This window comes from Pleurodeles waltl, chromosome 2_1 (genome assembly GCF_031143425.1).
Source record: "Pleurodeles waltl isolate 20211129_DDA chromosome 2_1, aPleWal1.hap1.20221129, whole genome shotgun sequence".
NCBI classification, from domain to species: Eukaryota; Metazoa; Chordata; class Amphibia; order Caudata; family Salamandridae; genus Pleurodeles; species Pleurodeles waltl.
This window is the reverse complement of record NC_090438.1, coordinates 130,525,644-130,758,847: the sequence shown is the minus strand read 5'-3', so window position 1 is coordinate 130,758,847 and position 233,204 is coordinate 130,525,644. Positions and strand designations below refer to the sequence as shown.

The window sequence follows — 233,204 nt, the reverse complement described above, 5'->3', positions numbered from 1 at the left end:
TGTAACAGGGTCGATATTATGCAAAGCGCTCGACTTCTGCCAAGCGAGATCGCACTGTGAAAATAAGAAAAAATAGTCCACAAACCTGACGGGAAACAGCGAGCCACACGTTTTCAGTACTTGGTCGCTGCGCTCGAGGAGGGCTAACCACCGGAAAAGGCATGACGTATGCGTGCCTTCCACTAATGAAAGCAAGCAGATTTTAACAGGCAAGCCCACGAACCAGTGAAAGACACTGACGTGACGTGGACGGGGCTCTGAGCCCTTTTCTAACTCCTAAAGCGTCTCGCAAGCAATACGCATGCGCAAGCGCATGCAACGCAGGCTCAACCCTAAAAAGCATGCTTTCTGATTGTTTTACTTTCATGATATATTTTGGTTTAAAATGCATCCAGCGTTTTTTGTTATTCGCTTCAGCAAAAGTTCTGTTGGGAGCTTAAATGGGAAATGAATGCTTCTTAACTTTTTTCTCTTGGGAAACATCTTTACAAAACCGTCCAAGTTATAGGGAAATCAAAAAATGCCTTTTCAGAGGAAATGCTGTCTCAACTATAAATACACAATGGCTATTGCCACTACCTCATATAAGCCTTAATCCTATATTCCAAACATTAAACCCTTACCACTGACCTATTGCATCATACCAGAATGTATTTTCCTCTGCACTACCGCATTTGTGGGTGAAAACAGATTTAAGCAGTATTTCTATACAATTATAACAGGTGAAAGAAACATTTTGGGACTTGACTATCATCTACAAACTAGAACCTTACAACACAAGAATAGAATCGAGCAAATGTAACTTCCAAAGGTCCATTGGCTACAGGAAATGTAACTGTCTATAGAGGTAAAGGGCGTACAACTGCAGGCTTAAACCACTAAAGCTACTTATTACGCTGCAGTGCTTTTATTGATTACATAGCACTTTGCTAGGAGAGCGAATGAAGGCGAGAGGCACATAAAAGGGAATAGGCTTTGTAGGATCTTCACTTGTTTTGTGTGTGTTTTTTTTAGAACCTTCGTTCAGATATCTCCAACTCGCCTTGTCCTTGTTTCATTACAAAACGAAAATGATGAAAGGGGTGTGAGCAGATTGGGACTCTTAAACTGTATTACTTCTAACAATATAAAGTTGACAGGAACACACCCCAACACTTGCTACAGAAAACCTAATACCGCCTATATAGGGCTAACACTGAACCACTCCCTCAGATCTTCATGCTAATGTGCACACAGAAGTGTGTTCTTCTGTGTACGTAATATACCTTTATTAATGCTATCTTGTCACAATATTCACAATCTATTAATCAGGGGGTATCGATCATTAAGAAGCCTAAATGTTTGCTCCATGCCTCAAACTAAAAATACATTCTTCCGGTGTTCAGTACATGTACTATAGCCGCATGTTACCAGAGTTGATACCTCTTATAAGCGAATCATGCCCAAGTGGCCACATACCTGACCATGTGGCCTGTAATAAGCATTGCATGAAACAGCATGTAGATACTGTCAGAAGATAATACTATCAATCTACGGACTTCTTTGGAGATGCATGCATCATGCACCTAGGAACTAACCCATTTCTAAAAGTTATAGTTGGGAGAAGATTTCCTGTTCCCCAGCTGTATCCTTTTAGGGTTGAGGGTCAAACAAAGCGAAACAGCCAGTCGAGCAGATGCTTTATATGACATGTGGGTTACTTAGATTTAAAATAATTATCGACAGTAAATACATATACTTGTTTACCAAATATTCTTAAATGTAACTGACACGCATAGCACTTTATAAAAACAGCCCGCTGCCTAATATTCTTCTAATGTACAAGAATAGCAAACGTTGTTAGATCTATCGCATCAACTTCACAAGCGATATGGCTAGAGGGCTAAATGAGCCATTAGGAGACTCGTGGGCTCAGGTGGAACTCACTGTTACGCACTGGAACACCCTTTAACTTACTGGGTTGTGAATGAGATTGAAGCTGATATTTAATTGGTGGTTCTATGAAAGAAATGAATAATAATAATTTTTCGAGGGTGATGCGAGATGGCAGAGAGGGCGACACTCCTAAACCATAAGGGAGCACACTGGTATAAGTGAATTTAACTGAAAAGACGTGCGTACCCTTCAAACGAATGCGTGATGACAGGTAGGACAAGCGAGATCGTGCGTGGGAAAATAGAGAGAAAGTAGTCCACAAACCTGACGGGAAACAGCGAGCCTCGCATGTTTTCAGTACTTGGTCGCTGCGCTCGAGGAGGGCTAACCACCGGAAAAGGCATGACGTATTGCGTGCCTTCCACTAATGAAAGTAAGCAGATTTTAACAGGCAAGCCCACGAACCAATGAAAGGCACCGATGTGACGTGGACGGGGCTCCGTGCCCTTTTCGAATTCCTAAAGTGTCTCACAAGCGATACCATTGCAACGCAGGCTCGATCCTAAAAAGGCACAAAAGGAAGTACAATAACAGGACAGACACACAATACTTACAGCAACCACTAGACACCAGGGATGAGGCGCCTCCCTGCACCTCAGGAAACTCCACTGGCTCACGGTCAAAAAAGGTGTCAGTCAAAATTCCTCACCCATGTGTTCAAGGTCCTGCACAACTGCGGATCTGCCTATATCAACCACCGCCTGAGACGCCACACACCTTCGCTCCACCTCCCTCACACTGGCCCATACCCATGGCATCAGATGCAGCAGAGCAGGAGGACACTCCTTCTCATACCTCGCAGCCAAAGCTTGGAATATCTTCCCATCCACCTCAGGACCTCCCCCACTCTTCAGGAGTTCCGAAGGGCACTGAAGGCCTGGCTGATCGACTGAGACCCTGGGCTCTGCCTGCGCCTGGATTCTGTCACAGGTGACAAGCTGCACTCTATAAGACGACTGATTAATTATGATGTTTATTGAAACTAAAAAGTGTTTCTATTTGTGTTCAAAATACACCTACCAGCTGAAAACGCTCATACTGTTATATCAATATTGTACGTGGAACTTATTTATTTATTTTTTAATAATCATTTAAAGCATATAGCACAATGTTTATTTGATGTCTATTTCTGCTTTATTCTTCTTTTTGTTTTTTTGTGGCTTTTGCTTCTAATAATAATAAAAAAATATAACTATTGCACACACTGGCCTAATAACCTTGGTGCCACTTAACAAATATGCCGGAGGTTAACGAATGAAAAATGCATCTGCCACATATCAACATGAAATTCGATTTATCAGCAGCAATGCCCCTCACACATCCAAAAGGGTGTTGTGCTTCATCATTGGGCAACTCCTCACTGGGCCGGCACTGCAATGCCCAAAAGGCCCCAGAGGGAGCTCTTTACTAGAGATCTTTAGAATAAGATGCTGTCATGAAGTATGTGATAAAGGGTGTAGTGAGTGTAGATTGGTAAATGAATGATTAAAAAGGAGTACCATATTACATTTATTATACTGGTCCCCTTGATATGAGTAAAAACAAACAAGCGGTCGCCGTTCTATGAGCTATGATCCTAGACAGCTCAAGCAATAAATGTGAATTGAGGTCAACATGTTTCTTGCCTTCATAGTCCAATAGGATCTTAGGCAATTCATCAGGACCAAATGTAAATCGTAACCTACATCTGATATCTGTATGGTGTCAGCTATACCTTCTCCGACCTGTAAAAGAAAAGACAGCTTATAAGAGGTATCACCAACATTGGAAGTAGGGTGATACCTAGCCTCATTACATATGATATGCGTTAGACCACAGGTTTAAAAAAAAAAAAAAAAAACAGGCCTCAGTAGGAATCACATCTATCAGTGATCTCTACATATATATATATATATATATATATATTAAAAAAAAAAAAAAAAAAAGGACAAACACGCAAGCAGGCGAAACAAACGTGACATCGCAAAACACACACCAAATCCACACAAGGATTGTAGTACATCAGTATATTCCCAAATGCAGGTAATAGGGATCTTATCCTATTTGAGACACATTTTTGCCTCTTGGGTAAGGGCAGAGGTCCACGCTATGCTGCAGGAAAAAACTGGTACAAAGTGCATCTGAATTAGAGGATAGTCAGTATAAGAAAAAAAATGGCTCAGTAACTACCTCTGTATTCACAGAGTCAAATGCCGAAACTTGCTGCCAACCTACCCTCCTCTGACGGCCTGGACATAATGAGGAAGCCGGAGGGAGAGTTTAAGTACCGGTGAGATCAATACATGATGTGTGACCGGTGAAGGGAGCGCATGGAGCAAGATACATGCAGCGTCAGAGAGGCGTCATTAGACTGAGTATTGACCGTAGTTGCCATATTGACCCCTACCTGAATAGGCTGGGTCCTCTGTACACACAAGCAGCCTAACAACCTAACATTGTCACTACAGCCAGCTTAGAGCCAGGGTAATGGAGGCAGGGAATTCCTTGCACTTCAAAGCCACTGTATAGAAGATTCTCTCACCTTCCAGACCCAAGGAACCAGGGTGTAAATACTGGACCTCAGACACCACCACTTTAATACATGCTTGGACCTGTGAAAACTGCAACGAAGGACAGCTGTGCTGCTGAAGGACTGCAACTCCGTTGGATGGCGTTCTGCTGGACTCCTGCTTTGCTGTGCTGACCTGCTGCCCTCTTGCCTGGGTTGGAAGGAGTGGAGCTGCATCGCTTGTACCCAGAACCCAGAGTGACTCCAAAGGCTTGTTGGCTGGCTTCCTGAACTGAAGCCTCAGGGATAAAACAGGCTTCCAACAACCTTGCATCTGCACCTGGTCTCTGCCATCTGTGAGTATGTCCTGGTAAATGGTGCCAACCCAGTCCCGGACCCTTGTAAGTAGGTCTAAGGTGCTCAGGCAGCCTGTGGATCCAGTGGAATCAATGCATCTCCTCTTCTGCATGGTGCACACCCGAGCAGAACTGAAGCATCACTGCCACTGCATGCATTGGACCCGTGGAAAAGATTTGCATCATGCCGCAACCAGCATGGTCTTCGACACTGCTGTTCCATGACACTTCCTTGGCACAGGCCCTCGCATCTCTCGTTGACGGCAACCTCAACGACACTGGACTCTGTAATGCAGGCTCACCGCTCTTCAGAACCGAAACGTCACCCTGACTACGCTTTGCATCCCTGACACTGGACTTCACATTGCAAGCCCTGTCAACAAGGATCCTCAATGTTGACACAACAGGACCTCGCATCTTGTGACCGACGCATTGCCTCGGCTGTACAACACATCTTTGATACCCAACGCTCCATAAACCAGGATTGAGGGTACATTTGGACAAAGGCTCTAACTGGGTCACTGTAACTGGCCCGTGCTTCATTGCAGTCGGCCTGAACTTGCGACTTTGTCCTGGTTCAGAACGACCGGATATTCACAGTTGGTGCGTAACGCCTTTTAGCACTATTTTTACCTACCACTTTAAAAATCAATATCTCCTGTTCTACTAATTGTACTTGTTGTTTTTATCTTGTTTTATTAATTAAACATTTCTAACTCTGTTGTGGGACTCCTTTTGTGGTGTGTTTACCCTGTTACTGTTTGAAGTGTTACACAAATATTTTACACATTACCTCTAGGTTCAGCCACTGCTCTGTCTCAATCTAGCAGGGGGTTGAACACAGGTTAATTTGTGGTTTGCTTGTGCCACATCCTGACATGGATTGTGGTTGCTGCTTGACCAAGTCTCACACCCCAGTAAACCAACAACAACACAATTTCTTACAACTTAGTAGCTGGGAGGTCAACCTTGAAGGCTTCATTGAAGGGTAAAAAGAGAACTTCTTCTAAAAAAATACAGAAGTATTACCCAGTAGGCATTTAAACACCGAGCAGGTTAGTTTAAAATTGATATATTTGTTTGTGGGGAGCTAGTGAAGAGTGGCAAAACCTGCTGTGATGCTATGAGTCTCAAGGTACTCAGCCAACACCTCCTGCCAAACCTCAACCAAGGAAGTATTACATTGATCAATCTATGTAGGAAGCTGGCCTGGTGTGCGGTGGGTATCCAAGGTACTTACACCTTATACAAGGTCCAGGTATTCTCTATTAGTGAAGTGTAGGCAGTGTCTAGAAGCCAGGCTCTCTAGAGGTAGCTGTGAATGAGCAGCCAAGGATTATCTAGGAGACATGCAAAGCTCATGCAATACCACTGTAGTCACAGAGCAATTACACACATGAAAGACAACACTCAGGGTTACAAAAATAAAGGTACTTTATTTTAGTGACACAATACCAAAAAGTACTAGAGAGGCAACCCTCCAATAGGAGGTAAGTAACACACTAAATATATACACTAATTATCAGCAAAAGGCATAAAGAGATGGAAAACAGTGCAAATGCAGTTAGACAACAGTGACCCTAGGGGAACCCAAACCATATACTAAAAAAAAAGGAATGTGAACACAGGACCCCCCACCTAGCTAAGTGGAATGTGTAGAGGGAAGATGGGGGTACTAGGAAACCCCAAAGGTAAGTACCACAGTGCCCCTAGCGACCAGGAGGAAAGAAGTAAATTACTAGATTTTACCCAAACCACCCAAAATGAAGAAAAAGAAGAAAATACAACACCCAGACAAGACTGCAAGAAACCAGAGGTGGATTCCTGAAGAGGAAGACCTGTGGAAGAAGGGGACCAAGTCCAGAAGTCACAGAAGAGTCCAGGAGGAGTAGGAACTACTACCCACCCAGCTGTGGATAGAGGAGTTGGTCTACAGTGAGACTAAGACAGTCAGGAATGCAGCCCTGGAGCAGGTGAAGAGTTCCTGGAAGATGCAGTCGACGTCCCACGGTGGATGGAAGATTGCAGTCACTCAGTGGCATGGAAAAGCCACCAACAAGCCTTGACAAAGGCAGAAGTCGCAGTGAAGCAAAAGTGGAGCTCCCGGAGACCACAAGGTCCAGGAGGACTTAACCCACAGGGAAAGTCCAGGGGGGGGACCCTTGGCAGGGCAGAGAGTCCACAGAAGAAGAGGCAGACCCCACAGCAGACCCACTGCACTAGGAACCTGGAGTCACAGAGGAGCCCAGGCAGCACCACTGAAGAAGGGTCCCACGTCGCAGGAGAAGCACGCAGAGGGCTGTGCGCCACAGGAAGGAGTGCTGGATGCTGGAGCTACACGAAGCCTGAAGATCCCTTGGAGGAGATGCAAACAAGCCTTGGCAGCTGCAAGAGTCGCAGTGTACGGAGGTACTGTCCTGCGTGAAAAGGCAAGGGCTTACCGCCACCAAAGTTGGGCAACTGGCAGAGAGGACCTAGAGGACTACTCCGGACCACCACCTGTGATGCAGGATCCATGCTGCTCAGGATCAGAGGAGATCCACACAGCCGGTCGTTGTTGCATTTGGTGCCTGCAGATGCAGGGGAGTGACTCCTTCACTCTAAGAGATTCCTTCTTCCTTCCCATGCAGACTGAAAACTTGCCACCCTCACAGGATGCACAGCCTGGTAAATGTTGCAGAAGCTGGAAGGAGCTGTGGAAACAATGTTACAAGCAGAGTCTCTGTCGTGGGTGCAGATTATCGGTTCATGACGGGTCCAGTCGCAGTTCCAGTGGCTAGAAGTCAAAGTAAGGTTGTAGAGGAGATCTGCTGGAATCTGGCAAGCTGAATCTGAGGACCCACACAAGAGAGAGACCCTAAATAGCCCTGAAAAGGGGGTGCGGGCAGTCACCTAGCCAGGAGACCACCTATCAGGGGGGGTCTCGTACGTCACCTGCCTGGCCACTCAGATGCTCCCAGAGGTCCATGCAAACCTTAGAATCAAGATGGCAGAACCCAGGGACCCTCCGGAGGAGTTCTGGGCACCACCCCTGGGGTGGTGATGGACAGGGGAGTGGTCACTCCCCTTTCCATTGTCCAATTTCGCACCAGAGCAGGAACTGGAGGTCCCTGAACCGGTGTAGGCTGGTTTATGTACAGAGGGCACCAAATGTGCCCTTCAAAGCATACCAGTGGCATGGGGAGGCTACCCCTCCCAAGACATGTAACACCTATTTCCAAAGGGAGAGGGTGTTGCTCACCCCATCTCTCAAAGGAAATCCTTTGCTCTGCCTTCTTGGGCTTGAGCTGTTCAAGCAGCAGGAGGGCAGAAACCTGTCAGAGGGGTGGAAACAGCTTGGGCTGCCTGGCAAAACCTAGACGCCTGGTGGAAACAATGCTGGGGGTCCTCTAAGGAGCCCCCAGAGTGAATGGAATCATACTTTCAATACTGGCAACAGTATGGGGGTATGATTCCGACAAGCTTGATACCAAACATGCCTAGGTTCAGTTACCATTATGTAGCTGGACATAGGAAGTGACACACATAAAATGGCATCCCCCACACTCACAAAGTCCAGGAAAATGGCACTGGAGATAGTGGGGGCACCTACGCTAGTGCAGGGGTGCCCTCACACACAGGTACTTGCAACCTGCCCCCAGGGCTAGGAGGGACTGCCATAGGGATGACTTACATTGACGTGATGTAGTGACCTGTAGTGAAAAAGGGTGCATGAAACCTTTTATGCAGGCTGAAATAGCAGGCCTGCAGAACACTTTGCATGAGCTCCCCATGGGTGGCATAATACATGTTTCAGCCCATGGGGATCCCCTGGTACCCCCAATGTCCTGGGTACCATATACTAGGGACTCACATGGGGGCACCAGTATGCCAAATGTGGGGTGAAAATGGTAGAGTTACCAAGTTAGAAGGGAGAGAGCTTAATCACTGGGGTCCTGGTTAGCAGGATGCCAGTGAACACAGCCAAACACACTGAAAATGTGGGTAATTATGCCAAGAAAGAGGGTACTTTTCTACAATCTATCAAAACTCTTACAAGGAATGGGACCTAATGATCTGTAAGTACCACAACAGTCTGAACAGAGTATGTTACTACGCAATGCAGACGTGGGCCAGCTCATAATGTAAAAGCACAGAAATCAAAGTCTTCATTTTGTTTTGTTTTGTTTAAATTGTGACTTCCAGAACTAAAGCGTATAAAGTATTCCTAAACTGGCAGTTGTCTGGCTTTTTTGTATTTGTGACCAGACTCCCTGTGCCCAGACTGGGGCTTGAACATTTTGTTGATGTCTATGCTTTACAATTTGCTGTCTTTAAATTCTGTTTTCCACTTTATCATCACATAAGTCATGAACGCTTCTCATCTAAGGCATTGTAGAATTCAGACTTCCTAAAACTGAAATTAAAATTTACACATCAAATTTCACAATTTATGCTTATATATATATATCTGAAGTTCAAATTACAGTATTTTGAGTTTGCCATCCGAACCTTTTTCTGTAATAGAGTTGATGGTCACCTGTGGGATACCCTTGAAAACTATCACTGAACAGTATTTAGCATTCTTTTGGGTCATCTTTGACAGATGCATGTTGTCTCTGGTGCAGGTAAGCAACAGAGGTGTGTACAGGGCTTTAAAAGGAGCAAAACAAAAGAGGGGTGGGGAGTTCTAATAGGGTTGTGGTCTACGAAGCATATCTAGGAATCCTTTCACAGAGGTATGGTCTATGTAATTAAGGGGGTGGCCTTAAAGCATATAAACAAATGGCTAGATATACAAATATTGGTAATAGCAATTACCAAACAGTGATTGTTTGCAAATCGCTATTTGGTTATCACTATAACCAATCTACAATAGTGCTTACTGGCTCATTGGCGATTCATAGTGGGTTGCAAATAGACCTCCTTCATGAATTTTAATGAGGTAGGTCACTATTTGTGAACCACTAGGTTTCGCTGCCGGCACAGGGATGGTGGCCAGCTGGGGTCAGCAAACCACAGTTTGTGATTGCTTTTAAATAAAGCAACCATTTTTTTAATGCAGCCTGTTTCCCTTAAAGGAAAACAGGATGCATTTAAAAATAAACTTTTCATTTTTTATTTTTTAAGTACAGGCAGTGGTGCGTGGGACCACTGACTGCTATTAAAAAATATTCAGCCATTCTCAAAGGGGAAGAGGTCCCAGAGGGACCGCTTCCCATTTGCGAATGGGTTACCACTAACTCTGAGTTGGCGGTAATTTGTGATTGTTTTGTGACTGCATTTCATTCACACAAGCCAATACAGATATGTATTTAGAAGGATGCCCCAAACACACAGCTTCCAAATTCTGATTCACAAACCCAATCTGCGATTTGGTAACAGGTTGATGAATTGCAATTTGGGCTTTGTACTTAAGAAAAGGCATTTTTACATTTGTAAACGACCTGTTTCTGTGAATCAGGGCCTTTGCGAACGCAAAAATGTTCTGTACATCGAGCCCTAAATTCCTATGCTTTGCATTGCGTGCTATCTTACCAGTATTTTCGTGCCCCTCTATCACGTTTCTGTTACTGCATCCAGACATATCACACAATAACAGACGTGCACCTAAAATAAGCCAGACCTATTAGTTGTGCCAATACTTATTAGAAGTATCACAAAAACGAGAAACAACAATTTTGTTGCGAACAATTAAAATTGAAAAAGTGTTTCTATTCTGAAAATATGACCAAGTGAAGTAAACACTACTGAGGTGTGTGGAAAAGGTAGAGGCCTTCAGGATTTGAGAATCACTGTTGTTGTTCCAGTCACGCCTCTTTCTTCTGAAGCCTCTCCGAGACACACCCTTTTCTCCCCACCTGTCTGAGATCCTCCTTCTGCATATTTCAAAAGTCATCGCTTTCCTACACTTCATCCTCCTTTCAGTCTCTTGCATGCACTCTCTTGCACCTGCTTCACTTCACCATCCAGGTACACTCAGTGCACTGTAAATAATCTGAGAGCTGTGTGTACCTCTTCTACGCGCTGTGCTTAGAATCCACATTATTGGATAAGCACGTATTTGGAACACCTGTATGCACCACTGACAGGTTCTGTGAGAAACTCGCACTGCCTTTTCCCGCTACCCCAGAGCTCACAAATGTGTGTCTGAAATTAAACACGAGTAGTCTGTCACCAGAAACAAAACATTATTTTGCTTCCACTTCGTCGCAAATAGAAACCAAGTGTCAAAAAGCTGAACGCCCCCCCCCCCCCCCCCTAATCAAACTTGAAGCAGAGATACAAAAGCACTTTTGGAAAAAAAACTTCAATTGGTGCACGTGAGGGCGCTGCGAAGAATGGGCGTGAGGCGAATGAGGCTTGGTCAGACGCTTGGTGTGGACCTGCCACGTGTAGTGTTGGGGGCCCTAGGCCCTCTTGCTAGTAAAAGATGTGACGCAGACACAGTGGTAGGGTTCTGCAAACTGGCCACGTGCAGGTGCGCCTGGCCCCTTTTATTCGCAGGGTCACCTGACTGGTGACGCCTGTGTTGGGTGGGTGTGCCGTATGTATGTAAGACCAGCCCTCAGCCAAGTGGCTGGTATAAACACTAGAACGTGTCCAGCAGTACACTACACCTTGGTGCTCACAGATTTTTCAGCTTATGCGGTGGTTGCCGATTTTGACGCTAGATGGCAGTAGTTTTCAATAGTTTACAATCAATTTGTTTTTTGAGCTGAGAAAAAAATGCTGTTTCAAGTGGCTGATTTAAAAAAGAAAGGTCCAAACTTAGCAAAAAAGCCCGATTTCTGATTAAATACTTCATCTAGTTTTCAGTGTATACTTCTCTAGTAGCATGATAAGATTCTGATTTAAGAAACAAGCTTAGATAATAACTTGCGTTTTTTTTAACAATAAAAAGTTACATAGCGTTTCGAACCAGGGGTCTGCTATTCACTCCTAAAAGATAAATAATAGGCACTCCACTTTATCTCTCCTCTGAAGATGAAAGGCGGAGCCGGTCTTGCCAAGATTCAAACTCTTAAATGGCACATTACAGCATGTTCCAGCGACGAGCCTTCAACTCGCTGATCCTCCGTGACTTCGGTCGCCATATGATCAGCATTTTTCGAGAGTGGTCGGTATTTTAATGCCTAGACAGGAAAGAAAAAAAAAAAAAAAAATCAGGAAAATTGTTAAAATCCGGTATTTATTCCCTTTTGAAATAAAAATTATCAATACATTTAATGTGAAAATCCATCAGAAGATTGGTAATGGGTAACGCTGAGTAGACTATTCTTAAACGTTGAAGTAGATAGGTTCAGATTTGAAGTGTTGAACGACAATGCATTGAATTTTACACAGTCTAAACAAGCACTGGCAAAGCCAATAGGTCATGCCTATGCGCTTTAGCCATTTAGTATACTATAGTGGTTGCTGTTCATCTAGTGCTGTAGAAAAGAGTGGCATACAGTCGAGTGTCGTGGAGTCAAGTTTCGTAGAGTGTCGTAAAGAAGAGTGACAGAGTGGTCTGTCGTAGAGTGGAATGATGTAGAGTAGAGTGATGTAGAGTTTAGTGGCACGGAGTAGAGAGGTGTAGAGTGGAGCGCCGTGGAGTGGAGTGGCATAGAGTGTCAGAGTGGAATGTCATGGAGTGGGGTGTATAAAGTGGCGAAGAGTGGAGTGGCTTGGAGTGTTAGAATGCAGTATTGTATGGTGTTGTAGAATGCCGTAGAGGGGAGTGTCGCAGAGTGCAGTGGCGTGAAGTACAGTGGTGTGGAGTGGCATAAAGTGGTGTGGAGTCGCACAGAGTGTAGTGGGATGGAGTGGAGTTATGTTGTAAAATGGAGTACAGTGGATTGGTGTAGAGTAGAATAGACTGTTGTGGAGTAGCACAATGGCATGGTGTAGTGTGTAGCAGAGGGAGTGTCACAGAGTGGAGTAGAGTGGCGTGATGTAGAGTGGAATGTCAGAGTGGAGAAGAGAGTCAGGCTGAAGTAGAGTAAGAGTACAATGGTGTAGAGTGTGATAGAATGTAGTAGAGTGTTCTGGAGTAAAGTGTTGTCAAGTTGAGTCGCATAGAGTGCAGTGGTGTAGAACGGAGTAGTATCATAGAGTGAAGTGTCACAGTGGAATGGCATAAAATTACATGAAGTGGTATGGAGGGGAGCAGAGTGTTGTGGAGTGGAATTGAGTAGTAAGCTGTAGAGTGGACTAGTGTCTGAGTGGAGTGTTGTAGAGTGGAGGGGGTAGAGTGAAGTGGAGTGGACGTGGAGTTGCATAGAGTGGAGTAAAGTGGCATAGAGGGGAGTGTCAGAGTGGAGTTACGTAGAATGAAGGGCTGTGGAGTGGAGAGTCATATAGTGGAAGGTCACATAGTAGAAGGTCGTACAGTGGAGTAGCGTGTCAGAGTGCAGTAGAGTGGAGTGGAGTGGAGTGGTGCAGAGTGACATGAAGTGGCGTGGAGTGGGGTACAGTGCTGTAGAGTGAAGGTGCGTGGAGTGGCACACAGTAGTGGGTTGGAAGTCGGAACCACACATTCCGCTGCTACCCACGACGTTACCACAAGTGTGTTACAACGAGAATGCCATTACTACGTATATGCCTTACCATGCATGCCTTTACAATGAATTATGTTGTAAAAGAATGTGTTTTAAAGGTATATGTGTGGTAAAGCCTCCCCCCACGGCCCAATACCCTCCTAAGCCCAAAAACCACCAACCGTCCCTAAAATTTAACCCTGCCCCTCTCTAAAACAATACTCCCCACACCCAGACCCAGTCCCCCGCCCTAATCCCGAAAACCGACCCCGCCCTCAAATTTACCTCCTACCCCCCACCCATCCCTATAACAGCCTACCATCCCCAACCCAACCCCCCCCCCCCTGCACTTAACCTGAAAACCACCCCACCCTAAAACATACCAGGCTCCCTCCCTAAAACCGTACCCTCTGCCCAATACCCCTCAAGCCCGAAAACCACCCCACCCTAAAACATAACCCCCCACCCCTAAAACAGTACCCCCACCCCAGACCCAATCCCCCCAGCCTAATCCAGAAAACCTACCCCTGCCCTAAAACCTAATGCCCCACCAGCTGCCTCCTCCATAAAAAGGTCCCCCAACCCCCAAGCCCAACCCCCCTCTGAAGTTAACCTGAAAACCACCTGCTGTAAAACATAACCTCCGCCCCCTCCCTAAAAGAGTACCCCCCAGGCCCAATACCCCCAAGCCCGAAAACCACCCCCTCCCTAAAACCTAACACCCTCAGACCCACCCCAGAGGCAATCCCCCTCACCTTACTCCTACCTCGCAGTAAAACCTAACCCTCCCCAACCCTGCCCATCCCTAAAACAGTGCCCCCTACCCCCAGACACAATCCCCCTCACCAGGCTCCTAAAGCGCATTGCAGGTCGTTCTGAGGAAACAGAATGACCTTTCCGTTTCCTCTAATGATGCTGATTGCCTTCACCACCATTCCAACGCATAGCCCTTACCACAAATACCATTACAATCGTTGTAATGGTATGCATGGCAAAGGCTATTCGTTGTAATGACACATGTGTCGTAATGCATGCATGGTAAAAGGCTACTCAGTGAATCAGCGGTTTCCCACAGTAAGGTATCATAGACCATAGTGGCAAAGAGTGGAGTAGAGTGTCGTTGAGTGCAGTGGTGTAGAGCGGAGTATGCATGGTGTTGTAACACACTGCCATTACAGACAACATAAGTAAAATTGAAATTACCATTACATTTGCATAGACATACAGTTTTATTGACAAAACTAGAGGGCGCACAATAAAGTGTGGAAATCTGCCTCCACAGAGTATTGAATTGTTTTGATCCTATTAAAAAAATTGTTTCCACCACACTTCAAAATACCAAAAAAAGTGCTTCATCTGTGCTTTGCTAGTTCTGATATATTGTGACACATTTGTACAGTTCATTTACTGGCATTTAAATTGTGTTGTGTGCCTGAAAAAACATAACAGCCTTTCCCATCCCCAGTATCCAGCAAGATTGTCACATAAACCCTCTTTTTGCAGTAAGAGAATGAAAAGTAAACCACAGCTTAACATTTGACCTCTGTCGTTGAATGTACGACAAAACTGACAAGACAAAAACAAAAAGGTCTGTGTATTGCTCATTTACGTCATAACTCCAGCATCCTTCATCCACCTCACCTTTCAGCACCTATGGCATGGACATCAAATTGAGGAAGAGGACTGTTTAAGTTATGCTATTAGTAAAAGCAGTGACTAAAACAAACAAGCTCGTAGACTGAACATTATTCCTCACCGGCGTGCAGGATTGATGAACTGGATATGGCAAAGTTAAGTAGAATCAGTCAAGTAGAAAGATAGGAGGCAGGGAATCACGTCCAAGAAATGCAGCACATTTACTAGCTTTCAAGGCAGACAAATTAAAACATGTAATCTTGTGGAGTGTCTCACGGAAAAAAAAAAGAAAAAAAAAAAAGCTGCCAGAAAGTGATCAGCGTGGAAAAAAAGCAAGGAACCAATCGGAGAGGTGGTAAACAGGCCAAGCTCCACTGGAAGAACAAAACATGCTGAACAGCCTAAAACACATACAGCCAGCAAATAGAAAGCAAGCAAATGTCAGAAACAAAACACAAAGCCAAAGGTAAGCAGTGTGTGGAATGAATTCCTAGGGAAGCTTTCAACATATCCCCCAGTATATCTTTGTAACCATACAGCTGTGTAGTCTCATAGACCAAACAAGGTAGCAACTACCCTGACTAAATGCTGATGCCACATACTGTGCTGTCCGACTATTACACGGAAGCAGAACTGAGCATAAAAGTTTAGGCAAGCATTATGCCTTCTATTCTGAGCATTAACAATTGAGCAACTCCACAGCAAAATATATAGGGCCACTGAATTATGCAATTTTGCACCTCATTGTTTTCCACAGAATTATGGATTTGCCACATAATCCATCATCTGCTCTATAATCCGTAAATGTTATTTCTAGCTCAAATGGTTCTAAAAGTTTCTAAAAACAAGGCAACATTTGTTGCAGCGTAGCAGATAACCTTCCACAAAGGCTGACTGGTCACCTTTCAATTGCTTACTGCTGTATATGGGAGGCAAAGTCATACCAAAAAGATGAAATCTTTGCCCAGATAGTGAGTAACGTGTAAAAATGACAAAATAATTAGATAATATCACAAAATGTAGTGCATTATGCCGCACAATTACCTTGCTGCATAATTTGGTTCTACTCTTCCACATAATGCCAGTGGTCAACTAACAAAGCTTCATTTTCCATGATACCTATAAAATGATGCAAATAACGTCACCAAAGAAGCCACACTGAAATCAGAGGCCCACAAAGTCCTCAAAAGGTCCATCAAGCTGCATAAAGAAATACTCTCCAAGTCACTGTGTATATATGGCTCCTGTTTCCGATCTGACTCTAGAACACAAAAAAGATATTCCTGTATGACATACAAAATTGTACACTATTAAGCATCCAAAATACTATTAAAACGTTAAACAATGACATTACCACAAACCAGTCAACATTTTAGTTCTGGGAGGCCTGATGTACAGGAATTTATATAACTATCTCAGGATGAAATCATCCTTGCCTCTGTGACATTAATATAATCTAAACTTTCCTTCTCTATAGCTAAATACATTTTTACTGTTTGTCAGTATTGCAGGTGAGGATTATGCTATTTCAAGGTCTGATGAACCGCATGGACTCTACATCTACCACAGGCATGAAGACAATCTTAGTATATGTGGTACCTGCCGACCGATCTGCAAAATGCACATCCTAAAACCTGCTTCCCACCGTAAACCTTTTAGGAGCCATAAAACCCATCACAGACTGGTGTGGCAACACCTACATCATGCATTATCTATCTCACCCATCTGGAGACAGCGATTGAAGATACTTGATTTAAGTCCAGATTTAAATTAGAAATTACCTTGCTCTAGCCACATTATGTCCCTAGTCACATCCACATAAAGGGATCTTATCAAACAGAAAGAAGAATGGTCTGAGTACTAATTTCTAATGTGGGTTCGGTCATCAATCTGATGTCACTGAAGTCATAGGGACTGTGAAAAACCCAAGTGTCGCACAGAGAACAAGTATGCCAACTGCATTCAGCAGGAGTATCGTAAGAGTGTAGTATGTGATGCATTTCTGAGCAAAATGTTGCAAGAATATTACTAGGGCATGGTCTAGTAAAGCACTGTCATTTTCAGAAAGCACATTTTCCACTGAAAAGGGGATTACATTTGCACGTATAGTTGTAAGGATAAAATTATACAGCACACAAATAATGTGCAGATATCAAGTATCATTTAATATTTCATCACTGATAGAAATGGGGTCTCTGGTTGGCAGTCAGTTTGCACTCTGACAAAGCAGGGACCCTCACTCTAGTCAGGGCAATGGAGATACACACTTAAGATAAACTCTGCTCACCCCCTTGGTAGTTTGGCACAAGCAGTCTGGCGTATCTCAAAGGCAATGTGTAAAGTATATGTAACAAAACACACAATAATACAGTGAAAACACTACAAACTGGACACCACGCCAGGTTAGAAACATAGCCAATATTTATCTAAATCAAACAAGACGAAAACGACAAACATCCAAACTACACAAGCAAAGTTATGAATTTTTAAAATAATAGAATCTTACTCCATAGAAAACAATGGAAACATTGTTACACAAAGTACCTAGTTTGCGTTAAAAAAAAGCCTCATGGGCGAGCGGGCATCAGAAAAGTCAGAGATGCGCCGATTCCTTACTCGTGAGTGAGGCTGTGCGTAGTTTCTTCTCTGGTTGGGCGAGGCGATGCGTCGTTTTTCTCTCACGCAAGAGAGAGATGAATCGATTTCAGAACATGGCACCTCGGATCCAAACAGGTTCATGTCGATTTTGACGCCCAGCGATGATGCATGCGGAATCCGGCGATACGGTGATGGAAAACAGCGCTGCAGTGATGGAAAACAGCGCTGCGTAGGGTTTGCGTCGATTTTAGCAGCCGCAAGCAGGTGTTGCGTCATTTCTCCAACTGTGATGTGTCGATTTCCCAGCCATGATGCAGGTGGCGCATCGATTTCAGCCAGAAGGCAGGTGGCGCATCATTTTTACAGTCTTGTTGCAGGTGGTGCGTCAACATTTTCACTGCACGGCTCCTTTGCGTGGATTTTCACCTTGGTTCTACCAGCTTCACCTTTCAAGGGCCCAGGAACAGGACACCATTTGTCAGGGTAGGAGTCTCAGCAGAGAGTTCAGGTGCTGGCAGGGGACGTCTTTGATGGCCCTGAGACTTCAAAACAGGATGCAAGCTGAATCCAAGCCCTTGAAGACACTTCACAAGCAGGAATATACCACAAAGTCCAGTCTTTGTCCTCTTTCAGGCAGAAGCAGCAACTGCAGGCCAACCCAGCAAAGCACAGGCAAAGCCTCCTCCAGCTCTCCTCCTTGGCAGAGGTTCCTCTCAAGTCCAGAAGTAATCTGAAAATCTGGGATGTTGGGTCCACTACTTACACCCCTTTGTGCATTTGAAGTTGCCAAACTTCAAAGGAAAGTCTCTGTTGTTCCCAAGATCCTGCCTTGCCCAGAGTCACACTAGAGGGTTGGAGACTGCACTGTGTGAGGGCATGCACAGCCTATTCTGGTGTGTCAGCTCCTCCCTCCACTCGAGCCCAGATGATTCATCAGGATATGCAGGCTACACCCCAGATCCCTTTGTGTCACTGTCTAGTGGACATACAGCCCAACTGTCAGTCTGACCCAGACAATAAATACACAAGCAGGCAGAGTCACAGAATGGTTTAAGCAAGCAAGAAAATGCCCACTTTCTAAAAGTGGCATTTTCAAACAATTTAAAAACCAATTTTCCCAAAAGATGTATTTTTAAAGTGCGAGTTCAGAGACCCCAAACTCCACATCTCTATTTGTTCCCAATGGGAAACTGAACGTAAGATATTTAAAGGCAGTCCCCATGTTAACCTATGGGAGAGATAGGCCTTGCAACAGTGAAAAGCGAAAATGGCAGTATTTCACTGTCAGGACATGTAAAACACACCAGTACCTGTCCTACCTTTAACATACACTGCACCCTTCCCATGGGGCTACCTAGGGCCTTCCCTAGGGGTGCCTTACATGTACAAAAAGGGAAGGTTTGGGCCTGGCAAGTGGGTACATTTGCCAGTTTGAATTGGCAGTTTAAAACTGCGTACACAGACACTGCAATGGCAGGTCTGAGCCCTGTTTACAGGGCTACTCAGGAGGGTGGCACGATCAGTGCTGCAGGTCCACCAGCAGCATTTGATTTACAGGCCCTGGGCACCTCTGGTGCACTTTACTAGGGACTTACTAGTAAATGAAATATGCCAATCATGGATAAACCAATCACCAATACAATTCATACAGACAGCATATGTTCCTTATCACTGGTTAGCAGCAGTAAAGTGCCCAGAGTCCTAAACCCAACAAAAACTGGTCAGAAAAATAGGAGAGAGGAGGCAAAAGGTTTGGGGATGACCCTGCAAAAAAAGCCAGGTCCAAACACTACCTATTGTGCCGTTTTGAAACTATTAAAATCTTTGTTTCCATCATACTTCAGACTTACTAAAATATGCATCATTTGTGCTTTCCCAAGTGCTGTTAGTTTCTGAAATATGTGTACAGTTCATTTACAGGTATTTAAAGCTTTCCTATCAGACTTCCTGTACCCAGCAAGACTGCACATAGTTCACTTTACAAAATAATCTTATTTTGCTGTCCAAGAAAACTTATCACCAACGTGTCTTTTAAAAGAACAGTAATTTGTCAGAAGACATAAGGCCTGATTTAGATTTTGGCAGACGGGTTACTCCATCACAACGGTGATGGATAGCCCGTCTGCTGAAATATAAATACCATAGGATATAAATGGATTTAGATTTTGGCGGACATGGCTATCCGTCACCATTGTGATTGAGTAACCCATCCACCAGAATCTAAATCAGGCCCATAGTATGACATTTGACTTCTGCCTTTGGACGCACAACAAATGTGACATGATAAAGCCAAAATTGAAAGGCACCTTTATTGATCATTCACCTCTTAAACTCCAGTATGGTTGTTTTTAGGGACTGCTGCACTCCCCCCCGAAACCCAGCACACTTACTTCCATCACCTATGCCTGGGAAGATAGTGTAGAAAACACGGTCTTAACAGCTGTAAACACTACCACATCCTGGCTAAATATCCTGTAGCCTCCTAAACAATCCAATGCTCATTTATCAGGACCTCTTCAGTATGAAATCTAGCACAACAGCACTGTTCGTTTGGAAGGCAACTCCTTTCTAGAAAGATCCTCATTGTCTGACTCTCACCCTTGCAACCTTAGATCTTTGTTGGAATCTTGTAAGTGAGAATGCCCAGACTCCACCGGCTTAGATAGTCTGATCCATTCTGACACTAAAGGCTGTTCTCCCCCTGAAACCTCAGCAGTGTATTTGTCTGCTGCCTCTCAAATCTACAAAGGCCTTTGAATAAAACCTCAGCACCAAGGACAGATGCTGGGAATCATGGTAGTCTCTGATCTTTTGGGGCGCTGCCTCAACCCCCTGCAAAACAATTTCACAGCAGTCACACACAGCAAAAGGCAGAAAATTCTGTTAATAGAATAATCTGACAATATTGAAAAATACTTAACTTAAAGGTGCTGATCAGCGGAGAATGAGGAAGTAGACAGATACATGGCCTTTGAGGACATTACTAGGTTCTAGCTGGATATGTTGGTTCACAATAGTAACTTCTACTGTGCTAAGGTCAGCTTATGTGCCCTACCACCCGCCGTGGTCTGCTAGCCCATCCAGGTCATGGCTTTCACAAGCCTGCTCTCCCAGTGCATGATGCGACCATGAATGTCCACTCCTTTGGCACTGCTGACTCCCTAGAGTTCTCTGCCAGTACATGTCCAGACACCAAATGCTAAGTAGGCAGCTAGTGCTGGTTATTCGCTATTCATTGTTCAACTATGCACTGCGGTCACTTCCTGACCAGGAAGGAATGCAGGTTGAAAAGTGAAGGGGCACAGCAACAGTGACTCCATTGGACTAGCTTCCTCTGATGGTGTCCATGGCTGTCCTGTTCATCGACCCTCGCTGGCCATATTGGATTCACACCTCTCCCCTGGTCTCAGTTGGTAGCGTGGCACCATGTGGTGTAGTCGGGTAGCCAACTTGTTTAGGGGGAGCACCTGAACATAAAAGTAAGTGTCCAACAGGTTTCCAACCAGAACATTTAGGGATATGCCAGGGGCAAATTGAGAGAGAGAAGAATGCATAATCAAAGTGTTTTAAAAACTACAACTTTGCACGACAATAACAGCAAGGGGGTTGCCTTTCTAATTGCTCTTTCAATGCACACTACCAGATCACAGCACCAATAACTATGTGTATAGGGGGAATTTAGAAAGTCAAATTAATTTTTATTTCCTTTTACGAGTCTTGTCCTGAAATTTCCTCTGCTGTCTCTCTTTCTCACCTTGGTGCTACAGGACTGTAAATGCAATGTGGGGAGGAGATTAAGATATTGGAGGATTCAGTCGAAGAGGTGGGGAAGGCAAAAGGGCAATCGCAAGGAGTCCAGTTCTAGTTAAATTGTAGTCTTCAGTAAAACCTCCTTTTTCTGTTACTATGAAAAAACACAAGCATTAGCAAAAGCCAATAGGTCTGGCTTACAACTGAAAAATAAAAGTGATATCTATTGCCTTTGTGAATGTTTGTTTGTAAATCAGCCTTAGCTTTTGGCCAAAAGAAATATTCCAACCGAAATATTGGGCCATGTCAGTTTCAAGTTGAGGCACAAACAATGCTAGACTGGTTGAGCCTCAAACTGTATCTCACTGAGGAGGTCCAACAAAGCTGACACATCATCTAGGGTATGGACATGCCAAGCATTATCATCACACTGGCATAAAGTTTCTCCTAATATTGTGAGCATTCTGGCGCCTCTGCCATAAGATGGGATCTGGCATAGTATGGGCATCCTTAGTGTTACTATGGGTACTCCAGATATAACTATGGGCTGACATGTGAATGATACATGGGTGCGACGAAACGGGAGTGTATTTTATGGTGTGTCTGTGCGATCTCATTGTGCAAACCCCTGTAGGGTGCTTAATTTTCGTTTGTCAAATCATGAGTTCAACCCTGGAGCTGTCTTTCTGAAAAGAATGGCTGACACAAAGGAACAAGTGTAAAGCATTTAAGCAGCACCAAAACAACTGAAGAAGAAATCGACAAGACAATAAAGAAAACATACATTTGTAAAAATAGACTGCATTTGTATGTACTTTAGACACTACTATGAAAAAGATCCACCGGAGGGTTCCAGAGATATAGAATTTAAAATGTATAATAAATCAAAGCATTTCACTCAACCACGAACAAGCCATGGTAAATTCAACCAATGTGACACTTAGACGCACTCTCATATGGAGTCACTTTAGGCAAACAACCCCAATAGAGAGCCAGTCAGGGGACCAGCAACATCCTCAGAAAAAACGTTACCTCACCAGGTGAAGCAGTCTTCAGTCAGGTCCAGGTACTTTTATTCTTGCTGCAACTACTCCTCGGTCCACGAAGAGAGTGAGGTGATCCTGGTCACAGGGTTGATGTCCCTCAAAGTTCTATGGGTGCTGGCAGACATCCAATTGCCAATTGACTACCAGTCACCTAGTATCGCAGTTCCGGGCCAATCCTTCCTGGGTCGATAACTTGTCCCGTAGATGGCCCAGCTGTACTCCTAAGCCACTCTAGTCTAGTGAACTGAGGGGCAACTTTGTGCAGGCTTCTTCAGTTGTGCTGTAAACAGAAGGCCAGCCAGCAGGCCCTTGGAATCTCTTGACTTTGACGGGGCTCTAGAGAGGACTTCTCCTTGAACAGGACACAGCAGGCACATTGGCTCTCCTTTGCTTGCCACCAGGCCCAGTCCACAATGGTGCAGCCTATGAGAGACAACTCACCTTAAAGGCCCCTATGTATCCCTCGTACCATATAATAGGGACGTACAAGTAGGTTGAACTATGCCAATTGGGGACAAATCAATTAAACATAAACCATTTTAAGGGTCAGAGCACATGCACCTTGTCCTGTTTAGCAAGGTTCAGGGCATTTCATAGTCATTACACCAGTACCTAGTAGTCAAAATGGGGGCAAATCATGGGGATAAACCTGCCAAGCCATTTCCTTACAATAGGCATTTGAGGCAGATACTGTCCATGATGGGCTATAGCACATGTGATTACATTAAAAAAAATACAAAGTGGTATGCAGTGTCTAAATACCACTTTACTTACAACCAAGAGAAGTAATTTGATGTACAAAAACCTTATTTTCAAACAACGAGAAGCAATTTGGGAAATTGTTTAGAGGACAAAGCTGTTGTATCATTGTAATGTATTAAAAAGTGAAATGCTACGTCATGGACTCTTATTACTCCATCCAGCATCATCGATGGTGAGCGTCTACCAGCTCCTGATCCACACCTGCACTCTACTCTTCACAATCCCTGAGGTCACTAGCCTTACTGGCTGGTGCGGACCACCACAATTCCAAAATCCTCTAAAAGCAATTCCTGGTTTGGTCCCTAAAGCTGAAGTCCAGTTCCCGGTTGGAACTTATAAAATCTTGGAGTTGGGTTGGTGGCCTTGGTCATGTACTGGAAGACAGGAAAATCGGTTTTTGAAATATAGGAACCTAAAACTTGGTGATCCAGGGAAATATTATAGTGGGTGCGGACCCACTGCTACTTCTCCTGTCTGTGCAAAGCTTAAAGAACAAGTGGTACTTTATCTAATCTCTAAACAGACAAATTGGGGCCTACATGGGCACCAGTTACTGCAAAACCTCTCCTGCTGCACTTTGGTCACCAATGTATTGGAGACTGAAAATCTTTGCACCCTGAAGCCCAGTCATTGACTATTCATTGGTGGAGCCTTTATTGTCTGGTTGTGGGTGGTGGGTAGTGACAAGCAGGGATTATACTATGTTCGAATATGAAACTCCAGCTGCTGGGTTTTCAGGGTACTAAATGGTTCATTGCTAAACTGAGAGGCACAGATTATTGAAACAAATGGCCAGATACACCACATAAATTTGCCCAAAGTTCAAGCGTCTTTTGAGGTCGCACAAATACAGCCCACTATGATAACCTTGCTTACACGCCAAAGCTATTGAAGAACACTTATCACGAAAAGCCTAACGAGGCAAATAAAATTAAAAGGGTGCATTTCAGCCTGTAAAGGTGCATGCACCTTCTAATTTTTCATCTGAATGATATTTACTTTTCTCTAAATAAAAATCTTATTCCCTCTATTCCCTTCTGGCTTCTTGTAACCGGACAGCGCTGAACCTCTGAAGTTGTACTAAAGAAGGCCTAGCTCAGTCTCAGGTGTGGTGCAACAAAACCCTCTTCCGGGAGGTGCCGGACCAGCTTGCAGTGTTTATTTCTTTTACTCCCAAATATCACAAGGTTGTTTAAAAATATTAGTTTTTGCAATATTTATTGTGTTAAACATTTATGTTTTCAAGAATTAATCTTTGAAGAGATAATTTGAGCAAAAACTAATGATGGAAAAAAATGGTACTTTCTTGGTCTGATTATAGACACTTATTGCAAACAATCTCAAACAGCAATAGCAAAAAATGCTACTGTTTACATTATTCAAAACGAAGAAAAAAGGAGCATACACTTAACTGTTTTGTCACTTGTGCTTTCTTTGAAAATAAAGATTAGAATACAGTGACATTACATGACTCGCAGTTACAGAAGTTCACCTTTTCGGTCATGAAGATGTTCATTATAGCCCATTTCTGTTTTATTAAACCCAAGTAGTGCTTTATTATGGAAAAAAGTTTACTACCTAACATGTTTTTTCCATTATCAATACTGTATAACACTTTCATATAACAGAAATTAAACGAAGGTCAAAAAAAGTGCTAAGTTAAACAAGTTTTCAGGGAGGACCACAACTAGGGCGTGCCAACAGAGATCCTAATGTCAGAAAAAATAGAGGCATCAGTTTACGAAACGCAGTTTGGAATTAGAACAACTAGCCTTCTGCCAGCCTTCGTAGAACAGCGCCAAAGCCAGCCTTTGCGACCTGCAGGGGGGTCTTGTCTTCCTTGTTTTCAATGTAGATGCTTGCGCCATGTTCCACCAACAGCTTTGCTTCATCTACCCGCTCCTCATCACAGGCCAAATGACTGAAAGAGACATGCCTGATTATTTACACTATAGTTACAAATTCAAAACACACTGCTTCTGAATCTTCACGCAGGAGTTTGTTTTCCATTGCATTTGCCAGATTAGATACATCTTGTATACATTTCACAAATATACAAGATTTCAGGTGTCAAGTACATTCTACAGTGCGGTTGCATTGACCGCCCACCATTAGATCATCTCTTCCGCTCCTAATACACTGTCAAAATCCAAGGCACAAATAGCTTTTGTTGCATAATAAGTTCCACCCTTTGGTTTAAATCTATATGGAGTCCAACTCTATTGAGGATCTGTGAATCTACGCCAGAAGAAGACTTTAGGACATTTAGTTCACGCAACAAAGTTCAGCTTTGATTTGCAAAATGACTGTGAAAGCAGTACTTTGTTTACCATCCTAAGCTAAACAAAACACTCCTAGCCACAAAGGATGTATGCAGAGTGTGTGGTTCTCTAGCTTAGGTACAGCAAAGTCTATTGTGTTATGTAGCAAATTCATTTGGAAGGCTGATGCAGAAAAGCAAAAATATTGACTTACAAGTGATTTGTCAATTGCATAATAGGATCACAGAGATGAGACGACTTGATCAGTGCCGTCTGTTCATATGTTTCTATTTTCATTTTCAAGGATAAAAACATGTATAAACAATTAAAGGTAATTACAGATATAAGCTGGAACATGAAACAAGAAGGCATTTCTTGTCCTTCCTCGACTTACCCCCTTATGGTTTCTCAGAGGCTGGCATTAGACATTGACCGGGTGTAACAATAAAGATCAAACACAAAAGAGAGACCCATCCTGAGTGAACAAGTATGTGGAGAATCTCTGAGCGGCTATCCACTTACCTCTACAGGTTCAAGTCTTGGATGCAGTCAACCAAATGCATGCTCCATAATCACCTGTTTTAAAACTAAAATCCCTTAGCAACTTAACCTGTTTGGTATCCTTCATCCTAGCTAAAGAAAAACCTCTTTCAAGTTCCTGAAAGACTAAATCAAAAGTTTATATGTTGAGCATAAAAACATTTCATCCCATAATATGGCACATTTTAAGGGCCATGTTCATCATGTAATTGAATACAATGAAAGATGCTTTTTGAGTGGGGCTTTGTCAAGTATATCACAGTCCCGGAGACCTCTCTTTATATGGTCATGTTTGTCAGTGTAGTGTAGTCTGTATATCCATTCACAGACAGAGGTTGTATCAGCATGTGAACCAAAGAGTGACATGGTTGGAATTAGCAGTTTCTCTAGTGCATTACAAGAGCCTTCACATCCTGTTGTTCTGAACTATAGACTCCATATTTCTTTCTTAAGGGCTAATGATATCTCAGCTGACATACATTACGATGATCTGTGAAAAGTTTTTTCTACTGGCTCTTTGGCCTCCGCCTCTTACCCCAACAGTCTATGTTTTCGCTTCGTGTAACTTCTTAGTAGATCATTGATGGGATTTAATGGCTTTCAAATCTCTCACTTATTGTACTATAATATGCAACTATCATTTTGAATGAAAGAGTGTTTTATCCCTTCTAAACCTACATGTCCAGCCGCCCTGTGACATAGTGTTCAGATTATTCCACCATGCTCTTTCCTCTGATTCATCAACATTTTCATGGTTGGTCTCATGTAACGGCTTGAATTCTTCTCAGTAAAGTACTGAACAGTATCCAAATGCATTTAACAACTTCTAATTAGGTATCCTAGACATCATAGGAAAATAAGTAACATGTGAGACACCAGCCAGGGAAGTTTCAAGGTAGCTCATATTCTTTTACAGAATAAGTAAGCATGGGACCCACACCTGGGTATACCCTTCCCACATAGGGTGACAAAAAGCAAAAAGATGATGAACGGAATGCTGAACAAGTCCCATGCTCACTGTGCCACTGGATCCAAGCTAGCCTGGCCGATGAAGAGGTGAAACCCCAAAACCGGTCCCAGGATGCTGATTTCCGATCCAGAGAGGACCTGGCCTGGCAGTTCGGACTGGACTGTTCCCGTGGGAAGCAGGGTCAAGACTGATTTGCATATGGCTGAGTCCAAACTGGGGTGGCACGGTGAGTAAAAAAAACGATGGATTAAACCCAGATCTGTGACTGGGGGTGAATGTTTGATTTATTCCGTATTCCGCCCATCATCTGTTCTTTTTGCTCATGCCTATTAGAGCAAGGTAGTAACTGCTAACTTTTAGGATCCTCTCCTGCAATGTTAAACGTCTGTGGTTGCCGGGACTGAGAGGGGGAAAAAAAAATAGAAACAAAAATAAGTCCAGTTTGGCAAACTGATGTTGGGTTCTCATGTCATTAAAAGGACCTTTGTAAAGGATGTATGCAATGCAGTTATCCTGAAGCTGTAGATTATGCAAATTCCCTTTAAGATGTTATGTACATATGACCGGTCAGGATCCCCTTATCCAACACAGAATTCCAGCTGTCAAAAAGATAACTGAATTATATCTGTCTAATCTAAAAACAGAGATTTGGATTCTGATGACCAACGCCCAGTGTAGGAGCCTAGCACTGAAGGTAGCATTACACTGAATGATGCTTATGTTGACATTAGCGAACACCAATTGGGTTGAAGTTGCAGTTGTACAACCCTACTTTGGTTTTGTGCATGATGGTCAAAATTGCCCTTTTACTTTATCGTATATCGCTTCAGTGGGTGTGTAGTAGAGCAAAAGAAAAGTTAGTGATGAAAAGTTTGGACTTCTGAGGCATTGTGTTTGGTTGGAAGGGTGAAGGATCGGAAATGTGGCCTATGTCATAAGTGTTTTAGTGTTGGGCAGTTTTAATCGTGGGGGCGCTAAAGGTGTTGCAGCCAACATGTACCTTTGGTGAATTGGAGCAGAAGACAGTGAGAGAGCGGTATGCTCGTTATTGTAGGAGATTTTAATTCCTGGTTTTAGGGAGGCTATCATTCTCAGCCTTGTGCATCAATCACCTCTTTGTGGTGAGTATTAGAAAGAGTCAACTTAATCTGTTGAAATTTGAACACATTACAATCACATACAAAAAGCTATGCAACAAGCCCCAAACAAAATAATCTTTTGGGTCCTGCAAATAATTTTTAGTGATAAGTTCACCCTTCACTCACACCCCTAAATGTACATGAGGTCCAAAGGCTTGGACGAGCCCGAATCCAGTTGTTTGACAACAGCGTGAGTATCTCAAGTTCAGAAGAGAAACTGAAGATTGTCCTAGTACATCATGCTCTCCCTGAGATCACTCAGGAATAGTCTAACTAGAGAACTTGAATGAGCTACTAATGATAGCACTGCGGTAATTAAAATTGTCTCAACTTGTGCTGCCCAAACGATACCTCTCCTACTTACAAGAGTAACTAAAATGCAGCTTCCGTGCAATGTGAGTTTGAGCTCTGTTTCTCTTGCTAATGTTATTCTACTTTCATACTTCTCAAAGCCTTTATACCTCCTTTTCTTCCTAAGGCACTCAGAAACTGCTTACAAGCTGCTCTAGATGCCCTTCCCCTTCATTATTCAAGATTACACATATTTTAGTCCTTGCACTTTATTATATTTCCACATGATTTCTAATGCAGACAACACACCATCTTTGCAGCTCACTGTCCCTAACCTACTTTTATTCATTTGTACATGTACTCACAGCACTGGATAAACCGCTCCAGAGGAGGCTTTACCAAAGGTTTCCACAATTCTTTTTTGGCCAGTTATACCTTTCTCATTTGGCACTATATCCCCCCCCCCCCCCCCCAAGATTACATCTTATTGGCAATTCTTGCAATGAGATCACTGCAAGAGAGATCTTTACTGTGTTGGTTACTTACAGAGGTGTATTTCCTTCACTGTCCTGTATGTTTGTGGAAGCATGGTACTTGAGGAGTATTTGAATCATTCTAAGGTTGCCCTTTGCAGCCGCTCGATGCAGTGGAGTTGAATGTAAAGAATCTGTTGCATCCGGATTGGCTCCATTGGAAAGAAGCATGACCGCAATCTACAACAAAGATAACATTTAAAAGGTAAGCACTTATTTGTCAACAGAATCTTTTTCTGTAGAGGTTTTTCAAATTGAAACTTTGTTCCTCACAGGTCTGTCTTTGACGGCCCACTGAAAAGTAAACCCAGTTTTCAGTGTTAGCAGTCTGAAAGGAGACCTTATCACAAATAGTTGGCGAAGGCTTAAACACTTGCCCAGGGAGGCAACACAATTTGAGACCCACAGCAGAACGCCTGTTTCAACACTGTTCCTTTTTTTGAGAATATAGTGCAGCAAAGCATGCCTTTACTACCAATGCAGGAAGTTTTAAATTGGGCGTGAGGAGCTAGAACACTACTTTCAGAATTAGATATGCCATTCTCGATGGTCGGGGATCAAAAGATACATTTATGTAAACAACTGCTAAATTAAATTAGGAAAAATAAAACCAGGTTCACGTTTTCAAACAATTTACAGAAAGGTGGAGTGATTACAAGTAAAAAAATAATTGAGGGTGACATTTAACCAATTGTCTAGGGTCTATTTAACATCATATTATAGTAAGTACTGCAGAACCAGTATTTCCATATTATTATTGGGAAGCCAATTCCATAACTCAGACTACTCAATGAGTCTTATTGAGTGATGACTGAGCATCTGTTAATTATTTGTGCCATATGTATTTCATGTACCAATCTATCTTCATTGGGGGACATTAATACCCATTTCTGAATTTAACCTGGAACACACACCGAGGTCACACATAAAGGGAAGGGCTTTTTTTTGGCTGTGCATAAGTCTTAAAGCTGCATTTTGTACATTATGCAGGTTGGCCTGTTAAAATAATGGAAGGGCATACTGGAATGGATTCATGCAAGCAAGATGTTGATAGATCGCAAGAGACACTACATCCAGATTTCGATTTATTTAGGGCAGAATTTGGGGGTGAAAGTCCTCTGCATAACTACAGGAAGCTTTAGCACAGCAAATCCATCGTACGGTTTATGGACAATCCTGTGGGCTATGATGTCTTGTGTAACCTAAAATATACACTCTATAAAAGATACTGCTCTTTCTACCCTGGTTTTGTAAGACTCACAGTAGTGGCAGTATGTTTGTAGTTGTGAGTGCAAACATGTTTTATTTACCCCCACGGGGGCACTACATAAGAACTCCCAAAGTCCCTGTAAAAACTCCTATTCAGACTCCAACAACTCTATGGCATGAAAGAAGGGTTCCTGTATGTGTTTTTCAAAAAAGAGAGTTAGAGAGCTACACTAGATAGTGGTCTCCGTTGTACTGGGCAAGTGTGGTCCTGCCTGACCTGCTGAGACAAGAAGGCCTACCTGTCTGCAAAAGGAGCTGGACTGCACCTGCCAAAATGGAGTAACATAATCCATAGGATGAGAGCCCTATAGCCGAATGGGGCCAGCTTGACACATCGAGAATACCCAGGAGTCATGAGGTCACCACATCCAGGCTAAGGAGAAACATGCGAGACACCCAGGGAGAAAAAGCTACTCCATCACCTTTACAAGCTGACAAAGGGTTGACCCGACTGTCCGTGGGGTGCCTAATTTGCACTCTAGAAGTACCTTGAGATGGCTGATCTTGATTCTCAAGCACAGACACACATCCTGCCAACTGCAGGAGGTCTTGCTGGCTCCAGTATCGACAGTTCCACTGCACTAGCACTTACGGTTCCGAATATATCACCAATTGAAGTCGTGGTCACCCTTTTCTTCAACAGGGATAGTGCGTAATGGCCACAGTGACCATCTGGAGATGCCCAGTTATCGGTGGATGCTCCATCACTAAAATAAAACCTCTTACACGATTAGTAGACTTTCTTAACCAGCCCACAATTGTACCTGTTAGAATCAGTTGGGCTCTTAACTGATTACAGGACTCTACCGACGAACAGTAACCCCTCGTGGCTAGCCATCTGGACTCGTAAGGAAAAAGGGAGGGAATCTTGCCATTTCGGTGTTTGGTTTTTCGAATTTCCACTAAGAGGAACTATAGCTGGACTTGTTTTCAGGAGTGCCTTCTTGTATTCACGTGCATCCTCTAGTAGTAGAAACAGCTAAATCAAAGTAGACCCTAAATACTTGTATCACTGCCAGCCTCAACATTTTACTGCTCCATCCAAACGCATTCCCAGTAATACAGCAATGGCCTTAGTTGAATGCTATCTGCTTCTACCACACAGTAGAAGAAAGCTATATTAGCAGGAGGGGTGATTCTCTGGCACAGAAGAGTCAGCTTTTCTTCACAGGTCATGTTTTTAAGTGGACTATTTTACTTACTCGTTCATAAAGTCAAATTATTTTCTTAATGCACAGAATGGACATTCAATCTATTAAGTGGTATCAACTGAGTTGCACTGAATTATGAAACACTGCTTTTCTAAGCTCCTCCACCTCCTATAGTAAACATGGACTACTCACGCTGACTACACAAAGCTAAGTGCTAAAATGATCTGAAATTGCAATAGAATTGAAGTACAATAAAACAGTGAGCCTAGGAAACCTTCAGTAAAATACCTAACCCACGGAGACTGCAGAAAAGGTCTCACAGCATAAATCTCATTTGGGAGAAGCCTGCTTTGGTTGTAATGTTTATCTTGATGAACTATCTAGGCCGTCATCTAGGAACAGTAGAATTCCGAAGAACTGCTCTAGGTGGTTAAAGGTGCAGAACCACTCAAGAAACAAGGTTTGGAGCCTACCTGAAGAACATCCTTTGAGGAGCTGATATAAAACAGCTTCTCTCCATCACCAGTACGTTTCTCCTGTTCAAATATTCTTTATTGATTTTCATAGTATCAGAACATTGCATCAGAAATCACGAGCGCGTTTGTATATACAGTTACATTTTTGATCAGACAAAAGGGTTAGAAATTATTAGGTCTATCTAGGTCCCACTGAAGTAGGCAAGGAAAAGTACAATCCTGGATGTGTCAACTGAAGTAAGGCAAGTGTGTTGAAGGGAAGGGGAGAGAGGAGAGCCCTCGAGTTCTCTAACTGATTATGATTGATTAAAAAAAGGGATCAAGTTTCCCAGCACTCTTTTAGGGATTCAGGAATGATAAGAACCTTTCAAGTCGTAATCACAAGCAAAAATGATTGATTTCACTCTTTTCATCACTTTTGGTAACGTTTACCAAGGTGTCCCAGGTGTTGGCGTAGTAGGCGTTCACCCCCCCCTTCCCCCCCCCCAAGTGTAGATAAAATTCGAATATGGAGGTGTCTGGGAAATCAGTTTGTCTTGTCTTGTCAAGAACAGAAAATAGACAAAGAGATAGAGATTCCATAAAGCGTTAAACTAAAATAAACCCTCTTTGAGTGGCAACTCATAAACGTAAGCAAGTAATTCAGGTAAAACATGCAAAAAGGAACATTTTGCCATCTTCCTCCACTAGTACTTCAATATGACCTAAAGAAGGCATAAAATTATATAAAAATAACTTACATGAATGTTCTCAGAATACATATCTAGAAGTTAATTTATCAATGAAGGAATTTGGAGGGATAAACACACGTTATCAAAAAAAGATAGCTCAACAAACAAAAGTTAGGAATCATTGCGATTGAGACAGCTAATGTGACTCCTACGCGGTCACATGGCACAGCTTATACCCAAGTCCATCGCAAGAAGCACATCATTTCTGTCCATTAAAATCAATCTGATACCTTTCCATTTCTTAGCTAGGACTTTCCTCACTGCCAGTGCCTCCAAGAAAAGTACATTGACTTTAATAATCCATTTAAGGCATTGTGACTGTGGTAAGCCGATCAGGGACATTGTGGAAGATACTTAATCCGGTTTGCCCAGTAAGATTTTTGATTTCGTTTGCACTTGAAGCCAAAGAGCTTGCATGTAATTTACATTCTACAAACATGCGTTCTCATGTTCCTACATACCTTACAGCAAGGGCAGTGAGGGACAGAGCCTGGGAAATAATGATTAATCTTTTGAAGTATGGTATTGTATAGTATAGTATAGTACAGTATAATATAATGCACATTTAGTAAAATACTGCAAACACCTGAAATTAGCCCCGAAAAAAACTTGATGCATTTTCTCATTTTCTTTCAGATATATTCCAAACTCTGGCTATTCATTTTGCATTCCTTCCTGTGGACTGGTCAGGAGTTTGGAATACTTAACAGAGATATTCCCCTGTAGTACACCACCCCACTCAAATCAATTGCCCCAATTGCATACCTGGTGTCTTTGATGTAGACAATCAATGCCATAATTGTACAAGTTTAAGTGCCTTCTTTGGAGGAATTCCTCTTAACTCGGAGGAAGATCAAATAATGTGTTCTAGGACTAGCTCTCCCATCATCAGGATTACACACTCCTGCCAGGCCTTGCTACCTTTTATTAAGGTACTGAGCATGTTTGCAGTATCATACAATGGAGTTATTTTGGAATATCTTGGGATGGCCATTTGGAGATTCTTTACAATCGCCTTAAAAATCTTAACTATGTTTACAAGTACATTATATTGTTTTTTTCTTAAAGAACTTGGGTGATCATACTAGGAGTATGTATCCTTTAGGATTGTTCTTTCCCACCATTTCTTCACTTATGCTAAAAAATCAAAAAGAGTTTACTTGACATGATAACTTATCAGGAAATCATTAATGTGTTTGCTCAAAAACTGAAATAAGCTCTGCCCAGTGAAAAGAACACCCATAACAGCTGGACAAGAGTAACTTACTTTCCAGATAGCTGCACTCCAATCCTGGAATAAAGGGTGAAACACCACAGAAGCAATTCTAAGCACTCAACTTTCAAAAACAAACAATTCCAAAGATCAAACACGTTTAACTATTCCCACTAGTCCAGATTATCCCACTCTTTCCCCTTTACCCCACACTCCTTAATTTTACCAAAACCCATTTTTCTTAATATTCATAAATCAATCTGTGTGGGTTTTTTTTTTTTAAGTGGACTTAACTGTTGCACTTTAATACTTAAAACGATCTGTGATAATGTCATGTTATTTCATTCATATTGCCAAAATGCATAATCAAAAAGAATTGTGTCATCATATGCACGAATAGTTCTGTAAGTGACAATATGTGACCTTCATTGTCAGATCGCTCATTGCGCTAATTTGATTGCCGATACTAGGCTGAAACTGGGCGGCAACGTCCAAACTAACTCATAGGCGAACTCTTGACTGGACCCTTTGGTGCTCACTGGGATTATAAAAATATTGCATCTTCCTTCAATAAAGATTTATTTCAGCATAGTGGAAATATTTTCACTCACATAACTAGATCATGCAGAAAGCGCCACTGAGAAATTACCTCTTGCCTATTTTTAGAGGCTGCGTAATGTAGTGGGGAGCAGCCATTCTGATTCACAGCATTCACCTGGGCACCTTTTCCAATCAGGGCTTTTACAATGTCATCACGGCCTGCGGAGGCAGCGATGTGTAGAGGAGTCCAATCAGCCTGCGTGACAGAAATGGAGATCTATTAAAACAAAGTGATAAGCTAACAACACTATTTTTTTTTATCAAAGAAAACTGTGGTGCAGGACATCAACCTAATCCTAAAAACCATTATTAACAAAATGTTAGTTGCAATTAAGAGTTCTGTGAATTGTAGATATATCTCTTTGCCTGCACAGATTTGACATTCTTTGACGTCACAAAAGACTTCAGGGTTATACACGGAATTTCATAAAACCACAGAATACACACATACTTCTCTGCTGCATTTCCTCAACTGAACGGTCTCCACAACAGGCAAATCGCAAACTGGTGTAAAGTAGATCTGTGCATTTCCTCAGAAAATTATTTTTTAAAGTATTTTTCTACAGACAAAATATTCATCTCCTGGAATAACCAACTACTCTGGATCTGCCTTAGAACACAGGAGATTTCCTTTTTCTTTTCTACACTGGCAACAGGCTTAACCACATTTGTAGGACTATTTGTACCTATAGACCAGGTTGGAAAAGTATAAGCAATTGGATGTTCCAGGTATTTGGCAAGGCCAAAGTAAATCGACAGTGAGAGCGTAGTTTTGTGCAGAACTGAAGTCCATCTCGAAACATCATGATTCTGTGGAGGTGAGGCCTAATGCGATTGGGAAGCATACCTAAGCTGGAGTACTTCCAGCTGGCTACCACCAATTAAATGATCGTGGGCCTAAAGCAAGCCATGACTCTAAAAGGCTGCAACAGCAAGGCCCCCACAAAACGGTGAATATGGCTTCGAGCCACAGAAACTCATGAAATAGCAAATGATGGAGGAGTATGGTTGCCACCTTACCAAGAGAAGAACACCAGACATTTGTTGTTGCTTTAAGAGTCAGCAAAGATGCAGGCATGATAATAAATAGGGCTTTAAACATAATCCTATATATTTATTTGTAACATTACTTTTCTGCTTTTGTTTCCTTAAATTATTAGTTAAGGACGATTAATACTAACCTAGAATACATAAAAAAATGCTTTCTCTTTGTATTTGCTGTTTGAAGTATGTACAGATGAGAGGTAAAATACCGGCTTTAGGTGATTTTGTTTACTTTTGTACTGGCTGAACAACAAAAGGCCAGTGGTGCGGTTAGAAAACTGGTCAAGTGGCAATCCTATGGAGGAGCTGTGGCCTGGGCAAAAACAAAATGGTGACTACTGGCATCTGAGGGGTGCTAAAGGTCCAGGGGTACTGCTGTAGTCTGGGGGACTGCACCCCCACCAATGAACAGGAATCCTGGGGATCCCACCATCATTGTAGCCCCCAGAGCACTCATGCCGCACTGGGGGAGACAGTACAGGAAGCAGAGAGGCGAAGCAGAGAGGCGGAGCAGATAGCAAGGTAAGCAAAAGGCCCTGCCAGGTTCTGAAGAAGAAAAAAAGAAGGTCAGGGAGGTGAGCCCAAGAAACTGCCTGGAACTGAAACCTCCACCACGGCGTTCCTTGGAGGAGGCTGTGGTGCTGATGTGAGGGACAGTGTTGGAGGCGTGTGTGTGTGGCGCAGCGGCAGCTAGCAATTAAACGACAGAAAACGGATGGCAGAGCCCATCAGGTAGGGCAGGCGTTCCTGCAGCACTGCTGGAGGAAAGAGGCAGAAGCGACCAATAGCCTTGGTGAGAGGGCTACTGGTTCACCGCTCCAGTGGGCACAGAACCAGAGGCACCAGTACTGACCTGGCGCATGTAGCAAACGACAAGGGTTAGTGGAGTAACAATAGCACCTTTGATTAGGGGCCTGCCTGATTACTGAAGAATTATATGGATTGACCACGAACGAAAAAACACCTCCATAGGACTGTGCAAGTAAAAGAGTGGTAAATAGCCTGGCATTGTGGAGGGACAATGCTGGTGAGCTGTGACATAGCGAGGTCTAATGTGGGCTTCTGCAACGGCCATAATTTGAGAGGCCTGCCACATAGTGCTGGTTGTGGTGGGTGTGGAGGTTGAGGGAGCAATTGGGAAGATGACCTTGAACCACTGCAGAAAGGGTATTATTGAAGGAACTGGTGAAAGAGAACATAGCGGTGAGAGGAAGCCACCACCATCAGCCCTTTCTCTTGCCCAGGCCTTGGATGAGCAGAACTGAAGAATAAAGAGATACTAATGTCTGTGACAGGTAAGTAATAACCCTCAATGCATCGACCCCTCAGCTTGCAGTAGAGCCCCCGCAGGAGCTGTGCCGGGTGTCCTAGGTTAACCCTCCAACGGAAGCCTTGTCCCGCATTATGACTAGTGCAGTGCCTGAGAGGGATTGGAGGCGAAATTAGCTTTTACACTGGGGATACACTCTCAAAGCAGGGAAGCAACGGCCTGGTACAACTGTTGGTAATTAGTGAATTGGTCCTGACCTCACAGATACCACCACTGAGACCTACAGCGAGGGACGGAAGAACTGCAGAAGCTGGATCTACTGCTAGATATCATCATTCCAGTCTAGGAAGATGTCTCTTTATATAGTGGACCGAAACGGGGTACACTGTGATAAGAGTCCAAGCAAACCCCAGAGATATCACAGAGGCACAAATGACACCCCAAATGCTCTTTTGTGGTAGTGTGGTCGAGCAGTTAGGCATATCATACAGTGAGTGAAACATGCACTCAATAAAGAAATCCAACACCAATTTATAAAAAAATAACACATACTTTTATAAACTGTGATACCAAGATCACCGGAATAAGGGGAGTACTTTTCGAATTAAGAATTTTTAAAAGTTGACAGTGCATTTTTAAGATGCTGTAATGTTATCCTATGGAGGAAGAACAAACACTGCATACAGGTTCAGTAGACCGACTTATGGGACTAATCTCCTAGGCTTAAGGTAAATAGGGGGCAGGGTCCAAGGCCACACCAACAGGTCACCACAGGCGGTACTGGGGCAGCCGAGTGCAAGGGTGCAGTTCAGCATCGGAAGTTCCTGCCGTCAGTTTGGAATCTGGAATTTCTGCTGGACAGTACCCTGCGCGTGCCGTCAGGTGGCATCGTTAGGATACGTGTGGCGTCGTTGGAGCCGTCTGGGACATCACGGTCGCCTATAAAGGCACCACCCTGGAAAGTGTATGTCAGTTCTTTTTCCCACGAACTTCCACACCAGAAGCGCAGAGTCATGCATAGAACAGTTAGTCTGAACAAAAAACTAGGGCCCTGGAAGGGACAATCCCTGACCCTATTAAACATACCTGCAGAGCGGGGAGGCATGGGTGGGTGTAAGGAATCTGCAGCTTGATAGAGTCTCTACCAGATAATGCGTTACAGAAGGTAAGTAACTTGTTCAACCGATAGAGACTTCTAGCTGCAGATTCCTTACCTTAGAATAGATACCCAAGCAATAACCTCCTGGCAGTGGGCTGCGGATACATCTTCTCACACCAGAAAGTCCTGTAGGACCAAACAGACAAACCATCTCTCTGGACCCGACTGTCCAGGCAGTAGTGTTCTGCAAATGTGTGCAAGGATGCCCACGTTGCTGCCTGACAGATATCTAGTACTGGAACACCCCGTGGTAGCAGCTTTGCCCCTGGTAGAATGAGCCCTCAAGAGGTTGCTTCTTGGCCAATGCGTAGCAGATCTTAATGCAGAGAATGACCCCGCGCAAAATGCTTCATTTCTGCACTGCCAAACCCTTCATTGCTCCCACGTACCCCACAAAGAGTTGGTCATCCACCCAGAACTCTTTTGTGTGGTCAAGGTAGAATGACAATGCTCTTTTGGGTCCAGTCGGTGAAGCTGCTCCTCTTCCTTGGAGGGATACAGTGGAGCAAAGAAGGTGGGCAGGGTGATATTCTGACCCAGATGAAGTGGGGTCACCACACTGGGAAGGAAAGAAGCATGTGTTCTGGGAACCATCTTATCTGGGTACATGGTGAGATACGGTGGCTTAGATGAAAGAACTTGCATCTCACTCAACCTCCAGGCGGATGTTATCACCACTAAGAAGGCTGTCTTGATAGTTATGGACAATTGTTTAAGGGCTCGAAAGGAGCACACATGAGAAAAGGGAGGACCAGATTTAAGTCCCATTGAGGCATAACAAAGAGCATAGGGGGAAACATATGTACAAGCCCTTTAAGAAATCTATGTACAATACGAGGCTTGAAAAGTGAAGGCGGATCAGGCAGCCGAAGGAACGCCAAGAAGGGGGAAAAGATAGCCTTTGAGAGTACCCAAGGCAGAACCCTGCTGTGCGATAGGACACAAAGAAGGACATCAGAAAGAGGATAAATAGATCTTTCTGCACAATGCTACACCAAGCATTTGCAATGGCAGGAGTATACCGTTTGGACGTCTGGCTGCCAAAATAAACTTTACAGACTTCGGGAGGCCGGTCAAAGGCCATCACCTATCGCAGCTCAATCTCCATGCCTGAAGGCGCAGAGTTGACAGGTTGGGGTGGAGAATCTTCCCCTGCTGTTGCAACAGAAGAGCCTCCCGAAGAGGCAGTCTGATGGGTGGATCGATGCTCATTTTCAGAAGCTCAGTATACCAGACTCTCCGTGCCCAATCCGGAGCCACTAGGATTACTTTGGCCTGGTCGTTCTTGATCTTCCTGAGAACTCTGGGCAGAAGTGGTAGGGGAGGAAAAGTGTACAGGAGGACGGAACTGCACTCGCGGCGTAAAGCGTCGCGAGCGATTGCCACCCTGGAAATACTGCTGACACTGCGCTTTCTCTGCGGAGACGAACAGATCTAACCAAGGCTCTCCCCACTGCTGAAAGAGTCCTTGGGCCATCTCCAGGTGGATACACCATTCGTGATCCGCTAGGCATCGACGGCTGTGTTTGTCTGCCCGGGCTTTCAGAGAACCTGCCAGGTGTTGACCCACCAGGGCTATGCCCTGCTGTTCCAGGCATGTCCAGAGACGTAGAGCCTCTTGACAAAGGGTCCACGGCTGCTTCTTGCAGTACCACACTGCATAGTGTTGTCCATGAACATCTGCACTATCTTCCCGTTTACAAACAGGAAGAAATGTTTCAATGGCAGTCCGATCGCTCGGAGCCCCAGCAAGTTGATATGAAGTCCGGACCTCTGATCTCCACCTCTCCCAGATGCCCCCCACCCCATCCTAGAAGGGACGCATCTGCCACTACTGTGACAAATGGCTGGGGAAGGGAGAGGAATCGGCCTCTGACCCAATCGCAGTTCACTAACCACCACTGCAGGTCTTTCGCAGTTCCCTCCGAGATCTGAACCATGTCGGTAAGATTCCCCTGATGCTGTGCGCACTGGAACTTCAGGTCCCAATGCACAGCCCTCATATGACATCTGGCATGCTTGCTTAACAGGATGCTGGAGGCCATGAGGCCTGGCAGCCTCAGATTCTGTCTCACTAAAATCGAGGATAGAGACCGAAACATCGGTATTATGACCTGAATATCCTCGACTTGCTGCTCGGGAGGATAAGCCCAAAACTGCACTGTGTCCAGAACAGCTCCAATGAAAGGGAGCTCCAGAGAGGGAGTCAGGTGTGACGTTGGTACGTTTATAGTGAACCCCAGCGAATGCAGGTTTGCTGTAGTCCGAAGGTGGGTGACGAGAGCCTGGGGCGTAGGAGCCTTCAACAGCCTGTCACCGAGATGGGGGAAGACTGAAATCCCTAACCTGTGCAGATGAACTCCTACTACCGCCATCGCTTCTGTGAACACCCAAGGGGCACTGATGAGACCGAAAGTAAGCACAGTAAACTGAAAGTGCTTGTGGCCCACCTTGAACTGTAAGTAACGCCTATGGGAAGGGAGGATGGGGATGTGAAAATACGCATCCTGCAAGTCCAACGCTACCAGTCTCCTTGGTCCAGGGCAGACAAGACCTGAGCAAGAGTGAGCATCTTGAATTTCTCCTTTTCGAGGAAGAGATTGATATCCCGTAAATCCAGAACGGGGCAAAGACCCTTGTTCTTTTTGGGAATCAGAAAGTAGCAGGAATAACAACCACCACCTACCTCGGACATCAGGACACTTTCTATGGCTTCCTTGGCCAAGAGGGCCACAATTTCCTTGCTGAGCATGATTAAATGATCCTCCCTCAGCTGTACTTTTAATGGAGGCATAGAGGGAGGGAAAGACTGGAAGGTGAGGGAATAGCCCTTCTGTATGATCTGCTAGACCCATTTGTCCCGATGTTATGGACCACCAGTGAGGAAGATGAAATTGAATCCTCCCTCCAACTGGACGCGTGTGGTCTTGCAGAATCATACTAGGAAGACTTGGGCGCTGTGGAGGAGAAGGGGCTGGGTGGTGGCCGACTTCTGGCCAGATCCTCTGGGTCTGAAGATACCATGACCTCGTCTTCGCACAGAATGTTGACCCGACGGTGGACAGTACTGTTTGTGGATGGTGTGGTACCTTGCCCCTTCCGAAGCCTTCAAAGAAAGACTGCTGTGGGGAGACGCTGAGATGCCCAAGGACCTGGCTGTAGCCCAAGAATCCTTGAAGCGTTTTAGCGCCAAATCTGCCTTTTCACCAAATAGGCGCGAGCCATCAAACGGCATTTTCATACGTTTTGCCTGGACATCCCCCGAAAAGCCAGATGTACGTAGCCAGGCATGGCGACGAAGGGCCGCCGTTGATAAAAATCGCCCTACCCAGCGAGTCAGTCGCATCCAAACCACACCTTATTGTAAACTGCACTGCATCTCATCCATCTTTACCAGCTTGTGTGATAGAGTCCTGCACACCCTCTGGGACTTGGGGCAGCACCTGGGCATCTGTATCCCATAAAGTATGGGAAAAATGGCCCAATAGGCATGAGGTATTTATAGACCTCAATACCACGCTGGAGGAAAAAACATTTTCTTCCCAGGCTGGTCCAGCCTCTTGGATTCCCTATCTGGGGGAGCAGAAGGGAAGGCACCATGGGAAGTGGAGGCCTGGATCACCAACCTCTCCAGGGTGGGGTGTTGGGTGAGAAAACTAGGATCATTTGGAGCTGGGCGATGGCAGTGGCCAATTGTCCTATTTACAGGAGCCCCTGTGCTGGGTTTAGACCACGTCCCCAGCAGGACATCAATGAGGGCTTCGTTAAAGGGTAACATTGGTTCCAATGTGGAAATCCCTGGCTGAAGCACCTCAGTCAGGAGGTTAGCCCTGACGGGCACTGTAGGCAAATCCAGGTCCAAGAACTCAGCTGCCCTACGCACCCCCATAGCATACGAGGCTCCCTCCTCTGTAGCCACCGTAGGAGGTGAGAGCATGCCAGCATCTGGAGGGGTGTCCAGTCCAGTCCACTGGCTTCCCCTACTTCCTCATACCAGTCCATTTGCTCCAAATCATACTCTATAGGATCCTGAGACCATTCCCATTCCTCACCTATTCCTACTTGCTCATAATAAGACTAAGGCAATGATCTGGCCCCTGTCGGTGCCATCAAAGTCGGAATCAGCATAGTACGACGTTGTTCCGGCTCATCAGGTATGAAGATGGGGCTTGCACTACCAGTGGGCGCCGGTGGCGAGGAACGACGCTGGAGGAGGCTGACTGTGTGTACTCGGTGTCGTTCCGGATCCAGTATCGGATCAAAGGGCCCCACTGGAGCTGAGGCAGAAGCCTCGGCATGGAATCTGATGGGGCCACTACCAACCCCACAGGGCCTGAGGACGCACCAGCAGTAGCAGCCCGCTTGAATACAAGATGAATGGCCTCGTAAAACTCTTTGAGTAGAGCGGGGATCGCTTTGACTCCCAGGAAGAGGCGGGGGGGACTCAAAGTCGGCCTTGGCATCAGTTCCGTGGGACCGGGTCTGGAACGTCAACGTTCCCACGTTGCCTTGTTGGTCAATGGGCAGGGTAAAGTCATCTTGGACTTCTTCCTGTGCCTCTTCCCCAAGTACAATTCCGGATCTGCGTGGAAGTAAAAGAACTGAAGTACGTGTGCCAGGGTGGTGTTTATAGGCAACCGTGACGTCACAGACAGCTCTAACGACCGACGATGCCATGCAGATGTGAACAGCGCTACCCAACTGCGCGCGCAGCGTACTGCTCAGCAAAAATTCCAGATTCCAAGCGGACGCCAGGAAATTCTAAGGTAAGGAATCTGCAGCTGGAAGTCTCTATCAGATGGTCCATTTCTCTGTGGGGCTCGGATGCAGTAGTGTCTTCTGGCATATGGTCCAGTGCGGGAGTTGCTCACAGTTACAGGAGGGGTCCAGAGAAACAGTCTGTAGGCATGGACTGGGAGTCCAGTCCGACCAGGCCAACAAGTGGGCTCAGATCTCACATGGGGTCACCCTTGGTTCTCTTCTCCTCAGTCCTGGGCGGACGGGTGCACAGGTGTCCTGGGGCATCGGGTCCTTGACTCCTGCTCACTCACAGTTGCAGGGGGGTCTGCTGAAGTAGGCTGCAGATGCTGTTGCAAATTCCACAGAGGGCAAGCTCGGGTGGGCTTTGTCTCTGGAGGGCCTAGTAGCCACGCTGGCACCGATGGCCCACTTCAGCTCAGGCTAAGTGGCTCAGGTGCAGTGGGGCAGTCAGACGTCTGGTTTTTGGCGGCCCTGTTCCTCATAGTTCTGTCTTTGGGTGCCTGCAGATGCAATGAAGCAACACCTCTGCTCCAAGGGAGTAATTATTGGCGATTTTCAAAGCGCTGGCAGCTCTCCCTGTTTCTTGGAGGTTGCAGCGGCAGGAAAGGTCAGTTGCTCCTCAAGGGTCGGGTGCAGCAGGCAGGCTGGCAGAAATAGCACCAAATCAGGCGTGCTCCTCAGTTCTCGAGTTCAGCAGGATTCTTGTCCACTCCTTCTTTTGTGTTCAACAAAGATCTGAGGATCTGCATAGGAAGCTGGCCTGGTGTGTGCCAATGGTACTTGCACCTTATACCAGGTCCAAGTATCCCCTCTTAGTGAAGTGTCTAGAAGCCAGGCTCTCTAGAGGTAGCTGTGGATGAGCAGCCAAGGTTTATCTAGGAGACATGCAAAGCTCATGCAAAACCACTGTAGTTACACAACACTTACACACATGAAGGAAAACACTCAGTTGTACAAAAATAAAGGTACTTTATTTTTGAAACGCAATACCACAAAATACTAGAAGGGCAACCCACCAACAAGGAAGTAAGTAATACACTAATAAACAGTAATAGGCATAGGAAAGGTTAGAAAACAGTGCAAATGTAGATATACAATAGTGACCTTAGGGGGAGCCCAAACCATATACTAAAAAAATGGAATGCGAACACAGGATTCCCATTTAGGTAAGTTGAATGTGTAGATGGGAGCTTGGAGTACCAGAAAACCACAGAGGTAACACAGTACCCCCCAGCGACCAGAAAAGCAGGGTTAATCACTGGAATTTCCCCAAACCACACAACGAAAAGAAAAAGAAGACACCCAGACAAGACTGCAAGACACCAGCAGTGGATTGTTGGAGAAGAAGACCTGTGGAGAGAGGGGACCAATTTCAAAAGTCACAGTGGAGTCCAGGATGAGTAGGAGCTACTACCCACCTAGCTGTACGTACAAGAGTTGGCCGACGGTGAGGAAGAACAGGTCAGTACTGCAGCCCTTGAGCCGGAGAACAGTTCCTGATGGATGCAGAAGATGTCCCACGCTGGAGTGAATTATGCAGATGGGTGCAGGAATTCCAACAACAACTCTTGGCAAAGGCAAACTCGTAATTAGTGGAAAAGTGGTGCAGCAAGGCCCATGAGGACTCAGCCCAGGAGGGGGAGTCACAGGGGACCCTCAGCGACACAGAGCCCCCACAGAAGCAGAGGCAAGGTGCATTGGGGTACTGTCCTGAGTGGGAAGGCAAGGGCTTTCCTCCACCAAACTTGGACAGCTGGCAGAGAGGACCAAGAGGACTACTCCCCACCACCACCAATGATGCAGGATCCATGTAGCTCAAGATGAGGGAAGATCCACGCAGCCAGTCATCGTTGCAGCAGGTGCCTGCGGATGTAGGGGAGTGACTCCTTCACTCAAAGGGAGATTCCCTCTTTCTTCTAGTGCAAACTGAAGACACGCCACCCTGAGTGGATTCACAGTCGGTGGAAATGTTGCAGTTGCTGGCAGGAGCCCTGGAAACAATGTTGCAGAAGCAGTTTGTTGGGTCCTGGAGGTTCCAGTCGCAGTTCCAGAAGACAGAAATCGAAGTAGAGGTTGAAGCGGAGTTCTGCTGGAATCTTGCAAGCTGAATCTGAGGACCCACCCAAGAGAGAGACCCTAAATATCCCTGAAAGGGGGGATTGGTCACCTAGCCAGGTAAGCACCTATCCGGAGGGGGCTCTGATGTCACCTGCTTAGCTTGGCCACTCAGATGCTCCTAGAGTTCCCTGCCAACCTTGGAAACAAGATGGCAGAAAAAATGGACCCTCTGGAGGAGCTCTGAGCACCACCCCTGGGGTGGTGATGGACAGGGGAGTGGTCCCTCCCCTTTCCATTGTCCAGTTTCGCACAAGAGTCCCTGAACCAGTGTGGACTGGTTTATGCACGGAGGGCACCAAATGTGCCCTTCAAACCATACCAGTTGCTTGGGGAGGCTACCCCTCCCAAGCCAGTCACGCCCATTTCCAAAGGGAGAGAGTGTTACCTTCCTCTCCCAAAGGAAATCCTTTGTTTTGTCTTCCTGGGCTTGATTAGATCAAGCAGCAGGAGGGCAGAAACCTGTCTGAGGAGTGGCAGCAGCTTGGGCTTCCTAGAAAACCCTGTAAGACTGGTGGTAGCAATAATGGGGGTCCTCTAAGGAGCCCCCCAAAGTGCATGGAATCATACTTCCAATACTGGCAACAGTATTGAGGTATAATTCTGACATGTTTGATACCAATCATTATGTAGCTGGACATAGGTAGTGACCTATGTCCAGTACATGGGTAAAATGGCGTCCCCGCAGTCACGAAGGCCAGGAAAATGGAACTGGAGTTTGTGGGGGCACCTGTGCTAGTGCAGGGGTGCCCTCACACCCAGGTACCTGCACCCTACCCTCTGGGCTGACAGGGGCTACCATAGGGGTGACTTAAAGTGACTTGGTGCAGTGAGCTATAGTGACAATGGGTGCATGCACCTGTTTCACACAGACTGCAATGGCAGGCCTGCAGAACCTTTTGCATGGGCTCCCTATGGGTGGCAAAATAACTTCTGCAGCTCATAGGAATACCCTGGTACCCCTATGCCCTGGGTACCACATATTAGGGACTTACAAGGGGGGGGGGGGCAGTATGCCAAATGTGGGAAGACAAAGGTACAGTTACCAACATTTAGCATAACCACAGAGAGCATAACCACTGGGTTCCTGCGTAGCAGGATCCCAGTGGACACAGTCAAACACACTGACAACAGGCAGAACATGAGGGTAACCATGCCAAGAAAGAGGGCACTTCCCTACAATCTGGTATCGAGGGGGGTCTCCTAAACAGGGGGTGTTAAGGGGAGTGAAGAGCAGTAGCCAAAGGGCTACCTACCCTTGGGGGTCACTACACCCTCTAAATGACCGCTTCCTTTGGGGAGTGGGCATCCACCTGTCCCAGAATTCGTAATTCCACCACACACAAGGTGGAAGAATTCCTGAGGCTGGGTTCATTCCAGGCTGGCCACCTAGGGGTGTGTCCAGCCTCGAAAGTCAACACGCCACCTGCATAGCTAATTGTTCTGCCTGTTGAGGTGCCAGGTGGGCCCTGGGGCACCAGGGGTCAGCATCCTCCTCTGAGGAAAGCTGGTTCTGCATACCAAGGGCAGTGGGCTCCTCTGATGCTCCCTGCCTTGGAATGCAGTCACCCTGTGGGAGGGGTGTGTAACACCCTTGCCCAAGTAGGCTTTGTTTCTGACCTCCAGAGAGCAAAGGCTCTCTCCCATGGCAGTCAGATTCTCGTCTGTTCGTGGCAGACTGGTTAGAACTAGTCAGTGAGCTCACCAGCTGTCAGTAGCTTTGCAGGGGCACCTCTAAGATGCCCTCGGTCAGCAAGGACTTTTTAATATGAGATGTTTGGTACCAAACATCCCTATTTTCAGTGAAGCCATCATGTAGTTGGGGAACTCGTACTGACCAGTGTCCAGCAAATGTACTTAAAATGACTTCCCTCTTCATTTACTATGTCTAAGAATCTTCAAATACACAGCAGGCACACATGTAATACAATGCACCCTGCCTTAGGGCTGAAAGGCCTGCTGTAGGGGTGACTTACAAATATTATATACGGCGTTTAGGGGACATGGCACACAGTCTGCGTGTCATGCCCTATTTTCACCATTATGGAGCACCTTGTCACGCAGCCTGCAACAGCAGTCTGGCACAAGGTTAGTGGTGGATCCCTCAGTGGCACAAGTTGTGCTGCAGCTCTGAGGGCCCCTCTTCAGTACCCATGTCCCAGGTACCAGAGGTACCATTTATTAGGGACTTGCAGAGGTGCTAAAGGGCCTGGCCTCTTGGGGATCAAGTGACCAGGTGTCTTATTTTGGGGAACGAACCCTAGCACTGAGGACCTTGTTAGCAGGAACCCAGTGCACTTCAGTCAGAGTTGTATCAAAAACCAGTTTAAAAAGGGGGGGGGAGGCTAATGCAACCTGAACCCAGCTTCCTACACACAGGAGATGTGCTAGACACTAAAACAGACACAGGGGTGGATGTTAACATACTTTACAATATCCAACAAAAAATGGCAGAATGCATCAGTAAAATGGAAATGGAAGTTGCAGAAATCAAGACCATCACAGAGCATCTTAGAAAGCAGATGGACGGTCCAACTGAACGGGTTTGATATCTGGAGGGCAAGCAGCTAAAATAATATTAGACTTGTATGGTTGTACAATCAAGTTGAAGGTAAATGCATGGTCACATACTTGAAGAGCCGGTTCAGGAAACGGGTGGCCTCAGCAGCCTGTCACGCTTCTTTGCCTTGGAATGTGCCCATCGGGACCAGCTAGACTACCAGCACCAGGAGCACCTAGTAGGCCAGTGATTGCAAGGTTACAGCACTGCAGGTATTCAGACCAAAACCTGCAACTGGCACATGAATGTGAAGGCAAAAATCTAAAAGTATTAATATTTCCACATGTTACTGTTGCTTTACAACAGCACACTGCCTCTTCCACAGAGGCGAAGCGTAGACTCTGGTAAATGAGGGTTATGTACACATTACTATCCCTCGTTCTTCAATCCTCCTTATTCAGCTTCATCGTCTACCTCATATTTCCACCTTTTCCTTCATCTCCCTCTGTCGTTTTCAAGGGGTGAGAGAGATAGAAGATCCCACTGGGTCTATTTGTTATTTCCAGTCCTCCTGATGATATACATTTTTTGTAGCAAACTACCTCTGGCCTTCCTGACTTTCAAGCAGATTGATAAATATAGATGATTTGCTCAGATTTCTCTTAATTATCAAGTAATTTTAAAAATTCAGGAGATCAATCTAATCCTTCTCCATGGACAGTTTATTTTGCCTTTAGGCTTTTGTTATTTTCTGTCTCCTTCCAAATCCTCCATGCAAGTGAAGCTGCAGAAGAAATCAAGCTTTTGATCAATTTCCATCATTTTAAGAACTGTTGAAAATCATTTCTTTTTTTAATTCTGACTCAGTTCATGTGCTGTCTGTGAGACAATTTGTTAGCCTACAGTATACCCACTGTTTACAAATGGTTGGCTTCATTATTACTCTTGTTTGCTAGCTTCCTATTAATCCCTGTGTAGGCGTTCCTTCCTCTTCTTCCGTCTGTCCAACCCCTGAGGCATGGATGCATTATTGTGTTCTTCCACTGCTTGCTTTTATCAGGTGTTACTTTTTTTCATTATCCTTAAGCCCTCTACAAGAGTGCATACATTTTCCAGCTCTCTCCTCCCCCACATCGGTCTAAGTTTCTAATTGGCCTGTGTGCTTCTCCACCACACCTTCTATGTTGCCGTCTTGTCCTTGTGCTTTCGCTGCACCAGCTGCATGTTGTTTTCTTATGTCCTTCTAACCCAATCATCTATGCCCCCCTCCTTGTTATTCTTCCACCCTACCTGCACCACCTGATTTGTTTCTGTCTCTCGTCCCCCATGTGGGTTCCTCCCCATGAAGCTTCTCCCCCGTCCTGTTTTCTCCACCACTTTTTTTTAAAGAAAGGCAGCTGCATCAATTTATAGGTGCCCGTGCCTACAAATAGATGCATCCGGATGTGTGAAGCTTTGTTTTCTGTTTCTTAATTCTTTGGTCATGCAGCACAGCAACTGGGATCCTGTGCCCCATGACAAAAACCACTGACAAAGCCAATAGTTCTTAAAAGCAAGATCTACTGGCCCAGGTGTTTGATACTGGTGTCCATGAGTTTCTACTATGGTGTTTTATAAAAAAATGTATTTAGTCAAGTTAATTTTTCTTCAAAACACGCGAGTGGTGTTCAAACAACTTGGTAATCACAAAGTTGGAATGCCATCTAAAGCATATAGTACACAAGCAGAAAAGGTCTCATCTCATCCAAATCCTGGAAAGACTGCAGCAGTATTGACCACTTAACAAAATGCCTATAGAGACTGTAGTTCAGTCTCCAGAGTGGAATCTATGATGAATAGGGGACATTGCAGTACATCTTCAAAAGTCTTAGTATGGCCTGCTAAAAACAACACCATCAGGCTACATTAATCTCTGACAGAATTATGTGGCAAACCCAGCACAGTTGGAGATGTGTAATATAAACTATCATTTGTCATGTAAAAGTGAATAGTTAAGTACCTCTCTATATGAAATGGCATAATGAATTTAGATATACCATCAGACGATGCGGTATGAAAGTCCAAAGTTAACACATTTCTGTAAATGTCAAAGAATGTTAACTATCCTTTCCAACAATCATTGAAGACTATGTAGATACCAAAATCACTGCATTAGCAATTACCAAATCACCAGCCCTTAAAATTAATATCAAGTTATGGGATCAAACTATTTAGGAGATCATAAGAACATTATATCTCTTAAAATCTATCCATCCCACCAAAACATGCCTTATATTTACTGGGTTCTTCTACATTTAATCTGTTATGGTGCTACTGCACCAAACATGATCAGTGCCCTTAAACATATTCAAAAACAGGAATCATAAGATACACTGACACATGATGGTAACACACTCAATGAACATATAGTGATTTGTTGATGGATTAGTTATCTTAAGCTAGTAAAGCAACAATCGGAAGAGATGAGTTTGTAGAAGAATTCTGAAGGCAAGAAAATAAGGGTTGGTTCTAATGCTTCTTAACAATCTGCCATTACAGATATACTTAAGTGATGGCTGTGTATGCCAGGAAGAAGATTTTTTGATTCTGCTTTTCAACAGACAGCTAATGTATATATTTTCGTATTGGTGAGATGAGGTCATATTTTTTGTAGAAGACAATAAATTGGCTGTGGAGAACTGCATGCAGCAGACCCAGTCAGCTTTATAGTAAACCTGCTAATGCTGAGGTCGAGCCAAGAGGTCACGCGTAGTTATGTTTTTCAAATACGTAAAGTCTCACCAGCTGAGAACTAAATAAGTGCAGAATGTCATTATTTGCTATTAGCGTGTAGCATATTTCTTTTGCCAAGCTACACCAACCATTTTTTAACCAATTTTATTGATTTTGAGATTAACAAACAGATGTATGTTAAGCACATGAGGAGATGAAGGACAGTATCACTTTATCTGTTCCCATAGGGTCCAGACATCATGAAGAAATAAAACATATACTACAGGAGACAGTGGTGCAAAACACTGCAGGCATAAACTTTAAAACAGTCACAACTGGCAGGTCATGTCAAGCAAAGTTAAACTTAATAGTAGAGAAATTATAACTATGTACAACAACCCATGCTAGCGAGTCCCACAAATACTCTTTCTTGTCCTAATTAGTGAAGCAAAATGTGTGTATAGCCAGGTTTCAGGCATGGTTTCCTGTAAATAGAAGAAAGGGGACTTGGAATCCGGACAGAGGACACGGTGGGGGTGTGTTCATAAAACATATAGGAATATGGTGGCCGTCCCATACTTTGAACAGTCCTGAGACGTCAGGACCCCTCTGAGAATGCCTGCAGCTCAGTAAGGAGTGTGTCCCACTCCAGTGCAATGGGAACCCTGCTCAAGCCCCGGACTTCTTCCCTACAGAGGGCAAACGGTTCGGCTTTGCCCCATTTCGGGGTGGCCGCATACCAGTACTGCAATTCTAGCAAGCTAGACTTCTTCCACTCCATTGTGACAGTTCTCCGAGCTATCAGCAATGCCAAGATTATAAAACGATTGATGGCACCCCCACCCTCCTACACTTGTACAACCCCAACAGGCTAGCTTCCATTGTGCACATGTTCTCCTGTCCCATGATGGTTGCCAGAACATCTGTGACCTTCCTACTTATAGACATTGCCTCTGGGGAAGTCCAAAACATATGGGCCATGTCAGCATTTCGAGTACCACATCTGGGACAATTCGAGGCAGTGCCATATATTTTGTGCAGGCACGCGTGAAGTATGATCTGTAGAGTATGTTGTGCTGAATATCTTGGAATTTCGCATTGCGAGGAAGCTTGCGTGGTTATAGTAGGATTTTATCCCTTTCTTTTTGTGGTGGAGCATGACCGATAGCCTGTATGATCAGGTCCTATGGGTTTTTTGAGATGTATGCTAACGCGCAGGTGAACCATGTGATCAGACAGTGGTCGTTTTCCATAATGTGAAATAGAAGTAGTAGGGGATGCGTGCCCGGCTTAGTATCCATGATGAGCCTGTTGTGCCGTAGTTCAGCGAATAATGTGTGGTAGGCTAGAAAGGGGACCAGGGTCATTTATGATGCTACACCATCACGGGCATGATTTATAATTGCCTGAACACTGTATCTATTGTACTTATAATATCAAATAAAACATTTATTTGGTACTTGAAAAACGATGCCTTTAAAAAAAAAAAGTTAAACTGCACGCAACAAATTTCAATGCCACCCCAAGATGTACTGTGTAGGGTAGGCTGAGGAAGGAACTTCACAAATTAAATAAATAATATGCTCATGTTATGAAGATATAAAATTGCTGTCCTGGTAGATAAAAAGGGATCAATGTGGTGTTGTCCTTTTGCTGTGTCGCACTAATACGCAGACCAGGTTACAAGGAAAGTGCGGGTTAAGTAACTCCATAGAGGGTCTTAAAATGTTAAATCACTCATGTACAAACGTATGGATGCAGCGTGCAAAATACAGTAGCAGTTTGAAAGCTTTAAAGGGAGAGTGGTGATTAGGACAAAGGATTGTAATCTTTAAAATGCCCAATTTTGTGCAGCCTGCATTTCATTTTGAAATATCTCAGTGGATTTGAAAGGGTGAAAAAGTAAGCCATTAAATTAGTTCACCTACTTTTAATTGCACCACTTTATACCACACGTCTGCCATCTATTATTGCATTTTATAGTTCTCAATTTCCTGCCTATTGAGGAATGGAAGACTAATGCAGTCTTCCTAGAGTTATTAAGAAAGCACTTGACTGGACAAATGGCCTTACAAGGAAGAAGATTGTACAGGAGTTTGAATACCACAAAGTACACAAATGGGTCACATTATACTTAGAGGAATCTTTCTATATAACAATGCAACTGATCGAATGCAGTGTCACAATGAAGTCTAGAAGGATGGTGGCCATTTTTAATGTCATAGTGAACGATGGCTTTTTACTCTGTGTACGAGCTGCACAAAATGGTGCTCTCACTTGTGTCTGAGCTAGTGCTCACCCCAGTCACCACTGCCAGCTGCTGTTGAAATCAAAGTTCTCTCCATTGCTTTGAAAAGCAGTGCCTTCACATGAGTGTGCATTTGTCTGGCACAGCTTGTGTAATCTTCCAGGGAACTAGACACTGGAGGTGCTCCATGCTGTAACTGAGTTTTGTCAAGATTAGAGCTGAGCTCGAATGTGAGTTATACATCTAAAGTGTACTCCCTTTCTGAGTCAGAGTAGTTGCCATCCTCACAAGGCCAGGCAATATGGTGACTGAGGGTGATGGCAACGCGATTCTAGATTAGGGGCACTAGCTTATTTACCTGTATCGCTGCCTACTGGCGTGCCTTATTTAAAAATCCATCCAGTCCCCATAAATAGGGTACCTTTATGTTGTGTGTGTGCGTGGCATGTCAGTGACATCTGGTCAAATCAGAGTTCCACTTGAATGAGGCGGTGCTCTATATTGTGCTTCAGCTGTCCTCCTCTGATACTAGTGTACCTGGTGGGTGTAGATTTCCAGACCAATCTATTTGTCCAGTGTAGGTTACCTTGCCAAGGCTCACTCATCGCCCTTCTGGTGAATTGTGCTCATCGCCTTTCGTAAAAGAAACAAATAAGAACCGTAGTCTGAGGCCAACACACTCTACAAATCAGAACTGGTCTGACTGCGCACTTTTGGCTCAGAAACCCACAAAACATGGCCAGCAACTAAGACGAAATGTTCCCCCAGGAGTGATGAAGCACAAAAACTTTTGATGCAACAAACTATCTGACTGGCTTCTGATATTGTAGAAGGATAGTGTGTCAATTCAACTTTTTATTGTTCCAAAAGCAATATAATGTATCCCATTGAGTAGCGTGATAATGACAACTATAAGTCAAGAACCTAGGAACAAATCAGTATGTATCAAGCACCATAAAACAGTTATTTCTAATATGAGGTTAACACAAAAACAGAAATAATTCACACGTAATCAGAAAAAGAGCCATTCGTAATACATTTGGAGATTAAGATATCTGCAAGACGAAGTAAACAGCAGATGCGCATCACTCAGCCAGAAACAGCATATATAGACATTTCAAAAGTTTGGCTACGTGCCTTGACTATAAGTATTGCAACGCACTATTATTCAATGACAAAGTGTACCATCCATCGATAAAACAAATGAGCGAGAATATAAAAATTAAAGAGAGTTATAGTAAAGAACAAGCGTGGTGATTAAGCTTTTGCAACATGGTAGGTAAGAAACAAACTTACATCATCTTTATCATTCACAGGTACACCCAATCCCAACAGAAAATCAACAATATCTGTATGTCCAGCAGAGCATGCCCAGTGAAGCGCAGTTCGTTTATCCTGCAGTGAGGAAGAGACAAGAGTAAGCCTCGTCACTGTGCGCTAAATGCAGGCATAAAAACAGACAAAATGTTTGATGCAAAAAATTGTTGACATAAAAAAATTAACATCAAGTAAAACAGTGATTCCAAGATCTTCGGCCACTCAAAGTAAAACAACTCTTGGGTCACATTTTGGGTCAGCAGTAACGAACAGTCAGAATTCTATCAATTTTAAAGCAATGTATTTTTGTTAAGTCTGGCACATAATCTATTAATATATATTCTCTGCTTTGCTGAGAAGGAAAGCTGCCATGCTTGTTGCCCTGCTGCCTGCTGTCCCCTGACTCGGCTAGAAGGACTCTGCCTTCCCACAAGTGCTCTCCAAGGGCTTGGATTGAGCTTGCCTCCTTTTCTGAAGTCTCAGGGCCACAAAGTCTCCACCAAAGAGAAGAAAGCCCCAGTGCATTGGAAAAATCCAAGCAATGCCTGCAGAAATCGATGCAATGCCTGCCTCGTGGCTGAAACATTGCTGCACCCCCTAACGGATTGACTCATCGCCTGCTCCTCCCCACTGGCGTGTCAAGGATTTTCACTGCATCGTCCCTGAGCATCAATATATCCCCACATCGCAGTGAGTATCCAATGCTGCGCTGCTGGAAATCGATGTATCATCTTGCAGTGTGGAAAAAAACGACACGTCGCCTGTGCTGTGGCAGAAAATACAACGCAGTGCCTTATTATTCAACGCATCTCCTCTCCTGCGGCCCCGTGAGTCGTAATTTTTGATGCATCTCAGGTACTGTGTGTTACGTGGATATAACCACTGATTCTTAAAGATTGAGACTCATTTAAACTTTTAAAAAGTGATATCTCGAATTGTGCATATTGGATTTGTCATTTTTATCTCATTTTATTCAGATAAATATTATCTATTTTCCTAAACTAGTGTGGAGTACTTTTTGTTGTGTTTGTACTATGTTGCTGTATGAGTTATTGCACAAATACTTTACACATTGCCTTCTAAGTTAAGCATGCCTGCTCTGTGCCAAGCTACCAGAGGGTGAGCACCGCATAATTTGAATTGTATTGTGACTTACCCTGACTAGGATTGTGGTCCCTACTTGGACAAGGGCTTACACCTCTACCAACTAGAGACCCAATTCCTAACACAGTCATAGCGTAATAAGGATGTTACGTTGGCCTGACTCATGGTCATAACTGCAATAAGGAGAGATTAATAAAACATATACAACCATCATGTAAACCCAATAAAAACCTTTATCAGAAATAAACTTTTAGCATTAGACTGTACAAAACAACCCCTAGAGGGCACCGAAACAAAAATAGCAATTGGATGAAACATGGTCATGCAACCATACAGTCAGTCACTAGGGGTAATAACCACATGAAAACAGAATGGCAGAAAGCAATTCAGTGTAAACTCTTAAAACACAAACTACTCACAGTTGTAAAACAAAAATTCCAGCCGTGAGACAACTTAAAAAGACATTGAATGGTGGGAGGGGTTATGTGGGAACCCAGAGCTGATATTGAAAGAAAGAGAACATCATGCTGAACGGTTTGGTGGTTGTCTCATTGTACTGGGACCACCACAGGATGAGCTATGAGCAAAAATGTTTTTTAAAAGTAATGCCCTGCAAAGCACTATGGAGTGAGTTTCCCTGAATGCAGTGAATATTGTAGTATCGGGTCTCACGCTATGCAAGGAGAGCCGCTTTGAGGATTTCTGTGTGTTTCTCTATTGAAACAGCTGCAGTTCATATATTTTTCAACTGCTAAACCTGGGAAGAATTTAGGAATGTTGCAGACTAAAAAAAAGCCAGCCTCACATATTTAATGAAAATTGGTGCGACCATACAAACATTAAGTCACATATTACAAGTCTGTCATAGCACTGAATACTGACAAAGCAAATGCAGATGCAGAACTTCCACCCAGATGCAAACAATAGTGATCCATAAATGTGCTGGGGCAGCCCAAGTTGCAGTGTTACAAATATCTTTCACACGAGCACCTTTAAAAGATGCCCAAGAAGTTGACATACCTCTAGTGGTCTGCCTTGTACTTGAGACACCAATTATTTTCCCTTTGACTCATAAGCTATAAAAACTCTGCTTTATCCACTTACTCATAGTGAAAAAAGAAGGATTCAAACCACTCAGTGCTAAACCAAACATAATAAATCGTTTATCAACCTTCATAAATTCTGCACTCGTTATGTCAGCGCTTCAAAGGAAGGCGCAGGACTGATCATGAATAGAGTGGATCTGAGAATTATGCCAGGTGAGTAGTGGTTTTATTAATGATCTTGGCATTAAATCTGTATATTATCTATTGCAGTAAAGGAATCTGAGCTTTACCAGTTATGCGAGGTCATGACACTCATAGCTATGAGCTGTGCAGTATGTGCTTTTAATTGCAATTGTATTTATATAGTGCTTACTACACCTGGAAGTGTTGAAGGGACAGCCATGTAAAAAAAATTGCATTACGTACACTCTAGGTCAGTGGTTCCCAACCTGTGGTCCGGGGACCTCTGGGGGTCCGCAAAGCCTTCTCAGGGGTCCGCGAGAGCCTAGAAAATTAAAAAATATTAATAAATATTGACAAATTAGGTCCCCAACTTCCAGTAATGACTCAGGCGGGGGTCCCCGGATTCCCATGATGATTCAGTGGGGGTCCCTGGGTTCCATTAATGTTAAGGTGGGGGTCCACAGAAATCAAAAGGTTGGGAACCACTGCTCTAGGTGTTACTAAGATCTATATTTTGGAAGCACCATTTTATCTTAAACATTTTGCACATTTTGTAGCAGGTGGTCATATACTGTGTGTAATGCAAATTTAAAATAATGAATTACATATTCACAGTGCTTTCTGTCACAGGCTGTGACCTTGTAGCGCTAAAAATACAAAAGTCTCTTCTCCACTGCACCAACCAAGACTTAATTCTGTGCCTCTCTAGTTACACACAGACCTCTGCAGTGCATGAACTAATAGAGGTTTCATAATGTACTATAGTTCATTTCACAACAAGTAACAACTTGTATTTATTCATTTTTGAGGAAAGCTGCATGTTATTTTATATGAAGCTACCCGACGGTGAAAGACCAAAAAAGCTTACAGAATGTTTTTTTGTTGCCACATCGTGGACCCCACCCCCACTGCAGGCAGCATCACAGTTCTCATATATATATATATTTGTTTTAATACACTTCGACCACTGGTGACAGCAGTTATGGAACACTAAGACTTTCTCTGGCTGGTAACATGGTAGCCCACCTGTAGATGGTTAAATGAGAAGTGGCGGATTCATGGAAACGTGACATTTCTGAAGACTTCAACACTGCAGAACTGATCCCTGGGTATCCTTCTCTCCAGTGGTACTTAGTGACAGGCCTAAAAAAAAACATTTTTGGACAGGAACATGATGCCCCTCTAGATTTTCAAAAACTAACTATTTCTAATCACTTTTCTCCCCAGGATCCGGCCCTTGCACAAAACAGAGACCTCTTACCTGGTCCGTTTTGGTCGCAAGAGATTTGTCTTCAAGGACCCTGGCCTTCAATTCGTCCAGCTGGCCCTTGTAGGCCAAGTCACAAACCAGTACATCAGACACCGACCCCTCCATGCCTGCACCATCAGCACCCATGCAGTAGCAGAATAGGACAGTAACATCCAATGAGAAGAGAGCGTTACATGCAATCGTGAACACTAACAACGGACTAACAGATTCCCCCCTCCCCGAAGCCAAAAGCACCAGCCATCTTGAAAATCATACTTTAGTTACGCACAACAGAGAGAGAGAGAGAGAGAGAGAGTGTGTGTGTGTGTGTGCCAGTGAGAACCAAAAAAAGGTAAATTATTGTGAAATCGATTACATTAAAGAAAGCAAACTTCATATTTGATCGCTGAATATTTGGCGAATTTGTGTTGAGTAGACGATATCTGCATGAATATTTTTCAAACCTCGTTTAAATACACGTCAGAATCCCCTTAAATTCATCTCATTAGTTCTAAAGCCCGTCTTTTGTGTCTAGCCGTGAACTTTAGGGGCAATGGCTGTGTTTAAGTCGGGACGAGCAACCAATCAAAAAATTGGGATGCTTCCTTCCAGGTTGCCAATCAGAAGTCATTTTCCTTGTTTGTGTCATAGCGCCCGGTGCCTTTCTCTTCTTCCTGGGAAATGTAGTTACATACAACAGAAATGTAGCTTGTAATTATTTCGGCACATCGTGCCTAGGTCAGAAGGACATGTTTTCTGGCATATAATTCTCCATCCTCTCTTCTGAACAAGGGAGAGGTAGGACCATAACACAGCGAGTGTTTACTGATCTCAACCTTCTCCAAAAAGAACTACAACTCCCAGAAGGACTCGAGCGCTGTTGTTGTGCTACCGTTTAAAAGCCCGTGACAGCTGGAGAATGGAGGCAGGTAAGCTCTCTCCCTAAAAAAAGAGGTTTCGGTGGGGTGATGCTTTGTTGGGTTGGTAAACTATGGCAGACATCAATGAGTTCAGGTGGAGCTGTGCGTTTCTTGTTACAGGATATATTTGGGTGTGTCGGTATAGGATTGTGCAAAACCTAGAATTCACTGTGAAGGACTGCGTGTGTTTACGTTGATGGACACTGAGAGCCGCATAATAAGTGTGATTGCTCAATTTCACCTTCGCGTTTTGGGGATAGATCATCATGAGAGACCAGTGTGCCCTTGTCTATGTTGCTGTCTTTCTGACTCTGCATCTCCCAGAATTCGTTGTGCACTGGAGACGTCACACTTTGATTTGGAGTGATAAGCTATCTCCATGTCACCAAAGTAAAATGCTCAAGTCCTAATCTGTTTGCTTACTAGTCATTGTTTTGAGGTGTATTCGGTTGACTCAATTGAGATGACCTAGGACTGCAACTTCCAGAATGCAAATATTTAGCCGCAACATTAAGACTGAAGCACATCGTCATTATTGGCAAGGAGTCAACACGTGTCTTTGCACTCTTAGTTCCACCCCACACTCAGGAAAAAATGGAGCCCATACCCAACTACTTTTCATGCCTCTGTTTTTCGCACATTCTTTGTCTGTCCGGAGAGAACAGGCAGTGCTGGCATAATACTTACAATACTTAAGTTTTACAAACATTGGAGTTGCCGGCGAACATTTCCCCGGCGTTGACTTATTTCAAGTCATTCCGACTGCCAGTTTGCCTTCGCGACCGTAATTTTGACGGCACCGCGACCCCCGTCAGCACACCAGATCTAGAGGACACCTTTTGAATTTCGCCTCTGGGTGTCCAGGGTTCCTCACTTAACAAGGCAGCGTTCTCCCTTGTAGTCCTGATGAGGCCCATATTGATGGGCCGAAACGCGTCGACACTCTTTGGATCTTTGCGAGGTTGGGTATAAAGCATAGTTGACCCTCCAGAGCCATACCATGGATTGCAAAGAGCCCTGAGAAGTAATTGACAGGGTCTTTGCAAGTGCTTGTTCATAATTCCACAACCATCGCAGTCAAGTGGATTACGACTATAACTGTTCATAGTAACCACTTCAACCTCTTTCAGAGGAGAATAACACGGGACAATTTGTGTACAATGAATTTCCTATTTTTATGCTTTGCGATTTTCCGATGTTTTGTAATGTTTGTACTTTGTTCTTGAACAATGTAGATATTTCCTTCTCTTGTCCTTTCGTCTAGCTTCAAAACGCTTGAATAAATGTAAAGAAATTAGACTTCCAAAGGAATACTGAGAACTTCTTTTGACATTAATAGGAATAAGAATCAGTCCCGACCTATTGACCATTTTCTTTGATGTTCGGCATAATACTTAGAGCCAAGGTTTCACACGTGCCTCTCAATCGGCAACAGAGCCCAAGAAACCAAAACATTGAATTCTCTGGTCATATGGAGAAATATGTTAAGTAGCCCCATATAGGCAAAACATCACTTTTGTAGGCTTGTGTTTTCCTTCAACAAGTTGGTTATTTTTGGGAGTTGCGTTGCTTTTTGATCTAACCCACCCAATAATAGTGAGTTGTTAAAAAAGACAGGGTTTGGAAACGTGGTGTTCTGCTGACTCAGCGCAATCTTGTTAACTATTCGTAGTTGCACTCTCACCCACCCTTCTATTCTTTGGGGTAAGCACGTCATCAGTAGATTGCAGGTTGTCAGGTTTGATTGACCCACCCAGAATAGATTCTTGATTTGTGTTTCCCTGGCTGTAGTTCTGACTACTCATTTATTACTGTAGGACTAAGTGTAACCTAATTCAAAGTAAAGCAGCCTGGTTGAGATACTTGCATTTTATGTGGAAGAGCTTATGCCAGGATACTTATAGGTAAATCTCATTACCCCTAGTCCAGAATATCCTCTTCACAGGCATTGCTTTTGAGATGATCTGTACCTCAACCAGGTCAAGAAAACAGGAGGTGCTGGGGTGACCCCACTCTCCCTGGGATTTTATAACTTCCCCCTTACACAGAACACTTCTTGACTACCCAAGCCTCGTGAAGGCCACCTGTTGCTGTGGGTAGGGTGGATCATAATTACTTTGATGAGGACATTAGGGACTAAAGATAATGAGATTTACTTGTAAGTAGCCAGGCATGATCCCTATATCCTCTTGCCACTCATTTCTTTTGAGGCTTGCCTAAGCAAAAGCTGGCCTTCACGACCAAACAACTCTTAATATAATATTGAAGCACATTATACCGTCATGCTCAGTACATTTTAATCTGTGTAACAACAGAAGCATTCCGTTTATGCAGAAAATACTGCATTCAACACATTTTACCCCAAATGATTTACCCTCTATAGCTCTCTCAATATGATATTGCTTCACAGGAGTTTGAGCTGAGACCAGAGTAGCTGCTGTACAAATCTCTGACAGGGGAACTCCCTGTGCTTCAGCCCAAGAGGCTGCCATCAATCTAGTGGATCTACATTGTATTCATCAGTTAGAGAAATATTAGATTAAAGCATATGCCAATACAGTAATAGATCTAATCCATCTGCTTAAAGTAACATTAGAAACTTTGTGCCCCAGATCCACCAAATATAACAAAAAATGTTCAGACTTCTGTGAAGTTGGTAAAAGGCACCAAAACTGATGCTGAGATGATAAATTCTTTATGTATAAGAATTCAGTTATGTGCGCCTACCACAACAGCAGCTTCTTACTCCTCCATTTCCCAGCTTCTCCAACTAACCAAGTCAACATTCTAGTGATGATGCACTGGTTATAGAACAGTGTGTGCATTATCACATAGTTACAGTATTCACATAGTTACCGAAAACTTGCGACAACCGTGTTACAAGATACCACATTACCTTTCTCACCAAGTACAACCCCAAACATAAAATTATGGACTTTTAAAAAAACTTATTGACAAGTAGACTTTGCTGTCTTCACTAAGAAAGGGAACTTGAGCTAAATAACGAAGTACTGTTCTAGTCATAGTCTTGTAGCCTTCTGTTTAGATCCTCTACTGGATTTATTTCTGAGGAATTATCCTCTCTTTGCTCGACAGGATAGTACTTAGCCACTCTGTTGAGATTCCAGATTCTGTGGTCACATGTCTTTACTGCATTTTTGTACACTTTTTTTTTTTACTTGGAAAGACCTGCTGAGTTTTGAAGCTTTCCCTCCTTCCTTGGGGACTTGATTTTTATCCATTCACCTACTTGTACAGGAGTTTAATTGACAGCCTTTCTCAGATCATAACGTTCTTTCCCAGTTTCCTTTTTGTCCTTTCTCTTTCTCTCCACCCATCTACATTTCCCACCTGACTATCTGCTTACTTTCTTCTCTCACGTACCCATCCAGGAGCTGTCTCACTGCTGGGTACCTTTCCTCTGAACAACTGAAAAGTTGACACACCAGTGGTGGATGGTGATGTCAAGCGATATTCATGTACTTTCCTTCTCATCTCACTTTCTCACTCTACCCCACATACAAGAGACTGTTGGAAACTCTCTTTGAGTACTTTGATGAAGCGCTTCACAACCTCATTGAATTCAGGGTGATAAAATGCTACCTTTTTGTGTTTGATACCTCTAATTCTCAAGAATGTTTTGACAACCTCAGAGGTAAGTTGTACTCCATTATCAGTGAGAATGGAGGAGGGAAAACTCTCCTTCTCAAATAGTTCCGCAGTGAAGCTTATTACCTGCTTAGATTCTACAGAATTTTCAATTTTGATCTCAGGCCACCCATCAATATGCACAGTATCGTATAGATCATGTGATTTCACCTTGACTGGACCAAGAATGTCCATTGCTATATTCTCCTGCGGCCCAGTGCCTCCTCTCTCACAACCATCAGTTGTGTCTACACTTCAATACCTTGTCAGATTGGGCACAGCTCTGACAGTTTCTTACTTCTTCCTCTATCATCACATCCATTGCAGGCCACCAATAATTTTCTTTAACACGCTCTTTTGATTTTGAAATACCCTTGTGTCTAGCATGGGCATGGTCTACCAGTCTTTTCCTCACATTGTGCTGTGGGACCAACTTAATGCCCCTCGGTAAAAGATAATTCACTACAACCAATTCATTCCTCACTTGCCAGTAACGAATGAGTTCCTCATCACAACCAATTTTTGTACACCACCCTCGCTGTGCCATCCTCATAATTATTTGTAATACCTTATGTGCTGGGAGTTCATCCTTCCATTCCATTTCTTGAATTACAGCATCAGTTATAAAACATACATTCATTTCCCCATCAAAGTCTTCTCCAGCAAAATAGTTTCCATCCTCTGAGTCCTTTATGTCTTGTTCCTGCCATAGTCTTGACAAACAATCAGCTTGTAAATTCAACACTCCTGATACATAAGACACTTAGGGGGTTATTCTAACTTTGGAGGAGGTGTTAATCCGTCCCAAAAGTGACGGAAAAGTGACGGATTTACCACCAGGCGTATTACGAGTCCATTATATCCTATGGAACTCGTAATACGGCTGGTGGTATATCCGTCACTTTACCGTCACTTTTGGGACGGATTAACACTCCTCCAAAGTTAGAATAACCCCCTTAATAATCTAATTATTGAAGAGCTACAACCCATCTGCGAATCTGATGAGAAACAAGATTGATTCCTTTCTTTGAAAATACTTCTCTAACAGGTTTGTGGTCAGTTATAATCTCAAACCTGCACCCCCAAAATAACTTTTCTTAGCTTCCTTACTGCCTAATATACTCCCAATGCCTCCTTTTCTACAAGAGAATAATTACTCTCAGCTCCTCTTAAACCTCTCGGAATATACAGTACTATCTTGGTCTCACTGTGTGTCTTTTGTAACAAAACTTCTCCTAGCCCCTTATATCTGGCATCCTTTATTATTAGAGTTTCACCATAGGTATTTAAACTACCCAAAACTGAGGCATTTTCTAAGCTGTTCTTGATGTCTTGAAATTCTTTCCCACACAACTCACACCAGTTCCCTTTGCTAAAAAACTTCTCATGCATACTGTTCTCCCAGCAAACCTGGGAACAAATTTGTTGTAGAATTCTGCCATGCCTAGAAATTTTACCAATTCTTCTTCTTGTGGGGGTGGAAGACCTTTGATGGTATTAGTAAACCAATTATTGATAGAGTACCCATCCCTGAGATTTTATGGCCTAAATACTCAATTCTTGGTACACTTATTTTACATTTGTCAGATTTTAATGTTAATCCATTTTTTGTAATTTATTCAAGACTTCACTTAGCCTTTCGTCATGTTCACCCAAATTAGATCTAAACACAAGAACGTCACCTTGGGATACTTTGACCCTCTCTACCCCTTTTAAAATCTTCTCTATCACCCTCTGAAAGACAGAGGCTGCTGATATTAAAACAAACAGCATCCTGAGAAATTTGAATGTGCCAAATGTTGTGCCAAATGTGGTGAGTTCTTGAGATGAGGGGTGTAGCTTTATCTGGCAATATGCTGGTGTGAGGTCAAGTGAAGAGAAATGCTTGGCACCATTCAGAGAACATAACATTTCATTTATATTTGGAAGTGGATAATTGTCCACAATCACTGATTTATTGTGGGTCACCTGGGGATGCTGAAAAGGAAAGTGGTGCTATAACATTCTGCATCATAGACACTTAGATATCAAAACAACAATATATGTAGTAATGCTCTAAATGTTGCTATTGCGTCACATGGCGTATGCGCAATCAGTCAAATGATGCACGTATCACCGATGGCATACACAGGCAAGCTACTGTTGTGTGAACGAAAACCCATTGTTGTGAAATTACAGTGTGAAAGCACGCACAGTGAGACACTGTTCATTTGCAATCAATCAATCAGGGAATTTGTAAAGCGCACTACTCACCCGTGAGGGTCTCAAGGCGCCGAGTGGGGGAGGAGAGGGGCTGCTTCTGATCGAACAGCCATGTCTTGAGATGTCTCCTGAAAGTAAGGAGGTCCTTGGTCTGACGCAGGTGGGTGGGAAGAGTGTTCCACGTCTTGGCGGCGAGGTGTGAGAACGATCTGCCGCCGGTGGTGGTTCTGCGGATGCGTGGGACGGTGATGAGTGCAAGGTTGGCGGAGCGAAGCTGTCGGGCCGGGGTGTAGAAGGAGAGCCATCTGTTGAGGTATTCTAGTCCGGTGTTGTGCAGTGCCATGTGAGCGTGGTTGAGGAGTTTGAAGGTGATTATCCTGTTGACTGGTAGCAAATGCAGTTCTCTCAGGTGGGCTGTGATGTGGCAGTGACGGGGATGTCCAGGATGACGCGAGTGGAGGCAATCAATATGTCATACTGTATATGGGCAGGTGATTAAATGGTGTGCACATCACCAATGATGTATGCAGTCAAAGTACTGGTGTGCATACCACCGCGTCGTGTGACAGTATGTAAGCATGAAAGGTGAGCGGGTCACTGCATGCTTTCAAAAATGGAATATAAGGGCCATAAGGAGTTCTAAAAAACAAACTTGCCACCTTACCTGCAATGTTCCGAACTTTTCATATACTTAAAACTTTTTTATTATCAGAAAAAACGATCCATTGTTTCAAGAAATAACAGTCCAAATGTTGCTTCACACTTGAGTGTGCATAGAAGTCACTTGTGATGCCACATGAAGTATGAAAACGTTTCAAACTGAGACCCAATGCATTTCGGGTATGAACCCTTCATCAGCGGTAACTATGAATAAAAAACGCAATAACCTGAAGTCAGGTACAGCCCAGTCCTCAATCACAATTGAACATATTATAACAAGATATGCCAAACTGATCCCAAGCAAGGTGCCTAAAGCCTGAATGTGCATCCCACCTTAACATGCACTGGATGTCATTATGACCGCATTCAGTGCAGTGCCCCAAAACGCAACACCATGCTCTGTGTCAACGTGCTGCTGAAATACCATTATGTGCCCCGATGATTGCAACTGTGCTCAATAGCCCATACTTCTAGAAACACATAAACAAACAAAACACATATGTGAAAAAACTCAACCTGACGAGCAAGCCAAAATGCACATGGTGCAACAAGTTAACATACCAAAGCGAGAGGAAACAAAGGCAATTACAGTGAGCCTTGTCTTCCCTTTGCCTAACGCCAACCAGGTAACACCGTAAATTAAACTGAAAAAATGAAATAAAATCCATGTCTAGCGGAATCCTTACTGGAAAGACATGGTACGCAGTGGAAACTAAACATATGTAAAAGCAGAGCTGTACCTTCAGAGTAAACTGTATGTCACAACATCGTGACTTCATCAATTATGAACTGAATGCCTTGTATTCAAACCGTGTATGCATACTGAGATGGAATGCTGTGAATAAATGCCAAAGTCATAAATATAAAGGATAATGTTGAAAGCCTGACATTCACCAGTACCAAACAGGAGGTCGCCAAACCAAAACATGAAACTCCATGATGCGACATACCTTTAAGCCTAATCCACCAGAGTGACCTCATTCAATGAATCTCCTCTGTGTGATCAAAGATGCGAAGAGCAATCTGACTCTGAACACAGCTGGATGCGAAGCGACGTGACATGAGTGCAACTGAGAACAGACTAGAACTGTGCAGGCTTGTTCATGAAAAAAGAAGATATGATATTTGTTTGATTTGGAGGGGCTCTAAGCAACAGATACTTGATCTCAGTCAATGCAATCCTTGGATTGCAATTGACAAGTTCAGCATCGCCTACTTGGATGGTTAGATTGATTTGACATCAACAGGTCTATTCACAAGAGTATCTGAGATTCCAGTATGAGGATATTGTTTTGTCCTCTGATGTCCTGAGCCCCTTTATTTCCCAACATTGCATCTGAACCTGAAGGGCAGTCATCCATTGTTGAGACCATCTCTTGTAGAGAATGAAGATGAAACCCCCATGCTCAACAATTCCTTCTTTAATCTCCACTAGAGCTGCCCCCCTGATGATGTCCGTAACCAAGGTACTCTTCTCCTAGTCCATGGAAGATGGTTTCCAGTACTTTGCTAGGTGTGCTGACAGGGGTCTCATAAAAAGTCTTGCCCAGGGATGTCAAAACATACACAAAGCCATGTGGCCCTGAACCCTCAGCCATAATCTTACTGTGACCTCTGTCTGAAATAAGGGAGTTGTTCTCAGCTTTATTGCTTACTCCTCTGGCAGAAAACAAAATCCTAAATCTGTCTTGAAATGGGCTAGATGAAAGACTGTCGTGAGAGGGATCTAGCTTGCGTTTCTACAAATTCATGAGGAGACCTTGTCAATGAAGACAATTCCTCGTCACATCCCAACCCTTCAATACCTTCTCTCTTGGAGCATGAAGGAACAAGCCATCTAAGTATGGAAATACACTCCTCCTCTGAAGACGAAGAAGAGCGACTAGGAGTGCCATCATTTTCGTAAAGAGTCTTGGGGCAGACTTAGGGCCTCATTACAACCTTGGCGGTAATGACCGCCTACCACCACGGCGACGGGCATCAACATACCGCCGCCGTGGCTACCATCCGCCAACGCGTATTATGACCGCCGGCGGTATACCACCAGAAATCCAGCGGAACACCGCCGACGGTCATGTCGGCGGTAAGGCGGCGGTGCTGACAGCAGCACCGCCACGCCAGCAAAACACCGCCGACCGTATCATGAGCAAAGATACGGCCTGGTGGTGTTCTGCTGGCGGACGCTGCTGCTGCCAGCACCGCCGCGGACCCTCTCCAGCCGGAGGACCCCCTGCAAGCAGGTAAGTCGGGTTCTCCGACCGGAGAGGGGGGTTGGGGGTGTTGTGTGTAGGGGGGGAGGGTGTGTATATGTTTTGGGATGCGTGCATGCGGGTGTGAGTCGCGGTGGATGCATGCATGAATGAGTGATTGTGAGTGTTGGGTGTTGTTGATGCATGTGTGTGTCAAGGTATGTTGGGGTGTGTTGTGGCGTGTGGGACTGTATGTGTGCATGCGTGGGTGGTGGTGGGTATGCGTGTGTGCATGTGTGTGTATGGGTGCGCGTGTCGGTGTGTATATGTGCGGGGGGCAGGAAAGGGTGGGGGAGGACTCTGGGGAGGGGGTCGGGTGTGGGGGAGACCCCTATCAGTGGCAGGGAACGGATTCCCTGGCACTGGTAGTGCCTACCGCCGTTGTTTTCGTGGCGGTACAGAATCCGCTGAAAGCATGGCAGTAGGCCGGGTCGTAATCCCGAGGGTGGGAATGTGATGGCTGCCAGGCTGGAGACTGAAGTCTCCAGCCCAGCGGCCCTTACCACCCTGGCGGTCGGTGTGTTAAAGCGACGGTTTTGGTTGGCGGTAACCGCCATGGTCCAAATCCCAAATGTTTTACCGCCGGCCTGTTGGCGGTCTTACCGCCGCTTTAACACCGTCCGCCAGGGTTGTAATGACCCCCTTAATGCCAAAAGGCAATACCTGTAAGTGATAGTGTCTTTTCAGGACAAAAAACCTAATGTATCTCCTATGAGATCCAGCTATTTGAGTGTGGTAATAGGCATCAGTTAGATCTATAGTGATCATAAAAGCCTTGTCTGTATTTAAAGAAATGATCATTTTAACTGTATCCATCTTGAATGGAATCCATCAAGGAAAATCCCTGAATAAAAACCCCTGCCCCTCTCTGACTCCGGAACAGGAACCATTGCCTCTTTCTCCACCAGACTGGGCATCACTACTTCGAGCATTAACTTTCTTGTTGTGTCTCAAGGTCTGGCATAAGAATGATCCCAGAGTCCAATTGAGTCTCCAGGAAGTCTGTCTGATATCCATTCTTCACCACCTTACAAACTAATGCATCTGAGGTAGATTTCTGCCAAGCCCTAAAGAAAAATGTTATCCTTCCCACTGGCTGGGGCAACATGTTTCCTGCATAGTCAAGAGTGCTGATTTTTGGCTCCCATTTCCCTTGCTCTTTTGTCTTTTATAAAAAAAAATACTGTTGTTTTTGCTCCTGTCCAGATCTTCTTGAAGGCTGATGAAAGAAGGATTTGGAGGAGGTGCTCTCGGAGTCCCTGCAAACCAGATTCCTGGACCGCATACACCTCCCTATTCTCCCTCACAAAGCATGTATGGTGCTGGGGGGCCCAATTACAGTCCCAGAAATACAGCAAGCAGTTAGAGAGATGGTCACAGGCAAGGAACCGGGCCCAGACTGTTTACCAGCAGAGTTTTACTCAACGTACTTATCTGTTCTCACCCCACAACTGGAAAGACTCTGTGCTGAGTCCCTGACCCCCAGCCGCTTGCCTGAGTCCACATGGAGTGCACTTGTGATTCCATTCTCCAAAACAACATGTGCGGGGGGGGGGAGGGCACCATGGCTTTCTGCTCACTGTTCATATTATATCGCTTTACGCTGATGACCTCCTCTTGTATTTGGTGGATAGGCCCATGGTAACACTAGATACAATCGCTCAACGTTAAGAGTTCGGGAGGGTGTCCGGCCTGCGCCTTAACCGCACCAAAACCTGCCTGTTTCCCTGTGTACAGGACACCTTGTGCCCGAGGGATACACCCTTGGGGCTCCCGTGGGCGCCCTCCTCCTTCAAGTATCTGGTAGTCCATGTGTACCATGATATTGAGAATCTATGTGATGGGATCTTGGGAGGTGTGTATCGCTCTCTTGAATGTTGTGTATCCTTCTGGAGATCTCCACTTCTGTTCATGATGGTGAGGATTGCCATCTCCAAGATGGTTATGCTCCCCCACCTGTTATATGAGTACTTCATGACCCTCCTGGTCCAAATTCTTGTAGCTTGGTTAAGGCAGGTGGATGTTCTATTCCGCGACCTCATTTGGGATGGTGCTGACATAGAGTTTCTCATGCGATATTATAATGCGATATTATAACGTCTGCCTGAGGAGGGTGGCCTAGGGGTGCCAGACTTTGAGATCTGCTATTTAGCTGCTCAACTACAGTGGTAAGCTAAATGCCTTGATGGTTCCCAATGAGGAGCATTGGATCTGATTGGTCTAGCTCCTCATGAGAACCTCCTACTGCCTAGGCTGCTGCGTTGTGACATGGCTATCCTTTGTCCAAACACTTTGCTACGAGCAGCTCTGTACGCTTGACAAAGGTGCCAAATATGGACCCCAAAAGCATTCACGCACCTGCACTGCCCCTAGTGGGTCTCCCACATGGCAACCCGGTCGTCTGTTTTACATCTGCCCAGCTCACTAACTGGACGAAAGCTGGGTTGGGTATGATGGGGGAATGCTTTTTGGTGGGCACTCCCATACCATTGGAAGACGTAATAGAGCAATTTGTGTTGCCCAGAGGGCAATTCTTGAATTATGAGGCTTTGTGATGGACCTTCACAGACTTATTGGACGGTGGACGGGAGGAACCCCCCCATATATAACACGTTACAGCTTTTGCTTTCTATGGGTGCAGCTCTACGATTGGTCTTGTGGTTTTCTGGTCCCTGAGTGATATGGGGTGGAAACCCTTGACGGCCTTCAATATGAGATGGGATGTTATCCAGGGTAAAGCAATTACAGACAGCAGATAGAGAAAGATAGTGGCATACCCCAGAAAAGTGTCCTGTAACTCGGGGCTCAAATAACTGCAATTTAACTTCTTACATGTTACAAATCTTACACCCCACAGATTACAGATCATTTACGGCAGAAATGAACGAGACTGTCCTTGGTATAGGTACCCCGACACAGACTTCTGTCACACCACATGGAGCTGCCCTACCCTTCCTTCAGATTTTTTAGCAAGCGGTTCTTCAACTCTTCCACCATGCTCTTGGACGCTCAGCACCATGCTTGATAAAGGCCTGTTTATATGGAGAACATTCCCAGACCTATGAAACACAGAGCGGGCACTAGATTCTTAGACCCGGCATTGGCACTGGCCAAACGTAGAATATCAATGGCTTGGAAATCTGAGAGGGGCCCCATACTAGATATGTGGATACTATATGTTACGATGTGGGTGGCGGCGGAAGAGAGGACCCTTCGGAGGGAGGATAGCAGGGAAATCCGGAAACACCCCTTGGCTGACCTCTGGACAGAGATTCTAGGAAACTGGGAACACCCGGGAGGGGACTCAAATTCAGAGCAGGATAACCAGATTGATGAGGGAGGCGGATCACAAGGTACTGGAGTGAGCAAAGAAAGAGGAAAGGGAACAGGAATGGAGGAGTCGGGAGGCGAGCAGGGTTGACAGCTCCGAAAATGACATGACCCATGGTGCCAACACTGTCATTAGTATTGCAACTCTGAAACTACAGGGATATTTCTCATATGTGGAAAGTAGGACACAAAGGATTGATCTTTACTGGTGGGTGAACCCTGCTACATCTCATGTTCCCTGACCCAGCCTGCACTACCCAAGGCACCTCTTAAACCTGGATAATGAACAGTTGCTGTAGCCCCACATTCACAACAAGATAGTCTTCTCCTTAGACCAAAATGCGCTACCCCTATACCTCACCCGGAACCCGCTACGAAACAAACTGAGAATTACACAGTTACAATACTTGAGAGAATTACCTGAGATGTGATTCAAGGGTTGTTAACAGAGTGGGAGTAGTATACATAAGATTACAACAGTGCAAATAGAACCCCACGCAAATTGCTTATGAGTACAACATACTGAGAAGCAGATATTGCCAGCATGATTAATTGAGTTTATGATCTAAGTTCTTAAACTCATACTTGATGTACACTGCTTGAATTAATAGTGTACTAGGAATAAGGTCTTTGGATTTTGTGACTGAAAATGTATCAGATATCTCGAAATGCTAATAAAGATATTTGTAATAAAAAAAAAAGAAAGGATTTGGAAAAATAAGGGTGGGATCTTGAAACCAATAGACCGTTGAGAGGGCTATGAATGTTTCTTTTCCTTGGAGATCCTATGTAAGTCCTTCTTGTAGGAGGCTGGACTGGCTTGTAGTGAGTACCAAGGGGTACTTGCACCTTGCACCAGGCCCAGTTATCCCTTATTAGTGTATAGGGTGTCTAGCAGCATAGGCTGATAGATAATGGTAGCTTAGCAGAGCAGCTTAGGCTGAACCAGGAGACGAGTGAAGCTCCTACAGTACCACTTAGTGTCATATGCACAATATCATAAGAAAACACAATGCACAGTTATACTAAAAATAAAGGTACTTTATTTTTATGACAATATGCCAAAGTATCTCAGAGTGTACCCTCAGTGAGAGGATAGGAAATATACACAAGATATATATACACAATACCAGAAATATGCAGTATAGTCTTAGAAAACAGTGCAAACAATGTATAGTTACAATAGGATGCAATGGGGACACATAGGGATAGGGGCAACACAAACCATATACTCCAAAAGTGGAATGCGAACCACGAATGGGCCCCAAACCTATGTGACCTTGTAGAGGGTCGCTGGGACTATTAGAAAATAGTGAGGGTTAGAAAAATAGCCCACCCCAAGACCCTGAAAAGTGAGTGCAAAGTGCTCTAAAGTTCCCCAAAGGACAAAGAAGTCGTGATAGGGGAATACTGCAGGAAAGACACAAACCAGCAATGCAACAACGATGGATTTCCAGTCGAGGGTACCTGTGGAACAAGGGGACCAAGTCCAAAAGTCACAAGCAAGTCGGAGATGGGCAGATGCCCAGGAAATGCCAGCTGTGGGTGCAAAGAAGCTTCTACTGGACAGAAGAAGCTGAGGTTTCTGCAGGAACGACAAGGGCTAGAGACTTCCCCTTTGGAGGACGGATCCCTCACGCCGTGGAGAGTCGTGCAGAAGTATTTTCCCGCCGAAAGACCGCCAACAAGCCTTGCTAGCTGCAAATCGTGCGGTAAGCGTTTTTGGATGCTGCTGTGGCCCAGGAAGGACCAGAATGTCGCAAATTGCGTCAGGAAAGAGAGTGGACGTCGAGCAAGACAAGGAGCCCTCTCAGCAGCAGGTAGCACCCGGAGAAGTGCCAGAAACAGGCACTACGAGGATGCGTGAAACGGTGCTCACCCGAAGTTACACAAAGGAGTCCCACGTCGCCGGAGACCAACTTAGAAAGTCGTGCAATGCAGGTTAGAGTGCCGTGGACCCAGGCTTGGCTGTGCACAAAGGATTTCCGCCGGAAGTGCACAGGGGCCGGAGTAGCTGCAAAAGTCGCGGTTCCCAGCAATGCAGTCTGGCGTGGGGAGGCAAGGACTTACCTCCACCAAACTTGGACTGAAGAGTCACTGGACTGTGGGAGTCACTTGGACAGAGATGCTGGATTCGAGGGACCTCGCTCATCGTGCTGAGTGGAGACCCAAGGGACCGGTAATGCAGCTTTTTGGTGCCTGCGGTTGCAGGGGGACGATTCCGTCGACCCACGGGAGATTTCTTCGGAGCTTCTAGTGCAGAGAGGAGGCAGACTACCCCCACAGCATGCACCACCAGGAAAACAGTAGAGAAGGCAGCAGGATCAGCGTTACAGAGTTGCAGTAGTCGTCTTTGCTACTATGTTGCAGTTTTGCAGGCTTCCAGCGCGGTCAGCAGTCGATTCCTTGGCAGAAGGTGAAGAGAGAGATGCAGAGGAACTCGGATGAGCTCTTGCATTCGTTATCTAAAGTTTCCCCAGAGACAGACACCCTAAATAGCCAGAAAAGAGGGTTTGGCTACTTAGGAGAGAGGATAGGCTAGCAACACCTGAAGGAGCCTATCAGAAGGAGTCTCTGACGTCACCTGGTGGCACTGGCCACTCAGAGCAGTCCAGTGTGCCAGCAGCACCTCTGTTTCCAAGATGGCAGAGGTCTGGAGCACACTGGAGGAGCTCTGGACACCTCCCAGGGGAGGTGCAGGTCAGGGGAGTGGTCACTCCCCTTTCCTTTGTCCAGTTTCGCGCCAGAGCAGGGCTAAGGGGTCCCTGAACCGGTGTAGACTGGCTTATGCAGAAATGGGCACCAAAAGTGCCCATGAAAGCATTTCCAGAGGCTGGGGGAGGCTACTCCTCCCCTGCCTTCACACCATTTCCAAAGGGAGAGGGTGTAACACCCTCTCTCAGAGGAAGTCCTTTGTTCTGCCATCCTGGGACAAGCCTGGCTTGACCCCAGGGGGGCAGAAACCTGTCTGAGGGGTTGGCAGCAGCAGCAGCTGCAGTGAAACCCCAGGAAAGGCAGTTTGGCAGTACCAGGGTCTGTGCTACAGACCACTGGGATCATGGGATTGTGCCAACTATGCCAGGATGGCATAGAGGGGGCAATTCCATGATCATGGCCATATTCGGAGTTACCATTGTGAAGCTACATATAGGTAGTGACCTATATGTAGTGCACGCGTGTAATGGTGTCCCCGCACTCACAAAGTCCGGGGAATTGGCCCTGAACAATGTGGGGGCACCTTGACTAGTGCCAGGGTGCCCTCACACTAAGTAACTTTGCACCTAACCTTTACCAGGTAAAGGTTAGACATATAGGTGACTTATAAGTTACTTAAGTGCAGTGTAAAATGGCTGTGAAATAACGTGGACGTTATTTCACTTAGGCTGCAGTGGCAGGCCTGTGTAAAAACCTGTCTGAGGGGTTGGCAGCAGCAGCAGCTGCAGTGAAACCCCAGGAAAGGCAGTTTGGCAGTACCAGGGTCTGTGCTACAGACCACTGGGATCATGGGATTGTGCCAACTATGCCAGGATGGCATAGAGGGGGCAATTCCATGATCATAGACATGTTACATGGCCATATTCGGAGTTACCATTGTGAAGCTACATATAGGTAGTGACCTATATGTAGTGCACGCGTGTAATGGTGTCCCCGCACTCACAAAGTCCGGGGAATTGGCCCTGAACAATGTGGGGGCACCTTGACTAGTGCCAGGGTGCCCTCACACTAAGTAACTTTGCACCTAACCTTTACCAGGTAAAGGTTAGACATATAGGTGACTTATAAGTTACTTAAGTGCAGTGTAAAATGGCTGTGAAATAACGTGGACGTTATTTCACTTAGGCTGCAGTGGCAGGCCTGTGTAAGAATTGTCAGAGCTCCCTATGGGTGGCAAAAGAAATGCTGCAGCCGATAGGGATCTCCTGGAACCCCAATACCCTGGGTACCTCAGTACCATATACTAGGGAATTATAAGGGTGTTCCAGTAAGCCAATGTAAATTGGTAAAATTGGTCACTAGCCTGTTAGTGACAATTTGAAAGAAATGAGAGAGCATAACCACTGAGGTTCTGGTTAGCAGAGCCTCAGTGAGACAGTTAGGCACTACACAGGGAACACATACATATAGGCCACAAACTTATGAGCACTAGGGTCCTGACTAGCAGGGTCCCAGTGACACATAACAAACATACTGAAAACATAGGGTTTTCACTATGAGCACTGGGCCCTGGCTAGCAGGGTACCAGTGAGACAGTGAAAACACCCTGACATACACTCACAAACAGGCCAAAAGTGGGGGTAACAAGGCTAGAAAGAGGCTACTTTCTCACCCCCCCCCCCCCCCAAACGAAGGACAATAAGGCTAACCTCGGCCAGTTGAGACTTTATTGTCTAAGTGGTAATAAGTAGAGAGTAGCTCTGAAATAGACTGGTTACTCCCTTTATCATCCACTATATGGTTACTTCCCTGTGGGGATGTAAACCACCCTGTTTGAAGTTTTTTAGCTAAGCAACAATGTGAAGATTTATTTTCAGAGTTTCTATCAGTAAGTTTTAGTTTAGAGCAGTGGGAATTGTCCACTGAACCTATTTGTAATGATGGAAATGCCAGACAGGGATGCTGTCTCAGGAAAGCCATTGCTGGGCAAAAACTTTGTCCATATGGCTGGAAGAGAGAACAGGGATGCTGTTTCTCTTGAGTTGGAGCAGGGCAGGAATGCTGTCCTATGAGCTCCACACTAGGGCAGGGATGCTGTCCTAAGTGTTGTGAGGCAGTGCAGGGTTTCTGCACTAAAGTTTCTCTGGGAGGGTTGGAGGGATGCTCCATGTTAACTAAAATGGTGCTCTTTTTCTCACCAATGTTAGTTATCCCACAGAGAGGTACTTCTACCTCAGGGAGTACAGTTTTGTCAACTGATGATTCCCTTAGAACAGGTGCCACCCCAGGAGAGGTTTCTCCCACCACAGGAATGGTATCCTGAATGGTAGGGTGGTTAGGGGATACTGTGATACTCTTTTTTACCTGTTGATGGAGAGGGATCCTGAGTTTTCAGGCCTTCTCTCCTTTGCTTTTTCATTTCAGTAGAAATGAGAGGGAACAATTCCTCTGGGATGCCCAGCATGGCTGCATGGGCATAAAACTCTACATCAGCCCAACCTGAGGCCTCTAGGTCATTACCTAAGAGACAGTCTACAGGTAAACTAGGTGATACCACCACCTGCTTAGGACCAGTAACTCCACCCCAACTAAACTGAATTATAGCTAAGGGAAGAAACTTAGTGGAGTTATGGACATCAATAATCTTATACTGTTGTCCAATGATGTGTTGATCAGGGTGCACTAGGTTTTCAGTCACCAAAGTGATACTGGCACCTGTGTCCCTGTAGGCCAAGGCCTCAACACCATTTATTGAAACTGTCTGCCTGTACTTATCCATTGTAAGGGGACAAGCAGCCAGTGTGGCAAGGCCAATGCCACTAGGTGTGACAGAAACTGTCTTGGGACCGACTACCCCAGTTTCTACTATGGACCCATAAGTGAACCCAACTACACCCTTAACTTGACTGTTGCCAGCAGTCCCACCACTAGTACCACTACTGCTAGGGGCACTAGAGCTTGATGTATTAGTGGTGGTAGGCTCAGGGGGTTTACCTGGACAGGACTTATCCCCTGGCCTATGGCCTCTGTTTTTACACACAAAGCACCAATGCTTTTTAACTTGTGTAGGTTGAGAAGAAGAGGAAGAATTTGTTTTATCCCCACCCCCTGAAGAGTGTTTAAGATTTGAAGTGGGATCTTTGGTTTTACCCTTATCCCCATGCTTATCTTGAGATTTTGCACCATCTTTCTTCTTATTGTTCTTTTTGTCACCACCTGTATGAACTTTTCTGTTCACCCTTGTTCTGACCCATTTGTCTGCCTTCTTTCCTAATTCTTGGGGAGAGGTCAGATCAGAGTCCACCAAGTACTGGTGCAACAAATCAGACACACAATTATTAAGAATATGCTCTCTCAGGATCAAGTTATACAGACTGTCATAATCAGTAACTTTACTGCCATGTAACCACCCCTCCAAGGCCTTCACTGAATGGTCAATGAAATCAACCCAGTCTTGTGAAGACTCCTTTTTGGTCTCTCTGAACTTTATCCTGTATTGTTCAGTGGTTAAGCCATAACCATCCAGGAGTGCATTCTTAAGAACTGTAAAATTATTGGCATCACTTTCTTCCACTAAATGATAGCCATAGTATAGCAGCCCACTGCCTTTGAGGGACATCCTGTACAACACAGGCCCTCTCAAGTGCAGCAAACCACTTGTTAATGTCATCCCCCTCCTTATAAGGGGGAACTATCTTATGCAGATTCCTGGAATCATGCTCTTTTGCAGGATGACTATGGGGAATACTGCTGCTGCCACCATGGGTTTCAAAACCCAACTTCTGTCTTTCCTTCTCTAGTTCTAAAGACTGTCTATCCAAATCCAGCTGTTGCTTTTTAAGCTTCAGTCTGGTTTGTTCCACCCTCAACTTACTGAGTTCCCTCTCTAACATTCTGTCATCAGGGTTGGTGGGAGGGACATTCTTAGACACAGAAGTATGATGAGAATGAACAGAGGGAGACCTGTCCCTTACAGAGGACACCCTAACAGCTTGGCTGACAGTGTAATGTGAAAGCACACCATCTGTATGATGTGACTCCACGTCAGTACCAACTATGCTAGACTGTCTAGTAATGGGCAGGCTAGAAAGTTTCTTTCCTGAATCTTTTCCTGGGGGAGTCCCTGGATTAGATTGGGAACCATTAGCTACTTTTTCAACAGATGGGGCACTTTTAGCCTTATCTTGTTCTCTAAGCATGTTAAGTAACAATTCCAAGGAAGGATTCTTCCCTACACTCAAACCTCTCTCTATGCAGAGACTCCTTGCTCCTTTCCAGCTAAGGTGATCATATGCAAGTTTGGACAGATCAACATTTTGGCCTGTGCCAGACATTTTTAGAGAGAGTTAAAGTGATAGAAAAAGAGAAAAAAGATTTCAGAACTTTTTAGAAAGACAGAAAAAAACTTTTTAAACTTTTTAGAACTTTTTAGAAAGTTTAGAAGTACTTTTCAGCACTTAGAAAAGAGTGAAAAAGATAAAATGCAAAACTTTTTGGTTATGTGTATATACACTGAAACTTGTTTTGTATATTTTTCTCTTATGAAAAGTACAATGACAAGAGTGGTAAGTAGTCTCAAAGCACTTATCCCACCGCTGCACAACCAATGTAGGAGGCTGGACTGGCTTGTAGTGAGTACCAAGGGGTACTTGCACCTTGCACCAGGCCCAGTTATCCCTTATTAGTGTATAGGGTGTCTAGCAGCATAGGCTGATAGATAATGGTAGCTTAGCAGAGCAGCTTAGGCTGAACTAGGAGACGAGTGAAGCTCCTACAGTACCACTTAGTGTCATATGCACAATATCATAAGAAAAAACAATACACAGTTATACTAAAAATAAAGGTACTTTATTTTTATGACAATATGCCAAAGTATCTCAGAGTGTACCCTCAGTGAGAGGATAGGAAATATACACAAGATATATATACACAATACCAGAAATATGCAGTATAGTCTTAGAAAACAGTGTAAACAATGTATAGTTACAATAGGATGCAATGGGGACACATAGGGATAGGGGCAACACAAACCATATACTCCAAAAGTGGAATGCGAACCACGAATGGACCCCAAACCTATGTGACCTTGTAGAGGGTCGCTGGGACTATTAGAAAATAGTGAGGGTTAGAAAAATAGCCCACCCCAAGACCCTGAAAAGTGAGTTCAAAGTGCACTAAAGTTCCCCAAAGGACAAAGAAGTCGTGATAGGGGAATACTGCAGGAAAGACACAAACCAGCAATGCAACAACGATGGATTTCCAGTCGAGGGTACCTGTGGAACAAGGGGACCAAGTCCAAAAGTCACAAGCAAGTCGGAGATGGGCAGATGCCCAGGAAATGCCAGCCGTGGGTGCAAAGAAGCTTCTACTGGACAGAAGAAGCTGAGGTTTCTGCAGGAACGACAAGGGCTAGAGACTTCCGCTTTGGAGGACGGATCCCTCACGCCGTGGAGAGTCGTGCAGAAGTATTTTCCCGCCGAAAGACCGCCAACAAGCCTTGCTAGCTGCAAATCGTGCGGTAAGTGTTTTTGGATGCTGCTGTGGCCCAGGAAGGACCAGAATGTCGCAAATTGCGTCAGGAGAGAGAGGGGACGTCGAGCAAGACAAGGAGCCCTCTCAGCAGCAGGTAGCACCCGGAGAAGTGCCAGAAACAGGCACTACAAGGATGCGTGAAACAGTGCTCACCCGAAGTTACACAAAGGAGTCCCACATCGCCGGAGACCAACTTAGAAAGTCGTGCAATGCAGGTTAGAGTGCCGTGGACCCAGGCTTGGCTGTGCACAAAGGATTTCCGCCGAAGTGCACAGGGGCCGGAGTAGCTGCAAAAGTCGCGGTTCCCAGCAATGCAGTCTGGCGTGGGGAGGCAAGGACTTACCTCCACCAAACTTGGACTGAAGAGTCACTGGACTGTGGGAGTCACTTGGACAGCGTTGCTGGATTCGAGGGACCTCGCTCGTCGTGCTGAGAGGAGACCCAAGGGACCGGTAATGCAGCTTTTTGGTGCCTGCGGTTGCAGGGGGACGATTCCGTAGACCCACGGGAGATTTCTTCGGAGCTTCTAGTGCAGAGAGGAGGCAGACTACCCCCACAGCATGCACCACCAGGAAAACAGTCGAGAAGGCGGCAGGATCAGCGTTACAGAGTTGCAGTAGTCGTCTTTGCTACTATGTTGCAGTTTTGCAGGCTTCCAGCGCGGTCAGCAGTCGATTCCTTGGCAGAAGGTGAAGAGAGAGATGCGAGGGAACTCGGATGAGCTCTTGCATTCGTTATCTAAAGTTTCCCCAGAGACCCTAAATAGCCAGAAAAGAGGGTTTGGCTACTTAGGAGAGAGGATAGGCTAGCAACACCTGAAGGAGCCTATCAGAAGGAGTCTCTGACGTCACCTGGTGGCACTGGCCACTCAGAGCAGTCCAGTGTGCCAGCAGCACCTCTGTTTCCAAGATGGCAGAGGTCTGGAGCACACTGGAGGAGCTCTGGACACCTCCCAGGGGAGGTGCAGGTCAGGGGAGTGGTCACTCCCCTTTCCTTTGTCCAGTTTCGCGCCAGAGCAGGGCTAAGGGGTCCCTGAACCGGTGTAGACTGGCTTATGCAGAAATGGGCACCAAAAGTGCCCATGAAAGCATTTCCAGAGCCTGGGGGAGGCTACTCCTCCCCTGCCTTCACACCATTTTCCAAAGGGAGAGGGTGTAACACCCTCTCTCAGAGGAAGTCCTTTGTTCTGCCATCCTGGGACAAGCCTGGCTTGACCCCAGGGGGGCAGAAACCTGTGAGGGGTTGGCAGCAGCAGCAGCTGCAGTGAAACCCCAGGAAAGGCAGTTTGGCAGTACCAGGGTCTGTGCTACAGACCACTGGGATCATGGGATTGTGCCAACTATGCCAGGATGGCATAGAGGGGGCAATTCCATGATCATAGACATGTTACATGGCCATATTCGGAGTTACCATTGTGAAGCTACACATAGGTAGTGACCTATATGTAGTGCACGCGTAATGGTGTCCCCGCACTCACAAAGTCCGGGGAATTGGCCCTGAACAATGTGGGGGCACCTTGGCTAGTGCCAGGGTGCCCTAACACTAAGTAACTTTGCACCTAACCTTTACCAGGTAAAGGTTAGACATATAGGTGACTTATAAGTTACTTAAGTGCAGTGTAAAATGGCTGTGAAATAACGTGGACGTTATTTCACTCAGGCTGCAGTGGCAGGCCTGTGTAAGAATTGTCAGAGCTCCCTATGGGTGGCAAAAGAAATGCTGCAGCCCATACGGATCTCCTGGAACCCCAATACCCTGGGTACCTCAGTACCATATACTAAGGAATTATAAGGGTGTTCCAGTAAGCCAATGTAAATTGGTAAAATTGGTCACTAGCCTGTTAGTGACAATTTGAAAGAAATGAGAGAGCATAACCACTGAGGTTCTGGTTAGCAGAGCCTCAGTGAGGCAGTTAGGCACTACACAGGGAACACATACATATAGGCCACAAACTTATGAGCACTAGGGTCCTGACTAGCAGGGTCCCAGTGACACATAACAAACATACTGAAAACATAGGGTTTTCACTATGAGCATTGGGCCCTGGCTAGCAGGGTACCAGTGAGACAGTAAAAACACCCTGACATACACTCACAAACAGGCCAAAAGTGGGGGTAACAAGGCTAGAAAGAGGCTACTTTCTCACACTTCTCCAGGGCCTGACTAGGGGAGGTTTGTTCCCTCAAAAGGCATCTTAAATCCACTGATTTTAGAGCTGCGTCAGTGCACCACTCCTTCAATTAAAGATTCCTTCATGCAGAAATGGTTGCGCGCTCCGCCCGGGCAGTAACTCTTACAGTGTCAAAGGAGATATCAGATAAAACTCCACAAGCTTCTCTAAGTTTTCCAGAAGTTTGGAACACTCCAGATTCTCGTGAACTGCTTTAAACAGGTTCTTGATGCCAGAGATAAGAGACTCCAAAGTGTATGCACCATAACAGCTCTTGTCGCTAAATTAGCCCCAGCATAAAATTTCTTCAAGGCTAAGTAAATCTTTTTATCAGTTCAATCTTTAAGAATGCTGTCCTCTGCCTTGGATGTTCTATCAACGAAACCAGCAACTAATGAATCCACCACAAAAGATTTAGGCATGGATCTGTCAACCTCCTCCAAAGGATAAGTCCTAGACATAAATCTAGGACATTGATTTTGTCGGGATCGTCCACCCCATTTTTACCACATCCAACACATGTTGGGGATAGGAATATTCAAGGATTTAGGCGTCTGGAATTGTGGAAGAACTGATTCAGAAGTTCATAGTAGATTGTAATTCCTCCACAGGAAATCCCATAATCTAGCAAGCTTTGGCCAGAATCTCAGGCAACATCTCCTTATCAGCATATTTGCCATTTAAGTCCAAAGGAAGTACATCACCACTATCCTCTTCTGCTTCAGAATTCGAAATGGAAGAGTGTTGGTCATCATTCAAGGCTTATGCCCCTGAGGAGCATTAATAGAGGATATGGTTTCCAGTGTTATATATTTAATTCTATCCTCCAGTGATTTGGTTCCTGCTTAGCCCTCCTACCATCTCCAGAGAGAGCTGAAGAGAATGAGAGGTAACAGAAAATCCCCCTCTCCTAGAATGCTTGCTAATTCTGTTACCAGCCAAAAAGAAATGCCCCCACACTGTCTGCAATCCACAGGCTGCAGGGAAATCCGTCAGCAACTCTGCCTCCAGTGACCACCCAGAGCAGAAACGAGCAAGAAATGGCAAAAACCAAGCATTTTACAGTTTAAATAACTCTTGCCTTGTGCTTAATTCAAACAATAAAGCACTCCTGAAATGCATTCAGAATAGCTACTGGTGTTAATTATATCATGAACAACCATTGGAAGCATTCAATATGCATGCATGAAGTCCAATCCTCGCACCTGCAAGAAAAAAGACTTCACATCTGAGTACAAATAAACCTTCACTTTACTCTCTCCAATCCTTTCAATATAAAATGTGAAGAGACGCGCAACACTGGCTGACAACAAAACAACCGGGTAAGTACTCCCTACTGACATGCCTCTGAGGACAAGGCCACAACCACCAGTCAGTCGCCATGGCAACTGAGGACATGGTGGGCGCACTCACTTGACCCGTCCTCTGCCACCAACTAACTCCAGTGAGAGGATTACACAGGAAGAGGAAGGGACAAATTCCATCTCCTGCCCCCTGCGTTCTTTTAGGCACAAAAGGAACTAAGGCGTCTGAAGAAGGTCCATCCCTAGCAGGGTTCCCACATCCCTACTCCTGTCCCAGTCAGGCAGGAGAAACAAACAGGTAGTGATGTGGATAAGAGGGACGTTATTCTACCTTAGAGTGGGTGTGGTTACCCTACAATTTCCTGTTCTCTAGTTCTGGTTGAGGTGGAGTTCAGCTCAAAAGTAATGACTGGGACAAGGACATGGTACGTGGGGATAACGTCCCTGAAGGTGTAAAATCCCTGCATCATATGTGTTGGTATTTCTACCTTGGTCTTGATTTCTCACGCCATAGCATGGTCACTACTCTGGTTTAGCTAGAATCTTTCTGCACTGCTTCTCCTGGTCACTTAAAATAATTCAGGTGCATTCTGGTTGACGTATAAACCCATGATTATTGTATGGTGAAAGTGCACCATTCAGCACACGCAGAACAATCACAGTTTTGTGATTAAATATGTAGTGTAGCAATTTGAGTTTTCTCAGAGAATGGTGTATTTGGACTTATGGCTGGCTCTTAGAACTGCATTCTTTCTGGGATGCACCATGTGGTCTCTCATAACCTATGTCTTCTTATCCATAATGCCTCCAATCAAAGTTTGAAAACCCAGAAATCCCCCTGGGATCGTGTCTTATCCTAGCCCACCTAGCCCTGTTTAAATCACTGATATCCTAGGGCTACTCACTCTTTCTTTTAGTCAACATATATCAAAATAGGCCCATGGTGCACTGGTCTGGCCCAAATAAAGTAGCACAGGGTTTGCCATTATATCCCACGCCTCTAGTCCATGAGCCCCATTGGCTGTAAAAGTAACTCTCATATTCTGGTTCTCGTGTCTCCTCCTGCTACATCTGCAGGTTCATGTTAAACAACATAGAGTTCACTAGTTACTCATCCTGCTTCCCGTGGCCCTGGATCCATTGTGCTATACCACTATGATTCAACCACTCGTTTGCTCTTTTTCCTCAGAAAGCCATTCTCATGTTGTACACTTATACAGCATTTCACTCGTATTCCTTTCACACAGCAGGGCTGTCCTGCATCCCCCTTTTCATAGGACTTTCAACTTCCAACTAGTTATGTTAATACTATTAAGGCTATGAGTGCATTTGAAATTCAAGAGTGCACAGGATTGCATGTACTGAAAATGCACCAATTTGCTGAATAAGAAGGGAAAGCATGGTGCATGCAGACGGTGCTTCTGGACCTTACTCCCTCAGGAAGTCCCTTGTGGTGTGTACACCTGGAGCTTTTTTAAGGCAAGGAATTGTTACAAACATGGATCATCACAAAACTGATCTTCCAAAAGTATGTGGCTATAATACCTTTCAAATTAGTGAAAAAGAACAGCTGCATCCCTGTAGGACAACTGCAAGACGGAATAGCTCTTTTTCACTTATTTGGCCTTATTATACGCACAAACTTTTGGAAGATCATTTTTGAAAAGCCCTAGGTGTACACACCACAGGGGGTGAAAGACGTGTTGGCTAAAATTTGTCTGTTACATTTTGTGAATAAATGTTTGAGTTTCAAGACCATCATGGATCGCAAGACTAATTACATAAGAGAATGATGTATTTGGACTTTAATACTTTTCTCAGTTTGAAAATTCACGAATATTTCTAATAAAAAGGGTCCAATCTATATCTTCATTATTAATCATGAATGCACTGTGGATTTAAGGGCTATAATCCACTTTATAGGTTGGCCCATTTTGAATTTACCAATTGAGCCTTGTCCGAATTGGCATAGTTCCTCTAGATTATTGCCCCTAACCTTAGTCTGTCCCTCAGGAAGTGCAGTTTATAATCTGGATTTACTTCACATTGACATACACGTAGCTGGGCAAAGTGTGTATATCCAATTGGGAAAGCACAAGTGGCAATCTTGTAACATGTAAAAAATGTGCTTCATTTATGAGTTGAAGGGGTAACAAAGTGAATGAGCATAACAGGGTAGCCTCCAGACGTAGAGTGGTATGGCTGGCCTAACTAAAGATTAAGGGTTGGAATGATCTCTCTGGATATATTCTTTACAGATTTTGATGGAATGAAAACAAATTTATAACATAAACTTATAACTTAAAATATAGAATTTAAAGCCCTCAACTCACAAATGTCAGATGATGAAACAAAAGTGGCTACATTGGAGGCAATTTGCTCAATAATACAAGAGACAATGAATGCAATGATTCAAAAGCAAACTACATTTGGTGAGTTCCAAAGTAGCAATGTCCTCAGTACTGCAATTGGAAGCCCAGGTAGAGAGGCTGGACATCTTGTCGTGAGTGGTCAGTACGAGAGTATTAGGTGTCCTAGTCAGAGGAAGAGTTACATCTAAAGACATGCACAAGAAAGTCTATTTCACAATATGGCTATGTAATGGTATTGGCCTGGACAGGGGTTCACTGATTTATTTTGAATTGATGGGCATCCTGTTGTTTTGGGAAGGGGAGAGATCGCATATAATTTTTTCAGTACCTAATCAGGTGAACCAAGGCAGAGGCTTTTGAGTGTCCTTTGGGTGGAGCTTGCAAACTAAAGGATGTTAAGTATGTTGAATTGAGCCTTGGCTAAAGACAGTGATCACCATGAATGTCAATTGCTTTCTCCTAAGGCTGTAGTAATAATTATTGGTAGTTAATTAAAATATATCACTCAAAGTTGTGTTAGAAATATCAATAATACATCAGATAAAAAAGGTTTCCATTTCTTTGGATAATACATTTCTTTAAATTTATCATAAGGTTCTTTGAAAATAGTCCAGACTATCAATTATTACTTTATAAATCTCACAAAGCTGCTTAGCTTTTAAAGTAAATTGCAATTGTATCTTTGCAGAATCAGAGACCTAATCTATGTAACAATAGAATCAGAAATGTTTTGTTACCTTCTAGTTAAGAGTGATACAGCTGGCCTTCTAGGTGTATTTTAGCTAGCACAGCCCCTAAAGTCAGATGTACGACCCCGCGTATCTTCATTACTACGATTGTTGATTCTCAGGTTTAATATCTTAACTAAAGACTCTGATGACAGAAAAAAGCGGAAGTGTTTCACCCACAGAACACCATGAGTCACAGTATCTATATTTAGTATCCAGCAAGCTGAAACTAGAAATGTCTATAATTGCACAAGGTGGTGATTATCATGTGACCTTGTTCTCTCTCGACAGGTTGTGTAAATTGCCAGGCTACAGTTGTTTCATTCAAGTGTCATATTGTGAGTCTTTTTCAAACACCTGCAAAGTCAGTAATTATATGTCCAGCTAAATGTTGTTGAAACAGTATATCCAGTAACAAAATAATTATATCTCCTCTGGGACACCCTCTGCATCAATGTTAGAGAATTCTATTTCTGGAGTCCAGTTACACATGGAAGAACAGCATAGACTTTTGATGAACCATCTGTTCTCTTGGGGTGTGATCCCATTATCCAAATGACGTTTGTCAGGTCTGTAACTACAGCTGATTGGCAGAGCTGCAAGTTGTAAGATCCTTGTAACTGCACGTTTCATATTGGATATGGACTGCTAGCTTTGGGAGTATAAATGTACAGTTTTGAAGGTGCACACATTGTTTTAGAATTAACTGATTATTGCACCTGGGTAAAATAGCTTCTTTTTAGCTAACTGGTATTGAGGGTGTTTGAACAGTGCACACTTGTACTTTGTAGTTCAGGTCCCTCTGTATGTGAGCTGACCTCAAAAAAACATGGTCAAATTGGCTCACCCCCAAATGAAACATTTAACTTTTCAATAAGGTTGTAGGTTATGGTACAGAATACCGTATTTATCGGCGTATAACACGCACTTTTTCTCCCTGAAAATAGGGTGCAAATGATGTGTGCGTGTTATAAGCCGATATAAATTTAAGTTTTTTTTTCCAGAAATGTCCTCTTAAAATGAGGTGCGTGTTATACGCCGGTGCGTGTTATACGCCGGTAAATACGGTAATACACCAACAGCATGGGATGTTAAATGCCACTGTATGAAATCTACCTTTTATACATTGTCACCCTGTATTTTTCACGTTTTGATAGTCTGTATATTTTTGCTGTCTTTAGAGTTCTGTACATTTTACACCTGCTACCCAGTACTACATGTCATGTGCACCCCCTTTGAACATGGTTGAACTGGCATACTCCTAGTTGGCATTTTTAAGTTGCCTGTCAGTCGCTAGTATATGGTACAAAGTGAACCCAGGGTCTGGAAGTTAAATGCCACTAGTGGACTGCAGCACCTATTGTGCTATCCACTACTGTGGCAATGAAAAATATGACTTCAGGTCTCTGTAGTGGACTGTAGCAGTGTAAAAACTGCAAATCAACCAGTCAAAACACACCCTTTTGACAGGTAAGAATGACCCTTTCACGTATTGTACTATATTTTTAATATTTCAGTGAGTAAAATGATACAACACTGTCAGTTAGAGCAGTGTTATCCAAAAACAGGTTACACATTATTGAAATAACAATATATATATCTTACCCTAGGACCAAAAATCTGTTACATTTGCATTAAAGGTTATTTAAAAAACGGGTGTCTGCTTACAATATCAGTCTTCACCCTTCATCAGTGTCACAGGTTCCCTTTTAAATATTAACAAGTCCTCCTTATGGAGGCCTTGTTGTCCACAAGGCAGAGCTCATGATATTTAAAAGTAGGACATGTAGAAATTTAATGTTAACATGCCCTTATAATGTCTGGCACACAAAATAAATCTTTCTCAGTGGCAGACTTAGTTGTTCAATATTAAAAACCACAGTTCAGATTAAAAATCCTTGTATTGTATTTCAGCACTTGGACTAGTTAGAGAAATAATTAAAAAGCTATTTTTAATAGGTATTGCACATCTTATTCAGTTATTTCATTAAATATTATGGAAAATAACTTTTAGAAATTTGCCTTTTCCCTGCCTGAAGTTACTAGAGGCAAATTTGTATTGCCTGTAGCTTCTGTCTGCCAGTTATTAGTCATGAGTAGGAGTAAAATTCTACCCTGGAGCATACAATAGGTGAACCAGAATGAGAAGAGCTGATTCTTCGAAGCCCCACAGAATATGCAGAATGGGGACCGTTCGCATTCGTTTTGACACTACAGTGTCAAATCCTGCTTAAGAGGTCTGCTGGGTCACATAGAGCATGTGAGACACAATTGAAAGGAAAGAGAACAGGAAGCCAAGACAATCACTGTGGATTCAATGTCTGGTTGTTGAAGGGCTTTACTTTTGTCATACCTTACTTCTGTCTCTGAGTTTGTTATGGGTACAGTGACTACCTCAAACTTGGGTACGGGACACTAGAATTACCATAGTACACTTAAAACACACACACATACACATCCACCATCCACCAACCACCTCTTCTTTCATCATCTTGGAAATGCCCAAAGTGGGTAGGATTGGGCATGTGAACTTTTACCCTCATTGGTAAGGGCATGTCCAGGAGTCATTCCCACCAGACACCCACTTCAGAACACTTTCTAGACCTGTGGAAGATCAGAAGAGGACTAAGTCTGCCATCTGTGATCTGAGAGTAGACGTAAAAGATTGGACCTGATCCCTCTTGTACCTAAGACAAAGAAGCGGGCTCCAGTGGTCATAAGCCTTACCGTCTCTTCAAGCTCCAGGGATTCAGCAGGTAACAAGAGGCCTTTTCCTTGACATATCCAGCAGACTGGTGGCAACTTGACCTGGACTGGACCCTTCTGTTGGCCTCTGCCTGACACACTGCAAATCTCCAGGGTGCCTTCCCTGGGGTGCTGTGTAATTTAGAAGTGTACTCCTATGATGCTTCAGGACTTAAAAGACTAAGTAAGAGGGTAAGATTTGGCAAGGATAAATCTGGTGGTGTATCCAGCCCACACTCTGTCAGCATCAAGTTGCGTTTAGGTCCCAGTCTACCACTGACTGTCATTGGCACTTTGTGCTTTTTTGTGATATTTTTGGGTTACAACTTTAAAAATTTGTATCTCTAGTTCGCTTAATCAAATTCTTGTCCCTTTAGTGCCATTTTGTTTATTACATTTTACTTTTTTTTACTAATTTTGGGGGATTTTTATTTGTTTTGCATTTTGACTTTATTACTGTTTTTGTACTTCATACGTACCTTAAGCCTAGTCCTAATGTAAGTCTTTCTGCTCTGTGCCTTAGCTACCAGGGGGCAGAGCTCAGATTAATTTAGCGACTCAAAGGGTTCATCCTGACAAGGGTTGTGGTTATTAACGGAGGTGAATAGTCACTGATCCCAGTTAATATTCCAATTTCTTACAGTCACCTGTCGACTGCAGCACGTATTGTGGCAACCACTCAAGTGACAAAGAAAACATGCCTTCAGGCCTTATCTGTGTAGGATGACTTCTGCAACTTTTAAACCTTCAGGCAACCCTGGCAAAATAACCCTTTTAACAGGAAAGGACCCTACTTTTTAAATATTATATTTTGCCCTGAAGTAGGAATTGTAACTCACAAGGTAGCGTGCCTAGTATTTAAAGGTGGTACATGCAAGAATTTGATGTTGGCAGGTACCTACAGTGACTGGCCCGTAAAAACTATTTTTGCTGTAAAGGGCTATAGCTATGAGAAAAACTAAAGTTCGGAAAAGAATCACAGTTCTGATAACTGGTTTGAGATAAGCTATCGTAATAATTCAAACACTATTTTTTGAACATTTATTAAAAATCAAATTCAGTGTTTAAGTTGGATTTTTGATAAACATTTAGGAAAAGTGGCTTTTAAAAAGACTGTGGGTGTGGCTACGCAGGACAACATGGCGGCCGCGTGTTAACGGCGCTCCTGCGGCCCGCTATCTATCTGCCCGGATCCTACCTGACCGAGCGTCCCCCAAAGGTCCCGGGGGCCGCGGAAGCAGCAGGGGTGGGCGGCAGACATGACAGATCCAGCCGATGCTGGGGAGAAAGGAGGCAGAACCGGCACAATGCTCCTTCTGCGGGCCCGCCTGGCCTTAAGATGGCGGATGCCACGTAGGGTGCTCCTAGGCTTCGGTGGTGTCTGGAGTGCAGACGATCTTGCGGGGGACCCTGAGGTTGACCCTCCCCCCCAGCTGTCAGTCTGCCAGCGGTTGCCGGAAGGAGGAAGTGGAGCTGGCTGCCACGGAAGGACAGCAACAGAGAAGGAGCAGAGTGGTGGCGGTGCCCGTCTGGCCTTGAGATGGCGGACGCCACGTGATACAGTCCTGGGCCTTGCCGAACTATGGGCCCAAGGTGTTTCGTGGGAGGTCCAAGGGCTGGCCCGAGTGGAGGCAGAAAGAGACGCTCTGGGAGAAGAAGGGCAAGAGAAGACAGCAAAGCGGCAGTGACTTGGAGGTGGGGTGGGGAGGGTGGCTGGAGGGGATGTGCAGGTGGAGACGGCCCCTCCTCCTGACCCCTTCTGCGACCAGCGTGGCAGAGGGGGATACTGAGGGGGTGCCCGGTCTTCTGCAGAGGGCACCCCTCCAGAGCAACGAGGCGGTAGACGGCGGTGAGGAGACCTCCTGGGCCCTATGGATTGAGAGCCCCTTGGTCGTGGGAGGGACAGGACTGAAGGTTGACATTGGTAGCCGTTAGGAGCTTGGAGATTGACTTGTGGCAGCGGGGTGGACCCTGGACACCGGTTTGTGCCTGAGGAATGGCCCTGCTTCCCCCCCTCCCTCGTTTGTTGGACCTGTGGTGCCCACCGGACAGAGGCCTGGTGGACCTGGCATCCTTGTGGCTCCATCCACTGGCTGGGTGAGACGGGAACGCAGAGTGCCACCGAGGCTACAGCTGAGCAGCGGAGTTGGTGGCTGACGGCGGTACTCTGAGCCGGGCCAGACTGAGGTTTCGTGCAGGAGGTAGGTGAGGGCCATCACTGGGACTGCTGTCCTGTACACCTGTGGCCCTGAGGGGCCGGTTGGCCTCGTTATGGGCTGGAATAGACCATCGCCGCCAGAGCAGGCCCAGACAACAATGGATCAATACCCAGTCCCCACTCCCACATTGGATGGCACGAACGGAGCGGCTGGTCCCTCCCCGGGGCCTGAGGCACCACAGCTGGACCTTGACGCCATCCTTAAAGCGATTCAGGACTCACGGAAGGCTGTAGAACACAAGGTTGACAAACTCCACGTAGACCTTTCACTGATCTGGCAAGACCTGCAAGGTGTTACAGGGAGAGTCTCCAAGGCTGAAAAGCGCTTTTCTACAACATAGGATGAAGTTGCCATCCTCAGGCGTCAGGTTTCAAAACATACATCTTCGATGGCTGAATTAAACGAGCGGACAGAGGTTGCTGAGAACCGGGTGAGGCGCAACAGTTTGCAGCTGATGGGCCTGCTGAAGGCCATGGATGTCCCAGCTCTAGCTGAGGTGCTTCAGGGCTGGTTTCACACCTGGATGCCTGCTGAGAAACTGTCTTCCACCTTCATCATAGAACGTGCACACCGCTAATCCTGAACTTTAGAAACCGGACACAATCCTGTGCAAGGCTGGAATCCAGGCAGACCTCCAGTATCAGAACCCCTTTTTTCAGACTACTCCAGGGCAATGCTGCAAAAGCGCAGGTCCTTTAAGGCTGTCAAACAGAAACTAAGTGCACTGAATCTTCGCTACATGCTGCTCTTTCCTGCTTACCTAAAAGAAATCTTCTAATCCAATATGTATTTTTTTTCACTCTCTGGAGCAGGCCTGGGAGTGGGGTGCTGAACAACTCATCCTGAGGCCTACAGCACTGGGGGGGGGGACCAGGGGAAGGTGCTGGAACCCCAGGTGGAGGCCCCCTCCTGGCCCGAATAAGGAGGAAGTGCTCCCGCTCCCAGAGGTCACGAGCGGGGGCTGAGGACGTCCGGAATCCTCGCCGGCACCCAAGTTGCAGGCGGATACGCCATTGTATGCTGCTCTGGTGGCCAACCCTGCCCTGTTTGCATCGGCAGAGGAGATGCTGATCGCCTCCGATTGATCAGGACTGGTAAGGGGTGGCCTAGAGACTGGGACTCAGTTCGAGATACCTAGCAGCTGCTGGATTGACGATCCTGGGGCAGGCAGTAGCCTGAGAGACTGGAATTGTTTTATTTTGCCTTAATAGTAACGGTCAGGTTAAACATCCATGATTAAGGCACTGCCAAACTTTGAGGACCCCCCAAAATTTCTTTATTCACCTTGCTGGTTTGCAAATGTGCCGGGAAGAGGTGACAGATGCTTCAGGGTTAAAAGTATGGAGTGGAGGGTATGGGGGGTTTGAGGGCAGTTGTATTGTGTTGTTTTCTTTGTATGAACTTTGTTTCTCCTAGGTTACACCTGTACACAGTGAGATCTGTATCCAGATCTGGGGCCCACGGTCACCTACAGTAGCCATTGTGTGCGGCAGCTTGGGTCCTGTAAGGGACAAGAGTCGCGTTTGGTGCCATTCCCTACACCTGCAGTATGTCTACGATACTCTCCTGGAACGTTAATGATCTGTTAGACCGCATCAAGAGATCCGCTGTCCTATGATATATCAGGAGATATCGCCCAGGTATTGTTCTCCTGCAGGACACCCATTTAGTGGGAACCCAATGTTTGTTTCTCTGTTGCTTCAGATACGACCGGGCGTATCACTGTGGTTTTTCCAGGGGCTCAGCCTTCATGCTCCATAGGTCGCTGCCCATGCTGGAAGACAATGTCCACACCGACCCCCAGGGGTGGTACGTCGGTGTGGAGGGCCGCTTGGCAGCCCAACAGGTCAAGTTGATTTTGTGCTATCTCTCCCCGCAGCTTCCTCGGCCCACTCTGGCAAGGCTGCGTACCTTGCTTCTATCTCTCCCAGAGGGTACCACCATTGTGAGAGGAGATTTCAACACGTCCCGGACCTGATCCGAGACACCTCTAATGTCCCATGTCTGGGACGTTGCACAGACTCAACGTGCCTCTTGAACTGGGTGGACCTGTGTGACGCATGGCAGACTTGGCACCCGCAGATGAGGACGTTCACCCACCGGTCTGCGGCTCACCACACAGAGGCGCGGATAGACTTGATATGGCTCCCGGCAGTAGATCTCCTAGCCTCGACTTCAGTGCAGATTCTTGCCCGCGGTTTATCAGACCACACGCAGGTCCCATTATGCAGAATATGCGACCCATGTGGCGCTTCAGGACATGGTATTTGAAAGACCCTGCTTGTGTTGACTTCATCGACCAAGAATTAGCGCACTACTTTAGGGAGAATTAGGAATCAGTGGCCTTGGCGGGGACCCTTTGGACGGTTAGCAAACCCTCCTTGAGGGGTATCATCAAGGGGTATGTCAGGCTACGGGATGCCCAGCAACCTCGACGGATAACTGAGCTGGAGGGCGAGATGGCGGACCTGTAGCGTCGAGCCTGACGGGGAGGAGCCAGGGAGACAGTTGGAGCTTCTGTGTGACAAACTCCGACAGGTGTCTCTTGCAGAGTCCCAACAGTACTGGCATGCCTCGAGTCAAAGAGTATATGAGCTGGGCGATAAGACTAGAAAACTGCTTTAATGGCTGGCGACTCGTGATGTCTCGGCCCGGGTGGTGCCCCTCATTAAAGACCGGACTGGCACCACACAGGAGGATCTGCTGGCGATTGCACGCACTTTTGCCTCCTATTATGAGGACCTTGGCGCACGAGTCCCTCAGTCCATGGCGGAACAAGAAAACACCATTCTAGGGAACATTCCACTGCCCTCCTTTCGTCCTTGGCAGCAGATCTGGACCTACCCTTGACAGAGGAGGAGGTGGGACATGCCATCTCTGCTCTTCAGTCCAGGAAAACCTCAGGCCGACGGGTATCCTGTTGAATACTACAAGAGATTCCGCTCGCACCTGGTGTCTCCTCTGGTTGAACGCCTATAAAGAGGTGCTTCAGCTAGGCTCCTTCGCCCCAGGCCTTGACTGCGCTTCATTTGTGGTCATACCTAAGGACGACCTGCCCCTGGACCAATGCTCATCCTACCGGCCTTTTTTGCTAAACAATGCAGACATTAAGATATTTGTCACGGTTCTGGCTTCCCGACTGGCATGCACACTGCCCTGTCTGGTTTATCCTGACCAGTGCGGTTTCATAGCGGGCAGAAGCATGCGCCACTAAATATGGTCAGGATGGTGTTCGCAGGCGGAAAGACTGGGTGTTGGGTTGGTGCTCCTCCTGGTGGAGTTTCGCAAGGCTTTCGATACCCTGGCTTGGAACTTCCTGGAGGAGGTCCTGATGCGAATGGGCATTTGAGGAACATGGTCCATCTTCTGTTCCACAGCCCTTCGGCGCAGGTGCAGATTAATGGTATTCCATTAGCTCCCTTCCTGATCAGGCGGGGAACACGTCAGGGACGCCCACTTTCCTCCTTACTATTTGCCCTAGCCATCGAGCCGCTGGTCTGCCTCCTCCACTGTGATCTGCTCATTGATGGTTGGAGGTGGGGGATTGGCCATGAGGACAGAGTGTCCCTATATCCTGGGGCAGCCCCAACGCTCAGGTCCTCATTGTCTTGAGCTTCTGAAGTTGTATGGTGAAGCCTCAGGACTGCGCTTGGACCCCAGGAAGTCACTGTTGGTCGAGGTGCGAGGAGCCGAGGGAGAAGTGGTGCCCAGATATCCCAGGTAAGTGAAATGCCTTCAAATACTTGGGTGTTCATCTCCCTCTGCTCCCAGATCTGGCATGGCAATTAAACTTCCAGCCCCTATCCCGCACTCTGAGGGGAGACCTGACCCCCTGGAGTCGATTGCCCCTGAACCCATTGGGTCGTAACGCCCTTTTCAAAATGATTTGCCTCCCCCGCTAATTGTATGTCCTGACAAACTTTCTCCATTTCCCTATTTCGTGTAAAGGAATTTGGCAGGGATGTCACTCAATGAAATGGAGCGGTAACATTTGGGTTCTGAACGGTTCCTTTCTTAAAGATTGGGTCAATAACCGAAGTGAATCAGGAATTTTGGATCATGACTCAGGCTATTATAGACATTAGTCAGCAGTGGGGCCAAAGTTTCATATTACACTTAATTATGTAATTGAGGACGCCATCCGGCTCTGGTACTTTACCCCCCACTCTTTCCTGAATAGCAGCCATAACTTCCTGCAGGGAGACTGATAAAAAACGTGATGAGTCCCTGAGACCTAACGTTACACAATTAGACTCACTATTTGCATACATTATCTCAAAAGGTGCCACCCATTCCTCCCTTTTTATATGACAGCCTCCCTGATCTAAAGATCTCATATTTGATACAGCCCTCGCAAAGGTCTCATTATTTTTTGTTTGAGCAATATCTATTAGTATGGCCCACTGATGGGTAATAACTGCCTTCCCTCTCTTACTTGTGACTAGTTTGGAACGCTTTTGCCGAGTAGACACATGTGCATGATCATGGGGTGCACATTTAAAGCTCTACGCAAAACGCAATTGGCCAGCAAGCACTCATGGTCAAACTAACGTGTGAGGCCTGATGCGCTGATTTAATAGGTGCAGAAAAGGGCTGTCTAATCATAGCACAGAATGCCATAAAAGAGGTGATAATACCCCCTTTTTCAATATCCTTCATTAAGCATCCCATAACAAGCACCATGTTTTCAGCTATCACTTTTCTAAGCAATTTTGGGGAGTCAAATAATTTCCAGCGAAGTCTGAGATTATCCGTGTTTGGCAATAGATTACTACGGGTAGGTACGACTTGTGGGATCTCTCTGCAAGGCATTTCGAGCGCTATCTCAATCAGATTGTGATTGCTAAAATTAGTCCTGATAAAAGTGCCACGTAGCAGGAAGATCATTAGGTTGCAGGAAATAAAGATATAATAAATCACTGAGGAACTATTCCTTCCCCTAAAAGTCCGCAACCCCCAGCATACCAGTCTCAGCCCCCTCCAAGACATTATGCAAATTGGAGGAGGCGAAAAAGACCTCCAACTCTTTGCCTCTCTTGTAAGAGCTAGAATGGCTCTTCCCCTGTTCTGTGACTAGGCAATCTAGTATTAAAATCGCCCCCCAGGCAAAGATACATTTGCTGACCCTAATGAAATTTACTCTCCACAGTGGCTGATATATAATCAAATAATCCCTAGATTTTTTGATTGGACACTTTAAGAAAGTTATCATTATAAAAATGAATGAGAAATAATGTTAAATCCCCCTTATAAAGAAAAGTTTGATAAGCGCTCCTAAGTAATAGAGTAATCCAGATAGTCAGACCTCCTGAGGTTCGGCCGGAGTGGGTCGGTACAGCCAGGCGGCTAAAATAAATAAAGCCTTCAAAAACTATGGGGTTGATGTCCCAGGTTTCCTGCATTAATAAAATGTTGTATGACTTTATAAACAATTGCCAGTCAGGAAGTGAAACCTTGGAGTGGAGGGACGTTTTTAGCAGGCAGGTTTGAAAGGGTAGAGGCTAGAACGGGAGACTCTGGCATTAATGTAAGTTTACTTGACAAGGTATTTTCTAGACAATGAAGCTTTGAAGTTGAGCCGAAACAATCAGGCTCGGCTGCGATTATGGGTGCTACTAGGTTCAGGGCCCTTGAAATTTAGATGTTAGTTCCAGATTCAATCGATGCACCCCACACACTACCAGCCTGAGCCCTACCTGTCAAACAACCTCATTGCAGTCTGCTAAGACTGCATACCTGTTGCATATAAGGCCCAGGATGGCTGGGGCCAGAAGTCAAAAAAAGATGGTCGTAGTAATTGCTTTGGTGGCTTATAAAGGTAGCCCAAGGGTAATGTGGTGCTCTTGGTTCCAATTGTTGCCTCCGATATACAGGTGCCCAGTAATTTCCCCGCAATGTTAGGGCACCTGAAATTAATAATAATGAGGTCCCCAGATATATTTTTACCATAGGGGCCACTTCAACCGTGACTTTATAATTTCATGACTTTCTGCAGAGTTGAAATTCCTGTGCGCACCAAGCCAGTGGGTACCCTTGTTGAGTAGCACTGCCCATATCTCCACCTGGTTGTGTTTCAGGGTAGACACACGTGCCGTTATCAAAGCATAACGGCAGGCCACTGCTAGAATTTTCATCCATATGCCTATCTTCCCTGCTTAGCATGCCCATGTGATTCTGGCTTGGTAAAGAATTATTTCCAGGGCCCCCCTGCACCATGATTTATACCTAGATGGCCTGGGGTGCCATCGGACGTCACTCTGTATTTCAGGCATGGGGTTGGCCACAACCTGAGGAGTTTCGACCATGCACACTGATGACCTAATTTATGGACTTGACCCCTTTTCAGTTGCTGTTTGGCCTGACTGAGATTTTGCCTGTGGAGCGCAGGCACTTGACTTTTTGCATTTGGGTGCAGGTTCGAAGGGGGAAGTAAGGCTGTTAGACATCGTAGAGGCCAGGGAGGTACCAGGATTTGTTGTAACAGGTGTAGCTCCTTGCATGATACTAAAGTCGCGGGGATGCTGTTTCCCCTGTGTCCCTAACAACGATCTCCTGTGTAGGGCTACTAGTTTGAACTACACAGATGTCATTTTCTGCACCACTGAGACTGATCCCATGCCCTAAGGATAATCTGCATTCAGTTAGGGCAGTTTCTTTTGATACAACCTCTTGCACGCTCCAACATACTGTCAATGCTTGTTTATGTGGAGGTCCAAAACATCCAGCTGCCTTGCGCTTGCCAATTCTGGGAGAAGATTGAAGAGGATGTCTCACCTGATTGAAGAGAATGTCTCACCTGATTGGCCAAAGTTGATCGCCCGTGTCAGAGGGACAGCTCAGCTCAGCCTCATCTGGCCATGGACGGGTGCAGACGGACCCAACCTTGGCCTGGGCGTGTCCTGCGAGTGTCCCGCCGGGGAGTTCTATGAGTGCGATGGAGTTCAGGCCCCTCCACCTCCTCGTCGCAAGTCGCAGCATCTCTGAGTGCTGGGAAGTATAAATATTGTGCTCCTGCAATAGGTGTTAGGAAGTGCCCGGAGGGATGTCAGTCCCCCAAACTGGTGTCTCAGTCAGAACAAAGGATCCCCCGCCCCAGTTAATAAGCCACTATGTTACAGTGTCCTTTCACGAATGTAACTTTCTTCAGATTATTTTTCAATTAACTTCAGATAACGTGCTAAATCATTCAACTCAGTAAAGGTGGCCTATCGTTATTCAAAGTGATGCATCATGCAAGATACTGCAGAAAAACAATTAGTAGTACATGACCTTATGTGCATCGAGGTGAACCTTTCACATTTTGTGCTTTTAATCTGGATATTCATGATCTGTGGTGTAAGTGAGGTACCAGGAAGACTGTGTCTGTAAAAATATTGATATGGTTTAGTCTGGATTAAATGTTTTTTTTGTTTTTTTGTTGTACAAAATTCTTCTTTTCCCAGAAGTAATATAATAGTGATGCAGCAAGGTCCACTTGTTTTGTTTCATAACTAAGTTATAACATTATGGCTTTATCATTTGTGCATCAAAATGATAAACATTTCATTTACGAGTTTAACACTTCATGGTATCAATCTGTTTATGTTTATAAATAATATTCTGGATTTTCCAGTTTGCGGAGGTATAGTGTAATTTCTTGTCAGATCTGTTTTCATTTAGTTCTCTCCTCTGTGACTCCTTGGAATGCTTCTTCTACTTATTCTTCCATTGAGTTTCCTTTGTAGCGCCTACAGCAGTTCAGGTAACTTTCCAACATGGGGTGAAGTTTCCCCTTGCAGACCAGACTCTAAGGCATTCTGTCATTTTATGTTGAGGGTGTTGTGGTCCTCACTGTTTGTATTACATTGGTTTTTTTTTAAATCGAGTGCCATCCCTGTAGGGCTGCAGTCACATCAGTACATTTTTTAAATAAACAAATGGGTTAGAGAATAAATGCTGGTGAAAGAGCAAGCTAATCAGTCATAGTTCTCAGTATAAGAAACACTTGCTGAGGTGATTCACAGGGTCTAGGAATAAAGTGTATATGAGGATACTGTACGTAATAGGTTTAAAAAGTCAAACTTCAACATATTTGTAGCAAGCAGGAAGGCAGTTTCTAAGTGTAATTGAAGGCAGGGTCCACTTAGAAGAAAGGATAGGCCCATTACCTGACATTACTGGGCTATTGCATCATGTGATTTAATGAACAGTCCAAGACCTGTTAGAACAAATCGCTTTTTAGAAGTTCCTATAAGTAGGTTCCATGGCTCTGCTCTTGAAGAAGGATCAAGAAGCATCTTGATTTACCTTGTGTTTACCTTTGTACATTGATTGGCTAGATGTTGCTTTACTTGACTTTCATATTTGTTGCTTGGTGAAGAACCTGCCTTTGCGGGTACCTTTGGCCCTTGCCTCTCAATGGCTTGTAAGTCATGCAGAGGGAATTTTATCCCAGCTTATACTGGCCTCTAATACTGTTAGTGGTGTGCTTTGTGAGGTCATTATAGCTTGTGTTGCATTCAGTGCTTAATGTGAGCTGGTGTTTGCAGATAGGGGCACTTATTTTTGGGGACTGGCACTTGTTTTTTCTGCATTAGGCATTTAATGAGAGCAAGAGACAGGAAAACACACAAACTTGAAAGACGGAAGAAGAGACATATGGAAAAACAGTCACAAAGGGAGAAAACAGTAACCTGCAAAAGTGAGATAAAGAGGAAGAGAGTGCCTGGTGGTGAATTAAAGAGGCATGAGACAGATTCAAGAATACGCAGCCTTGGTATTCTGCACACTGACATTAAGTTGCTCGGGGGCAGGTTTCTCATCTGAACTTTGGGCACCGGGACTTATTCTTTTACTAATTAAGCACTGGATGCTCTACTGTTTTCTCTGTGCCTAATAATAGCTTGTTAGGTACCACTGTGAAACATCTGTTGTGGGCTTGCCAAGACTTTAGAGTAGACTTCAAGCCCACCCATTGCTTACTGTTAGTTGGCTCTGCTACACTCATTTGCATGCTTATTGCACGGCTTGCTTTCCTCTCTCTGTGGTTGTCCCTTCTCTGGGACATAGCATTTTATCATATTTTGAATGCCTGTCTTGTATCCTTTCACTGCTCACTTTTAGGGAACTGCTTTTTGCTTTTTAGTTAAGCACTCCATAAGTGTGCATGTATTGTCTGGCTCTCTCCCTTGTGTATGTCTCCTCCCACCAAATACCTGCCCCTGCACTCTATAGTGCTTTCTCTCTTGTGTGCTTACTCCCTCAACCTCCTCCACCCTGCAGGTTAACCCCTCCCTTATGCACTTCTACCCCAACCCTGTGTTGCTCTCTCCACATCACATTCTTCTCTGTGTCCCACATGTTGCTCTTTCCCTCTTCTGCTTCCCTTTTCTCCTTCTCCCTCCACCTGCTCCTCTGTTACCCCATCCATGGCCTATTGTTTTTTATTTGTGCTTTCTTGGTTAAAAAAAATAGTTTGTTTATTTACTGATCCAAGTGGCATAGGTCCTCTTGGACAGCTAAATTAAAAAAAAAATGAAAAAGGGCACCCATGTCATTCTGTAGGCTTGCAGAAGCATAGTGGTGCATGTGTGAATGACTCGACTACAGCACTCTTATCAGTGTGCCTTTTTTTATTTGCCAATTAGCAAACAGTAGCAACAAAGCCAATAGTACTGAAAAGTGAGTCCTAAGGCTTATTGGTTTTACCAAAGCTTGTTTTTAGGTCTGGCCTAAGTATCTCTTTTAGCAATTTATTTTCTTTACCTACTGTGGACAGTATCAATGCTTACTGTGTGCTTTGGGCCAGCCAATTACAACTGGTTGGCTTTTTTGTCAATCTGATTTCCTTGCTTCTCATTCAGTGGCTTTTATTGTTCTTGTGTTTGTCCCTCCCCTGGAGAATAGCTTCTTTACTATCCTTTGATTGGATAACTTGTAGCTTTCTACTGTCTATATTCAAGGAACAACTTTTTTATTTCTTTCAGCCCTCCATGAGAGTTAATATGTTTTCTTGCTCTTTCACTCGTGTGCTATTTCCCCTCTGAAATAAACGACTTCCTGCTCACTCCATGCTCCAACTCTTGGCTGTAGGTCCCCAAACACCGCCAGTCTTTTTTTTTCGCTTTCATTGCTTTCTTCTTTCTCCATCCACCAAGCTCCGCTGCTGCTCTCCCACCCTCCTCTGCACCTCCAGCATTGGCTTCTTTTCCACCTGTTCCCCTGCTGCTTCCCTGCCCCTCCAGTCATAGCCTTCGTTTAAAAAAAAACCTAAGCTTTAAAAAAAAAAATATTTGGGCTAGGGTCAGCAGCTGCAGTTTGCTGCAGGGACACAGCTTTTTCAACACACACTTTCATGCATATTTAAAAAAAAATTACATTTATTGCTCCGAGATTGACATCTGCCATCTTGGAACGATAAATTAAAACAAAGGTCATGTGATATCATATGTGCACCAATGTGTAATAATGCATGTACACATACACACAATCGCTTTTTTTTAGGATGCTGCTCACCATCAGCAAAAAAAAACATTTTTTCACTCTTATGCGGTTGTTAAACAGCACTGACAAAAAGTATTGACAAATGATAGGCCTGCATCGGCAGCCATAAACTGACACCTATTGGCTATGTGAATGCCTGAGTATGTAGCACTTGTGATCACCTTAACCTATATTTTTCTCTGTAAATAAGAAGTGTTAGCTTAGTGCATTTGGCCACTCTGCTTGTTTGCTCATAGATAGTTAGGTCCGAGTCAAGGATCAGGAGTATGTTCTCTTCATTTTGTGGAACCTGCTAATTAATTCTAAGTGCTGCACAGAAACAAAAACTCTGTTTTGGCACCCATAAGGCAGATAGAATCCTTTTATTTATTTAAGTTATTTCTTTAGATGTGTTTTTTATGGCATGACCCTCATTAGATCAAAGTCAGTGTAATTTTACAATAAGCAAAGAGCGAAAACATGTTTAGAATAGAGATCATTAAACATTCCAAACATTACATACACATTTCCATACAATTATATACAATACATAACTCATTTAGAGTTTGTCAGATGGAGTATTCCATCACAAACGGAATATCCCGTCCAACGTAATATAAAAACGCTGTAAAAAACTTTATAATAAGGCAGGCGGGACATCTGACACATTGTAGGATAGGCACTGCTTTTATTCAGGGTGATTCTATATTGTATCATTGTGGTTGCATGGGTACATGTAATATGATCAATTGGGTTAATTTAAATATAGCATTGCTAGTGGCTTTATTTACAGGAAGGAACACCATGTCCCATTCCCATGGAGTGACCTCTGTCTCACCCTCTATCTCAAATATACTCTTTGTTGCCTCTGAAGGCTTGGTATGTCTGTTATGCCAGACATTCTCTTTGGAAAAGTACCCAGGATGTCTCTGTGACTTAGAGTCTTGTGAGTCATCAAATGAGACCTCAGCTTCCCTCACATATATAAATTAAGGTCCAAGTCTTCTATATGCGTGCAATGTGCTCCTTCCAGCATGTGGCATTTATCTCTCCTGAAAATTAGGGAGTACTCATAAAATGGCCACTGGTGTGCCGGATGTACCAGGTCTCACAATGTTCTCTTCCTTTATAGTCAAAGTGTCAGTCCTATTAGAAATGGCATGTGAGTGTCTTGTTATGTGCTAAGGGGGGCAGGTTTGGTCAGTCCTCAGTACCAGACCAAAAGGTAGATTGCTGTCAAGTACTGTCTATGCCCGAAAAACAGCTAACAGTAAAATGGTGTTGTGCCTCAAGTAATATCATTTCCTGTTTGACAGTTGGAGGCCTCTTTCCTCCTATCCAGGCTTCAGAGCATCCAACTTTACTCCACATCCCTGCACACATTAGTGTCTTAGTAAAACCAGCTAGTTCCTTAAAAGTTTCCTTGATGTTTAAGTATGTGCACCTGGATGGATGTACAAGCAACAAAGGAGTATTGCTATTTTAGTTCATATTATCAATCATAGGAGAGACAATGTCATTCTCCTTTAAAACAGGGAGGCTGCTTAATCCATAACCAAAGTACAAGGCCTGCCACAACTCTGCAGTTCATGTCTCAAGAAGTTAGTGGATGCCTTACATCTGAGAGCCAATATATATACGAATTTTCAGGTTCAAAGACACCAAAAGATCTGAGAAAAACAGCAGCAGTAGTCTGCAACATGAAGGTTGAAGTTATGTCATGATAGTTCAGGATAATTTAAGATGATGGGGGAGCTTAGATGAAACATGTAATGCCCCGTCCCTCTTGGTCACGTGTTGATTCTGCCCTCTTGGTCACGTGTTGATTCGAAACTTTATACAAATTACATTTTGCACAATTTGATCCGGCAACCTTGAACTTGTCAATCTCCTTTCATAGCAACTGAGCTCGTAAACTGTCTCTTTCCACACACCCTGAGCCTGCAAGCCCAAAATGATCCCAAACGCCCTTTTTCCTCCATGCAGCTGTTTGGGTCTTCATCACACCTACTGTGAAGTCCTACTAGTCTTTTATCACCATTTAAGTAAAACATTTTGTGAGCGTATTTGTTTTAGACTCATTTGAGTCATGACTTCATTTCACATCATCCATCTGGAAAGGAAGTGACACCATTTCCTGCCTTATTTCTATGTCATTTAACTCTTCAAAGCACCCCCAGGCAAGGACAGACACAGAGAAGGGCATTGCCTCTTTGGGCGTATTAGAGCCAGGAAGGGTCTTGTGCCAGAACCACTGTTCCATTAAAACTTGCAAGGTAAAATATAATCATGTGCCTCACCTAGCACCCTATACAGACAGTATCACAATTGCACACAGACCTAGATGACTCAAATACCTTCAGTGGTCATCCTTCAAAGTCTCACCTCTTGCAGAGCTCCCTGACATACACCCCTCCCTCAAAGCCAATGCTTACGAAGATGATGTTTTACCACCATGCTTAATCAGACCTCTCTCTGGTGGTGCTCTCTAAACCTTATTCACCATTGTCAGTACCTCCCTCACTCAAGGCATCCTCCCATTCCTAAAGAAACCTACAGTAGACCCTGGTGACATTGCCAACTGCTGTCCCGTTACTCACCTACCATTCATTGACAAGATCATTGAAAAGCAGCCCATGTTTACCTCCAAGATCACAATAGTGATAACCATCATCCACACAATTACCAGTCTGGCATCAGTTCACTCTGCAGCCTGGAGAGCACTACATTGCACATTACAGACAATGCCTTCCTGACCACACATGAATTTGACCCCTGCCTCCTCATATTCCTTGACCTCTCCTCTGTGAAGTTCTCCGGTGTTCCATACTGTCTTCTATCATCTTTTATCATCCGAGCTCTACTGACAGCATTATCATTGGACTGCAGACTTCTCTATCTATGCATCTAGAATATGGAAAAACATCCCTGTTTTCATAAAGACTGCCCTAGTGCTGTTCCAATTTAGGAAAGAGTTGAAGTCCCACCTCGGTAAAAAATAAATAAACTTAATCACAGTGCATCCAGCAATCCGCTACCTCTCCTGTTGCTTGTTGATTTTATGGTTGTCTTTGACTCTGTCTTGAACCACTATGAGATCAAGAGTGAGGCTGATACGGATACCCGTGTCTGCCTCAAGTAACATATCACATCACACTTTGATGCAGTAACTGATTGAATAGATACCTTTATATTCATTAGTACCAGATACAAAATACCTGTCTACCTTTACCACTTTTCTATTACAATTCCAGGCAATTCCAATAATTGGATGAGGTGGGCTCACTCACGTAATGTGACATGCTTCATCATGAGGCACTGCATCCCACCCTGGTAAGATAGCACTACCCGGACAGACTCAATCTCAAGTGGTACTATCTTGACCGAGTTCTTCCAAATTGTTAATCTAGATAATTATCTGGTATCCAGTTATACTAGCTAAAAATACCTTAAGGTAGACCATTAGAGTATTCTTTATTCAGTGGTCCCCTCAGTATGTATAAAAAAACTAAAAAGCATTAGTAAGAGGACATCGCTGGGTATTATGGACCTTATGTATCTCTGTGGTGCCAGCATGTTTCTGCCCTTATTTAGCCTAGCTAGGTCTTGGGCATTCTTCAGGGCTTTTAAAAGGATCCATATTTCATCTATATTGTGAAGGTAAATGAAAGATCCTCCTCTCTTTATCACAAACAAGGTAATTTACCTCATCCAGATAGACCCTGTGCCTCATGGTCTATATGGAGTCACACTTTTATTAAGGAAGTTCGCCCTCTGTATTCTTACCCTGCCCCCAAGTGCAGCCATCTGGTTTGACATTGCGTGGTGCTCTGCTGCCTTTTGATAGGTTCACTTTATAGCAATACCACATACATGTTCATACATACTATCTCCTACTCATCAGTTTTTTTCTACCAGGTAGGAAATGTCTTGTAGTAATTATTGAGGTACACTGATTCATTTAAGGAGACACTCAGATCATTAGCCATAAAACTGAAATGTTATGTATTGCAGAATCTTGGTTGCATTAAGGGGCTGAATCCTCTTTCCTGGGTGCCATCACTCCTGGGTTCTCATTCTGGTAGGGTACCCTTGCTTGAGGTCCTTTTTTGTGTCTATAATGTGTATTGTTGCAGTGAGTATTTGTGAACAAGTACCTTTTTGGCCAATGCTTTGTGTTCTCCACAACAGGAACAAGGACATGAGAAGACTATTATTTTGGGTAGGATACCAGGAAGAGGTCTGGATGGAAATAAATTAACTCAGTCTTTGGTCCACATGAGGTTTAGAGACAAACTGAGGTTTTAGAGGTCTTTAAAACCCACCTCCTCCTCCTCCTGCAAATCAAGTTAATTGGTTATAGCAGCCTTCCAAACCATCTTAGGGAACAAAGATACACCATGCTTAGCCTTTCCAATACACGGAGGGCTCAAAATAGTTACTCTGGGTATATAATGGATTGAATGTACATTCCCTGTATGGTTCACAAGAGTATCTTGTAAGGGGGATTCTGGTGTTGTCAATGTGTTGTTTGCTGCCTGTGGTAGTGTTTTTTCTGCAAGATTTAGTTTTTGCACTATTATTAAATGCATGTGCCATTTTCAGGTTGAGTGCTAAATCTGTATGTGTACCAGTTAGCAAATGGAAGCCAATGTTGTGTGTTTTTACACAACCATACCCCATCTTTTTCAACACCTACATTAGATTCTTTAGTTTCACACTTTAATATTGCTGGAGACTTTTGTACCAAGATTGATGGTATGATTTTCTTGCTGGGCTATGATAAGCTATCTGAATGTTTTTTCTGTGTCCATCCTCACATCTACTGTTGAATTTAGTACTGCGGATTTAGCTATCACTAAACTCTTTACGCTTCGCAGCAGGCCTCACTAATTTCACTATTAACATAAACATTGTCTTACAAGCCACTGTCCCGTTCACAAATGAAAATATCCACATACCCCATGGCCTTAGCATCAACTAGCCAAGCACTCATCAACTCAATCAAAACTTCAGCAGTGCCACCATCACCCCAAACAAAATGTCATTAAGCAGTAGCTCCACTCCCACCATCAGCAAAAGTAGCAACATATCCAATGTAGGTACTACTACACCTGTATCACAAATGCCGCCACCCACATAACACAAGCACTACCGTTATAAACTCCAACAGCAGCACCATCACCACACACACCATCTCACTGAGCAGCCAGAACTCCATCTGCAATATATACAATACCACCAGTACTATTGTCACCCATGCAAAATAGCCGTCCCTGTAATAGATGCTGACACTTCTCAAATGAAGCATCCAAATACACCTCTGCCATAGCAACAACCCTGTAAGCATTCATCACCAGAAGCTCCTCTGCTGCAAACATCAGCAGTGCCATGATCACCCCAAACACTGTCATTGAGCAGCAGCTCCAGCCCCACCATCAGAAATGTCTCCAGCATAAGTGCTACCACACCTCTATCCCAAATGCCACCACCGTATGTATACCACTATCACCACAAGCACCACTGTGATAAGCTCCAACACCCGCACCATCACCACAAACACCATATCATGGAGCAGCCGCTTTACCATTAGCAGTACCTAGAATGTATGCACAAATAGGAGAGCCCTACTCTATCACGTGGACTGTTCAGGCCAAAAAGCAAAAAACGCTTTTAGAATCCTCACCCACCAGGGATTCGCCTTGTGGCTTTCTTCATCTCAGGGTTTCTTCCCATACAACTGCAGAACCGGGCGTGCTGCCACCAATGAGCTACATGGGAGCACTGAATAATATCAGACTATGGGGGTCATTCTGACCCCGGCGGTCTCAGACCGCCGGGGCCAGGGTCGGCGGGAGCACCGCCGACAGACCGGCGGTGCCCCGCAGGGCATTCTGACCGCGGCGCTTTGGCCGCGGTCAGTGCAGGAAAACCGGCGGTCTCCCGCCGGTTTTCCGCTGCCCGTCAGAATCCTCCAAGGCGGCGCAGCATGCTGCGCCGCCTTGGGGATTCTGACACCCCCTACCGCCATCCTGTTCCTGGCGGTTCGCCCGCCAGGAACAGGATGGCGGTAGGGGGTGTCGCGGGGCCCCTGGGGGCCCCTGCAGTGCCCATGCCAATGGCATGGTCACTGCAGGGGCCCCCGTAAGAGGGCCCGCTTGTATTTCACTGTCTGCATAGCAGACAGTGAAATACGCGACGGGTGCAGTAGCACCCGTCGCACCTTCCCACTCCGCCGGCTCGATTACGAGCCGGCTTCATGGTGGGAAGGTCGTTTTCCCCTGGGCTGGCGGGCGGCCTTTTGAAGGCCGCCCGCCAGTCCAGAGGAAAACTCAAAATACCCGCTGCGGTCTTCCGACCGCGGTACGGTATTTTGGCGGCTCCCGCCGGGCGCGCGGTGACCACGCCCGGTGGGAGTCAGAATGACCCCCTATATGTACAAAAATAGGAGTTGCTCGTGTTTCTATTAAAAAAAAATACCTGGCTGGTAGCAACTGTTGCTTTAATAAATGCCCCAATCAGTATAGTTAAAAACTAGAAAAGAAAAAGTGGGAAGTTCACAGGGGTACTGTGGCCTGAACGTCCTCCTTTTGATTTAGTGTACATGTTTCTGCCACCCTCCCCTGTGGCTTTCATCAGGGCCGGAAATCTTACTCCATACCTGCGAACTTACAAAATATTTTCACTGTTTGAGGAGGGGCTGGGGCCTTGGAGGGGCCGGGGCCGGGGTCTTGTGCCAAGTGCTAACTTAGAGGCACTCTGCCCCCTTACTAACCACCCCACCCCCTCCCATAAAAAACAAAACAAAAAAAAGAAGGGTCATCCAGGCTGTGTCCGATGTCCTGGGGTGTTTTCACACCATAAATGGATATCGGTTGCTTACAGCCTCCAAATCGTGTGACACACGGTGGCACCGTATGACTTGGGAGGTCTGCCAGACCCTGAGTCTACTCTTTACACACGTATACAAAATTTTGACAGGTGCATTTCAGTCATGCAACTTGCATGCCAAAGATGTCTTTCTCCTACTTAGTGCCTGATCCTCTGCATCTAAAATAATAAAGAAAAGGTTAGCCTGAACGTTCCCAGGAAACTATGAATATTTGTGTGTGCCCATTTTCGGGTGTGGTGCTATCACACTCTGTTACATGATATACTATGATATTGATTCCATCCATTAGCTATTATCATCACACTGAGCTCAGCCAGTGAAAGAATAGGTTTAATGCCCAGATTGTCCGGTTGGAGCAGTGTTCTATAAAGAAGTGAACATTTCTAACATTCACATAGGGCATTGCCCTATTGATCATCCACTCACATACCTCACACCGTAAACATGCAAAGCTTGTCTGTATTCACACACTGTATTTAGATATAAGCAAAGAGGAAAGTATATTAACATTGGAGTCCTCCCCTTGCACTCCTAGAATCAGGACCTTCGTGTCTGTGCCGTACTTATGTCTTCAAGGTTCCCGACTGGCCCAATGACCTGTAATGCCATCATCTGTGCCTATATCTTGGTGCACTTGCTCTTTCTTCAAGCTTTTGAATGATAATTCTGGGATTTGCGTAGGCTATGCGTTGATGTGTAGTGTGAGGGATGCCGGGTACCGGACAGCTAGCCTCGTACCCAGCAAGATGGTGGGTCTATGAGGAAGCACGTCCTGGAGTATGTTCCTGTCTGCCACGCTTGTCACCCTTCTACTACTAGAGGATTTTGTCATAAGATCCTGTACCCATCACCTTTGTCTGATGTAATGGTCAAAAAGATTGTGAATCAAATTATGTGATAAATACAGTTTAAAAATTAGAAATTGTAGGAAGCTGGCTCTTTATATACTATATCAAAATGAGATATAGGCCCTCATTACAACCTCAGCGGTCTTTTGAAAGGACCACTGAGGCTGCGGGAGGTAGTTGAAAGGGTCCCAAGGGCTTCATGCCACATTTAGAGGACCCCTCTAAAACAAGATGCACAAATCTGTCATTGCCGTCTGCGTGTCCTGGTGGAAGCCGGGCTGAAATATGACATGGCACACCCATTGTGTGCCATGCCTCCCTCACTGCATCTAAATATATACGTCACCCCTACAGCCGGCCTTATAGCCCTAAGGCAGGGTTCTTTATATTTGATGTGATGAGATAACTGCATAAGCAAATGTGACCCTCGTCATTACGAGTTCCCTAGCTACATAATGGCCTCACTGATAGCTATGGTGTTTGGTATCAAACACCTCGTCTTAATAAATCCAGGCTGATGCTAATCTTGGATTTATAATGAAATGCACCCAGAGGGTACCTTAGAGGTATCCCCTGAAACTCACTAGTCTCTTAGTGTGCTGGATAGCTGGTCTCGACTAGCCTGCAACCACAGACATGTTTCTGACCCCCAGGAGGTGAGAGCCCGTGCTTTCAGAGGCCTGAAACAATGGCTGCCTCAGAGAAAGATGTTATCAACTACTCCAGCAGGATGGCTAGTGAATCTGCATACCAAGGCCAGGGACTTCAAAAACCCTGCCACATTTGGTATGCAACTCTGGCTTCGCCGAAACCTGGGAGTTGCCACTCCCTGCCCTAAGGCCTACTTGGCACCAGGACAGGTGGGAATATTAGTTAGATTGTACAAGTGTTCTACTTTTGGGCTAGCCACACCCCTGTGGTGGGCTACCTGAAGTGGTTACTCAAGGAAGGGTACCACCATCTTGATTTTAGTGGACCTAGGAATTCTGGGACAGGATTATGCCTACTTCCCACAGGAAGTGGCCATATAGGGGGTGTAGTCACCCCAAGGGTAGGTAGCCCATTGGCTCCTACTCCACACTCCCCTAAATGCCCCTTAATTGTGTATTTAGGTGGCCCCCTGACACTAGAAGAACAGATTCATCTGACCCAAGAAGAGGAGGACAAAGAAGAGCCGAAGAAGTGAGAATTGTGGATGACTAGTGGACTTTTGATGTGAAACCCTGTGGCCTACCTGCTTCCGTTCCGACAATCGCAGCATCCTGACTCATCCTACAGCTGTGGGAATGCCAAATGCCTCTGAGGTTTCCCAGCACTTCGCCAGCTGTCAACATCTCCCTTGTAGTGGAGGAGCCACATTCCTGCTTCCTGCAGGTACCAACCGCAATGTCTGGCTCACTGTCCTGGTGACCACCGGGACCACCTATGCACCATCTGTCCAGGAGGAGGTCACTGTGCTCCAAGAGGCCATTCCTGTCTCCCCTCCAAGTGAGAAGACTTCAGGATCAACCAGAGTCGTTCGGCATCAATTCCTGGTGTACCGGATTCCTTCCAACTACCAAGTATGGGGAAGTCCAATTCGGATTCCAGCATTGCATCGGAAGAACAACAATCGAAGGACATCAGCATTACAGAGGACATCGTCCAGAGTTGTTAAGCTGCATTGTTTTGTCCCTCTTCTTGCTGGTCCCCCAAAGAACCGTGAGCACCTTTACGCAGGACCACTAATGACAGAGCTGCTGCACCCGAGCTCCCCCGCCCATGTCCACATCATCCAACGGTGTTCTCTTGCTCCCATTATGCCCACCGACCAAGCCCCCCATTTGGAGCACACAGACTTGTCCCCAAGTTCCCCTTGCACCCTTTTTCTAGGTGGCCCCCCTCGCCTCCAGCTGTGCTGCGCCTAAGACACCAGACTTGACTAACACCACTGTATCCGGATGTCACAGGGCAGATAAATCTGAATCGCTGTCTTGCTTGTGAATTTGCACCCCTTGCACCCTAAAATTCACAGAGGACTTTTAAGAACCATTTGCAAGGACTCCTTTGCAGTAAAAGTACTTTGGAACCTTTACAGTGTGAAAACGCATTTGAGTAAAAGCGTTACTTACTTGCTAAACCAATACAAATTGCAACAGTATTTGTCTTCTTGAAAGTATTCTGGTTTTGAAGAATAATATAACTAAAGTAACTATTTTCCTAAACATTGTTTTCGAATTCCTTCTTGAGTGTGTGTCTCATTTATTGACTCTGTCTGTTCAACAAATGCTTAGCACTACCCTCTGATAAGCCTAACCGTTTGCCCACACTACCACAAAAGTGAGCTTTTGGGATTGTCAGTTTTTACCCCTATAAATCAACAAGGGCACCTGTACTATCTGCATAGTGTACCCTCTACATTTGGTACACTGCTTAGACAGCCAGCTTTCCACAATGCCCATTTGCAACATTCCATTACGAAATTACTGGGAGTGTGATACTCTCTGTTTGTTTTGAAGAGTGCTTCCTCTATTACTTCGAGAGTCTCATTGTGGGGTAATCTGGTATGTAGGCTTTCTATGTCCAACGCTATTAGTAGAATAGATGCTGGGTTGAAGTCAGTATTACAGAGGAGTCACAGGACATCCTTTGTGTCCTTCTGTTATGTGTTGGTTCCCTGTACTATTGGTCTTAAAAAGGCACCTGCACATTTTGACAATGGCTCTAAAATAGAGCCAATGCCCAAAACATTGGGGTGCCCTGGATGATTTGGCAGGTTCTTGTGAACCTTAGGGGTGGTATAAAAGTAAGGTGGGACTGGTGTCTTATCTCACAAGAAATTTGCCTCGTTTTTGGGTGTCCAATCATTGGGCAAGGCTTCCTCCATCATACTGTCAATCTTTTTCTTCAGACCTTTAGTTAGGGCCACCTTTAAACGTTCATAGTTTCTCTGGTCACTCAGAAGGTGGACACATTCCATCTGGTTAATTTTCAGTTAATTGGATTAGGATAGCCCCACCTTTGTCTGCTGACTTGATAATAATAGTGTTGTCCCTCCTCAGTTCGTCTATTGCTAAGCTTTCTCCTTTAGTTATTTTATGGAAACTTTTGATCACCTTCGGATTGATCTCCCCTATTTCTTTAATAACCGCCTTTTACTGGCTTGTACTTCAACGGTGACTGCTGTATACAAGAGAGTGAAAGCAGATTTGAACTTAAGGCCTGTGTCCTTCTTGTCATTCTCATTCTGTGGTTTACCTTTAAAAAAACCGTTGAATTTGATTTTCCTCACAAATTCTTCCAGCTGGGGTCTGCTGAACAATTATGCCCTAAATCTGCCAAAACCAATGTTTTGGCATAAGAAGGGAAGAAGGCTAAGGGACTCATTGGTCCACACAAGAGCGCTTAAGTAGGTACCTTAGAGTAGACAGACACCAGGGGTACTCCCACAGGTGGTGGGTCACCACCCAGGCGGTAGATACAGTGTCTTCTCCTTGACAAAGACCACAAAAGCAACCTCAATTCCAAAACCTAAATTCCAGTGCTAAGTGAGACACTTCACCGACTGCACCATACCGGATAATGGGAACACAAAAATCTTCCAGTCCCAGGCTAACCTTTTCTTTATCATTTCAGATACGGTGAATCAGAAACCAACTAGGTGAGAACATCTTTGGCATGCAAGGTGCTTGTCTAGAATGCACCTGGGAAAATTGTGTAGTATTAAGAAATGGATTCAGAAAGTGATATTTCCAGTCCTGACGAAAGCCACAGAGAACAGTGGCAGAAACATGTATACCAGATCAAAGGAGGAAGTTTGGGCCACAGTACCCCTCTGAAATACCCACTTTTTCTTGCCCAGTTTTTAACCATACCGACTGGGCCATTCATTAAAACAACATTTGCTACCAGCCAGGTATTTTTAACAGAACCAAAACTCCTATTTTCTTACATGCAGTCTGATATTATACAGTGCTCTTGTGTTGCATTTTGGTTGAAGCACACCTCGTTCTGCAGCGGAACTGGAAGGAACCCATGGATCTAGCAAGTCACCAAGGTGAAACCCTGGTGGGTGAGGGTTCTTTAGAAAAATCATTTTCACTTTTTTCCTAATAAAGTGGTCTGGACAGTCCACACGATAGAGAATTATGCTCTTGTTTGTACATATCTTGAGTTTGAGGAGGATGAGTCCCCTCTGTTCTCCCTGTTCTCTCCCCTAATGTGTAGTACATACATTGTTATCAGCACCACCAGTAGCACTGCTGTCACCAGAGGCAGCATAGACATCAATATCAGAGACATAATTACCTTCACAAATGCCACCATCCACATAACACCACCACCACAACAATCATCAACACAAACACCACGTTATTGAGCAGTAGCAACTCCACCTCAATTGGCAAATGAAACAAAAACATAAGCATCACCTCATGCACTAACATCAAGGTAGGCACCAACAGCACAACAAGCACCAGTGTCACCAATACCACTATCAAGGGTACTACCCCTCTAGGTATTACCATCACAAGTCACATCATTCATACCACTGTTGCCTCAAACAGCAGCACCATCATTTGGTACCCTGTACACTATAGATCCCCTTCATATATAGTTATGACTTTTAGTGCCCGAACAGCCACCGTTTCCATTGTGCTTGATTCCAGTATTACAAGTTGAGTTCATGGCAGTGGCAGCCATAGGGCAGGTAGAACATTACAAGCAAAACATTCAAAACATTTTCTACTATTTTGTTCTTGGCTGTTGTGATAAATATTCCAAAATCAAGGTTCCCCTTGGGTGCACACTCTAATCACATATCACGTATCACATATGACACATCACTCTTTCCACATAAGTACAGATATACATGCTACTTACATGTAATACATCAGCCACTAGCACAACACTATCATGATCACACATTTGTAAATATTGAGTTTGAAAACACTTCCTTTAGTTTATGCAGTCCAGTTACATCAACAATTTAGTACAATTATTAAACCCAGAAAAATATATTAACTTTGTGCATAAAAAGCTAGTGATTCATTTAACATGAGCTAATCACATTTTTAATTTTGTCATATTGGTGCTAGAGCTAAATCTCTCTTTTGAAACACGTTTTAATTTCTCCACCTTTCATCACAGTGCGTAGCCTGTCAACGTCTTCATGGGCTACAGCTCTCACAGGCTTATTCCAGTCTAGACCGCACATTCCATGATCCAGTCCTTTGCCTTCGCATGGGTGGTTGATAGGATTGGCCCGCTTTTACCTACGTCAGCTGCATGCATTTAACTCTCTGCCCATTGAACCACATGAACAGCTGTAATTCTTAGCATTCCAAAGTATTTACTATTCTGAAAGGGTTTATAGATCTGGATTCACATTTAATATGTGCTTCTGAGTTATGGGGTATGTTTATTGGGAGTCTTAAAGTGAGAATTCTGTGGAAGTTCATGTCTATTATTATTATTATAAAAATAAATATATGAGATTCTGTAATCCCTGTATAAACGCTGGTCTCTAGTTTCTTTATAATACATAGGATTCTTCAATCCCTGTAGAAAATTTTGTCTCTAATTTCGTTAAAATAAGCAAGATGTGACACACCCAGTCGCCAGTTATTAATAAAAGATGCCATAAGTCACCTGTAATAAGTTATTACAGTTGAGTTCTGATGTCACAGTGCCTGCTGCCAGAGCCAGCAGCAGAGGTGAAAGGCAGGTCAGGTCACAGAGCAGCTGTTTAAATCAAAGTATTTCTCAGGGTTAATATGAGTTGTTGGTGTAACTCTTCGTGTACATTGTTTAAGAATTATGAAAAAATCTTAAATGGCATACATGTACCATATGAAGTTTGGTGGCCAGCCTATTGGGGGCTTGACCTTAAATGCATTGCTTTGAGTTCGCCTACTGCTCTGCAAGATCGAGAGAAATGGTGTGATCGGTGATCAGGGCTTGTTTTCATGTAGGTGCTTGATTACATACGATTCTATTGTTCGCATTGATGTCTCACCTCCATGTCTGTTTAAGTTGGAATGCAAGGGTGATCCCTTCAGCATATTGTGGAACAGCTGTCTTTATTTCCATAGCCCTTTTTTGCCCGTGAAGCTTGTTTTAAAGGGTGCCCCAGTGCCCTTCCATCCAAGTAGACTACCTATGTGTAGCTGATGACAAGCACCACTGGTACCTCCTTCCTGGAGGAAAGGCATAGAAAAGGGCAGTTTCAAGTAAAGTTTACTGTTTATTCTCTGACTCTTTCAGGTTTACACTCAGTCTTTGCCAAGCGTGGAAATTCGATTACGTCCTCCTATGACAGTCTAGAAGATTTTCCAGATACCAATGAGCCTATATGGATTCTGGGGAGGCAATATGACATCACAGCAGGTAGGCGCCTGGTAAGAAGTAACAGCGAAATCCCACAGCAGTCCCTTGTGAGCAGTAGAGGTGAAAGCATGCACTGAAAAGAAGGAGTCTTGTCACAAAGCTTCTTTTGGTCCTGCTTTGTTTAAATTCGACTTACTTTACTCCAGGTTGTGCTCCTATTCTTTTAGATCTAACCCACAGACCTAAATAGAATTGCAAAACCTTGCATGATTGAGTTTGCAGCAAATGAAATATGGTAACAACTTTCAGCGTTGCTTCTTGAACCTGAAAAGCCTTCCACATATTTGAATCATCAATCTAAGATCAGTGGAAGATAAAAGACGCGCCTGGGCTAGTAGTACATGAATGTGCCTTAAAGGAATGCCAAGCTAATCTCTTAATATGCCTTGTGAACAATACTTCAACCTTATTATGTTGTGTATTGTAAACCAGTGTAAAGAAGTCAAAGCTGGAGTAACAAATTACTATATCTAGCCTAGTAGTAGAATTCTGAATACACTGCAGATTGCAGAATTTGTCTTAAATACAAGCCCATATTGAACCTATTATGGCAATTTGTTCCTAAGAAATAGACACTTATTAACTAAACTGATTTGTTAAGAAAAGGAGCGCCATGTAGTGTCCTCTTCAAAGGCTGAGTCAGGAAAGCATTCACAAGTGACATCATTGTGCTCAGCATTTGGAGGAGAGTGGCAGAGGCCTAGACTTTTAAGCCAAACTAGGAAAAGGGCCTGTAAGTGTAGGTTCGATAATTCATGTGTCAAAGTAGGAATATAGTGAGCAATATATCTCACACGTTGGGATTCGACTTCAAGCAGTTTGTTTGACATCACCCAAAGAAACAAGCATAAGAAAGCAAGCTGCAGTAGCTGACGCGATCCAGTCCTCTTCTAGCTGGAGCAGGATAGAAGCCCCTTCATGAATCATAAAAATGGAAACCAAATTAGGGAATTCAGCACAGGGGCTAAGATAGAAATTGTGTAATAGCAGTAAAAGAGCTGAATCGTACAGAACTTTGCATTTAACTTGCCTAAATGTAATTGTGAAGAAGATGCACAGCCAGCCCACAAGAAGTTTCTAAAAAAGAGCAATTCTGTCTAGCACTGTACCTTGCAAGACAACATTTGAAATACTTGAGGTCATAACCAAGGGATTGTCATTTCGATTTATTGTACCAGGCCATAACCATTGATGCTTCTTGACTGTGCTCATTGCCTCTGTGTCCCCGGGAGTCTGAGATCCTCCAGATGGCTGGCCTCCAACCTGGAGATGTGTTTGTGCTGCATAGATTGCAGGAAGTGAAGCAGCACATGATGCACGTGATATACCTTTCTATGGAAATTGATTATACGAGGGAAGCAGGCGCAAACATACTGCCTTCAATAAACAGACATTGTACAGTATGTTCAGCAAGTGTAGCATATTGTAGAGCCACAACCTAAAACAATGTTTCTTTTTTAATTACAGACAAATCAGATCTTTTAAAAGACGTGAGCTCTCGCCTGTGGTTTACATACAGAAAAAAATTCTCCCCTATTGGTAAGTTTGCTTCTTCCTTTGTGTGTGAATCAGAGCGAGGAATGAAAACTAGCATCTGCTTCCATGCTGTGTATGTTTGACTTGCTACGGCTGAAACAAGCAGGCTGATGTAAAGAGCAGCTCTTGTTTTTCTGTTTACTTTTGTTTGGTATGGTGGTCTACACCCGATAGAAAGATAGAATGAATCAAATAAGAGATTTGTGGAAGAAGGAAAGATCTGTCCATTTGTGTGTTCTACTCCTCTTGTGAGTTTGGCCTTCAGCACCGTGGGCATACTACAGAGTCCAGTTTTCTTCACTCCTCTATCAAATGCTATTTCCTAACCTTTGGAAGGCAATCAAAAAAGTGATAATCGTGAACTTCATTAAGCTCTTCCAAAACACTACACTTGGAGCTACAATGTAAATAATAAATATCTAGCCAACTATGGGCATTTGAGCCAGTAAGAATCGTTTCAAATGTTATGTAATCCAGGGACTTAGTAGTGGAACACTCTTGGATATGTACAAAGTTACTCTGTTTAGGCACTTGACTGTTTCAGGACAGCCCTGGCGAACAGTCAAGACTTACTTCAGGAGGTGGAGGAGGTCAATTTGCAGTCAGAGCTTTGCCTTACAAAAGTAATAAGACTTTGACAGGTGAGAAAATAATCCATTTAAATGAGGATGCATACAATAACAGAGGATGCTACTTGGTTCTGGGGCTGAAGTAAAATCCAAACGTTACTAAATCTTCTTAGCTCTAGACTTCTGTTTCTGAGTGGCCTATTAGCCAATCCTGATGGATACTTCTGACTACAGATTTAGAATATCCAAGTGAACCAGACTGGATGTGTAAGATTTTTTAGCATAGGCCCTGCACACCAGTAGGTGACGTCATGCAGCTCCACATTCACTCCACTGTGTCCCGGAAGTGATGGCTGAAGCCGCATGTAGGAACCACCCAAGTCCACTGTCAACAGTTCCTTTATTTGCGCTGATCTATAGCAAACTCCTAACCTTTTCTCATCAGTTGATGAGTTTTTTTGTTACAATTTTTTTTCCAGCGTGCAAGGGTACATGTCCCCTTCTAAAAGTATACGGTGTAAGCCTTGTAGGAACTGTCACAAACAGATGACTTTGACAGATCCCCACGAGGTGTATCTCTGGTGTTTGGGTTTGGGTGACAATTCCAAGGTGTGTGCCTTGATGTGCCACATCCTGGAATGTGAAGCCAAGCTGTACATCATAAACACTGCAGGAAGTCGTGTAAGACCTCGAAGTCGAGGATGCCGACCAGGTCCCGCTCTCTGGTCCATTCTCACACCAGGTCTTACTTGTGGTCAAAGTCTTTACGTACATAAAAGTATAACGAAAGCAGCACAAAACATCTAAGTAGGCCTTGTCGCAGCCTTTCCACTCCCCTGAAAAGGATGTCAGTATCCGTCTCTGTCTCGTTGCATGTCCTCTACCAAAGAGCCAATTCTGCAGATGATTCTGATGCACACTGAATTTCCGTGGCTGTCGGTTACACCACATCTAAATTAAGGCTTGCTGTGAATCTTAGCCACCCTAGTGGCTCCCTTTGGTGCACATTTGGGCCCTTTGGATGTGTGGAGGCGTCCCGTCTGGTTACCACTGGCGGATCCACCCTGGGTGCCACCTCTGCCTTCGGCACCAACTTCAGGTTCAGCTCTGACTTTGGAGTCGACTCCATGCCCCACACCATGATCCATGTTGATTCCTGCCACATCGATGTCAGCCCTGATTGCGAGGGAGGACGTCAAACACATTATCATGCCTGACTCTGAAACAAATCCCTCTCAACTTTGGCATAAGACAGTTCTGACAGCCCAGCTCCAAATACTGTGACCCTAATAAGGACAGTGCCTCTGCCTAGGAGCTGTCCTTCAGTGCTTCAAAAACAATTTTTCAGATCAGACTGCGACCAAAGTGAACCAGCTTTTGGAGTTGATAGTAGGAATAAATGTTTTCCATCTCTTTGCATGCCAATTAAGTGGTTGCAGTTGACCACGTGCGACCTCCCTCCCAAAGTTGTGGATGTCGTCCTTGAGGCGAGATAACCTGCTACAAAGCATCTGTATGTATGGCACAAATACTTGGCCATATGTAGCACCTACAATATGTAGCCATTGCCGGACAAATTGTTGAATGTTTGGCTCTTCGTTCTGTCTTTAACCCAGTAAGCACTTGCAGTGGGTACTGTTAAAGGTTGGTTATCTGTCAGCCCTTTCTGCATTTCTGCATTTACCAAACCAACTGTCCCTTTTTGAATCACCTTTTGGGATGCAATGTTTCAAAGGTTTGATCCATTTGTCTGATCTATTTGAACTTTAATTTGTCCCCCACTTTCCTTATGTGTGACCCTTTTGGGCTATTTCACAGCACTCCTCTATACCTTCTGATTCTGAAGACGTTTTTTCTCATTGCAACAACCTCAGCTCATTGCATGAGACAGCTTCAAGCTTTATCAGCCCAGCCCCCCCTACACTACCTTCTTTCAGGATAAACTACTATTGAGGAATAGAGCAGCCTTTCTAATGAAGGTTGTGACTCTCTTTCACATTGGATAGTTCATCACTCTTCTGACATTGTTTGCCCCATCTCACTCTTCATAGTTCATCACCCGTCTGTCGTTGTTTGCCCCATCTCACCCTTCAAAAGATAAGGAGAGACTCCAGCATTTGGACCCCAAAAGAGCGCTCAGCTTTTACAACAGTCTTCTGATCCACTCTTAATGGGGTATCCCTTTGGGACAAAGAAAGGCAAGGCAGTGCAGAGAAGGAGCTTGTTCAGATGGATAGTCCCCTGCATTACAATCTACTATGCAATGGCCAACAAGCTGCCTCCAGAAGGATTGAGGGAACATTTTACCAGGGCCAGTGCTGGTAACACTGCATTGGCACGCATGGTGCCTCCTGGATATTTGTCAGGCTGCAGTGTGCAGGCTGAAATACTCCTTTCACAGCCATTGCTGACGGAAAGGACATTTTGGCCGTTCAGTCATGTGGATCTATAGACCCAATACCTGAGAAGGTATTGCTTTTGTATCTATTCTAAAGGTTAATAATCTGCTGTTTAAAGTATCCATCACAAGAACACGTTAACTACCTTGGTAACGCTATTTGTGGTGTATGCAGATTTTTGATCGCCCTCCCGGTTCTGTGCAATGGACTATTTTCCCTATAGAAAGATCCCAATTTAGAGATCTGCAAACTGGCAGAAGCAATTGGTCTTTGGGTTCTGTATCTGAGGGGTTAGATGTCTTCTAGAAAGAAACTAACATCAGCACGCTTGGGTGGCACCAGTATGGTGCTCCAGCTGTCACTTCTGGGGCGGAGCAGAGTTGATGTGGAGCTGCACGACACCATCTACTGGCACACAGAGGTTATACTGAAAAATGTTCCTGATCTAGTCTAGCACCTGGAGATCTTTTAAAGGAGAGAAAATGTCAAATAGATTGTGTCCACCAGAAAGAACATTACCAAAGGTAAGTAGAGTTTATCATTGTGGTTTGGTGTTCTGAGGTCTGTAATTCTTAGCATTAGCTAAATCGTCTCAAAAGGATTTTAAAAATAGGCATGGGATACAGATCCTGGGACTCTGGGCTCCAACGTGTTCCTAGGTTACCAGAGGAGATAGGGTGAAGGGTGTTATCTCTAAAAATAGGCCAGATGTGATGTAAAAAATGGAAAGGTGAAAAAACATCTTCCACAGTTCAGGCAGGTGTTCCTGTGCTGATGACCCGGTGTCCAGTTTGGGACACTCCCTAATCAACTGCAGTCCAGTGACAAGTTAAAGATCTAAGTGGAACCTTTGCTTTTTAATGGGTGTGCTGTTTTTCAGATACTTGTTAGTGCTTGCTCATCAGTGCTGTCATGCCACTCACTGATTTAGTGTAAACATGGTGGCCATTTTGGAATGGTCTGTTACATTCTCTATTACTCTTTTACCATCAGGAACGTTGTGGTGTGATCATGATGGTGAACACTCAAGACCAGTCTAGTAGCTGCATGGAGAGCAGCTTTTGATCATTGGTAATCTCATTTTTGAGGACCACCTTGTAACCCTCTTTCTCCCCAAGAGTCCACAGTTTTCGTTCTTGAGCTTTGATACCACCCGAACTAGGAACGCTGATTTGAGAACATAAATGAGGATGCAAAATTTCATGTCATTGTATTGGATTAGCTGATATTGTGCCCCTTCAGCCATGTTCTTTACAAATAGTAAATGTGAAGCTGTTAATTCAGTGGTACACCCAGTATACTCGTAATAAAATAATATTGGGATTTTAGACTGAAATTAAATCGAATCAGCTGATTCTGCTCTGCTAGTCTTCATACTTTCTGCGCTGGAATATATAGAAAAACATTCTGTGGACTTAAGATGTAGGTGCAAGCATGTATTTTTGGAAGCTCTTTAAACACATCAGAATATTCAAAGTAGAAAGTGTAAGACTTCAGTGATGGAAGCTAATATATTTTCTATATGCTGTTATCTTTCTTTCCTAAGGCATGCTGTGCTATCGGTAGGCATACCGTTCTGTTTGTTCAGTGAATTCGATTACAACTCTGCATTGCTTGCTGTTCATTGTTCCCTGTAGGAGGAACGGGGCCTTCATCAGACACTGGCTGGGGCTGCATGCTGCGATGTGGGCAGATGATGCTGGCACAGGCTCTGATCTGCAGGCATTTAGGAAGAGGTAGGTGAAACTATGTTGATGTAGGAAGATCTGGTTATTTTGCTGCTGCAGGATCACCATGTAGCATCTGTTATGACATCTGTAACAAATTGGATTATTATTTCAAGTGGGTGACTATACACTACTCTTGTCGGTGTGAACCATCAAAGTCACTAACGTAACCTGAAGTTAACTCCCTGGTAGCTATGGCACAGACCAGACAGGCTTAATTTAGGAACATGTACAAAGTATGTATGCAGTCCCAAAACAGTAATAAAGTCAAAATGCAAAACAATAAATAATGCATACAAACTTACAAAAATAGAATAAAAGTTAATAAACAAAATGGCAACAAAATGACAAACAGATAACTTGAAATATGTTTTAAAGTAGGAATAGCCCCAAGAGGCATAAAAGTGACAATGATAGTCAGTGGTCTCAGCAGACCAGAACTGAGGCACAATTTGACACTGACTGTGATGGAACACAGGTCATATACACCAAGTAGGTTCATCCTGGGTCAAAGACTTTAGTCCTTTAAGCAGCAATTAAGTCCTAGTTAACTACAGGAGTACACTTCTAAAGCCCCAGGACCTCAGGCTCCCACAGACTCACAACAGATTAGGCAGCGCCCAAACAGCAGGGTCCTGATGAGGCCCAGTTGCCACTGGTCAAATGGGTAGTTGTAAGAAGACGCCTCTTGTAGCTTTCTTATATCCCCATATCTTTAACAGGGGGTCAATCATATTACACTTGTAGTCCACGTCTTTGTCCTGGGTACAAGTGAAAGCTGGTACAGTCGTTCAGGGCTCTTTTCAGATCACAGACAGCAAGTTCAACCCTCTTGTCATCTTCCTCTGGTGCAGGAGTATTCTGAAGTGAGTGCCTGCATCTGTCACATTTGTGCCTGGCATGACCTAGTGGTAGTAATAACCTTATGGCATGCACTAACCAATGGGTTAAAAGTTCCAAACTCCAACCCTGCCTACTTTTAGTATTTTCAAGGTGATGAAAGTCTTCGACCACACTAAACTTATGATCTGTGTGCTTAAGGTGTATGTGGTGGGGGTACTATGGTTATTTTATTGCCCTCCCACATCTAATACCACAATGTAGTTTGTGGTAGCCATGATACCACCAATAAGCCCAGAGACAGAATTCTGGTAGAGCAAAGCAGGATTTTCCAGCAACTAGACAGTGGATATACAAAAAATATTTGGTATCCTTTTTCCCTTCCTTTCTAGTGTTCTCACAATGTAATATGTTAATACCCAGAGACAGACGTTGGGCAGATAAACCAGGCCCTTAACCAACAAAAAAAGTGTATACAAAAGAATTGTTTTAGCATCCTGTTTCCCTTACTTTTAAGTGTATACCCAGTGTTGCACGAAAATCCAGCAGACCAGTCAAGCAAAATTTCTGACATTAGGATTTAGTAGGATTTCACACTCTAATGTTAAAAAGGATACCCACAGCCCCACCCTGCATTTTCTATCAAGTTCTGAGTCGCGATCTCTGCCCATTCAAGTCAGCCTATTGTTTGCTCCTAGGAGGCACTTCACGCCTTTTTCACACCTATTGAAATACTAATTGCTTCCTGGCAGACATGAGAGAGCGCATTCAAATTTAGCTTCCAGGGACCTCTGGCTTAATAAAGGTAACTTACCAAAAGTTACTGTTTCCTAAATACTCATTAAGAATCTGACTTTACTATTGAATGGGTTTTTGATAACTTTTAAAGGTAATTGTCTAGCTAGTCCCATCCCAAAATGGAGGATTAGGAATCTTAATCTGTATTCTGGTTTTCTACGTATGAGTTCTAGGCCTGAATGAAAATATAACATTTAGGTGCTAGTTACTAGATGGACATGTTAATATTAAATGCTCATGTGTCCTATTTTTAAATACCAATCACCCTGCCTTGTGCACAGCAAGACCTATATAGGGATAATTTATTAATATTTAAAAGGGATGTTTTGACCTGTCAAAAACGTTTATTTGCCACAGTCAAGCTACAATGGTAGGCCTCAACCCATATTTTACACTGTCACTGCATTGGATAGCAAAATAGCCATTTTGCCCTTTGTTTCATCAGCTCCTTTCCCTGAAAACCCATTCTCTGATTTTTTGCACCTTTGTTTGAATTACTCTGATATTTCTAGCTCTTCCTTAACCTGTCTTTGGCTTTTGCTTGTTTGGTCAATGGACTCGATCCTTTCAATGCCCTTGATACAAGTCATGGTGATATATAATGTAACTTGCAGGAGATGTAGGTTGTAAGAAAACCCAACTATAATACATAATTTGCAATACTAATAATTGCCATACGGCCTTTTAATTGTATTTTCTCTATTTCTCTAGATTGGAGATGGGAGATACATAAAAAACAGTCAGATAGATACCTCCGAATATTGAAGTGTTTCTTAGACCGGAAAGATTGTTGTTATTCAATTCACCAAATGGGTAAATACACTTCAATGTGCTTGACACCGCATGGCAGTGATATTTTGATATCTTCCAAATATTCTTTCACACTCTTCGATGTACAGTTATGCCATCAGCTCTGAACCCTCTTTCTCAAGTGTGAGCTTATGTTTGCAACCAGTAAAATAAATGTATGTCCTAGGGCACTTGCTTTAAATAGCATGTATTATTAACACATTTGTATCATCCTGATCGTCTCTGTTTCATTTCTGTGCATAACTCTTTTAGCTTTGACTACACAAGTTCCTACGTCTTACTCACTGCTGCTTTTGAGGTTCACAACAAGAGATAAATACAAAAATAGTACTATCTGTCTATGCACATTGGTTCAGCTAACTATTTTATGCTTGGGGTAATAACATTACAACTGCTTTATGCATCTTACATTTCCTCCATTTGAGAAAACATCCCCCACATATAGAGGGGTCAAAAAGTATCCATATTTTCTGTGTGAAAAAAACTGTTGTAAGCTAGGGGATTTTGTATTCTACAAAATTGTCAGTCTAAAAGAAAATCCAGGAGTATCACAAAATATGACTTGACCATTTCCAATTTTGAGCCAACATTAATTGTATGTTAAAATTGCTGCTTATGAAATTTCAAAAAGCATTGTAATTGTAAAAGTGTGCCTCAAACTGAATAAAGACACAATGAAGCAACTGGAAATCTATCTCTTCTTACAATACCAACCTCATCCAAACCAAGGGCTTGATTTAGAGTTTGGAAGATGTGGACATCCGTAAAAAATCAAGGGATGTCTTGTCCACAGTATAGACTTCCATCCACTCTTAATAGGGTGGATGGAACATCAGGTGACGGCGTTCTGCATCCAACTCAAACTCTAAATCTACCCCTAAATCTTTAGAGTGATAATGATATGTACTCTACCAGCAGCTAAAACACACGCACTCTTCCGTGATATCGCCAAGTAAAAGGGTAAGACACAGGTTGACAGCCCCACCCCCTCGCATCTTCCCCACACACCACACCATTGTGTTTTAGGAGAAGACACACTCTCCCCTCGACCAAGTGAACAGGGCTTATTCATCACATCAAGTTGTGCCACATCGCCAAATCCGCTTATGCAATCGCTCATTCTGAATAGTGTTTTTTTACTCCCTTCAGACAGAATCTGTGCCTTCTTCAGTTGTGAGAATGACACAAGAGGGTGTTATAAACAGACCTCTTAAATGCAGAAGTAGCTGCTTACTAAATACACTTTGTGCTTAGCAAGGTGTAAATGCCTCCAAGGAGTTAAAAGTGGCGCCTTTGTACTTCCAAAAAACAGTTGCAAAGCAAGTCTGTGTTTAAAAAAATACATCAAATCCATTTTATTTGATGAAGGAATACAGTAGCTTTAACATGTATATATCAACGTATAGTGATTTGTTTAAAAGGTTGTTGCTTTGAGCCATTTCTAAGTCAGAACACTCCTTTATCTATAGAAACTGTACAGGTGATTTAGCAAAGATAATAATGACATCTTAAATGCTCTTTTAAATTTAATTTGTTGTTTTGTTTTCTTGTGCAGCCAGACTCCCATTGCAGAGTGCTAATAAATATTTTTCTGTGTCAGCTTTGACTTTGAAATTGACTCATTCCCATACTTTTGCCCCGTCTGTCTCTCTTTGCTAGGTACAGCAGTGCAAACACCCAGTCCTCCATCCCCTTTCTTCCCCTGATGGCAGATCCTGTTGGACCTGGCCCTTTTCACAGGGTCATCCCCAAACTTGTTGCCTTCCTCCTCCTGTTTTTCTGACCTCTTTTTATTGGCTCTAGGACTCTGGGCACTTTATCACTGCTGATCAGAGCTAAAGTGCATGTGCTCTCCCTTCTAAATTTGGTATGATTGTCTTACACATGTTTGTCTTATTTAATTTACCAGTAAAACCCTTGTAGGGTGGTATACCATGTACCCAAAGCCTGTAAATTAAATGCTACTAGTGGGCCTGCAGCGCAAATTGCACCCCACCCCCTTAGAAGTAGCCTTTTAAACATGACTCAGGCCTGCCACTGCAGGGGCCTGGGTGCGCAGTTTAGGCTCTAGATAGCCCTATGGGCAGGGTGATGTGTATGTAAAAGGTAGGACATATGTCTTTATGAACTACATGACGAAGTAGTGACAGACTGTTGGACCTGGCCCTTTTTGCAGGGGTCATCCCCAAACTTTTTGCCTCCTTCCTCCTATATTTCCTGACCTGTTTTTGTTGGCTTTTGAACTCTGAGCACTTTACCACTGCTAACCAGTGCTAAAGTGCTTATGCTCTCGGGGTAAATTGTACTGTTGATTGGTTTTTCTTTGATTGGCATATTTGATTTACTAGTAAGTCCCTCGTAAGCTGCACTAGAGGTGCCCAGGGCCTATAAATCAAATGCTACTAGTGGGCCTGCAGCACTGGTTGTGCCACCCACGAGTAGCCCTGTAATCATGTCTCAGAGCTGCCACTGCAGTGTCTGTGTGTGCAGTTTTAAACTGTAAATTCGACATGGCAAGTGCACCCACTTGCCAGGCCTAACCCTTCTTTTTTCCTGCATGTAGGACACCCCTAAGGTAGGCCCTATGTAGCCCCATGGGCAGGGTGCAGTGTATGGTTAAGATGGGACATATACGTGTTTTATATGTCCTGACAGAGAAATATTGCCAAATTCAGTTTTCACTGTTGCAAGGCCTGTCTCTCTCAATGGTTAACCAGGGGGCTGCCTTTATACATGATTAAAGCTTAGATTCCCTTTGGGAGCAGATAGACATGTGGAGTTTGGGACCTCTGAACTCACAATTTAAAAATACATCTTTTAGTAAAGTTGTTTTTAAGATTGTGTGTTTGAAAATGCCACTTTTAGAAAGTGGGCATTTTCGTGCTTGAACCATTTTTGTGACTCTGCCTGTTTGTGGATTCCCTGTCTGGGTTAGTTTGACAGTTGGGCTGTTTGCACCTCTCTCCAGACAGGGACACAAAAGGGGTCTGGGGTGTAGCCTGCATATTCTGATGAGCCATCTGTGCTAGGAGGAAGGGGAAGAGTGGTCACTCGCACCTGAAAGGGCTGTGCCTGCCCTCACACAATGCAGTCTCCAATCCCCTGGTGTGTGTTTCACAAACAAGTGAGACTTTCCTTTAAAGTAGGCCTACTTCAAAGGCCAAAATGGGTATAAGAAGAGCACCCAAAACCACAGACTTTAGACACTTCCTGGGCTAGACACTCTACCTCACAGACACTTCTGGACAAGAAACCTGCCTTGCTGCTCTCTGGCTGTGCTGAGAGGTGCTCTCCAAGGGCTTAGATAGAGCTTGCCTCCTGTTTCCTGAAGTCTCAGAACCAAAAAGACTTCACTCCTGCAACTGAACGCCTTGTGTGGCAAAAATTTGATGCACAGCCTGCTAAAAACAACTCACATCCTGCCCCGAGAAATTAATTGCACGCCAAGCTGGAACGACGCAGCCTGACTTTGCAAGGAGAAGATCGACGCAGCGCCTACATAACGTCCGGAACTTCGATGCACGGCGCACCTGGGACGACGCAGCCCGACTTCCAGAGAGGAATCGACGCAGCACCTGCCATGCAGGAGACATTTCCGAACAAAACGCCCACTGGATCGACGCATCGCTTGTGACTTCGCACCACAAGCCCAAGATTCCACGCACTGTTCCCGGGGCGCCAGAAAACCCTGCAACCCAAAGAGGAACCAAGTCCATGCGCTGGAAATCGACATAAAGTCTTCCCCTGCATGGAAAATAACGATTCAAGTCGGTGTGCGAAGTTGCGAAACCGTCACACACCTCCCTGTTTTCCACGCATCGCATCCTCCACGGTCCCTTGCAGAGATTTTGAACGTGAGCCAGGTACTTTGTGCTTGCAAGAGACCTTTATTGTTTTTAGGAGACAATTAATTGTTTTGCAAAGACTTAAGACACTTTATATCACTTTTAGAGTGATATCTCAACATATACTTATTGCATTTCAATCGTTTTTACCTGCCTCTTACCAGATAAATATTATATATTTTTCTGAACACTGTGTGGTGTATTTTTGTGGTGCTATATGGTGTTATTGTATGATTTATTGCATAAATACTTTACACATTGCCTTCCAAGTTAAGCCTGACTTCTCAGTGCCAAGCTACCAGAGGGTGGGGACAGGATAATTTGGATTGTGAGTGACTTACCTGACTAGAGTGAGGGTCCTTCCTTGGACAGGGGGCAACCTGACTGCCAACCAAAGACCCCATTTCTAACACAGCCTATTTGGGTTCTCACTACTGTGAGGGCTCCTTTTGTCATAGGAATACATTGCAAATGCCATGACATATGTTTAAGTGATATCTTCTGATCTATGAGGAATAGCATGGGCATGTTTACTATGTTTGAAATGGTAGTGAGAAATCCTGCTTATTGGTGTTGGTGGATTTTTTTATTACCATTGTAGAAATGCCACTTTTAGAAAGTGAAAAGAAAAGATGATGGAAAGAATGCTGAACAATGCAAACATTCACCCTAGTCACAAAAATCTGTGTTTAATCCATTGTTTTTTTGATCATCTGTTGTTTTTGCATTTGTCGACCTAAGGGTAGGGTATGCCCAGAAGTAGGCCCGGTGCTTGCTATGCCACCAGATTCAAGCTAGCCTGGCTGATGAGGAGTGATACCCCGAAACGGGTCCCAGGATGCATGTTTCTGAACAGGATGCTTGTTTCTGGTCCAGGGAGGACCTGGCCTGGCAGTCTAATGCGTTTGCAGCATGACTCTTATCCACGCCTGAGGCAGAGTGACAACTCCACTTGGTGCCTCCTTTCCAGACAGCCATCACACAGGAGGGTGTGACAGAAGAGACACCTGCATACTGATAGTCTTCCAAGGCTGGGGAGAGGGAGGGCCGTTCACACCTTAGATGTGAATAGGCTATTTTCTGCCCTCACACAATGGACTGATTACTCCTACTGATGTCTGGAGACAGGGCTGGGTTAAAAGGGTCTTGTACTTGACTTGAAAGGACTCCTTCAAAGTTACCCCCTGAACGAAGGCATTTTTGAGTATAAGTGGAAGGGCTCCTGTCCCCTGATGCAAGAGCACTTTTGGAACTCGGATCAAACCTCTGCGACAGGGACTGCTCGACTGGACCAAGGACTCATCTGGACTACTCTTCTTTTGTTGCCCTGCTGTCTAGCGTCTACTGGGTGGCCCATAGGCCTTATCTGGATTGCTTTTCTGCTTGGTGCCCTGATGCCAGCCTGTTCCCTGACTTGGTCCCAGTTGAGACACTGGGACACTGGGTGGATTTAGCACCAGATGCTGCTAGAGGAACTTCCCAGGAAACCGCCGTTTGGACTGCCATGCTGTGCTGACTGTCACTGGACTCCAAAGACCCCGATGTGCAGGCCTGCTGCTTGATGAGTACCCCAGCCAGCAACACCGTGACTGTGGCCCCTCCCTGTTGCAGGCTCATTCTCCCAGCTACAAGCATCTTTAGGAGAAGGAAAGTCCAGTAGATGCGCCGACAATCCTTAACTAGAGTGGATGAGGCGCGTGCTGTTTGGTGCCCCCGGGGCACAGGCAGCCATCCACTTTGGAGCCAGTTCACTGCCGGGCCCAGGAGCATCTGTCATGGAATCTGGCCACCACAAAGGAGGTGAGGGCGAGGGTAGACGGAGTGGAGGGCCGCCATCATGGATCAGAGCCACTGTGCTGCTGGCTTGGAGGCAGCGGCTCCTTGGAACTGAGCGTAACAGTCTTAAAGGCATTGGAAGGCTCCGGACACGCTGCCTAGGTGTATGGCAGCTGAGAGGAGAAAAGCCGTACCATTGAGCAGCTATACTGATGCAGACAGCTGCGGTGAGGGTATTTCTGAGACCCGGGGCAGGAGGCTCATTTAGAATCCTGTATTCCCCCTGGGGGGGGAGAGCCCGTAACGGCCACTACAGCCTTTTTCCTATTCTGGATGCGAGGGAGCAAGTGAGGTCTCCCTGCATTCGTGAGAACCGTGTGCTGCAATCCTTCGGGGACCTTGGTAATCCAGCTTGCAGGATGTATAGGAAAACCTCTAGGGAGGTCCCATACCTGCCATCCCCCTTTGTCCAGTTCCCGCCCTGATCATCAACAGAGCGCAGGAGGGTCTGTGACTTTAGGAGATGACTTGTTAATTACCGTACTCTCTCTGAGACGCACTATAATTTTTGTGTAGAAGGTGGTTGTTGGGGATGGTCTTAGAGGTTGCAGTTCATCACCCTATTTCTGTCCTCATTTTTGCTGCATTTTGTTTTATGGCCTGATGTTATATGTTGTGCTTGCCATGTTGGGGTGAGGTACATATGTCAGGACTTGTATTGCAGGCATGGGGCAGCTATGTCTTGCCCATGACGTGCAATGTGGGAACGCTTCTTATATTTGCATTCATGATGCTGATGATCTGACAAGTGCCAGTTTGGTACAGTATTACAGATTCATGTTGTTTTTGGTCTAATGATTATTGTGCAATACAGCTTATTTTTATATAACATATTGTGAAGTCTCCTTTGTGGTGTATTTATTTGTGTAACTGGGTTGTGTGTGTTATGCAAACGCTTAACACATTGCTTCTGGGATACGCCTGACTGCTTGTGCCAAGCTACCAAGGGGGTGAGCAGGGGTTATCTTAGGCGTGTAGCTCCCTTGCCCTGACTAGAGTGGCAGTTCCTGCCTGGCTTAGGCGCCTACCTAACCAACCAGGAACCCCATTTCTAGCAGATTCATACTATAAAAATATATTCACTATATATATTCACTTTAAAAAAGTTCAGAGTAATTATCAATGCCTGGGATTAATTTGAGCATTCCATCCGTCATGTTTTTGTTTTCCATACGGCTGATATATGCCTCTCTTCTAAAGTCCATTGTAGGTAGCTGGCCCAGTGTATGTGGTGAGCACCTATGGTGTAATCACCTTAATCCAGCCCAGGTATCCCCTACTAATGAGGTGTAGACCGTGTCTAGGAAGCCAGGGCTCTCTAGAGGTAGCTGTGGATGAGCAGTCAGGACTTATCTAGGAGACATGCAAAGATTATGGAATACTACTACAGTCACACAGCACTTACATGAACGTACCACACAGTGTTACAAAAATAAAGTTACTTAATTATGGTAACACAAATACTAAAATAATATATAGGCAATACCCCACTAGCAGGTGAGTAAACACACTATTATATACACATTAGAAGTCAGGAATTTGCATAGAAAACAATAGAAAACAGTGAAATAGCAGAATATAATGGAGAACCTGGGGGGAGACCAAACCATATACTAAGTAAGTGGAATGCGAAAGTCAGTCGCCTACCCAAAGAAGTGCAATCTGTGGAGGGAAGCTGAAGGGACTAGGAACCCCAAAAGGTAAGTACCTGGGCCCCCCTCAGCGACCAGGAGAGAAGAGGTAAGTGCATGTTTTTTTCACCAAACCTACAGGTAGACTTTACAAAAGGACTGGGCGAGACCCAAGCAAGACTGGAAGAGGGCCTGCAAATAAAGAGGACCAAGTCCAGTTTGAGTTGGGGTGTCCGGTGGGGCAGGAGCCACTACTCACCCTTCTAGAGATGCAGGACCCAGTCGATGGTGAAGACAAGGAGTCAGCTATGCAGCACAGGAGCAGGAGAAGAGTTCCAGGAGTGATGTAAACGATGTCCCACGTCATAAGAAGAGTTGCAGTCAGTCAGAGGTGTGGAAAAAAAAAAGAACAAGCCTTGGCAAAGGCAAAAGTCGCAGATGAAAAGTTGCAGAGCTGCCGGAGACCAGGAAGGCCCAGGAGGACTCAACCCAACGAGGGAAGTCCCTGGTGACCCTCAGCAGTGAAGAGAGTCAGAAGACGAGGATGGAACCTCCACAGGCAACTCACAGGCAGCAGGCACAAGAGTCGCAGTGAGGCCCACTCAGCACACCTGGTTAGGAGTGTCACGACGCTGGAGCAGAAGGCAGGAGACTGTGCTTTGCAGGGAAGAGTGCTGGGGGCCGGGGCTACACGGAGCCTAAAGATCCCTTGGAAGAAGAGTCGACAAGCCTTGCTAGCTGCAAGGGTCGCGGTGCAGAGGGGTCCTGTCCTGCAAGAAGAAGCATGGGCCTACCGTGTCCCAAGTTGGACATCTGGTAGAGAGGGCCAACGGGACCACTCCAGTCCACCACCTGTGTGGCAGGAGAGAAGATCCACACAGCTGGACTTTAGTTGCAGTAGGTGCCTGCGGATGCAGGGGAATTACTCCTTTACTCCAAGGGAGATTCCTTCTTGCTTCTTGTGCAGGCTGAAGACTCATGGCCCTCAGAGGATGCACAGCTAGGGAAATGTTGCAGTTGCTGGAAGGAGCCAGAGAAATAATGTTGCAAAGCGGAGTCATCGCTGGAGTTGCAGATTGTTGGTTCCTGGAGGGTCCAGTTGCAGTCCCTTTGGCCAGAAGACGACGTACGTGATGCAGAGGAGTCCTGCAGGAATCTTGCGTGTCTAATCTGAAGACCCACCCTGGAGGGAGACCCAAAATAGCCCAGGAAGAGGGATTGGCCACATAGCAGGGTGACCACCTATTAGGAGGGGGCTGTGACATCACCTGCCTGACCTGGCCACTCAGATGCTCCCAGGGGCCTCTGCCCACCTTGGATTCAAGATGGCAGAATCAAGTGGCCACCTGGAGGTGCTCTTGGCACCACCCCTGGGGTGGTGATGGACAGGAGAGTGGTCACTCCCCTTTCTATTGTCCAGTTTCACGCCACAGCAGGGACCAGGGGTCTCTGGACTGGTGCAAACCGGTTTATGCAAGGAGGGCACCAAATGTGCCCTTCAAATTACACCAGTGGCTTGGGGAGGCTACCCATCCTAAGCTCTGTACCAGGTATTTCCAACGGGAGAGGGTGTTGCCTCCCTCTCCCAAAGAAAATCCTTTGTTCTGCCTTCCTCTGCTTGAGCAGGCTAAGCAGCAGGAGGGTAGAAACCTGTCTGTGGGGTGGCAGCAGCGTGGGCTGCCTGGAAAACTGGTAGGAGCAATGCTGGGGGTCCTCTAAGGAGCCCCAGAGTGCATGGAATCATACAACAATACTGGCAAAAGCATTGGGGTATGATTCCGACATGTTTGATACCAAACATGCAGAGGTTCAGAGTTACCATTATGTAGCTGGACACAGGTGTCCATTACGTGGGTAAAATGGCTTCCCCGCAAGTCCAGGAAAATGGAGCTGGAGTTCGTAAGGGCACCTTGGCTCATGCAGGGGTGCCCTCACACACAGGTACTTGCACCCTGCCCTCTGTGCTAGGAGGGCCTGCATAGAAGTGACTTACAGTGACCTGGTGGAGTGACCTGTAGTGAAAGAGTGCACGCTGGCTGCAGTGGCAGGACTGCAGACACATTTTGTATGGGCTCACATGGGAGGCATAATACATGCTGCAGCCCATGGGGAACCCCTGGTGCCCCAAGGCCCTGGGTACCTGGTACCATATAGTAGGGACTTACATGGTGACACCAGTATGCCAATTGTTGGGTGTACTATGTCAGGAACAACCAAATGTAGAGGGGGCGAGCACAGTCACTGGGGACCTGGTTAGCAGGATCCCAGTGAACACAGTCAAAACATACTGACAGCAGGCAGAAAGTGGGGTAACCATGCCAAAAAGAGGGTACTTTCCTACATCCATCACTGCCTGTCTTCTGAGTGGGCAATATGTAAGAAGGGATCTGTCCCCTAAGGCTGTGGTTCAATCCCTGAGATCATACACTGTGTCAATGGCAGTCAAAGTAGTTTGCCAGATAAAGACAGCTTTTAAGTGTTGTGGTATGCTCAGTTCACACCAGCTAGTCTAGCCCATGCCCTTCATCCTTCTTACACCATCCATTCTTCACTCAGGTTCATCCTCTGCTTCTAACTAGTGAGTCAACCACGGGCTTAGGGAATTCTGTTAAAAGATATTTTGGATTCAGTGTTAACCATGCTTATTTGACTCGAAGTGCAACTATTAGAATGGATTATAGAGCCCACCACAATATAAAATATACTTGTGTCCTAGCCTGGTTTTGAGCTTGCTGCACTGAAGCCACCATCCCTCTGAATTAATATGCTCTCTTCTTCAATCGTCTTGATCGGTGCCAGTTCACTCAACCTTAGGACCACAAAGAAAGCAATCCCACAAGTGTATGCAGAGATTTACAGCGCAAGGGTATTAAGACATATTTGAGGTAGCACTCTTGTCACTAGCACTGAGAAGTAGGTTCCGAGCACCAGCCAACGCTATGAAAGGTATAAAATAAATTAATACAAAGTCTCTAGGTTTGGCAAGGAAATTACTTCTATTTTGTTCACTGCCATCTTGCTTCATACTTTGAATCTCACCAGGGTTTCTTCTGGCTTTCACAAGAAAATGTTGAGTTACTAAAGAGGTAGCCTTACCTGCATAAAAATATCTATTAGATGAAGGAAGCTACTTTCCACATACAGTATTAGGTTACCCTTCGGACCCTATATGAGTCCTTTCAATGCTCAACTCATTCCTACCAAGTGGTTTTCTGAAGGATTGCACTCTCCTGAATTTCAGACCTAGTGCACTAATTTCTCTTTGGTGTGAACCAGAGGCCTCATGCTTTAATTTCTGTCTATCACAAACTTTCAGAATGTGTCCTTCTTAAAATGAGATAAATCTCAGTGTAAGAAAAGGGTCTTTAAGATGAGAAAGTATGAGTATTAGCTGTAACAGATTGCGCTAGAAATCTATCTAAAAGCACACTATGTGGCAAAGGGGTAGGATATCATTTTCAACTGAGTATATATTTTATTGAATATGTTGGTGAGTCTTCAAATCTTTGACATTCATTTGTCCTTGTTCAAAATATACCTTGAAGTAGATACTCAAGCATGAGCGTGGGATTAGTAACACTTTTGGTCATCTATGTAGTTCAACACCTACGCAATGGACCAATTGTTGGACCACAATGTGATACTTTTGTTAGGCAGCTGCTAACCCCATAGTATCACTGCTACCAGGTTGTGAAAAAGTCCCAAGGATTGATGTTGGACCCATGAAGTGTTGGGGCTCTCCCAACATACTCTTATGCACTCCTTCAAGGACCCCAGTACTCTGACATTCCATTAATCTAGCCTTCTCACGGCACACTACCTCTTGCAGAACATTACTGCAAAAGCAATACTGCCTGCAGTAAATAGTGGGGAACGTTTAGATCACCATTAGCCAATCTCTATCCTCTTTAGTGACACCCCTTGAAACACACAATGTCTTGCTTTGTACCATTGTATAGATGTGCAAAGTTTGAGCTAGACAATATACCTACACTTGGATCTCGAGAAGATTCTTTCGGGCAGTGTTACTGTGTGTGTGATGTTGACATATGACATCCTGTCCTAAGATGGAGCTTTCCGTTCTGTTAGGTTTGAAGACACATTTACGCCTCTGGTGTCACCGGTCACCTCATAGATCAACTACATTTCTTAATTTAAATGGGAATTATTAAAAATGCCCCTCTACATTCTTGATTCGATTCTGACTACAAATCTACTGAACTGACAATATAAACTGGTGGAGACTTACATAAAGGAAAAACATACAGGAGGAAAATGCTCCATGGTGTTGATCACACTCCAAAATGCACAATTTATTCTGAAAAGCACTTAACCACTCACAGTATTCCCAGTACTTGCTAATGCGAGGAAACCTAATATTTACAGTATAGGATCCATACCTAAATACTACATCCTAATATAAGCTGATTCCATCCTTAAATTATATGGTTTAGTATGCTGATTCTGTGCACTAAACTGTAAACACAGTAGGGCGTGCTTGGTTACCCAGGTATCTGATTGTACAGCCCTATGAACTTACTCTTGTATTGACTGGCTAAATTGAAATGCATTTCCCACCAGCATATGTTTTATGTTTCTAGCCCAAATGGGGATTGGTGAAGGGAAGTCAATAGGAGAGTGGTTTGGACCGAATACTGTGGCACAAGTTCTAAAGTAAGTAACTACCACCTTTTAAAAGCATCTGATCTTTTATTTAGTGAACCTTTTATAATCATAGCTGATATGAGATGTGTATGCCAGCAAAAGCCATGATGTTACACAGATTAGGAAACTACTTGAACAATCACTTGCTATTTCATGTGACTAATCCAAGAATGTGATCTGCCCAGGAGCAAATATATAGGATGTTAAAAAAAAGTTGTGTGAGAAAGTATTTGCCATGACCCACAGCCATTCCCAATACCTGCATCTATAAAGGCCCATTATTAATTAATTGAGTGTATACCGTGTAAAAGAGGTTGCTCTGTTATTTTCTCAAAGACCTCCATGTTTGTGAATTAACATTCCATTTTACACATCTTTCAGAAAACTTGCTGTTTTTGATGAGTGGAATTCTCTGGCGGTGTATGTTTCTATGGACAACACAGTGGTCATTGAAGATATCAGTAAGAAATAATTTTTCTTATTGTCAAAAAATGTTTTTGTAATTGATCATCTTCCTAGGCAGATTCTTTCTTTGTTTAGTAAAGCATTTTTTAATGGTTGTCTAAAAGGACTTTCAAAGTTAGAGCCTTTTTATTGAGAATACCTTCATCAGCATTTTGTTCTTATCACCATGTAAACATACTCCCAAAAGAACAAGGTGTGGCAGGTCATAGAGTTGTGTTTCGTTTAACAACTGCATTTTGTGCTCTTTGGTGCAGATGGCACCCAAAAGAAGGGCAAGTTGTGGAACCGAACAGGGAGTTCCCAATCAACGATGCTAAACTGGGGTGGGGCTATTCTTAACCAAAACAATACCTAAAGCAATGCTTGGGTGGTGGTGGACTGGCCCACATGCCCTGCCAGAGGGAGTACAACATTGCGGGAACCAAAACCATGTGCATTGCATTTAGCCTGACCTATTTCTGTTCAGCAAAAGTTACCCATATGTGACTTCAGTTAAAGGCTTCTAATATATAACAGTAGGCAACTTTTTCATGTACATTATCCTTGAGTTCTGTATGTTTTCATTCTTGCAAATACATTTATGATGAAAATAAGGGCCACTCAATATGGTGTCTGTGACCTTCAGCTGTTTTAGTATTACCGGGAGACAATACTCGTATTGCTTGAAATACTCATTGCCATTAAATGTATTAACTCTTCTTTGATGAAGAGGCGTCACAGTAACTTCCTTCTTTGTTGAAAAATGCAGCTGTTTGTTATATTTTCAGTTTGGGTTATGACAAGGGTGCATCTGCAGTGAAGAAAGACACTCCTTATGACAAGTAGACATTCCTTTTGTTTTTGGATCTGGATTTTCATTTGCTGGTTGATGGACCCTCATATTTGGCCATCAATTAGCGACAGCAAGGCAATGGGTGACGATGAAGTGAATTCTTTGTTTTTTAGTCTTTACGTCAAATAGACAATGGGTTCAGTGCACAAAGAATTCTCTGTGAGAAGGTGCAAATTTCTCCAGATTTTCGCCTGACTTACTCCTGAAGTTCAACACTTATCCACAGAAGAATGCTTTATAAATCTGAGCCAGTATGGGTATAAAATAAATTCACTTGCTTTAAAGTGTTTCAGAAGCAGTTCACGGTTATCCATGTTTCCAGTTCTCCCTTGCATGAACATAGGTTGTGCAGCTCAAAACTGCTGCTTGAATCAACATTACATTAACTGTGGCTCGCTTCTCTTCTCTACAGAAAAAATGTGTAAGTTCTGTACTCACGGAGGGGATGCCGCACAGTACTGCACCCTGCCACACTGCGCCTCGTACAGCACGTCCAGTTGTGGGTACTGTTGGAAACCCTTGCTGCTTATTGTACCTCTTCGACTGGGGCTAAACCATATCAATCCTGTTTACATAGATGCCTTTAAAGTAAGTAGGATATGTTTCACATTTTGTGAGACTGGCCAATGTATGTATTTTTTTATTTTACAGAAATATCCTTTTTAAAGAGTTGATTTTAAAGTTGTACATTTGCTGTTAGGAATCCACATTTGAATGTCACCTGCCTGCTCGTCAGCTTCTCTGTGCTTATAAATGAATGCCATCACTCACACTGAATAAGCACCTGTAGTGGTTAAGAGAGGGTCAAAGACATGCCTGCCCTTTGCAAATAAACTACCTTAAGACATCATAGTTTAGTGTAGGGAGAGACATCCTCACTCTCATGTTAACCAATGTGGTTACCTTTACCATCCAGCTCGTGGGACTCATTTCTAAGAAGTGTAGGACGTTACACTTCAGTGTTGCCCTGCCACTATTGGGGTCAGCAATGTGTAAGTCTACTATCAGGAGTGTCAGTGACGGAGTGTGATTGGCTGCTCTCACGAATAGGGTATTTGAACAAAGTTGTACTGTCAGAATATGAGTCTGTTCTCAGGAAGACTGTGTGTGAGTGAGGTTTTGCTGTCAGTTCTAGAACAGCAGAGTGGTTGAGCCTGCTGTCAGGATTAGGATATGTGAACAGAGTTGTACTATCTGCCGCCAGGAATACAACGTGTGAGCATATCTGTACTGTAATTTCTTGCTGTCACGATTATGGTCACCAGAGAGTTTCTGACAATACTCAGCTGATTTAGGCGATATCTCATGTGCTTAAGGTCGGTAGGAAAGTGCCCTTGTTGATATGGTTACCCCCCACTTTTTGCCTAATGTTGATGCCAACTTTGATTGAAAGTGTGCTGGGATCCTGCTAATCAGGCCCCAGCACCAGTGTTCTTTCCCAAAATCTGTACCTTTGTTTCCACAATTGGCACACCCACGGCACTCAGTTAAGTCCCTTTTAAAAGGTATCCCTGGTACCAAGGGCCCTGTGACTAGGGAAGGTCCCCAAGGGCTGCAACATGTATTATGCCACCCTGGGGGGACCCCTCATCAAGCACATGCACACTGCCCTTGCAGCTTGTGTGTGCTGGTGAGGAGAAAAAGGCAAAGTCAACATGACACCTCTCTCAGGGTGCCATGTTCACAAACCACTGCCTGTGGCATAGGTAAGTCACCCTCTAGCAGGCCTTACAGCCCTAAGGCAGGGTGCACTAAACCACAGGTGAGAGCATAGCTGCATGAGCAAAATGCCCCTACAGTGTCTAAGTCCATTCTTAGACATTGTAAGTGCAGTGATCTTGGAGTTTGTCATTACAAACTCCACCGCTCCATAATGGCTCCACTGAATACTTGTAAGTTTGATATCAAACCTCTCAGCACAATAAACCCCCACTGATGCCAGTGTGGGATTTATTGAAAATGCACCCAGAGAGCATCTTAGAGATGCCCCCTGTATGCTAGCCAACCTGCTAGGGCTGCCTTACAGCCCTAAGGCAGGGTGCACTAAACCACAGGTGAGGGCATAGCTGCATGAACGAAATTCCCCTATAGTGTCTAAGTCCATTCTTAGACATTGTAAGTGCAGTGGTCTTGGAGTTTGTCATTACAAACTCCACAGCGCCATAATGGCTCCACTGAATACTGGGAAGTTTGTTATCAAACTTCTCAGCACAATAAATCTCCACTGATGCCAGTGTGTGTCACGTACTGCGCTGGACTTCTCACCTCTGGATTTCGGATTGGCGAATACACCAAGTCTTCTACAGGTCCTGGATACTCCCAGATAAGGGCGACCCCTTCTAGTAGCCACGGTGCCGCTTGATAGGCTATGCCAAAGCAGACCGTACCCTCCAGAAGGAGTCCCAGAGGGAAAAAAAAATAACACTGGGGAAAAAACCTCTAACAGGAACTCCTAAAGGAAAACAAGAAAATACAGGACTTGACAACAGGAAACAAAAATAGGCACTATCCAGGGTAAAAGGCAGGAAAAAAGGAACAGGCAAAAATATCCCAGGGCAAAAGCAGGAACAAAGAACAGGCAAAAATCTCCCAAGACAAAAGCAGGAACAAAGAACAGGCAAAAATCTCCCAAGGCAAAAAGCAGGGACAAAGAACAGGAGCGAACAGCACAACCAGAAGGAAGTGTTTGCCACGCAAGGAGGAACAAGACTGACTGACTTATAAACTCAGTCCCTTTTCCCTTTTCTTCCCTGAGAAAAGGGAAGTGACATCACAGGAAAGGGAAGTAACACCATCTTGGATTGGGAAAAAGCCCATAGACCAGTATAGGAAAAAGAAAGTAGTATAAAAGAGAAACAGAGCATGCTGGGACAAAAACACGAAGAAGACAAGATGGACACAACATGGATAGAGACAGGCAAAAGGACCAACAAAAAACCCACCCCCAACAACAAAAGAAGAAAAAAGGCTACAAGTAAGTGTAGCGCGACCGGGAGCGAAATATATGCTTTCCAGAAAGCATAGTCAAAAAACGCGGGGAACGGTGCTCCGAATATCGGTAGCGCATTCCACCCGTGAGGACAGAAAGAGACGCCGCGTCAGAGCGCGGCGTTACAGTGTGGGATTTATTGAAAAATGCACCCAGAGGGCATCTTAGAGATGCCCCCTGTATGTTAGCCAACCTCCTAGTGCAGGACTGACCGGTCTGTGCTAGACTGCCACTTTCAGACAAGTTTCTGACAACATAGGGTGAGAGCCTTTAAGCTCAAGGTGGTCATAAACAAAGTCTGTCCTGAGTGGTGGTGCTTCACACCTCCCCCTACAGGGACTGGAACACCTGGTGGTGAGCCTCAAAGACTCAAGCCTCATATTACAGTGCCTCAGGGCAATCCAGCTAGTGGAGTTGCCCACCCCCTGGACAAAGCCCCACTTTTGGCGACAAGTCTGGTGGGAAAATTAGGGGGAAAAAGGAGGAGTGACCACCCCAGCTAGGACCACCCCTAAGGTGTCCGTAGCTGAGGTGACTCCCTCCCTGCAGAATCCTCCGTCTTGATTTGGAGGACAGGGACCTATAGGGTTAGGTTTGTGTCTCCCCCCCCAAAGAGAATGGACACAAGAAGGATGTAGCCACCCTCAGGTACAGTAGCCATTGGCTACTGCCCTCTGACACCTTTAACGCCCCCTAATTCCAGGATTTAAGGGCTTCCCTGAACCCAAGTAGTCAGATACCTGGCAACGTTACAAGAAGAAGGACTGCATAGCTGAAACCCCTAGCAGAGAAGGAAGATGACAAATAAATTGGCCCCAGCTCTACCGGCCTGTCTCCTGCTTCAAAGAACTTGCACAAGAACAGCGACGCATCCAGCGGGACCAGTGACCTCTGGCAAGCTCCAGAGGACTGCCCTGCACCCAAAGCGACCAAGAACTCCAGTGAACAGTGGCCCTGTCCAAGAAGAAACAACAGACAAGGAGTCCAGCCTCTCTCCAAATGCGTGAGTCCTGACCACTCTGCACCTGACTACTGTTTCCTGGTAGCCCAACCATCCAGAGAGGATCCCCAGGTGGTTCTGAACAAGTGCCCACCCTGGGTTGACCTCTCTGCCCCTTCACGATGATGCCTGCAGAGGGAATCTGGAGGACCCTCCTGACTGCAAAAGCTCCGGAGAAAGATATCCGACACCTAAAGACATACTGCACCTGCAACCCCCAGGTCTTGGAGACCCTGACCACCAGTGCAGCAGCATTCAGCAGGTGGGCCTCCTCCCTGTCCAGCCTGTGGTTTGCCCGAGATGACCTCCTAGACCTCGCCTGCAGCCTTTTAGTGACCCCCAGGGGTACCTCATAGAGAATCACTGGAGACCATGAAATCCTGTTTGCACCCGGCCGCCCCAGCACCGCTGAGGGTGTACGCTTGGTGCCTCTTTGTGGCCCCCCCAGTGCTCCTCTAAACCCCCAAGGTCTGCCCTCTGAAGACCTGGATATTTACCTGCCTGCAGATCTGAAACCAAGTGCCGCAGTCTCCATAGGAGCCCATGTTAATTTTGCCTACACTTTGACCTCTGGTAGTGGGTGTTTTGGGTTAACTTGAATCCCAACCTATGGACTTCCTAACCCTTGGAGACAGGAACTGTTAGTGTTTTACTTACCTGTAAACCGATCCAACTTTTCTTCCACCCAGGAACTGTTTCTGAAAATCGCACTGTCAACTTTTAAACCAGATACTTGCCAATATTTCAAAACTATATAACTTATCAATTTCAAACAAAGTATTATTGATATATGTGTGAAACACAAATCTGTTGAAGTACTTACCTGCAACTTGAATCTTGTGGTTCTAAGAATAAATTAAGAAAATATATTTTTGCTAGATAAAAACCATTGGTCTGGAGTTAAATCATTGAGGGTGTGCTTCTTCTATTGTCTGTGTGTGCACATGCTTTGCACTACTCTCTGATAAGCCTAACTGCTCGACCACACTACCACAAAAGAGAGAGAGTATTAGTATTATGTACTTTAGCCTTTGTTAAGCCTCTGAGGAACCCCTGGCCTCTGTGCACACTATATCTCATTTTTATGTAGTATATACAGAGCCAGCTTCTTACAGATTCCTCGTTAGGGAGTTAAAAATTGTTTGGCAGGAGCAAAGGATGATGCAACTGACCTTGGTAACTTGACATTTTACTGTGGACTATACATGCCTGGCAAAAGATAAAAATAGTGCTTAAGTAAAGAATTTAGGGATGTGGCTAAGCACTTCATGGAATAGGCAGCAGGGCTCCAGGGCTCTGGGACCCGAGGCCCCATCGTAACCCCCACTGTCAATCCTGAAAGGGGGCACCACTTGGGGGTCCTCTCCCTGGCCCCCTGAGGCACCCAGGAGCTCAACAATGGACCATACCGACACTGACAGCTCCCCGAACCTGGGATCCGTGGCAACAAAACACAGCCCACCCAATTCGCAGCCGCCCCTCCCACCAGCGGCTGCTCTAGATGAGGTAAGTGCCAGGGGCTGGCCGGAGGCTCGCAGCTAGCAAGTTGAAGAGCCGGCTCATAGCCCCGACCGTTGGTGAGGAGAGGTGATGGTGGGAGCCTGAAGGCTAGGGGCCCTGGGGTCTTTGGTGGACCATCAGGCGTTGTGGCCCGTGGCACTGTCTGGGCCCTGCGCGGACTGCGGGATCCTCTGAGGAAAAACTCAGATGACAGTATCCTTCACACCTGGCAGCCTAGAGGTGAGAGAAGCGTGCCGGGTCCACACTGGGGCAAGAGGGCCCTGCAGGGTTAGAGTGAGCAAGTAAAGGGCAGACAGGAGCCACGAGAGGGCCGTGGACGCGCGCGGCCTAGCATCAGTGCCTAGCGGCCTGAACGACATCGATACGGAGAGGGAAGCATAGCACTGACGCTGAAAGCACGCCACACACTTCAATCAGCGCGGGCCGGCACCGTATGCAGCAGCACCTTACAGGGGTTGACGGAGAGCCTGGAGTAGAGGAGGATGAGGCCACTGGGAGAAGTCCCTCACAATAACATAGTGGTGGGAGAGGAGACCACCTCTGGAGCGCACAGGCTACAACACGGAGAGCTAGAGCTGCAGACCTACACATGGTGGGGCTCCAGGAGGCACACTGAGAAGACTGGACCACCTTGAGGGTCGGGCCACCTTGAAGTGACATAGGGCGCTACAGTGACACCCCTGAACAAGTGCTGGGACCTAGAAACCCTATCATAAAGGGACGGCAAAGCTGAGGGAAAGCACGGTGACATCAGAAGCCCGGTGGGAAGAAGTACCCTGCAGTGAGGAGAGGGGTGAAGTGGCAGGGAGATGAGGGACTGTGCACCCGGCGGCTTCATGTGAGATGAGCCGCCCCCCACGAATCCTGAATTGGCCATAGAGAGGACAGAAAAGAGGGAAATCAGTGATCTAGCAGACCCTCAACCGTCACTCAGAACGCGGTTAGGCCACATTAATACGGCGGAAGCCCTCATACATCCAACCCAGGAGACCCAAGAAGCGCCGGCTTTCCAGATCAACCAGACTGCACCAGTAAACCACTGCACAGAGGCCTCCTGCAGGGCGCAAGCACACAGCACAAAGGAGGAACCCGTGCCTTGTCGTGGGGAACACCTAGGAACAGGAGCCTACCTTCCATAAGATACCAAATGGGGAAAGCCTCAAGAAGAGAGATGGTGACTCAGGCCAAAATCAACCAAGAAAGTGGCAGAACCACTAACACCCTCCACTGCAGCAATGATGACCACTGCACCAACGTTACAGGACATACTCCAGGCCATCGCAGCCTCACAAACAGCTCTGGAGTTCAAAATAGACTTAAGCTTCCTTTGAGATGACCACCAGCGCTTAGCAGAGTGAGTTACCGCGATGGAACGGGAAATATCAGCGGCAACCCCTGCTCTAGCTCTAGCAGATGGTCATTTGACTGCCATTGAAGCATGTTTAAAAACTCTAGAAAATAGGGCGGAAGATGCTGAGAACAGAGCAAAACGCAACAACATTAGCGTAATAGGACTTCCTGGGAAAGTTGAAGGCCCAGACATGGTGGGCTATCTGAAAGAATGGCTTAAAACAGTAGTGGCCCCAGAGGGCCTCTCACCCTTTTACACGCAGGAAAGAGCTCACAGAGTACCTACTAAAGCACCTCCTCCGGGAGCTCCCCCAAGACCGGTGGTAGCGCGACTACTTCATTTCAGAGATTGAGACTACATACTATGCCAGGCACGACTTCGCGATAATCTGAAGATTGAAAACGCTAAATATCAATACTCCCTGACTTCTCCTAAGAAGTTCAGCGCCAGAGAACAGCATTCACTTCTATGAAAAAAACCTCAGGGAAATAGAGATCCCATACTCAATGCAGTTTCCGTCTAGGCTCCAGGTGGTCACCCAGACAGGGGTGGAATGCTTCAACAAACCGCTGGAAGTGTGGGCCTGGCTAGAACTGAGGCCAGACCCAGGCCCAGGTGCCTCTTCTCAATGCCGAAAGAGGAAACGCCACCCTAGGTCCCATAGGACACAGCCATCATCCAGGATTGACCCACCCACACCTGAAGAAGTGCAAGAGGAACGACAGAAGGTGGTTGCGTCGCTGGGCGGGCCATCACGAAGAACAATGTCCCCGAGCCAACGGGTGTGCGAAGAACAGACAGACTCAGACAACAAGACCACGGCTTCAACCTGTTTGAGTGTGGTTCTGCCAGTGGTCACCCCAGGCACCGTAGATTAACTCATATAGAAGGGTAGCAGAATACTGCAGTAGTGCTCAATTATGATCTTCAGCTGCCAAACCTGCGGCTGGCTTCTGCCAGGCGATATGACGGTTGAGACACCATAGCCCAATACTATCAGCAATGATGCTCGTACCACACAATCTTAGAAAATTCCCACATTGCATATAAGAGGACGAGAGTCGAGATGGGAGCCAGGGGGTATCTGGAGCACCCGGCCACATGACAACGGAACCACTACCCCGCACATAACGTAGCCTTAACGTTAGAAGCCATGAGCATTATTGACTTTTAGTTTTTTGACTGTTTGGGCCAGAGCACTACGCTTTTTGCCCTGGGGAAGGGGAGTTGGGGAAAATGTTGTCTGGTTACAGAACAAATTACTTTGTGTTGCCTAGATATGTCTTATATGTGCATAGATGTGAGTAGGGCTCTCTTGGGGGGGTAACGGGCCTCAAAATCAGCTAATGTGCCCTCCGATATACCACTAATGGATACTACACTGACTATCAAGATCTTCACTTGGAATGTTAGAGGGATACGATCCATGGCTAAACGACATAAGGTATTTCACACCTCAACCGGCAGGGAGTCCGAATATCGATGCTGCAAGAGACACATCTAGATGTCGTTGAGGGCAGTGGTCTTCAAAGGCGGTGGAGAGGCCAGGTATACTATACCACTTATTCGGCATATGCCAGAGGGACTTTGAATTGAATTAATTATGGGGTACCATACCCACACACAGCGACTGTCATAGACCCATTGCGACGCTATACTATAATTATTTGAAAGTTAGATGGGAGAGAGAGTGCTGGGCAGCGTCCTCGGTCCCAATACTGACCAGGTGGGATTTCTAGCATCCATCTCTGAACGTCTGGCTGCGCATTTAACAAGACCTGTATTGCTGGGGGGAGTCTTCAATTGTATAACAGACACAACATTAGATAGGTCACACCTGCGCCCTCTTTGCTGACTTCCAGGACAGCCCTCGGGTACTGCACTTGGCAGTAGGACTGGGGCCTGGTTGACTCCTGCCGCATTCAGCACCCAGACCATCGGGACTACTCTTTTTACTCACAAATGCATGTAAGATTGGATACATTCCTATGTTCACCAGATATACACAAGCTGACACACCTGACTGAATATATAACCCGAACGCTCACAGATCATAAACCATTGGTAATTAACTTTGGGTGGTCTCGGACCCATGCACCAATCTCCACGTGGCGGCTCCAACCAGCTTTACAAGAGGGCGAGGCTTTTAAGCACACCATTGGTGCGGCAATAGATGCTTACTTTAAGGCCAATAAAGGCTCAACAACTTCAAAATTGATAGAGTGGGATGCGTTTAAGGTAGTCATTAGAGGGAACTGCATTTCGGTAGCCGCCGGCAAACGCCGGATGCTGGTCCGTGATATAGCGAAAGCCAAACAGGAACAGCGCACACTCGAGCAGAAATGCCCCAATGCCCCAGACCTGCAGACGGCACTCCTAACAGCGCAAGAAACAACAGCGGTGGAAGTTGACAGGCTGCGCTGTTATGACTATAAAGCCTATATAGCATGTGCACACTCAGAGGGGGATCGTGCAAGTTCCTTTCTGGCATGGTAGCGAATCCAGCACATAGGGGTTCCGTTATAGTTGAATTAACAGATCCTAAGGGGCACAGTATATACTCCAAGACTGCAATCAATTGCGAATTTCATAAATATTATGCTAATCTCTACATGAGCAAAGTCGAACCACCTGAGGCAGGGATCCACAATTTCTTATAACATCTTGCACTCCCAACAATTTTTGAGCAGAAGGCGGCGGAGCTGGGGGCAGCAATCATTCTAGCAGAAGTGAAAGCTGCCATAGCCAGCATGGCGTGCAATAAAACCCAGGGTCCAGATGTACTCCCAATATACTTTTATTTGACATACATATCTAAACTAGGCCTGAGACTGGTGGCTGAATATGAAGAGGCTAAGAAAGGTCATATTCTTCCTACATCAGCTCAAGGAGCCCTGATTATTCCTTTATTGAAACCGAGGAAACTGCCCACCAACGTAGCCTCATACCGTCCCTTATCAATGCTGTCCGTGGACTATAAGATATTGAGCAAAATTCTAGCGACGCGCCTCTTGCGACATATGCTGCACCTGGTTTACATGGACCAGGCTGGGTTCATCCCAGGGTGCCAAACAGCGATGAACATACGGCGTCTTTTTTCCCTTCTTCATAATGATGCTTATGATAAACAAAGGGCAATGATTTTTTCAATTGATTTCCAAAAAAGCTTTTGATAGTCTGGAATGGCAATACCTTCATGAGGTGCTCCACAAATTTGGGCTAGCGGATCAGTTCATCGCATGGACAAGACTGCTCTATGCTGACCCGATGGCCATGGCACTACAATATCGGAGAGCGATAGAACTACTATCTTGTATTTCTAGGACGGGCAGTGTCTACAAGGGCATGACAGTGACTGGGCAAACTCACCACATTGCTCTGTATGCCGATGACCTCCTTCTTTTCTTGAGGGATGCAGGGGACACTTTACATGGAGCTCGTAACCTGTTAGAACAGTTTGGGGATATATCTGGGCTCAGAGTGAATTGGCAAAAATCCAGTTTATTCCCTGCAAGGGAAGGCAGTGCGCCCCCGCAGACCTTAGGGACTTACAGTGGGAGCCGTGATGCCTGCCTTACTTGGTAGTTCAGGTCTACCATAATATCCTGGACCTGCTCGAGGGAAACGTGGCACAGACTCTGCGAGGACTTTGTAGGAATGTGACTTTCTGGGCAACCCTACCACTATCTGTGGCGGGACAAGTGGCACTTTTGAAAATGATAACTCTACCCCGCCTGTTGTACTTTTTCACCACTCTCTGGCTATGGATCCCAAGAACCTTCTTCAAAGAACTGAACTCCATGGTCGTAGGCTTTCTGTGTGAGACTTGCAGGCGGCGATTGGCACTTTGGTACTATAGCGACCACTCGAAGAGGGAGGAATGGCCGTCCCGATTTCGAAGCATGCAATTTAGCAGGCCAATTACAATGGCTGACCAGATGGATAGCAAGCCGAACTATGCCTGATAGGGAGATTACCCCATTTACCCCAGATCTTCACTCGCTGGCTTGGGTTGTTCTCTGACTGGGCCCCCCCACCTGCCTCCAGCTCCAGTGAGTTGAAAGTGATACACAAATGCTGGCTGCGACACATCCGCAGATCGCAGAGTACCACAATCTATGCAACTGAAATACCACTGAAATGTCTACTGACATTACCACATGGAGGGGACTGGAGGAGAATCTCACTATGGGAGGCAGCAGGAGCAACTACTATGGACACCCTATAAAAAGCAGATTCTCTGTTGCCCTTTGAAGACTCCCGCAACCAATATTGGATCCCCGCAGGGCACTTTCTACTCTACAGAGCAGTCACTGAGGTGATCATCAGACACTGGCAAGTGGGACGAGCAGAGCCATCCAGCATTGGTTCAATATCTGGTGAGTGCTAAAAGCAGACATAGGCTCCCGCCCTACAAAGCAACAATGGAGGCCTGAAAACAGTGACACATCGAATTATCTAGACACACAAGGGGAGGGGAGTAGGGAGGGGAGAGTTTGATCCCTCAGTGGGGTGCTCTGCCATAGCAAAATATGAACTGGATCCCACAATATAACGCAAAAGACTTTGAAAACAGGAGTCACCATTTGATAACTATACATGGGATGGCAAACAACTATTCTAAATGTCGAATGTAACAACACAGTAGATATTTATCCTCATGTATGAAGCATTGAAAGACGTTAACATGATGTGCCACTAATGAAAAGAAGAGCCCCTAAAAGGGTTGTCATGTTTGTTTTTGAAAACTAATAAAAATGTTTAAAAAAAAAAAAGTAAAGAATTTAAAATGTCTTTTATCATGCCCATTGCTTTTACCCCCAATGTCTTGCTGTTTGATGCAACTCTATCTAAGAATACAGGGCCTGATTTAGCTCTCAGCAGAGGTTAATACTCCATGACAGATTTGACGAATATCCCATCCACCGTATTACGATCTCATTACGTCTTATGGGGATCGTAATACGGCGGACAGGATATCCGTCACATTTGTGATGGAGTATTCCATCTGCCGAGATGTAAATCAGGCCCATAGATTTTTATCCCAGTGGAGATGCACTCAGCATTGAGAAAAGAAGGAAATTTGCACTGAGCAAGAAAGGGCTGCCAACCACAAAAGTATTTTGGTTTGATAAGTGCATAAAGGAGCCTACCTCAAGATGGGATAGATGACTGTAATGGAAGCTGGGAAGGCTCAAGCAGTAAGCTTAAGACATAGCTTGGGCGGGAGAGTCACTTGAAGTTCACTTTGGAAATACTTTGGACAGTCTGCAAACCTGAAAATACCTAATCAATTAGCAGTAATGTATTGGTATGATTGAGTATTTCTATCCCTCCTCCTCCAGCCTCCTTCTCCCAGTCCTAAGATATTATGTTTAGCCTTATCATCACCGGTATAGTTACTCGGTCCAAGCAAAAAGGAAAATCAAGACATTTTCTCTGGTCCCTAACCTAGCATCCACCCCTTCCTACAAGCATGAAAAGAGGGATCAACATACCCACCTCCGGTTTGTTTTCCTGTCAAAGGGATGTATTTTTCCTTTTCTGTTGTATTGTACTTAGATGTTAGGTAAAAGAACCTGGCTGTCTCCTGGCAACTGGGAAAAGGGGTTCTTGAAGCTGGGAGAGACGGCAGTTGGAGTGGAGGACAGCCGTGGATGACAGCCGGGCTGGGTCGCTTACGAATAAACATATTTACAAGAGGGAAGAAACCGCATACCTCGAGTCGTTTCTTCCCGACTTATCATTGGCGACGAGGGAGCCTTAGAGCCCATGGAGGAATGACGAGTGCGACCCTGGACCCGGTAAAAAGGTGATTAGCAGCGCAGAAGGGCCACTTGGGTTTGCTGCGGTGAAGGAAAAGGAACAGAGCTGTGTCCAGAAGGGAAACTGATTGTCGGCAAGTTAAACAAATTTAACTTTATGTGCGCGCGACGCTGGCACGCACTAAAAAAAAAGAAAAAGGATTTATAACGTGAGACGCGGCCAGCGTGCGGTGCGATCAACGCACAGGGGTTGCTAAACAACGCTAGGCAACCCGCGAGCAACGAACAGGAAGGATAAGTGAGAAAAGAAAAAAACAGTGTTGCTTAGAAACGCAACACGAAGCAAGAAACGTGTAATTAAAGGGAAAAAAAAACGATTTTAACGTGGAAGCTGCATTTATACAGAGACAGAGTACAATGTGCAATGTAAATATTTGAACATTAAAAAAAAAAAAATAGTACAAGGACAGAAAATATTAGTAAACATGGCAACACACTCCATAATTCCACCACCTGCATTTTTACAGCTTCCAGGTGAGCCCTGTATGGACTGGGAGGATTGGAAGGACGCTTTCACTCACTACATACTTAGAGGCCATCGGAGGGGAGATGTAGGTAGAAAAAAGGAAGTTGGCAATTTTAAAGCATTGTATGAGGGTAGAAGGAAGGAAAGTTTTGAAAACTTTACCATTACAGAACACATGCGCAGGAGATTCAGATCAAGAAGAAGATGTATATGAAAATGCCATGAAAGCGTTGGATGAAAACTACGGAAAGAAAATTAACATTGTAGTAGAGCGGCATAGGTTTTTCTCATGCGCTCAGAAACCTGATGAAACGATAGATCAGTTTGTTAACAGTCTACGGAGGCTAGCTATTTCGTGCAAATTTAGAGATCTGAATGATGAAATCATTCGGGACCAGTTCATTAACAGGGTGAAGGAGGTCAAAATACAAGAGAAGTTGTTGAGTTTAAAGAATCCGACATTGGACAAAACGGTGGAAGTTGCAAGACATATGGAAAGTACATCTCAATATGTCAAGGAACTCAACAACACAAGTGAGACTAAAGAACAAAACACAGTAGGAGAAGTACGATATTCCAAGAAGGATACAAATAAATTTGAAGATAACTTAGGGGAGAGAAAGGAGTGCTTCAGTTGTGGAAGTGGTAAACACTTAGCGGAAGCAAAAAATTGTCCAGCTATAAACACGAGGTGTTTCAAGTGCAGGAAAATTGGACACTTTGCAAGGGTGTGCAGAATGGTTAACGAAAATAAGTTCAGGAAGTCTCTAAATGCAGTAAGGAGAAATGAACACGAGGATAGTAGCACTAGTGAAGATGAGTTGAAAGTTTTAGCTGTGGAGGAAGGAGCTACAACAGTGTGCACTCAACTTGGAAGTTTAACTAAGGAATATAACCCACCTAAGTGTGTTGTCGAAATAAATGGGAAACGGACACACATGTGGGCGGACTCATGTTCACCATTCACTTTAATTGACGAGCAGGTATGGGGTGATTTGAAAGACAACAAACTTAAACCCACGGATGTGTTACCGGAAGAGTATAGTGTCGGCAAACTGCCAGTATTAGGTTATTTTGAGGCAAAGCTAAGGTTTAAAGATAGAAAAACACAAGGAAAGGTGTATGTAGTGCGACAAGTACGATCATTACTAGGGTGAAAGGAACAATGTGCGTTGAACATAGTATTGGATCCCAATCATCCTGAACAAGTGTTGTTAACAAAGGAAAGCAGAGAAGGAAAGTGGTAGCTACATTTCCTGAGCTGTTTAAGGAAAAATTTGGTTGCCTCAAAGGTTTTCAACACCAGATAGTTTTGAGAAAAGACGCTGTGCCAAAGGTGCACAAGGCACGGATGGTACCGATAGCACTGATAAACTAAAAGATGAACTTCACAGGCTGTGTAAGGATGGTGTAATCGAACCAATAGAAGTGTCTGAATGGTTTATTCCAATAGTAATAGCAAGTAAACCTGATGGCAGAATCCGCATGTGTGTAGACTTGAGGGACCTGAATAACAACATATTAATAGACCGCTACCCATTACCACGAATACATGAAATGTTAGCCAATGTTCGAGGTGGGAAGTATTTTACGACACTGGATTTATCGAATGCTTACCACCAGGTGTGTTTGTCAGAAGAATCCCGACATTTGACGTCTTTCATTACATCTGAGGGGGCGTTTCAATTTGTTAGAATGCCGTTTGGCTTGGCATCCGCCTCTGCCGTGTTCCAGAGGGTGATGCAAAGAATTTTGAATAATGTTAGTAACACATTAGTGTTCCAGGACGATGTGCTAGTTTGGGGTGATAGCGAACAAGCATATGATGAGGTACTGGCAATAGTGTTAAATAAATTGGAGAATGCTGGCCTTACCATCAGTAGGAACAAGTGCAGGTTTGGAGTGGAAGAAGTGGAATATTTGGGGCACACACTGAATCAACATGGTGTGAAGCCAAAAATGAAATTAATTGACGCCATTGCAAAGGCCACTGCACCGCAAAACAAAGATCAGCTACGATCATTCCTAGGCTTGGCTGAATATTACACAAAATTTGTGGATCACTTTGCTGGAAAAGTACATGTGCTAAGGGAGTTGATGAAAAAAGGCCGTCATTTTAAATGGTCCAGTGGGTGTCAAGAAGCATTCGAGGTGGTTAAGGAAGCTATTGTGAAAGCCATCACGTTGAAACCATATGACCCGGATGACGAGACTATAATTGTGGCAGATGCCAGTAATTACGGGTTAGGAGCAGCATTGTTGCAAAGACACGAAGGAAGAGAGAGAGTAGTGACGTTTGCATCACGCACGCTGAAGGGAGCAGAAGCGACATACTCAACCATTGAGAAAGAGGCCTTGGCATGCTGGTGGAGTGTGCAGCATTTCTTTATATATGTTTGGGGCACGGAATTTGAGCTACGAACAGATCACAAACCATTGATAGACATTTTTACCACCAAGGGGGCTAGTAGAGCTACACCAAGAATTGCAAAGTGGATGTATAGGCTGCAAGAGTACACGTTCAGAATGAAATATGTACCGGGGATAAAAAACATAAGTGTAGATTGTATGTCTAGATTACCAGTGATTGACAATGAGATGTGTGAAGAGGATGAGTGGGTGGTGGCAGACATATCAGAAGCATGGGGTGCCATAAGTCAAGAGGAATGGGAGAATGCTGTACGGGAAGCTGTGTTAATGAACAAGATAATGAAGGAGTTACCTTTGGTTGAAAAAAAATGTTTGGATGTTGATATGGGTGAATTTCAGCATGTATGGGAGGAATTGTCGGTTATGGATGGTGTGTTGAGAAGAGGGAACAAATTGGTGGTGCCGGATGGCCTGAAAGAAAGAGTGTTAAGGTTGATGCATGAAGGGCATGGAGGCATGTCTGCTATGAAAAAGAAGGCGCAGGCAGATTTTTGGTGGCCAGGGATGGATAAGCAGATTGAAAGGTACGTAAGAGATTGCATAGCATGTATGTCAAGCGACAAGTCGCATGTGTTGTTAGAAACAACGATTAAATCACAAGAGTTACCGGAAAAAGCATGGTACAAACTAGCCATAGAATATATGTGGTCCGTTTGAGTGTTTAGGGTGTTCAGATAGATATGCCATAGTTATGATGGATTATTATTCGAAATGGCCAGAAGTAGCATTTGTGAGGGAGGCGAAATCAGGTAATGTCATTGCATTTTGTGAAGAAATATTTAGAAGGGAACGCTGTCCTGGAGAAATGGTTAGTGATAACGGACCACAATTTACTTCGAGCGAATTCATGAGCTTTCTCAAGAGATGGGGAATCAAACATTGTAGGACACCTATGTATCATCCCAGAGGAAATGGTATGGTGGAACGGTTTAACCGAGTGCTGGGAGAAAGCATTCAGTTAGCCCTATATAACAATTTGTCATGGAAGTCTCAAATCAGGGATATGCTGTGGAATTATAGAACTACACCACATAGTGTGATGGGTGAGACTCAGTTTGTGTTGCTGAAGGGAAGGGTACCATGCACCATGGCTGTGCCTGCGTGGATGGGTAGAAGTAAGAAAAAGGTGGTTAATACTGAACAGATCAGGGAAAGGGTGAAGTCATACCAACAGCAATATGAGTCAAGACACAATGATAAAGTTAAGAGAGAGCAGGAGGAATACGAAAAGGGTGTCTGGGTGAGAGTGATGGCAGGGAATTTGGCGAGAAAGGGAGAATCTAAACTATCGGAGCCGAGGTGTGTGTTGAAGGTGAAGGGAAACGGCGTAAAGTTATCAGATGGTAACTGGTGGAATGTGAGGAGGACAGTGAGGTGTTCGGAGATAGAAATAAATGAGTGGCTGAAAAGGAACGAAATTAAGAAGAGTGATTGGGGGAAAAAGTGTGAGAGTGAGAGTCTGACAAAAAGGGTCAGTGCAAGGATGAAACAACCATCAAGGTTATTGAAGGACTTTATATGAAATTAATAGTGTACATAGTTGTAGTTAGTTTCAGGTTGTTAGTAGAGGTATGTATTTGTTTTATTTTGTAGGATTGGGGATGTGTTGTATTGTACTTAGATGTTAGGTAAAAGAACCTGGCTGTCTCCTGGCAACTGGGAAAAGGGGTTCTAGAAGCTGGGAGAGACGGCAGTTGGAGTGGAGGACAGCCGTGGATGACAGCCGTGCTCGGTCGCTTACGAATAAACATATTTACAAGAGTGAAGAAACCACGTACCTCGAGTTGTTTCTTCCCGACTTATCATTTTCCACACCATAAATGCTGAGAAAATTATTTTTTATAATTTGTTTTGGGTTCCTACCTGTCTCCTTTGATAGTTATCTCCACTCTCAGCCCTGATGCTCCCAAAGAACCAAGAGGTTCAACTTCAGAAGAGTTTAAATAAGAATTCAGGAGTCACTTTCTGCAAGGTGCAGGGTTAATTGAAGTATTGCAATATCGAAAATTTTATTTTTCCAGTGCAAGATGAAAAGGACATTGTTTTACATTATCGAAACAGAGGCATCTTTTGCACAAAGCTGTGCATAATGTACTTTCCTGGGAATAGAGGTAAGTAGATGCCCTTCTTTTTAAGTATATTGTTGAAGCAGTACCACCTGGGGTTTTGAGAAGAGTTCTCGCTGGTGGTGAAGTTTGACTCTTTAATGACTGCCTTGATTTCCAAGTTCACTATTATTTTGGCGAATGCCTCCCCTTGGATCCAATTAATAGGAAAGTGGAAGTCTGGGTTAAGCAAGCCTACAATTATTCCATGTTAGCTGTTTGTGCAAATGCCTATGCAACCTATACAGTGCAGTCCCTCGTAAAGATTTTCAAGCACTACTTGAACAAATGCAGTAAATGCTACATGCAATGCCCCTCTTTCTATAATGGAACACCAAGACCATTTCCTTTCATATATAATTCTTTTGACAAAATGTGAGTGACATCCACAACTTCGCTTTCTTATGCTGATGAACCAAGGCATATTTAGTGACTTCATGGAAAGCTACTGCCTCTCAGAAACTAGTGCTCATGCATTTCACTTTTAATGAGGCTAAGCTTTTTGGTCATCCAATCAAGAAGTCTGAGGAGGATCTGAAGCTTATATTTCCCATGCACAGTTTTAACTCATAAGATGTGCTTTTGACTCCAGAAGGACTTTTGGCCCCGCTTCAATGCCTGAATGTTAACCCTTTATCGGAAGTGGCTGTGTCTTTAAGACCCTTTCTCTGAAAAATCCTAACAACCACCATCTACATCTCTCTTTCCTTCCTCCAAATCATGACGTGCTCTGAAAACTCACGACGAATGGGAGATCTTCTCAAAATCATCTTTTGCGATCTGGCATTCTTCATTATTAGAAGCCTGAGTTTTAAAAGTCATAAGATTGTGTTACCAGATCCACTTACTTGAATCTTCACTGGAGATCTTACATACACCAGACTCACGTTGTGCCCTTTATTCTCAGGCACTTCTTTAGGGCATATTAGCCTTGATGGACAAAGCAGCAATTGTTCAACTGCCTTTTGCAGAGGTTCGTGGGCTGCCAGCAGAGAGATGTTAAAAAAGCTACTCAGTTGTGTTTCTTATACAAATCCCTTGAAGAGGCACTCACCCAGACGTGGTGTTTACATCAGTAAATGTATCCATCATCAGCCTTTCAAAATGGTTTCTTTCTTTTTGTCCCTTTGTCTAATTCCAGGTCTGTTTGAGAAGTTAGCTTGACATTTTGGCCATCCTTGGTTGTATCAGTTTACATCAGAGGAGAACACACTTTTCCACAACTTATGCACTGTCATTGCATCCCAAATGCCTGTGGCATTGACGTGCTGTCCCTTCCATGACCATTAGGCCTGCTATATGCTTTTACTCTGTTTCTGTTGATAACCAAGTTTCTTTGGAAGATTCAGAATGACAATGAGATAGTGTTGGTAGTAGTTGCTTGTTAGGATCATCGTCTTTAGTGTTTGCTCTTATTCCAACCTCAATGGATATCTCTGCTGACTCGCCACAAGGGAGATTGGAGCTTTGGATGTTAGGTTTAGAGATTGGATGCTAGGTTTGGAAACCGGGCGCTGTTCCATTGGGGTAGTTCTGTGTATCCAGCAGTCATGCCGACCTGTAACACTTAAGGCATATTCCTGTTATTGGCATAATTGTGATGGATGGTGTTTACCAGAAGTCTACAAATTGCCTCCTGTGAGTCAACTTAAGTGTTGGATTTCCTTCAAGATGGATTCCACCTTCTTTTATCTGTTTCCACTTCAAGTAGGCAATGGACTGCCATTCAGGCTTTTGGAGAATCAGAAATACGTGCAGTTTGTGAGTTGATTTCCTCTCAACTGGGGTGTGTTTTTCTTTGCCATCCTATTGGTGATGTTTTGGTGTCACCGTGGGACCTTCCTTTGGTGCTTTAGATTCTTCAGGTAACCTTTTAAACTGCTAGTTACTGCTGATTTAAACTGCCTTTCACTAAAGTTTTCTTTCTAATTGTCATTTTTTCATGGTGAGGCATTGGAGAGTTTGGTGCTAAAATATTTTCTGACCTTTTTTACATATTTTGCTGACAATATTGTCCTTAAAGCAGATTATTCATTCCTTCTAGTTTCCACTGAACACAGGATTTGGGGCTACCACTGTTTTCCTGTTCCTTCCCCAGACAACGAGCACTCTCCATTTATTTAAAGCCTTGTGCTCATTTCTGCAAGGTGGTTTCTCTGTTTGTAACTTTTGGTTCATTAGGTGCAGGGAAATAGGTTTTTGTTGCATTACCCTCCCCCCATGTTTTGACTGGTATTTGGTGCGACTTTGACTGAAGTGCACTGGGTCTGTGCCAACCAGGTCTCCAGTGTTCTTTCTCTCAAAGCTGTCTAATTGGCAAATACTTTAGCCCCCTCTGTAAGTCCCTAGTAAAAGATACCCCTGGTACCTAGGGCCTGAGGTGCTAAAGAGGGTCCCTTACGGCTGCCGCACAAATTGTGCCTTGCTAAGGGACTCCTCACTAAGCACATGGTGGCTGCCATTGCAGGGGGCATGTCTTGGTGCAGACCAAAGTGAAAACACAATATGGCATACAGCCTGTGTTCCATGTCCCCTAACACCGCATGTAATATATGTCCCCCCTCTAGCAGTCCTAAGGCAGGGTGCATTATAGTACATATGAGGGCATATCTGTACGAGCAGATATTCCCCTGCCATGTCTTTGTCAATTCTCAGACATAGTAAGTGACCAGGGAAGCCATTTTAACTGCATGTGCTGAACACTGGTCAATATGAGTTCCCTAGCTACATGATGGCTTCACTGAAGATAGGGATGTTTGGTTTCAAACATCTCGCATTGATGAACCCACATTGACACCAGTGTTGGATTTACCAATATATGCACCCAGAGGTCACCTTAGAGGTGCCCCTGAAACCTTACCAGCCTCTGGTGTGCTCGCTGACCAGTTTCTGCCAGCCTGCCACCTGAGACACCATTATGGACCCCTGTGGTGATAGCCCTCTGCTCTCATGAGGTCGAGAACAATAGCCTGTCCGCGAAGAGGGTGTAACAACCCCTCGCGCAGAATGACCTGCTGATTAGCCTTTCTAAGGCAGCAAGCCTCAAAGGGCTATCGTCTTTCAAATCCCAGTCTGCTCACCCTGTCCAAAGCCCATTTGGCACCAGGGCATTCGCGAAAATTATCTTCTCAGGTAGGCAGACCACTCCCAGGTCAGTACCAAACCTATGGTGGTTTACTGCGAGGTAGCCATGATTTTTCTGAAGTAGCCATCATGGAGATGGCATACTTAGGAATTCTGGGACAGGGTTTTGCCCACTTCCCACAGGCAGTTGTCATATAGGAGGCATAGTGACCCCAAGGGTCAGTAGCCCATTTGCTACTACCCTGCACTCCACTAATGCCCCTAAATGCAGTATTTAGGGGAGCCCCTAGAGCCACAAAAACAGAAAAGGAGAAAAGAAGCAGCTAACCTGGTACCAACCCTGCCGCACTGTGTGCCTCCGTTGATGAAATCTTCACCAAAGTTGACTTGACCTGCAGCTGTGACTCAAAAAAACCAGAAAACCCTCATGCCTTCAATAAAGACTCAAGACCTCCAGTGAACAGCAGACCTGCTCTTCAAAAACCTCCAAAGAAGGGACTCTGAAGGCTCTGGAACCGCCAAAAGCCGACACCTGAATTCACCACTGCACTTGCCATCTCTGACTTGAGGTGAAGCGGACCACCAGTGCCAACAAGGTTCCCCAGCTCCCCAGAGTCGGAGTCCATCGTGGTTTCACTCCTCCTGGACTCCCTGAAGTCGTCTGAAGCCTCTGCATGAAGGCCCCCTCTCCCTTGGCTTTTGTGGTGAGAGAAACCCAATGCCTAAAACAACCCCACTTCACCGTGGCCTCCGGCCCGAGTTGAAGTGGGCCTCTGGTAGCAACGATGTCTCCCAGCGCTCCTGAGATTGTGTCCGCTGTGGCTTCACCCCTCCTGGACTCCCCGACGATGGCTGCAACCTGAGACCACAGGACCCCTCAACTGTGAGTGCTCTCGGACACAGAAACCCAACACCAAAGGACACCTCTGCACTATTTGCCTCCGACCTGTGGAGAAAAGGACCAAAGGTGCACCTTCGTTCCCGAGCACTCCACATTTGTAACCTACCTGTTGGTTGACCTTGACTGGCCTGGCCTGAGCCTGCAGCTTTCTTTCACGAATTCTGATCTCCATAGAAACATACTGGACACCTGATGCTGTACTACACCTCTGCACCCGACCGCCCTAATGCTGCCTGTTGGTGTGGTCCTGACCCTTGCCCAATACTCACCGTAAGTCTCAGAGATTGGTCCTGTAAGTCGTCAGACAGTACCTGAATGCAGAACTTGTTTCTCCTCCCATAGCCTTGCAGAATTCAGAAGTTGCACTCTGTCCACTTTTTAAAGTGAAAAGAATCCTATTTAAAAACGTACTTACCTGAAAGACTTTTCTCTATTGCCTAAACATACATAAAAACTTGCTATTTTTATAAATCGGTGTGGATCTCTTTTTTGAGTTGGTGTGTCTCGTTTATTGAGTATTGTGTGTATTTGTAGATGTCTTGTACTCCTCTGTGTTAAGCCAAAGGCTGCTCAACCACACTACCCCTAAATAGAGCACTTCGGGGTTGCATTCATTGGGAAACCCCTCAACCCTTTACACAGTATTCACATACCACATAAAGGGCTAGCTTCCTAAAGCAGGCCAGAGGCATTGCCCTTGCTTATAGTACAGCTAGGGTTGATTTACCAGACCCTGCTCAAGGACGAGCTACCTGAGGTGGTAGCCACCTCTTGGGCAACCTTACAAATAGACATGTGCAACGCTGCCACCTGGTCTTCCCATTCAGACATTTGTAACCTATAGATTACAAGCGGGTGGTTGTTGTTAATTGTTAACTGTTCATTTGTAAATTGTTAATAATTTGTTTCCGTATTAAAACCTAGCTGTAATTGAAATATTCACTTTGTGTGTTTTTTTATGATTTTCAGGCATCTGTGGTCACCTCATTTGCCCAGGTACATCTTACTAGTGTTAAGGTGCAGATGAGGAAGACAAACAAGGAGGTAATAGCTCAGGAATGTTCATTACTCACATTCCTGGTCTTCCTTCCCCACCCACAAGGGAAGTAGGTCCAGAAAAAAAGGCATAGTTTCTAAGACTTTAATATTACAGGGCGTCTGTGTGTTGACCTCTTGTGGGGAGGATTGGAGCCTAGCAAGGGATCAGGGAAAGGTCTATTTTTTATTTATGCTTGGATAGAACTCTGTGATACAGCAGTACCTCATATTATTAGGTCTGTGAAAAGAAAGACCAGGTCTCTGAGTAATGAAGATTACCAGTGAGTAACCAGGCCATTCTTCCCCTCATTATCTATGTCCCGGTTCCTCCTTTTTTCCTGCCATGTGTGGATGTATAGGCTCCAAAACTGCATAGCAATGTGGAATTCACATGCACAAATAGCATAATTTACAGCTGTAAAATCAGGTTTGTGGTTTATAAAAAGGGAATTTGCCTACTTGAGTGGATTTATCCGCACATAAATTTACACCTGTTTGGTTTCAGTTTGTGTTAGTAAATCTTCCCATGGATGTCAGTTGTTGGTGGCTCATGGTGTGACTTCTGCAAACACTGATGAGCACCCTCAAACTCACAGCACAAATGATGTGGGTATTTACAAGCATTTTACAGATATGCTCACAAATGTGCTGTTGTCACAGTGGGGTAGAGGGGGTGTGATGAATGTGTTTTTAGTGGTGGAAATGAAAGGGATAACCACCAAAACTGGTGAGAGTCTAATGGAAGGGCTTTTCACATATGGAGAAAACATTTCCATGTGAAGAACCACAAAAGTAAGTAATCCTGCAACATCCTCCATTGAGGCATCTAATGCATAGCTTGGCTTTGTGGCCTTTTCATGTACGTACCCAGGGTCTGGAATAACATTGCACTGACCATAAGGACTAACTTAACCCTGCTCCACTTTGGAAAAGAGTTGAAGACACACCTCTTTAAAGCACGCTACATCTCAAAGCAATAACTTCTATTCTCTGGGGCGCCTACCCTTAATTCAGTGTTTTTTACTCCGTAAAGCTCTCTTCTGACTTTCGGCCAGGTTTACTTCATGCAGATTCCACATACGTAATGCTGTGGTTTTACAAATGTACATAGATATTGGGTCATTTGTTCTGTTTCTTTTTATCTCAGATTATAGTTTTGTAGGTGGCCAGGTGCATAAGGAATACGACAACGAGACTCCAAACTACTCTTCACATAATAATGTAATTGTTACCTCACAGTTACTCCATCATATGGCCCTTCCCTCAGCTAGCAATTACCTTATGTTTATTCCCTCAAAACGCCCTTCTTTCCTTTCCCATATTCTACCACTGTGTGGTCTCCTTCCCCCTAAGTCACCCTGTTCTTTTGTGACTTCAATTTTGCTAGCTAGAGGCACTACCAAAGAAAGTCCTAGGTCGTATACAAATGCATAAAAGATGTCTGTTTCTGGCTTATTATTATTATGGTGGAGAATTGTACAAAATTGTAGAATTATGTTGCAGCGTGCACTCATTGTTCTTATTTTCAACCCCTCTAGGAGTGTTTCAAGATGTCTCAATCTTTGGGTGCACTAGGAGGAAAACCAAATCATGCCTATTATTTTATAGGATTTTCAGGTAATATTTTATTTTTCTGAACATTTTATAAAGCATTGATCTCATCCATCACATCTATGTAGTTAGAAAAAGAGACAAACTTTGAATAGTCTAACAATGGAATGTGAATGAAAGTAGTTAAGCAACTCCTCACCTTCAACAATAAACTGGGCAAAGAACTTGAGACCAAACATAAGAGCAAGAAGACCAGTTGGGGACACTATTCTGCTGTTCTGTACAATGAAACACAAGAGGCCTAAAGTAGCTGTAATCCTGTTTTATGAGACAAACATCCCTAATCAAAATAACAACTGCAGGCAAGGGCACCAGACTACAACTCTTTTTCATGTATCACACAATGGTAGAAATGTCACAGAAACAAATACCGGTACAACTGAAGGCGTGAATGATGGGATACCAGGGGAAAAATCAGTTTGGCTGATCATTGGCTAAGAATTGAGAATCGTATCAAATTTAAAGCCCTATGCTACATGCATAAAATTAATACGGGCCTAGCTCCTAGCTACCTTAATATCCTGGTCCAACAATACCGGCCCTCTCGTTTACTTCGATCCTCTAATCAACTAAAATTCCAGGTGCCCAAATTCAGACGTGCCAAAATGGGGGGACGCTCTTTTGCTTTCCTAGCTCCCTCTCTCTGGAATTCTCTTCCCTCTTACTTGCGTCATGAAAGGGTGTTCATTAGATTTCGCAAAGAGCTTAAGACATGGCTCTTTAACCAGTAATTGCCTAAGTTGCTCGCCTGAGCCTGCCTTTGTCTTGCATTGTCTTTAGCGCCGGGAAACCTTCGGGTAGCTGTGCGCTATATAAAATCAATAAATAAATAAAATAAATAAATAAATAAGATGGAAAGGTGATGCATAGTCAACCTTTTAGGCCCTCATCACGAGTGGCCCGAAAAAAGGCCTAGATTTTCCCGACTCTCCGATTTACCAATATCGGAGGTATCAGTAACACTGGGGTTGGGGAATGTTCGGGTGATTAGGAGTTGGACCCTGAGGCACGGCTTGAAAATAAGGAATTACCAGGAGAATCAGAAGTTCTGGTTCAAACTAAGATTAGCTGAAATCTGTGTGAAAATAAACAGATCTGTAGTAACACCACTGTCAAAAGCAATGTGTTATTAAAACCAAAAGCTGTCCAAGACATTACAGAGGTGCCATGAGATGACAGCACAAACAGCTTTTTCCCTGGGAAACTTACTTATGAATTTAATAATAACCCCTGCACACTCTGCTTGTCATTAAACGATGGCTCAGATAAGTCTGTTGATTAATGTGCTAAATCTGCACAGTGGATGGAGTTTGCCAAATACATCAATTCAAGAACAGAACTGTGGTATTAGTATACCTACTGACTTGATTCATTCTGCATCTCTACGTACGACCAATATTCAATTTACATGTGATTTCATAGGCTGAGAGGAGGAGGAGGATACACTGTTAAATTCGGTACTACATTAGAGCACGTTGCCGCCTGTGAACATATCTAGAACTGATATGACTCACAAACATTGTATGAGCCCTGCACAAATGGAACCCTCTTTCACAGATAAGTTTCAACCTCTGTACAGTTAAGGCAGAGGTAGCACAAAGTGACTGTGCATGACAGTTTGGTAAAGATAGAGGGACTGATTCAGAAATGTTTTGATATTGTGTGCAAAAAAAGCTTTTAGTGACATTAAATGCCAGGGTGTGTCAGTGTTTGTGTGCGTGCCTGTGTAAGGAAGATCCGCCAGAATAATGGTGACCCAGCAAAATACAGTCAACGCCCATAATCTTCGCCACTCTGTAATTGCACTTACACTTACTTGCCTGAAAGAAAATATTAAGTGCCTTTCTAGGATGTGAAAGGCGTGTTTAGTTCCTACATTTAACAGAGAAAAGGTATAAAATAATCTCCCGGTAGTGGGGGGAAAAGTATGTGTCCCCTCATTTAATAATGGAAAATTATTTAGCTGATGCAAATTTCATATTATTGCATTGTGTACACTGGGGTATCTATAAAAGCTAATGACTCACAGATTTCCAGGAGTAATTCTGAGATGTTTTTTGAATCCCTTAAATATTTAAAATGTCAGCTAAACATAGGAGTCCTTCTACAGTGGTAGACTTTGGAAACCTCTGCTTGTCAACCAGGCCAGTATTTTCCTATCTGAGAGGGTCTCTAGTGATAAGCCGATCCCCTCAGACATTTTGCATCTACATGATGTCCTGAATGTAAGAGTGATGCCAAGTTAGCTGACAGACTGTCTTATATACTAACCAATGACAGTTATATTATTGTTATTGAACGTGCTTCCCTGCCTTGCCCACAACCCAAGTTTATAATATTTGAGAACAATGTCACTTTAATATCTGTATCAGAACCTGCTCAAAACCAAACTATCACAAGGGTAGAAGGGGCACTTATCTGCCATCCGTTTGCATGTGGTACCTGCATGCTTGAATCTCATTTCCAGTTTTCAACAGTGTCTAAAATATACTTCCAATATACTTCCAATCATGGCACATAGGCCCTCATTATAACATTGGTGGTAAAAACCACCTACCGCTGGGACGAAGGCCGCCAAACTACCATTGCCGCGGCTACCATCCGCCGGCCAAATTATGACCGTAGCCCGAATTCCACCAGAAGGATGGCGTGATTCCGGCTGCAGCCATGCCAGCGGATGGCGGTAAGGTGGTGCTGCTGACAGCATCAGCGCCACCCCATTAGACCGCCGCAGACCGCATCATGACACATGATACAGCCTGGAGGTGTTCTGCTGGCGAACGCTGCTGCTGGCAGCAGCACCCTGTCCCATCTCCTGCCGGAGGACCCCCTGAAATCAGGTAAGTCGGGTGCTCCGACAGGGGAGGGGGTGTGGGGTGTTGTGTGTGTATGTTTGTGTGTGCGTGGATGCGAGTGTGCATGTAGGGATGTGTGAGTGCGTGTATGTTGTGTTGTGTGAATGCGTGTGTGCATGTATGTATGTAAGCATTGTGTGGATGTGTGTGCGAATAGATGTATGCATGTGTGGATGAATGTGGGTATGAGTGTGCATATGCGTGTGTTCGATGCATTTATGTTGGGGGGGTCTGGAGTGGAGTGGAGGGGTGGTGGGGGCAAAACCAGGGGAGGGAGGCGGGGAAGACCCCTACACTGACAGGGAAGAAATTCCCTGTCACTGATAGTGCCTACCGCCATGGTTTTCGTGGTGGTAAGGAAGCCACGAAAACCATGGCGGTAGGTGGGGTCATAGTCCCGTGGACGGGCTAGTGACGGCCGCCTGGCTGGAAACTGAAGTCTCCAGGCCGGAGGCTGTTACCGCCGTGGCAGTGGTACATTGGCAGTTTGGCTTGAGCCAAAACGCCAATGTCGTAATATGGGAAAATTTACCACCAGCCTGTTGGCAGTACCATTTCTCCATTTTACTGCCGTCCGCCAGGGTTGTAATGAGGGCCATAGTCTTGTTCTGTGTAGGTGGAGAGCAACCCACCCCTCCTCCAGGTTGGGCATTTCATTATCACTTTTTAGGTGAATATTTACAGCATGTGGTGCCCATTGTAAAATATGTTAGCCAACCCCAATTTAACAGTACTGTTGACATCTGGCCTTACATTATGATGTGGACAGCGACACGTTGGAGGATGTGCTGCTTAAATTAATCACTAGCATTCTAGAGTGTTATCCTAACATGCCTTGAGGTTTACTGTTAATTCCTATTATCACATCTATGCAAAAAATTTATCCAAACTTGGAGATACAGTTTCTCAGGTAGTACATGTTCCATGTTTATCATGTTGTATTTGTACCAGCATATTAAGGACTAGCAACGAGTTAGTGTAAAGCATTTTATGAAAGTGTTCAAGAAAATAACACTCCATTAGGTAAATTTAGCAATCTAATGGTGTATTCCTATGCAGAAGTACAAAATATCTGTTTTTAAGTGTTCTCATGTCCATATTTAAATAAACATAAAAACCCAACATAACACATTTGTAGTATTGCTTATCAGTGTTGGAGCAAGGAGTCAATCTTCAGTGCAGTAGTGTGTATTCGCCTTGACGGAGCAACCTTTCAGTCTAAAGCCAGAGTGGGTCGCTGCTAACTGTGGTATCTTCTCTGCCACTTGCCTTTATTCCTTTCTTTCACTTTGTGGAGCTTTTCAACAACATCTATTGCTTCAGGTGTGTTTTACGTTTATTTTAAATAAATACAAGAATGTTTTCTCACAGGATTAATGAGAATTATTACTATCTTTTTGAGAGAGCAGCTTTTTGTTATAAAACTAAAGTATTGATTTTTGGATAGCTGGGCAAGTGCAGATTCACACTTTACTGCAGTATGTGTAGGCCCACTTGGAACATGGGGCTATTACCGATTGAGCTAGAGCATTACTCAAAAATATAAGATGGTGGGATCGAATGGATTTTTTTTAAAAACACTGTAAAGAAGCTACAGAAGTGTGCTTACTTCATGGACTGAATGTGGAAGACATCAAATACGGAATCTGCAGGATTGCTTGAGTGTGGTTCTGCAGGAGTTTCTGACAGGAAAAAAATAAGTGTAGAAAACTGGGTTTTCGTTGCAGTAGTCCCGCAGTTTTGGCCTGGTGTTTGATGTAACGTTTACTGAAGTGCACTGGGTTCCTGCTAACCAGGTCCTTCCCCAAAACAAGACACCTGGTCACTTGATCCGCAAGTGGCCAGGCCTTTAGCACCTCTATAAGTTCCTTGTAAGTGGTGCCTCTGGCACCTAGGGCAGGGGTACTAAAGAAGATCCCCCAAGAGCTGCAGCACAGCTTGTGCCACACTGAGGGAGCCAGCACCAAACTCATGCAGACTGCCACTGTAGGCTGTGTGACAAGGTGCTCCAAAAAGTGAAAACACGACATGGCACACACTTGTGTGCCATATCCCCTAACACTGCCTGTTATATTTGTTGGTCACTGTAGGAAAGTGCCCCTTTTAAGTACACGTGCTGGACACTACGAGTTCCCCATCTGCATGATGGCTTCACTGGAGATAGGGATGTTTGGTATCAAACATCTCATATCAATAAACCCTCATTGATGCCAGTGATGGATTTATTAATACATACACCCAGAGGGCACCTTAGAGGTGCCCCCTAAAAACCTATCAACTACCAGTGTGCGGACTGACTCGATTTAGCCAGCTTGCTACCACCAGACATGCTTCTGATCCCCAAGGTGAGAGCCCTTGCTTTCGGCCGGTCAGAAACAAAGCCTGCTCGGGGAGAGGTGTTTACACACCTCACCCAACAGGATGACCTGCAAAAGTGCATTCCAAGGCAGTGGGCTTCAAATCTGCAAATCTGGCTTCACTCAAAGTAGAGACCCCGAGCCCCCCCTGCCTCTGGTGGGAAATTTAGAGGTCAGAGAGGTGTGTCCTTATGTGGGCACAACATTTAGAAATCTGCCATCTTGGTGTTGGCAGATTTAGGATACCTGGGACAGGATTATGACCACATGCCAAGAAGTGGCAATATAGGGACTGTAGTGACCCTAGGGGTAAGCAGCCCATTGGCTACTACCCTACACTTCTGTAAATGCCCCTACATTTAGTATTTAGGGGAGCCCCTGGCACCAGGAAATCAGATTCCTGCTGACCTACGAAGAAGAAGGACACCAAAGAGCCACAAAAGCAAGGACTGCGGAAGAAGCACCTGACTTGGCCCCAGGCATGCCAGTCTGTCTGCTATTCCCACTGATTTGCGCCAAAGTCGACTCATCCTTAAAGTTGCTGTGCCTCTGCAAGCCTGGGAGGCCTGCCTGCTTTCAACAAAGACCCAGGAACTTCAATGGAGCAGCAGAGTTGCTTCGCTACATCTTGCAGGCACCCCAAGAGACCTTAGAGGACCCCGGACTGCAAAGCCCGGACACTGGAAAGCATCACTGCAGCCCTCCAGAGAAACCTGACGCCTCAGGACACCTTTGCACCATCATCCCTGGCCCGTGAAGAAGAGGACCTAAGGTGTCGCCACACCCCTGAGCATCTCAAGACTTGAACCCACCTGTTGGTTCACTTTGACTGGGCTCCCTCTCCAAACCTGTTGCCTCTTTTCAACCGGACCCATCTCCATTGACTAACACTGGGCACCCGATGCTGCTCTGCACCCGGCCACTCCAGTGCTGCCTGTTGTGTGGCCTTGGACCTTGCCCCATACTCACCTTAAGTCAAGGAGAGTGGTCCCATAAGTCGCTGTTCTATACCTGAATGCAATGCTTGTTTATCCTCCATAGGATAACATTGCTGCTTCTGAAAAATGCACTGTCCACTTTCGAAACCTGGTTATTTTTGTAAATTGGTATGGATCTCCTTATTGAGTTGTGTGTCTCATTTATTGACTGTGTGTGTAGATGTCTAACACTCCTCTAGGATAAGCCTAAGGCTACTCTCGACCTCACTACCCCCTAAAAGAGCCCCTTGGGACTGCTAAAGCGAACGCCTGTCCACTAGTAAGAGAAGCCTTGGACTCTTTCACGATATATCTCAGTCTGATATATCATATAAAGACCCAGCTTCCTATTGTCACCCCTACAGCAGGCCTTGCAGCCCTAAGGCAGTGTGCTTTATAATACAGATGAAGACATATATGCATGAACAAATATGCCCCTACTATGTCTTTGTCGATTTTTAGACATACTAAGTGAACAGGTAAGCCATTTTAAATTCATGTGCTGGACGCTGATCAGTAGGAGTTCGCTAGCTACATGATGGCTTCACTGAAACTAGGGATCTTTGGTATCAAGCATCTCATAATAATAAATCTGATTCCAGTGATGTCTTTGTTAATACATGCACCCAGAGGGCACTTTAGGGGTGCCCCTTGAAAACCTACGAACTGCTGGTGGGCTAACTGACTAGTTCTAGGCAGGCTGACACCAACAGCCAAGTTTCTGACCCACAACGGTGAGAGCCTTTCCTCCCTGGAGTTCAGGAACAAAAGCCTGCTTAACACATCCCTTCCAACAGGACGTCCTGCAAATCTGCATTCCAAGGCAGGGAAGCTTCAAAGAAGCCCACTGCCTTTGGTATGCATGTAGTAAAGTGCCCCTTTTTAACATGGTCACCCCCTCTTTTTGCCAGGTATTTGATGCAATTTTGGCTGAAAGTGCACTGGGTTCCTGCTAACCAGGTCACTAGCCCCAGATCGCTTTCTTTAAAGCTGTGCAGTTGTCCTCCAGTTGGCCATAGCTTTGGCACCCATGTAAGTCCCTAGTTAATGGTACCCCTGCTACCTAGGGCATGGGTGCCAAAGAGTGTCTCCGAGGGCTACAGCATGTATTGTGCCATCCTCAGGGACCATTCACCTAGTGCATGCAGACTGCCATTGCAGGCTGCGTGCCTTGGTGCAGCTAAAAGTGAAAACAGTACATGGCAGGAAGCCTGTGTGCCATGTCCTCTAACACTGCATGCAATATATGCAAGTCACCACCACAGCAGGCCTACAGCCCTAAGGCAGCGTGCATACTATTACATGTGAGGGCATATCTGCAAGAGCAGATATGCCCCGCTATGTCTTTGTTGATTCTAAGACATAGGGGGTTATTCTAACTTTGGAGGAGGTGTTAATCCGTCCCAAAAGTGACGGAAAAGTGACGGATTTACCACCAGCCGTATTACGTGTCCATTATATCCTATGGAACTCGTAATACGGCTGGTGGTATATCCGTCACTTTACCGTCACTTTTGGGACGGATTAACACTCCTCCAAAGTTAGAATAACCCCCATAGTGCTGGACACTAGTCAATACGAGTTCCCCAGCTACACAATGGCTTCACTAAAAATAGGGATGTTTGGTATCAAACATCTCATAGTGATAAACCCTCACTGATGCCAGTGATGGATGTATTAATACATGCACCCAGAGGGCACCTTAGAGGTGGCCTTTGAAAGTCCTTCCATTTCCCCGTGTGATTGCTGACTAGGGACGCGCTGGGACCGCTGTGTGCTGCTGCTGATTTGGTGCCTGGAGGAAGGGGCGGGCTTTGAGCCCCTTTAAACTTTTATCGCGCTCCCGCTTTGCGGGACACGCTGGGACCGCTGTGTGCTGCCGCTGATTTGGTGCCTGGAGGAAGGGGCGGGCTTTGAGCCCCTTTCAACTTTTATTGCGCTCCCGCTTTGCGGGACACGAACGGGCGGCGCCCGGGCCCAGGGCGGGCCCGTCCGTCCGTCATCGGCAGGAAGAGGCTGGGCTGGGTCCCCCCCCTAACATTCCATTTTTTTTTTTTCCCATTTGGTTGTAAACTCTCTTGGAAGTCGTTAAGGGAGGCGTGGGAGATCAATATTTAAAATGGGAAAAAGAAAGATCAATCTCCAAAAGGGGGAAGGTGGGTCTAGCTCTTTAGCTCAGTCTTCTATTACTAGCTATCTAGCTTCTGTAATTGGGGCTATTGAATCCGAACTGGAGCAGGTTGAAGAAAGGATCGGGCTGTTCAAAAAACTGCTCAGCCCCCACTGGAACCTACAGTTTATATAACTACTAATTCAAGCGAGGGGTCACCTTCACTGGCTTCGTCTATTAATATAACACAACCTGCTTACTGTAATATGCCCCCACCAGTCTTACCTAAATCCCCTGTTCAAAGTGTTAACTCTTCATTGGAACGCTGTAAGGAAATGGCTCCCTGTCGTAGTTACCCCCACTTTTTGCCTGATACTAATGCTGACTTGACTGAGAAGTGTGCTGGGACCCTGCTAACCAGGCCCCAGGCCCCTTTCACCTAAAATGTACCATTGTTTCCACAATTGGCACACCCCTGGCACACAGATAAGTCCCTTGTAAAAGGTACCAGTGGTACCAAGGGCTACCAAGGGCCCTGTGACCAGGGAAGGTCCCTAAGGGCTGCAGCATATGTTGTGCCACCCTAAGGGACCCCTCACCTAACACATGCACACTGTCATTATAGATTGTGTGTGTTGGTGGGGAGAAAAACATGGCATCCCCCTCAGGATGCCATGCACACAAAATACTGCCTGTGGCATAGGTAAGACACCCCTCTAGCAGGCCTTACAGCCCTAAGGCAGGGTGCACTATACCACAGGTGAGGGCATAGCTGCATGAGCAATATGCCCCTACAGTGTCTATGTCTATTCTTAGACACTGTAAGTACAGTTGTGGCCATATTAAGTATAAGGTCTGGGAGTTTGTCAAAAACGAACTTCACAGCTCCATAATGGCTACACTGAATACTGGGAAGTTTGGTATCAAACTTCTCATAATAATAAACCCAAACTGATGCCAGTGTTGGATTTATTAAAAAATGCACACAGAGGGCATCTTAGAGATGCCCCCTGTATTTTACCCAATTGTTCAGTGCAGGACTGACTGGTCTGTGTCAGCCTGCTGCTGAGAGACGAGTTTCTGACCCCATGTGGTGAGGGCCTTTGTGCTTTCTGGGGACAGAAACAAAAAGCCTGCTCTGGGTGGAGGTGCTTCACACCTCCCCCTGCAGGAACTGGAACACCTAGCAGTGAGCCTCAAAGGATCAGGCTTCGTGTTACAATGCCCCAGGGCACTCCAGCTAGTGGAGATGCCCGCCCCCTGGGCACAGCCCCCACTTTTGGCGGCAAGTCCAGAGGGGATAATGAGAAAAACAAGGAGGAGTCACCCACCAGTTAGGACAGCCCCTAAGGTGCCCTGAGCTGAAGTGACCCCTGCCTTTAGAAATCCTCCATCTTGGTTTTGGAGGATTCCCCCAATAGGATTAGGGATGTGCCCTCCTCCCCTCAGGGAGGAGGCACAAAGAGGGTGTAGCCACCCTCAAGGACAGTACCCATTGGCTACTACCCTCCCAGACCTAAACACACCCCTAAATTCAGTATTTACGGGCTCCCCAGAACCTAGGAAACTAGATTCCTGCAACCTAAGACGAAGAAGGACCGCTGACCTGAAGCCCTGCAGAGAAGACGGAGACACCAACTGTTTTGGCCCCAGCCCTACCGGCCTGTCTCCCTAACTTCGAGAGAAACTGCAACAGCGACGCACTCCCCAGGGTCCAGCGACCTCTGAAGCCTCAGAGGACTACCCTGCATCTAAAAGGACCAAGAACTCCCGAGGACAGCGGCCTTGCTCCAAAGAAACTACAACTTGCAACAAAGAAACAACTTTTAAAGGACTGCACGTTTCCCGCCGGAAGCGTTAGACTTTCCACTCTGCACCCGACGCCCCCGGCTCGACCTGCGGAAAAACAACACTATAGGGAGGACTCCCCGGTGACTGCGACCCTGTGAGTAGCCAGAGTTGACCCCCCTGAGCTCCCCCAGCGACACCTGCAGAGGGAATCCAGAGGCTCCCCCTGACCGGGACTGCCTGCTTCCAAGAACCCGACGCCTGGTAAAGACACTGCACCCGCAGCCCCCAGGACCTGAAGGATCCGACCTCCAGTGCAGGAGCGACCCCCAGGTGGCCTTCTCCCATGCCCGGGTGGTGGCTACCCCGAGGAGCCCCCCCCTTGCCTGTCTGCTTCACTGAAAAGACCCCTGGGTCTCCCATTGAAACCTATTGCAAACCTGACGCCTGTTTGCACTCTGCACCCGGCCGCCCCGTGCCGCTGAGGGTGTACTTTCTGTGCTGACTTGTGTCCACCCCGGTGCCCTACAAAACCCCCCTGGTCTGCGCTCCGAAGTCGCGGGTACTTACCTGCTGGCAGACTGGAACTGGGGCACCCCCTCCTCCATTGAAGCCTATGCGTTTTGGGCACCACTTTGACCTCTGCACCTGACCGGCCCTGAGCTGCTGGTGTGGTAACAGTGGGCTACTTTGGACCCAACTTTGAACCCCGTAGGTGGTTTACTTACCTGCAAAACAAACAAATACTTACCTCCCCCAGGAACTGTTGAAATTTGCAGTGTCTAGTTTTAAAATAGCTTATTGACATTTTTGCCAAACCTGTACATGCTATTTTGCTGATTCAAAGTTCCTATGATACCTAAGTGAAGCACCTTTCATTTGAAGTATTGATTATAAATCTTGAACCTGTGGTTCTTAAAATAAACTAAGAAAATATATTTTTCTATACAAAAACTTATTGGCCTGGAATTGTCTTTGAGTGTGTGTTCCTCATTTATTGCCTGTGTGTATGTACAACAAATGCTTAAAACTACCCTCTAATAAGCCTACTGCTCAACCACACTACCACAAACAGAGCATTAGAATTATCTCTTTTTGCCACTATCTTACCTCTAAGGGGAACCCTTGGACTCTGTGCATGCTATTTCTTACTTTGAAATAGTACATACAGAGCCAACTTCCTACAAACGCTCTCTGGCGCTTTCCCCCCATTGAAGAAGAGGAGAGCGGGTAAAAAGCCCAAGAATATAAAGGCTCAGGCTCGAAAAAGAGAACACATATTTCACGGCAACTAGCCCCGATGAATCAGTTGGAACACCCTAAAAGCAATGATGTTTACAGCAACCCTCTTGGTGTAATAGACTCCATACTTAAATCGTTTTGTACTACCCTTGAGGAGAAACTTATTACCAAATTCAGGAGTATTAAGTAAGGGAAAGGTATCGAGCCGGGATGTGGCAACAAAGGAAAACTCACTACCTATATTGACACCTCAAGACGCCTGCACACTCATGGCCAGACCTTTGGCTATATCCCGCCATTGTAATGCTGTGACTAAGTTGCCGCAAGTAATTGCAAAAGAAGCTACCCCTCCTGGCTCAAACCGACCAATATTAAATAAATCCAATAATCAAGCAGAGGTATTGCACTTAGCTCCTGTTTGCATTCTTTATGTTTTGGTGTTATCAAACGTACCTCCTTTAGACAGTAACAAAAAGAAGACACCCAAGCTTTGATTAGGAAATCTGTTCATTGGTTGAAATCTAAATTCAAGGTTAAATATCACCCAAATAATAAGATTCTTATGGCACGTAGAGTGAAGCAAGTGGGCCATCGAAGAAATATGGACGACGGGGACTGTGTTGTAATTAATTTTGCTAATCCATGCTCAGTTGATCACCTTTTGGCAAATTTAGACTGTTCTAATTTTTTAGATAAAGGGATTCAAATTAATTCGCTATGTAATTTTTACGACCATTCCCTTTTTCCACAATGTTCTAATGTTGTCTCTAGCTATCATAGCTTAGCTCCAGTTAGGCCATACGCGCAGGTAAACGTTCCCATTAGCAATTGTCCTTTGGCCTTTAATTCTCTTGACAAGAATGATTGACTTACGGTTATCGCAAGTCCAGGTCCCAAAAATCTGGTGAGATTAATGACTGACGATGAGCATGATGAACCTACACAGGCAGTAAGAGTGAACATTTCTGATACCTCCTACTTGAACAATATTGATAGATTGGTGCTACACCCAGGATCCAAGCCCTTATCTTTGATTAGTTGGGATATTGCGGGGCTCCGATCTAAAACAAATAATCCGGACTGGTTGAGTTTTATATCATCTTTTGACATAATCTGCCTACAGGAAACTTGGACCCAAGATACGTTTTTTCTGGATGGGTATACAACTCTTTACCAGCCGGCAGTAACTTCTATAATGGGAAGAGCACGTGGAGGTCTTTTAATGCTTGTATCCTTACGACTACCATCATTGAAGGCTTCCTTAATGTGGTCCTCTCCTTATTTTATGATTGTTTTATTATCTATTAGGGGGTGCAAAGGCATTTTGATTATACATTTTTATAACAATGTTCCACGCGGTCTCCTTAAAGGAACGTTAGAGGACGTTGTGGATTTTATTGATTCTTCTACTGAATTGCAGGATGAAGATTTAGTAGTCTTATGGGTCGAGGATTTTAATACTTCCTTATGTTGTCAGGAAAATGTAGAACTGTGCGTTATTCCTACTGAAGGCAGAGAATCGTTAACTTATTTTACTCACTCACCTGAAGGAGAAGCTCGGAACTTCTTTTTATGTAACTTTGATCTGGTTCATGTTAGGGAGAAAGTGGCACTAGATTCTCTAAATGTTCCAACGTTTACAGGGAATGCGAGGGGGAGTACTATTGATTTTATTCTCATTGGCTCCCCAGATTACCATTTCATCTGTGATTTTAAGATCATTCCTCACTGTGCCAGTGACCACGATCCCTTGTGTATTAACCTAGACTTAATTATAGATCAGGTACCTAGGGATAAGGGATTGAGAAGAAATACTACTTTTTTTCACAAATTCTGGCCTACGTCTGAATTGGGACAAAATAAATCCAACGACTTTTAATCAAGAAATTATAAAATCTAGGTTTGACTCCATTAATATATGTCTATCTCAGCAGTCTGACCACGATCATATAGGTCAAGAATTTGAAATATTAAGTAATGCTATTTTGCATGTCCTCGTGGTGGACAGTCCTACTATGGGTTGTGCCCGTTCATAAATGGTTTTATTCTGCATGTTCAATTGCTCACAAAAAACTAAAAAGATACCATTAAATCAGTTTCTTCCTCCCGTCATTTAATTAAATCAGCTAGGGCTGAGTATAAGGCCACCTTGGAAAAAAGGAAATCAGAGATAAAGTCTAAGGCGTGGGAAGAGATACAGGCTGCGTCAGATCTGAAGGATTCCACAAAAATTTGGAAGGTGGTCAATCATTCTTATTCCTCGGATAGTAATACTAAGGTTGATGATTGTCTTATTGCAGAAGAAGTTTGGTTGAACCACTTTAGGAAAGTATTTGACCCAGATAATGACTCTCTGACCAAGGAGGATAATATCAATAATCGGACCAATATAGACCCCAACATAAACGCCCTAGATATTTCATTTGATCTACATGAGAACCTTGGAGCCATAAATCGTTCAAAACAAGGGAAGGCTCCCGGTGTACCCATTGACATTTATAAATCTATGCTTAATCTTTGGGGCCCCCTAGTTACAAACGTTTTAAGAAGTGCTTCTAAAAGTAATATACCCCCTTCTTGGAAATTGGCAATAATTATCCCTATATTTAAAAAGGGCAATAGACAGGACCCCTCCTGTTACCGACCAATATCTTTGATTGACTCCACGGCCAAGATCCTGGGCAGTGTGATTTTATCTCGCCTGGAGGATTGGGTGCTACAGACACAGATTTTATCTCCAATTCAATTTGGTTTTCGACCCAGTTTGGGTACAGGTGAGCAAGTATTAAACTTGCATCTCATACTTAATAAATATGGAATTGGCAAAAGGGAGCCAATTCATATGGCTTTTATTGATTTATCCAGCGCTTTTGACTTGGTAAATAGGGAGAAGTTGTGGCAAATCATGGAAATCCTGGGATGCGATGCGACTCTGTTGGATCTTATAAAGCGCCTTCATATGGATTTAAAGGTTTCAGTTCAGTTTGGCCCATAGGGACAGATAACCGCCCCCATTTCCTCTTTTAGGGGAGTGGGACAGGGATGTATTCTGGCCCCTTTTCTCTTTTTGATATATATTAATGGGCTTTATGATTTTTTGATAAAAAATGGGAAGGATGTGCCAAAGATGGGTCAGAGATTGCCCCCAGTTTTATTATATGCAGATGATGCCGTACTTATTGCACGCACTGCAAATGGTTTACAAGGCCTGTTGGATCTTTTTTTGAACTTCATGTTGGACTTAGATCTGAAAGTAAATTATTCTAAGACATTTGTTATGACATGTGGCCCCCGAAATACAAAATCTAAAATATTTACTATGGGGGGCAATATCATTAATAAGGTGAGGGATTTCTGTTACTTAGGTATGCATATAAGTTCCTCTATGCTTTGGAATACTCACCTTAAATTTAAGACCCAACAAATGGCAAGGAACACGGAAGCGATTTTTCGTTTTACCCGTAAACTAGGCCACAGACCGTCTTCTCAGATTATGACGCTTTATAACTCCAAGTGTGTCTCAGTAGCCCTATACAGGGCTGGAGTCAGGGGCTATATTAAAGTACCCACTCTCCAATGTACTGAGAATAAATTTATGCGCAGATTATTGATGGTACCTGAGTGTATAGCAAACATCATTATCCACGAGGAGGTGGGTCAATGCTTTTTAGAGGACACAGTCTCTATTGCCCCCCTTTTGCTGTGGATTAGATGTTGGACGAATCCAGCGGCAAGCCTTGTGCAGGATTGTATTACTGAATGCACACAGTTGGCTAACTCGAACAGGATCCCCTGGCTCTCGTATTTGCGAACATCCTTTGACAAGCTGGGGCTTAGGTATGTGCATGAAGAACCACAACTGCTAACTACAACTGCAAGGTCCTTGCTGAAAGCACGTCACTCTGAGCATACTTTGCACATAAGACTTTATAGCTGTTTGAATCTGAAATCTTTAGATCCTTATACCCAGATTGTTACGGCCTTACAGATCGAACCCTATTTGACTTGGTTTTCATGCCCAAAAATATATTCTCTTTTAATCTTTTTTAGACTAAATTTGATTCATTTTAAGGTAGACTTTCCCAAGCAGTGTATCTGGCAAAAAGAATTACCACCTTGCCCCTGCGATGCTAGCTCAAAGCAAAGTACTTCTCACTTCTTTCTCTTTTGCTCCCTTTATGCCACCATAGAAATACTTTTATCTTACCTATTTTACACACATTAAGACCGATCCATTATAAGGAAGCGTTGATATATTTTCAGAAATTACCATATGTCAAAATTTGTTCTCAGGTTTTACATTTTATTAGATCATCTATTGCTATCAGGAACCGGTATTAATATCATGTAATTTATTAATCTCATCTATGTTGACTTTTAAAACCTATTCTATGTCTAAAATTTTATACTTTATATATGTGGTTTAGGATAGTTTTATTCCATAGGAAGTAAGGCTTTTATCACATTTTAGGGTATTTAAACAGATTTTGGTATTATATTGAAAGACACTAGTAAATGATACGATAAGAACATTGGAATATCTGTGAATGAGGAACTTGGATTAGATTACTTTGTCCTCTTTTTTGTAATATATGTAGATGTGTTTTATTTATTTTTCCTGTTTGTTCATTTGAAAATGTGATCTTAATTTGCACTTTTATGGCAGTTGCTGAATAAAGATATTTGACTGACTGACTAGTTCTAACGGCCCACCCCCATCAGACACATTTCTGCCCGCATGGGCCAGAGCCTTTGCTCTTGGACGGACAGAAAAAAAGACTACCTTGGCAGGGTGTTAGCACACCCCTCCCAACTCGATGACCTGTAAATCTGCATTCTAAGGCAGGGGGTTTGGAAGAAGCCTACTTCCCTTTACATATAGATCTGTCTTCCATCAAACGAAAGGATGTTGACCCCCCCCTGCCCAGGGCCTATTTGGCACCTGGCCAGGTGGGAAAATTAGTAGTCAGAGAGGCGTGCCCACCTCTCAGGTCAGTTCCACCACTAAGGTGAGCTACCTTATGTGGACACAACTTTTGGAAGTGTGCCATTTGGTGATGTCAGAACTAGGAGCTCTGGGACAGGGTTATGTCCCCTTCCTACAGGAAGTGGTCATATAAGGGGCTTAGTAACCCCAGGGGTAAGTAGCCAATTGGCTACTACCCTACACTCCCCTAAATTCAGTATGTAGGGGAGGCGTTGGCACCAACAAATCAGATCCTGCTGACCTGAAGAAGAAGGGCACTCCAGAGATGCAAAAGGCAATAACTGAACTTCTTCAGCACCAAACCTGCCAGTCTGCCTGCTGGCTTTGGGAATTGCAAGAAATACGCATTGTCCTCCAGTTGCTGGAACTTCGAAAGGCCCGGAAAGACTGTTAGCCTTTACCACTGCACAAGGAACTCCTGTGGCGCAGTGGAGCTGCCACCATGCACCTTTGCAGGCTCCAGGAAACACTGAAGAGAACTCCAGACCTCAAAAAAACCTGATGCCAGATAGCACCACTGCACCCATGCCCTCCAGCCTGAGTCAAAGTGGTCCAACAGTGCCAGCTTGGTCCCCAGCCCCTCCAGAGACACAGTCCATCATGGGTTTCCCCACTTTGACCTTCACATCGATGCCTGCAGCCCTTTTGTGCCGACCCCCCTCATCTCTGACCGTCTCCAGTGATGGCCACCCAATAGTCCAATGCACCTCTGCACCCAGATGCCCTGGACCAAAGAGAAGAAGACCATTTGTGTCCCTACGTCCCCGAGCATCTCAGGAATTGAGCACACTTGACGGCTCACCCTGACTGGACCCCCAGTTCTAACCTGCAGCTTCTTTTCATCTGGACCACTCCCCATTAACTAGCATTGGAGACGCGTCGATTTACTACACTGCTGCACACAGCCGCCCCAGTGCCACCCGGTGTGACCTGTTCGTATTGACTTGGACCTTGCCTTCTTTTCACCTTACGTTCAGGAGATTGGTCCTGTAAGTCGCTATAGTCTACCTGTATGTTGTATCTGTTTTCCTCCAAAGGATAACATTGCAGCTTTCAAGAATTGCTGTCGACTTTTCTAAACTGTAAAGATTTTTTCTTGCAAAACATACTTACCTTAACCAATTGATTCTGGTATATAAAATATATGAAGATACTTGTTATTTTTTAAAAGTGGTGTGCATCTCCTTATTTAATCGTGTGTCTCATTTATTGACTGTGTTTTTGCAGATGCCTCACACTCCTCTCTGATAAGCCCCAGGCTGCTCAACCACACTACCCCCTTAAAAGAGCACCTTGTGATTTCTAGAACAAGCCCTTGTGCACTGATAAGGCAACCCCTGAACTCTTTGCACAGTATACCTAATTTTGATATATATTATATAAAGAGCCAGCTTCCCTCAGAAGGGGGATTCGGACCTCCCTGCCCCAAGGCCCATTTGGCACCTGGACAGGTGGGAAAATTAGCTATGCAGGAGGCATGCTGAATTTGCAAGCTGGGCCCACCCTTAGGGTGACCGCTTGAAGTTAACACAGCCTTAGGAATTCTATCATCTTGTGTGTGGTAGAATTAGGAATTCTTGGAGAGGGTGATGCCGACTCCCTGATGAAAGAGGTCATCTAGGGAGGGTAGTGACCCCAAGGGGAGGTAGCCCTTTGGCCACTCCCCTTAATGCTCCCAAAATTTAGTATTTAGGGGACCCCCTGATGCCAGAAAAACAGATCTTCGCTGAACACAAAAGAAGTAGTGGACAAGAAGCCTGCTTACCTGAGAACCGAGGAGAATGATGGGCTTTGCGCCAACCTGGAGCTGCTTCCCTGCATCTGCAGGCACCCAACAAAGAACCCGGGACTGCCAAAACCCAATGCCAGACATCACCACTGCATCTAAGCCTCAAAGCCTGAGCTGAAGTGGCCCAGTGGTGTCAACGTGGTTCCCAGGCCCTCCAGAGACAAAGTACACATTGAGTTCACCCACTATGGACTTCCCAGCAGTGCTTGCAGCCTTTGTCTACAGGCCCCCCTCAACCACGACCTCCTCTGGAGACTGAGACCAGTCGATCCACTGCACCTCTGCATCCGGACACCCTGGCAAGAGGAGAAAAGGGCCACTGTTGTCCCTATGTCCCCCAGACTTGTGAGACCCGAGCCCACTTGCTAGTTTGGGCAGACAGGATCCCCAGTTCAGGCCTGCAGCCTGTCACCGGTGACAGAAACCTGATGGTCCAAACCACCTCTGCACCCGGCGGCCCCTGAACAAGGAGAGCAAGACCACTGGTGTCCCTACATCCCCGAGCATAGCAAGACTTGTTCCCTCTTGGTTGTTCACCTGGACTGGACTCTCAGTCTACTCCTGCAGCATCTTTGTAAACGGACGGCTCCCCTTTGGAGTGGATAGGACACCCGACACCTTAACACACCGCTGCAGTGGAGTACCTGTTTGCTGTGTATGTTTTCTCTCCCATAGAGAAACATTGCAGCTACAGAAAAATGCACTGTTGCCTTTCGAAAACCCTAAAAATTTATATCCAAAAAAGTACTCACCTGATTCTGGTTATCTTGGTATCTAAATTTATATAAAAGTATGTGTTATTTTTATAGATTGGTGTTGGATTTCTTTGAGTGTCTGTCTCACTTACTGCCTGGGATATGCTTAACTGCTTGCCCACACTACCACAAAATAGAGCATTTGTGGTGTCATTTGTGCCTCTGTAGTTCCTCTGGGGTTTGCTTGTACTCCTTACAATGTGTACTTCATTTTGCGCCACTATTCAAAGAGCCGGCTTCCTACAATAAGGTTTTATGGAATGGGATAAAAAATGTGTCCAACCTTTTTATTCAAATGATTGTTTTTGTTACTCCTTGCACAGAGGATGAGTTAATCTACCTTGACCCCCACACCACTCAAACGTTTGTCGATTCAGAGGAAAATGGGAAAATTCATGACCAGAGTTATCATTGCCAGCGAGCGCCACAAAGAATGAAAATCCTGAATTTGGATCCCTCCGTAGCTTTAGTAAGTACAGAGAAGTATGATTGTAGTGTATGTTAATTATGTAGGGAACATAAGCCGGAGAACATTTGTCATTGGTTTCTTTTGAAGTAGTCACACTGTCAAAATATATATTCAAACCCCACCAAAACACTGATAGTTCCCAAATCATATACGTTAGGAATGTCACAATTGAAGTGTAGAAAGCAATGCCAAAAAAGGAACACAAACATATTGCAACATTAACAACATAATCTTGGGGCGTCTGTGCACACCTGTTGCTTTAAAAAGTTCACACACACAGCTGTCATATACATGTTTCTGAGCTGTGCTCTGTTGCCATTTCTTGAGTGAAATGACACAGCACACACACCTTCCTTCAATATCTGCTGTTTCAGTGTAGGATGTATTTCGGGATTAAACAGGCACAGGTAGTACTATTCGTTGCACAGCACAGAATAACCTACTAAAGCCCCTGAGATGCATGATTGGCTAATAGTCAAGCTCCATTAAAAAAATGGTCTAAGATTTGTCTCCTGTGTCCTCCATTACTTTTGAAAGGTCTGCAGGAACATTTTGTAAAAACAAATTACTTCCTAAAAGCTGAAACTGACCTGAAAGAGAATTTTACTACATGCTATGCCTATGGTAGATCTCATGTACATTCATATTTTTTTCATAAATCTGTTTATTGACATTTTTAAACTTTACATTGTTATATATTTTGGCGTTTGCTACAGGTTAGCATATCTTGATGTGTGTTACTTACATCATTAAGAAATATTTAGTATGTTGGCAACACATTAATGCAGTGTATGTTACAGCATATCTTTATAGTTGTTCGGGTGTTCATCACAACCACTGTGTTGCTTTTAGTTTTCATCCTGTATGGCTTTTATTTCCTAGTGTGTTGCGTTCTTGTTGTTCAGTTCTGTGGGTGCAGCTTGAGTGGTCATTTGCATGCCTAGTGTCTGTTAGGTCGGCACAGCGCTTGGTGTCATTCATTAGTATAAAAAATGTTCAATCACAAATGTTCGGTTATGGTACTTTTGTTAAGAAAACAGACAATATGAGTTTTATATAGGTTAACATTTGAATAAAGAAGAAACCTAAGGAAAGGAACAACAACAACATTTGCCGGGGTCAGTTATGCGGTTGTTTCGGCCGTGACTGTTTCCGTGTGAGGGTGGGGGTCAATTACAAAAGATTGGTTTACCAGTGGAATGGCTGGGTCAGTTATCTGGTTTAATGTGTGTGGTTTTCCCTCCCCATGGTGCCACAGTGTGTCTAGTTAATTTCCGCATTCGGTCCCCTTGTATGGTGCATTTTCACGGCCATTGATACTCGTCTGTGTTAGTCCAGTCCCTCCTCTACTGGGTGTGTTTCTATGTTACGCAGCTGTAGCAAGAGCTCTTCCCCGCAGGTGGAGATCGGGAATTGTCGCAGCCCTAGGATTTCCTCTCGTCTTAGTGCCGAGCCCTCCGCTCCCGCCCACACCCCGAGTGAGCGCCTCCAGGCCTGCACCGGCGGAGGGTCTGGCGATTTTCACCTGCGGGTCACTAGTCTTTTAGCCACAATAAGTCCTAGGTCTGTGAAGCTAACAGTCCTAGGATGCATGCCTCCCATGTGAAGGTTATCTGTTGTGCTATGCAGTTAGATAAGTTGTCAATCACTACCCTCCAGTAGGTGACCAGGCCAGGACAGGACCACACCATGTGCAACAGGTCTGCCCCAGTTTCGCGGCATCGGGGACAGGCTGCATCTTGCCGGTTAAAGTATCTATTCACGCGGGCAGGTGTGAGATAGGCTCTGTTCACTACATAGTATTGAATTAGGCGGAATCGGGAATTACGTGGTATATTAATGTGGTCAGAGATAGCAGACTTCCATCGTGCTGGCGCGATTGAGTTGCCGTAGTCTGTCTCCCAGGCCACGCGCAATGTATCGTTTTCAGGGGCGGCTTGGCTTCTCAAGGCATCCGCTAGCCAGCTAATTTGATGTTGGCCACGGCCCATCACCTGTAAGTACTGGACCAACAAGTGGGTAGGTGGGGCTGTTGTGATGTCACCCCACTTGGACCCCAGCGCCTTCACCAGGGAGCAGTGTAAAAGAAATTGGCCGGATGGAAGTCCCATTTCCTGAAGTCTAGTGAAGAAACAATAGTAGTTGGGTTTCTTCGTAGAGGTCTCCCAGTGTGTGTAGCTCTATTTCATGCCATGTACGTAACTCGGAGTCTGATGTGACCCTGGGGCCCCTTGGTGTGCCCGACAGTGTCAGTGCGGGTGCAAAAGGTATCACCGATCTTGTGAGGTAGAGCGATCTGCGGAAACACTTATGGGCTATTCTGAGGTACAGCTGCCGTGGGGTTTGTGCGTGAGTGAGCGGGTGGAATAAATTCTGTATCTGCTGGAGCGGCCATGGTTCCTCCTCTGATGCTGTATCTGCAAGCTGTGTGCCGGCCAACCACTTGGATATCCACTGAAGCTGGGCTGCTAGATAATAGTGTTCCATGTTGGGGACCGCTAGTCCGCCCCTATCAGTCGGCAAGTACAGCTTCTTTAGGGCAACTCTGCAGCGGCCGCCATTCCAAATAAACTTCCTCAGTCCCATCTCCAGTGCCCTGAAGAATCTGGGAGGTACGTAATATGGGAGATTGGAAAAGAAGTATAGGAGCCGCTGGAGAACCACCATTTTTAGGAGTGCTATCCTGCCCGGCACGGACAGTGGCAGCGTCCTCCAAAATGCCATTTGGGACCTGATTGAGGACACCGGTTTTACAAGGTTACCTTCAAATGTATCCTCCTCGCTGTGGTAGACTCGGATGCCCAGGTATCTGAATGTGTTTGGTTGCCATGGGACTAGACTCCCGGCTAGGCTGAGTCCCGGGTCCTGGAGGTCCGGGTCGAATGGGAAGAGGCATGATTTGGACCAGTTAACCTTGAGGCCGGATATCGTCGCAAAGCGTTGCAGGAGCGAACCAGCCACTGGTGGGATCTGCGTAATATCTCTGAAATATAGTAAGAGGTCATCGGCATACAGTGACACTGTGTAAGTCGTCTCCCAGAGGGATTCCCCAGTTATCTCCCTCCCTACGCAAGGCAGCTGCCAGGAGCTCCATAGCAAGCGAAAATAATAGTGGCGAGAGAGGGCAGCCCTGCCTCGTGCCTCTGCGCACCTGGATTGGTTCAGATATTTCTGGTCCAAGCCCCACCCGGATCAGTGGCTTGGTGTATATTAGTTTCACTAGGCGAATAAAGGATGGTCCCATGCCGAAATGTTGCAACACCTTGAACAGGTATGGCCATTCTAGGGAGTCAAAGGCTTTTTCTAGATCAAGGACAAGACAGCCCGCCCGCGGCCAATCTTGCCTCGCATATTGCATAGCCCGGAATAGTCTTCTGATATTGTGGGAGGTGCCTCTGGCTGATACAGACTCGTTTTGGGCGGGGTGTATTAGTTCTGGCACGTTTGGCGCAAGGCGCGTCGCCAGTACCTTTGCTAATATTTTGTAGTCAGTGTTTAGCATTGCCAGTGGCCGATATGAGCCCATGTCTTCTGGGTCCCTCCCAGGCTTGGGAAGGGAGATCAGCAGCGCCTCCCTCTGTGTGGTCGATAAGTGGCCCTCCTGTTGAGCCGTCATGTATACCTGAAGTAGCTTGGGTGCGAGCTGTATTGCAAAGGCTTTATAAAAGTCGACTGGTAGCCCGTCCGGGCCTGGCATTTTTCCGGATGTAAGTTCCCTGATGCTAGATTTGACTTCGTCGAGGAGTGCCTCGAGTGTCTCGATCTGGCCGTCTTCTAAGTGTGGGAGCTGTACTCCAGCAAGAAATTCAGCGCTGGAATCACACCCAGGGATTGCCGGCGAAGCGTAGAGCGCCACGTAGTGTCTTGTAAATTCAGCCTGTATCTCTGCGGGTGTGTATGCCAGTTCCCCTGTCTGCGAGCGAATTTCCGTTATCAGCTTCCTCTCGCAATCTCGACGTATCAGCCAGGCCAGGAGCTTGCCTGCTTTGTCCGCTGGCGCGTGAGTTCTCGCGGAGTGTGCCGTGTAGTTTAGACATCTCAGACGCCCTAGTAGTGATAGATGTTCTGTGCGGATTGCAGGCAGTCCCGACCTTTCAGTTTGGTTATTTGCGATTTCTTCTTTTGGTCGCAGCAGGGCCCGCTCTCCCCGGGTCAGGTCGCGTTCAACAGAGCAGCGCATGCTACATTGAGCCCCCAGGCAGTGTCCCCGGATGGAAACTTTGAATGTATCCCATTCTATCAATCCCGAGGTAGCCGTGCCCTTGTTTTGCTCAAAGAATTCTGGGATTATAGCACTGAGTGACGCTCTAAAAGTGGCGTCTTCTAGTAGTTCCGGCCTCAGTCTCCATGTGGGGAAAGCCGAGCGTGGGGGTCCCCAGCATAAGTACGCTATCAATGGGTTATGGTCCGAGTGTGTGCGCCCCATGTATTCCGAGTTCACCACCACCGGGGTCAGACCTGCAGTACAAAGTATATGGTCTAGGCGCACGTGTAGGGAGTGCGGGCAGAGTAATAGGAGTAGACTCTGTCCCCTCTGTGTCTCTGCCACCACACACCCACCAAGTGCCATTGTTGGGTCCAGTCAATTAGACCGCACGAGGCAGCCCCCACCGGCGATGTGGGCAACGGGGTAAAGGAGCAGTCTAGCTCAACATCGAGTACGCTGTTGAAATCTCCCCCAGTAGCCATGGAAGGGTGCTCCAGCCCGTCAGATTGTGTGATAAACTGTGTAGGAAAGTGGTCTGTTCCGTGTTTGGAGCATAAATAGAACCCAATACAACCGTGCGACCTGCCAGCCTTCCCCTGACGAGCACAAATATGCCCTGTGGGTCTACGACCTGCTCCTCTGCCACGAAGGGGGTGCCTGCTCTAATCCAAATTAGCGCGCCTTTGGCATATGCTGAGTGTCCTGTTGCGTATAATTGCCCTCTCCAGCGCTGGCGCAGTCGGGGAATCTCAGAACTTATTAGGTGCGTCTCCTGTAAAAATGCTATTTGGATTGAATGCCTTTTAAGGTAGGAGTAAATAGCGTATCGCCGCTTGGGGGTGTGAATGCCTCTTACATTCCAGGTGATTGCTGTGTGTGTGGCCATATCGTGTGTATTGGGTATTTTTCCAAATTTGCCCGCCCAGTCTCAACATGTGGCCCTACCCCGTCAGTCTTCCGTTCCCAACTATTATTCAAAGGGTTAGTGGGTATCCGCCGACAAGAACAGATCGTAACTAATGCCATCAGAGCAGTTAGACAACAGGTCACCGCCCAAACACTGCAACAAAAACAACAACGTGCAATCACACAACTATACGCTATGGGGGTCATTACAACCCTGGCGGATGGTGTTAAAGCGGCGGTAAGACCGGCAACAGGCTGGCGGTCTTTTTTTTTGTATTATGACCATGGCGGTTACCGCCATGGTCATCCGCCGCTTCCCCGTTCTGCCCGCCAGGGCGGAGACCACAGCTGGGCTGGAGACCTGGGTCTCCAGCCTGGCGGCCGTGACAATACCGCCGCCGGTATTGTGACCCGGCTTACCGCCGTGGATTTCCAGCGGTAGGAACCGCCACGAAATCCATGGCGGTAAGCACTATCAGTGCCAGGGAATTCCTTCCCTGGCACTGATAAGGGTCTCACGCACCCGCCACCCCCACCCCGACTACCTCCCCTATACCCCCCAGCACCCCTGCCACCCGACCCCCGACATTACCTTACACATACACACCCGACACCCACACAGGCACCACCAACACACATACACGTACACACACCGACATACATGCCAACATCTACACACACACTCAGACACGTACACCCACATTCACACAGTCACGTACACATCCATACAGACATACATACAGACAGACACGCACACATTTCCGAAACACGCAACATCCCCGCAAGCATACACGTACTCACACACCCACCCTACATACACAGACGCACACCCCCATGCACCCACACAACACACAACACTCCCCCTCCCCCCTCCCCTAACGGACAATCGACTTACCTGTTCCGTCGATCCTCCGGGAGGGGACGGGAGCCAACAGAACACCGCCGCGCCGAATCACAGGACGTGATTAGATCGGCGGTGTTCTGTTGGCGTGGCGGTGGAGGTGGAGCAACCTCCACTTCCCCGCCGCCCGCAAGTATGGCTGTTGGCGGCCCTTCGTCAGAAAAATGACAGAGGGCACCCAACGGTCATAATTCGCCAAGCGGCAAACCACCACTACTGGCGGTCTTCCGCACGGCGGTCCCTTGGCGGTCTTCTTAAAAGACCGCTGAGGTTGTAATGACCCCCTATGTGTTTCCACTGGTTGGAGCGTGGGAGTGAGCCAAACATATAAGGGGGTAGTTTTAGTTTTGAACCAGTTTGTTCGGCTGTGTCGGATAATTAAAAGGATAAGATAGAGGGGAGTGTAGGGGGGTCTCTATGCAATTTGCAGTGCACGGGGTCAGGGGGCCGCACTTGTCAGGGTGTACACGACTCCGATGGGACCAACGCGCATGTTTCACAGCCAGGCCTGTTATTTGCTCGAATCTTGAGGTACATCCGCGTAAATGTCTCTCTAGTTGGGTATTTCCTGCAGCATAAGGTTCCTTTACATCGTACAGAGGTCCCTTAGAAGAGTTCATATGCAGTGGCTGGTGTCACAGGGGGCCCGGCTCAGACATACTATCCGGTGTGGGAGGATGGTCGCTGTTCAGTTGGGAGAGTTCTGTGTCCGAGCCCGTGGGGGATGCGCACATGGCTGCTGCAGTGTGGATCGTTGTGTTTCTTCTCCGGTCTCTTTTATTTCGAGTGTGCTTGGCTCGGGGCATCGGTCCGGCCCGCTCCGGCACGCTGTTAGTAGATAGTCCAGACGATTCAAGCCACTCCCAGGTAGCTTCAGGTGTGGGGAAGAAGTGCGCTTTGTTTTCCACCACAACTCGTAGCTTGGCAGGGAACAGCAAGGAATAAGTTAGGCCAAGTGATCATAGCTTGCGTTTCAGAGGGAGAAAGGAGGCTCGGTCTCTTTGTGGTGTAGTCTGGAAATAGGCAAATCTGCATGTCATCTATCCGGGTTAGTGGCGCAGCCCTTACCGTTTGTAGTATGGTATCTCTGTCTGCGTAGTGGAGGAGGCAGATAATGAATGGGCGTGGAGCACTCCCCGGTGGCCTGGTCCGAGCCAGAATTCGATGGGCACGCTCCACGGAGAAGAAGGGGGTAAGCACTTCGTCGGGTACTAGCCCCCGCAGCCAACTCTCCAAGAAGGCTGTCAGGTCTTGGCCCTCCGGCAGGTTCACCACGCGGATTTTGTTTCTTCTGGAGCGGCCCTCCGCGTCCTCCGCTCGGCTTTCCAGCTCCGCCACCCTGGCCTGTATGTCTTCCATTCCTGTTTTTAGCTGGGCGGTCGCAGGCGTTAGGTCCTTTACTGTGGCTTCGATCTCCTTGGTTTTGTCTGTTAATTTGCGGTGGTCTGCGTGCAACAGGACAAGGTCGCTCGCCACCTTGTCTATCTTAGCTTCTGGCGACATGCGGGCACGTTCCAGTGAGTCTCCAATATGCTCCACCGCAGCGAGCACTCCATCTAGTTTTTGGCTGTCTTGGGTTGGGGAGTCTTGTGCTTTCCCAGCTCCAGCTCCCGAGCATAGGTGCCCTGTTCTGGCCATGGCACAAATCCTCGGGTGTTTGTTTGGATTCAGATCGATGCTCTCCACTCAATTGGCCTCTGTGTGTGTACTGCTTTGTAGTTCAGTTTCGATTGGGATGTGCAGGGCAGATACGCCGTTTATCGCTAGTCCCGGGCAGCTAGAGGCCCGACCCACGGCAGTCACTCCTGGTTCCGTGGCGCAGAGCTCTGTTTGCGGTCAGTCTTGTGAGGAATTGCACCTGATGGGGACCGTCATGAAGTGCCACACTCGTCTTTGATCGCCAGTGGGTCCCGTGTTTCCAACGCCGTCACTGCCCGCCTGGGCGACCGCGCCGGCCAGGGGGGGAGCCGGATCCGCTTGTCGAGGGGTGACAGCTCGCCTCCCTGCGACAGCACAAGCAGCCCGGTCAAACAGTTCCTCCCCCCTGGTCTAAGGTTACTTACTTTTGGCTTTGTGGTGCTTTGTGGCTTCTAGGAGGCTCCGGCAGGTCGGGGGGGCTCAGCACCAGTGTGGTTTTGGATCCATTGACTCCGCCTGTCCATCAGGTGTCCAGAGTGCCCCTTCACCCTGGCTATCAGGGGGGGCCCTCCCCTTATTCAACTGCCTCAACCAGTGGCGGGGCTGACTGAGGGTTCCCACACACCACCGGGGCTCACCTCTAGTGTCGGCGCAGGTTCCGGGCGGGCCGTGTGTTCGTCTCGCCACTCTGCCGCCGGGAGGCTGGCTCGTCCTTGCCCTTATGGCACGGTCCAACGGAGAGAAGGAGAGAGGCAGAGGGTGCCTCAGTTCAACCGCGCGGCCACGGCCGCGATCATTACTTTATTTCGCGTGGCCGAGCCGCCTCGCACCAGCTCTTCAGGCCGGATCCCGGAGGCTCTGTCAGCTCCCAGCAAAGGATGGGTGGGTCCCACAGGCGTCCCTCTGGTCCGTCGCGAACCCCAGCTCGGGCTCCCCGCAGGAGACAGCCCCACCTCGTTGTTTTGTCATCGTAAAGGGGGGGGGCACCGCCCCCCAGCAGGTCGCGTCTGCCGATCAGCGAGGGTGGGCCGGGACTGCCCCAACCCCGGCGTGCGGCTCCAGGCCCACCGGTAGGCTCCTTTACGGCACGTCTGCCGCCCCGCAGCTCGGCCCTCAGGCCCGGCCCGCGCGGCCACGCTACCGATTCGCCAATGTGGGGCGCTGGGAGTCCACTCTTCACCCAGGCGGTCCCGGTGTCCCCACACCTCCTGCTCAGTTTATAAGGAGCGTTGTGCCCCCCGCATACCCTCTGGAAGTACGTTTTGGCCGAACACGGCGCGGAGCTCTAACAGCTCGCGCCCGCCATGTTTGATGGCTTGGCCACGCCAGATATCAAGTACATTCATTTCATTTGATTAATTGTATTAGCTCTTAGACATCAATCAAAACTTTGATAAAATAGTCCCATTTTAAACACAGTATCAGGCAATAGTTTGTTTGAAAATGTTACTATTTATCCTGATGAATATTTCTGCCTTCAGATTCCTCACCTGTTGAATATCCCCCAGTGCCAAATTGGATCTGGAAACATAACTGTCCCTCACCAGTAGAGTGTGCTAACTCCAACTCGGGGTCGGAAGCAACACCATAGTGATGTCATTTGAGTCTAAGAGCACCCACCCATGCTCACTGACATCAGCTCCCTTTTTTTCTGTGGCTTTTGGCACTGACTGACATCAGTTCCCTTTTTTTCTGTGCCTTTCGATGCTGATCTGCAGCTGCTTTACATTGATCTTGACTGCTTTTTCCACCGATTTTCTTACCAAAAGCGTTCAATGTAGTGCAATGGTAAAAAGTCACAAAAGAGTGTAAGGCTTTAAACCAATCGTACCTGCACAGGACGAACGTCCATCTCAGTCTCACATGAAGTTTAGTTGGGGTTCACAGCATATCCTGAGGTTGTACAACAGATGCAACCTCATGCACCCTAAGGCCATCAAGAAACACAAGGCCAAACTTTTCATGACTCATGCCCATGACAAACGTGAGGCTTGACCCCTTTAGTATTCAAGATCAAGATTCCTGTTGAAGTCACACTTCTCCCTTTCAGCAGAGTCCTTGAAGGAGAAAAGGAAGAAGCATAAGAAGAGAAGGAAGCAACGTGACGCCTCCCCCTGATACCAGTTCAAGTCGAGCAGTAAGTCACCTTGACAGAGTCCACCACAAGCAGAGTCCTTCTAACTACTGGAGCTTGTGGACGTTACTCCTCCTGAGGAGCCAGCTCCAGCTGTGCCGCTGTCCCTGGTGCCTGCTGTGGAGCTAATTCCCAGGCCTTTGCTGCCTATTCCATTCACACCACAAGCTTTGATGCCTTCATATCCGGAGTCCCTGCGGTCAATCTGGCTCTATTCGTCAACACCATGATGTCACTTTTCAGGAACCTGCAGGCAAATCTGGTGTGCCTTTAGGCCCCATGGGTCTCTTTGGTGCTCTATACAATTTCCTTCTAGGTAGGCCCACCCTTAGTAGTGTACAATTCCTGGGCCCCCACATTAGGGATCCATTTGACACTTGCCAGCTTCATGTCTGTTCCAGAGCCTTCTCCAGTGCCCATCCCTGCCCTGGCACCACCTCCGAGACTTCATCACCAATGCTGGAACAAACTCTGGATTGAGTGCCATTCCCTCCATAATACTAAGGATATACTTCTTAGGTCAAGAATGGAGGCTCAAAGGCTGATAGAGGAAGTCAGGTATGAAGAATCATGTCAACTTGAGCCTGTGCCAAATCAGCACTACTGCCAGACTTAGCAGGATTTTTTTTTAGGTCTGACTCTGATCCTATTCAGATTCCAGTCCCCATCGAACATGACAAAGATGAAAGCAGCGAGGCAGCAAACCTTTTGCACCGACCCTCCTCAGACACATTATTTTGCATTACAGAATGCCAGTGGTCTAGATACCTCACCAGAAACAGAAATGGAGGGACTCATGAGTCCAGCCCCAAAGAAGTGGCTTCATTTTATGATGCTGTACTCGAGTCACTCAAGGCTGCGTGGTATAAGCCTACCTTGCCTTTGGCAGTCAGCAGACAAAATAGGAGATGCAGACTGGTACCAGAAGGCCCAGCATTTGTTTTCTCTAATGCCACAATAGGAGGTCTAGTGTTAAGGTGTCTTCCTGTGGTAAAGAAAATCCTGGAATATTCCCTATGGCCCACCCTGAATCTAAAAAAGCTGGAGGCTGATTGCCACTGACATCTATTCTGTTATGCTCTGTTTCAGATGGCTAACCTCACATCCCCATGTCTCTCAGATTCCCCCAGGTTCCACTTTGTAGAAGTTGTGAGAGTTGGTCAGGATGCCTGATGCCATGCCAAATTATCAGCGCAGACCTGTACACAGTAAGTTGCATTGTCAGAGTTATGGGGTACTGTATAATTTTAAGAAGGCATGTCAGTCTGCGCTGCACCAGATTTCCCTAGGAACTTGCAAGGAGCAAGTCTTATTTGCCAATCAATAGGACTCATCTGTTTGGAGACAAGATAGACTCAGCTGTGGAGAAATTTGAGGTGGGTAGCTGTACGTCCCACTCCTTTGGCCTCAAATATCTGGCCCAGGGATATAGGCAATTCTTGAAATTTCAGGGTTCTCCAAAGGTTTTATCCTTTTGGCAGCTCCAACCAAACAAGTTGCCATATCCATGCAGAGGCAGGGACAGAAGAAAAAGGTCACCAAGCCCAGCAGAACCTCTACTTTTCCTCCTGTCTCTCTGCACCACCTGGGAAGCCACTCTGATCAATTCCTCAAGAAGCATATGAGGCCAGTTGAAAGATGAGCATCTTCCTTTCTAAATGCTGGAAGGCCATATCGTCAGACCAGTGGATCTTAAAGATAGTTTAATAGGATGTACCCTGTCTTTTAAGTAGGCTGCTCTCAGATTCCCCCTCCCTGTCCCTTCAGTCAGAGAAAATGTTTGGATCCGCAGCAGCCGGTAGTAGCTGTGCTGAAGAAGTAACAGTGGAGTTGGAGCAGGAAATTGAGCAGGGGTTCTTCTCTCTGTACTTCCTGTTTCCCAGGAATAATGGCGGCTTTCCAGTCCTAGGCCTCAGACACTTAAACATTTCCCTTCAGCTGTAAAAGTTCAAGATGCTGTCCCTTGCTCGGGTTCTTCTGGCAGTGCAAGAGTAAGACTAGATGGTGTCCTTTGACTTCCATATACCAATCTGTAGTCGCCCAGGTACCGGCACCCGCGCTACCAGTTTTTGATCCTCCCATTTGGTCTAACTAGGGGCTTCGTAAAGGTCATGGTGCTGGTTGTGGCCCATCTCAGGAGGTAGCTGGTTTCCATGTTCTTCGATGACTGGCTGCTCAAAGCCAGTTCACTACAGATAGTTTCTCAGCACCTGCAGACAAGGGCATCCTTTCTCTATGACTTGGGCTATTTCATCAACGTGCACAAGCCTCACTCAAAGGCCTCCTAGCACTTTCTTTTCACAGGGGCAGAACTGGATATGATATCACTTCAAGCCTTACCTCCTCCCCATGGATTATAGGCATTCTGGAAATTATTCTGATGTTTTAGGAGGGTGCTCGATCTCCTGTCCTGATGGTTGTTCATCTGCTAGGTTTGCAGACTTGCTTCTTCCTTCTAGTCATGTACACACATGAACACATGTTGGCATTCCAGTGATGCTTGTACAGGTAGTGGTTTCAGCATGGTGAGATCTAGCGGATAGTATTGGGACCTCCCAGGACACCACCGTATATTTGACTTGTTAGTTGGTATAGTTGGTGGCTACAGTTGTTATGAATGCATCCATTTGTGGGCGGGGTGCTCATCTGGAAGAACTGGCGAGCAAAGGCCTCTGGTCTCCAGAAAAGCAGATGCTGCAAATCAGTCTGTTGTACTGAGGGCAGTTCAGCAGGCACTCAAGGCCATCATCCTTCCCCTTTTCAGTCAGTTCAGATCTTGATGGACAATACGACGACGATGTGGTACATCAACAAGCAGGAAGGATTGGGGGGTCTCACCTTTTCTGTCTTTGAGGGGAGGGAGCACCAGCATGGGATTTGGCTAGTTGCCAACCATATCGCAGGCCCTTTGAACTCAAGATCCAACAGCTTCAGTTGGTGTCATCTTGCCAGTTACAAGTGGTGTCTCCAACAGGAGGTGATACAAATCATCTTTGCCCTGTGGGGTGTCCCTCAGTTAGACGCCTTTGCCACATAAAGCAATCTGTGCCCTCCAGTATCTACTGCAGAGAGCCTGGGAGGATACATTTTGATTGAGGTGAAACTTTTCCCTTCATTACACATTTCCTTCCTTGCCCTTGGTTCCTTGGGTTCTGAGGAAGATTTGTCAGGACCGGGCACAAGTCATTTTCATCACCCTGAACTGGCAGAGAAGAGTGTGGTATGTAGTGTAGACCTCCTGCCCTCTCCCTGTGTCGCCTGCTTTGTCTATCTCTCAAGGCTGAACGCCACTCCCAGTCATAAGGGCAGGTTTCCGCACAATACCCTACAGAATCTACATGCCTGTAGATGGAGTGAGGAGACGTCTGAGCTCCTCCTACTACTGCCACTAAAGGTGTCCGTGTAATCCTATCTGCTCATCACCCTCTACTAAAACAGGCTATTCTGATGGATACAACTACCTGTGGATTCCTCACCTAATGAATACTCCCATGGCGCTAGCCTTCGACGGAAATCTTCTTCCTAGCTTCTGCACGTCGACGAGGACGTCACTCTAGCCCGCGCGACGCCGTCTGATGTCATACAGGCAATAAGAGGTCCTCGCCGACGTGCCGACGTCAGTTCCCTTTTTTCCGTGCATTCGAAATGGTTATCTTCGAGGGAGCTACTGTTACTTTCGTAGCTACAGTGTATTTTCTGCTGCGAAGTTCTTCTCAGCGGTAATAATGTCTCAGAGGAAGTCGAGTTTCAAGCCCTGTCGAGAGTGTGGGGGCAAGATGTCCGTTACAGATCCTCACTCCGACTGTCTATAGTGTTTGAGCTCCGACCACGACGTCGTGACTTGCGATTCATGTCAGCACATGAACCCGAAGGCCCTCAAAGAACGTGAGGCTAAACTATTCATGGCGAAGTCGAAGAAAAAGGAAAAACATCATAAAAATTCTTCTTCGCCAAGGTCTCATCGGCGTCATCGAGACTCCCGGCGCCGTAGAGATTCACGGCGTCATTCCAGCAAGGAGACTCGTTCGAGGTCGCCTTCGGCTCGGCGTCGGAGAACTTGGGAGGTCAGTCCCACGGTCACGCCGCATCCATCGACGCCGTTGCCCTCTCCGGCGTCACCGACTTCGCTTGGACAGGTGTCTGTGATTGAGGTGATGCAGCCTCTGGTGTTGTCTCCGGCGTCGCAGACGTCGAGGCCGGCATCGGGGTCGCCTTCGATCCAGGCACCCCAGTATCCGGCTTTTCCCACCCCTGGAGCCGATAGTACCGCATTCCTGAATGCGATGTATACCATCTTTCAACAGATGGCTCCAGGGGGTGCTTCGGCTGGTCCTTCGGGGCCTTTGGCCTTTTCATTGGGTGATCCTGCGCCTCTACGGCCGGCACCCTTTATGCCCTTTCTCCCTTTTGGGAATGTGGGCTCGGTGTCGGCGCCGGTGGCCGCTCCGGTGGCTTCAGAGGGATTGGCCCCGGAGGTTTCCATCCCGTCGACGTCAGGATTTCGTCCTGTGACTCCGGTGGGTCCATCGGCTCCAAGATCTCTTTGTCCTGCTCCTTCAACGGCGCCGAGGCTGCCTGTGGCGCCGGACGCGGCGTCGGATACTGCTGTAGATCGTCGCCGATCTTCGACTTCGGCGGAGGCCATGTCGACTCCGCGTATCGAGCAGAGACTACATTCGAGGAGGCGTGCTCTCCGTCTTTTGGAAGAGCAGGAGTACCAACGAGTCCTGGAGGAAGGAGAGGTTGAGGACTCTGGAGATGAATTGCATGGTTTGGATACAGCCAGTGGGCTGCATACTTCCCCTGAGTGGGACCTTTCATCTCCAGGGGAGTATACGGAGGAGGCTGCTACCTTTCACGCTGTGGTAAGGAAGGCAGCTAACTTTCTGGACCTGCCTTTGCCGGTGGCAGAGGCGAAGCAGAATTTATTGACGGAGGTATTGCATCCGGCCTCTGCTGCAGCGGAGCCTCTCTTGCCGTTTAATGAGGCTTTGCTTGATCTGGTGTTAGAGGTGTGGAAGAAGCCAGTATCTTCCTCGGCGGTTCATAGGGCTGTGGCCAGGAGATATCGAGCTGCACCATCTGACCCTGGCTTTCTATCTAGACACCCTACGCCGGAGAGCTTGGTGGTGCAAGCCTCCTGTTCATCGAAGTCAGCGCCTGGATCTTTCCCGACGGTACCTGGAGACAGGAACTCCAAGAAGCTGGATGCACAATCCAAGAAAATATTTTCATCTTGCAGTTTGGCGTTGAAGGCCACCAACGCAACTTGCATTCTGGGGAGATACATCCATGCTCTTATGGACGATATTTCATCTTCATTTACGGAGCTTCCCCAGGGACTCTTGGATGTTGTCTCGGACGCCCAGGCTGCCGCAACCCAGATTATCCAGTCTGGGCTGGACACGACTGACTCAGTGGCTAGGGCGATGGGCACGGCTGTGGTGGCAAGGAGACAGGCCTGGCTCCGTAATTCAGGGTTTTCTGCGGACGTGCAGTCGACCTTATTGGACCTCCCGTTTGATGGGGACAAACTGTTTGGAGCCAAGGCAGATTCGGCCTTGGAGCGATTTAAAGAGAGCAGGCCCACAGCCAAATCGTTAGGGCTGCAAGCTCCTTCTTCCTCTGCCTCTTCCAGGTTTTTCAGGAGGTTTCGTGGATTTGGGCGTGGCTCTTCCTACTCTTCCTTTCGGGGGAGATTCCAGCAACCCGCCTCTTTCCACCCCTATAGATCATTTAGAGGGAGAGTTAGGGCCCGCACCAGAGGAGCCTCTCAACAGCACTCTGCCTCTTCCTCGTCCTCTGGAGGGGTGCAGCAGGGAAAGCAGCCTTAGGCTTCCACCATTTCCCACTCACTCCTCTCCTGTAGGGGGAAGGTTACGGCATTTTCTCCACAAGTGGGAGACTATTACAACGGACACTTGGGTTATCAGTGTTGTGGGAAAAGGCTACACCCTTCCCTTTCGGGAGTTTCTGCCCCCATCCCGCCCCGCCCATCTTATTGTTCAGAAGAACACCTCCTGTTGCTAGAACAGGAGGTTCAAGTCCTCCTTTCAAAGGGCGCGGTGGAGTTGGTCCCAGAGCAGGAAAGGGGTCGAGGTTGTTACTCAAGGTACTTCCTGATTCCCAAGAAGGATGGTCGGTTGAGACCGATCCTGGATCTGAGGATCTTGAATTGGTTCCTCAAACAGGAAAAGTTCAAGATGCTGACCCTAGCACAGGTGCTTTTGGCGTTGATCAAAGAAGATTGGATGGTGTCTGTCGACTTGCAGGACGCTTATTTTCATATCCCGATACTCAAGTCGCACAGGAAGTATCTCCGGTTTGTGGTAGGGTCGCAGCACTATCAGTTTGCGGTCCTCCCGTTCGGTCTTACTTCAGCACCTCGAGTTTTCACGAAGGTGATGTCGTTGGTTGCGGCAGAGCTCAGAAGGAAGGGGATAGCAGTATTCCCTTACTTGGACGACTGGTTGATCAAAGCCAAGTCTCCGGAGCTTGTGTTGCATCATCTGCAGTCAACAACCCAGTTGTTGTTCGACCTGCCCAAATCTCACCTGGAGCCCTCTCAGCGCCTCCTGTTCATAGGGGCAGTACTGGATACAACATTGAATCGAGCCTTTCCTCCGCCTCAGCGGATTCAAGACATTCAGGCGTTGGTTCCAATGTTTCAAGGTGGAGCGGTCATTCCAGTCCTCAAGGTCCTTCGTCTGCTCGGTCTGTTTGCCTCCTTCATACTGTTGGTCACGCATGCTCGCTGGCACATGAGGGCTCTTCAGTGGTGCCTCCGAAGGTAGTGGTCTCAACACAAAGGAGATCTAGAAGGTGCGGTCAAGATCTCCAGAGATGCTGCTGTGGACTTGAAGTGGTGGATTGCGAGCAACAATCTTTCACAAGGAAAGCCGTTCGCACAGTCGCCACCAGTGGCCACGGTCATAACGGATGCTTCCACTCTATGGTGGGGAGCTCATCTGGGGGATCTGGAGATCAAAGGACTTTGGTCTCCAGAGGAACAGATGTTTCATATCAATCTGTTAGAGTTACGGGCTGTACGTCTGGCTCTCAAGGCCTTCCTCCCTTCCCTTCGTGGTCAGTCGGTACAGGTCCTGACGGACAATACTACCACGATGTGGTACATAAACAAACAGGGAGGAGTAGGGTCGTACCTTCTCTGCGGAGAAGCTCTTCGACTATGGTCCTGGGCAAAGGACCATCAGATTTGCTTGGTAGCAAATCATCTGGCCGGGGTCTTGAATGTACGTGCGGACAGTCTCAGTCGCCAATTCTCGGCCGACCACGAGTGGCGTCTCCATCCAGATCAAGTCTGTTTAATCTTCCAGATGTGGGGGTTTCCTCGGATAGACTCTGGAGAACGCGCATTGTCCGTTATTCTGCAGCCTCCAGTATCCGGTGCAGGGAGCATTGGGGGACGCGTTTCTGATAACCTGGTGCGACCAGTTGCTTTACGCGTTTCCCCCCATACCCTTGATTCCTCGAGTGTTGAGGAAGATTCGCCAAGACCGGGCCCAAGTCATCTTAATAGCTCCGGATTGGCCAAGGAGGGTGTGGTACTCCGACCTTCTCCAACTCTCGCTGTGCCCTCCGCTCCGTCTCCCTCTCAGGGCAGACCTCCTCTCGCAGTCGCAGGGGCAGGTTTTACACCCCAACCTCCAGAGTCTACACCTACATGCCTGGAGATTGAACGGGGCAACCTGAGTTCCTTCTCTCTCCCGCCTGATGTAGTGGATGTTATATTAGCGGGCAGGCTACACTCCACTAAATCTATCTACGCTAATAGGTGGTCTAAATTTGTTATGTGGTGTGGAGAGAGACAGATTGATCCCTTACATGCTCCTCTGTCGGACATTTTGTCTTTTGCTCTGTCTCTAGCGCAGAAAGGTTGTGCAGTGGCTACCATTAAGGGTTATTTGTCGGCTTTGTCAGCCTTCATTTGTCTTCCAGACCAACCATCGTTATTTAAATCCCCTATTGTTCTCAGATTCTTGAAAGGTCTTCTAAATAAATATCCTCCAAAACCATTCGTTATGCCTCAATGGGATTTGTCCTTGGTCCTTACTTTCCTTATGGGGTCCCCTTTTGAGCCTATGCATTCTTGCCCCTTAAGGTATTTAGTTATTAAAACAGTCTTCCTGGTGGCTATAACATCTGCAAGGAGAGTGAGTGAGTTGCAAGCCTTATCGGTAAAACCCCCTTATACAACTTTTTATGGGGATAAGGTGGTGTTGAGGACCAAGGCTGCTTTCCTCCCGAAGGTTGTTTCACCTTTCCATTTGGCCCAGACAATTACTTTGTCCACGTTCTATCCTCCGCCTCATCCTTCTAAGGAGGAAGAGAGACTACATCGCTTGGACCCAAAGAGGGCGTTAAGCTTCTTCATTGATAGAATGAAGGATTTCAGGCTGGAGGATCAGCTGTTCATCGGATACGTGGGCAAGAGGAGAGGAAAGGTAGTCCACAAGAGAACACTCTCCAGGTGGGTTGTTCTTTGCATTAAAATTTGTTACTCTTTGGCAAAGAAGGATCCTCCTGATGGCATTAGAGCTCATTCCACCAGAGCTAAGTCGGCCACTTCGGCCTTGGCCAGGGGTGTTCCTGTGGTCGACATCTGCAAGGCCGCAACTTGGTCGTCCCTTCACACTTTTGCGAAACATTACTGTCTGGACTCTGAGGTCAGAAGGGATGGCCATTTTGCACGGTCAGTGCTGCAGGATTTCTTGGTTTGACCATTTCGGCACCCACCACCGGGCGTGGTACTGCTTTGGGACTCTATTCATTAGGTGAGGAATCCACAGGTAGTTGTATCCATCAGAAGAACGAGTTACTTACCTTCGGTAACTACTTTTCTGGTGGATACATTAGCTACCTGTGGATTCCTCACGGTCCCACCCGCCTCCCCGTTGCCTTTCTGGTCTTACCAAGTAATCCTTGAGTGTGCTCCTCTTGGTCTTCAAGACTGCAATAGATGTATATATGGATACTTTTATATATATACAGTATATATATATGTATATATATATATATATATATATGTATATATCTTTTTGTATATACATGATTTGCATATATTTGTTTGTTTGTTTTAAAAAACAAAACAAAAAAAAAGGAGAGTTATATTAAATCTACAGCCATTTTATTGCAATGTTGTGTGATTTACAATGTTATGGGATGTTGCCTTGCTCTTTCATTGCATTGGGTTATTATTCTCATGCACGTAAAAAAAAAAATGTTGGTACTGACGTTGGCACGTCGGCGAGGACCTCTTATTGCCTGTATGACGTCAGACGGCGTCGCGCGGGCTAGAGTGACGTCCTCGTCGACGTGCAGAAGCTAGGAAGAAGATTTCCGTCGAAGGCTGGCACCATGGGAGTATTCATTAGGTGAGGAATTCACAGGTAGCTAATGTATCCACCAGAAAAGTCTTTACCGAAGGTAAGTAACTCGTTCTTCTGGAAGGTGGAATAGATTTGTCACTTGGTGTGTGGAGCATGAGATGGACCACTTTAAGGCCCCCCATTCTAAAGTCCTTTGTTTTATGTTTCACTGGCACAACAGGGCTGCACAATGAGCCCACCCTTGTCGACTTTTCTCTGCCTTCCAGGCCAGCTATCCCTCTTCAAATCACCAATAGTGCTGAGATTCCTAAATGGGATAGACAGGCATATTTTCACCTACTCCTTTTTTAAGCCCCAGTGGGATTTTAGCTACGTTTTGTTCTTTTTGATTGGTGCTCCATTTGATTAAATGGCGGTGTGCTACCGTTATTGACATTTAAAACAGTTTTTCTTGTAGCCATCAAATTAGCAAGGCGTAGCAGGCACAGTGCGCCTGCTCATTGTACACATGCTGCTTTCCAGATAAGCTGGTCCTCAGACTTAAGCGGCTTTCCATGCCAGGTGGTTGACCATTTCCATCTGGAGAAATCCATTACCTTGCACACTTCATACCCTCCACGCCACCTACAAGGAAGAGAGACTACCCCAGCTGGACCCTAGAGGAGCGGTCAATTATTACATCGTCCCTCCTAAAGAGATCAAGTCTGATGGCCAGCTCATGGTGGAGTGCACAGGAAACAGGAAGGGCAAAGCTGTATTAAAAGAGGACTTTATCCTGATGGATAATTCTGTGCATTACAATGTACTACACTCTTACTAAGAATAAACTCCCAGAGAAAGTCCAGACCCATTCTACCAAGGCGAGGTCTTTCTCCACAGCATTATTCCTGTGGCTGACATTTGTAGGGTGGCTACGTGAGCTTCTCATCACACCCTTGCTAAACATTATTGTTTGTATTCAGAGGTGGGAAGGAGTGGTCATTTTGCATGCTTGGTGCTCCAAGATATACTCATCGGACCATCCTTCGGACCCACCATCTACGGAGGGCGCTGCTTTGGGATCTATGAAACTGAAGGCAGAAGTGGCTATCAAAAGAAATAGTTACTTAACAATCTTTCTGGCAGGCGCACTCTCTACCCGTGTAATCCTCCCCAACCCATCCGCCGCCCCTTTATGAAAGATGATCATAGGCCTAACAAGGTTCAGTTTGCTGCAGTGAAAGCTGTTACTGTTTGCACCTATGTTTGTATTTTCTTTTTGCCACCCTTATTGTGTCAAACTCAGTACCTCAGATTCCACAATCGAGACTGTATAATGTTCATTCAAGGACTTTCATCTCGTGAAGCTTGTATGTGATTTTATTTTCTCTGTTCTCCACCTCCCCCATCCCTTGTTCATAAAATCTACACAGAGAGGTTTTTTTTGTTGTTTTTTTTTTAAAAAGGTTATTTCCTCACCTCCGCCTCCAGGACGGGCACAATATGACTCCAGTGACATCACCATAGAGTCATTTCTAGCACTGAAATGTAGCCAACCCCCCTATCAGAGGCTCAAGATCCACTCTGGTGCCTGAGGATATTTAACAAGTGAGGAATTTGCAGGAAGATTAGGTACCCACCAGGAAGACAGTTACCAAAGGTGAATAACTTTTTCTTAAAGCAAAACCTGCTACCACTTTGCAACACTAATGTCTCTCTATCAAAGAAAAACGTTTCCCTGTGTATGTAGGCTAAAATATACTATTAGTTGGAAATGTCATGAATAACAATTATATTAGGCTGCATGTCAAACCACAGAGCATGATTAATTGAAAGTGTTAACAACTCACCTAGTTTACAAGGGTACAGAAGGACTGGTGAAAGATATTCAAAAAACTGTAATTGATTTCACCTGTTCAACTAAGTTCATGGCTTAAACTTGACATTGCAGCTCTTCAGGTTATTGACTAGTTTCAAGAGGCTTCCTGGAGGAAAGCAACTCTGCATATTTGCACCACAACTGTGCAGCAGCAAGAGGTTAGATACAAGCAGCAGTGCTATACGCAAACTCTTCTTAGCTAACATCCCCGCCCCCGGATCACAGCGAACGCTGTAGGTTTAGTTACTTAGTACTGGAAGCTGATGTGTCACAACTCTGATGGGAGGATCTGGTCTCAATCAGAACATGATTCCTTAAAGCCAGGCACTCAGCCAGAGTGTTCTTTTAGGATTTGCTATGACTGGTTTCATTTTACAGTCCCACAGCAGGAAAATGTTAGAAAATGTGTTTTAAATGTGTTTTAAAGCACGGACTGCACACCTGGGCTAATTCTGAAATATGGGAATTACATCAACAGAGCATAAATGCTTATTTTCACAGTCTCCTTTCAGGGTATCCAGATTTTATAATCTGTATGGAACTTTCACAGCAATTGTTCTGTTTGTACTTAGCTTGCAAGCTTAGTATATCTTCTACCATTTTAGCCTTCTGCCATCTGTACAATGCACGGTCTCTGAACACACCATTAGGTGAGGGCCTGGAACGAGGGAGAGGGCCTTTAATGACAATTGTAGCCTGAGACAAAGGGTCATAACGATATCAGAACATCACACCTACAGGAGATGTAATGTTCTAAATACGTCAGGGTAACCTGAATAGCGTGCATTAGATTGTTGGAGCAGAAGGCTTTTGCCAGACATTATTAACGCTCTGCCACTGCTTATCCTCTGTGGAGCTCCAGACATTCCAGTGTTCTCAAAATGGTTCTTTCTATTTTAAACAGAAGTGATGTCCACTGATTCAGGAATAAATTAGTCCTCTTCCGTCTACAAGCTGTAAATGGTGCTTTGACCCTTTCAGATCTATCCTTCAAAGTTTATCCAACATAATGTTCATAAAATTAGTAATTACTTTCATCTCTGGATTATTAACTAAGGGCTAAGACAATGAATAAGTTACCGCATTGTTAATTATTCTTGTTACTAAAAAGTAAAAATAGAGTTTCTTTGATACATTTTAGTCTTACCCTGGTTTCAAAGGGTGAAGAAATGTGCTCCAACTCCAAGAGTAAACTTTCCAAGAAATTGTAGTAGGAAAAAAAAGAAAAATATTGTGATGAAAACACACCAAAATGGTAAACGCAATTACAAGAATTAGGAATTTCAACACTTTTCAGTTAATAGCAAAACGTCCACAGGAAAAGTGGAAGATGACGGGGCACAAGTGAGTGGGTTCCAGGTTCCTTTTAAAGTCCACTGGAATGGCATGCTGGTCAGTTAAAGTCTAATGGTTGACCCGTGTCATCAGTGCAACCTTCTGACTTAGGGCCTTATTTAGATTTTGGTGGAGAGGTTACTTCATCACAACAGTGATGGATATCCTGTCTGCTGAATTCTAAAACCCATTAGAAACAATGGGATTTAGATATTGGCAGATGGGATGTATGTCACTTTGTGAGAAGTAACTCATTCGCTAATATCAAAATCAGACCCATAGTCTCTCATAGAGAAGGCATAATTTCCAGTAAGGGAATGGCAGGATGCTGTCCCGAATAAGGGCTCAAGACACCATAAGCATTGAAGATAGGGCTCCATTGATGTTCCAGGTAGTCTCTGCATCTTGTCCCACTCCTCTGAAGTTCGAAAAACTTCTATCTCCATACTTTTCAGGTTTCAGCATAACTTCTTTCTGGTCACTCTTAAAGCTCCCCGACTCCTATAATCGAGGGACATATAACAATGGGAAACGGGCTTAACCTTTCACTCCAGCCAGGGTTCAGCCAAAGACCAATCTCAACTGATCACAAATATTAGGCTTCTTGACCTGTCTCACCCTGGGACTACAGGAGGCCACGGGCTTTTTTTCTCAAAAGAACATAGTAAGCTCAACATATTGTCTAACAATTTTTCGATTTTTGGTGGTTTGCAAATTTCATTACATGCTGGTCTGTTTCCGAAAGTCACAATTTTTTTTTTGTTATTTCAGGGATTTTTTTGCGAAGAAGAAAACGACTTTGATTACTGGTGTAGTCATGTGCAAAAGGTAATATACTGTTTTACTTTCCTATGACGCTCTCAAGTGGAACTAGCCCTGCACCGGGGAGCAACCATCCTGAGCGATTTCTAAAATGTCTGAATCATTAACTGTTTAGAATAAAATAGTACTTCAGTATAAGTATAACCGTGATATTCAAATCTGCCTGCACAACCTTTATAAACAAACCTGCGTTTTTAAAAATATTTTTTAAATTGCAGATCTTGTCTGTTAAACAGTTGCATGTAGGAAAAAAGGTTGAAGAGGCAAGTTAATTTGATGTCTGCCTTAGCAAGGAGGGGATGATCTAGCAAAGTAATTGTCAACTCAAGAGTGTATTTCAGGGGGCCAACATAACCTGCAAATGGGGCGAAATGTGTGTATATTTTTTAATAAAATGTGTATGCTAGCCTTATGACATTCTCACGTGTAGAGAATAATGTCCGATAAGGGCGGAAGTGCCCTTAAAAATTTGCCTTACTTTTATTGTTTTTAATCATGAAATTGGGTAAATGTTGTGTGCCTCATGCATTCATTGTTTTCAGAATAGTTTGTCATGCAAACTTACACAAATTACTGTGGGCAGCTATCTGATTGCATGGAATGTTGTTTTTTCACTTCAAGGAAATAGTGATGATTAAAAAATGTAATTGATTACTAGATAGGTTGTTTGAGTAGCCAAAATGATGCTGTTATGCCCAGAGAACTAAGTAAGTGGTAAGCAGGGCAGACATGATGAACCTTTTATAACTTCTATTTGTTTGCAATCTGCAATTCACTGATTTGATCCATTTCTGAGAATTAGGTGAAATCATGGTTATATCATTTCTTTAATTAAGGAATTTGAATCCCAAATGTGTGTAATGCCAAAATGCAGACATGTAATATATGTATATGTATTACTTAATTTCGGTCTTTTGCTATGGACCCTCTTCCTTTATACATCAGGTCAAGAGGAAGCAGTGACTAAAAAAAGAACAACTCGGTTATGTCACTTTCAAGCAAGGAAAGGCCCAACTGAAGTTATGATTCTCCATCAGACACTGAAATATGTATGAATGAGATTATGGCTACCTATCGATCATTTTCTCACCAGTCTCCAGTTAGAAATGCTTGAAAAGTGAACACATGAGCTCTTGTGAAACGTTGGTATCCTTCCAGAGTCTATCCACTATAGGGTAAAAGTAATCTAATTTGCCAACACTTTGGCCCTGATTCTGACCTTGGCGGACGGCGGAGGCCGTCCGCCAAGGTACCGCCGCCAAATGACCGCACCGCAGTCAGAAGACCGCGGCGGCCATTCAAACATTTCCTCTGGGCCGGCGGGCGCTCTCCAAAAGAGCGCCCGCCGGCCCAGAGGAAATGCCCCTGCAACGAGGACGCCGGCTCAGAATTGAGCCGGCGTAGTTGCAGGGGTGCGACGGGTGCAGTTGCGCCCGTCGCGTATTTCAGTGTCTGCAAAGCAGACACTGAAATACTTTGCGGGGCCCTCTTACGGGGGCCCCTGCAGTGCCCATGCCATTGGCATGGGCACTGCAGGGGCCCCCAGGGGCCCCGCGGCACCCCCTACCGCCACCCGCCATGAACAGGATGGCGGTAGGGGGTGTCAGAATCCCCATGGCGGCGGAGCGCGCTCCGCCGCCATGGAGGATTCCCCCGAGCAGCGGAAAGTCGGCGGGGGACCGCCGACTTTCCGCTTCTGACCGCGGCTGAACCGCCGCGGTCAGAATGCTCGTGGGAGCACCGCCAGCCTGTTGGCGGTGCTCCCGTGGTCGGTGGCCGCCAGGGTCAGAATGACCCCCTTTGTGTGCACAGTAGAATCCTAATATCCAGTATGTTATCTGCAAATAAAGAACACAGGGGGTGATTCTGACCGCGGCGGACGGCAGTCGCCGCCCGCCAAGCGGTTCCCGCCGAAAGACCGCTCCGCGGTCAAAAGACCGCGGCGGTCATTCTGGCTTTCCCACTGGGCTGGCGGGCGACCGCCGAAAGTCCGCCCGCCCGCCAGCCCAGCGGGAAACACCCTTCCCACGAGGAAGCCGGCTCAGAATGGAGCCGGCGGAGTGGGAAGGTGCGACGGGTGCAGTTGCACCCGTCGCGAATTTCAGTGTCTGCAAAGCAGACACTGAAATTCTTTGTGGGGCCCTCTTACGGGGGCCCCTGCAGTGCCCATGCCATTGGCATGGGCACTGCAGGGGCCCCCAGGGGCCCCACGGCACCCCATACTGCCATCCTGTTCATGGCGGGCGAACCGCCAGGAACAGGATGGCGGTAAGCGGTGTCAGAATCCCCATGGCGGCGCAGCAAGCTGCGCCGCCATGGCGGATTCCCATGGGCAGCGGAAAGTCGGCGGTACACCGCCGGCTTTCCGCTTCTGGCCGCGGCTGTACCGCCGCGGTCAGAATGACAGGCGGTGCACCGCCAGCCTGTTGGCAGTGCTACCGCCAACCTCCGCCATGGCGGTAATTACCGCCAGGGTCAGAATGACCCCCACAAAGTTTATGCTAAAATAAGAGAGATGAGATTGACTTAGACGGTTCTGTGGCTTCGTCTGCTACCCTCTTGTCATACATGGCGGTTTATGACCACTAACTCAAATCATGGGAGCCTTTCTGTACTTTCAGTTGCATGAACGTGTAAACTTTCGAAAAGTTGCAACAATAGTGCAGACAAAGATTGTAAGAGAAGGATGCTGTTCCGTGCAATCCTTTTGTTTTCTAACATACAATCTCTAGTTTATCTACTCCTCTAGTTCTAAATCCCTATCTTTAGTCCAGTTAGATATTTGCTTGATCATTCTCATTCAGCCTCTCGGAAAAATACGCATGTTATTCAACTACTGTTATTGTGTTCATATGTCTAACAGTAAGCATTATCAGCATGCTCATGTTTGATTATCATGACCAAGAAGATATTTAGATTAACATTTTATTTTTGTCTTCCATGTTTTGCATAAGGAAATTTTAAAGCAGGAGAGTTTACGGATGTTTGAGTTAGTATCAAAGCATCCACCACACTGGCCTCCGTTCATACCTCCAGCAAAACCAGATGTGACCACTACGGGAGCAGGTATTGTACTGCTGATCAAATCATTGACAGTAGAGGGATGGTATCCTACTAACATAGAGGAATGGTATCCTACTAACATAGAGGGATGGAATGATTGGTGATTCATTACATTTAACATACTATGACAGCTTATTTGAGCCTGCCTTTCCTGCCCAATGCTTGTCCCTTATCACACCTGATTTTCGTTTGTGACATGGAATTTTAGAACTTTAAGAAGATATGGATCTCGGTGGCTTGAGTGCACACGACTCAGCGCACTGTGGGAAATACAGTTTGGGGGAGCAGGCCATTCACTGTTCTGATGATGAACACCACTTGCAAAAACATTTTACACTAAAATGAATGTACTTCAAAGTAAAGGGACATGTCTGGCTTTCACCGGCTTCATTCGTAATAGAATATTGTTTGTGTGAAAGAGAGAGTGTAAACTACAAGTAGAAGAATCAGAAGGGGTCAAAATAGCAGAGGCATGGAGAACAAAACTAGAGATGCAGGTACCCTTCAATGTCTAAAAGAGACCATAGTGGACCCCTGTAAACAACACCCAATGTCCCTGGCAGAATAGGGCATGGTAAGACAGTGCTGACATATGAATGGCAAATAAAAGTATACATGCATTGTAGGGTTGTTATATAAAATGAAGCCCGATGCTATAGAGCATCTGCCAAAGCATAAGAAAGTATCATTTTTTTTCCAGACATATTGTTTGCTGTCCCAAAAGTCTAAACAGGTGCCTATAACTATCTAGGATGAGAAAAAAGGAGGCCTGATAGCTTTAACATTAAGGCCTAATGCTCTTTGCCTTAAAAGTTCATGGGCTTCAACTCCCATGCTGCCTTCTATTGACTGTTCAGAACCAGTTCTTTTTTCTAGCTCATGAGATTAGGACCTTGAAACATTGGGGTATTTTTATTTTTTGTGTACTTATACTGTTGGATATATTCTTGTACCACCTTCTCTGGTACTAGTATTTGAAGACTTTTTCTTGCTTTTTAAACTGGATTTTTCATGCCACAATACCTGCTATTTTTGTCAAGTGCTCTTCATTTGGAAGAAAAAAGCTGCAACTGTCCCCAACAAGTGTGTCTAATGCGCCTCCCAGCCTCTCTCTTCCAAGGACTGAGAGCTCTGTTCTAAAATGTTGGAGAGAACCCTTGAGGAAAGGGAAGACTGAGAGACAAATTGGAAGACTCCTGAGCTGAAGAAAAAGAAGAGGACCTCCAGGCAAGCACCAGTTCCCTCTGTGATTCAGCCCTCAGGACTCTTGGAACAGCAGGTCTGAGGAGAGAGAAAAAAGAAAACATCAATTGCGCCACTCCAGTCATTGACATTTCCAGCGTACATTCAAGATCTCAGCATCAGTAAAGGGTAGAAGCCCCTCCTGTCAGCTGCCAAGTGTGAAATCAATTTCACTTTCAAGGAACCACTGGAACTGTAGAAGCATTCAAAGTACCTGATGTCACTCGTACTACTTGCCCTAAGGTCATCGTTCGATGTCAAGAAATTCAGAGTCCGTTCACCTTCGCTGTTGCGAATGTTGAGACTTTTAATATCAAGATGCTGTTCAGTTGAAGGGATGAATACAAAGATATATGTAAAGCCCTACTGTGACTTAAAAGGCATCCTGGTGCTAGCCCAGATCAAATCCACCTAGCCAGACCTGAGGCACATTGTTGCTAAGGAAAAGGCTGTCTGTTGATTACTTTGACTGACATCCCAGCACCCCCATGGCCTCTGTCTTTAGAATACCTGCAGAAGATCACCATCAGATCTCACTGAGGCCTCTTCCACTAACACTGCAGTGCCTCCATTGCCAAGTGCAGTCATGGTCTCCAAGCTGACTTCAATGTAGCCTGTCGGAAAAAAAGACTCACTCCCACACCTCATATGCCTTCGCAGGCACCTCACCATTCGCCACAGCTTTCCTGTGATCATTAGTAAGGTAATCACCAGAGAAACACAGATGTGAAAATGAAATGAAAATAATATTTATGTAGGGCACTAATGCCCAGAGGCGTCTAGGCGCTAACAAAACAAAAGGAAAGTAGGCGTAATAAAACCTACACTAAAAAAAACAGATATATGATGCCTATTGACTGAAAAGCCACGTTTTAAGTGCTTTCCTAAAGGGGATGAGACCTGTCATTTCTTTCAGATTGGCCCTGTAAACAGTAAAGCTTCTGCTGCCACAATTATATCTGCTGAACGTCGGAACAACTACGTTGTTTGCTGTGGATGAGCATAGTGGCCTGGGAGGGGTATACCACAAACAACATTTGATGTATTCAGGACCAGAGTCATGATCTGCTCTAGATTTAATGCAGAGTGCTTTAAAGTCAGTACGCTTCCTCACAGGGATCCAGTGAAGTTGGATTAGGGCTTGTGAGGCTGACTGATGCCTGGGAATCCCTAACAAAAAATGGGCTGAGACATTCTGCACAATCTGTAATTTGTTAAGAATTTTGTAAATTCATAAAGAGCGTTGCTTTAGTCATGTTTGGACAATACAAGAACAAAAACCACAGTCTTTTGCAACTCTTGTAGAATGATGGGAAACACCTTTCTAAGGATCCTTAAAGGGAGAAAAGAAAATGAAGTGATGGCATTATTCTGGTTTTCAAACAAAAGTGTGTTATTGAATAAGATTTCTAGGTTCTTCACTTTAGCAACAGGTGTAGGTAGGGTGCCAAGGTCCTGCAGCCACCAATTGCGGGACCAAAAAGAGTTGTTTTTTTCTGAACAACAGAACTTCGTCTTTCCCTGAGTTTAGTTTCAGGCAATTCTCACTCATCCATTTACCAATGTATGCCTTATATATGTGGAATCTGTTTGCAGTGTCCTCGGGGTAACTAGCCACTGAGACGACAATATGCGTATCATTGGCGTAGGATACTACAGAAAAGCCATACGTTTTTATAAGGCCGACCAAAGGGGTAACATAAAGATTAAAAATGGTGGGACTTAAGGAGTATCCATGCGGAACTCCACGTGGTAGTGAAAAAGGAAGTGATGTTAATGTGTCAAGAGGGTCAAATTGCTCTCGCTCCGAAAGAAAGGATTTGAGGAGCGCAAGTGCCGCTTCCCAGATTCCAACTGATTGAAGGCATTACGTCAACAAATTCTGGTTGACAGAATCAAAAGCCGCCGAGAGGTCTCACAAGATCAGCGCACCATTTCCTCCTTTGCCTAGGGTCAGTCTTATTTCTTCACATGCTTTGAGCCGATTCAGTACTATGCTCAATTCTAAACCCGAACTGAGTCGGGTCGAGGAGACGGTTGTTATTATTAAAGGAGGTAGGTTCTTGATTAATGGCTTTTTCAACAATTTTGGCTGGCAAAGGAAGGCGAGAAGTTGGTCTGTAGTTGCTAGAGTCCGAAGCATCAAGGTCTTTTTTGTATTTATTTTTTAGAAGACGCAAGATTGATGTTTTTTTTCCATTCCTTGGCCGGAGCTGAACATCAAGTTAAAAATGTTGTTTAGATGTAAAGATATAACCTCGGTGGCCAGATTTATTATTTTTGAAGGACAAGTGGAGAGCGAGATTTAATGGTATTAAGTAGGCTCTAAACCTGCTCAGACGTAAGTTGTGAGAAAGAAGACAATATTGAAGTAAAAGAAAACCATCTCTATCTCCTGATAGAGCCTAAGATTTTTAAAATAGTAACGTTTCCTCTTACACATACATTGTTCATGTGTTAACCGTCAAGAATTTTACTGGTTGCTGAAATAACCACCTTCCAGGAAGTACTGGCAAGGGAGCATTCAAACGTAACATTCTATTGGAAGTCTCTCTTACAGAAGTGTAGTCATTATGCAGACTTTGCAGTCGAGAACACCACCTAGAGCTCTACTACTGCTAGTGCCAGGACTGTTGTTAGAGTTGTCAGAAGAAAATTCCTGACTCATACAATGAAAAGGCAGCTGCTCCTTGGCTATTAAAAAACAAGCATTGCCAAAGCCAATAGTTCTTGCGTTTGGAACCTACTGGCTTTCCCAGTGATTTTTAGCCATGTTGTACAGCGCCACCAATGTTGTGCGGCTTGCCTAAAGAAAACAGTGATAGCTGCCTCATTTTGTAGGCAAACACAACATGCATGTGCACTCCTATAAAATGACACCAGAGTTCTTTTATTTACCAAGTTTGATTGTTAAATAAAAATAATAAGTAGAGTATTTTATTTTTTAGTGCAGGTAGCGGGACCATCACAAACGATGTGGCTGGGGAAAGCAACATATAGTATGAGGGTTGGGTAAACAAAGCGGAGGGTGCGGGTGGGGGGAGTAAACAGCTCAAAGGTCATGGGTGGGGGGAAGCAACACGGGGGGAGTGGAAGAGGAAGCAAAATTGATGCCAGAGCTGAACAGAGAGAAGTAACAGGTGGGACACAGTAATATGGATTGGTCACGTGAGCAGCAGCCAGGCAAGAAAGCAGTGCAGGGGGTTAGAAGTGGCAAAGCAGAGGGACATGTTCATGAGGGCGAGTGCAACGTGGAGAGGGTGGGAAAAAGCACACGGCGACAGAGACCAACACTACATGTGGGGAGAGTGAAGTACATGAGGCGGAAAATACATGCGCTCTCATAGAGTGTTTATCTCAAAAGAAGAAAGTATAGTACTTGAAAGCAAATAGTGTAAGGACATAAGTAATGTGTCCATCCTTCACAGGAGAGCAAAAACAAGAAGAGGAAGTGACAGTAATGCTAATGATGGTAAACAATGGGTAGGCTTCAAGCTCTCTGTAAGCTGACAGTAGATCTTTTTGCCAACAGGCAGCTTGTGCTCTCTGGTAGGAGGTACCTAATTACAGGTATCAGGAACAGTCTGGCTTTTCCATGCCTACAACCAGAACTGGATTTGGTTAAGGTGTTAGCTGTTCGAAATAGACATTAGCCTCCCCACGTCAGGAAAAGGAAGCAGTATTTTTGAGAAGTAGTTCAAGAGGATCTCCTGCTGTCAAATCAAGTCTTAAGTGCAGGAAAAGACTCAGCAGAATTTGGTGTATCATCACTTTAAAATGATTTTTGATAGATACTTCTAACCTCAGATTCCTCACATTTTAAATATTCCCAATGCATCAAACTGGCTCATCCAAAAAGTCCTGCAAGACTCGACAGCCCTGGCTATTGTGAATGTGTGGAATGCCGTCCACTGCAGTGGTAGCAGCTTTCGCTGTGGTAGAATTTGCTCATAATTCTTCCAGGGGCTGTTTCTTGGCCAATGGATAGCAGATTTTAATAGAGTATGATCCACCAAGAGATGGTCGTCTTCTGCACTGCCTTGCCCTTTATCGCACCAGCAAATCCCACAAAGAGCTTATTATCCATACGATAATCTTCCCTGATATGATTTGTGTTTAATTTAAGAGCCGTTATAGGATCCGGCCGATGGAGTCTTTCTTCCTCTTTAGAAGTGTGAAGTGGAGCAAAGAAAGCTGATAGGGTAACGTTTTGCTCACCGTGAAAAACAGTCCCATTTTCAGAAGATGGAAGCTCTGGTTCTTAGGCCCTGCTTGCCTCGGAAGAAAGTAGTGTAGTGGAGAGGGCTTGCAGCTCACTCATCCATTGTGCCAATGTTATTGAAATGAGAAATGTTTTCTTAAGAGTGAGAAACTGTAGTGACCAGCAGTGTAGTGGCTCAAAAGGAGCACACCTCTGGAAAGTGAGGACCAAGTTAAGGTCCCACTGGTGCAGGCCTCTCCAGCGAGTAGCTCGTGAGCAAGTGATCGCTCTCCAGGTACCTGTAAGTTGCTCTTCTGTGGATCAGTTAACTAAATTATATGCTTTTACTTGGTTGAATTAATATAGCTATACCAAAATTTGAAAAATGTGTATTCAAAATGAAGAAATGCGTATTTTCATAACTCATAAGCAGATGTTTCAAGAAATACGGTTGAATTTCAAAATATATTAAAGTTGATATTTGAGTGATTAATCATGCAGCTTTGAGGAGACTCATTACTAATCTTAATAAGCAGGGCACTGCTGATAATGGCATTTCACTTTGACAAAGCATTTTTTACATTACTGCTGACAACTGTGCTTGATGCACTGAGGTGATCACTGCCGGTAATCTTGCATATGGTAGGTTATAAAGCAATCTCGCCTGATGTGGTAACTATTAAAACTCTATTTAATTGTAGCGCAGAATAATTGTTATTGATAATAAGTAGCACCTATTACACGAAAGGTTGTAGACCCCTACATGACTGGTGCATGATAAAGGGAAGGGGTGGAAACAAATGTTGCAACGCCCTCAAAAAATGCATCACAACGAATGATTAAAACAAAGAGGATTGATCCAGCTACCACAAAAAGGCCAAATGGTATACTTTAACTGTGCCCAGGGCAGATACTTTCTGGTACAGGGACAATATGTAAAGCAAAACATAGGATAACCTAACTTAAAGTGGGTCAGTTTGCCAAGTACCACACCAAGCCACACACTTGTCCCAATAGCAGGCATATATTGATTTGGTTGAAGGACCTACTGGCTGCCAAGATAACATCTACAAACTCAGTAGGGAAATCAAAGGCAGTCAGCTGTTGCCATTGAGTCTCCAAGTATGGAGGTGAATATTGTGCGGGTGTGGGTGAAGAACCCTTGTCCTGCTACTGTAGCAAAAGATCCTCCCATAGTGGTAGGGTGATCGGAGGGCACATAGTTATGCCCAGAATGTCCGAGTACCACAATTTCCTGGCCCAATCCGGAGCCATAAGGATAACTTGAGCCCAGTTGTTAATCTTTTTCAGAATTCGGGGCTGGAGAGGCAGAGGTGGAAAGGTGTACAGGAGTCATGTGTTCCTTTCCAGCTGGAATGCATCTCTTAGTGAGTGCGCATTGGAAACTCGAACACGCAAAGCTTTTGACACTGCACGTTCTCATTGGTGATGAATATAGGAAGCTGGCTTGTTATATAGTGGACCATAAAGAGGTACACTGTGTAAAGAGTCCAAGAAAACCCCAGAGGACTTACAGAGGCACAAATGACACCCCAAATGCTCTCTTTTGTGGTAGTGTGAGCAAGCAGTTAAGCATACCAGAGGGTACTGTTCAGCATGTAAGGGACACACACACACGCAGTAAATGAGACATTCTCCCAATAAAGAAATCTGACACCAATTTATAAAAACAGCTCATACTTTTATGTAAATTTAGATATCAAGATCATTTGATCAGGTGAGTAATTTCCGATATAGGAATTTTTAGAGTTTTCAAAACATGACAGTTCATTTTTCTGTTGCTGCAGTGTTACTCTATGAGAGAGAAAACATACACGACAAACAGGTACTTCACAGCAGCTTACAGGACCAATCGTTTGGACTTAAGGTGAGTACAGGGCAGGGTCCTAGCCCACACCAACAGGTCACCTCAGGCCGCACTGGGGAGGCCTGTGTAAGTCATTGGGGATCGGTCTGGTCACAAAGATGCTGCTGCAGTCGACCGAGAGTCCAGTCCAAGTGAACCACCAAAGGGGATCAGTTCTTGCGATGCTCGGGGACGTATGGACACCACTAGTTCTGTTCTCCTTGTTCTGGGGCGACTGGGTGCAGAGGTGGTTTGGATCAGTGGGTTTTGTTCACCGGTGGTGCTTGCAGTAGAGGGGGCCCACAGAAACAGGCTGTAGGTGTGGACTGGTGGACCAGTCCAACTGACCCAACAAGTGGGCATGGGTCTCACAAGACTGGGGGACTTAGGGACACCAGTGGGCCTTTTCTCCTCACTTCAGGGCATCTGGGTGCAGAGGTGCAGTGGATGGTCAGGTCTCCATCACCAGAGGTCTCATAAGAGGGGGGCTTGCAGACAGAGGCCGTCAGGAAGTCCACAGTGGGCGAGCTCGAGGTGGTCTTCATGTTTGGAGGGCCAGCAAACCTCGTGGACACCATTGGCCCACGTCAGCTTGGGCTAGGCAGCTCGGGTGCAGTGGTGATGTCCGACATCGGGTTTTGGTGGTCTGGGGTCCTCACAGTTTTTGGGTTGCCTGCAGATGCAGAGAAGCAGCTGCTCTGCTCCAAGGGAGTTCTTCTTGACAATTTACAATGCACTGGAAGCTGTCCCAGTTTCTGGAGGTTACAGTAGCAGGACAGGTCAGTTGCTCCACAAGGGTCAGGTGCAGCAGGCATGTTAGCAGGGTTGGCGCCAAGTCCGTCATGTACCTTGGTTCTCGGGTCAACAGGCTTTTAGTCCACTCCTTGTTTGTGTCCAGTGAAGATCTGAGGTCCTGGTATCAGGCGGGCCCCTAAATACTCAATTTACGGGATATTAAGGAGATTGAAGGGTAGCAGTCATTGGTCTTCTTACCCTTGGGGTCACTACACCCCCTAAATGACTACTTCCTTTGGGGAGTGGCCATCACCCGGTCTCAGAATTCCTAACTCCAAAACACACAAGAAGGTGGAATTCCTAAGGCTGTGTTCACTTTCTTGCTGGTCACCCTTGAGGTGTATCAGTACTGGCACTGTAACACGCCTCCTGCATAGCTAATTTTCCCACCTGTACAGGGACCAAATGGGCACTGGGCGGGGGGCGGGGCATCTTTCTCTGAGGTGAGCAAGATCTGCCTACTAAAGGAGGTAGGCTCCTTTGGAGCTTCCTGCCTAGGAATGCAGATTTGCAGGTCATCCTGTTGGGAGGGGTGTTTAACACCACTGCCAGAGCAGGCTTTGTTTCTGACCTCCAGAGAGCAAAGGCTGTCACCTTTGCAAGTCAGACCCTCGTCTCTTGGTGGCAGGCTGGTTAGCCCACCAGCAGTTGTTAGGTTTTCAGGGGGCACTGTAGTTAATTACCCTCTTTCTGGCATGGTTACCCCCAGTTTTTGCCTGTTGTCAGTATGTTTTGACTGTGTGCCCTGGGATCCTGCTAACCAGGACCCAAGTGACTATGCTCTCTCCCTTTAAACTTGGTTGCTTGGACCCCACCCACATTCGGCATACTGGTGCCCCCATTTAAGTCCCTAGTATATGGTACCCAGGTATCCAGGCATTGGGGTACCAGGGGACCCCCATGGGCTGCAGCATGTATTATGCCACCAATGGGGAGCGCTTGCAAGGTGTATCTGCAGGCCTTCCATTGCAGCCTGCATGAAAGGGTACATGCACCCTTTTCACTATAGGTCACTGTAAGTCACCCCTATGGGAGGCCCTCCTAGCCCAGAGGGTAGGGTGCAGGTACCTGTGTGTGTGGGCACCCCTGCATGAGCAGAGGTGCCCCCACGAACTCCAGCTCCATTTTCATGGACTTAGTGAGTGCAGGGATGCCATTTTACGCGTGTACTGGACTGCATAATAGCAACTTCGAACCTACGCATGTTTGGTATCAAACATGTCAGAATCATACCCCAATGCCGTTTCCAGTATTGGAAGTATGATTCAGTGCACTCTGGGAGCTCCTTAAAGGACCCCCAGCATTGTCCCTACCAGCTTTCTGGGGTTTTCCGAGCAGCCTAAGATGCTCCCAACCCTCAGACAGGTTTCAGCCCTCCTGCTACTTGATCAGCACCAGCTGAGGAAGGTAGAACAGAGGATTTCCTTTGGGAGAGGTGGGTAGCACCCTCTCTTTTTGGAAATAGGTGATACATGCCCCCCCAAGCCACTGGTGTGCTGCGAAGGGTGTATTTGGTGCCCTCCTTGTATAAACCAGTCTGCACTGGTTCAGGGACCTCCAGTCCCTCCTCTGGTGCGAAACTGGACAGTGAAAAGGGGAGTGACCACTTCAGTGTCCATCATCACCCATCGGGTGGTGCCCAGAGCTCCTCCATAAGGTCTCTTGATTCTGCCATCTTGAATCCAAGGTGGCTAGAGGCTCCTGGGAGCATCTGAGTGGCCAGGTCAGGCAGGTGATGTCAGAGCCCCCCTCCTAATAGGTGGTAATCTGGCTAGGTGACCAATCCCCCTTCCAGGGCTATCTTGGGTGGATCGGCTTGCAAGATTCCAGCAGAATTCCTCTGCAACCACTACTTGAACTTCTGGCCACTGGAACTGCGACCGGACCCTCCGGAATCGACAGTCTGCATCCACAACGAAGACTCTGCATGCAACATTGTTTCTACGGCTCCTTCCAGCTTCTACAACATTTCCCCGGCTGTGCATCATCTGAGGGTGGCAAGTCTTCAGCCTGCACAAGAAGGAATCTCTCTTGGAGTGCAGGAGTCACTCCCCTGCATCTGCAGGCACCAACTGCTACAACGACCGGCTGCATGGCTCTCCTCTTATCATGAGTGGTGGTGATCTGGAGTGGTTCCATTGGTCCTCTCTGCCAGCTGCCCAACTTTGGTGAACGTAAGCCCTTGTCTTCCCACGCAGGACAGTACCTTCGTGCACCGCGTCTCTTGCATCTACCAAGGCTTGTTGGCATCTCCTCCTAGGTATCTTCAGGCTCTGTGTAGCCCCAGTCCCTAGCACTCTTCCTTGCGTCGCACAGCCCTCTGTGTGCTTTTCCTGCAGTGTGGGACCCTTCTTCAGGTGTGCTGCTGGGCTCCTCTGAAACTTCTAGGTCGTCCTCCAGTGGGTCTCCTGTGGGGGCTGCCTTTTCTTGTGTGGACTCTTTGCCTTGCTAAAGTTCCCCTGAGACTCCCCAACACCTCCCCCCCCCCCCTTTGGTTTGAGTCCTCCTGGACCTTGCTGGTCCCCGGCAAGTCAATTTTTCTTCTGCCGCGACTCTTGCCTTTGTCAAGGCTTGTTGGTGGCTTTTCCACTACACAGACATACTGCAATCTTCCATCTGGTGTGGGACATTGACTGCATCCTTCAGGATATCCACACCGACTCCAGGGTTGCATTGCTGACCGTCTGCTTCCTACCGTCGACCAACTCCTGCAACCACAGACGGGTGGGTAGTGGCTCATACCACCACCAGACACTTCTGCTACTTCTAGACTTGGTCCCCTTCTTTTTCAGATCTTCCTCTTCAGGAATCCACCGCTGGTTTCTTGCAGTCTTGTCTGGGTGTTGCATTATCTTCATTTTTAGTCCTTTTGGTGATTTGGGAAAAATCCAGTAACTTACTCATTTCTTCCTGGTCGCTGGGGGCACTGTGGTACTTATCTTTGGAGTTTCCTAGTTCCCCCAGCTCTCCTTTACAGATTCCACTTACCTAGGTGGGGGTCCGGCATTCATATTCCATTTTTTTTAGTATATGGTTTGGGCTCCCCCTAGGGTCACTATTGTCTATTGCTATTGCACAGTTTTATACTGCTATTTAAGACTATTTCTGATTACTAGTGTATCTATTTAGTCTGTTTACATATCTCCTGTTGGGATAATTGCCTATCTAGTATTTTTGGTATTGCGTAAAGTACCTTCATTTTTGTAACACTGAGTGTTTTCTTTCATGCATATAAGTGCTGTCTGACTACAGAGGTATTGCATGAGCTTTGTATGTCTCCTAGATAAGCCTTGGCTGCTCATCCACAGCTACCTCTAGAGAATCTGGCTTCTAGACACTGCCTACATTTCACTATTAGGGGATACTTGGTATAAGATATAAGTACCTATGGTACCCACCACACACCAGGCCAGCTTCCTACGGGCACCTCTATGTTGCCCTCTGGGTGCTTGTATTAATAAATCCATCACTGTAATCCATGAGGGTTTATTAATATGAGATGTTTGAGACCAAACATCTCTGCTTTCAGTAAGCCATCATGTAGCTGGGGAACTCATATTGGCCAGTGTCCAGCACATGTATTTTGAATGGCTTCCCTGTTCACTTACTATATCTAAGAATCAACAAAGACATAGTAGGGGCATATTTGTTCATGCAGATATGCCCTCACCTGTAATATAATGTAACCTGCCTTACGGCCGTAAGGCCTGCTGTAGGGGTGACTTACAAATATTACAGGTAGTGTTCATGTCATGTTTTCAATTTTTGGAGCACCGTGACACACATCTTGAAGTGGCAGTCTGTGTGAGTTTGGTGCTAGGTCCCTTAGAGTGGTACAAGTTATGCTACAGCTTTTAGGGACCTTCTTTGGTACGTAGGCCTGAGGTACCATTTACTAGGGACATACAGAGGGGCTAAAGGGTCTGGCCACTTAGGGGTCAAGTGACCAGGTGTCTTGTTTTGGGGGAAGAAGCACTGGCACTGGGGACCTGTTTAGCAGGACCCAGTGCACTTCAGTCAAAGTTGCATAAAAAATTAGGCAAGAAGGGGGGGAAGGGTACTGCAACCAGAACCCAGCTTCCTACAATGAAAGGATCCCGTCATGGTTCCCCCAATTGCCAGATGTAGATGCAATTCATCATCTGCCAGAAACTGCTGGATGAGCTCATCCACCCTGAAATTCAAGGTTCCCACCAGGTATTTCTTAATCAAGGAAATGCCCAGACACACCAGGCAAATGCAGAGCTGCAAGACCCAGGATCCCACTCCAACTTGCTTGTTGAAGTACTACGTGGCAAGGGTGTTGTCCGTTAGAATCTGCAACAGTTTCCCTTGAATGGAATGCACAAAGGCCTTCAGCACCAGATAAATAGTCCCCAAATCCAGCGGATTGATATAGAACAGGTTTTCCTCCAGTCTCCACCTCCTCAGATGACCTCCAGTACCAGCAGTGACCCACCTGTCGCCACTGTCAGCTCTCAGTGGGAAAGTGAGTCGCCTGACACTGGCCCAAATGCTGCTGACTAACCACCACTGAAGATCATGTGGTGTCTCTAAAATGTGAATGGCACCCAATAGGTTTCCTTGGTGCGGTGCCCATTACAATTTCAATCTCTATTGTAGAGCCCGCATAGTCCACCTGACGTAGTTCACAAGGAGGGTACAGGAGGGTTAAAGGCTAAGACCCCTCAGAGTTGCTCTCACTGAGATCCAGACTGGAGGCTGAAATATCGGGATCAGAGCCCAAATGACTTGGACTCATTGCAATTAGGGAAGGCCACGACCTGTACTGTATGCAGGATAGCTCCATTGAAGGGAATCCTCTATGAAGGTGCCAGGTGCAACTTTGTCTCATTGGTTTTGAACCTCAAAGATTTCAGGAGGTTAGCCATCGTCTGGAGGTGATGTGTGACTGACTGTTGCAAGCTCACTTTCAAAAGCCAGTCATCAAGGCATCCCGACCTCCGAAGATGAGCTAAAACCACCCCGTCAGTTTCCTGAAGACCCGAGGAGCACTGGTAAGGCCAATAAGGAGCATGGAAAACTGAAATGTTCCTGGCCTACTTTGAACCACAGTGAACATCCATTGGATGCAGGATGACCATAGGGAAATATGTATCATACTGGTCCAAGGACACCATCCAGTCATTCAGGTTCAAGGCAGGGAAGATTTGGGCTAGCATGAGCATTTTGGATTTGTCCTTCCACAGGAAAGCATTCCGAGAACAAAGATCTTATATGGACCAAAGGACCTCATCATCTTCAGCACAAGAAAATAGCAAGAGTAGCAAGCCTTCCTATTTCCAAGTCTGGAAAACCTCTCAATGCCCTCTTTGAAAAGTAAACCTTGCATCTCTTCCAACAGAATATACAGGTGCTCCTCTGAGAGTCACTCTGATGTGTCAGGAAGAGCAAATGGTGGCCTCCATGTTACCGTTTAGATCCATGTTCCCGGCCTTGAAAAGACTGGGGTGACTGCTGCAGAGGCTGGGGTGTTGACTATATGCCAGCCCCCGAGATTAGATTTAAAGATTTTCCTAAACTAACGAGGAAACTGTTTGGCTGGTGTCAAAATACCCAAAGAGCATGCCGTGGGCTTACTGTCTTTTACATTTTATAAGGCAGAATCTGTTTCCTCAGTGGACAGGTGTGAGTCATAGAAAGGCATATCCTTGAGAAAGTACTGTACTTCTCCAGAGAATGGAACGCATCTATGCATTGCAGTGGAACAACACGGAGGTGCCAGCTGCGCTTCCCAGACAATCAGTAGAATCAGCGCAAGCACAAATCACGTATTTACCGGCAACTTGTCCATTCTGAATGGTTTGAGACAGTGAGGCCATTAGGTCTTCCAGGTTCACCAGATCTCACTGGCTATGTCCGAGAGGGCATGTGCATATTGACCTCATAGACAAACTGCATTTACTGATGCCAGTGGTAGGCTGGCCGAAGAGAAGCTTTGTTTTCAGAGTGCCTCAGTCCTCTTAGACATCCTATCTGGGGGACTCATGAGGAATGCAATGGTTCACCTTGCTGGTTGAAGCCTGAACAACCAGACTGGAGTAGAACGTCTGGCCACCTGCCTATTCACCAGTGGGCAAGATCAGGGCTTTGACCAGGTGCCAATTTAGGCATCAGTGAAGGCCTCATTGAAAGGGAGCAAGGGCTCACATGTGGCTGGCTCACATTGCAAGATTTCATTAGGACATTTGTCTTAATCTCAACAGAGGGTAATTGTATATCCAAGACCTCTGCAGCTTGTTAATTACCTCTGCAAGTGATGCACTCTCCTCAATTGAAGATCTAAATGGCAAATTTGCCACTGTATCAGGGGAAGTATCAAGCCCACCGGCCTCTTGTAAGTCCAAATAAAAATTGTCATTATATTGAGGTGGTATATCATTCCCATCCCCACTATCACTTCTGTGTGGTGACAAGCTTTGATCAAAATCTGAGCCAAAAAAATGATGTAGCCTCTAATGGGTGTGCCCACATTAGTGAAATGTAGATTTATATAGCACAGCTTATCACCTGTGAGGGGCTCAAGGCGCTGTCCACGGGGATGGGGAAATTAAGTGATTTACCCAGAATTACAGGACGTTGCACTGACGCCGAGGATTGAACCCGGATCTTGGGCTCCCAAGGCGGTCGGTCTGACCGCTGCGCTACATCCTCTCCCTTAGTAGGGGCAGAATCAGACTGTATGCTGACCAGTTGTGTTTTAGTAATTTTGTAGGACATTAGTTAGGGTTGTGCTGTAGTTGCTTTAGAGTCAGTACTGACACCGATGAGGGCGAGACCGACACAGGTCACAGAGCCTGGGTGGAAGTCCGTGCTGAAGCCGGTACGGACCCTGTAAAATGTGCAAAGGGATCAGACAGTGCCAAGGATGAATCCACCAGCTGTAACCAAACTGAGGGCCCCTGTAGATACCTGGGGCAAGAAAGCTTGCCTGAGGGAGCCGGATGAATGTCAAATATCTGTAACATGGCCTTCTTAAAGACTTTAATCTGCTGCTGCATCACTGATGGCCCAGGAAATGTGGTGTGCACTGGGATCAGCTGTGGTATCAACTTCCATAGCCAGAAACCTAGAGAAAGACCGACTGACAACATGACAACCTCATCCCTTCTTTTTTATGTAGAAAGTGCAGAAAGGGGTAGAATCCCACTTCACTGTCTTCTGTTTATGTTTAGACTTTGATTTATCAGAGGACTCTGACCACAGAGTTGATTTCTCACTGGAGTGACACTGGAAGCAAGCCTGTGCTCTGTACTTGGAGCAGGACGTACATGTCCAGCAAATTCTTCTTGTGTTTGGCTACATACACCTTCACTTCTCAGCCCCGCATTGCCTTTGGATGTAAGAAGGTGTACTTGTTATGTTATGTTATGGCTATTTATAGAGCGTATAGCTACCCTGAGGCCTCCCAGCGCTTCAAATAAAATCTCCAATGACTTTCACATAGGGAACAGATATTAATACAGCCAAGTTTTCAATAGCCACCGAAATGATAGCCCGTGGCTAGTTAGCCGCAGAGAGAGAAGCAAGGAATTCCAGAGCTTGGCACTGAGATAGGCCATTGACTTTCCACCCCATTTGACTTTTTTAATTGGGGAAATAACTGCCAGTCCTGCTGATGATGATCTAAATTGTCTTGTTGGCCTGTATAGGGTGACCAAGGTCCGCAGCAACGGAGGACCCTTGACATGAAGGGCCCCATGAATGCAGCATAGGGCCTTGAACTTCAGTCGCTGTTCAATGGGGAGCCAGTGTGAGGCTAAGAGGGCAGGTTTAGCCGATTGATGTCTGGGGATGTTGTAGAGAAGGTGAGCCGCCGTGTATCTGGACCACCTGCATTTTCTTTTTAACATAATTTGGAGAGCCTAAAGTAGGGCGTTCCCATAGTCCAAACGTGAGATTATTAATCCTTGTACAATGAGTCTCTTTGCTATAAATGGGAGCACATAAAAAACTTTCCTGAGAAGTCTAAGTATCCCAAAACAAGTAGAGGAAATTTTCTTTCCCTGGTGATCCATGGTGAGCCATGGATCAAGCCATACACCCAGACTCTTGATATGGTTCTTGGGCGATGGAAGATCTCCTACCGAGTGCAAGGTTCTTGGGCGATGGAAGATCTCCTACTGAGTGCAAGGTGGGTGTTACTTGAGGTAAATGTGAAGAATGACCCATGATCATAACCTCTGTTTTATCTCCAATCAGCTTAAGTTTAGACTACGCCATCCAGTTGGAGACTGCCTGTAGACATGGGGCCAGCCGGGAGTCGAAAGAATTGTGCGGAGAGGAAAGAGAGACTACCAGCTGAGTATCATCCGCATAGGATATCAACAAGAGCCCAAATGGCTCCACTATCCTTGCTAGGGGTAGCATATACATATTGAACAATGTGGGGCTTAGAGATGAGCCCTGAGGTAGTCCCAAGTGGCTCTTGAAGCTACTAAAGTAGAAGGATCGATCGAGCACCTGGAAGGATCTTGCATCTAAGAACTCTGTGAACCATTTCAGGGCAAGTCCTGTAATTCTGATTTCCCTCATTCTATCAAGTAAAGTAGTGTGGTCCACGGTGTCAAAGGCTGCACTGAAGTCAAGGAGCACGATTGCAGAGACCATTCCCTGGTCTAATCGCTTCCTGACCTCTTCCGTCATTGCTATCAGTGCAGACTCTGTACTGTGAGCTGGCCTAAAACCCATCTCAGATGGGTGAAGAATCTGATTGTCTTCCAAAAAAGGGGATAGGTGAGTATTAACATGTTTTTCCAAAATCTTAGCCAAAGTTGGCAGCATTGAAATAGGTCTATAGTTGTTCAATAGTGAAGGATCCAAGTTGGATTTTTTGAGCAGCAGCTTTATGATTGCATGCTTCCACTGTAAAGGGAGGAAGCCTCTGGCCAGTGAGCGATTCAGTAGATCTGTCAAAATGGGGTCTATTATCGATGCTCCTTGGGCTAGAATTGATTTTGGTGTGGGGTCCAACGGGGAACCAGATTTAAGCTTACTCAATAGAGTTTGGGTCATTTCTATAGAAATGGGAGGCATCCTAGCCAGGTTAGCTGTGTCCCCAGTACATTGTCCACTCCCCTCCTGGAGGTTGTGTAACTGTGTGGGAAAAGCTGAATAGATATCTGAGATTTTTTTTTTTTTAAAGAACCTAACTCACTACTGTGTTTAAAAAGAGGCTTTAATGTATTCAGTTTGGGCCTGATGGGATACGATTTCTTTTAGTATACTAAAAAAAATCTTTAGGGGAATTCGCAGTCTGTTCTATCTTCATCGCATAGTAGTTACTTAGCTCCACTTTAATTTCCACATGAAATCGTCCAGTAGCTGTCCTATATTCTTTTTTGTGTGAAGTATCATAAGATTTCCTCCATTTTCTTTCTAGGGGTCTACACTCTCTTTTTAATGATTGAAGATGGGGAAAACCAGGGAGCTCTTTTTTTCCGTTTACTGGCCTGCCTTACTGTGCATGGAAGCGTGATGTCAAGGCAGTTGGTGATCCACTTATTAAATACTTCTAAGGAGTCGGCCATATTTTCATTAAGGATTGGTTTGGAATTTTCTATAGCACCAATCCATTCTGGGGCGTTCAACAGATGCCATCGTCTATATGTTGAGATATAGATTGGGAAGGATTGGCCAACTTTTTGGTAGTAAGATTGAGGGAGATTAACATATGATCTGACCAAGCTAATGGAATAGGAGGTAGGGCCATTAGGTTGACTATATTACTAAAAAAACAGACCTGTGGTATGCCCTTTACTGTGAGTGGGGCCTCTGACCAGTTGAGTGAGATATAATGCCTTCATATCAGTTAAAAGGCTTCTAGCAGCAGCATTGTGTAAGGTTTCTGCATGGATATTAAAATCACCAAGAATGGTATAATTGGGTCTGGTACAACTTAAGTCTGCAACTTTCTCGGGAAGAGCTTCTAAAAAAGATTGTGATGGACCAGGAGGATGGTATATTAGAATCCCAGAAAAAGTGTAGTGGGGGTTTAGAAGAATGGAGAAAAGTAAACTCTCACAGTCAGGGAGATGAAAAGGACTGGACGAGACCCTGACTGTGTCCTTAAAAAAAAAGGCAATTCCACACCCTTTCCTTGAGGGTCTGTCTAATCTTATCAGGTAGTCACTAGGCAAAGCTAGCGCCACATCTGGCCCTGCGCCGTCATGGAGCCAAGTCTCAGTCATAAATAGTACTGTGGGTCTCTAGGTACTTTGAAAGAGATTGATATCTAGTTTATAAGCCACTAGGGATCTGCAGTTTAACAAACAAAAAGAGTACTCACCGACAATTCCTGAGTCTGGACTGACTCAGAACTAATCTGTAGATCCACGTGAAGGTAACTTTGACTGTCTATAAATGGCAGGGTGGCTTTGGTGAGTTTCCCAAATCCCTTCCGGTCTCTGTAGCAATTGATCTACAGGAATGGAGGAATTCTGTGCCATAGACAATCCTATTAGTGCCAGAACGTGCAGGGGTACTGGCCCCTGGGTCCGGTCAGGTGCGGACGGGTGCAGATGGGCTTTCCCTGTGCTCGCCTTTGGCACGCCCGCGGCTCACCCACTGCGCACGTCTGCTGCATGTCTGCCGCATTGCCGATCTTATGTAAGTTGTTGCACATATTTGAGTCATGCCACGAGTCTAAACTCCAAAAGCACACCTTGTTCTGATCGATGGCCAACATCTGTGTTCGATATGGCATGGTTTGATACGTGTAGTCCTTGAAGAAGCCATTGTTTCCAAGTATACTGTATTTTTCCTGATTTTTGGAGTTGTCAGAAGGCTGACAATATTGTGAGCTGAGATCCGTATGCACATCGGATGAAACAGAATGAAAGGAACTGATATCAGTGCACAGGGGTAGTGGTTATGTACGGCTGCGCTCCGTCACTTCCAGGGTGTGTCAAGACAGAGATGCACAGCACCACGTACTGGTGCATGGGAACATTTCTGGAGAAAGCTTTGTGGCTTCAATCCTGCCCCTGGGGAGTATTTTAAGGTGAGGAATCTGCAGTTAGAAATATCCATTAAAACTATCCATCTTGGTGCTGTGGAGACACACATGCCTGGGGAACTATCGGCCAGTGGTAGGGCATCAACCGTAAGGTTGCTTTTGAGACGCTTGAAAAAAGACATGGTCATTAAATATAACTTGATTATTGCCGCGTCACTCTACTTCTACTGTTTATAGCACAGTAAATAATAGGTATTACTGCTACCCAATGTAAAGGTACTCGGGATTCGAACTTGAGATTCAAACTCATGACTTGCCCAGCAGATGCAAGAGGATTTAATGTATTATGCCACCTGAGCTAAATGTTGTGTGTGCTCAGATATGTTTATCCCGTAGCAAAATAAGTCCACAATAATTTTTTTATTGTTCATGACAATACGATATCCTCCAGTGAAACATTTGTTCATTAAAACTAGCAAAGACAGACAACGTGGGATGGCTGTACTTCTGTAGCAAGAGAGGCCCTGTTCGTTAAGCTGATTGTTAGAGGTCGGGTTTCTGGTATTAGTAGCTGCTCTAAGAGGGCGGAACTAATAGTTGGTTACTTAAAAGCAATTGATAGAATGAAAGATGCATTTCCTGCTCGGGTTCATTTACGATGGTCTTGCTTTTTGATTTGAGGATTTGGATTCTTCCGCCTACGTGGTTATGCCGAGGTGTGTAACTCGTTCATTGATGGTGAAGACCTGGTGAGGTCCTGCATACTGAGGCCTTATCAGAGAACTGCTTGCCTGGCGCAAAGGAGGCAGGAAGGACTCAGAGTCACAGGGGGGATTGGCACAGCTAACAGGTAGGAGTCCAGGATTATGGTTGCCAGCATTACAGCTGCCCCACAAATAGGCGATCACTTGTGCGCAGATTCGCTTCTGTTTCAAAATGGTGTAAGCTCCCCCTCCCCCCACACCACCACCACCACATTTTAATAATAATGATCTAACAGGGATTATTGGCTTCATCTGGTGTTATTTTTATCGCTGTAGTTATAGTTTATTTTATACAGCGTCACTCCGGCCACTTTGAAAGAAGAAGAGCAGGTGGGTGGAGACATATATGCCTCACCTTCAGCGTTGTGTCTCTCAAACCATGACCTGTGCACGTCACCAGCCGGTCTGTCCCCTCAGACTTCCCTCTCTTCGCTTCCCCACTGTGAGCAGAAGTGACAAGAGTCTGCCGGGTAACCGCCGGGAGCAGTGCGTGGTGTTGGACACTCCAGGCAAAATATGTGCGCTGTTGGAGCACTCCCAGCTGCTGATGAAAAGGCTGGTTCTCCTTGTATCCTCCAGCTAAGCCACACTTGTGAGGTCATCACTCGGGCAGTGGTTGAAACACTTTCACGGCGTGTTTTTTCAAGGAAGCAGTTTGATTTAATAGGTGTATATTTCATTATATTCCATTAAGGTGTCAGCATAGATTTTGCCTGAGCACAAACAGATGTAATGGAGCATGTCCAGAATGCAGGCTTTTGTGTACAGTCAGTACCCTTTGGTGTAGTTTACTGATTGGTTGCATGAAGGGGTAGCTGTGTTATAAAATAGGGTCCTCGGGGCTGTACTAGCAATAAATGTTATTTCCCTGAAACATACGGTGCACTGAATAGCACATATTTCTCCTCCCAGGCCTTTATACATTTAAGAAATTAAACAGGAATCAAACATTTTAAAGGGCTGTCACAGATGAACATAGCTTGAATCAAGCGATAGGCCGCGTATTTTTGTAGTTTCCAAAGCTGACACAGTGTAGAGAAATATTCATCACAAAAGATGACTCAAAAATACTGTTTAAACATATCTACACATATGAAATAGAAGTCATGGTGTCTTTCATTTTAGTCACTTTGTGACCTTGGAGCGCCCTTTATTTTAAAAATGAATACTCCCAAGGAACACTCAGTCTCCTGTCTCTTGAGAGCCACGAGATGTAAAAATAATACCTGGTATATTTAAAAATTAAATGTTAAGGGCCCAATAAGGAGCGCAGCAGGGCGGGGCACTTAACCCTAAGGCAGTCGGAATTTATCGAGGGCGGTAAATCTGTTGTTTGTAGTTGGGCCCTGCAGAATGGGCCACACCAAGCAGGCGTTGGTGTTTTCCTCACCAACACCCACGTGTCCTGGTAATTACTAGGCCTCTTCCCTCATTAAATGTCGACAGGTTTGCCCTCCTGAAACCTCCGAAGGTGGAGTCTGTTTTTCAGTTTTAAACCAGTAATTACTGGGTGTGATAAACTTGGAATTGCTATCACTGCACAAATAGGTGTTTTAATAGTGACCGTAAAATAGAGGCTCTCTTAATAAAGGCCCAAAGTATTTTCTATTAAAGCAAGGCGGTTCAGATCAGTGCATAAGAACCCAAGCTTGTTCTGCAGGACCGGCTTTAGGGTGGTGCGACTGGTGCAGCCACACCGGGTGCTGATCTCGATTGTGGGGCGCTGGCCTCAGGAAGGCGCTGTGTTTAGCAATGACTTATGAAACTTGCGATTTAAAAGCACATGCTGAAAAGTTCTTGTGTGTCCAGCCTTCAGGAAACAATTAAAATGTCAAGATACCTCTTGTAATTAACGCTCCTGCAAGGGAGAGACTGGAGTTTTGTCCCGCAGCAGCTTTGACTCGATATAAAGTAGCACAGAGGGTTAATATGCCTGCTGCAAAGAACAGAACTACATTTTATGTTGATAGCTGAGTGTATTAGTAAAGCCAGCATTTACAAGCACTTTAAAACAAATGAATGTATGTGAAAGGGGGCTATGGCCAGATGAGGTGCACATTTGTCGGATGGTAGTGAGTGAATCCGAGAAGGTGGTCATGAGGTGGAGGCACCAAAAAAGACTGACACACTGGGTGCCACCAGCGCTAAAGCCGGCCCTGTGCAGGAGGTTGTGACGGGCTCCCTCATTTGGATCAGAACAACAAATTATAAGTCATAACCAACCTAATATTAAATACAGAGAGAGTGAGGGCACAACATTGTAGATATGAGTTGAAAAATGATGATGGACAGTGTGGTTTATTGGTGTTTATTATTGTAACACATCATATGCCAGGACCCCAAGCTTCAAGGCGCATCAAACTACAAGACATGCAGAAATCAAGTAAGTAGAAAAACTACAACACTAGAATAAGGGAATACAGAGTAGATACTGCAGTCAGCAGGAACTGAATACAGTAAACATACAATGCAATTAAAAACAGATCAAGCAGACTCTTCTATGTTCATAATAGAATAAGGAAGTTTGGGGAGAGGGGACAGTTCAGTGTTGGATTTGTGTCAGAAACAGCTCAAGCTCCTGGTGCCTGGAGGTTTGGAAGGCACTTTTGTAATTTATGCTCACGCTGGTGAAGGTGTTGGAGTGACTATACCAGACTTGTGTCCCTGCTGCTACTAATAATCTGCCTCATATCTGGACAAGGGTTGCTTTTGAATAAAAATGCTTTGGTAAAAGTAGGAGCACAGGGGTGTGACTGGCTTATGGAAGATACCTGAAGGGTATCTTGGGTGATTACACAGAAGCCTCGGGGTGTGTGGACTACATAAAGACAGCACTTTGGGCCAGATGTACCAAAGGATTTTACCCATTCTGTGTCTATGGGAAAAAGCTTTTGTACATATGGCCCTTTGTTCGGGGAAGGTGGTGGCTCGAGTTGTGAGGGCACGCTCACATCAAGTGCGATTGGCCTATTATTGACATCGAAGACATCGGTTTTATCACTGTCTAGGCGTAGGCCGTCATTTCCCATCTAGTTTTCGATTACCAGAAGATGAGTTAAAGAAACTCTGCTCATAAGAGAGAAGTATGTTTGGTTGAGAGGATTTTGGCATTCTAGAGAACCCGTAGTTTAATAGTGAACACATTTCTTTTCCTTAGTTCTTTTTCAAGAACAGCTATGTTGTTTGAGTGCCTTGTTCTTCCTCAATCGTATTTTGTAACACATATGGCTGACGTATTAGTTATTCGGTGTGACTTTTATCTGACATTGTTTTATTTTTGTTTTGTTTTAGAATTCATTGAATCTACAGATAAACTGTTTGAATTAGAGGAAGAATTTGAGATTCTGAGTGTATGAAGAACCTTCTAGAAATAGACCATGCATGGACTTTGTCCTGGGACAGCTTTTCTAGCCGGAAAGTGCCTAAAATCACATTAACACGAGCAGAGCACAAAAACTCTTATGGTGCCCAACATGGAGTTCTACTTTTTTCAAACAATAGCCTCTCGTACGGATAACGCACCCAGAAATCCTTATGAGATAGTGTTTTGTGTGAGGAACATTTCATTTCCCATGGAGGACTTGTAAAAAAAACAACAACAAAAAAACGCGAGATGAAAACCGTTTCAAAAGGAGGCAGAACTCTCACCAGAAAAAAGAGGATTGCCAGTGCCAGGGCCTCGTTTTGAAGTAAGGCGGTCCCAATAGGAATGTTCCACTATTCAACAGTTTCTTGTTTACAGACAGAAAACTCTTGGCAATATATGAGTAATTTGTTTTCAATTTTGCATTTTTCAATCATTATGGAAAATTGATAGATCTTGTTAACTAACCTGAAAAATTCTCAAAACCCTTTTTTTCTTAACATGTTTCCTTTTTTTTTTTTCTTTTTTCTTTTAAAGGAAACTCTCCTGAAAAGTTAATCGGTCATGTCGAAAAGTTAGAATGTGATTGACATTGCACATTGTAGGTCATGCCATTTTCCACTCAGACCTCTCATTAAAGCACGCTGAGAAACAAGTTCATTACACTTCGAAAAAGAGTAAAGGAGGTCAGGGTTTTTTAAAACCAGTTCTAACTTATTTATTTTATAAGGTTGTTGATTTACTCACAGAGAGCTCATCAGTATCAGCACTTTATCTTTGCTTTAAAAATAATGCTTAGCCTTTCAGATGTAAACTCATTTATGTTGCTGCAAAGACTGTTTGGAAGTATATGTCGTTCATTGTTACCCATGTCTTTGTGCATGAAGGGTGGTGTCACAAGAGTTGTGTTCCTGAGAGGCCGTATAGTATGTGGTTTTGCAAGTGTCATCGTCCTTTCTTCGCTTGCAAGTACTGTCGGAAGCTTTACAAAGAACAGAACAGTATTGAGTTCTCTCGTTTTCTCACCACTGTAATATGCAAGTCTACCAAAGTGTACACAAAAGCAGAAGCAGACGGATGCTGTCTGAGTTCATTCTTACCCTTGACTTGGAATAATAAACTTAGATGACCTAAACTGAAGGTTAAGATTGGAATATCAACCTAGGAAAGGAGGCTGTAGACAGTCTAACCTGTTGTATTACCTACATTTTGTGGCATTATAATTTCAAGCTTTGGATCCAACTGTGATGTCAAGAACATTTATATCAAAAGAGGATATGCAATATAAATGACTACTTTGGATGGCACCAGGTATATATCAAAATAGTACTTTTGTTTATAAACTTTGCAATTGTAAGTGTTCTTTGAGAAACTTGTTGTCCTAAACAGCAAACTAAGAGATTTCTATTTAAAGACGGTTTGTGTATCGTGCTCGCATTCTCTCTGGATCCCCCGGCTTCAGTGAAGAGCAGGCGAGCTGCAACACAAGCTGGAACAGTCTTCACTCACGGGGAGCACTTGCGTAAAATGCTGCACTTGTTGAATCACTTGATATAATACACGGTTTGGGTGGTGTTCACTGCAATACCTGGTTGATCTTCATCTTGTTTAACTTTGTATGCTCTAAAACTTTAATATAATGGAAAATATACCTTTTTTTATGGTACTGAAATTATTTTCTGCTTCCTTTTTTTGTCAGTTAATTCAATAACTGAAGGTCTACAGTTCTGTAAAGAGATAATGATTCAGGGCTCATCATATTGCAAATGAGTGGCTATTCTTCCAACACATCAAAAGCATACTTAACCTAACTGTGCTTCAACCATTCAACAATGTAGTACTTCTAGTAACTAAGTATAAGCCCATTTTGGTTGTAAAAGTAAAAATAACCCTGCGACGTAGCCCTGCACACACAAGTTCCAGAACTGTGTTACTGTAAATGTACTTTGAGCTAGCTATCACCTGTGCTTTTTTGAACTGTTGGTCCATTAATTCTGATAACTGTTCCCCAGGCAAATTATGACTTAGTTGTAACTTGATTCTACACAAAGATTGCTTTTCCACAGCAATTTGGAAAATGAAAGCTTACAGTTCCCACTGTTAGGTAAGGAAGAGTTAGGGAAGAGTTAGGGCTTCCTGCTGGACCTTTCTGAAGCATTTAATGTGGTAGATCACGCCATTCTCTTAGACTTGCTTCAGTAGCTTATGCCGTCGAAGACACACTTCAATGGTTTAGCTTCTTTCTCTTCCATCTCTCCTGAAAATTTCTGATGGGCCCTTCTGTGCCACCGGAAGCTACTTCCTGTTGCTGGATTCCTTAGGGCTTCCCAGTCTCACCAGCTCTTCTCCCCATCGATTTGGCTTCACTATTTATGGTCTCTAATTACTCCCAGGTCAAAATTCAGTCATATCCCGACGATACCCTGGTCTATATCATATTGTGCAGTGGTAAAACTCAATCAAAAAACAATCAACAATTGTGAGCCTACAAGTAGCCTATATGAGTACTCACACTCATTAACAACAAAATAGAACTCACTTAGCTTATCACCTTTTCCCAATCCCAACATTCTAGAACAAAACTTGACACAGTCCACAAGGTAAAAAAATACCTAGGGGTAACTTTGATGCTGTTATGGCCCCTAAAGCCCAAGTTAGCAGTTGCTACCATCCGCTCTCTTAAGTACCCCACAGATAGCACTGGTTGTGTGGGCCCCCGTTACTGCCAAGACTTTGTTATTGTAATTGCCTCAATGCAAACCTTCCAGCCTCCCAGATTATTGATGTGCAGCAGGTTCAGAATAGGTTTCAGATCAATATTGGGACTCTAGAAAGAAACAAGTCACATATTCCAGCTGATCTCTCAGCTGACTGCACAGCACAGACTCAACTTTAAACTAGCTTGCAGGATGTACCAATGTAAAAAAGGTGTTGCCCTCAACTAGCAGACTAGGCACACCCTTCCCTATCTCTCCCCATGCCTACTTCACAGTCAATCTCACACTCTGTCTCTTGGAGGGTCGCATGATAACCTAAAATCAAAAGGTGGGTGAACATTCTCAGTTAGGGAACCTGTTCTCTGGGATTTTTGTTTAAATCAGTTTGGCTATCAGCTAACTATTCCACTTTCCATCAAGCTTTAAAAAACATACCTCTTTTATGGATAATTGATGACGGGTGCCAAGAGACTACCTGAGTTGGTGTGTGCCTTAAAAGTGTAATTTAAGCACTAAATAGATTTTCGATGTAAAACTAAAAACGGTAATTTGTTTATATGCCTAGTCCAAATAGTTCCTTCCTCCTGCACATAACTCATCTTTGAATATAGCTCCCAAGCAAAAATTCGTTAGGAATTTTAAAGTGCTTTTTCCTAAAGCAGCTGAAGGGCTTAAACGTAAGTGACAAAGGAATCGCATGTGGCCCCCATTAGTCTAATTTTCGTACCAGGACCAGAGAATAAAGAAAAGGTTGAAACTAACAAATGTAATAAACAACGGAAGAACATGGCAGTGTTTAATCTGCAAAAGGTACATGCCTCAATCAGGGAAAAAATTACCCAGGAAAAGCGTTGTTTTTCAAATGTAATGTTATGGACTATGTGAAAGGCAACACGTGCCCTCATTGGAAGAGCCCTTGGGCCCTCATTATGAACTGGATGTGACACTGGACCATATGCTTCAAGCCTGGAATTACTGATACTGGCCAGTAACTATGGGCACAAAACCTAGCTCACAAGATTTTTCCGGGTTTCGCAGTATCAGAAGTGCTGGGTCCTGTACTGCACCAGACCTGGTGACACTGGGTGCTTTCCTGGGCCTGGCAATACTGAACTGTGCAAAACAGCCTGGAAAACAGGAAATGCATCATCAAAAGTGGTCACAAATATATAGCTACTTCCTGCATAGTCATTTGGAGAAGAAAG

At 45.3% G+C, this 233,204-nt stretch overlaps 2 protein-coding genes across 3 annotated transcripts; one reads left to right on the top strand and one right to left on the bottom strand.

The window, feature by feature from the left end:
* Window positions 1-11,211: 11,211 nt before the first annotated feature.
* On the bottom strand, window positions 11,212-57,130 carry PSMD10 (proteasome 26S subunit, non-ATPase 10). 2 transcript variants are annotated; one of them, XM_069211596.1, is made up of 6 exons: window positions 56,966-57,123; window positions 53,351-53,449; window positions 34,295-34,441; window positions 28,819-28,985; window positions 24,844-24,992; window positions 11,212-11,894 (listed from the first exon to the last, which is right to left on the bottom strand). In XM_069211596.1, exons 1-6 carry the CDS (start codon window positions 57,098-57,100, stop codon window positions 11,860-11,862), a joined length of 732 nt encoding a protein of 243 aa, XP_069067697.1. In that variant the 5' UTR covers window positions 57,101-57,123; the 3' UTR covers window positions 11,212-11,859. The 2 variants fall into 2 exon arrangements, with proteins under 2 accessions (XP_069067697.1, XP_069067705.1); XM_069211604.1 differs by lacking the exon at window positions 53,351-53,449 and having other exon boundaries at window positions 11,720-11,894; window positions 56,966-57,130.
* Window positions 57,131-57,784: 654 nt separating this feature from the next.
* On the top strand, window positions 57,785-230,954 carry ATG4A (autophagy related 4A cysteine peptidase). The gene is made up of 13 exons (XM_069211583.1): window positions 57,785-57,882; window positions 114,132-114,254; window positions 115,722-115,793; window positions 120,396-120,494; window positions 122,835-122,936; window positions 134,847-134,919; window positions 135,292-135,371; window positions 136,620-136,795; window positions 160,456-160,534; window positions 179,712-179,857; window positions 202,958-203,014; window positions 205,963-206,074; window positions 229,210-230,954. Exons 1-13 carry the CDS (start codon window positions 57,873-57,875, stop codon window positions 229,272-229,274), a joined length of 1,194 nt encoding a protein of 397 aa, XP_069067684.1. The 5' UTR covers window positions 57,785-57,872; the 3' UTR covers window positions 229,275-230,954.
* Window positions 230,955-233,204: the final 2,250 nt, after the last annotated feature.

Excerpts from the sequence above, each read along its gene's own strand:
- ATG4A (XM_069211583.1), top strand. Across the intron at positions 114,255-115,721 it reads GCAATATGACATCACAGCAG|ACAAATCAGATCTTTTAAAA; the intron begins GTAGGCGCCTGG and ends TTTTAATTACAG. Across the intron at positions 160,535-179,711 it reads TTATTTTATAGGATTTTCAG|AGGATGAGTTAATCTACCTT; the intron begins GTAATATTTTAT and ends CTCCTTGCACAG.
- PSMD10 (XM_069211596.1), bottom strand. The coding sequence starts at position 57,100 with ATGGGTGCTGATGGTGCAGGCATGGAGGGGTCGGTGTCTGATGTACTG. Across the intron at positions 34,442-53,350 it reads CTGTGAATGATAAAGATGAT|GCTGATTGGACTCCTCTACA; the intron begins GTAAGTTTGTTT and ends TCTGTCACGCAG. Across the intron at positions 11,895-24,843 it reads TCTACGAAGGCTGGCAGAAG|GCATTAAAATACCGACCACT; the intron begins GCTAGTTGTTCT and ends TTTCCTGTCTAG.